The following is a 286,657-nucleotide window of genomic DNA, read 5'->3' on the forward strand; positions in this document are numbered from 1 at the left end:
ATAGACTAATAACAACATTTATTAGAACCAACATAAAGAGGGAGTATCACATAAATGTCCGCGAGAGGCTTTCCGTTGCTGTACTGACGTTATTACGGCCGATCGTAACTTTTTTTATCGTCATTTTACAGGAATACAATGCATTCCACCAACACTGCGATTTCTAAAAGAAGTAAGTAAGTCTTAAGAATGCAACTCAACAAAGTCATTTAAAGTTCTTACAACCTTAACCTTCTCAGACTCGCACTTTGCTTGCTGTTGTGCATTTTGCATTATGCATTTCTTCTAGCTATTTAGGAGTAGTAATAGTACATACCAACTATGAAAACTAAAAGCCTTGCACAAAACGTCATTACAGGGACAGTAGTTTATTTTTGCAAAAAAAATGTAATAAAAAATTATCCTTGCCCTTTGAGATTAAAAGGACACAATTAGTCCAAAAACAAATTTTGGACATTTTTAGTTTTCTACAGTCCCTAAAAAAAGGATTTCAAAGATAAAATTGGTCAAGAATTTTTACCTGGCCCAAGTTTCTGTCAGGACTGGCTGTAGAAACTTTTGACTGGGATTTCTGGCATGTTGTTTTTTGCAATCAGTTGAGTCTAATGTCGTCATGTTACCACTAGGTGGTACGGGGAGTGTCTTCATATGAGGCCAAAGGGCCAATGTTTTAAACAATGCATCATGTATCATGGTGCAGAAAAGCAGAAATGTCCACATGTCCACATATGAGGATGCAGGGTCTCAAGAGGTTAACATGATATGGAGGTTCTTTAAAAAACAAACAAGTTTGTCACATTTGATTTCACGTATTCATTCATGAAGTTTTTTAAATAAGCGAATCAACCAAATTGATTCAAATCAAATCAAAATGTATGTCACATACATAGACCTTTCAGCAAAAGCAATGTATTATGTCTTATAACATAAAATAATAAATAGTAACATCTCATTTGTGTATTTGGGTGGATGTGTTGGTTGGGAAGCCATCATGCAAAGGCCTTACATTTTGCCCTAGCCAAATTTAAAGTAACTTCAAGGCTAGGCTGTAGTTGCATTGCACAAACTTTATTTTGAGCATGAAAGACTGCCACACACGCAGAAGTTCTCACTTATAATGGCAGCCCACCAGTGTGGACCCTTATCCACCCTCCAACCCAACATCTACACAACCCATTTATCTACACAAACACCCATACTAGACCCCCAGAGGTGGGTACAAGTCCATAAGTTGCAAGTAAATCTCAAGTCTCAAGTCAAGTCCCAGGTCTTACAAACATTTATTTACAGTATTATTTCAGCCAAATCTACAGGAATTAATCACATCATTGTAGGGAGTCAATCCCAGATGAGTGCAGTAGCGCACTACCATGTGTTTAATAACATACTATAACAACTATTAACAGGTCCTTTCTGAGTTGAACAAATTAACAATCCTTAAAGCCCATTATTAAAAAACGAAGACAAAACATCTTTGTAAAGTTTATAGTCGTAATTTTATTTATGAAAACAAATTATATCAGTTATATTAGTTATGAGGTCTAAATTATAATCACCTGTGGCTTTACACAAAATGCAGGAATTGTACTTCAGGTCTTTTTTGTAGGAAACTCCTGTGTGGGTGCTGGATGAGGAGAAGCTAATCAACAAACTGAACTTATTAGATAATAATCTCCACTTGCTTCACCTTAATATCTTAAATATAAACACATCGTATGATATTGCACTTTCACTACAGTGTGGCAAGGTGCTGCATGGTCAAGTTCAAGTCATGTGACTCAAATCAAGACATCTGATAAACCGTCCCAAATAACCCCTAATAAGAGAGAAAGGAGCAGTCTATGTAGAATCACTTTATTTTCTTTGTCTCTGTCATTTTTTAATATACTGTATAATTAAGCAATAGAACACGAGAGGGAGTGTGTTATCACATGCCAAAGGTGATGTTATTCGTGATAACACACGACTTCGAGTGTTCTATTGCTTTTGTACAGTTTTTTTTTTACAAAATGAATAAAGAAAATAAATCAAAGAACTTTAAGAAATTCAGAATGAATATGCTTTAATATGGACTGTGCCTTCTGCCAAAAAGTAGTTCCACAAATACTGTAACAGAACTGAAACTTAACTACAAACTTAAACCACAAACAGACTAACACCACGAAAGTTAGCTTGAAAGCAAAATTGGGAATAAGCGAAGATGGTAACGTTAGGAGCGTGAAATAACGCTAATACTCTCCTCTCCTGCTCCGTGGAGTCGTCTTCAGGTAAAAGCTGTGCATTTTTGAGCATTTCTGTTTGGTGTTGGTTTTAGCTAGCCGGCTGGACTGTGGTTAGGTTAGCGTAGCTTGCTTTAGCTCAGCATTAACTTAGCTTAGCCTAGCCTGGCTGGTTAAGTTACCGTTCTGGCTGTAAGACGGCATTAGCAGAGCGATTTTCTTTCGTTTTTCCTGCAGGCGAGCGTGCTGCAGCTGAGCGCTAGCCTGTGTTAGGCTAACGCTGCTGCGGGTGCCGGTGATTCAAAACTGTCCTGTGTGTATACGCCGTTACTTGGCAACGCGTGAGCGAAGTGATACAAGTTTAGTGTGAGAAGGCCGTGATGTTATCAAAAATATCAGCACGGCTAGAACACTTCTCAACCAATCAGATTGTGAGGTCGGAACTAACTGTTGTACAATTGTATATATATACTGTATAACCAGAAAGAATCACATGAGAAGATGAAAGGATGTATGGATCATTTAAAAAAAAAAGCTGTCCTAAACGTTGAGTGAACCATAGCAGGTCTAAATAAAAGTTAAAAAACTACTTCCTGCTTCTGTAAAGTCACAGTTTTGGGTTTACAGCTACGAGATTTTGTTCAGATACTGATGTTATGTAGAATATGATCTTCATTTGAGTGGAATTCTGTGTTTTTTTAAATAAAATAAGTTATGATTGCCATTAAAGGACTGATGTATGGGTCTCCAGTGACCCGCCTCCGACCAGAGAAAATCGTAATGGTCTGCTGATAAAGACACGACCTATTACTGACCCCGACACACACGCATACACACAAATCTGTTAATGGAGTGCTGATGAGGACATGCTTGTACTGTTAACCTATCACTGACCCTCACAAGAGCCGTCCCGTGAGAACAGGACACACAAAAAACGCACACACGCACACACACTTGTGCACACGTCCCCGTACACGCTCATACAGAAAGCACACAGCACTCTTCTGTTAATGAAGTGTTGATGTAGTCAAGAATGAGTTGTAACCTCTTTTATACTCTCACTGATCTCCTCTTCACAAAACACACCCCAGTTCACTCTGGCAGAACCACCATGCATCTGTTTTCCATGTTCACACACACACACACACTCCTGCACATATAACCTTTATATAGGTGCGAGTCTCACATGTTTTACGTTTAAGGGGAAGGGGGGGTCATCAGCATTGTAACGGATCTTTCGTCACCTTCACTACAAGGCATTCCTGTGTCCGTAGCGACGCTCCAGGTGGTCAGCTGTGGACTAATTTCATCCTCAGGTTGCAGTGATTTACACTCTGATTTGTCCCTGTAATTACATGGATTTAAAGTGACACTTCACTTGTGTAACCGAAACCAGTCAGTGGTGCTCCTGCTAGCACTTTCTGCCTCCTGCTCATAGTGGCAGCGCTTTAAAACACTGGGCCACTCAACGCAAATATCTCCATCTTTTTAAAATAAGAAAGAAAGGAAGACAGAGACCCTGATTCTGATAGGTCTAGTGTGGCGACTCGTCTGCTGCCCTAGTACACTTGCTAAACCTTGTGGTGAGGTTAGGAAGACGCGGGGAGGCAGGCTGTCTCTTTCTCTCCTCTGGTCTTTATTACTCTGCACATACACACAAACAAATAATCCCAGCTGATTATTTAGTGTCTGCAACTGCATATATATCTCCTGCGCTGCATGCAAGCTCCTCTGGAGTGCTTTACATACACATAAACAGTATGAAAAAGAACTGAATACACGCATAGCTGCACATAGTATAAGAAAATAAATTAAAATAAGAAAATTAAATAAAATATGCAGCTTAATCTGTGATCGTATAGTTTTCTTTTGATATATATATATATATATATATATATATATATATATATATATATATATATATATATATATACACAGGTTTATTGTACTAACAGAAAATGTGCAATATGCATTAAACCAAAATTTGACCGGTGCAAAAGTATGGGCGCCCTTATCATTTCATTGATTTGAATACTCCTAACTACTTTTTACTGACTTACTGCAGCACAAAATTGGTTTGGTAACCTCATTGAACTTTGAACTTCATAGCCAGGCGTATCCAATCATGAGAAAAGGTATTTAAGGTGGCCAATTGCAAGTTGTTCTCCTATTTGAATCTCCTCTGAAGAGTGGCATCATGGACTCATCAAAACAACTCTCACATGATCTAAAAACAAAGATTGTTCAACATAGTTGTTTCAGGGGAAGGATACAAAAAGTTGTCTCAGAGATTTAAGCTGTCAGTTTCCACTGTGAGGAACATAGTAAGAAAATGGAAGACCACAGGGACAGTTCTTGTTAAGCCCAGAAGTGGCAGGCCAAGAAAAATATCAGAAAGGCAGAGAAGAAGAATGGTGAGAACAGTCATGGACAATCCACAGACCACCTCCAAAGAGCTGCAGCATCATCTTGCTGCAGATGGTGTCACTGTGCATCGGTCAACAATGCAGCGCACTTTGCACAAGGAGAAGCTGTATGGGAGAGTGATGCGAAAGAAGCCATTTCTGCAAGCACGCCAAAAACAGGCGACTCTAACAAACAGGAGATTCAAATAGGAGAACAACTTGCAATTGGCCACCTTAAATACCTTTTCTCATGATTGGATACACCTGGCTATGAAGTTCAAAGCTCAATGAGGTTACCAAACCAATTTTGTGCTTCAGTAAGTCAGTAAAAAGTAGTTAGGAGTATTCAAATCAATAAAATGATAAGGGTGCCCATACTTTTACACCGTAATATTTTGGTTTAATGCATATTGCACATTTTTCTTCTCATTTCAATCCTGAAATATTACTGTGTCCATCAGTTATTCGATATATCAAACTGAAATGGCTATTGCAAACACCCAAATATTTAGAACACAAAACGATTAAGATTAATAGGGGTGCCCAAACTGTTTCATATGACTGTATATAGAGAGAAATTATATTTTATATATATAACAGGATAGAACATTTACACTAATTAAATAAACAGAACCACAACATACCTGCACATACGCACAAACAAATAATCCCAGCTGATTATTTAGTGTCTGCAACTGCATATATATATTTATATATATTTATATATATATATATATATATATATATATATATATATATATATATATATATATATATATATATATAATATGAAACAAAGGAAAATACAGCACATGAGCATACATTTTCAGGCACATGTAACGTTAGTGCTTTGGTGCCAAAACGGCTGTTACTCAGAACTGATAACCCAACTGGGGCAGAAATAAGTAATTATTAGGCAAAATACGCTTCAATACTCGCTAAAAATTAATAGAAGTGTGACCAGAACTGATATAAAACCTAATTTTGCCAGTAATTTGTCTCAAAAATATTTATATCTGCTTAAAACAGCACTTTTTCACGGAGCTTCTCAGCTCTGCCTACCTCCTGCGCTGCATGCAAGCTCCTCTGGAGCTACGGTGGGCGCTGAGGGATAATTAATAAAAAAAACACGCAGTTGCCTTTTTGATGCAGGGATTTGTCCTTCAAAATAAAAGCACAGAAAAAGAACTACCTTTTCACTGTCAAAACATCAACCAGCCTCCAACAGGAGTAAAAAAAAACAAGAGTCCCTTTTGTTTACTAAAGGTTAATATAATAATAATCATTTTATAAGAATTCATATTATTTTATGCAGTTTTTTTTTTTTTAACTCCGTTACACTAGCAGACATAGTCGGATCATGCTCCTCACCATCAGCAGCTGGAGTCAGAGAGAGAGAGAGAAAAAGAGAGAGCACAGTTGGCTTTGCTCTCTATGGATTTCTCTCACTCTCTAACATCACAGTGTTAACTTGATTAGCCAAAACCCGACTCCTGCCAAATATTAACTGGATTTACTCTGTAACTGCACTGTGACAGAACGTCCTGCACTCACATTTGGAAGAAAGCTACAAAACTCTATCATCTTCTCTGTCTGATCAGGAGTGGGGATGATTTAGAGACAGCAGTGTCACCATGGTAATGTATTATTAATGTATTATTTTTATATTATTTGTTTTCCTGGAACAAATCAGGTTATAAGTCAGAGCGAGAGATTGGATTAAGGAGCCCTGCTGTTAAAACGATCTTTTTAAAAAGCTGCCCTTGCAGAAATGTAATATGGAGTTGTTTGGACACACTTCTTCTCATTCCAATGTGTTTTCTTTTTTTAAATTGTAAATTTAATGTTAAAGACATTAAAGCTATTTAGGAACATAAATGCATTTGATAAAAAAAAAAGAAAAACATTGAACAAGAATGTGTGTCCAAACATTTGACATTATATATTTGGTCGTATAAAAAAGAAACAAGTATATTTGTAAATAAGTTTTTTAGAAGTATATTGAACTACATGAAACTAAACATGTACTTTATAGTAGTCTATTTTTTTTAAAATACACTATATTATACTTTTTAAAAAGTAAGATCAAAGTTTACTTTCAAACATTTGATGAAAGCATAACATTACATTACATACATACATTAATAATATTAATGTACTTGTTACACAGCCTGAGTCTCCTTCCACACTACCGGACTCCGTTTCCCAGAATCCTATGTTTTATGACGTCACCGTCAGTTGCTCTCCTTCGCCCAATCACGTTACGCTACGACGCTCAGATTCACCTGTGTTCTGAGGAAGTTCCGGGTTATGTTCATCATGTGTTTTGTATTTAAGGCTGCATTATGTATTCTATCTTCGCAAGGTATTGTCGACTTTGGCTGCATACTAAGCGTTTCTCATGGTTTCTTCTATTGCATTCTCGTTACGACCCTCTTTTCTGGTTAGATTGTGGTTTGTTTGGCTCTAACATTTGTACCATCTGGTTATCTGCCTGTAAATAGACCTGTTTGTGCATTTTACTCTGCAAGCGTCGCTCCACTCTGTCTGGCGTTACAGTACTTTTAATACATTTTAGGTAAGTACATAAATCTATTTACCGAATACTTAGACATTTCTCAAAAAGTACAATTAAGTTTTTTTTTTTCACCTGGGCAATTGTGCTTCCTCTGGGCTGCGGCAGCCCATGGCAAGCTACATGAACAGGATTCAAACCAGCGATCTCACAATGTAAATCTGACTGTTGTTTTATAGTTTTTTGTCAAAATTTCATTAGGAATGGCCCAATAGAAATGTTCAAGTAAACTTTAAATGGAAGTTTCTTTGGTAGCACTTTATAATAGCTTTTATTAGTATATCATTAACTAATGATTAACAACTATTATTTTTCACATTATAAGGAACAAAAAAGTTGCTAACATATTTGTAAATACTAATAAATACATTGGCAACATTAACTGCACTTGATAAACATTTGTCAGGTTTAAAGTTCTATTTACGAGTGATCCATTAATGTTTAAGTTCTGATGAGCTAATGATTTGATTAAAATGAATAAATATGAATATCAATGCTGATAACTAGTTGTCATGTGTAAACATTTGTTGATATTAAAATTCTGATGAACTAATGCTTTGTTCACATTTAAGTTATTATAAGTGTTACCGCTTCTTCTGTAAAGTATTTTTTATGCCAGAACTATAAGAACACTGCAGATAAAGCTTCCTCCAGAACTGGTTGTTGTACAAGCTGTAGTTCAGCAAGAGGACAGCGGGTCGAAGTGACCATTTACTGGCCTCAGTCAGGAGGAGAGTCCAAACTCGAATTGCACCAAACCAACAATCCACCACATCTATCAGAATGAACTCAAGTGTGACCAAAGGAAAAGAACCCATCATTTCCTTAGATTCCATTAAACAAACAGATTCATCAATACTGTATCCACAACCCCACAGATACACACAACGAGCCAGAGAGCATTTCGGATTACCTGCCTGGACGTTCCAAATTGCCGCTCAAGAGACGATCTGCTAAAGCGCTTAGATTACTAATAGGTCATCGCTTGGTCCATTTTTTAAACGTAGCTGGGGTTTTAAAGAGATTGATTAGAAAAATAAATCCGCTGCCTGTTTCCTTTTCCCCTTCAGTTTGGAAACCTCTGTAGCTGCAAATAGGCGAGTTCTGTTTCTTACCTAAATATTTGTTTAGTCTAACACATGATGTGCATTGGGGTCCTATGGTCCTTCTAGGGACCTCCTGTGCTTTGTGAGACATTCAGAATTGGCACTTGCGTAACCCCTCAGGCCAGAGTCAATTAAATCTACATTTTGCACAGAGAACGGGCAGAAAAATGGGGAGGGAGAGAGAAAGGAGGCAGGCGGGGGTGGAATAATGAATATGTGGTGAGAATCCTTAGGTTTTTTTTGCTTTGTGTCAAACCCCCACCAGCATTACACCGACTGTCCAAGCCAAAGTAAAGACAGGGAACACATTTCCATTGACGTCAGAACACATTTCAAACCCGCAAACTCAGTACGGCAGTATACGTGCAGCTTTAATTGCGGAATCATCATGCACGGTCATTATGCACGGGGCGGGGCAGTGGGGGTGTGGACGGAGGATAAATATTTAATCTTATTGTTCCATCTTAAAAGGACAACAAAGCTTGCCTGTATGAAGAATGAAGAATGAAGCAATAGCAGCCACAACAAAATAACAACATACCAAATACTGAAATTCCCTCAGCAGCCATACAGTATTAGAGTCACTCAGAGTACATGTGTCAGTCTGAGATATTTATCATGTGGTCACTAGAAAAAATAAATGTTCAATTAGCAAGATGTGTAAAGTGTGTAAGCTATTCGAGGGCAGCAGAGAGTGTCTGTTTAGGAGCTGATTTGTTAAGCAAGAGACAGACCTCATAAAACTACTTCTACAAAACCGGCTTCCAAAGAATGCAGGTCAGGGTTAAGGAGGTCAAGTTGCATTGTTTGCAATCCAGTCCTCCTTAAGGAAGAAGGAAGAAAGGAATAACTGTATTTTCCAGAGCATTGTTGAGTAATGAGAGTATGATATATGGAAGTGAAAAATGTTCAAACTAAAAAAAAAGATCAACTTATTGTAAAATGGGTCAGTTCCAATTCCAAACTCAAATACTGTTACATCATTCTTGATGCATTTTGCTTACAATACGTCTCCAAAATTGCCCTATGCTTAACAGGTTCTAGGCTACAAGTTAACTTCTTAATGTCTAAAGTCTCTTCAATTTATTAACCCCTTAACCACACTAATGGTATAAAGAGATATAGAGACGATTTTATATATATATTAAAAAAAAGCTCTCCGTAGAGCTTAATAAGTTACCTATATTCTGATAACTTATTTATCTTGCTGCATAAAAGCCATATAACTCCCCTCGAATATCACTCCCCATATATCTTGAGCACTTATCCCTAATATTTTATTAAGGCAGAATTGACCCATATAAGGAGATGCAGCCTTTTTTAAAATGTGTGCTGCAGGTTGTCTCTTAAGATAAAATACAATTTGAACATCAACTGTAAGATGTGTTTGCATCATGAACTGAATATTCATCCTTAATCTTTAGAAAAAATATATTTTTTTTATTTAATCTTTTTTTAAATGCCTAAAAATAAATCTTTGAAGCACAAAAAACACTCTGTGTGCCAAAGAATGTTCACATTGATTAAATACATTTAGAATCAGAAGGCGAATCTATTATTTTCTGCATTCTACAGGAAATATTTATGTAGCGCTGCATGGAAGGACGGACGAGGAGAGCGGACACACATGCAAGTAATAATTTAATAAACAGAAAACAAACAAACCAAATAAACCAAACTGAATACAGACAGAACAAAAACGCAGCCAAAACAGACGTATACACGCACAAGAACCGATAAACTAATACTGAGCACAAAGAGCTTAAATACACACACAAGGCGGGGCATTGAACAGGTAACACCTGGGGACTGATTAATGAGGGGCGGAGCTACAAATGAACAGAGGTGAGTGGAAAATTACTGGTGAACACACGGGGAGGGACGAGAAACACAGGAAAAACAGGGCAAGGCGTGACAATTTAAACAATACATGTATATAACATGTATATAACAAGTAGATATAGCATGTAGATAACAGGGAGGGTGGGCCTCTGCATCTCTGTCTCTTTAATATAATATTACTGTCAAACCAAAGCATTTAATAAAAATTGTATTATTGAACGAACCAACAGAAATGTTACAAAAAGGCTTGGAATAAAATCTCTTCACAATTTCTTCATCCATTCAAAGATTAGAAGACTTTTTACTTTGTCTGTAAAGTTTCTGTTTTGGACGTATCAGATTTTGCATGACCGCTTTTGCATGAAGGTATACTAGGTGTTTTTTATACTCCACATAAAAAATCTACACTGATGGGTGTGGTGGAGTGTTGCTATTTTGGCAGCGGAAAACACAGGTGAGCCACCGACTGGAATCAACCTAGACAGCCAACAGTCAATCATCAGAGTGTTCGCCTAGCGCATATACACCCCCACTCTCAAAGTGCCACACTGTTAAAATACGCACCCGCCAAAGTCAGAGCTCACCAAACTCTTAAATGGAAAGACAACTGGGACACTGGTTTATTTCATGCTATGCCTAAAATACACCCATGATCAATTCTTACACCCATTAGAATTAGTACATGCCTTCTATATGCCTTTTTGCCTTTTTGTGTGACACTAACACGCCTTAAATCCAGCTACGCAATCTGCAATTGACTGGTGCGGTACAGAGCGCTAAAATAGGGCCCTTTATGTTAAATTTGGAGTGGTCCAAACAAATAATTATGAAAATGAATGGCAGTGACACCATTAAATTGTTATGGTCTTCAAGTGGTTTGGAATTGATTAACGGATTATCACAAGACATCATTAGGAACCTCTACAGCTGCAGGCTGAGATGTCTGGCATGTTGCATTACACATTACACAATGTAGCATTCATTGTTAGTAAATATTTATGATTTAGTTGTTTCTAGTAACCTATATATTCACTGGGCAACCCTGTTCTATCACTGTACAATAAATAATTCAGCAGTTACTATAAAACTCATGTGTACATTATGCTGTACAGCAGGGGTGTCCAAACTTTTTTTGTCGGTGGCCAAAAGGAGAAAAATATTTGAAGTCACGGGCCACAGACTCTATAATAAAACAAATAATTAAATATACCACTTTAAATAATACATTTTTCCTGATTATTTCATTTACACACCATTTTACTTGACCAACTATCTTTATCTTTGACAGTGTTGTGTAAACTAAGATTTTTCAAATTGATGTTTAATTTCATGATGTCTCTTAACATAAAACTCCTTAATTACGGCAACTTTTAGACTCTTTGCCCCGTTTTTCTGAGCTAGAAATGCGCACCCGCTCCGCTTTTAGACTCTTTGCCCGTTTTTCTGTGCTAGAAACGCGCACCCTCTCCGCTTTTACTCTTTTGCCCGGTTTTCTGCTCTAGAAATGCGCACCCTCTCCGACTCTTTGGCCCGTTTCTGACACCTAGCGTTCAAAGTTTGAATCTCACATTATAAAAACCTGCTTAACAGCGGGCCAACTTTCATTCTATTTCTAAAATACCTCGCGGTCCGCTTCAAAAAAGGAAACGGGCCGCAAACGGGCCAGCAGGCCGTAGTTTGGACACCCCTGCTGTATAGTATTAATAGTGGAAAACTGAGCAGTGTTGTAGGAGTTAAATGTTCTCAGTGCATTCATAGAGATTCTACGGGCTTCATTTGACATTACTTGACACTGATACGTGGCGTGATCACAGGTTCAGTACTGCTCTATCTTTCAGTCTGTCCTTTTCTCAGACAGGTGGATAATTAGCACAAATTGACCTGTCTTTCTGCGCACAAATGCAGCTCCTGTTCTCCTCTGGCTGTGGGCGAACAGGAGACACGTCACACCTGCACTGGCCTTCAGCATCACTCACCATCACGCTATATTTCACCCCAGCTGCTCAGCAAATCCAACAACCAATCATCAGAGAGTCCTGTGAATGAGATTACACTGCCAGTGGAGACGTCCTCTTTGATCTGTAAAGGGACGTCTCTCTGGTCTCGGCATGTCCACAGTGCAGATATGCTGAAAGACCTCTGTGAAGGGCCTGTGTGGAGGGGCTCTGTGGAGGGGCTTGTGGGTAAAATATTGAAGACATTCGGAGTGTAATTTCCCACCTATGCTTGACCATCGAAAATACTCTATGACAGAGTTAAAATAACTCTTTTTTTTTTTTTTTTATTGTAATTTGTTTGTCAACCCCCTACAGAATCAGGAAATGTACAGAATGACTGATTTTTCATCACCAACATCCATACACACATTATAAACTCCAAATATAACAGGCACTTTTTTCACATTTTCTTCTGCATTCGATGTTCTCAAATGGAACCTAAATAACGGAAATTAAAGTCTGGAAGGGAATTATTGTTTGATTCCAAGTGTCTACTTCAGTTTAAGCCCTGAATGGTCATTGTGCTTTTTGTCAAACTTAAGATATCCAGTGTTATATTGTAGTAGTGCAAATCGCATGAAAATGAGCATTAAATTGCATCTGCATCTAGAGTAAAATACAGCTCTCAGCTGAAGTTCATTTTAACATAAACTCCTTCATAATGTTAACAATTAATGCAAGAATATCATAATATCATCAAAAAAATCAAACCCTGGAACATTTAGGAGTAAAAAAGACAACAAAAAGCATCATTACTGATTACAATAACAATATCATACTCATCAAGTGTATTTTTCCATTGCATGGCAACCTCAATCCTGCATTGCAGTTCTCAGTGCATTACCAGCACTTTGTCACTTGTTACAGTGTAGAAGATGATAACTTGCTCTTATAGCCAACAACACATCAGCTAGGCAAACAACCATTATATAAAATATCATGAAAATCATGAAATACCCCACGGAAGGACAAGACCTCACACTGATGGTAAGCTGGGATTGGGGGACACACCCATTAGAGAGTTCAGTCACGCCCCTCAACACCTAAGAATAAACTCTGAAAAACTACACAGCTAAAGAGTTCCCCTCAACTCCACTTGTAGTCTAAGTTGGAGAATAAACTCACACAATTGAACACTCTCACACATTTTTGTTTAACTCCAGATTTTCTGAACTCCAGAAATGTGCTGTGTAGCTACCTAAACATATATATGAGGCAATATCAATATAATATACCTTTTGTTTCTGCAGAATAGTTGTTCACATTCGTTATACAAACACTGTTACAATACATTTTCACTGTTACAAGTACATTTTTTAACATTTTACACAGTTTTTCTCATGTGCAGTGTGGTTAACTGCCTGGTTAAGTTCTTTAAAAAAAATTTTAAGTGATTAGATTAAAGAATTGACCATTAACCTCCTAGGACCTGGCGTCCACATATGTGGACATCACATTTTGTGTTGCCTAGACCAGTAAACACTAGAACACTAATTTTTGCCCTTCAAGGGCCTGGTGTCCACTTATGAGGCCATTATACTGTTTCCTAGTAGTTGCAGAAGAGTTACAGTTACATGTTACAGTTTGGATTTTGTTTAGAAATTTGAATTAACAGTAAGTAGAGTAAGTGTTTGTTTGTTGAAGCAGCACTTAAAAAATATCCATAATGCTTAAAGGGGCACAATTGTTGTTTTTTTTACTTTTGTTTTGCACTCAGGCAAAAAAAAAACACTGCAGTGTTCAAACACAAAATGGATGTTTTACACATCATTACTTATTGCGATTTTATTTGTGTTCTATCTAAATATAAACCTGAAGTCCTCATATGTGGACATATTTTTTTTCAGAACCTACATCATTTAGAAAAAAAGATTTTTCTAATCTGGTGCCAGTTAGAAAATTAAAAATGCATGTCATGTGAGAGTTCGGGTCTAAGGAGGTATCATGAGATATTAAGGAAACATGCTGAGTTTAAGCACTGGCAACAGAGCTTAAACCAGTATTTTCTTATTTAAACTCTGTGATACATTACAGAAATCTGTGTGGGATGTATACTGGGATGTAGAATCTTCCCCAGTCCCATTTCCACATGCAGGTTTGCCAAGTATAGACAACCGCACTCAAAGAGCTGGCTGTTTTTTCCTACTTAACAGGTAATCACTGGTATTCAAGAAAGGTTGCTAACCTATAATAGTTGATTAATTAACAACCACTACTAGCCCACAGAGTAAGTCTGCAGACTAGAGCCAACTAGAACTAATTAACCAAAACTGGAAATCGGGGTTAAAATAGAGTTAAAAGTCACGTAGTTTAACAACTTTTTGAGGCCCAAAAAGCACAGAATTCTTAGAATGACCCAAACACATACACATATGGATCTTAAAATCACACACACTTTATTAAATTCCACAGCTTTCAGTAACCCTAACTTTAACCTCTACTGGCATGTTGAAAATTCCACCCAGAACAAAGCGCTCGAGCCTCATCCTCATTAGCTCTTGTTCGCTGCTTTACCTACTTTAAAAGGAAGTGTGCACATAACAGCAGCGTTCAACTCTTGTGTTTTCAAGATGGTTTGATTTTTACTGCCAACACATGTACGATACTATTCCGCAAAGAAAGTTCAAAGACACAGAGGAATATAATTGAATCATTAAAACTGAGCAAGATGCCTTTAGGGTCTACATAAACTGCTGGGTGGATGTTTGAAGAATGAGTCAGGAATTTCTGACATTTTAAACCAAATAAATATATATAAAACTGACAGTTACAACTACACACTGAGGGTGAGCCAACAGGAAAAGTGTGATTTAATTAAACTAATACCAAAACCTTAAAACGTTGAAAGGCTGAAAGTCATAAAAATAATAATTTAATGAGATAAGATAAATCAGAAAATGAAGTTACCATAACTTACTGCTTATAAAACTTTTTTTTTTTTACAGTGTGATGGTGTGTTTTTTTTTTTTAAGATGGATGATGAACTTTATATTCAATCAGAAGAGAATGATAACTGTAAAAAAACACAGTTTTAAAACATTTAAATACATTTGGATTCATTCTTTCTACAAAAAAAATGCACAACATATTAGACAGGGATACAGGTATGATTGCACTGCATACTGATATTAATACAATATCATATTTCCAATTATAATTACGATATCTGACTGTTTCCCTTTTGGGAATGATACTGTTTTGAATTGAAAATACAAAAAAAAAAAAATGTGAGGATTTATTAATTTGTTATTTTTTTTTCTAATCTAGCATTTTATTGCCTCATTGAGATAATGCAGTTCGTTATTATTTCTTTTTTTATTATTTCATTTATTTTCACTATTATACACACTATTATATTTAGTCTTCTTAACAGCAAGAAAGAAAAATACACAAACAACAAAAATGACAGTTTATTCTTCACTGTGTTCAGAAAGTCTGCGGCGTGCGCTAAATTCACTGGGTCATGATGTCAGCGTGATTACCCGCTCCCTTTATTTATAGAGAACACAAACAAAGCTCTCTGGCTAATAAGCTTAATGCTACTTAATGCAGGGCGGCGTGTGTGGAGGGGTTGTGTTCTGGACTCCCCGGGTTTCGGGGGGAAGCAGGGGGACAGAGCGAGACGTGGGCAATAAACCAATGGAATGTTTTAATTGCATGACTCTGATTGGGGCGGTAATGAATCCAGAGCACAATATTATTACTGGCTGCAGGTCAAAGAGCTGATGACTAATCCCACACAGCTCCCACTTATTTACCTTCTTCCTCTTGTTTCAGGACCAGAGGGTGGAGCCGACTGGACCAGTACACTGTAGCATAATATTATTTTACATTTATAAATACGTATCATAACTAGCCTCTTAGTAATTAGGGGCTGGACCACTTTATGCCTGCAGTCCCATCAGAGTACACAGCTTTTCAAAGTTTGTAACTCCTAGCCTTTAACTGAAGAGTACATTTTACCACTGGTGGGATATCAATATGATGTGACTTATTTGTTTAAAGCATATTCGATAGTCTTTAATTTAATTTTATACACACTCACTGTGTAAAAATTCAATTTTCAAGATTTACTCTGAATTAACACATTATTAACAATTTTTTTGTAATAATACCTGTGATTAATCACAATTTCAGGAAATCCAAGTTCAAATTCACTAGCCACAACCAGGCCTAATTACTTCCAGACCTGTAGAATCAAGAAATCACTTAAATAGAACCTGTCTGACAACATGAAGCAGATAAAAGGTCTCAAAAAGCAACACATTATGCCCCTATTTGAAGTAATTCAAGAGCAGATGAGAAAACAAAATCATTGATCATCTATCAGTCTGGAACAGGTTACAAAGTCATTTCTGAAGCTTCGGGACTTAAACTTTATTCACAAATCGAGATAATATGAAAGAATGGTGAACGTTTCCAGGAGCAACAGGCCTAAACTGAAATTACTCCAAAAGGGCATAGACCACTCATCCAGGAGGTCACAAAAGAAACCAGAACAACATCTAAAGAACTGCAGGTCTCACTTGCCTCACTTAAGGTCAGTGTTTATAATTCATACTATTTTATTTTGAAGGGACTAAAAACGCTTGCTGCAGCAATTATTATTATTATTATTAATTTCAATTAATATTTACTGTATCGTATTGTCTCATATCATACTTGAGTTGAGGTAAAGCTTAAGTTGTCACTACTGTGTTAAAATATCACAAAAACATTCTAATCAAATTGTTTACATTTTTTTAAATTGAACCTGGACTTAGTGAACAGCTCAACAACTCTAGCTCAACCATGTTTTCAGGGTAGATGCATGCATGACAGAAAAAAATTTAAGTGAAAATTAAAAAAAAAGTGAGTAAGCTGGAAAATATGATTATATCTGTGTAGTCCGAAGTTTTAAATATTATCTGAAGAATAAAGATCTGCTAAATGGCACCTTATTCTGATATTGACCATACTGTTATATTTACATTGATATTAAATAGCTGTTTTGTTTTATAACATAACTTGCAAAACTTAGCTTCATCTGAATCTTTTGCCTTTTTTTTTAGATGTTCTTAGATGTTGGCCCAATGGTTGTTTCAGCATCTGAAATGTTTAAATATTAACACATGCAAACATCACAAATTTGGGATAAAAATACTATTATGGTATAGTATTGGATTATTCGTAACTTTCTCCATTACTGCTTACCGCAGGGTAAAACTACTTTTTGGACACACCTTCCTATTTAATGCTTATCTTTGTTTCTTTATTAAATTTATTTCTACATTGTAGATTAATATTAAAGACACTTAAGACATTTAAAAAATTAATTAAAAACCAGGGACACATATGGAATTATGTAGTACATATGGGATTTGGGATGAGCTGGAGCTTCACAGCATGAAGGACAAGCAGCAACTATTGTTCAGCACTTCCAGGAACTCCTTTAAGAGGCTGAAAAAAACTAACTGCAGGTGACTCTCCCTCATGAAGACACTGAGATTAAAATACCAAGAATGTGAAAGTGTGGTACTTAGAAGAATCTAAAGTGTAAAGCATATTCTGGTTTGTTTAACACTTTTAGTACTTTACAAAAGAATTATGCATGTGTCCCTGTCAGGGCCGCTGCTAAGGTTTTGGAGGCCCTAAGCATAACTGGTCAGGGAGGCCCCCCCCCCCCAAAAAAAAAAAAAAAAACACACACAAACACAAAAGGTTTACGCAAAATTTTACTATTTATTAAAATTACACATGTAACTGAATATTTACAACGTTATAAGTAAGGCCAATAACAGTGAAGAACAGCACAATAGTACTATTTATAATGTATAAATAATAAATGAAACGATGCATGTCTATTTTAAGCAGTAGACACGTCATTTACACAAGCCAGCCTTAAAGGTTATGAAATTATCGTTTATATTCGTGGTGTATTTATATCAGCCTGTCAAAATCTATAGAGCTGTCTGATCCTGCTGTCATACAGACCATTTGGATAGTGCACTGACGGCATTAGTCAATAGGTAGGCTACTCTGTTTATTAATTTTTTATTAAAGTCACTAAAAATCTTCAAACTACACTACTACTATTTGCAAACGTGCCACGTGCCTTGCAATACCCAGATTAGTTTCTAGTTAAGCGTTTAAAGCTACCAAATCAGCAAAGCCAACGTAACTAGCTCAGGCAACACCACTGAACATGAAGTAATCAAAACTATTTAAACCTTTATCATCGAAGTTACTCACCAGAAAGGGATGCATGGGCCTCATCTTTCTGCTTCTTTTTCTTCTTCTCAGCTCCAGACTCAAACCGTCGCTTCATAGTTGAATTACCATTTAGTAGCAACTTCGCGCGGTGAACTTGTCTCCTGCCAAACTCAAGTAGCGTTGCTACTTTAGTTAGGACTAAGGTTGCCAGATAAGTTACGATTTTTCATCCTATTTGTTTATTTTATTTTAAGTTTTTAACTTACACAAATATTGCACTGGACAAGTTTTTGTATAGAATGGCCACATACACTTTAAAAATGGTTAAACATGCGCAAGATTTAGCGCCTCCATGCATTTTTTGATTATTTATTTGACTGGAAAATGTCACATCTGGCAACAACCAACAGAGCAAACCGAGCCGTGCCATTTCAGGCAATAGGGGTGGGGGCATTATATTATGCACAAAAATAATAACGTGCCGCTTCTAAGTAGTAGAGTAGGTGCCCCATGCAATGTTTAAAGACAAAAAAGATGAGCGTATCATAAATAATTCACATTGGGTTTTAAATTTAATAATGTCATAATTTCACATTTCATTCTCAGTCAATTTGGCTCCCTGCAACTGCAAAATGGTTGAGGCCTAACGCTGGCTGCGTTGTCTGCGTATGCAGAGCGGCGGCCCTGGTCCCTGTATAGCTTATCTTAATTGAAGTCTTAATGTCTTCAATATTGAATGTACAATGTAAAAAAAAACATAAAAAGAAAGGAGAGGTATGTCTGAGGCGTGTTTGACTGGTACTGTGCTCATTTTTGATTAAAACGGATTTGAAGAGCTAAGTGGTTGGCAAGAAATTTAAATAAAAAACTCAGAAACACAACTTTCCACCTATTCCTGTTCCTCTGCACTGTAATAGCAGGGTTTTTTTATGCGAGAGCTGTATGTAAAAGGGCACCGCGGGGCCCCTTGGTGACAGATTGCAGGGGCTAAGAGGAATCGGATACAGCGATACGGTTGACTTGAGGAGGATGACAGGCTTGAGGGCCTGGTTGTTCTCAGCAGGCACTCCATGAAGCTCCACAGCAAATCTGACCAGAGAGCAGTCCTACCTGAGGGAGCAGCCCAAACAGAAAGCTCCTGACTGATCTGAGAACAGAATTCCTGAGTGGGCCCAAACCAGTAGGTCTTGATCAAAACAAGTCTTTCAGCGATTTCAGTGGGAGCAGATGAAAAGGTCAACAAAGGAAGTCGGCCGAAACCTCCTCCTCCAGACGCACCGGTGGAGTTCCAGAGATTCCTAGCTGCTTGAGAAAGTTGGCTAGTCAGGATGCTCCCTGCATTACGCCCCTCTAAAATAACGGGAAATCATTTCTTGAAACAATATTGGGAAATACACTGGGATCAGCAGACGTCTGAATATTTCAAAAGCCCAGTCTCTTTCCACCTGTAGCGCAGGATTAGAGGTCAAATGATGAACATCCAAAAAGGGCTTTCTATCAAGCAGCACTGAGTTTCAGAGGCTGAGAGACTGTCTGACAGGGTCAATGCACGCCAAGAGGACCTTCAGGGATTTTTAAAATACTGTATAAAAATATATATATAAAAAATCAAAGTTCTTAAAGTACGATTAACAGTATTTATCCTATAGTTTTTTTCTTCTGGAAAATCACATTAAAGTTAAAAGACTGTTTTCTGAAAGGCTCCAGATAAGATCACTTCCTTTCATTACTTCATTGCCATATCAGTACCAACTGTCCAAAAAGGACAGAAATACAGGAATGTACAACATTATGGAGACAATGAAGAGTGGTTCTCCTTCGAGAATTCACTGGTCACTCCATCGGCAGAAGCACAAACTTTGGCGTAGTTATGGATGACCAGTTATCATTTTCGAGCTTCCTAGTTTCCAATCTGTCTTAGTCTCTTGTCATCTCAAGATTTGACTACTCTAAGCCTCTTCTGGTTGGACTTCCAGAACGTGGCAGCACGACTCTTCTTCTAAAGTTCAGTCATATGGCTTCATTGCACTACCTTCTCAAGCCAGTCCCTCTCATTGTAAAAAAAAAAGATAAGTTCACTTTCCACTCTAACTCTATAAAGACACTAAACTAGACAATCCAAATTTCTTCAACTGCCTTACAAAAAAGAGCCTCTGATGAGCCTCACCCACCTGATGAGATTTTCCTCCCACTTAAGTTATCCACTAATAGTTGTACCAAGGAATCTACTCTCTTTACTTCCTGGTCAAAAAAATGTTAAAGGAGGTAGAGCCTACCATATTCAGAATTAGTTTGTCCATATTACACCAATGTACCACTCTATCTCTATATGGCGTTTCATCATTATTAGCGATTAAACCTACCAGTGTAAAATCATCTGCAAATTTATCTGAACATCATGTTTTCTTTTTGTTAAAGAACTTTGCTTTACGAAACCGTTGTGGTTGAATAAAGGTCCTTTCGAAACTCTTTCATAATAATGTACAGTAGTATTGTCAGGGTGGACCCAGGCAGGGAGACGAGGAGACGGACGCAAGTGCAGGTAAGGGGAAAATTTTATAAATATATATAAATAAATAACAAAGATAAACAAATAACAAAGAACACAGGATAATAAAGTAAACCAAAACAAACGAGAGAAACCAGAGAACATAAACTAAAACAAGAGCTACTAATGATATAAACAAACAGGGAGGATAACAAAACAACAAGAACTAAACGAGAATCAGGATCAATACTAAACTAAACAGGGCAGGGATAAATATATACAAGGAAAATAAACGAGGAACTAGGAAATAACAAGAAATAAACAAGAAGGGATAAACACAGAAATACACAAAGAATAAACAAGGGCAATGGCTATGAAAACGAGAAGCAAACGCGGGAAGGACAAACAACAGGGGTGCAAAGTGCAAAGACAGACGAAGACAAAGTGACACAGGGGATCTATTTATATGAACAGGAAACACACTAGAAGTGGAAACACCTGGGGAAGGGGCGGAGCTACAAATGAGAAACACGTGGTGGAAAACTACTGAGACAGGAGACACAGAGGGGCACAGGTCACGTGGGGAAAACAAACAGAGACATGAGACAAGGCCAGGACGTGACAAGTATGTATACAAATGTCTGCTTCATTCAATGTGTGTTGTTTTGTAAAGAAATTAAAGGCCCTTGTCTATGCAACTTTTCACATTAAGTACAGTTCAGTGCAACATTCTTTAGATTACATGGGAAAATGTCTCAAGCGTCAAAAAACTGTTTTATTCCACTCTTCTATAAACTGTGAGCAAATTTTAAACATTGCTGTTCTTCCAAACTTTAAAACAAATGACATTGACCTTTGTAAAGCGTTGGATGTCCATCATGTCTTGCTGGATTGAGATTTGGGTTAAAGGGGAAACTCTTCTAATAATAATAGCAACCCGATGACATCACTCGCAGCATTCTTCACAGAAGCTGAACCTGTGCCTTGATGATATCATCTACCAGAAGGCCATATTCAGCCAACTGCAAGAAGGGGAAAAGTCACTCTAAATAAAGCCTTATAAGTACAATATCTTTTTTCATAGCTTTACAGATGATTCTCTCCTCTTTGAAACAGAGCTGGCCGCTAATCAACAGCATTATGCAACGTTCTTGTTTTGTTTCTGTTCGCCATTTTGCATCGTCTTCTAAATCTCAGCGTGTGACCTCTGGCTCGCTCCACCCTCGAGATGAGGATTAGTGTTGTTCTCCTCCATCCTGTATATAGTTTGGAGTTGTATTTCTCTTTTTCATCTGTCCACAAATTACTTCAAGATGACCTCTTATTGGCTTAAGAACCTAATTAGGCCTGTGGCCTCATTTACCAGAATCACTTGTGCGAGTCGTCTTTTTTTTTTTTTTTTTTTTCGCTCAGCGGAAGGTGGAGGGGGAAAAAGAGGATTTTGATGTATTGAATTTGCCTTTTCATCATTACCAGAATAACAACTCCTACCAGCTGAAAAGTCATTTGAAGGGCTGCTCAGGCAGCCGCTGAGCTTTGAGAGCGGACCAAAACCCATGTATGAATGGAGATGAGCTGGCGATGGGAGAAAGAAGGGTGCAGAGTTCTCTGTGGACGGCACATGTGCAGTCAATGAAGCATTAAACCTTAACTTTCCAGATCCCGGCAGGAGCAGAAGGAGAAGAGACAGAGAGGAAGAGGCTCCAGCAAGGAAACCTTCATCCCTCGAAGTCACAGGGCTGGTTCAGATTTAGGCTGTGGTACTTTCCCTAATGTCTGCCTTGTCTCTCGCCATCTGTCCACATCCTTTCATGTCCTCTTCTGTAGAAGATCTGGTGAAGCATTATTACTGTTCCACCTACTGATGGTAGGAATAAGCAAGTTGATCTCGGAACGTTTTGCTTGTCTTGGAACACGTTCGTTTGAGGCTGAAAGAGAAAGAGAACGAGAGAGTTTCACATAAAGTAATAAACTATGTTGTGTTATGACGTTTTTGGATTTGTCTTTTTTGAGAAATGTAATGGATTGAATTTAGTTCCCAACAACAGATTAGTGATGTGAATAAACATTATACAAATTTAGTTTAGAACAAATGTTACTTCTACGTACACCTTTTTAAATCCACATTTTCGTTTTTCTTCCACTGAATGGATCCATTAGTCCATATTGATGTAATAAGTTGATGCCGACTTTCCGCAATGAACATTAGATAAGATATGAGAATCCTTTACTATTCCCACATTAGAGACACTTTCAATATTGTAGCAATGCATATAACAAAAACAAGTTTATGAACATTCTCACCTATATAACAATAAATAGTTCCACCACCTTGTAGGTCTATATAACTCTTTCAGCAGGAATAATGAATGATATTTTAGGAGTGCTACTATGTTACCAGTTACAGTTTGACGTTCCTTGCATTTTATTTATAGGCTACAAACTGCAAACATACACTGCGGAAATGTGGTCAGTTTCACTCCTGGACATTTGTATCATTTATTAGGATTTCCTAATCATAACCTTATAGTTTGAATACACATTACATCTAATTTAATTCAATTCAATTCAAGTTACCACCTCTGGCACTTATGATTGAAAGACCTTTCATTCATGTTGCCATGATGCTGGATTTTATCACTTTACAGATTTTATAGACTTTAGGCTTCTCAGCAGAGAAAACCAAGTATACTTCTCTGCAGACCGGAGTTGTGGGCATGTTGAAAGGTATGGGCGTGTCGAATTGTGGTGTACAAAACTTTACTCCCGAAAAGGATTAAATACACTAATAATAATCACAAATTTTACACGGTTTGGTTTGTTACAAACAGCAGAGATGTAGTTATGATTCAGGAAGTTGTCACACATTACAAATACGTGCTGAAATACTTTATATTATGTTCTTTAACAAAGACAGACATATGGTATGGCATATTAACAAGTGTATAAATTAATGAATTTTATATTTATATGTACATAAACACACGGTGGTGCTACCTTGGCAAGAACACAGAGAACACAGGTGGCCACTGACTGATTACAACCTACAGAGACATCAACAATTCGTTGTTCATTGCTATCTTGCCTGTGAATTGTCAACACTGGCGCTTCCCTAATGCACGTACACCCTTGCTTGTTATGCACTCACAGACACACAACAGTGCACAAACCCATAGCACGTGCCCAGATGCAGCTTTGAAAACTTTTACATCAACAGAATGAACAAGTGTGAACAAGGAGATCACTTTCCTCTGTTGAGAAGCTGCTGTTGGATACATCCAGGTAGCTGAGCCCCTGAAATTTAAAAAGCAATGTGCCAAAGTCAGAGCTCACCTGGCTCTTAAAGTGAATGTGAGGCAAGTGAAGCCCTGATTATATTCATTTAATTGCATGTTACGCCTAAAACACAACCATGATTGGTCATTTTAGGTCGCACAAGGATTACTTTTCCCATTGTTATGATAGCAACGACTGTAAAGACACTGTACACTGTCCTACTGTAAATCAAGCTGCACTAAACCAAGCTTGCTAAGATATGGCCCTAAGTGTCCCACAACAGCTTTTATAATTCCTTCTGCAGCCCTTCTTTTAAAGATTCCTCCCTACATTTATTTATTTTACTCTGTTAACATTTATTCCCCTTTATTCTCATTTTCTCTCTCTTTCCCCTCATTTCTCGTCTGTTGGCCTCCTGGCTGTTGTTTTGAACTCGACGGGGAATGCCTCAGAAGAGTGTTTTTTACTGCAAAACATGCCCTGAGCACATTGTTAGCGAGCGAGATTTAAAGGATCTGTCTAATCAATGCCAGATCGCGGTTCACGTCGGGGTCAGCATTCCGGCTCGACGGGAGCCTGCGACCGGACCACGCCTGCTTATCGCTTCCTTTCCGCCAGTCTGACCTGCGGCCCAGTGCCCAGGTGTGAGGATGGGATTCGGAGCCTTTTAGGATGCCCCACCCTGATGCAATCAACCACAGATCTGCAGCTTTAGACATAAATCAATCTGTATTAATTACAGTACATTAATTACAGTACTGTACTGAGAGCAACATACTGGCACAGGTTCTATCAATTCTTTATTTTAGTATTACAGTATATACTTGTTTCTAATCTTATTTAGATGGAGGTGAATAAAAAAAGGAAGGACAGGAAAATGAGCCCAGCAAGATTCCAAGCACTAATTAGAGCACGATTTGTTCTTGTGTTTTTTTGCGGGAATTCGAAGCGATGTGGGGAAAGCAATGTCCAAACATGTGGGCCGTGCTAATGAACAGATGTACCATAAGTGTTTCAGCCATTTAAACAGCTCAGAAAGGATTAAGGCTCATATGAAGGCTCAGTGCACACTGAAGGGAAGATGAAGCCACTTAGTCTCAGTAAATTACATCGCTTCTTTTCATGGTCAAGTATAGAGAACATGCGCTTTAAACGTTCTCATTTACACATTCCAATCAGAATATTATGACCACGTCCTTGTTTTTTAAGTGTTTATTAAGGTTCTGTCAGATGCAGCCATGTGGTGCATCACTGGTCCAATGCCGTCAAACCCAGGGGATGTAGTGCGACAAATATATAATGTTAACAAAATATAAATACATTTATGGAGCTCAAACCAACATTGATAGACTAAAGGTTTATAGAAAATATGGGTTAGCTTGTATAAAGCTATTTCCCATTTAAACACATTTAAACATGCGATTTAATTGGACAGTTTCAATTATTACATAATTTGAACACACAAACTGTCCCTTAGACTGTATAAAAATGTTGGTACCACTTTAAAATAAGACTACCCTTATGAAGGGTTTATAATTTGTTTATAAATTAGGTTATTAATTATTATTGATTATGTTGTAAATGCTTTAAAAAAATTGATAAGATTGATAAGACAGTTACAACACATTAATTGAAAAGGCAACAGTGATCTGTTTTTTGCTTAGTAATTTAATTCAACGTAGTCCTTTCATTTATAGTAAATAGTTAAACATACTTACACATAAATTAATGACAGGTTTAATGCTGATAGACAGAAAACACAAAGAAAGATCAGTATCGAGAAAGATCTGAGGTTTGACAGGATAAATGAGTGTGGAATCAATATTTTCAACTCATTGTTGCCATTTCTATTTATATGTTGTTATATATCTGTTATAACTGCTTAGTAAAGGGTTTTAAAGTATTTGCAACCTAATTATTAACTATTAGTAAACTCCTTTATAAACCAGTCATAAACCTTTATAAAGGTAGTCTTATTTTAAAGTGGTACCAAAATGTTTTGATAAGTGGACACATAGAAATTCTCCAAAATGACCTAAAACAAATATTTTTACATTGACTACATTACACTGGAACTTAAAAACATTTTATCTCTCTTCTATTAAGCTGCTGATTTGGACGTACATATTTTTCATTGGACAGCAATGCTCACACTCCACACCTTGTATCTGTCACGCATAGAAATTACTAGGACTACACTCACCAAGGTGCACTGTGGTTATTTAACTGTTGAAGAGTAGATCAGATCAGAGTTCTGAACTGATTAGAAACTTGAGAGCCCTGTGAGTATGTGTCATTAGAAGGGATGTTCACAAATACTTGAACTTTTAGACTAGACTTAAAACTTGTATATGATATATAATCAGTGATCCAGCTCATCTTTTCTCTTCAGCACCATGACTCATATATGCACTGCCCACTTATTTTTAGAATAACATATTCCTGTTCAGTGAATAGACACTATTAGTCACAGTGACACAGCAGATCTCAGTCCTCTGCTCAGATCTCTGTCAATCAATTCTGTGTTTCTCACTGGCTTTCTCTCTCTCTCTCTCTCTCTCTGGCCTTCCAGCAGTGCTACATTCTTAACCTCAGGCTCCTCATGGAAGAAAGTGTGAGATACAGAACCCATGTTCCTATAAAGAGTAAACGAGGCCTCTTTTACGTTCCCCTCAACCCCCTGGTCACTCCTTCACCACATCTCCCTCTATTTCTCCACTTCTCTCTTACCCCAATGCGTCCCCCTCGCTCTGGCCACTGCTTCTGCTTCTGACCGGCCTCCTACTGAACCAGAAGCCCCCTAAAACTGCACTTCCTGACTTTGTGATAGTGATAGTCCTGCCTGAAACATGCTGAACCTGTAACGCCAGGTAGTAAGGAGGGACGCTAGCCGAGTTAAAAGTACAGACAGGTTTAATAACAGGCTGATAAACAGAGATAGCAAACAGTATAGCCAGGCAAACCTCACCAGAAACAGGAATCTTAGTCGAATAAACAGTCCGGGTTCGTAACCAAAAAACAGTCCAACCATACATACATACGAATCCAAAAAGGGCAAAACAAAAGACATAAACCGAAAAACAGGGTCGTAACGTGAAGGCAATAATAAACACTGGGAAATAACGCTCAGTACACAACATGAGTCGACAATACATTGCAGTGTTTGTTTACAAATGGCCTCCTTAAATACAGGAAGCTAGAGGGGAATGAAACGGAACTAACTCAGAACACAGGCGAGTCTGAGCGTCGGAGCGTAATGTGATTGGGTGAAGGTGAGCGGATGTTGTTGACGTCATTGTTCATGGGATTTTGGGAAATGGAGTCTGGTAGTGTGGAAGGATAACATGACGGTGTGACAGAACCATACATTTAAAAAACATTCCCAAACATTTCATAGCTTGGACATATGCTTTTAATGAAAAATAGCATACACTTTTCAAAAATTCATTCTCATTTACACAAATTCGGAACCAAAAGTGTTTAGTCTGTGTGTAACGCTACTGACGTGAGTCAGACGCTTGTGCAAAATAAAAATGAAGTATCATTACAAGGCATGTAAACAGAGAGCTTAGTCGTATCAGGTAAGGGTTAAAACCAGAGAGAGAATGAGCCAAAACTTTAGAGCCGAATCACAAACCAAAAACGAAACTATTAGCCAAAAGCAGCGTTCTATAAACCAGAAAAATCACAAATACAAACAGAGCAAAAGCATGATTTATTTCAATACAGGAAAAACAGGAGTTTTTTGCCTCAGCTTATCTGAAAGCTTATTAATATGGTGCTTAAAAGTAACTTTGTCATCTAGCCATATAACAAGGTACTTATATGCAAATCTAATATTAATTGCAAGTTAAGTTTCACAAATACCAAATTTTACTTACTATTTCATAAAAAAACAATACTGATATTTAAATTATGTCAATAAACACATATTATACATATTATTTTTAATAGGTGGCGCAGGCAAAGACGCAGTCCACATAAATAAATAAAGCCAGCGATTTGAAAATACGCATTATTGCACACATTATTAGCCACCAATATCAGGTTAAGAGTTGTTATTTGCTAGTATTTCCCCACGCCCTTGACTGAAAGAGAAGGAAAAGAGAAGGGGGAGAACTCAGATGATTGGACAGGAGTTTGGGGCAGCTTCGCCGGAAAAGCGTGAAGCTGAAGCCCCCCCCCCCCCCCCCCCCACACAAGAGATATAGGAAGAGAAGGGGAGAAAATAAATTAAGGAGGAAGATGGGGAGGAGGTGGGTGCGAGGTTGTTCGACATGCAGGTAGAAAGGAAGTGAGGGTTTATATAGGTTGGAGAGTGGGAGGAGTAAGGGTGTGGATCAAGCTCCCAAATTTACATTATAAAACTCCACTTATTATTAAAATAAAAGCTTAAGTGTATATATGTTCCAGTTAATAAGGGGTATTTTAAGCTAAATGTAAGGTGGACTCACCACTGGGCGCGCCGAAGTAAAACTTTAAAAACTTTAATTCTGAAAAAAATATATATATATATTTGAGTAAAACAAGCACTGGACTTTAATCTACACAGATTTCTCTCTTAAAAAATGTTTATTTGGGTTATTAAAGTGCTTCTGTTCATTTACAGTAATCTTAGATTTCCACAACATTGACTGCAATCGCCGATAATGCAGAACTTACAGCGCAGCTACAAACAGAGCAGTAATGGAACTATTTTAACACTCTGAGTGTTTATAACCAAATCGATCGCATTTCCTCGTCCCATTTAACTTAAAATATTTTAATAAACAGCAGTAATGGAATAATGTGCTTTAATCGCCGATAATACACTCAAGGTTCATGCTATAACACGTAACATTGCCACTGATGTGCTGATCTTCGGACTCGTGCCTACGACAGCATCACAGCAATGCCAATATTACAGGTTATAACACAAACCTCTTGTGTATTGTTGCTTAAATAATCGTCTTTAATGCTAAAACTTTTCACTTAGTCAAGTGAACTAACCCATAGAAGGCATTCAGTCAGTCATTTATCCTTGAGGCAAAGCTGAAGCAGAAGAAGCTGAAGTTGTAAAAATATCCAGAGAACAAATAATATGGATGTCTTCATTAATAAATGTTGAAGACAGACTCTGTCATTATAATAATTATGGAGCTGTTTACTAAGCTAGTCTGAGCTGACTTTACTCAGTTGTGTGGTTAATTAGTCGTATGAAAACTTGTTATTCTCCCGTCAGGAGCGGCTTGTTTTGCAGGTGGACGCGGAGGTTACTTTCTGAGAGTTGAAGCGGAGGTCCCCGTGCCCCAAACCCATCCTCTTTCAGCACGGCTCTGATCTCTTACAGATGGCACGGCTCGAGAGGGGAAAAACGAGAGGAGAATAGCAGCAGCAGCAGCAGGGGAAAAATGTCAGGCAAAACACACAAGAAAGACTTTCATTTCTAAATCTGCTGTTTTAAATTGGGCCCGGGCTCTGAAGTCTCAGGTCTCTTGGACCGTGCGGTGGAAACTGAATCCCTCGCTCTACTGTAGATCTGTTTAAGTTATTCCGCAGACGAATAGGGGGATGCGTGTTTGAGAGATGCTTGAGCGTGCGGGAGTGATGACAGGTGGAATAGAGCGGAGGCATGTGGATCCACATGGAACCCTTCAGAGCTCTCAACACATGGAGAGAATCCAGGGTGGAGCCTGCCACCTTGACCTTTATAAAGAGGAGCTTCATTTCCATAAGTCGTCTAGGAATATCATATCCCTTAAACCCCCCAAGAAACGTAAGGGAAGCACTCAGAAATACTCAGTGGAGCCCCATTTATGCACTGTGTATTTTTTTTGTTGTTGTTGTTAATTTGCTGTTTTTTCTAATAAAAACATCGGTGACACTTTATTTTAAGGAACAGAAATTAGGCGCTGATTAATGTCTTATTTTTGCTTAGTAAAGCCTTAATTAGACATTTGTAAATGATTTATTCACTACTTATTAGGCTTAATTCTATATAAGTGTAATTGGTGCTTAATTAGCGGCCTATTATGTGGAAATGATTAATTAGTGCACAATAAACAGTTATGTCAGCACCCTGTTAAGCAGATTATTAAGTATTAACTATTAGCTAATTCGAACAGAACCTCACTTTAGAATATGGTGCATATCTTGGTCTATTAGTGACTTATTAACCCCTTATTAACTCAATAAACTCCAGCACAGCCATAACCTTGCCAAACTCACATAGATCAAACTGCTGCCAATTATAATAACACTAATAACATGTAGAATTAGCTAAAAGTTAATTATTGATAATCTGCTTAACAGGGTGATAACATAACTGTTTATTGTGCACTATAAGGACTAATACAGCCATTATTAATCATTTCATCAATCATATTATTTCACATAATAGACCCCTAATTAAGCACCAGTAACACTGAATACACAGAATTAAGCCTAATAAGTAGCGAATAAATAATTTACAAATATCTAATTAAGGCTTTATGAACCAAATAATAAGACATTAATAAGCGCCTATTTTGTGTTCCTTAAAATAAAGTGATACCAAAACATTTGTATGTTAACCCCTTAAAATGCCTTGTCCTGTATACAGGCTATACAGGTGTAGGTGACACAAAACCCTCGTTTTTCTGCAGTAAAATAACTTATTTATATTCTGAAATCTCCTACAGGACACTTGTAGAAGCTGCCTGCAGCTCAATTCTGCAGGATTGAAAATAGACATAAAAACTAGACAGACGTTACAAAACTAAAGGTTTGGAGGATGTAAACTGTTTGATTTGTATTGAAAAAAATATTATATTTTAAAATAAAGTTCAGAAAATATTTTTTTTATTATGATTTTATTCATTATTTTTTACATTAGCAGATTTTAAATATTCTTAAATATTTTTACGTTTTTACAATTACAATTAGGCTTTTCAGTAATGTTCCTTATCAAACATGAAAGCTTTTTATGTATTTAAAATGTTTAATGGTGTAATGTCAGACAGACTATTGACAAAAATCCTGACCTGTTAAAGGGTTATTAACCTACATCTTCCAAGAACAATATGGTAGTGTTTATTGATTTGCTTTAGATAAGTTATCCTATGTCCTCACTTAAAGAAAAGTAGTACCTACAGTGCCATAATTAATAATGAAGCATTTTTCCCCCTTACACATTTCTAATGTTTTTGCTTTTTTTGTTATACTTTATATTAGTTCAGATTATCAAGCAAACTTTAATATCAGATCAAGGCATCACTTGAAGCAGGATAAAAGATCTCAAAAAGCAACACATCACTCCCTAATCTGAAGAAATTCAACAACAGATGAGAAAAGTAAGTCATTGACTAAGTCATCTATCAGTCTGGGGAAAGGCTTTGGGACTCCAGCCGACCACAGTGAGAGCTATTATTCACAAGTGAAAAAATCTGTTGAACCTTCCAAGTAGCGACCAGCCTACTGAAATTACTCCAAAAGGGCATGGACAACTCATCCAGGAGGTCACAAAAGAACACTAGAACCTAGAACAATATTTAAAGAACTGTGTTTATGATTCAATAATAAGAAAGAGACTGGGCAAAATGGTTATCCATGGGAGAGTTCTAAGACAAAAAACACTGTTGGACCAAAAAGCACTTTTGGACAATCTTACATTGGCCCATAAAAAATGTTGATGATCCCCAGGATCTTTTTTTTTTGGCTGACAAAACAAAAATGGAACTTCTTGGAAGATGTGTGTGTCTTGTTACATCTGGTGTTAAACTAATACATCATTTCAGAAAAAAAGAACTTTGCATACTGAAAGTGAAACCATGGTGTCATAGTCTGGGGCTGATTTGCTGATTCAGGACCCGGATAACTTGCTTTAGTGTGAAGTTACACTTATATAGCATATTTGCATGTTTCTAGAAACCCTAGGACGCTTTACAATTTACAATTTTTTACACACAATCATTTATACTCAGCATTCTTCCACACACTGGTGAGAAGAGGCAGCTAATAGCACACAGCGTACTCTCAACCGGAAACATACATACATTTTATACAAATCATTTTGGAGTACTCAATTTTTCTAGACTATCCATTTTACCTGTTTTTGGACTCTGGGGTGAAACGGGAGTCCCTGGAGGAAACCCACGCAGACACAGGGAGAACATGGAAACTCCACCCAGAAAGAGACTTGAACCCAAGACCCCAGTGCTGAGAGGCGAATGTGCTAACCACTAAGCCGTGCCCCCACTTGAAATTCTGAATTTTGCTCTCTACTAAAGAATCTTAAAGGAGAATGTCCGTCTATCAGTTTGTGACCTTAAGCTCAAGCATACTTGGGTTCTGCAACAGGACAATGATCTGAACCTTATGTATGATAAAAAAATAAATAAATAGAAATTTGTTGGGGGCAAAAACACTTTTTTACACCACTACATGTCTGCAATCTTCATAATTTTAGAACTCTGCACCAGACATATAAAGCCTTTCGCATCACATTTCAAGTGCAAACAAGATGCATTTCTGCTCAAAAAAAGCATATACATATATACAAAACTGGTGAAGGAGCTCAAGGTTCAAGCCAAATCCTTTTGTAACCTCAATCTGACATTGAACTAAAACGTTCCTGACCTGATCTGTACTATGCACAAAAGACCCTCCACCCTCAGACTCATCCAACCACAAAGCTGTCCTCTAGCTTCCCTTTAGATTAATGGTCCTTTCCGGACATCCCACCCTGCAAAAACTCATTACTGGGAGGTAGCACCAAGCCACACAAAACCCCCCCACCCCTACCCCTATCCTATCCCAAGTGACCTCCAGTGCAACCACATATTTATGTATTTATATTATATCAGCTTCCCTCTGTATATAAAATATGTTGTTGTCACTGAAATAAATGAAAGCATATGGTGTATTCTTTTTTGTTGTTTGTTTTGTAGCACTTTTTTGTGCACTCTATAAATCAAGCTGACGAAGGTGACATTGAAACATGTACTCTACAAGGAGTTTGACCTCATCATGAAGGATATCAATAGAGCAGCAAGGCTGGAAGCTAGTATTGTAAATGGATATAGATAAACCGATGGAAGAGTTCTAAGGGTAAACTAAACTTAAAGGAGAACTCCATCTTAAATTTAAGTCACAATACGTCAACCATTAAGCATGAACGAATTGGTAGGATAGTTGAGCAAAATTGACTGCAAAATTAATTTCCGACCATTAATAACTGACCATAATTCTAATCTTATCAGCCTACCCCGAACATAACCATGATGCTTTCTCAGTTCTTCTTCAAGTACATGGCAGACAACTTGTGCGCAAGTTGCAAAATTGTGCCACCATTGAAAAGGAGATATGTGCAAATGTCACACATTTCTTAGGGTACACTTTTAGATGTATCTGTATTCAATTTTTTGAAATCTTATTTTAAACCCAAGAACATAAATTGAACATCAGTTTTACATGTGTATGTGCATGCAAACTGCATCCACCTCTATGCACATTTTGCCTTAAGCCAGCTCATTTATGCATGTTCATCTCTCAGTTCCTACTCTAGCCATCAGGATGGAAACTATGTAAAGCAACTATGTGCATCTATGCCCTCTATTGTAGTCATATTACAGTAGCCAGTAGTATTCAGGTGGAAGTCATGATATTGACTTTATTACCCAAGACTTATACCCAAGGTGAAATAGTACTAACTCAGTCCAACCTTTAGCACACTGAACTCATTTTGCACTATAGCTCAAGAACAGGGCTTGGAGTCCAAGGAGACAAAGAGCAGCAGTACATTGCATTTTCACCCTGATATCTCTCACTCTGCTCCTCATTTCTTTTTTTGTCTGACAAGCGTGAAATGTCTCGGTCACTCCTCCAAGCACTCCTCGAGATTTTCTGGACACACAGCTGGCCTTCAGGACCTTCCACTGGACTTTACTCATCTTTTTTTTTTACTTTTGACCCAATGTGCATTACACGTACTGTGTGTTTTACATCTACTAGGTTATTTGCTTCATGTACTAGTCTATATATTGTACATGGATTAGTACAATTAATCAAAACACTTCTCAAATGTGTAAAACTGGATTATTCCTCTATGTTTCCCAACTGCTTAGTTTTAAATGGGTTTTAAATGGGTTTTAAATGGTTTAAAACTCACCTTCCGTCGTTTTTTCTTTCATTTTAAAATGTCTAGTTGTGGTCTCTAGTATGAATGAATGACATGTGAGCCGTTTTTGTAAAAAAAAAAAGTGCTCAGGTGTCTCTGTATAGCTCTTTTTTAATGGACTGTTTTAGGGGTGTGTCCAAAATGACCGGATTCCAGCTTTGCTCATGAATATTCATACATGCAAACAGCATGCAAATATCTCTCCTCTGATTTTCGCGGAAGGTAAGCTTTAAGATTTGTTGCATGAAAACTAAGGGTTCATATTCTTGGTTGCCTATAATAACAGTACCAGCAACAGGCTACATTAATTACTTGGACATAGAAAGAAGTTAGTGGAGTGGATGCTGGTGGATGCATCTACATTTTAAGAGAAGTCTTTGAACACATGCTTTAACAGTCGTGACGCAAAGGGCCTCACACATACTTCAGAGACTTAAGATTAGACTCAGACTTTGGTCTAAGACTTTAAATTCAAGACTCAGTCTAGAAATACACCTAAGTGACTTAGGACTCAACTCAGACTTACAACCTAGAGGTGAAGTCTCAACTCAATATATACCAGAGAGTTTCAAGACTCAACCAACAGAGATCAGAGACCTTAACCTAAATGTAACCTAGTACAACACACTATAATCCTAATCTTAAATCTAACCCAAATTTAACCTTAGTCTAACCAAAGTAGTACATTAAATTCCTACCTTTTTAGTCATTCATTCCTTTTTAAGAAGCTCCATATTGGAGAAAAGGATGCAGAGATGCTGTTGTCTCAATTCTTCTTCAAGTACATGGCCGATCTCTTGTGTGTCTATATTGCAAATAATTGTATGAAATCATATGGTTTAGCCATGATAAGTTGAACAGAATTGCACCCTAGAGACTCTCAACTCAACTAAGACTTGCACTCTAGAGACCCAAGACTCAACTGACACCCAAAGACTAGAGATGTCATTAGTCATCACCCCCAAGAAACCCAGCACTCAACTCAGACTCACATTTAGACACTATTGATTTGATTCAGCAGGAAACCCAAGGCTTGATTTGGACCCCAATAGAGACACCTCAGAGACTTGAGATTAGACTCACATTTGTGGTCCAAAGATTTGAGATTTGAGTCTAGAAACACCCAAGAGACTTAAGACTCAACTCAGACCTACAACCTAGAGACAACAAGACAACAAGACTCAATATACACCAGAGTGTCTCAAGACTCAACTGACAGAAATCAGAGCCCTCAACCTAAACTTAACCTAGTAAAACACACCATAATACTAATCTTAAAATCTAACTCAAACTTAACCTCACTCTAACCATAGCAGAACAATACATTCCTATTTTTTCTGCATGAGTTCTGGTCATTCTTTCCTTTTTAAGAAGCTCCATATTGGGAAAAAAAAAAACAATATGAATTTGCTTGCAGAGATGCTGTTGTCTCAATTTATTTTCAAGTACATGGCCGGTCTCTTGTGTGTGTATATTGCAAATAATTTTATGAAATCGTATTGTAAAGTCATGATAAATTGAACAAAATTGCACCCTAGAGACTCTCAACTCAACTAAGACTTGCACTCTAGAGACTCAAGACTTAGAGACTAGACCTAGAGGCTAGAGACTAGAGATGTACTTAGGCACCCATCACCCCCAAGAACCCAAGCATCCAACTCAGACTCACTCAAAAATACTCATACACTTATATTCCAGCAACTCAAGACTCAAATCCACACCCTAATGACCTGGGACCTAATGGTATTTCATCAACTACAGTTTCTATCAACCTTGTTCCGAACTCACTGTGTAGGAAATCTAAGAATACTACTTTACTACCTTAAAAAAATGGTGGTACTGCATTGCAACTTGAGAACGGATCACAGCGAGATTCCAAAGGGTTAACAAAATTCAAATGATGAATTTACCTTCCATGACCCATTAAAGACTTCATAAGAGCCCATTTGAAGTGCATGTAGTCACATTTTGAGCATGCACACACTAAAGCGAAGTCAAAATCACCAGACCAAGAGGGTGCCGTAGCAGGGGCGCTCCACCTCATGGAACATTTGGAGAGGCAGCGAGAAATCAAACGAAGCCACATCTGAAAGGAAGGAGCTTTTTACAGGGTCCTCCGTTTTCAGTCTGGACCCACACCACCGCGTGGTCTGGAAGAGTGACCGTCCAAGCCAAAGATCATCGGAGCTGTGGAAGGAGGAGAGGAGGAGGAGGAAAAGAGAGAAGGAGAGAAGGAAAAGCCATAAATCGCCCTCGCTGGGACAGAGTCTGCGGTTCGGACGTGACGGGGAGGCTGTAATTTATCAGACGTTTTATAGCAAGATGATGGACCTGCGGAGAGCGAGACGTTTTAATGGAGGATTCGATTTGGATACAGTCTGGGTGCTGTTTCAACCTGCATCTGCACATGGCAAAGCCAGGACAAAGGCAGTGCAAAGACACGGAGAAGATACACCCTCCCATAGTATAAAAATGTCAAAAAGTGTGCAGTGTTTCTTGTATAACTTTAAGAACTAGTTTTCATGGTTCTTTAGGTTTATTAGCAAATGAGGAACTGTTGGATTTATTATTTTGGTTATTTAGTCCCTGTTTACCTCTTGTTACTTAATAGATAAGGCCAAGCTCCTGCCTGCTCCTGAAGCCTCTCTGCCTAAAGACTCGGTTTCCCAGCAGCCTCAGGCTCAGAACTACACTGACTCTGAGAACCACATGTCTCTGCAGCGTTCTACATCACCCAGCTATTGACTGATTGCAAATCATTCCCACCTGGTCTAGCTAGTATATATACTCCTCAGTGCAACTCTCAAGTTGCTGCGTATTATCTAGTTGTCTAGCTCTGTACAAAGCGTTCTATCCTGTCTTTGATTCCCTGTTTTCTGACCTTGTTTTGCCCATCATTTACTCTTTTGCCTGATCCTTCTAGTTCATTTGATTTTCTGTTACTGACCCATTTCTCTGCTTTGACTACTCTCTTGTCCGATCCCTGTTATTCACTTTGTTCTGTGTACCAAACCCTGCTTGCCTTCTGACTACCATCTAGGTATGTTATTTATCATTGCTGCCTTTTTTTCGACCACCCCTGTTAACCCTGTAAATAAACCTGTGTTTTCTAAGCAGCATTTGTCCCCACTGGTCCTGCTGGTATTCGTCAAATTCACTTCCGTTTCTTCAGAGCACATTCAACAGAAACTCCCATTACAATGAAAACCACTGTTAAAAAAATGCTAGGAAACAAATAATATGCATATTCCATTCAACACGACAATCAGAATTTCAGTCTGAATTAAGGCCAATTCATACTTCTGTGTCGAGTCAATGCAGAGTCTATGGCATAGCCTGCGTAAGTGGCCTTTACAGTTGTGAGCATTTATACTTGTGCATGGATGCCTCTGTTAAGACTAGAATGTGAAATTAGGAATCATCTGTGGATCAATCTCAGTTGCTTTGGTCTACATTGCTGCAATGTATAGTTATGTTTCTGGGCAGGTGCATAATCACACAATGGCAGAGTTCATCAATCCAGGTCCTGGTGACAACTGCCCAGCCCATTTTAGAGGATTGCCTGCTTTAGCACACCTACTGCAACTCTGAAAGTTGCTTGTTGATGAGCCAAATAGTTGAATCAAGGTATGTTGGAAGAAGGGAAAGCCATGCATTTTCAATGGCATGGTGGTGCAAGGTCCAGAACTGAAGAACCATGGACTGCAGTAAGGGTTTTGCTGCTACATATAGGCTTGTGACATAAATTCAAAACAGAATCATTAATTGGTGTTATGGAAGAAGGATTTGACAACTAAATTTTTAATAAAATGTATTTTCTAGAGTGTCATTCAAAAGAACCACTTTGGAACCTTGATTTTTAAACGTGTACTTTAGATACAGATTGTTTGGCATCAGTGGTCTCCAAGTAGTCTGCAGTTAGGGGGTTCTCCCTAACTGCTCTCTTGTTATGGATCAAAAATTGTTGTTCTACATTAAGGCCACCTGTATTTTTGAAATTGAACTTTAGATAAAAGGTTGTTCATTATCGGTGGTCTACAAATAGTCTGCAGTATCAGTCCAAAAATATTTTTTTCTACAGTGTTATTCCAAGAAAGAAGCCTTACGGTGGACACTTTCTGCCTTAGTCTAGAAAAGAGTAGTCTAAAGCAAAGACTATGCACTCTCTTACGCAACATTTTCACAAAAGAAGCGATCACAGTCAATTTCCTTGTGCTTGTGTTGATGGTTATATCTGGATGACATTACCGTGACACAGCAGTGGAGGTCATTACCTGTGCATCACAACTACTCAAGATGACAAACGACAAAAGCAGAAAAGTAGAAGGAGAAAAATAGCACAGTAAAGGGTATGGAAAAGAGCACAGGCGGGAGATGAAGCAATTTGAAAGTTCAACTTTCACCGCTTAGGCTGAAAGAAAAAGGCTCTCTGCCACTGGAAGAGATGGTCGACTTTTCCATTTCAATTTGTCTGTAAGACTGACAGCTAATAACTTTTCAGTCGAGGCTACACACACACACACACACATACTTCCAAACAAAGGGCCGTGTTCTTACACAGAAACACATTTCGGTAATGGAGCTGGCTCATGCACACTCATAGCTTAACCCTTTTTTTTTTCTTGCGCTTTTTCATCGCTGAAATTATCATCCACAATTTAAAGCGACTCTCCAACTCGAGTCTCCAGTCTCTCTTTCTTCTCGGCCGTTCTCCGAGCTGCTGTCATCCAGCGTCATCCAGCTGCTGTGGTAGTGCATATCTGCTCACCACATGGACCCTTTCCCTGACCCTGGGTTTATAGCCAAACCTGAGCCTGTCCAGCACAGATTACTTCTCACGGCGTGCTAAATCTGCCAGGGCATGTTAAGCACTAATCTTCTTTAAGTAGTCGTATTAAACTTCAGCTCAGCCAACATCTTTATTATTCTTATTTGTCAAGTGGACAGTGCTGTTCCTTATGCTGCTCTCCTGCGGAGCACTTCACCTGCTTTAAATGAGTAAAATCCAGCGAGGAAGGGTCTCCCGTGCATTTGACAGACATGATCTCCCAATAAAACATGCTGTTGTAATTTTAAATGCCGCTCTGGGGACGTCATTTACAATACGAGGTCTATTAGAGGGTCCTGATTTTAAGTAGAGTTATTACTTTTGTTGTGCTCCACTGTTCTACTGTTTAAATGTAATTTCTTGTGTTGTCACAGGTAATGCATAGCTAATTTATTTAATGCTGTTAATGCCTTTTCCTAGTTTAACCCTTTAAACCATTTGTACAGTCATATGAAAAAGTTTGGGCACCCCTATTAATCTTAATCATTTTTAGTTCTAAATATTTGGGTGTTTGCAACAGCCATTTCAGTTTGATATATCTAATAACTGATGGACACAGTAATATTTCAGGATTGATATGAGGTTTATTGTGGTAACAGAAAATGTGCAATATGCATTAAACCAAAATTTGACCGGTGCAAAAGTATGGGCACCCTTATCATTTTATTGATTTGAATACACCTAACTACTTTTTACTGACTTACTGCAGCACAAAATTGGTTTGGTAACCTCATTGAACTTTGAACTTTATAGCCAGGTGTATCCAATCATGAGAAAGGGTATTTAAGGTGGCCAATTGCAAGTTGTTCTCCTATTTGAATCTCCTCTGACAAGTGGCATCATGGGCTCATCAAAACAACTCTCACATGATCTAAAAACAAAGATTGTTCAACATAGTTGTTTCAGGGGAAGGATACAAAAAGTTGTCTCAGAGATTTAACCTGTCCGTTTCCACTGTGAGGAACATAGTAAGGAAATGGAAGACCACAGGGACAGTTCTTGTTAAGCTCAGAAGTGGCAGGCCAAGGAAAATATCAGAAAGGCAGAGAAGAAGAATGGTGAGAACAGTCAAGGACAATCCACAGACCACCTCCAAAGAGCTGCAGCATCATCTTGCTGCAGATGGTGTCACTGTGCATTGGTCAACAATTTTCTGTTAGTACAATAAACCTCATTTAAATCCTGAAATATTACTGTGTCCATCAGTTATTAGATTTATCAAACTGAAATGTCTGTTGCAAACACCCAAATATTTAGAACTAAAAATGATTAAGATTAATAGGGGTGCCCAAACTTTTTCACATGACTGTAGTTATGAGCTTGTAGTTATGTCAGCTGTTTGCAGGCTACATTTAACTCTCATTGAATTCATCGCAGAATCACAATTGGTTTCATATAATGTGCCCTGTCTTACACCCTGCATGAGGTGCATCGCAATGCTCATTCCTATCTTACATCCCATCAACAGTCTATTTTCATGGCTAGCACCTGCAGAGTTTATGAGTATATCTACACTGATAGGTGAGGTGGTCTAAAAATCCGACTTTTTACTCAACAATAAACAGAATACTGCATACAATAGCATTACTGTTCCTTTAAAAGAGCTGCTGGTGTACCTTTACAGCATGAACTCGCAGGTCAGTATTCTCTGCTGAGACGCTCAAAAGCACCACGCTGTTAAGATACAAACGCACCAAAGCAGTAACAATTGTCCTACTGATTTCATTTGGTTTAATTCACACGATACCCAAAACACACCCATGATTAATTAAGAGAATTAGTATATATGTCTTTTGCACATTTTAAGCCGGGCAAAGTGTATTTTTGCACACTCAAGATACCAAAGACACATGTACATGCCCTTAATCCAGCTGCACAATGAGTAATTGACCGATGCGATTTAGATCATTAAAATAAGGCCCAATGTCTTTTCTTTCTGTAGTAAAATACAAATGTTGACAAAATCCATCTGCTTGTTTAAGTGACCTAAAAATAAAAATGTATTCATTTTTTTGTTATCGCCTCGTATAAAAGCTTGTATCTTTTTTGTAGCCTTATTTGTTCTGTAGTGCTGACATGCCCTAATGTCTAAGTTGCTCATTTTTTTATCCAGTGCAGTGGGCGGGGCTAAGCTACTGTTTCATTGGCTGGTTTATGATCTATTCTGATGGACAACAGGTGTCAATTAGTGTTCTGTGCAACAAAACAATTGAAAACTTAAACTGCATGATGTCCATTGTTGTTGACGCAGTGTCTGAAAGGGTTAAGCAGCAATAAGTGAGGGAGGTTTTTATTTATTGTTTTACGGTAGCCAACATCAACATTATCGACATGCCCACAGCGAGTTCTCTGGAACATTCCCACATTTAATTGTTTAATTGTTAATGTAAATTTAAACAGTAGAATTTGTCTAATTGGCGTGACCCAGGCAATGACAATGGGCACAGCCAATCACATGTTAGTAAGAAACGGCAGTGTCAATCAATGAGCTTATGAACGGTCTAAAGGGAAACAAGCTTTAGTATCAGCGGTTGTTTTCCACTTGGGCCTGGTGCTTGACCCGTCTCCATTTAATATAGAGTAACAATATTTGTGGATAGTAAAAACTGCAGGAGACCAAAACTGCCTTTTAAAAAAAGTGCAGAGGACATGTCCCCCTGTCCCCTCCCTGTACGTTTGTGTACCTGTCTCTCCAGGAGGTAAAACACACATCCTGGTATTCTAGTCTGAAGTAAAGAGCTCTACTTGAGCGATGTCTGCTGTTTGTAGGTCTTATAAAGTGTCCTGCATAACAAAACACAGTTGATGGGCAAGCTATCAATACTAGTTGTAAAATTTTATGAAGCAGTGTTTCCCTTCACAGCGCCATTCCCACTCAAACCAGTGTCAAAACAACTTTCTTCAACCGTTCAGGAGTACATACATGTAGTGAGATTATAATTAATTAGACCAGGCCTTAGAGATACTGCTAAAAAGATAGGATTCTAATATGTCACTCAGTTAATTATAAATCTTGCCTCATGTTTATTTAGCAGAAGTTTAGTTATGAACGTCTTTGAACATACCTCCAGTGCTGGTGATCCAGCCCATAATAAGGATGAACAGCATGAGATGGAGGCCCGGCAGTATATCCGGGTGTAAAAAGGACAGATTTTACGTAGCTGAGAGAAAGAGAGAGGTGTAACTCACATTTTATTTGTTTTTTTGTTTTTTTTTTCAGAAGACTGCTTTAACCTTCCAGGCAGTTGGCATAACTGATCTGAGCAGGAGAGATTTTTTCCAGATGGATTTAAAACACTTGAGGACATTTATGTGTATGACCCTGTTTACACCTGGTCTCTTAATGCGTTTTGAGTATCAAGATTATACTGTATCTAGAAGGAGCCAAGCCACATAAAATGCAAGTGTGAACACACTCAAGACACATTTAAAACAGTTACAAATCCGATCTCTCAAACCAGTTTAATACTCATGTTATGGTAGTGTAAACACATTAATCTCTTTATGACACATTCAACAACCAAAACTCATCCCAGTAGAACTGAAACACCAGTAATTATTGCCATGCAAACAAGGGAACTACTACTAAGACTAACTACCAAGTGGATCAGGATACAATCCAGATTCTAGTCTTGTAAAGACACCAAAAACAGGATCTACAGCCCTGTTCACACTGACATTCCAGACTACGTTTACAGTACATGAGAGGTTCGTATAGAACCAGAAAGTTTTTTTCCATGGGTTTCATGTTGACCCCACATATAGATGTCAGTAATGGGTCCAGGAAACATGGTCCCAAGCTGGGTTTTACACATTGTATCTAGATGGGACCCGTGTGAGATTAAGCTGCGGCTCATTTGGGAAGCCCAACTGGGTCTTAGTAACAACACATATACAAATCCACTAAGATCCCATGGTCCACCCAGGTGAGCCCCATGTGGCAAATAAACATGGAGGATGATTGGTTGGTGACTAAATGGTAGTGTTGCCAGTTCCTTGAGTAAGACACAAAATGAAGATGACTGTTTAATCTGATATAGTGAAAATTGTGAGAAACAAAAATGTTGTGTAGTCTGAACCTGACATTTGCCACTTGCAGTGTGGACAAAACCAAGTAATCTGATTTGCCCAGCAGTGTGAACCCATTTTTTTGCATGTACAGTATATTTCCTACACTGCAAAAAAAACCCACAAATCTTAGCAAGTGAACTTATCTAGTTTTAAAGCAATAAATCTTATTTCTTGCTCTGATAAGAATTTTTAGTCTTACTAAGTATTGTAAACGTAAGATTGTTTTACTTGTTTTAGGAATAATTATTTTCACCTTATTTGAAGTAATTTGAACCCAAAATAAACACAAAAAGTCACCAGTCAAGTTATTCTGATACTTGTCTAGAAATTTAAGCTAAAAAATTAAATATTTTTGCTTGATTTGAGTCTTACTTCACTCCTTTTGAGACTTTGTCATTGCTTATTTTAAGAATACTTTATAATAAATTTTTCCTTACCCCATTGGCAGATTTTTTTTTTGCTTAATTAAAGCATTTATGTCTCAATTTAAATACATTTTATCTAATTTTTGCCTATTTGTTTTGCAGTGTATGACTTGCTATGGAATACCTGCGTAGAACACAATATAAACATTATAGTTAATTACTAGTTAATTACTCACTGATACCACTGAATAATAGCAGTAAAGACAGATACACAGTTTTGTTAGCATTGAATGCAACCAATTGTCCCCAACCATTTCTAACTAAAGGAAAGTTGCTATGGACACAGCAAACACTGATACAATATATTTCACAACCACTTCCAAAAAAAGACGCCTGTTTGTTTTCCAGTGATCTTCAGCTGCAGAACAGGACATGACTCTCACGGGAATAAGAAGTAGGTGAGTAGCACAAAGTCTTCATTCTTTCAGGAGTTTCCTTTTGACAGGGAAGCAGTGACACTGTCAGTTATAACAGACCCAGAGGCCTCAGAGTTTTCCTCTTGTTTGTGAATGAAAGGAAAGAAAGATCTGTTTGACACGGGTAATGGAAACAGAACATCAAACAGAAAGGACAGGATGGGCTGGAAAGAGAGCTGCTACTATACTTGTGATGCTATAATCATAGCACATGATGTAATGTTGGACCCTGATATCTTGTAAGAACACTGTTTGGAACCTAATAATAAAATGACAAGAATGAAACTTGGTGGGAAGTCATGCCACACTGTGGAAAGTGGTGGAAGCCTGTTTTTTGTCTTAGTGGAGGCAACCAACACATTGTTTTCACACATGCCTGTTCATGTTTTCTGGGTCACTGCTCATGTGGTTGATCGGCTGGCAAAGAGAGTAGCATGTTTGTTGTTGTCTTTAACATTTTTCATATAGTATGCATGCAGCATGACAGTTGTGAGCATTTTGTGCATTATCTCTCCTGTATTTTAATCCATAATACTGTTTATAAAGTGTTATGCAGCTAAGCATTCATCGGCTAGCAGGCAAATACTAACAATGCGCTAATGCTAATTAGCCAATCAGCCAAGGGCAACAGCATTTAACAGCGTAAGGTATGATCTCAACAAGGGTTTTGTGTATTTTTGTGCTTTTGTTTTTTCGTGTTGGATTATTTCTCCTCCCTAATCAATGAATACAGCCCTCCAGATATTTAACGGATTTCGGCTCTTGCTCATGAATCTTCATACATGCAAACATATCGCCTCTGATTGGCTAACAGCACTGCAACACCAGCGAGATGGACAACAGTTAAATAAATACATTTTTTTACACTTATAACAGTTTTTGCAATGTCATATGTTACTTTACAACATGTGTAATGCGCTGCTAAGTGCAGTTCAGCCACTGATCTAGTCTTAGAGTCTCTGTAATAGGCAAAATCGCCCGGAGATCTTATTTTAAACTATGTAAACACTCGGAGGTGGGTAGTCCAGGTCCAGAAAGTAAAATTCCTTACTTTTACCTAGTGTAAACAGAACTGTTTTAAACATACACCTACTTAGTTCAATTGTACTTCGCTGTACTTCTAACTATTTGACCCTTAGCTCTGAATTACTGGGCAGAGCATATAACACTTGTTATATTTTTGCAATATTTGTGTTATTTGCAAAAACAATAGCCATGTTGTTCCTAGCGCTGAGAGGTAAACAGCATTCTGCACCTCTTTGCCAATGTTCGCTATTTGCGCAATAAAATCAATGAGCTGCAAGCTAATGTTCTGCACATGTAAGAGCATCATATTGTACTTTACTGAGACATGTTTGAATGAGAATATCAAGAACAATAGTCTGCTTATAGATGGCTTTGGGTCTCCTGTAAGGTTAGATTGGGAAAATGAACTTATGGATGGATAATCGCCATGGTGGTGGTGTCTGCCTCTTCATCAATCCACGCTGGTGTAAAATAGTTGTTGTCAGAGAAGAACAGGACAATGCTCATCCACATACTACTGCTGTCTCAAGAGCTCTCCTTGACGATGTAGAATCTATGCCATGGCCAAAGCTATCAACACTCCACCCTTACTGCAAAATCTGCAGGATTTACTTGAATATTCAAGCTGCATGGGATGGCTTCCAACCCAACGGATGGAACAGCAGCAGTTTGTGACTGATTGTTTGTGTGTCGGAGCCAACGAAAGAAAAACAAAAACAAGACACGTAAAAGCTTCTTCTCACGCTTCTTCTTCTTCCAGTAAGGTATGAAAAAAAACAACAACCAAAAATTAACATTGCACTCAAGCCACAGAGGCCAACTTCAAAAATATGTCAGAATGATTGAAAAACTGATGGTGGAGGAGATGGCAGCAGGGTCAGCGGGCACATATTTGAGGAAAAAGACTGTTGATTAGAACCAGTTCCCTTACGAGCCGCTGCATCCTGTACAAGAGCAACACAAGCATGGAACACCAAACAAAACAGCACAGGGGAAAAACAGTGACTGTACTGATGCCCTTTAGACTGTCTTACCACAAAACCAGACAGTGAGAGGGAGTGCTTACACTGACTATGGAGTATGGAAAAGGTCACAACCCTGAAGGTTGAATATGAAGTATTTTCATTAGACTACTAAAACTAGACTACATAAATATGTCTTCAATTGAGATTTAAGTACAAACAGAATTGTAATGAATTTGACCATCTGTTTATTAAAAACAAAATACCTTTAAAGGAGCACTTATTTCTCACAGATACTTCATTATTTAATTTGTTTTTTGGCCCGCCACCACTCTCACTCTTCGGGGGACTATTAATACTTTATTGTTTATTCATTTAGTACGTTTTTTATTTATTTTAAGCAGATACAGTTGGGGGGTTCAGGGTTGGAGCGACTGGGGAGTGAGATGCAGGTACACAGGGGAACAAGGAGAGAAAAAAAAAGCAACAAACAAAGAAACAAAGAAAAAAAAAAGGAAAGAAGCAGTAACATACATATATAAATACAGCTAAACAGAGAACATAATCCTGAACTTATGTGCAATTTTACCTAAAGATTTTGCTATGGTTTATCTCATGTTGAATTTTTGTGATTTACTGTAATGTTTAATTTGATTGGCTCCAAATCGGGTCTGAGTCTGAGTTTTCAGTGGGTTCTGAGTGTGTGTCTAGAGGGAGATAGTCTGTTAATAGATTTTTCCAGTGATTAATGTGAATTTTCTAGAATTTCCCCTCGGGGATTAAGAAAGTATCTGTCTGTCTGTCTGTCTGTCTATCTATCTATCTATCTATCTATCTGTCTATCTATCTATCTATCTATCTATCTATCTATCTATTATTTTTTGTTTTTCAGTTCATGAGGATGATTTTCTTGGCGATGACTAGCGACGAGTGTGCAGTGCCACATAGTGTGGATGTAATTATTGACTGTGTTTTGATTGCAGTGTGTATAAATTTGGTCATTTTGGTCATTTTATACATTGTGTGTGTGTGGTATAGTGTACTCGGTGGATAGCTTTATACTGGATGAGTTGTAAATTAATGTTTCTGACCATGTTTTGATTTTTTTAGTACACAGAAATCTGCTTTATTAGGAGAAGATCATTCATAATTTTTAAAAACAGTTGGGTTTTTTTTGGACCTGGGTGTGGACTCTGTCGTGTATATTTTTTTGTGTGTTTTTGTTTTTTGTTGTTGTTATTTGTGTGCTGTTGGACAAATGAATTTCCCCATTGGGGATTAATAAAGTATCTATCTATCTATCTATCTATCTATCTATCTATCTATCTATCTATCTATCTATCTATCTATCTATCTATCTATCTATCTATCTATCTATCTATCTTCTATCTTGTAAAGATTTGCCTTGGTTCACTGCACTATTGTGTGATTTGATGTGATTTAAAATGAAAGAAAAGTCCCTGAACTTTAAAGGAGCACAGATTTCTCACAGATGCTTCATCCGATCATAATGTTGCCCCTTTTGTTTCAGAAACAGTAGGTTCTGCCATGTAAACATTTGCACTGCTTCACTGCACTGTAATAAAAAATGTGATTTATATTAAAAGGAAAGTGCCAGAACTTTGAAGAGATAGTCCCAGAAATTTAAAGAAACACCTATTTTTTGGGTGTTTTCCACAATGGATTTCTCACAGATGCTTTATCAGATCACAATGTTGCTGCTGTTTTTAGAAACAGTAGGTTTTGTTTTGCCATGTGAAGAGTTCACTACGCTGTATGATCTGATTTAATTTAAATTAAAAAGAAATTCCTTAAACTTTGAAGAGATAGTCCTTAAACTTTATCATGGTATATATTGGAAATTATAGCTTTAATGGCATTGCATTATGGTGCACTACATCTGTACACTACATTTTGAGATGCATTATGGGTTTTTTTGTTGTTGTTTTTTTTATAATTTTATTTCAAATTGTTTCCTATTTTCTCCCCAATTTACACGGCCAATTACCCAACCCACTCGTTAGGACTCCCCCTATCACTAGTGATGCCCCAACTCACCAGGAGGGTGAAGACTAACACACGCTTCCTCTGATACATGTGATACGTGTGTCAGCCACCGCTTCTTTTCGAGCTGCTGCTGATGCAGCATTACCGAGCAGCCAGCGCGCACGGAGGGAAGCGCAGCGGCTCGGTTCTGATAAATCAGCTCACAGACGCCCTGTGCTGCAGACATCACCCTAGGAGTGATGAGGGGGGAGGGTGCCATCTACCCACCCAGAGAAAGCAAGGGCAATTGTGCTCTCTCAGAGCTCTGGCAGCTGATGGCAAAGCTGCATGAGCGGGGAATTGCATTATGGGTGTTTCACAGAGAACCAAATGTACAGCTTTACATAAAGACTGACACACCACATAGTGCACTATTTCGTAACTCAGTAATATGGAGCAATTCTGAACACAGCTTTCATTTAGAGAAAGGGGGCGGGGTGAACAAATGGGTGGGTGTGTCTGGCTCCGCCTCTGATCTCTAGAGTAGAGATTCTGGTTGCAAATCTGACAATATGACAGACAGATGTTTTTGGCCTTATTTTTTTTAGAACAGAAGTGAATTAAACCATGTTGTCACATTTTCTCTCTGCATAAAAAATAATTTCATATTTTATTTATTTTTATTTTCTCCACTAATGCATCTAAAAGCCGAAACCAAGTCATTTTCAGTTGGACGAGTGAAAGTTACACTGAAAATGTACTGTAATTCCAAAAAAAAAGGGGTTTGTCTGTGTTACATTTCATGCACTAGTCTTGCCTTTGATTCTTTCCATTTGGTCCTCAGTAAAGCAAACAGTCTGCTGCCTGAAGAAAGAAGGACTTGTTCTGCAGAGCGTAGGTGGCTAACGTTCACTCCCACACCCACTTGCCTTCACTCCATCAAAAAATATATATGTATAAAAAATAATAATAATAACTTCAGACCCCTGGCACCTGGTACAATATATAAAGGTGTGTGTGTGTTTTAAGGGGGTGGGGTTTATACGGCCACCAAAAAAACAGATTTGAGACTTTATTGAGACAAAGCTAGAACTTTTATGGAAATGTGTGTGCTAGTTCTTTATTTGTTAATTCACCAATAGCTAGTTATTTATCTGCAATTTATTATTTTTAGCAAGTAATTAATTAGCAGACAACTACACTAACCAAACACTACCAAGAAAATCAATGAAATCTTCAGATAAAGTTGTATTAAAAGAAGACTTTAATGCTACATCAGAACTCCACTGGTTTTCTGCCTAGTTCTGCCATCCATCCATCCCCCCTTCCGTCACCAGTTTGGTTCCATCCAGTTCTCTTGGGGGTAAGCTCTGCCATTCTGCAGGCAACATACAACAGGATCTCCCAGGGATCAGAAACTACAAGACCTGGGTCAAACACACACTGCAAACAATTCATTGGCAAAAACTAGACAAAATATATGTAAATTAAGATGTATATGCTTAAATTAAGCATATAGGCAAAATTTTCTTAGTAAGATTTCTTAAAATAAGCTATCACATTCTCAAAATGAGTAAAGTAAGACCTAAGCAAAAATCAGAATAATTAAAGTGGTGACTTTTTGTGCTTATTTTAAATTTAAATTAATAAGGTGAATATAAGGTTAGATTGTATAAGTAAGACTGAATAAGAAAATTATGCTTAGTAAGACAAAACAAATCTTATCAGAGAAAAAAAAAATGATTGCCTTAAAATTAGATAATTTCACATGTTAAGATTATAACATTTAAATGAAAATACTTTTATTTGAGATATCATTTCTTAAGACATTGTTCATATTTCTCTGAAAAACTAACTTTTATTAATTAGATTGATTGATAGTTATCCTTATTAATATGCTTGTCCTATTAGTAGTTCTAACTTTTATTAATTAGAAAACTACTAATAGGACAAGCATATTAATAAGGATAACTATCAATTAATTATCCTTAATTAATTAACCTTTAAAATAACAGTAAAAATACATAAAAATAGATCAAAAAAGAAATAGAATTAGAACTTGGTTTAATCGATAAGAAATTAAGACCAAAAGAACATAAGATTAATGCAACAAAAAACAGTTCAAATTAAGCTAAGACTAACTTTTACATAATATAGTAAAAAATACAAATAAATAAATGAACTAAAAATAAATTGTAATATATATATATATATATATATATATATATATATATATATATATATATATATATATATATATATATATATAATTGTAACATGGAAGAGGAGGCAGGATGCACACGCCAGTCACATTTATTTTCCATAATGAAAATAAACAAAACACTAGAGACAAACTAAAAAGAATAAGGTTACTTAAACAAACTCTATAAAACAGGATAAACTAAAAGACTTAAACAAACAAGTAGTGATGGGTCTGACGACCCTGAAACCTCGACACATGCGCCGAGCTGTCAAGGCGAAACCCCGTGTCGGTGCGCGTATCAAGTTAAGGAAAACCACGTGACCGATACACTTCCTGTATCGTTTGGTAGCGATGGGTCTGACGACACTGAAACTTCAGCGCATGCACCGAGCAAACAAGGCGAACCCCTGTGTCAGACCGCGTATCATTTTAAGGAAAACCACGTGACCGATGCATTTCTTCGCGCGGTTGCTTGCAATGACTTTCTTAGTCCAGCAGATGTCGCCATTAAGTGATACAGCAACACCGTTTCAACACAGTGTCGATACAGTTTGGGAAATGTGCCATACACCCAATGAGGCTTCATCTGCCCATCACTACAAACAAGCAAAATAATCAAACAAAGAATCAAACTAAAGAAAACAAACCAGAACACTGTAGACAAAAAACACAGCGAGTCTGTGGCTAAACAAAACAGATAAACACAAACCGGACAGAGTAACATTACAAGATCAGACAAAAAGCGCAACAAACAACAAAGCAGCACATGGGGTATTTATACACAGGCACACACTAGGGACATCTGTGGAGGTAATGAGGGGGCAGAGTTACAAATGAGACAGGAGGGGTTACAGATGACAAGGCGGGCCTAAGGCGGAGACAGGACCAAAACACAGTAGCACATGGCTGGGAAACATGACAGGTAAACAAAACAAGAGAACAGAGGACAGGAGCAGGAAGGAACCAAAAAAGGAAAGACACTGGACAGACACAGGCTAAGGTGTAACAATAATAAAAGAAAATAAAAAAAAAGTTAAAAAGCAATAGTACAAAACTATTAAAAAAATAAGGAAATAAATAAAAAGAAAATAAGGAACTAAGAGAAGAACTACAATAAGAAATAAATGTTAAGAATAAATAAGATTAAGTAAAACAAGTACAGGTAAAAGTTTAAAACTATCAAAAAAAGGCTGGGCAGTATGACCAAACAAATGTGCATCGCTGCCATTTTTATTTTCATACTCAAGTACATGCAGGTTAAAACAAAAGCTTTAGAAAAAAATATATACTAGGTGACTCCAATTTAACATCATCCATATTCTGACCAATGAACTCTTACCTGATATAAGCATAAAGCCCTGCTAAACAACTCAATCTCACACACATTACTCCATTCAACTGTAATGTAAAGTCTGCACTGATAAAGGGCTGATATAAGCAATGTGTACTGTACACACGCAGTTCACACTAGCATAACTAATGAATACTGGTTATGATAAGTGTGTAAATACTTCATACGCTCTGAGAATCTGGTGAATGTGTTGAGTTATATGCTGCACTTGTTTTGACCTCATATATACATGCAAGCCAAGGCCAAGGACACAGTTAGGAAAACAGTACTTCATTACCCAGACATCCTTAGAGCCGCATCACTCACTGCTGCTGCAATCAATCACCTGCGTTTGGCCAGAAGACCTGAGTTAGTACACACACTCACATACACACACACTCACACACAAACAAAATGTCAGCACAGGCACAATCAGTTATTGAGCTCTTGCCAACAAGCCTGTCTTCTCCTCCTGCACACATCCACTTTCGGTTTTACACACACACACACACACACACACAGAGTGGTAATGTCTCAGCATTAATTTCTCTCCTGAGATGCGACCTTTCTAAGTGGAATAGAAAACAAAGGCAGTGCTTATGTGCACGCTCTTGTCCAAGTTTCGCATGTGATTTATTGTGATAACAGCAAAAACGGTGGACTTGGCAGTCGTCCCTTCACATTTTCACAAAGATGATTTTTTCCTTTGCTGTTTGTTTTGGTCGTAAGCTAATAGCAGGGCCTCTGACCAAGCTGCTTTGAATTTCCAGCTACTGAGAACATTTATGTGTTCAAGTGTTTTTTCTACCTGCGCTGCTTTCTATCACAGTTTTTTTTACGGGCTATTGTAAGAATTTTATCATCTATTTGAACTTTGCCTGCTATGGTTTCTCAGTAGTTTACGCTCTGCTGTTTTTAAGCTCTTATGAAAGATGAAAACGATCTAAATTTTCCAGAGATCAAACAAGGCCATGCGCTCCGCTGATGTATTTGACTGATTTGAGGTTAGCGCACGCATAGTTCTGTGACCTTCATCATGACGTTTATACAAAAATTACAGCACGCTGTGAAATGTGAGAGCCATAAAGCTGACATTGTTTTATCATGAAGCAGAAATTCAGGCAGGCTTGGCGTATAATTTCCAAATATTTCAGGCTTGCTAATATTTCAGAAATTCATACTGAGAGAGAGAGAGAGAGAGAGAGAGGGAGAAAGAGAGAATATCTGGGAGGTCCTGAACATCACTTCCCTTCTTGAGACAGAAAAGAAATATACAGGGCAAAGGAGGCAGAAGTACGGAGCCCCTGAAAGGACATGAGAAGGGAAAAATTAAATAGATTTTTTTTCTGTAATGGATAAAAAAAAATGCTGCTGCCTGTGAAATAACTTAACTTTTTAACTTAAATTAAATTAATAAGCTTTTAGTTATTTTTAAACATTTCAGGCTTGCTAATAGGTCAGAAACTCATACAGAGAGAATATGCTGTTTGCTATTTTTCTATCATTGTAGTTGATAATGCCAAAATAAATAAGAAAGAAAGAAAGAAAGAAACAGAAAAATAACCATATGCAGAAAGAGATATTGCCCTATCCCTCTGTTTTGCACATGCACTTCTACTGGTAGGGTATCTTGATTTTTGTTAGGATGGAGGGGTACGGCGAAGTGAGAGAGCTTCATGACCTTTCAAACTGAAATTATTCCAGAGCCACACTCAAAACAGAGGGCTATGAGAATCTCTGGTAAGATGGCAGCACAAGAAACCCATAAATGTAATTATTTTATTTGTTAAAAATTATGATAACCACTATATCACCACATATTTGTGTGTAGTTTCAATGTTTTATGGCCTTTTTTCATCTCAGGACTTAACTAACTAGTTAACTTCCACATTCCACCCTAATTGACACAACTGATGGCTGACAGAGGTTGCAGCATTTAAGGTGGAATGGACAATAATCTTCCATTGTTGATCCACCTGCCATACAATGCCCTAAGGTTAACTCGTTAATCAGCAGTTAGGTTGCTGAACTTTAGTGCTCCACTGCTATAATCACATCAGCCCAGAAGAGTCACCTGATGACATACTGGGTTCTTGAAGGGTTGTCCCAATTCTTAGGAAGATGATTTCACAGGGATTACACTTGAAAACAAGGGGAAGGGGTGTAAAAGAAAAATGGGATTACGCCTAATACTGGCCTACATTGAACTGTTAACAGATATTTTACGTAGATGACGGTTTACTGCTTATCTAACTGAGATTCAGACATAAAATGTTTCCTTTTCTCTTGCTCTCGAATTAGAAGTGTTTTCCCATTACACAACAGTGACCAAATTCAGTGTTCAGTGTTCAGTATGAGCGAGAAATATTTCTCATTTCTTCCAGTGTAATGAAAGAGAAATGTTTATAGGTCTAGCTTATAATGTGAATATTACGACCTGGCTGTAAAATCCACCCCCACCGTGATGATAGCACTAATAGTACTGTAAGAAAATTTAACTGGGACCTTGGCATGGCTGTGAGCCGCTGCAGATGGTGGATGAATTAAGAAGTCGCTAGTTGTGAATCATTAAAGAAATGCAGCAGTACCACCCAGTGAGAAGGCAAGCGCCGGGGCAATGAACACAGTGGTGAACCCTGACCCTGGCACAGACTTCCACTGCTTCCCCGGGTCGACGCTTGGACCTCTGCCAGTCTCTGGAGGAGAACCTTCACCGCCATTAAAGCCCTCTGTTTTCATCCGTCTGCAGGGAAATGCTTAGTGACCTTTTGGGGATGACTTATGGAAAAGTAGAGGGGCTGAATGGTCATTAGGGCCTGCTTTCGCAAACCGGGTGGTGCCAACATTCAGGCCTTACAAAGGACGCGTCAGGCGAAGAAAATCAGGCAAGGCAGCTAAATGATTTTACTGGTGTTATTGGGAGGCATTTTTCCACCCCGACGGGGAACCGACCTTAATTCTCTGCCTCTCTTGCTGAACTTCATTTCTTCGTACAACATTCTGTCTATCGTTTGCTCGTTGGCCAATCTCAACCCCCCCCCCCCTCCCTTTTTCCAGCCCTCATGTTTTAAATTGCAGTACATGAGGGGGGTTTTGTCATGAAGGATTCTTGTGGATTTCTCCATTTCAGAAAGCCCATGGCGTCATCGTAACCACACAGATACTTGAAAGGTGAACGGGAATGCTGGTGCACTGCTGGATTTTGTGGGGTCAGTGGAGCTGGGGGATGATGGACTGGGTTTCTCGATTGAAAAAGACAGAACAGCGCTGAGTGGTGGTTTGCGTACGCGACATCAAACATGGGAGAGTAGCTCACGTTTTGAGTAAGCCAGGATTTTTACAGCTGAGTAGACTTCTAATGAACAAAAGGTTTTCTAATGTGTGCCTTCGTTTGGTCTGTGAAACATTTTTTTTTGCCTGTGGATTCCGTTCAAAAACCCAATTTCCCATGCTCTTTAATTCTGATGTGTGGGAACACAATGCAGCACTTACAAAATGAAGTGTGTGTATAAGTAGATTACGGTTTATGGGTTTTTTAAATCCAGAAGATGCATTTGTCACTGACAATTAAAAGGCATGGTGATCCGTTGTTAACTATTTCATGTAGCTCCTTGGAACAAACAGAAAAAGTCTGTTGGATTTATTAGATACAGTAGAAGAGAGTACATACAGACAGGTACAGCTGCACAGTTTTGCCAGACAACAATGGTCACAATCCTTGAGCTGTCCACTGTGGGTGGTAATGCCTTCTGTAACGTATCTTCAGTAATTCCTGGGAATGTCCAATGCCTGCACAACTTCTGAAATGGAAGAGTTCCACGCCCATCTGGCACCCACTATCTTTCTCACTTAAACTTTGATAAATATGATAAATCAGTCAATCAGGATCAATACAAAACAGTCCAGAGCAAAGGAGGATAGAATAGTAAACAGACAACAAATGACAAACTGTGTGAGCAGCCCTTTAAATTTTGTAATCGCCAATGAAGGATAGTACAACGCCACTGTTACCGGAATCCTCCTCAAGGGGCTCACTCGAACCAGTAGCCAGCCAACCAGGGTTGTGATTCCTGCAGCCGGCAAAATATAAAACTTCAGCAATTATAAAGCATCATGAGTTATCAGTCAGAAAGCCAGAAAAAAGAAAGGAGGAGGAAACCAGGCAGACACTGGGCAATTTTAAGCCTGATCAGGCCAAATTTTAGCTTTATTGTGTGTTGTTTGTCATGCAGTATGAGAGGGTTAACTGCCGATTAACTGCCCAAATGAGCTGCGAATGAGCAGTCAGACGCAATAAGGGATTTCTGAGATGCAAGAAATTTTAGTAACTTGTCTCACAGTATGAGCTGTCTTACGAGCCGATTTCTGAACATTACAATCTTTTTACCCCAAAAATTCACTGCAAATATACCCAGAAAAAGCTTATTTTTTTTGGAGCGATGGCCTTTTTCATATGGGTATCTTGCTTCTAGATATATGGAGAAACTTTTTTGAGGAGTAAAAGTGATACCTTCAATTCCCTCTGTAAAATGAACAAACCATAGACTTTGTCGCCTTAGTCACCTGTGAGTCCATGTTTGTGTCTTCTTTTTTCATGGAATTTCACAGACAACAGGGCGCAAGTTAGCAAAGCTATGCACTTTCTCAACATGTTGTGCTGAACCGAAAGCTTATACGCAGAAAGAGCTCTGCCTCTACGCTGCGTTTGACGTGCAGTGTGAGCCCCTATGTCGCAGCATGTCAGTCAGACTGTCCAGTATGAGCACATGAATCGCAGGCACACAATTCAAACGTGCAGTGTGAACTCTCCACAATGCACCCGATTAAAAAAAATGGCACAGTGTCTGCCTGGCTTAAGTCATTCTGCTAGTCACACCTTAACCTGTGTCTATCCTGTGTTTTTTTTTCTCTTTTCGTTCTATGTGCCCCTGTTTTCCTTTTCTTAAGCACATGGCATTGTTTTGTTATTGTCCTGTTTCCCCGTTAGCCCCGCCCTGTCATCTGTATTCCCTCCTGTCTCATTTGTAACCCCGCCCCTTTTTTAATTCCACAGGTGTCCCTTGTGTGTGCCTGCGTATAAATGCCCCATGTGCTCCTTTGTTCTCTGTCGTGCTTTTGACCCTGTCCTGTTTGAGCCTGTCTAGATGTTTTTCTGTGTTTGTTTAACCTATAACTTGCTTTTTAGTCCTAGTTTTTGGTTTGTCTTATTATGTCTAATACAACCGACTTGCATTTGCATCTGGCCTCCTCCTCCGTGTTACACTGCCTTTCTACTTTAGCAACTGAACCCCCACTAACAAACTAACAAACCAATTAGCTGCTGCTAATTGGGTTTGCACTGTAAAATTTTATATATAACTCATACTCTATATGACCATATTTTACCTAATACATTAAAAAGCCAGCCCCTTATGCTTTTATTCATGTGCGCCGTTTGTGTCCAGTGATTGGCGAATGGATTTTTCACATTTTATGTGGGATTTTTGACGAGCATGTAACGCGTGCACATGGTGGGCATTACTGTAATGGCTTCTGGTATGAAAAGCTCTGATTGGTACGGTACAGTTGGCACTGGAACTATTGATATTAAGCTATTTTTATAGGGGCAATTGACAAGGGCAATTACAGGGTGCTTTTATGAAGCCCTGTGTGTATGTGGTTCAGCATACAGTAACCTTGTAGTTCCACAAAATAATTATAAGTTGGAAACGCTCACTATAAAAACCTAATTAATGTTTGACAGTTTTGTCTGGACCGAGGTGCAGTAAAAACATACTGGAACACAATGAGGCTCTGGTGCAGTTTAAGAGACATTCCATCTGTTCCAGCCATTCACTATCCAGAGGGGGTCTCAGGCTAGAGGCAGCACCAAAACGCATACAGCTCAAAACAGATGCCCACACTCTTCACCAATGAGACTCTACCATACACGTCTGAATATGTTATATACAGTATATACCAGTCAAAAGTTTGGAGACACCTTGAATTCTGTGTTTTTTCATTTTTTAAAAGATATTCTGCAATGTTGATTAATACTAAAATCATTCAAACTATGAAGAAAATCATATGGAATTATTTAGTAAACAAAAAAAAGTGTTAAACAAACCAGAATATGTTTCATATTTTAGATTCTTCACATTAGGCCCCTCTTGCTCAGATGACAGTTTTGCACATCCTGGCTGTATTTTCTCAGTCAGCTTTATGAGGTAGAGTCACCGGGAACGTTCAGCTTTCAGTTAACAGCTGTGTTGAACTTGTCGAGAGTTAATTACTTAAAGTTCATCTCCTCTTAGTGTGTTTAAGAAGTGGTAGAGCTGGTATACAGTGAATAGCAAAAAAAAAAAAGAAAGACCAAGAGTTACCTCTGTTGTACACAATAATTTCACCTAAATGCTTCTTTTACAGAGTATTTTTTTTTGTTAATATTTTTAAGTTGTTACATGATTTGGTACCACTTTAAAATAAGACTACCTTTATAAAGGGTTTATAAATGGGTTACAACTAGTTTATTGATGGTTACTAATTAGGTTGTAAATACTTACAAAAATCATTAATAATCAGTTACAACACATATGTAAAAAGGGCAACAATGACCTGTTTTTTGCCAAATAGTGAACCTCCAGTCATGTATATTGTTGCCCTTTTTAATTATGTTTTATAACTGATTATCAATGATTTTTAAGGCATTTACAACCTAATTAGTAACCATTAATAAACTAATTGTAAACCATTTATAAACCCTTTATAAAGGTAACCATGATTTCTTATGTGTTCCGTCATAGCCTGGATGACTGCAGTACTCATTTACGAAGTAGGAAAAGAATTTTTATCAAAATAAATAAAAACATTAAATGAGATGGTGTGTCAAAACCTTTACCTTGTACTGTAGAGTATATAAACACAACACAACACAAATGTAGTTTATGCATTTTAATCAGGTTGTCAGAACATGTGGCTCGGGTGGACTGCTATATTATACTCAGTAACCGGGGTGTCAGCACATGTATCACTCGTTTGATATACATTTAAGACAAAATAAGGCCTAGATTTAAACCAGTTCTGAGTGGAAGCAAGTGCTTTTTGCTATCTACTCTGCACTGTGAAAGCAAAGTAATAACTGCATTTCTCTAAAGAATAACAAACCAAAGTAATGTATAAAGTGAAGTGTGGTTTCTCAGCTTGCCCGGGCGCCTGCTGTCTTTGTTTACTAGCATTGCAGAATGCAAAAATGTATTAATCCAATTGGGACGATGGGCGGACAGCACCGGGCAATATGTGAAGCAAAGACATTGATGGTGGGTAGAGGACCTAAAACTAAAGGGTGGCATCCTGTTAAAATAATGCCATGATGTCATTGTGCAAATGTGCAAACAAGAACACAAACATTATGGATTTCTTTGAGTTCATTCAAGGGTTGAGTTGATCTCCTGATGAGGCAAGTGCAGGAAAAAATGATGGCCTTCAGAATGAAAGCTCATGTATAGAGTACTGTATAGAACAGATGGTTTTAAAGCAGCCCTGAAAATTGTTTTCTTTCTTTCTGTTTTTTTTTTTTTAGCCCAGCATAAATCATATATTCGAGCTGAAAGGGGAAAAGGGTCTCCTGGTTATGATTTAATAACCTCTGACACGTTAGGTGTTAGTCTTTTTCATTATGGAACCACTGGCTCAGGGCAAATTCCTTTGTTCAACATTCAAAGGAATTCTTAGCAGGTCAAACGTTAAATGGTGTGAAGGAGCGACAGCTTTTTCTTTCATTATGGAATCAATACCTTCAATTTAATCATTTTCACTCGCTGTACCGTGCCTTGAGTAGGCTCTTTGAAAAGTCCGAGAATCTCAGCTTTACAAGCTCACAAGCCATCTATGAATGTTTACTCCTGAGCCCAATGATTTCAGACGTGGAAAAATACCAAAGGATTTCACTTTTTAAAGAGGGGAAAAGTAAGATCAGGCTCCTTGGTGAATGCATGTAACACACACACACACACACACACACACAGCTAAATTAATTTATTGCATGAAATAGAATAATCCTTGCCATTAATTCATTGCCTGAATTATTATGTTTGACATTTTTTCAACGTATCCGTTTCCCCTTGGTTTTATTGGGGTGAGTTAAAGGATATGGAAATTTGAGCGGAATCTAAACCTCGTTAGAAGAAGTGGGAAAATATGAAACAACAAGGTCTACTGAAGTTTGCAACAGGATATTATATCATAATGTGATGGGAGCTGCCCTTATTTGATCCATTCCTCTGCTTTCTGAAGCCATGTTTCAAAATAAATTGTGTCGCCACACTTTTGAGGCAGTAGACTGAAAGGCACAAACATGAAAATGACTGCACTGTAGTATGTTGACATGAAAAATGATAAGTAGTATGAAACTGGCACACCAAAGTCAGTTGGATGGTCTAGACTGGATTCCTGGGGGATTACAGCTTTTCTCTGGAAGGTTGGGGAGACGTCTACCAGCTTACTGTTTGACGAAAACCTTTGAAAACCTTTTTTCTTTATTGTTCTGAGCCTGGCATTCACACCTCAACACATAAGCGAACAGGAGTGACTGAACTGTCTTTTCTATGATTGAGGAGACAAAAAAAAATAGTTCTGGTGAAGCAGCACCAGCGTGCCATGTGGTGTTCTCATGGAATAAATGTGGGTTTTGGTTTTCTGACTTTGGTGCAAGAACGTTCCTGGGAACATGCCGTGCTGGTTGTGGTGACACTGGGTTGACCGAGCTGTCTGTAGGCCAGGTGTAACAGTCCAAAGCTCAAAGCTCCATCACACTGCAACCATTCCTGAGATTCATACACGTACACACATGTCTTCCTCATTAAAAGAGAGGACTGTGACCTACTGGGACAGCAAACATCATAAAATATTATGCTCTCGTTGAGACGCTTTCAAATCTAGGTGATATCTCAGCAGAACGAGGAGCCGGAAAGTTCCGTTAGAATCAGCGCCGTCTCTCTCTGCCACTGCTCTGCTCGCTGCGACCAATTTGCGATGTTTATGAAGCCTTGGTCTGCTGCTCGGATATTTTCCCGATTGGAATTAAAATCTTCATCCATGAAGTGGAAAGTTGAGCCGCTGTAATTGGCTGTATAAATGAGAACATGGCCCAGTGCTTATGCTAGGCGGATTTCGGCATGCCGCTTCACTCGGACGTCTGAGTAACGCTAAAGGGGTTGCGGGCACATCTGAGGAGGCCAGTAGAATGAAGTGGTAAAAACCGAATGCCACTGGAGATGACAATGTAGCCGGCCACAACAAAAGGATGCATTGTTCCAACTGGATTCTTGGGCTCAACAAAATAATGACTCAAAGGAGGCGATGGCTGAAGAGGAAGGGCAGAGTTAAGACTCCCACAATGCAACATCAAAGCGGCGGGCATTTCTTTCGCTTCCTGCGACCCGACCTCTAAATGTTTCTGCTCGACGTCATAAGAGAAAAGCAAGGGTTTCTGAGTCAAGTTCGGTTCCCAGGAGCGCCAACATGAGCACTAATGCCCTGGTGCAGAGTTTTAACCTTCAACCTTCAACTGTACCCTTCAACTGGTTTCTTCTTGAAGGACCTTAGATACTTGCTTGCTCAAGGTGTTTATGTACCATTGTTACTGATACACAAAGATCAAATCATAGGGCATTATTGTGTTTTTTTACACCCTGTTCAAGGTGCATTACACACCACCAACAGTCTATTTTCACGCCTTGTGCCTGTGTCATTTAAATATAGCGACAGAGGTTACGCATATATCTACGCCAAGGGGCATGGTGGTCTGTGAGTGATGTGTGTCCAGGTACATTTCTTGGGTATTGCTATCTTGGCAACAAAAAACACAGGTGCACCACTGTCTGAATTTAAACTAGACAACAGTCAACAGTCAGCTGTTCATTACTATCTTGGTAATGCATGAACATGTTAATCTACACAGATTTCTCTCCTACAAACCGTTTATTTGGGTGAGTAAAGCACTTCCGTTTATTTCATTAAACTTAGATTTCCAATATTTTATCTAAAGGTGATTTTTCAGTGAAGTTTCTCCAGCACTAAGGCTGCGTGCAGCAGCATTAGCATTAACCGTTAACCTCAGCTTGTATGGGACGTAAGTGCTGAAGAAACTTCACTGAAAACTTGGCCTCATAACGCTGTTCTTCAGCAGAGTGGCTTTACTGCTCCTTAATACCTAATTGGTAGAATTCATACATAATGCGCACCGGATTATAAGACGCACTGTTGTTTTTTGTTAAATTAAAGGATTTTTGTGCGCCTTATAGTCCCAAAAAATATGATCCATGCCTTTTGTGCATTTTGAGCTGTGCAAGGTTTACTTTTCCCATTGTTTCGAAAGCAAAGCCACACTGACACGTCCAAAATCAATCTGAGTTGTGCGTGGTTGATGGCTCACTTATAGATCACTAAAATAGGGACCTCGATGTCTTAGGGAATAAAAACTTTTATTCTTTGACTCAACTAATAGTGTAACACACAGAACCACTAAAGCACCCCCGTTTATGGTTCTAGAAATCCCAACTTCAACTAAAGTTCTACCAAAAGATTGCTATGCGGTGTTTACCTCATTCAATCAATCAGCATTCACCAAACTTTACTTACATGACTATCTTGTTGCTCTCAGATTTTGTTATCTCATATTTTCATCTCATTTTTTCATTTCATTTCTCATTTGTCTTCCCTACTGCCAGCAGATTGGTCCCACATCGGTGCCTAGAGGGTCGTTTGGCAATTTTGAATCCTATTTATTGATTTACAGCTACTACTTCTCCAAAAACATCTGATTGCTGAGCAGAGGGATCAGATACTTATTTCTCTCTGCATAACGCAAATAAATTCAGCTTTTTATGTTTGATATTCTATCTCTCACTGTTACAATTAACCTACCCTTAAAATTATAGACTGTTCATGTGTTTGTAAGTAGGCAAACTTACAAAATCAGCAAAGGGATCAAATAATTATTACCTTAACTTTACATTCCCAGCCATGGAAATAAAACCACAATATGCTATGGGAAAATCTGTTTAGTTACCCATTATTGCCAATACAGCTTGTTTGAATGGGTTTTTGGTGCTTTGCATTAATGACACTGTGTGTCTACGTTTACTGTATGTCATTATTCATGTCACACATACAACAGTGATTTTTTAAAAGTAGGTAGTGTGCCTTAAAAAATCTGTAGTCTGTGTGTCTTTTGAAATCAAGGATAATTGCTGTGAGGATTTGCTTGTACTTCACCACAAAAGCATTAACGAGGTCAGATACTTATCCCGGAGGGTTTGTTTTGGATCACAAACGCCTGTGGTGGGTCGAAGTGTCCAGCAGAGCCACAGCGAGAGCGGTTTACTGTCAGGGTGGCTAACATAAGGGATCTGGCTTTGGAGGCTTCGTAAGCCAGGAGGTTCTCATAGGTATGCGGCGTTTTTGTGTGAAGAACTTTTATGTGTGTGGATGCCATCCCGCTGCTTTCAGAATGCATAAACCAGGCAAACAATTACATTGATAGCACTATAAAACCACCTCCTCCTTGGGTAGCATTCTCTGGGGTGCATAATAGAGGGCAACACAAGGCCACCTGGCCTGCTGGGGGCTAAACGCTGCTGAAAGTTCTCCAAGAAGATAGGGCTCTACTTTTGTTCTGGGACGTGGGTTTCATGCTTTCGTCTCTCAACACCTGAAGGCATTCGTACGAATGGTCAAGCAGAATGTTAGTAAATGTCAGTATAAGTGCAGGACTGGCGAACAGGTAAGTGAACCAAGTGAGCCAATCAAATAAGAGCACTGTCAAAACAAGAGTGAGAAAACAAAGGTGACTCAACACATCAAAAATCCGCTTGATTGCGTGGCTCATAAAGTTATATAGCTTTTTCCATTTCTCACTGCAAAATTCCTCCTTGTTTAGTCCGCCGATAATTATGTGTAAAATGAGTTAATACATATGTATATTCCGGCTAAATTCGCTTTAAGAGGCCACTTATTGAAGCTATTAAGCAACTAGCTGGCATGAAGGTAAAAAACACAGCAAAGGCTAGAGCAGAGATGGCTAATTAGATAGCCCCTACGTCCCAAATCACCCACTTCTCAAAGCGCTCATGACGTCTCTATTGTTTGAGAGCTTTTAATCTATTAATTGGATTTGCGTGATATCGGTTCATTGGACCACAGCGGCTGGGGGTAACGTTCTGAGAGGTTGGCAGGGTCAGGTTAGCAGTCAATGCAGATGTTGTTTAATAGGTGAAGGTTTTTGATGTTGACTTGTCTGCATTTTTCCATGATCTCATTCTAGAGACAATAAAACCAAATTAGATTTCACACTGTTGATTCCAGTGAACCTTCCCTAGGTGAACAAGCACACCTCACCTTAGTAACTGCGTACCGTTAGCGCATCGATGAATGATGTGTCAGCTGGGAATGACACTTTTAAGGTATCATTTATAAAGCATAGAAGAAACAGACTTACATATACAACATATTAACATCCAGCATTTACAAATAGGGAGAAATAGTTTAAACCTAAATGTTTGAGGGGTTTTACATTTGTCTCCATTTGATATACTAGTCAATTACAATACTTTTGATGAATCACATTTTACTTACAATTGACTCTAATGTATTATATCTTTAGATTTTGTTTATTATTTTGTATTCATTTTTTGTTACCCATAAGTTTCAGTGTCCATAGCATAAAAAAGGAAAATCTGCTTTATTTATTTCTATAAAAAAAATTAAACAAAAGAAAGAGGACATATTATACCTCTTTTTACATGAGCTAGAATAAGTAGAATAAGCATAGGCTATACAAAACATGTTCATGAAGGTTTTTGCACAAAATCACTCTCAGAATGAGCCGTTTAAGGGCTCTGTCACTTTTATGCAAATAAAAGCTATTGCCAGACATGCCAAGTGTGACTTTCTGATCTAGTGGGTGGTTGGGCTTTGATGGGGGTTGGTGGGTGAGGGGTGGTGCCAGGGTGGTTAAATGCAAATGTACTAAAAAACACTTTAAGAAATGAAGGTCAGTCCATTTGAAATATATATATATATAAGAACTTTAAAAGTATCCTTAAGCTCTGTTGCTAAGCCCATCAAAAAATGTTATGAGGAAACTGGCTCTCATCAGGACCTCCCCAGTAAAGGTAAAGCAAGTTTACTACATGATTCCTTATGCATTTCTTCATACTGGATGACTTCAGTATTGACTGGTACTGTAATTGCAACAAAAAAAGTATTTATTTTAAACAATGATTCTGATCTCCAGGTATGTTTAATAATAAAAGATGAAAGATATTATTCGTTGATTTTACAGCCACCAAGAAAAAAATCTTGAAATTTGAATTTCTCCTCAGCTTTTAGTTATGAATTGCTGGATCTCTAGTTTTTTAAAATATAGTCAGAATAAAGTATTTAACAGGTAAAATTAACAAAACTAAATTTTTTAACAATCAGTAACTGGAAGAAATTATATGAGACTATCCAGGATTGTAAAGTCTTTTAAGGAGTTATTTGACTTATATTTTCTTATGTGATTGCTCTGTAGTAATAATTTTATTTTAGATTTGTTTATTGTCTGTGTTAAATTTTATGTAAATTTAATTTTGTCTGCTCCCTCTTCCCCACCCCTTCCCTGCTGTTAAACATTTGTAAACCAAATGAAAAGCTGATCACAAAAAAAAGTGTAGATGTTGTGGTTTTATGACATATGTAGTTCACTATCTAGGGAGTAAGTAAGAAGGTTATTGGGATTCAGCCAGAATCATGCATGTGTTGTAATATAAGTATTTTAATAAAGCTCTCTTTTTCTCTGTCTGCACAAAAAAAAACACTGCTGACAGAGTTTTTAAATCTTTTAAATCTCCACTTTGGAGAGAGAATAGTGTTTTTTTTTTTTTTTTTTTTTTTAATATCCAGACAATATAATATGCGGACGGGGACTTTAAGGCAAAGGCTAACATCTCGACTACATGTCGACTCCAATTAATTGTGTGTGCTAGCTAGTACACATCTGATCCTTTTTCCTCAAGCTGGCAGAAATGTGAAAGGTTGGGTTTGACTCCTGCCTCCCACACACACACTCAGTGGACAATGGTCAGAGAGCACAGGAAGTTCAGCCAGTCTGAAATAACACAACCCAAACCCTTACACATGAACACAAACACATGTTACTACCTACACACACTGAGAGAGAGAGAGAGAGAGAGAGAGAGAGAGAGAGAGAGAGAGAGAAAGAATAGAGAGAAGGTAGCAATTAAGGGAAAGTTGAAGGCTGTCAGAATGCAGCTACATATATGTGCTGACTCGGCAGGTTCGGACACAGGTCAGCTCATGCAGTGTCTCCACATTTCTCCTCAGCTCCTGATTTCTTTTTTATTAACAGTTTGCATTAATATGATGCCCCTTTCTGCAGAGCAGAAATAAACATATAAACAAACATTTAATATACATTTATTTCTCTTATTGTTGATGATTAAGATTTACAGCCGATGACAACCCAAATATCAGTGATTAGAATATTATATGAAGCCAATTGGTACTTTTGGCAGTGTGGGCATTGTACAAGTCCTGATGGAAAATGAAATCCGCATCTCAATAAAAGTTGTCAGCAGAGGGAAGCATGAAGTGCTGTAAGATTTCACTGCCCTGACTTTAGACTTGATAAAACACAGTGGATCAACACCAGCAGATGACATGTCTCTCCAAACCATCACTGATCATCAGTAAATTCACAGTCTGGAGGAAGAGTGGAGAGACACACAGCCCACGCTGCGTAAGGTCTAGAGTGAATTTTTTTTTATAATCAGTGATGGTTTGAAGAGACATGTCATCTGCTGGTGTTGATCTACAAATAAGGTGCTGCCACCATGCTGCACGAGACAGAACAATCGGTCCTGCTGTGTCTCTACGGTGGATCTTTCTGTGTGATGTTGGTCAGCACAGACATCTGTTAGCTAATGTATCAGTGCTGGGTAGCTGCGCTTTCCTCTAAGACAGGGGTGTCAAACTCATTTTGGCCGAGGGCCACATTGGCATATTGGCTGTCCTCCGAGGGCCAGATGTAACTTATAAATATAAGAAAATGTAACCAAATGTAATATATGTAAATGAATGTAATTACTCCTTAATGTTAAATAACTCTCAATATATTATTTATTCAATCAAATATTACAGTTGCATGGAAAAAATGTTTGCTTGTTGCTCTATTAACATAAATCCTGTTATGAAATCCAAAAACTCCATCAATCAAGAACGAAACTATACAAGTGAATAGAAATGACATAAAATACAAGTTATATTAACTTTGATCAAAACGTTTGATACTGAAAAGAGGCTTAATAAATATAAAATCAAAAATTGTGAGCTGTGACAGATTTAGCATTTCCTCATCCAACCACTAGTGGGAGCTGCAGCAGCACAAGCCCACAGTCTTTACTGAGTCAGAGCTACAGCCCGGCCACGGGCTACAGGGCTCAGCTGAGCCTGTCTGGAGCGTTTTTAAAATTTTAAGTTCTTCTGTGTATGAAATAAAATAACCCCACTAACCGGATAATACAGCTCTCTACAGTTCATATTTCAGCCCAAGCAGCTAACAGCAGCAGTTTAGAGCAGCCATCCCGGAGTCACTGCTCGGATTACATTATAAACAGGTCAGTTAGCGCGCTGCTAACCTCAGGATGTTTATAACTACGGAGTTTAGTGGACACACCACGGCTGCAAGGTTAGACTGTTGAAGGCTACTGGAGACTATTAAAGGCTATTGGAGGTTATTGAAAGGGTTATTGGGGGCAGAAATCAGTAAAGGCTGGTTAGATAAGTGATTCACCTCCTCGTCCTTTGCTGAGGTGAAACTGCGACTAGCGATGTCACAGTGATGTTTATTAACCTCATTAAAACAGATTTTATCAGCTATTGTCTTATAAATATTTACACATAATTTATATCTCTTCTAAAAAGCGTTTATTTTGGTCAGTAACACAAAATGCATACCGGTCTTTCGCCTTGAAGCACAGCCGTCCGTCTGCATCAACTTTTCTTTTTCTGGATATTATGGGATAAACATGTCTCAATTCCACCCGCGAAGTTACACCTTCCCTCCGGCAGGGTTTCCACATCAATGACTACACTGCCGTGTAGTGGCAGTAAGCCGTAACTTTGCGGGTAATACAATCGACAAGCATTGTGGGAAATGTATTTTTTGGTCAAAGAACGCTTCTGACCTATTTATTATAGACACTAAGATTTTACAAGCTCTCGCGGGCCACATAAAAAGACGTGGCGGGCCACATTTGGCCCGCGGGCCTTGTGTTTGACACATGTGCTCTAAGAGCACTGGCTACTCAGTGCTGCTACATCAGCCTCAGTTTGAAAGGAGTTGGTGATTGACTTGTGACATGTGCATCGGAGGAGGCATGCAGCTCTGGAAAAAAGAACCACCAAAGAGACCACTTCAGTTTCTGAATCAGTTTCTCTGATTTTGCTATTTATAGGTATCTGTTTGAGTAAAATGAACATCAAATAATGCTAAGAAAACAGGTTCATATTCATAAATTTTAAAGAGTTCAGAAATCAATATTTGGTGGAATAACCCTGGTTTTCATGCATATTGGCATGTTCTCCTCCACCAGTTTTACACACTGCTTTTGGATAACTTTATGCCACTCCTGGCGCAAAAACTCAAGCAGTCCAGCTTGATTTGATGGCTTGTGGTCATCCATCTTCATTTTCAGTTTTGTAAAATGAAAGAAACTGATGTGTTCCCCAGTAATTTTCTATTCGCGTGTGTCTAATTTGTTTCCCCAGATGTTTGTGGTTTTGTGTGTATGTTTTCTGTGTGTATATATAGCCCTAGTGTTTCAGTCTGTGTTGGTCGGTCTTTGCACTAACCCCTGTTGTTCTGTCTATCCCGTGTATACGTTCTTGTTTCTCATAGTTTAGTGCCGTCGTTTATCCCTGGTTATTTCTTGTTTATCCTAGTTTTCCTTGTTTATTCTCTTTTTCTGTTTAGTTTATTCTGTCTTGTTTTAGTTCCTTTGTTTCTTTGCCTGTTTTTTTATTGTTTATTTGTTTTATTTTAATAAATTTCCCTTACCTGCTCTTACGTCCACCTCCAAGTCTTCCTGCCTAGCCATCCCTGATAGCATGTCAGTTGTAGTGCTCATTATTTTGCACTAATCACACTAGCTCAGTAGTGTTTCATATGTAATATACACAATGCATGCAACTGGTCTGTCAGTTTCCTGATCAGCTGATGCTGTACCGAAAAGGCTATAAAAGCCACTTATAATAAATGAACCCAACTTGAATTTCTTGGCCAACAAAACCTAAAAAAAATACAGTTATGTTTAAATATAAATATATTTAAATGATGGGCTTTAAAGAGCTTTCGTGTTTTAGAGAAAGATATCAGGTAACTGATTAGAAATACATTACCTATAGCTTCTGAAAGAACTCTTTTATTTCATTAAAAAATAAACTTTTTGAAGTGCTTTTAAAAATAACCCAGTCACTACTGGAAACAAACCTTCCGCTAAAACTGTTCCATAAGGCGTTCTATTTTCAGAGGGATTATTTTTTATCGAAACGGTTTCAGCAGGAAAGGATTTCTAAGCTTGACGGGAAGATGAGAAGAGTTTCAAAGTGGCGTTTCTTCTAAAGCACTGGATACACAAACTGATTTTGTTCCAGTAAATCAGTTTGGAAGTGATTTGGAGAAGATTCTTGTTTATCCCTCATTCTGGACATGATGTGCAAACAGAGCAAGACATGTAGTACAGAAAGTTCTGAGAAATCAGAACACTACCGTATTTATGTCCCGCTCTGAAACATACACACATCCTCTCTCATCATAAACAACAACAACGTCTTCAGAACGAAAACTCAGACTACAATCACGCAAATTACCGCTTGTTTTGCAGAGCATCACTATTACGGTCATTGTGGAGTCTAGTCAGTTGAGACGTCATCTACAGTCAAAGCTCTATTTACATCAGACTTCACCTGAAATACTAACACATACACTTATCATCATAGAAATAGTAAAAAAAAATAATTGCACCCAGATGAAACTGTTGCAATGCAATGCAATTCGGAAAGGACGACAAAGGTTTCCTGGAACAATAATTGCATGGAGTTGTAGAGGTTCCTAATGAAGTCCAGTGATAACTTATCCCATGCAGCTTTAAAATTCACTCATATTCTGCTCATTTTCCTTTTACATTTTCAATTGCAGTCTTGGATAGGTTTGATGATGCAGCATGTGGACAAGCATTGTCCTGTTGAAACAGAATACTGGAGTGTGCATTCAGAAAAGATAGTTCTACTGGTTGCAGGACCTCATTAACATAATGACGAGCTGTCAAAGTGCATATAATGAAGACCAAAGGTGACCTGGCACCATTTCTTCTCTAGAGAAGATTTTGATATTTCATACGAAATTTCACTTGGTAGCTGTATGCCCTTGTCCTTTTTTATTTATTTATACATTAATATCCCATTTAATCCCATTTTCTCCCCAATTTACACGACCAATTACCCAACCCCTTCATTAGGACCAGCACATGCCTCCTCTGAAACAAATGAAAAGTCAGCCACCGTCTCTTTCCAAACGGCTTCTCATGTAGCATTGCTGAACAGCCAGCGCGCTCGGAGAAAAGCGCAGCAACTCGGTTCCGATGCTTTGCTCACCTTTGGAGTGATCAGAGGAAAGAGCACCATTTACCCACCCAGAGAGAGCAAGGCCAACTGCGCTCTCTCAGGGCTCTGCCAGCTGATGGCAAGCAGCATGACTGGGATTTGAACCAGCAAGCTCCCGAACATTGTCCTCATTCGTTGCTTCTGCGAGGAGCTGATTGCATTCAGAGACAAGAGTACAGTTGGTTCCCAACTCTTCCCAAAAGTATTGGATGGGCCACCTTCATTCCAGGAAACACAGCTCCACAGCTTTTTCCATGGTTCCAGAGAGTACTGACTGATCTTTTTCATTATTTTATTAAATTATAATTTTATATTCTTAGGACAAATTATACAGTTCATTTATAGCATTTTGAATAGCAACTCTTATTAAATAATGTATTTTTTAATATTTAATTTGTTAATATGCATACATTATTTACATCCTGCAACACAGGGACAGGAAAATCATTATATATATATTTTTTTTCTTCTTTCTTTAATAAGTTAATGTATCATTTCAAAGATCTTCTTAAAGAAAATGATACAGTTCATTTACACTTTTAACGTATTTTTTATTGCTCATATCTAATCATCTAAATGTATATCTGAATTTAGTTAATTCTACGGACAGTAAGGTCACAAGATTTTGGAGCAGTTCTATTAGAGCTGTTGGACAGCAGTGACTATGTGTAAAAGGTCGTGAGGGTGAGGTGGGTGTGGTGGAATCGTACTGATGTCTAGTAGGTGTGGATTATATCACTCTGTTACTGGGGGCTCTGTAATAAAGACACTTCCTGCAGTGTAACCAGGTTACAGTGAGTCAGAGAGAAATCACAGCGGCCCACCGGTACTGAGTCACATTCAGCACCGTGATTTACGATCTAGAAACAAAGACATATTTAACAAAACAAGATATATCAAAGCTTATAACACTGAGAGAGCTTATTACACATTAGTTATACTGTAAAAACAGTGTAATTAATGACCATCAGGGATTGTGTATTTTTTTTGTAGCAGACATCAATACAGCAGTGTAACATATATTTACTGGTTAACAATGAAGGGAATTGAACAAGACTGTCAAGCAGTTGAATTGAATAAAATGTATTACTAGCTCATCTTACTTAATATTTTGATGTTTTATGAATAATGAATGAGGAATAGAAGTGTATTTACTGTTCATACGTTTATAAGGGTTCTAAGTGTCAACATTTGCATTGTTATTTTATTTACATAGTTTGTTTTTAATGTATTTATTTGCATTATTTGCACTGTTTTTACATTATTGATGCCATGATTTTAGAATTGTCTTCTGCAAGCCCAAATTAATAAATTTGGGACAATGTAAGGAATGCAATCCCTACCTCATGTTGGCTGAGAACCTCAGAAAGTGCATATCAGGATTAGCCATCAGACTTCATCTGAGGGAGGCATCTGTACCTACTGTCCGTGGCAAGTCAATAGATGAGGGAGCTGTAAGCTGTAAGTGTCCCTTAATTGTTTTGATGTTGTCTCTAATGTGAATCTACAATTTAGAACATCAATTAAATAAAGAAAGTGTCTCCACACAAATGGAATTAGGTAAAGCAGACAAAACATTAAACATGTTGGGTTCATACATTTTACAGTGAACTAAAATTCAAAGTAGTACATGCAGGAAACATTTTGCATTTTCCCTTCCGTCCACCATTTTTTTTTCTTTTTTTGACTTGGAGTTTTAGACAATGATGAACGAATGGACCAATAAGAATAAACCAATAAGTAAATATACTTAAATTGTCATTGCCTCTCAAAATCTAATCCAAAATGGTGAATTTAGAGGAAAAGGAAAATCCCATTTAAACTCAATGTAAACAGATTTAATTCCAAGTGATTTTGGACATATTGGTGCATTCCTCATGAAGATCTAAAGACCTGAAACACTTCATGTTCCTGTTCTGCGCTTATAAACAGATGAAAAGTCAATCACTCTAAAATCCTACTTTGTTTTTTATTTTCTCACATACTAACTCTGTCTTTCTCGCTCTTACAAAGTCATGATTCACTCTCGATTCCTTCTATGCTTTTATTTCAAGGCACTCCAGCTCATTTGAAGAGCCGGCACGGCTTCGGCAGCGAGACTGGGTGTGGCGGCTGCCAGAGCTCTTTCTGCACCCGGCTCCGGTGGAGGTCTCGTCCACACGGCACAACCAGAACACTCTGTTCCTGTGCCGCACCTTCCCCAAGTTCAAGCTGGGTAATGTGTTTTTATAAGGCTAACACCGTCTGCCTGCTCCAGCAGTGCGCTGTGCAGCGAGATTCCAGAGCTATAGCTAATAATGACTGCAGCTCAGATTCTACTGCGGCCTGCAGCGTTCTGCTGAGTGACACACTCAGCCTAAAGCTACTTTAACATCCAGCGTGAATCATAGCGTACAGTTCGTTTATTTCTTCTTACTCTTTACTGCGTTTAATACAGTAAAAAAATAAAGCAGGAATTTCACAACTCAGCCTTTTAGGTGGTTGCTTTATTTTAATTGTCTGTAATATTATTTCAAAAAGGTTGAGGTAAGACCTTTCTAAAATATATAATGTAATATGTAACACAAAAGAATCAACAAACCCCAAATTTAACCATGCAAGACATACAGCTCAAAATTAGAGACCACTTCCTTTTGTGATTTAGTTTCTCTAATTTTGCTATCTATAGGTATATGTTTGAGTGAAATGAACATTTTTATTGTTGTTTTATTCTATAAACTACAGCAACATTTCTCCCAAATTCCAAATAAAAAGATTGTCATTTAGAGCATTTATTTGCAGAAAATGAGAAATGGCTGAATTAACAATAAAAGAATAAAAGAAGCAGAACTTTCAGACCTCAAATAATGCAAAGAAAACAAGTTCATATTCATAAAGTTTTAAGAGTTCAGAAATCAATATTTGGTGGAATTACCCTAGTTTTTAATCACAGTTTTCATGCATCTTGGCCTGTTCTCCTCCACCAGTCTTACACACTGCTTTTGGATAAATTTATGCCGCTCCTGTTGCATAAATTTAAGAGTTCAGCTTGGTTTGATGGCTTGAAATCATCCATCATCCTCTTGATTATATTCCAGAGGTTTTCAATTTGGTAAAATCAGAGAAACCCAAAATTTTTAAGTGGCCTCTTTTTTTTAACACTGTGTGTCTAACTGTGGAAGAGGATTTGCGCCCTACTAAGCCACGCATGGAACATCGTTGTGCTTTAATGCAGGCCAACCATCACATTAAGTAAACTTACTTTTTAAAATAAATTGTTATTAGTTAAAAAGGTTAATACCCGCTGGATAAGAACATTACTCAAATAGGGTTATTCACTAGGGCTATGATACCATTCATAATTCAGTGTGATATTTATGCAATAGTATCCATTACACAGAACAATACTAAAACAAAATAGAATAAATTGCTCATAGATACATTTTTGCCAAAGACAATTTTTGGCCAAGCAGCCAATTCTGACGGGAACTTGAACTGGAACTTTAGGCGAATATCCCCAGGACTGCTCATTAGCATTTGTCCAGCAGAACGAGTTTCTTTTTTTTTATTATTTTGAAACTTAGACCATCAGGTTACAGGAAGAATACAATAGACCCACTCAGTTTAAGTGTTTAACTGGGAGATGAAAGATTATACTGTCAAATAAAATGAAATACTTTATGCACATTTAATAATAAATCAAAAACAACTACTGTTTCTGTACTGTAGGTTACATCTCAATCCAAGAAGAAAATTATAGACTCCTCCCACCCGTCTCGACCTATGCATTGTAAAATCACAATTCAGCAAAAATTGAGTGAATATACAGTATTTTATTGGAATAGTGCAACAATATCCACATATATTGCCGTATTGTAAACAGATGCACATACTGCACATATGTGTTTCTTTAACAGTGAAATAACTTCAGCACAGTGAGCTTACCTCTGAGAAAAGGCACAAGCGATAAGGCTTTAAATCCATTCACACATTCAGCATCACATTACAGATTGATAATATGATAACATTCATAATTCGGTGCGATATCTTTGCAGTAGTATAAGTTATACAAAAAAAAACGAACAAAAAAAATATTATGAAATAAAAAAAATAACAGGCAAGATCAGCTAGATTTTTGACAAGGCAGAACACAGAGAATTGGCTAACAAGCCAATTCTGACGGGAACTTGAACTGGATCTTTGGCTGAATATCCCCAGGCCTGCTCATTAGCATTTATCCGGCAGAACTAGGCGTTTTTTTTTTTTTTTTTTTTCAAGTATTCTGAGATTTAGACCACCTGGCTTTAGGAAGAAGACAATGGACGCACTCAGTTTAAATGGGAGAAAATGGATTATCCTGTCAAATCAAATTAAATACTATTTCTTTTACATCATACTAATAATAAATCAAACAATTATCGTTCCTGTTCTGTATTGTACCTCTCAATCCATAAGAAGAACTGTAGACTCCTCCCACCCAAGCATCAATGGAGCCTATATAAAGATCAAAGCCCCTCTTTTCACATTTTCCTCCTCTTTCTTTGGGCCAAAATGTACACACTCCAGGAAATCTGTGGAGATTTGGTGGGATTAGCCTGGCTCTCCTGACCTTTCCTGTTCAGAGGGCCACTGTGTGGTGCTAGCTGTCAGATAAACACACCGCTAAGCGCTCCGAGCACGCAAAGGTCAGCTTTACGTAATAGGTGTGGCGCTGCGAAACCCGGGGATCCGCTTGACCCGTCCGCTGGCCCGGCTATGACCCCCGAGCCTGCCTTTCACTCAACAGGAGAGGGAATGCTGCAGTTACCTAATTACAGCGCCAGAGCAGGCCGTGTGTTTTATCATGCTGATTATGTTTTTTAATAGCCGCTTTGAGATGATAAAAAACATATCCCAAGCTTTGAGCATCCCAAGGAGTACTGTTCAATCCATAATCAAAAAATGGAAAACATATTCTTATATTGTTCTATTTTACAAACATTCCAAGACATGGCCATCCACCCAAACTGACAGATCAAGAAATTAGAGCACTGGTTAAAAGAGAAGCAGCTAAGAGGCCCATGGTCACTCTGGAGGAGCTGCAGAAATCCACAACTAAGGTGAGAGAATCTGCCCACAGGACAACAATAAGTCGTGCACTCCTGTACACAAATCTGGCCTTTATGAAAGAGTGAATAAGAAAAAACACTGTTAAAGAAAAGAAACAAGAAGAGTTGTTTGTGGTGGAAAAAAACACTGTTCATCAAACTGAACACAACATCCCCACTGTGAGCATCACGCAGCGGGGATGCTTTTCTATAGCAGGGACAGGGAAGCTGGTCAGAGTTGAAATGGGAAGATAAATGGAGCTAAAAACAAGGCAATCCTGGAAGAAACCCTGTTGGAGGCTGCAGAAGAAATCTTGAGACTGGGATGTACTGTAAATTCACCATCCAGCTAGACAATGACCCTAAACATACAGCCAGAGCTACAGTGGAATATTCATGTGTTTCAAAGGCTTAGTCTTAAATCACATTGAGCTTCTGTGGCTGTTTACAGATGCTCTCCACCCACAAAACAAAGAAGAATGGAGAAAAATATCAAGCTCTAGATGTACAAAGCTGGTAGAGACAAACCCCAAAAGACTTGCAGCTGTAACTGCAGAGAACGATGGCTCTAATAAGTATTGATATAGAGAGGATGTTGGTCAATCACTTAAAATCTACATTTAAAAGATACATTTAAGTTTGTGGTTGTATGGTGACAAAATGTGAAAAAGTTCAAGGTCTATGAATATGTAATGAATATGCAAGCCACTTTATATGTATATAGTTTTGTCTGACACATTTAAAGTCCACTCTAATGGGATTTCTTGGCTCATAAACTGAAAAAATATGTGGACATTAAACACACTTGTGTTATTGCAGTTTTATGTTGAGTCTATGAATCCATATGCTGGCTGGAAATGGGTGGTATAATTAAATGAAGTTCACACATAAACTCTCACAGAAGCACACCCAAGACTAGCGTACAGACGACACCAAGCTCATTTAGTGTGGATCTCTGTGCAAAGCAAAACAACAGGGCTTTGATAGTTATCAGACAGATACGGCTCCTGACAGCGGGAGTTCGGCTAATAGCCGGGTCGCTTCAGCCCTTACAAGTGCCCTGGACAAATCCAGGCTTTAACTAAAGCAGCAGGCCATGCTGAAAGAGAGGCAGGCAGGAGGCAGCTCTGTCTCTCTCTGCGTGAAGGCAGAAGAAAGCTGCAGCTATCTGACTAGCTGAGAAAAGGCCAGAGTTTTACAGAGAACATGAAAAAGGTTTAGAACAGTGAGAGAGAGAGAGACAGACAGAGAGATAAAAGTGTACGTGGGAGGAAAAGGAACGGAGGAAGAGTTCATCTACAGGTCAAAAACAGGGTCAAAGAACTGACAGCGATACATGCACACATATTTACATGTGAAAATACACGTGTAGGCACATTAGAACATGAGATTACTATGAGATACTAATAAAAAAGGTGCACATGTATGATGCATACAGTCACACATTTCCCTCACCAATTCACACAACTACAACTACTGTATCCATACTGAAGCATTTATACTTCACTCTTTTTCAGTCACAGCTCAATGAAAGATGGATATAAACAGCATTTTCAGACCACTTCTGTATTTACATACAATATATAGATCAGGAAATATGGCTTAATAAGCACTCCGTGGCAATTAGAGCACTACTTGTATAGTGTATAGTACTGGGATTGGGGTTTAATTTTGCAAAGTTTAATACCGTATTTTTCTCACTATAAAGTGTACTTAAAATGTTTTACTAATTTTTTTTAATTTCCCCAAAAAATAAACAGTGCACCTTATAATCCAGTGTATGAATTTTAGCAGTCAGGTTGTAAGGAGCAGTAAAGACTTTCCACTGAAGTACAGCTTTATACAGGAGTTTCAGTTTAGAAGCATTAGCATTAGCCGCTAATCGCTACTTCCTAGTTCAGAGGTGAGTAGCCTGTCGCCTGCTACTAACCCCCAGCTAGCGCTGCTGGAGCAGCATTAGCATTATTTGCTAACCGCGATAAGCGCTAACTCTTTAGCCGTTTAGAGGTGAGTATTATTGGCCTGTAGCCTGCTACATTACCAGCTAGCCGCACTAGTTCTTTCATCGCTCAGAGGCAAAAATATTGGACTGTACTGAGCTTTTACTATTTTAAAACAAGCTACGTGGGACGACCTGCTAGCTAATATCATCCTGGCTTACCAGAGCACTCAGAGTTCCTCAGTGTAGCACTGTCTGGTGGCAATGCTAATGCTAATGCATTCATAGCTGAATGAAAGAGCACTTCTGCATTTACAAACAATATATAGATCAGGCAGTATGGCTTAATAAGCACACAGTGGCCCATTAGAGCACATTGTGTATAGTGTATAGTACTGGGATTGGGGGTTCATTCTGCAATGTTAAATACCGTCTAGCACTGCTGGAGCAGCATTAGCATTACTCGCTAACCACACTAAGTGCTAGCTAGCTCTTTAGCCTTTCACAGGTGAGTATTATCAGCCTGTAGCCTGCTGCTAACCCCAGCTAAAACAAGCTACGAGGGATGAACTGCTAGCTAATATCACCCTGGCTTAGGGGGGTTCTTTAGTGTAGCGCTGTTGGGTGGCATTAGCGGCTAACTGCTAATGGTTTAGCTTTAGTGCTGAAGAAATTCGGGAATCTAAGCTTTTTGTAAATAAGCAGAAGCACTCAAATAAACAGTTTTCAGGAGAGAAATCTCTGTAGATTTACATCAAGCGCTTGTTTGACTTTAAAATAATTCTTTCTTTATTACAGATTTGTTTACTTAGCTTAGTTTTACTTAACTTAGTTAGCTACCCCCCTCCCCGCCACCACCCAGTAACGAGACCTGCTGAATTAGAAGTTCCTTACAGTGTCTCTTAAAATGAACCTTAAAATCATACAGTGCGCCTTATGTATGGAAATAGACCAGACAATAGACGGTGCACCTTAGTGCGAAAAATACGGAAATAAAAAAGGTTCAGCTTTGGATTCCCTTGATAAGCCGCAGTGTAGACTAGAGTCGAAACACACACAGTCATTTTTGATACAGTAACACTGGAGAGTGTAAAGGATTTATAAAACGCAGATATGCTGCAGCAAAATATATCAATTTTTTTTTTAAAAGCTTATTCCTAAGATCAAAACAGTGGTAATTGGTAATCAGCATGCCGTAAACTAACTGTTATTTTCAGCTGAGGTTTATTTTTTTTGTGTATTTATGTAACCTCAGTAACCCACATTTTAATGAGATCCTACATATTAACATATTAACAGCTAAAGCCTTGTGTCGTTTAGGTGTAGGAACTGAAATTCAGAATTTCTTTAATAAAACTAATAAAATAAGCTAAAAGTAAAGTCTTGTTCTGTGCTGTAAAATAGAGCGACACATAAACAACAGAAAAATGTAATATAATACTGCTAACAAATAAACATACATTATCAACATGGCGTCAAATATAACTATAGAGGCAATATTTTCTTTACAAGCCTCATTATTCAGTTCTTTTTTTTTTTTTTTGCTGAGATCTGATTTGGCTAACTTGACAGTGCACATTCATAAATGTAGTGATCTCTATTTGTTTTTCCATGAAACAGCATACATGAGTATGTTATTACATTTATGCATGTCGCCTTTTCAGAGACGTAACAAATAAAGATAAGAAATTTAAAAGAAACGTAAGTTCTCATGAGTTCTTGTAACACTGAACATGATGGCATCTGCTTCCAAATAAAGTCCCAACCTAACAAACAAAATGAGCCAATCACAGTCTTCCCAAGTCTCCTGGAAGTCGCGGGAGTCTACCGCACATCAGTAATGGTTCCCTGATACCCGCAAGTCAGATAAAATTTCAATCGCGTGTGTGAAAGAGAGGGAAAAGGAGAGAATATTCATGAAGCGCATGCAAAACAGTGAGGGTCCTGATTGGCCTGTTCTCTGCATAGAGTCTGCAAGTCAGCCAATCAGTTTTTAGTGTGGGCGGGCAGTGTTTTTCAGCATTGTTCACAGGGGACTTGCAAAAGGCATGTTAAGTAATTTTACTATCTATCTCCATGTAAAAGCCCCCCTTGATGTGGAGATCTGCGCAGTCGCAGTAGTTAGATAAAAAGCAGTGTTAAGGTAAATGCTGCAAACTATTCATGAGACTGCTTTAATGGGAAATTGAACTTCAGTTTCAGGTACTTGTTTCATCTCCCTCAATGAATAGAAATTGAAGCCCTATTTTGTTTGACTGGGAATAAATAACTGCATAGTGACCACACTTTCCAATAAGGACTCAGGCTTCTGTCACCAACAGCACTAAGCAAGTGTGTACAGGCAAAAAGGCATCTGATCTGATGTTTCACACTGAACATGAAAGTGACTCAAACCTGACTTAAAAAAGATTATATGTGACATGTCCACACAGCCCTGAAAAATCAGGTTTGTGCCATATTAGGGGGAAAAAAATCAGATTTAAGTCATGCGAGTAAAGGCAATGTGAACACAGCAGAGTCTAAAGACAAAGACTTTCTATACTGTGTTGGAGCAGCAGAATTATATCACTCCTCAGTCTGTATCTGCTTTTAGTTACATGATTGACTCTCTTTCCCTTTTAAAGACATTGTAAAAACACTCAAATTCTGCACTAATGTTTCCTGCAATTCCTTTTTGACTAGAACAGCAAGTTCATCTTAACTTCAATGAGATGTTTGCCTTGATGCTCAATCCAAAAAGATGAACAATTGTGTGTACCAACTGATGACTTATAAAACAGGTAATTAGCAGATCATCATGCAACGTGGTAATCCTCATTTACCCTCTTAACTTTCCAGCATTGTAAATCTGGCTGTGTTTTCTATAAGTTTTTTTTTTTTGCTGTAATGCAGCCCATTGTCTGTATTAAACGTTTATATTGTGTTTTGCTAAACTATCCTAATGTAGTGTGATGAAGGAAAAAGAGCATGAAGCTCTTATTCCAAAGTATTAACTAGAGTGCTTGAGTTTTAATTGATATTTTAGAATTGAATTAATTATGGAACTTTTTACACCCCTATTATATGCTGTCATGTATTTTGTATAGTGCTGGAAGGTGCTAGGCTAGGCCAACATCGTCCTATCAGTCCTCTCTGATCCTTTCGCTCACTCATTCCCCTTCTTCATTCCACTGAAGGGACCCACCATCTTCATAGCAGCATAGTTCTGCAATACAAATAATAAAAAATGGTTATTTGCATGATAAAGTAATAAATATCAAGCATTAAAATCACAATCCCTAGAATGGGCTATAGAATATGTGAATGTGTTACTACAGCACACTTCACACTCATTTCTCATCACTGAGGTTTTACTGTGTACCTGCTTGTGTAGTTGTGTGTGTGTGTGTATGTGTGTGTAGTACATTGTATGTGTGTGTATGTGTGACAGAGAGAAATATTTGATCCAGGTGCAATTTTGAGTAATGCATGCCACATTCCTGAAATACGATCAGAGAGATACAAGCTCTTTACACTCTAAGCCTATCCTTTTATCGCTAAAATTACCGCCTAGAAACTTCGCTCTGACACACACACACACACACACACACACACACACACACACACACACACACACACACACGAGTGCATGGCTTACGGGGAAGGCGTAGAGGAAGACTCCCAGGAAGAGCAGGATGAAGAAGAGTAAGATGAGGCCCAGGATGAGCCACTTAAATCTCCTCCACACAATGAACTTCAGTGTTTTATATGGAGAGGAGAACCACAGGAAGGAGGTTTCAGGGCGTCTGTGCAGAAAATAAGGAAAAACATTTTAGGTTTAAGGTAGGTAGGTTTATAAGTTTATAATATGAACAAATAGGCAACCAGGACTTTTTTTTAAAGTAAGAACTTTAATTTTTACCTTAGAAATGTTTAGTCTGGAAACAGCACCATTTGAAGGATCAAGCGAGTGTGTGAAATGTCTACAGCAGCTCAATTTCACAATACTGGATAGATTTTTCTGCCCCACACACTCCTCCCCAGACACGAAGTTCACATGGGTTGCCAGATTGACACACAGTGACAGACGACAACTCACAAGTCTTACTCTGTAGCTGATCAGTGAATATATATAAGTTTTCATGCCCAAGGTGCCCATCTCTACTAGCTATGTTTAGCAACCTTCTAGAAGTTTAATGATTACCTGTTAAGCAGATAAATAGCCAACCTGATTTTTCCATGGCTGCAAAACACTGTTTGCGTGCTGATGTCGATACCTGGCAACCCTGAGTGTGGAAATGGGACTGGGGAAATAGTGGTGGGCAGGTTCTGCTGGCAAGACCTGTTGGTGCCTAAACTTACCATGTTTTCTCAATATCTGATGATACAGCCTGATCATGTTCTTTGTTACTAAAGAAAATATAATCCTTAATACAGTGTAAGTATATCAGTATTAACAACTAAATCAGGTACAATATAACCAACTGCATACATTAGAATGTGTTTTTTTTTATATTTCTACTGCCCTGTAAAAGTAGCAGCCAGATCACCATAAGGTCATGAGCATACACCATAGAGGGAGAAGAAACTGGTAAGTATTTGTGTTTTGGGAAATTATCTTAGACAAGTACAGTAAGCAAATGTTATTAAGATAAACTCACTGTGGATCCTCAAGGTGAGGGTTCATGTTGGGTTCGTCTCGCCCCAATCCTGCAGGCCTCTCATCCTGTTCCTGCTCTGAGACGATCTCTAGAGACATTTCTACCTTTCCCTGAGAGAGAGATAGAGAGAAAGGTCGGATAAATATTGATACGTAAAAATAATGCACAAGACAACTTTAACTAATAGCCTTGATTTCTGAATAAACAATGAGTAATGATTAGGGCTGGGCAATATGCCCAACAAACTCATACCTAAATATGCATAAGCGAAACGGGGACATACAATAAAATATGCATTGAAAAAAACTAAATCTTAGCAAGTAAAATTATCTAACTTTAAGACATATATTTTATCTATATCTCTGTACATATATAAAAAAATATATCTTTATATTTTTTGTTTTACTAAACATTATACAGTAAATACAAGATTATACCGTTTATTTTAGGAATAATGATCTTAATCTCTTAATCACAATTTTCACTTTCTTTTAAACGTCTCATTTCATGTTGTTTTTTTTTGTGGTGGTCTCTAGTATGAATGAACTCAACTCAACTCAACTTTATTAATAGAGCACTTTAAAAACAACAACAGCTGCAACAAAGTGCTGTACATAGCAAATTATACGATAAAAACTAAATACTAGATAATACTAGTATAATAGATACAAATAATAATACTAGATAATACTAGTATAATAGATACAAATAATAATACTAGATAATACTAGTATAATAGATACAAATAATAATACTAGATAATACTAGATAACAATAAGACAAATTAAAATATAGGTATCAATAAAAAAATAGTTTAAGATAAATCTATTTATTTTATTTTTGTTTTCATTATTTTATTTTGTTTAACTTTCATATTTTACTTAGCTAACTGACACTGACATCACTACCTCACACGATCACATGACACTGCACTTGGCACTATTAGAAGGTTATTCACCTGAGTACTGATTTCACCTGTTCACCTCAGTATATATACTCCTTCACTCCACACACACCTCATGAGTGTTGTTTTAGTTTATGGTTTATCCACTTTGCAAAGTGTTATTGCCCGCCTGTGCTACAACCCTGTTTTTGTGAATAACAGACTTAGATTTTTGCCTGCGCTTTGGTACGGTCTTGCTTCAAAAATGTGTTTATGTGTTATTAGTCACTCACAGCGAGGATCTTCTCTCCTTCTTTGTCACACACACAGGGCCACCAGCCCTTGACTGTCTTCTGCTCGAACAGAGACACCAGCTTGTCTTGAGTCCGAGAGAGCAGCTCCAGACCGCATTTCTCCGGAGACTTCGCCGGCCTCAACATGTGGTTCAGATCCATTTCCAAACAACCTGAGCGAGAACAAGACAAAGAGAAAGAAAGAGAGAGAGAATGATTGTTTATATGCTTATTTTCTCTCTCTCTCTCATCACTCACTTTTGATGAAGTGGAAGGAGTACGCTATGCTGTAGGTTCCTCACTCTTAACACGGGCCGTTTATCACAGGGTGTGGATTTTTGACATGCTGTGGCCGGATGATATTTATTTTAAACGTACATATTCCATATTTCAGCGTAAAACATTATCTAAGTGCCTTCGGGGAGCCATGTTCCAGAGGCCATAACTTTTACTTCCCCTGAATGTGCTGATATGCTGGAAATAAGGATAATAAGTGCAAAAATAACAGAGGTAGTAAAGCTGAATGTTGGTCAGGATGATGTATTTGCCTATGGATGGTACTACTGTGTGTGGTGTAACCTCATGAATGAAAGTCAGGAATTACATAGGTTCAAACTGAGGCCTGAACACACAAGCACAAGTTAATGATCAGATCAGAACACACACACACACACACACACACACACACACACACACACACACACACACACACATACAGAAAAAGCACACACATGCACATATACATAAGCTTACACATCAGGATTCTATCAGTGTGGTTCTATTCCACAATGTTTTCGCTTCTCTTTCTACTGTCATGTCAAGGCTGAGAAATGGTGCAGTAGAACAGTTCTGTGGTTTTGTGAAGGTTAGCGCTATTTAACTCACTATGGTGGAGGTCTAACAGAGATTTCTGCTGTCTTTGTCTTCTCAATAGTGATGAACTGAATTAATCTACTAGAGAATTAATAAAACAGACACTGACCAGAATTATTAATAGTATTAAATACAAGTTTACAGTGCATATTTCAATTTGTATATGTAAATAATTATATGCAAGTGAATGATGCTTAGTTTCTTTCTCTACATCTGTCTTATTAGACTACAGTAACAAAACAAAGATTCTTTAACATTTTTATTTTCCTTTTTACTTGTTCTAAGAAATGTTTGTGAAACTGTCCAAAATAAATGATCAGTCAATGGAACAAAACTTATTTAGATATTAATTATTTTATATTTAGTAATACTTTAAAATAATGCTCACAAATAACAGTATTTTTAACATTAGTAAACATTGTAATTTTTTTTAGTAGTGTCTCAGTTAATTATTAATTAATACTAGTTAAATTATTATTACATTAAATTACTAAAAGTTAATGCTTAAGAAAGTTGTAAACAATAATGAATGAAGACATCAGTTCAAAATCTTTTAATGATTAATAGTATTGTAAGTAGTGTTGATTAATAATAAGTTAAAATATTTTGTTGAAAGCACTGTTGAATAACGTACCCTTATTATAAAGTATTACAGATTATTTATGATAATATTTTTTGCCTAATTTTTTGCTTTGCGTGTTTCCCTTCTAAAAAAGAGATTGAGGAAAGCACCTAAGTAAACAAAACTGTAATTGTAAAAAAATAATAATAATCTGGATGTTAATCTACACAGATTTCTTTCCTGAAAACCATCTATTTGGGTGAGTATTTTTTTACAGTAAGCTTAGATTTCCAGTATTTTGTCTAAGGGTGAGTTTTCAGTGAAGTTTCTCCAGCACTAAGGCTGCGTGCAGAAGCATTAGCATTAGCCGCTAACTGCAGCACTAGCAGGCCATAAATACCACCCAGTAGTGCTAGACTGAGGAACCCAAAGTGTTTCGATAACTCAGGCCGCTAGCAGCTCATCCCATGTAGCTTTTTTTAACACAGCAAACATGCAGACTACAGTCCAAAATACTCACCTCTGAATGGCGAAAGAGCTAACGCTGCGGTAAACAATTACTGCTAATGCTTATAATGCTGTACTTTACAGCAAAGTAGATTTACTGCTCCTTAATACCTGACTGGTAGAATTCATACATACATATAAATCCCAAGGCGCACCAGATTATGAGGAGCACTGTCAATTTTAAAGAGAAGTTAGATCCTGAAAAAATGCTTTCTTTTGGTGAATGCAGTGAACCTTTAAATTACATATATGGGTCCTAAACTTCAAGATTGTTTACAGTTGTGTTCATATAAAGATGAACCCCACTCAGCCGATACTAAAAAACATATCTGACCGTTAAAACAATGTAGAATCAACATTTAATGTTAAATGATTGTGCAAACATTGAAATTTTAACGTTGAATCAACATAATGTCCTCAACCTTCTGCCTTTTGAATTAGCATTTTACATCTATTTCCTCAACATACAATTTAAAAAAATGGTTAGATGGAGGAATTAAAAAGTGGTTTTACTTCCATTTGCAGTAATTCCTTTTTAATTTAACACCAATTCTTCACCATACCTGTTCTATACCATACAGGTTCTATTTGTTTTACTGTTTTAGTGTATTTGAGATCAGAGTTTCAGTAATCAGATTGGTAGTGGTGGGTAAATTTCTTTATACTCAGTTTTACTGCAGTGATGTTAGTTTATTGTTAACACTTTGTTATACGTAGAAATTTCTAATTTTAGTGAGCTATGGTTTATTAAAGGTTGAAAGGTTTTTCAAAATCACAACCAAATCCAATTCAGCGTTGATTCAACATTGAAATGCCAGCTGGAATAGGATAGAGACGTGCTGAAAAAATAGTATAAAATACTATATTTAAGAATGAATATTCTGGCCTTGTATCTTTTCTCTCAAAATATCCTAACTCTTTTTATTTGTCAGTCTAAATCAGTGGAGACCAGGTACTGGAATCAGTAGTGGAGGAAAAGGTATTATCGCTGCCTTCCTTCCTACTTCTTACCAAGGTAGTCATCAAACGAGAACTTGTCATTGTCCCAAATCTGAATGGTAATCTTAGGAGGAATCTTCGATTCTGCCTTGTCCAAACTCCAGAAGTGCTCCTGCAGAGACAGAAACAGAGAGTAATTAATGAGTCTGATGAAGGACAGCACAGACGGAGAGGCAGAGATAAACAGACAGACCTCGAGAGGGACTGAGAAAGAGCAAGTGAGAAAATGATGGAGAGAACGCGAAGGAATTAGAGAGCGGGTGAGAGACAGAGCCAGAGTGTGAGCAAGAGTGAGAGAGAGAAAGAGTGACAGTGCCACTCTAAGCCCACTTCCACACCCGGCCGCCAGACAGGATGCCATCACAGTGACAATATAGGCAGCGTACAGTAGCAGTGATTGATACGTGCAGCAGCATTGCAGGAGCAGTGAAGTCACGCTTCACAATAACACACTGCTGTCCTGCATTGGTAAACAGACACTGTCTGTCTGCTCAGCCTGCCTGACAACCACGCAACAGCCCACCAAAACAAACACTCACACCCCTCACTCCTGCAGTATATCAAATATTACACTTATGAAACATAGTAATATCTCATATATTTGGTGCCTGGATAATTTGGCCTAGTCATTTTTGTGCAAGTTAGAATTTAACATCATTTAACATCTTATAATTACGCACGGTATCATTATATCAGTTGCATGTTAACTTGGGGCTAGTTTAACAAGTGTTAGGGGTATATTCGTTTGTGGCTCTATTTTTATTATTAATGTACTTATGTATTATTATAATTGGTATAATTATATACAGACCACCTAAAAACAATGAGTTTCTTTGATTTTACCAAATTGAAAACCTCTGGAATATAATCAAGAGGAAGATGGATGACTGCAAGCCATCAAACCAAGCTGAACTTCTTGAATTTTTACACCAGGAGTGGCATAAAGTTATCCAAAAGCAGTGTGTAAGACCGGTGGAGGAGAACATGCCAAGATGCATGAAAACTGTTATTCCACCAAATATTGATTTCTGAACTCCTAAAACATTATAAATATGAACTTATTTTCTTTGCATTTTAGCCATTTCTCAAGTTCTGAAAATAATAATTTTATTTGGAATTTGGGAGAAATGTTGTCCGTAGTTTATAGAATAAAACAACAATGTTCATTTTACTCAAATATACACCTATCAATTTCTTACTCTATGCTTTACTAAAAGTGGTTACTGATATTCAGTGGGCTATAGTAAAATGTATTTCATGCATTCCATGTTTTCTCTTACTATATGAAAGAACATCCTGTCTTCTGTTTGGTATTTTCGGACTTTACAATGGCTTAAATGTATTTATTATTTATTAAATCCTTCCTTAAATCCTTACTGTTATCTGTTCTATTTTCTTTCACTTTCAATTTGTTCAAACTTTCAATAAATTATATAATATACAGTACCAGCCAAAGTTTGACAGACTATGAAGGAACACATAAGGAATCACATAGTAAACTTAAAAATGTTAAACAAACCAAAATACATTTAGATGGCTCTTATATGGGGTGCTGTGAACTTTCTCAGGCTGGTGATGAATGTATCCTGCACAGCAGAGGTAGCTCTTGCTCTTCCTTTCCTGGGACTGTCTGATGAGGGACAGTTTCATCATAATGTTTTAATGGTCTTTGTGACTGCACTTGAGGATACTTTCAAAGTTATTGACATTTTTAAATGACTGACCTATTTTTTCTTTACTTAGTTGAGTAGTTCTTGCTATAATATGGATAAGAACATTACTCAAATAGCGTTATTTACTGTATTCCAATTCTACCTCTTCATAACTTTACAACTGATGCTCTCAAACACATTAAGATGCAAGAAATTCAAGTAATTAACTCTTGACAAGTTCAGCACAGCTGTTAACTGAAAACCATTCCAGACTACCTCAAACGTCTTCAGACACCCTATGCAGAACAATGCAGACACAATAGAGGCGTGCCATATCGTATCGTACGCGATAATATCGCCAACATTTTTGAATATCGTGAACGATATTATACCCTGAAATATCGTGCCATATCACTCACCCCTAATTATCACATCAGGGTACTACTTTTTTTGGCTGTTTTAAGCAAAAAGAAATTTACACTGTTCTCATTTTCTATTAAATATCTACTAGAGACAGATCATATATGTGTAGTATAATTTATTTTACTTTAATCCTGGATATATATATATATATATATATATATATATATATATATATATATATATATATATATATATATATATATATATATATTTGGAGTGCATTGTTATTATTAGTAGTATCATGACATTCTGAATCATTGACAAATCTGCTAAAATTCTTGTTTTTTTTAAATATCTTAGTTAGAGGTGTGCAATATCATATCGAATACAATAATAAAATGTAAGTTTTGTTTTGTTACAGAAGTGTTTTTTTTTTTGTTATATCACCTAAAGTATCATTATCGTGATAATACCATGAAATATCGTGATATTATTTTATGGCCATATTGCCCACCCCTAAGACACATAATCACAGAAGTAAAAATACTTACAAAAGATGTGGGCCACTGATGCCTCCATAGTGTAGCCATAATGTAACCTCAATACAAAACTCACATAATCAAGGTACCAACTTTCCCTCACATTCAAATGCCCCCTCATATAATTTCATTGTTTATATGTCTAATGCACTTTACCAACTAACCTTGCAACCCCTCAAATGATTTTTGCAGTGCAGTGTGCCAACTGCAGTTGAGTTGAGACCACTCAACTCCGAAAGAGAATCTGTCTTTTGGACATTCAGCATAACAGCTCGTTTTGGGTGGAATGGGTGGAACTGCTATCTAAAATTTGACCATAAATGATATTTCTCCTGCCAAACCTCACTCTAAGTGCCCATGTCCTTCATCACTGCTTTCTTGGAGCCAAGCTTAGCTGGAGAGAGGGCAGTCCTGCTTTGACAAGACCTCTGTTATACCTTGTTTTGGTAGGAAGGACTGTAGGCAGCCAAAGCCTGAAGTCTCAGACAATTCGTTGTTCTGCACCTGACTGCTTCAAGGATTTCTTTCCATCAAGCATCAGTAAAGGCTTCCAGAGGACCTGGCTAAAGTGCGGGTTGTCGACTGGGCTTAGCTACTAGCTTTCAGCTATGCACTACATTGTAATGTCAACTAGACAACTAAAGCTACATGTACAAGGTTACATTTTGTGATTTTTGCACTGTTTTTAGCCATAATTCTAAGTCTGGTTGAGTCTGTGTTAGTTGGCTTTGGTTCGCAGATTTTTCGGCAGTGAGAGTCGACAGTTGGAGAGGGAACGGCCTCTCGGATTTATTTCAATCCGGTGTTGCATTCATTTTTCACCAAGATCTTGCAGCAGCATTGATGATGGTAGAGTCTGACTGCTGCACAAAGCAGCGCTTCTCCAGCACATCACAAAGATTCTCAATGAGGTTAAGGTCTGGACTCTGTGGTGAACTCTCTCTCAATCCATGTGTGAAAATGATGATCTCATGCTCCCTGAATCACTCTTTCACAATTCCAGCCCCATGAATCCTGGCATTGTCATGTTGAAATATTCCCGTGTCATCAGGGAATAAAAAATCCATTGCTGGAATAACCTGATCTATATTTAATATATTCAGGTAGTCAGCTGACCAACTGCAGCAGCAACCCCACATCATTTACTATTTTTTTGTCCAGGCAGTGTATTTTGTCCTGCAGTCTAGTAGTGTATGGTGGTCAATGATTAATTCTGGATGTGTCCCATTCAAGCAACCAATAGTCAATAGAACAATGTCAATAGGCAAAGACGGTCTTTTCTCTTTATCTAATTGCCATGTTTATTTTTTCCTGCCAAGTTGTGTTCAAAACATGTCACTATTTCGGCATGTTGGCTTCTGATTTGGCAGCTTCTTATTTAAAGTATTTGTTCCACCTTAAAAGATACAGAAGCTACAGAGTTACTATATATATACGATTTTTCACTTTGCACAATTCTTTTCTCTTGCAGTACCTCTGCAGCCCACAGGTTGAAAACCACCATTTTAGGGAAAGCGAGGTGCGTGATTTGGAATGAGCTCAGTCCGGTTGTAATCGCGTAGTGCTCAAGACGGCTACTTGACCTAAAGGAGGTACTGGGTCAAAGGTCAGCAGTATTACCAGCGCACATAATTGTGATCAATCATCTTACCAATCATCGTACTACTAATAAAAGTGAATAACAAAAAGAAAAATAATAATACAATAATTATTTCTCACTGAATAAAGATATAGTTTCCTCACATATTTGTGTCTTTATTTATGTATAATATTTTCTCAGCTTCTTATTTCATTTCAGTTTCTTATTTAATTGTCTTATTTAAAATCTAGCTTTATCTAGTTTATTATATTATAAATACAGTACGATAGACTGTAGAGTTTTATTATAGTATAAATACAGTACTATAGCCTGTAGAGTTTTATTATAGTATAAATACAGTACTATAGACTGTAGAGTTTTATTATAGTATAAATACAGTACTATAGACTGTAGAGTTTTATTATAGTATAAATACAGTACTATAGACTGTAGTGATATGTTTATGTTGGTATAAATATAGTACTATAGACTGTAGTGATATGTTTATGTTGGTATAAATATAGTACTATAGACTGTAGTGATATGTTTATGTTAGTATGAATACAGTACTATAGGCTGTAAATTATTTATATTAATATATAAATACAGTATTATGGGCTGTATGTTATTTATATTAATATATAAATACAGTATTTTGTGGTGTAAATTATTTATATTAATATATAAATACAGTATTTTGTGGTGTAAATTATTTATATTAATATATAAATACAGTATTTTGTGGTGTGAATTATTTATATTAATATATAAATACAGTATTATGGGCTGTAGGTTATTTATATTATTATATAAATACAGTATTTTGTGGTGTATATTATTTATATTATTATGTAAATACAGTATTATGGGCTGTATGTTATTTATATTAATACATAAATACAGTATTATGGGCTGTAGGTTATTTATATTAATATAAGACTCAGTGCAGTGAGCTCTGTATACGTTTAAATCAGCCCAACATTCTAAATTCTATTGTTTTGGCTTCAGGTATCAAAACTAAACAGTCACACATTTACACGACTGATAGAGACAGCTGTTTTCTACTGCTCTGCTTTCTGAAGCCGTGAACGTGTGAGTTTCTGCAAATGTCTCGTCCAGAAAAGGTAAATACATTTTCTGAAATGTTCATCTTTGTAAATGTATCAATATTTTCATTAATTGTAAAGGATTTTAAAAGGCAGTTGTAAAAATGTCTGTGTCCTACAATTGTAGATCAGTTTACTGGGATATTTTATTTGAATTTTATGTAAATCTATGTGCCTAAAATGATCAAGAATTGATAGGAGACAGATATGTCTTAGACTAATTAAACATTTAATATAAGATAAAATAATAGCATTATTTAAAAAAAAAAACTAAAATACAGGATGTCCTGTATTATTTGTAGATATTGAATGTCATTATTCATCTTTAATTTACCATTAATACTATCTTGCCTGAGGAGTGTTAATTAAAGTAATCAGATTGCATTATTTAAATCTAGTAGGTTTTACTGGATTAAGTACAATTTTAAACAGGTAACCAGTAAATTGTATCATATTCTACTAATCTGCTGTTTTTTTCCACTGTAATTTACAGTTTTCTGCAAATGTGTAGTCCAGAAATGTATTTTATTTTATATTTTTTAATTTTTAATATAGTTTCAGTATCATACGTTACATTTGCCAATAACTATGTAGGAATATGGGAGATTTAATGGTTGATAGATTGATGAGTAGGTAGGTAGTTAAATACATTTATGTAGATTACACAGCTTTTTTCATAGTTTTTGATGTTATTTTGGGGTCATCTCATCCAGAAATTACATGTTTATCTTTCGAAATGTGTTTTTGCGTGTACAAATACTAAATATATATGTCAAATATATTTTAGTTTCAGGATTCTTCTTCAGGTCAGCGCTCCTCTGCCGGTCCCTACGGCCTCAGACGGACCCGTAAACCATCTGCGAAGCTGAAGGAGTCCATGAAGGCATCGTCTGCAGCTCCTCGCAGACCTCCCAGGTCCAGGACTGCGGCTCTGTCCGTACAGGTAGACCACTCCTACAGTTCCCTTTCCAGGGCCACCGGAATGTTCCTCATTCTGGAAGAACTTCAGGAACGTGCGGCCGTCCTTCCTGCTTTTCAGACTTTCTCCACCAGAGATGCCCGAATTCCGTCCACCTTCTGAGCTCCCAGATTCTCCGCTGTGGGTCCATGGCCTCAGTGTGGAGGAGTTCCAGGGTGTTTATCACTCTGTGGTGGATCCTCTCGTGGGATCCACATCTGGTAAGTTCTGTCTGCAGTTCGGCCGCGAGCTCAAGCAGCGTCTGTGGAGGGAGCTCCGCTGTCCAGTCCTGACTGAGGAAGTCCAGCCTGACGGATGGGTCAAGATCACTGAGGCCTTCAGCGCACCCACTCCAATCAGGTCCGCCCCCGACTTCGACCTGGACACGAGTGAAGAGCCTTTGCCCGGTCAGCAGCCAGAGAAGAAGCGTCGCCGTTGCTGAAACCATCCATCAGCCTTAAACTGGCAATTACACCAGAGATGAAGCTGAAACCCTCCAGCATCAGCCTTCATCACAAACTGGCAATAATGCCAGATAAATAGATGGGTAGAAGGGTAGATAGCTGTTTAGATGGGTACATTTACAGGTAGCTAAATAGAAAGATAGGTAGATATATAGACGAGAAGATGGATAGGTAGATGGGTAGACAGAAGTGTAATACCTAGATGAGGAAATAGATAGAACAATAGATGAATGTGTAGGGAGATGGATAGATAGGTAAAAAGATAAATAGGAAGATAGACAAATGAGTCCATAGGTGGGTAGAAGGGTAGATAAATGGGTATGTAAATATGTTAAATATGTAGACAGATGGAAAGATGACTAGGTATGATCAATAGATAAATAAATGGAAAATGGTAGTTAGCTACATGGGTGATAAATGGTAGACACAGCATAGATAAATGGTTGAAACATAGATAGGTCATTGATAGACAGATAAATGGGTAGATGGATAAATGAGACATAGATGGGTAGGTAGATTGATAGGTGGGAGATACATGGATAAGTAGATGTATGGGAGATAGATGGATAGGTAGATAGATGGGTAGGTAGATACATGGATAAGTAGACAGATGGGAGATAGATGGATAGGTAGATAGATGGATAGGTAGATAGATGGGTAGGTAGATAGATAGGTGGGAGATACATGGATAAGTAGATAGATGGGTAGATAGATGGATAGGTAGATAGATAGGTGGGAGATACATGGATAAGTAGACAGATGGGTAGATAGATGGGTATTTTTATATTCATAAATTAGTACCTTTTATTTTAGCTAAAGTTCACATTAATTCTCTGGACAGTTTTTGTTCTGTTATTTGTTTGTTGTTTGTTATTTGTTTGTACTGAGCGGGTCAACCCGAGTAGGATGGGTTCCTCTGACGGAGTCTTGGTTCCTTCCAAGGTTTCTTCCTCCTAAAGGGAGTTTTTCTTTGCCAATGTGTCACCATAAAATTGGCATCTCTGTGGTGCTGCTCATAAGAGGTGTGGACCTGTTTTTCTCTGTGAAGCTGCTTTGTGACAACCTTTGTTGTAAAAAGCGCTATAAAAATAAAATTGAATTGAAATTGAATTGAGATACATGGATAAGTAGATAGATGGGAGATAGATGGGTAGATAGATAGATTGGTGGGAGAAACATGGATAGGTAGATAGATGGGAGATAGATGGGTAGGTAGATAGATTTTTTTTTTTCAGTAAAGAGTAATCTAACATGTTACTATTTCCAATTCAGTAATCAGATTAAACTTACTTATCCAAGTCACTGTGCGTTTCTCTCTCTCTCTCTCTCCACCTCACACACACACACACACACACACACACACACCGCTCCCTTCCCCATCCCCCCTCCACTCTCCCCCAATCACATGCGTTTCTCTTCTGTTAAAATAAACTGTTGACGGGAAACTTGCGCAAATCTTTTCTATAGTCAAATTTCTGTAGAAAAGCATTGCCAATAGAATAGCACTCTCTGGAGTAGATAAACATGAGAATATTGGCCCCATGCCTATAATTCCAGGTGAGGGCTACATGTGTTTAGAGCCCCCTGGCACTTAAGAGTACAGAATTGGAACAATATAGAAAGCATTTCTTGGACAGTTGAGACAGTTTCTCCAAAAAAAAGCAAAATAAACTATTTTAATAGCATTGATTTCCTAAGAAACAATGAATGAAACGGATTCCAATATGGAAATATGGCATTTTCTCCATTTTATTTAAATTGTGTGGCCAGAAATAACTTGATATAACTTGATATGGCCTTGATCTGCGAACAAGGCACACGTTTATTTGTACACAGACCCCATCACTTTCAGATCTATGCACTGTGGTGATATATGGTGCACTACAGAACCTCACCTTTTTATCAATGGTACACAGCTGCTCAGCAGGTAAGTAATGGAAGGGGAACAGGAACCTCCAGTTGAAGTTGCCTTCGCCGCCAAGCGAGCGATAGTGCACGTCTGTCTTCTGCTTGTTTCCCTCATGGCCGTGCATCCAGCTGTGAGCAAGAAATAAATACCACAATACATAATTAGACAACTCACAATTTCCACTAAGACAATGTCACAAGGTTTAACGAATGGCCCCAGTTGCCCTGCAACCATGTTTGTTGCCACTGTTCGATCTCTTTAGCATCTTTCTGTTACTATTAGTCACACTGGCAACAGACAAGCAACAAACCTGTGACATGGGAAACAAGAGCAGCTTCGGCCAAGCAGAGTCAAACTGCGGGAGATAAACGGCCTCAATATGACACGCGGACGTACCCTTTTACATAAATGTCACTCATCCTCTCCCCGGTGACACTGACATCATCCAGAATGACATCGCTGGTGTTCCATATGATGCAGCGTAGAAAGAACCTATGCAACAAGTAAAAAAAGGCGAAGGGATGAAAAAAACTGTGTGTACATCCAATGATACAGGAAAAATGTGCATTTTATTAAGTTTTATCTTACTTCTTTGCTTTGCGTGGTGTAATATTGAAAGGTGGGCCTGGTGGTCCTAAAGACTTAGGGAATATGTCCACCCACATCTGTAACCGGCCCTGAGAAAAAGAGCAAAATGCAATCAGAGAGCAATATTTAACATTATTTACTATACAACTGTATGGCACTTGTTGCTTCAGTGCTGAGTATGTACAGTACTGCACATATTAATGTTCAGATTGGTTGCATTGTGCTGAAACTGCAAAGATAAATCTGACATAAATAACTCTTTGTAATAAATATTTTTTTTGTGTGTAATTTTTGCATTTCTGATATAGCACTAGTCAACATATACTAGAGCTTAGATTCTCTGCCCGAACCAGACCCAACCTGAGGCCCGACCTGAACTCGTTTTTTAATACTCTTTTTTTATATAAAACTATGGTGTGATAATCACAATATAGCAAAGTAACAAATCAAACAGGTTTTTTTTTTTAAATAACATCATTTTGAACAGATTTCGCTCATTCAAACAGCCAGAAAATAGTTGTAACATTCTACTCATTTAAAAAATGTGGGGTTTAAATTGGGCTTATAATGAAAGTTTATGGGGAGGACTGGGTCGGGCTCGGACAGAACGTGCCCAATCTAAGCTCTAATATATACTGACATGGCAGAAGTCAGTATACACACTGATCGTGAAGTGTTCGTTACATAAGGAGAACACTTGGGAACATCCAGACCTGTATAATTGTTAGGTATTTATTATTTTATGAGCGAGACTAAACATTGGGCAACGTGCTCATGGCAAGGCGATGTAAATGATCAAGGCCCGATTGAGAGTGCCAGAAGGATGGGACATTCCATTTCTGAAGTTAAGTGGGAATTTAACATTCCTCGATCCACACACAGTGTTTCAAAACCACTTCATACAAGACACTTCCACCTTCAATGGACCGAATAGTGGATGGTAATGATCATGGTAGGCAGTATCTGGCTAGAATTTTCTATGCTTACAAACAAGTGCCCCACATGCATTTTCCACATGTCAGTGGAGTGTTCCTCAGTTTCCATGGAACATAGTAAAAGTCATGGGACTCAATTCTCAATACTCTGTTTCATGACTTTTGGCCCATAAATGTATTTCTTAATTGGTTTATTGGTGTAATCATTATTATTGCCTTCTTAAAATGTGTAAGACTGAAGGAAAAGCAGTGGTACCTGTTCTATCTCAGGCTGCAGGGGGCTGTATAGAGGTCTGGTTTCCACATGTTCAGGCACCAAGCCTTGCCTCCTCAGCACCAGCAGAGCCAGCCGTTCCTCCAGTGGTCCAAGGTGAGGACTGGGCTGCTTTGCCTCATCTAAGGAAGCAATGATGTGACAGAGAGATCCATCATCACTACAGCAATAATGTGGTGTATTTCTGCAAGAAATACCTGCATTCATACATGCACGAGAGTCACTTCCGGAATGTGTGATTCTGTGTATTTTTATTTTATTTTTTTTTTAACAAAATGGTAAGGAAGTAGGTTCAACCATAAAATCAAATGATATTAAAGCTGGATATTGGAGAAGGCTTTTAAACCAGTACTGTGCAGAAGAATGATGTGCAGAAGACATGTAAAATAAGAAAAAGTGTGGAAGCTATCTGCTCCCAGGTCGATGTTTGCGGTCGCATGGTTGGTTCAATGCGCAATGTGACGGCTCTGACTAATCACATTACTTTCCTTTTCTTTAGCATAATAAAACCACACTGATAAGACTGGAGTGAGAATACTGTAATAAGGAAGGAAACACCTGTATCAGGGTTCATGTATCAAGTTTTAACCAATACAATTCCATTATTTTTTCATGCCTTCATGACAATTTTTTCATGATCATATGATTTTTAAAACATCAGTGCAGACATAGACAATAAAATCAAAAGCTATCAACTAAAACTATAATTAAAATTGATATAATACAGTAGGTCTAAAATAAATCCGATACAAATGTTGACACACTGTGTTTAATGATAATGTGTGTCAGATCCTGAGAGCTCCATTGTGTAGGGATAAAATACTGAATAAAATACTGAGAGCTACTGCATTTGAATCCCAGATCATGCACTCAAATCTTAGATCTTGCTGCTTTCCATCAGCAGCCGGAGTCTGAGAGAGCACAATTGGCCTTGCTCTTTCTGGTTGGGTAGATGGCGCTCTGTCCCCACATTACTTTTAAGAGTCTGTGAGCTGATGTATCAGAACCGAGTCCCTGCACTTTCCTCCCAAGGATCTGGCTACTGGGTAATACTACATCTGCAAAAGTTGGAAAAGAAGGAAGGAATGGGAAGGAAGCATCTGCTACAAGTTCTAATGAGTGGAATGTGTAATTGCCCTTCTAAATGTTGGATAAAATTTGGGATAAAATTAGAAATAAAAAAAGAGCTCTTCCACTCAGGAATGTCATAAAAAAGCTCTGCTCCTCGCTGATTTAATGTTCGTATCAAAGCAAAATGATTAAAAGCAGCAAACAGACAACGTGTTTGTTAACCTACATGCAGAAAAGTAAGCCATGGAATTGTGCTATCCATCGACAGTTTTTGTGTGTGAAAACAAACCAGTGATAACAAGCATAAAATGCCCTAAAACTACAGTTATCAAAAAGACTTAGGGCAAAGTGAATTTCCTATGAAGAAGCAAATTCACAAATCATTCCATTCTGACAGTTTTAAGTGTTTATTCTTCTCAGTTTTTGGATGATTCAGTCATTTTATCAATGTTGATCTGAGAGCAGCTTTTTCTTCTTTCAGGACACAAAAAAATAAATCCTTGCCGAATTGAATTGATCCTACGGTTTTAAACCCTGCGTCACATTCCCGAGGGAAACGTGGTCAGAGTTTGAAGAGGAAAAGAGGACGAGAGGATTGGAGGAAGACGATCTCCCACTGCGAAGCTGGAATCCCAAAATGGCCACCTGACAATCGCTCTGACGCATGGGTTGCCGCGGATACGTGGGGGGAAAACAAAGAGAGGTAGTTTTCCTCGGCGGTGAGACGCGGGAGCTGGAGGCGGAGGAGCCCAGCGCTGTGTTGACCTTGGCTGGATCGGGCTAGCGCACACTAGCGCACTGTAAATCTGGAGCCGACCTTGGAAAGATGGCTGCCGGAGCACTCAGACTCCCTTAGGGATTGGTTGCTTTACTTCGCGAAGCAAAAAAAAAAAAGAGAGAAAATTTATATTGAAGAAAATGAAAAGCAAGAGAAAATTGAATCTGAATTAGCGTGGGTTCACATTGGATCACGTTGGAGCGCAAATCACAAACAAAAAACACGCATTTGTTTGTTAGCTTATCTCAAGCTCACTTTAAATGAAATTTAAATGATTTAGACAGAATGAATGAAGCTGAATGAATGAAGCATAATTCAAATCATTCACAAACGCTACGTTAGCCGTTAGCTTCTCTCTCAAGCTCATGATTAAGGACTGTGTAAGGATGTGGGGACACCGTGCGAGGAGTGATATATCTACTGTGAATAAATGGTCATTCCACAGGCCTTGTACGTTTACATAGGCCTTTGGTCTCCTCTATATAGCGCACTGTTTTCCTTCACGCCAAGTAGCAAGTCATTCTTTCCGCCGATAGCGCCCATGCAGGAACAGCTGCCCGGCCTCCCTATCTCCCCTGCGATCCCACACACACCGAGGTGATGTATGGCACGGGCCGAGACGCGCTCAGTTAGTCTTTTTCTGTCCGTGTTTTCACAGAACCGCAGCCGATCTCGCGCCCTGTTCACTTTTTTAACGACGGAAGATGTGATGGAGCCGGGCTGATGCTTTGATTAGCTTTTATTCGTGACTAATGCTCTCAGCAGCTCCAAAGAAAAGACTTCCACCTTCATTTCTCACCCTCCTGTCCGTGCCCCCAGAAATAATGGCTGCTTTATGCACACACACACACACACACACACACACACACACACACACATACAGACACACGTGCAGACATATTATACTAAAAGGTTGAACATTTGATTCTGAAGTGGTAATGTAAAATGCACGCATGTGTGTGTGTGTGTGTGTGTGTGTGTGTGTGTGTGTGTGTGTGTGTGTATAACTGACCCAAGTCTGCTGCAGTGTACTCATGGCCCCTGAAGTACACTCTGTCCTGCTTGTAGATGGGCAGCTTGTAGTTTCTCCTCTGACACAGGCGCTGGAGCAGCTGGGTGGGTTTTAGCTGGTCTCTCCACTGGTTCACTCCAGACCTTAGAAAAGTAAAAAAGCACAGTTACACTTTAACACTAACAAACTTAAAAAAAGAGAGAAAGAAAAATGTGTTAAAGTGCTTTTTTTGTTGAATCAGCAAAAGTTTGCCTGTCTTTCCTAAGACTGTAAATGTCAGCAGGCAGAGTGAGCCAGTGTAATTGTCATGTCTGGTGCTGAAAGCACGTCTGTGTCTCCCACATCCAGCTCTATCTGCGATTCTCACAGTAACAACTACAATACCCAGAACGCACCACTCCATGACACAACACACACTCCCGATCACATGACACGTCACATGACGCCACCAGGAAGTCCCGAGTACTGATTACTCAGTGTATTTAAGGACCATGCTCACGCTCACACCTCGCCGAGTATCTGTTTGGTAAATCCTACAATACAAAGCGTTTCTCTTGCCCTTGCTATTCTCCGTGTATGATCTTGTTTTTGTTTTCTACCGACTTTGATTTTTGCCTGCTCCCTTGTGTTGGATTACCGTGTATGACCTGGACTGTTTATTGTACTCTGGATTTTTGCCTACCCTGTGATACTGCCTACCCGTGTATGAACTCTGGACTGTCCTCCGGTTATGGTATGGTTTCTCTACACTGTGCATTTTTGGTATTGACCCTGTTTCTGTTGACTACCCCTGTCTACTCTATAACTTTAATAAAAGTTATTTTATTGTATCTGCACCAGTCTCATTCCTGTCTGGCCCTGACAGTAATGGTAAAAATGTCACTTTATTTGAGGAAAATATTGTGATTTTTTGTAAGTTTATGTACAATTTTAGTAACTCTGAAACAGTGTAAAATTAAACTGATCACAAAACAGCTTCACAGACAGAAAAAAGGGAGTTTAAACACAAAGTGCCCAATGTTAAACTCTTGGAAATACACACCACCAACAGTCAACAGTTTTCACATTTAATGAGCGGCCGAGCTTACAAATATACAGCTCTGGAAAAAATTAAGAGACGAAGAGACTCCTTGATTTTACCAAATTGAAAACCTCCTGAACATAATCAAGAGGAAGATGGATGATCACAAGCAATCATACCAAGCTGAACTGCTTGAATTTTTGCTCAAGGAGTGGCATAAAGTTATCCAAAAGCAGTGTGTAAGACTGGTGGAGGAGAACATGCCAAGAGGCATGACCACTGATTAAAAAACAGGGTTATTCCACCAAATATTGATTTCTGAACTCTTAAAACTTTATGAATATGAACTTGTTTTCTTTGAATTATTTGAGGTCTGAAAGCTCTGCATCTTTTTCGTTATTTCAGCCATTTCTTATTTTCTGCAAATAAATGCTCTAAATGACAAAATTTTTATTTGGAATTTGGGAGAAATGTTGTCTGTAGTTTATAGAATAAAACAACAATGTTCATTTTACTCAAACATATCCTATAAATCAGTGTGTTTCATAGTAAGGTAAAGTAAGATTTTCAATGAATGTTATAAATGATATAAATTAACATGTAAGATAGATCATATTATTTACTGTTTAATAGCTTATTCTTCTTCCTAAATATTTAAAATATTCACTAAACAAAGTGCAACTTTGTCAGTGGTTCTAATGTTAAAGGAAAACATGATATAGGACAAATAATTCCAATTGTTTGACTGGTCAATTAGTAATTCACATGTAATATTATTATTTTCATTATTACTATGTATGTATTTCTGCTTGTGTCCGAGTGTTTTGAGTGTGTGTAAAGTGTGTAAAATGCCTTACACGCAGTAAGACTGGGGCAGGCCAGAGCGAGCACCATAACGAGACAGAAAGCGGTTCTCCAGGTCGATGACCGTCTCCCCGATCTTCTCATCTTTAGACAGCATGTCGTAATCATACAGCATGATCTTCAGGTCCTTCTCCAGAGGCAGGGAACACGTCAGCTCAAACATTCTGGAGAAAAAGATATTCACTCTGTTAACTTATCCAATTTAAATACATACACACCAAACTCACTGAATCTGTTATTCGTACTAAAAAAAACGCATTTATACAAAAGGGCCATTCCACCGAATGGGTGTCATTTGCTTGTTGTAACTCTTCCAAATGATCTCTGAATCGAATAACACATATATTTAACTATTCAAAAGATGTACTGGTCAAACTCAGGCAGCTTTACTTCATTTTTTACAAGGTTTCTGAGCCGAAGATGGTTACAAAACTCATGACATTTAAAAAGCTTGTTTAAAAGTAAGTCCACTAGTCCCTTTGATTTACTCTCAAGAAAGTCTTTATCTTAAAGAAATGACTGCATGTATGCATTTATGACAAAAAAAAATCACTCCTGTTAATGCCACTCTTTTCTGTTACTGGAACTCACTCCTGTTACTGCCACTCATTCCTGTTACTTTTCATGTTTTGAGTAACAGGAATGAAAGTAACAGGAATAAGTTTTTCGCATAGAATTAGCAAAATTTATTTTGAAAAAAATATATATATTTTTAAAGCAAAGATGAGATTGCAATGCACAATGTAAAACAAAAAATACATCTCTGAAGGATTTTAATAAATATATTTCCTGGTAAAGTTTATAGTAAAGTTTACAGGTAACAAATGCTATTTTTTCAGTTGTCTAACTAGTTTTTATTATTATTATTTAATTACATATCTTACTTTTGCAATTAGGTCAATAATGCACAAGACACTATGCTCAATAATAAAATGTATTTTGTAGTTGTTTTGTGTGACCATTTATAGGCTACATGTAATTTCCTGGGGACTGAAATGGCACACATTCGGTGGAACGGCCCATATATTTAATAAATATATGTCTCTGTGATGCTCTTATCTGTCGGGTTTGGTAATAATTTTTCTCAGTCCTGAGAAAACATGCAGTGTTAAGAGTGTTACAGTAATAACTCTGTGGTCATTGCTATGAGTATAGCGACCCCTGCTGGTATAGCAGTTATTTCCCCTTCAATATGATATGCTGTACTGTATACAGTATATATTGCACACTGTATGTTCATAATCAACAAAATTAAATAGAAAAGGGTGGGAAAATGAGTCAGTGAACAAAGTTCAAACTTACTTTCCGAAAACAGGCTCCAGTGTGCAGGGTATGTAGTTGTCATGGTCATTTACTGACTTCTTCCCCAGTGTAATCTTGACATAGGGGTCACACTGTGTGAAGAACAAATTCAATTATAGAAGTGTAAGCAGTAAAACACACTTACACACACACACACTCACATGCTGTGACATATCCGTCTGTGTCTAGCGCATACAGCAGCAAACACCCTTTTCTTTTCTTTTTTTTTAAACTCAGATCGACGCCTTTCTCATTAGCAGTGTGGAAAAAGCACTAAGCTCACACTGATCAGCGTATAGTTGGGTGCAGGCTGTAAGTGTATGGGTGAAATGTTCCATATCATAACTCCTGGCCTCAGTAGGTAATGACAGAACGTCATTCGAGCGTGTTCACGACTAACGACAGACAGGACAGCCCGTCTGTGGTCAGGCCAGCGGGCTGAGGCCTGTGTGTGAGTGAAGCTTTGCAGCTTTTAGAAAAAAAAAAAAAAAAAAAAGGAGGCTTCATAGTTTTATTCAGTTCCCTCTCTGGTTCTGTTGTGATTATGATACTACTAGGGTTAAAAGCTGAAAATAAAGAACAAATCTTTTACCTAAAATAATTTGAACGTTTTGGAATAGTGCCAAAACTGCTATGCTATGGTATATAAGTGCGTTTTCACACCTGGAGTTTGTTTCTTTGGTCCAAATTAGTTGATGAGTTTGTTTATTTGGAGTGTTTTCTCCCTCTGTTTGGTTTGGTTTCACACAGGCACAAAACCTAAACGCTGTGTGAGTGCTGTCTGATCCTCTTAATTTTTCGGATTATCTATTGTGGATTCAGCACGTGAGAAGTATTTGGGAGGGCAGCCTGTTTGTTAACTTTTATAAAACCTAAACGCAACAAAATAAGCACCAATAAACCACGCAAGCACATTGTCTCCTCTGATTGGTCAGAGCTGTCTGGTGCAAGAGCCAGAAAGTGAACACAGCAAGAAGATTCAGTGTTCCAGCGTGTTTATCTGTGTATTGTGAAGCTGCTTTAACACTGAACGCTGATGATGTGCCTCTGTGCTTTTAGAGAAACATAGCACAGACTGCGCTTAGTGTGAAATTGCTTAGCATGGACAGCAGAGACAGAGTTTTTTCATAGCTGTGGTAATTAGCGTTATCTGGCTAATATATCAGATTAAACTGTGCCTCATCATCAGTTTAGTGCCACTTCCACTTCCTTGTTCTTCCTTGTCTCGGTCTGTTTGTTTTGATCCGAGTGCGATTACTGTTTTCACACCTGCTCAAACGAACCGCACTAGAAGTACAAACGAATCAGACTTGTGCTGGTGTGAAAACGCACTTAGATGGCTCCTGTAAGCTGTTGCAGTGCCATAAACAGCCAATGAAAGCAAAGCCCACCAAAAAAATAAAATAAAATAAAATCAGTGTGTTTCATAAAGAGGCAAAACAACAAGATTTTGAATGGGTGTCAAAAACTACAACTCCCAAACTTTTAAAACTATTTAAACATCAAACATCTCAATAGACGCATTCTATGATGCTTGTGGTGATAACGTGATCTGGTCTCGATCTGACCCAGATATCAAATATACTTCTTTTCAATTGAGCTAAACTGCTGATAAGGCACAGTTTAAGCTGATATATTAGCCAGATAATACACAAATGCTGCTTAATGCTGTTTATATACTAAGAGCATGGTATGTGCAGCGTTCACTGCTCACAGCCTCATTTTAAGCGCTCTGTGTTAAAGCAGCTTCAAAAGTGAAGTCACCACAGGTCGGGCGCCCCCTGCTGTTCGGTTGTAGAAACCCCACCCATCCCCATAGGTTTCAATGGCAAAACAGACAACTTTCAATCATGTTTATTCCCAATATACTGAAATTCTACCTCCATTATTTAAATGCAACAGCTAGTGTAACATCTGCTTATATTGTTTATTTTTTAATCAAAAAGGTGTGGTTATTGTAAAAGGGCTGGGTTACACCTAGCCGGGGTGGGACCAATGACTGTATGGGTGGGACCATAGACCGTGTGAGCTCTGTTGAGGCAGCCCTCAGGGGCGGGGTTATTTAAATGAGTAGGCTGTCTCTGCACAGTCTTTCTCCCTCCTCTGGTCTCTACTGCGCAGACTCGGGTTTCAGGATCGTCAACATGGCGGAAGATTTTGGCTTCATTTTCATTGAATGAATGGGAACAATGACACGGCGTCCATCTTTTTTGCAGTCTCTGGCTCTGACCAATCAGAGGAGAAAATGTGCTTGCATGGTTTATAGGTGCACATTTTGGTGTGTTTGGGTTTATGCCTGTGTGAAACCAAACCAAACAGAGGGAGAAAATGTTCCAAACTCATCTAATCAGAACCATAGAAACCAACTATAGGTTAAAAAAAAACATCCTTTTATACTCAGCAAATTAAGTTGTAATTCAGAAATCCTTACAACCAAGCTCTCCCCTCTAACATACCTGTTCCTTTATTTATTATTTTATTTACATTTAAATATCCATATATATATATATATATATATATTTTGGTTGTACAGCATCTAGTATTAAGTGATACATTATATATTTGACTATTGTGAGCACTGATAATGTAACACACACTGCTCGTGACAAAGGGGTGATATTAGTTGTTAAAAAAAAATAACATGGCAAGATTACAAAAAAAACACGAGTGGTGGTTCAGTTTGCAGTTTGAACATGGAAAATACTAAACCACACAGCAGTTGCCACAGGGCCTCCGGGGTGGTGTAACAGTCTAAGCGCTGGCCTTATTGGGAAAATGTGGGTTTGATCCCCAGTAATGCCGCAGCCATTCGTGGCAGAGAGTTCAAGAAAGCAAACTGGGTTTGTTCTTATATGTACTTATTTGTAACTTATATAAACTCTTATTAACCCATATGTAAGTGTTTATATAGATCATATAGATCATATATTGCATAAGATCATGGAGGAAAATCATATCTTTACTATGAAACTGGTAGCTGTGTAACACCTACCTTTCCATTGGCATCTTTGGGCTGCAGGTTGAAGGCCTGGATAATATAGACTCGTACCAGGCACACCTCTATGCCATTGGGTGGCAGCTGACTGAACTGGCGAGGAGGGCATGGTGCAGATGGGTCATTGGGTAGTGGGTAGATTTTAAACATGCCCTGTGAGAAACAAGAGACAAGAGCAACATCAGAACAGTGCTAAATAATGTATACATACTAGGGATGTGACGAGATCTCGTGGCAGGAGATCTCGCGAGATTAAAACGTGACAATATTTCTCGTCAAGCTTAAACCTGTCTCGCGAAAAAAAAAAAACAGTTTAGTGTGGACTTTTTAAGAGGGATCTGGCAACCCAGTAGCGACACAGCAAGTGTGGTCGCTGAGCAGTGAGAGCAGCTCTCAGCAGAAGAGGAAAATTCAGGCATTTGCATAGAAGATGCTTCTGCTACTTTTAAGTTGTTTGTCTGGCTGCATTTTGGCTCCAGTGGAAACAATAAACGGTAACAGAGTGACCAACAAGACACAAACCATATATAAATACTGTAAGCAAATCCTACACGTGACTTTCATAGGCAGTTGTACTAATCCCTTAGCTCTGTACTGTACTAAAAAAAATGTTCTGTCTCTGTTTGCACTTCAAGCATAGGCTTAATATGACTGGTTATGGTTATGCAGAGTTAAATTACAAGAGATTTAGGAGAAAAAAAACACAAACCATAGGCTTAATATGACTGGTTGTGGTTTGCACTTATTGTGTTTTATTTTTATTTTTTATTCTTATTCTTATTTCTATTTCTTATAGAATGTGTAAAGAAACCAGTCTGTTGAGTTTGCGTTATATGATTTTGTCAAATAAAACTCTAGTTATCAAGACATTTTCCATTTTTGACGTTTTTTATTTTTAAATCTCGTCTCGTCTCGTTCTTGTGAACCCAGTATTGTGTCTCGTCTCGTGATATTAGTCTCGTCACACCCCTAATACATAACCTACACTCCACACCACAGTGTTAAACAGGATGCATCAGTATGAAGAAGCTTAGTCATGTGTTCGAGTGCTAAGACTCTTCCTAAAGGCTTAAGAAAATAATATAAATGTTCTGAATAAAAAAAAAAAAAAACTCTGTAACGTCTGTCCAAAAACTATTAAGGACTTTATTTTTAAGAATGAAAACAGTTCTGAATTTACGACTTGTTTTTGAAAACTCACAGAAGCTAACTTTGAAAAAGAACCAACCGCCCAACAGTGAAAATGAATAAAGCCCTTTTTATGGAGAGTGGTGTATTACTTTAATGCAACATTGAAAGCATGTTCTCAATTAAATAATTGGTCAAAGCAACCTCAGACAAAGACCAGACTCTGAGCTCTAGCTCCAAGAGGAAAGGCCAGCTTCTAATAACTTTCCTGCTCAGCCGCTGAATGGATCCATTAATAGACATCCATTTTCTCATCTGTTCTTTTTTGTAGTCATTCTTCTTGATATTTCAAACATTAGGAGAAATTAAGGTAAAATCACATGTGTTTGTCTGACACAGCTTTAAGTTGCACATACATACATGCTTTATATCTTCGCTGTCCAATGAAAAACATTATCTGCATTTTTGTCGATTTTTAGTTTACTACATATTTTAAACAGACAAACTCCCCCTTACACTGCGCCAAAATTTCTTGATGAACGGACCAATAGAAACTCTTCAAAATGACCTGAAATAAACTCTTTTTACATTGACTTCCATTGAAAGTATACAAGGTTTTTTCTCTCTCCTGTAAACTTATCTAGAGATAAGTGTTTTTCACTGGACAGTGACGATATAGAGTTGGGTATCAACATGCGCAAGCACATAGTCATGTATTGTTATTCACAACAGTTACATTCACAGCCAATTACGAGAACGCATAACCAAAGAGCAAGTGTATCTCTAGCCTAGAACTCCGTGGATAAGGGTTTTTTTATGACAATGTCTCAGTTATAGTTGACAATGTATGGTTCAGCAATGAAAACACACGTTGCATTGAAACCACTGGTTCTGAGGGTAGCTATAGCATCAGTTGTCCACGCTAATGGTGTTTAGGTGTTTTGGCTTTGCGCTGAATGTGAATTTATATGTTGAATTTCAGGGACTGAGAGCATGTGAGAGACAGCAGCTGGGATTTTCTTTGGATATAAAACACTGATAAAGTTGTTCAAAAGAAGCATCTGCAAGTATCCTCAGTTTATTACAAAGATGTGTTGCTTAAAAAAATTATAAAGTTTCTTACCACTCCAAAGTTTGTGACCTGAAAAGTTCTAGATCCTTGGTAAAGACTAGTACCAGTCGTAGTCATTTTTCTAAGGAAAACTTGATATGGGCTATGAGCTACATCTGACTGTCCCAACTGTCAAAAGCTTACCCTGGCCCAATAACAAAACTGTAAAAGCAGTAAAACTTGGCATAAAGTTGGTTGTGGCATAAGGTGGTGGAGGTTGGGGGTGCTTATCATCATTGGATGCTTAAAATATGTGAACACTAAGCATATGCCCAGCACCTCTCACCTCTCACCCATAACTCAAAACCTGTTTCTACATTAGCTATTGTATATATTTCGGTGTGGTTGTTTATGTTCTGTTATTTGTTTGTGCTGTCTGGATTGACCAAAGGAGGATGGGTTACTGCCAAGGTTTCTCCCCCTAGTGTGAAGGAGTTTCTTCTTTCCCACTGTTGCCACTATCAGCGTGGTGATTACTCACAAGAAGCTTGGACACAAATAAATCTTCAAATCTGCTTTGTGACAATATCTGTTGTAAAAAGTGCCATATAAATCAATTTGAATTAAATTGAATGAATCGGCAACGTACTGTGGACTGGTGGTTCTAAACACGGCAATTTTATACCCGTTTTAAAAAATATAGAGGGTGCTGAATCCTTAACGATTTTTGACCAAAAGCTTGTCAAAGATGCCAGGATACCATACAAGCAGTGTAATACATCACCAGGTAAAGAGCTCACCTTAAACTCTCCAACAACTGAAGGGTCTTCACCCTCTTCCTGAGTTCTTCCACGATAAAGCTTGAATGTGTGACAGAAATCAGCCAACTGCTCAAAACCCTCGACTTTTTCCAGCTCTCGCTCATATACCTGAAAGAGGAAAAGATCTGTGGGCTTACATACACAAATAATTATTCATCATTCATCCCTCAAAACAGTACAGCAGAACAGCATTTCATACATCATGCTTATGATTCAGTGAAGAAATATAGTATAAATACAGCTCTGGAAAAAAATTAAGAGACTACTTCAGTTTCTGAAACATTTTATCAGTTTTTGCTTTTTCTTAGGTGTATATTTGAGTAAAATGAACATTGATGTTTTATTCCATAAACTAAAGACAACATTTCTCCCAAATTCCAAATAAAAATATCGTCATTTAGAGCATTTATTTGCAGAAAATGAGAAATGGCTGAAATAACAATAAAATGACGTAGAGCTTTCAGACCTCAAATAATTCAAATAAAACAAGTTCATATTCATAGTGTTTTAAGTTAATCAATATTTGGTGAAATTACCCTAGTTTTAATCACAGTTTTCATGCATCTTGGCATGTTCTCCTCCACCAGTCTTACACACTGCTTTTGGATACTTTCATGCCACTCCTGGTGCAAAAATTTAAGAAGTTCAGCTTGGATTGATGGCTTTTGATCATCCATCTTCCTCTTGATTATATATTTCAGAGGTATTCAATTCGGTAAAATCAAAGAAACTCATCATTTTTAAGTGGTCTCTTGTATTGTGTGGCACTTTTTGGATTCAGCTGTCCAAAATGAGACTGGACAGGCAAGCAGAGGACAGTCAGTGTTGTTACTAGAATGTGTGTATGTTTGTGAGTGTGTGTGTGAGAAAAGAGAGAGAGAGAGAGAGAGAGAGAGAGAGGAAGAGAACACCCATAAGCAGTGCTTTAAGTGACTCATTCTCCTGCATGTTTAGGCCGTGGCCTTGCAACCTTTTGACGTGCGGCACTACGCACATCAACATCTTTCTCCCTGTTTCTCTCTTTTACTTTCTCTCTCCCTCTTTTTCTGTCTTTCTCCCTAAGGTCCTATTTGCTGAAATGTATGTATAAATAACAGCTGATCTCAGCAGTTTCTAGAGAGAGAGAGAGAGAGAGAGAGAGAGAGAGAGAGAGAGAGAGAGAGAGATTATGTCTCTTTGTTAAATCTCTGCCAGTGAGACGTACTCCTAACTGAGAAAGGAGTGGCAGCCAGAGCGCTGGCCTGGGTCTAGCTTTTTCCACACACGGACAAGGTAAGCCCTCCGAAACGAGGCAAGGGAAGGATGGAAAGATTTGGTTTAGAGAGAAAGAGCAAGAGAAAGAAAGAAAGAGAGAGTGGGAGAGAAAGAGCAAAGATCACAGGCAGTAGTGAGGGATGTGAAGGAGGTGTGGAAAGCGGAGGGAACGAGATGATGAGGATGACGTCAGTAGCAGAGCCCCTGTCTGCTCTTGGTTATACCCCTGCGGCATCCCCGACATGAATTCATCGGAAAAGCTGGCAGCTGTGGCCTGCTCTCCGAGCGCTGGGGCTCGTGGGAAGTGGAGTGGAGTGGACTGCAGCGCGGCTGAGCATACGCTTTAAAGAAGGCACGTGCAATCCCCACTGGCACAGCCGGCTCTTTGAAGTCGCACTGCGGGGCTGACGTTTCTGTGCCATTAGAAAAAGTTCCCATCACTCTTTCCTCAGTTTTCTTTGCTGGTGCTTAGAGCGGATGATATATCCACTGCTATGATGACCTACTGCTGGGATTTAATGTCCTTACAGCTCATCTTCACACTGGTCTTTACACTATTAAACTATAATATATTGAATAATATTAAAGAGTTAATGGATGGGTTATCATTACAATGTCAAGCTGCACAATTTTGATTAATCCCCCAAATATAATACAGACCTGGGGCCATATTTTAGCAATCTATAGGCAAACCTTTAACAGTGCTCTGTTCAGCTTGATTTAGGGATTTAGAGTCTATTTAGAGTGTCTTTGCTATCATATCAATGGGAAAAGTATGCCTAACACGGTTCAACACACAAAAAGCATGTACTAATTCATCAGTGAGTCACTTGCTATTTCTTTTAAGAGGTCCTCCAAGGGAAGCCCGATGTCCAAGTATCAAATGCGCTTGCAGCGTCAGGCGGGCATACAGTGTATAAGATTTAACTATAATTCATGATTTAATGTGTAAATAGTGGAATTATGATTGTGTTCTCCATGTTGAGCTGCTAATAATTTAGATTATTTTATCCCCATGGATGAACGCGATTACCGAGCCAGGGAAGACTGGCTGTTTTTCCTTTGAATTTAAGTTTTCTCTCTTAAGCAAGTTTTTGCTTTATGCAGCTAAAATGTCAGTATATACGTTCATACAGCAATGTCTTAGTATTGTTATGGAACATTATGTTTTACCCACATGTAAACATTTAAGTAAAGTGGCCGTTTCAAACCTCTACAGAGATGTGAAGCACGGTGTAGCAATTAACTACATTACATGATATTAAAAACTGTTGTGTTAAGTCTATATAATATAAACACTAATATTTTAAGAATGGCTGTTTGAGTGTTCCTGCCACAGTGCTGCAGGAAGGATGCGAAGGCGGACGTACTTGCAGGTACAGGACGTTTTTTTAATTAAATAAGTTCATTGTATAATTACAACATTTTTTTTTATTCAAACTGCAATTTTTATTGTAACTGAAACTTCCCTAAATAAATCGATTTTAAATCAAATCGGGACCCTCTGAATCGGAATCAAATCAAACTGGGAAATCAGTGGTGATACCCACCCCTAAAAGACAGTACTCCAACAAAGAACAACATAAAGTAATTTTAATTTAAAACCCTTGATTACATAATAAATGAAATGACATACAAATTAAAGAGTCTCCCAATGCTTTTGTTCTAATAGTGTAACAAAAGAAGTCTTGTAAAAACAGTACATTACTGTTTGATGAGTAAACATGTTTCAAATGCTCACCTGTAGGGTGTCCAGGCCTTTTTCTAGGTAGCTTCCACATTTTTTCGTCTCACCCGTCGAGGCATAGAACTTGCTCCACCAGTCCATGAACTCATCGTCCTAAGCAAAGAAGACAAGGACAATGAAAGACATCAGATCGACAGCTCACAGCTTATGAAGAACAACAAATTACTTTTTTTTATGAATTAGATTGGAGGTGCTATTACAGCACCCCTCCAGACCCACCCCCAAATCAATACTTACCCACTGGATCATCTACGTCCAGCAAGGCAAGTAAAGATAACAATAAGACAATGTACATTTCAAACGGTGATGAGGGATAAAGTGATCAAAGGGCTGCATCTCAAAGAACTAGACTGTTCATCATGCACATGCAGGAGGTTCCAACACAACATCTACACACCAGAGAAATGACCAGTGGAAAGAAAGTTTTTTCCAAAAATGCCACACAGTCCTTTTCACAGCAAACAGTAAAGTAGTGAATGAAAAAAAACTTTGCAGGTGATGAGACTAGATGTTATGATCTCCTGGTTCTGTGAGTAAGTAAGAAAGTAGTGCACTAGGGATCTAGGGACCAACAGACCACCTCAGTTTCTGAATCAGTTTTTTCTGATTTTGCTATTTATTTGTTTGAGTAAAATGAACATTGTTGTTTTATTCTATAAACTACTGGGTATATTGTAATTTAGAGCATTTATTTGCAGAAAATGGGAAATGGCTGAAATAACAAAAAAAAATGCAGAGCTTTCAGACCTCAAATAATGCAAAGAAAACAAGTTCATATTCATATAGCTTTAAGAGTTCAGAAATCAATAATCGGTGGAATAACCCTGATTTTTAATTACAGTTTTCATGCATCTTGGCATGTTCTCCTCCATCAGTCTTACACACTGCTTTTGGATAACTTTATGCCACTCCTGGTGCAAAAATTCAAGCAGTTCAGCTTGGTTTGATGGCTTGTGATCATCCATCTTCCTCTTGATTATATTCCAGAGGCTTTCAATTTGGTAAAATCAAAGAAACATTTTCCAGAGCTGTATTGGTTAATAGACAAAACAATCGATGTCCAATAAAACTCATGACAAAAACATATCTACACATCTTATTTATGAAGAATCTCTTTTATGAAGAGTAAAAGTAATGATCTAAGATCACCTCTCTCACCTCAGCTGTCTGAATTCAAAACTCAGTAAACCTTAACTGATCCTAGATCAGCATTTTTTTTTATCAGCAGTTTGATAAATATGGGTCATAATGTTCAACACATCATACAAGACAAATGTATTCATGGGGGAAAATATCTGATAAATAAAGAAAACAAGCTAATTAACAGCTTGGAAAATAAACGCTAAGAAAACAAGAAACTTAAGGATCTTTCCTGGTATCAGTATGTGTCTTTGCATATTGTGCGGCCACTGTTACAAACACCACTGACTGGTACAGTGGATAACTCCACCTGAACAGCACTGGCCACCATTACACTGCGTTTGCATGACGTGAAGCCTGGAAAGCGTTTGGTGGGAAATTTTCAAAGGGTGGCAGGGCACAGGCGCTTCTCGTACAGACCAACACCACATTTCCAGTTCCACCAAACAAAAGACAAAGGAGCGTTTTTAGCCGGAGACAACACCCTCTGCCAGTGACGCTGCCGCTAAACCAGAAACAAAAGTGCATTTGAACTTCAAACAGAGCCAGGGGAGCCATCGTCCAGAGCTATAGTTAACTCAACACATTATCCAATTGCCTTTGACCTTCAACAGAGACACTGCTGAAATGAGTAATGTGGTGAATATGTGTGTGTGTGTGTGTGTGTGAAAGAGTGAGAAAAAGACAGGATGACCCAACATGGTACAGGATGTGTGTAAATGTTTGTGAGTTTTGTGTGTGTGTGTCCATGCAAGTGGGAGGTTCAGTGTATGTGAGATTTCATCTCACCCCATGCTCTCACACAAACACACACACACACGCACACACTCTCCCCAGCTTCCAGAAGCACGACTCTGGCATGTTCTGCAGGGGGACACTGAATCCAGCATTCTTTTCAATGTTATTTCTCAACTTCAGCAAGGGAGGAAAAACAGTAGTGGGAGAGGAATGCTGGAATCCGTTTCTTTTTTCCTTCTCTGCGGTCAGGGCGCACGGCAGTGTGGCACGTGTTCTGGTGGCCAGACACGGGGCTGGTGGCCATGTGTTAAAGTGCCCTACGTGCCACTGTGGTGCCAGGGAGTGTGTGTGAAGTGAGGCCCTGCATGTTACCTTTTTAAGTGCCGTATTTTCAAATTATTAGGCGCATTATCAATGAACGTCTATTTTCTGGCGTATTTTCATACATAACGCTCACCAGATTATAAGGCGCATTAAGTGACACTAGTAAGGATGCCTACTTTGAAGTGAACATGAGTGTCGCCATGTTTCCTTTCCCTTATGAGGAAGCTGGGGGAAGCACCTAAAGTAAACAAAAAAAACTGTAATTTAAAAAATATATATTTTCTGGATGTTAATCTACACAGATTTCTCCCTTCTGAAAACTCCTGTTTATTTAAGTGAGTAAAGCACTTCCATTTTTTCTTTTAGTAAGCTTAGATTTCCAATATTTAATCTAAGGGTGAGAGTTTTCAGTGAAGATTCCCCAGCACTAAGGCTTGGTGCAGCAGCATTAGCATTAGCCACAAACCGCAGTGCTAGCACTACTAAATGCCGCCCGATAGACTGCGCTAGACTGAGAACGTGTTCCGGTAACCCAGGGCACTAGCAGTTAGCAGCTCGTCCTACGTAGCTTGTTTTAACACGGCAAACATGCAGACTAAAGTCCAATATATTCGCCTCTGAATGGTGAAAGTGCTAGCGCTGCTGTTAAAAGCTAATGCTTATGCTTCTGCACCCAGCCTTAGTGCTGGAGAAACTTTACTCAAACTCTATATATATATATAATGCTGTACTTCAGAGGAGTGGCTTTACTGCTCCTTAAACACCTGACTGGTAAGATTCCTACATAAGGCGCACTGTCGAGTTTTGGGAAAATTAAAGGATTTTAAGAGAGGTTATATTCCTAAAAAACACGGTATGCTCTAGTTTAAAGGTAGGTTGTTGCATAGTGTGTACATGTGTGTGTGTGTGTGTGTGTGTGTGTGTGTGTGTGTGTGTGTGTGTGTGTGTGAATGTGCACTTAAGGTGTGGCATGTGAAGGTGTGGTTTTGTTTGCACCATTCTCAGTACATTTTGAACACTGTTTTGCTGAAAAATGCAGGATATCAGCAGGATATTATATGACAACACTTCCACACTTTAAAAAAGATGCAAAGCATTGTAACTGTTTTGCACTGTAAAATCACACACGTTGCGTTGATTTATTATTTCTTTGTCAAACAATTAGTATTGTATTTATGAAATGGAAGGACCTCAAAAAAGATCTGTGCTGGACTCCACAAACGGGTATCCTTCTTGTAGGTCATTGGTCAGGGGATTTTGGTGCAAAAAAGGTTTTTGGGGGTTCCCCTACCGGCCTGCACATCTACGCAGTGGTGACATGCTGGTTAAATGAGCCTGGCTGTATGGTGTGGAACTGAAGCTTCTATCAAAGCCAGTTAGTCTGAGCAGGCCAGGCTGTGGCCAGTGCCTGAATGGTGCTTTTCATAATGCCGCCATGAGTCTTCTCTCTTTTACCTGACAGTAGGGCATTAGAGAGCAGGGGCGGCCATGTTTCCATCAGTGTCGGTGTATGTGTGTGTGTGTGTGTGTGTTTAGATTAAGTACTTTATTATTTTACGGTCATAGATGTGTATAATGAGGGGCCATGTGTCTGGGACTTAGCAGTGTTATTGCAAACGTTATTGCACCAGAGAGGACAGGAGATTTGTGTGTATGTGTGTGTGTGTGTATGTATGTATATGTGGGCACTCAATAAAATCTATCAATGACTCCTTCCATTGAGGGCTTCACTGTAGTTATGGCTGCTTGCCATCTACACTCTCTCTCTCTCGGGCAGGAGAATAATACTGTAATACTGTACAACACAGGATGGCAGGGCCAGCTTTTGTGCGGCAGCTGTATGCTGGCATGCCCGCTTCATAAGTGGGCATGAAAGGGGCACGCTGCCTAATGTCGATACACGGTGGTCGGAACAGTCGGAGGGAAAACAGAGCCCCTCCAGAAAATCATTCATGCAAAACTTGTTAAAAGTGGCTGGTACTGTTCCCTCTTCCAGAGTTAAAAGCCCTAGAGATGAAAGTGAGAATATGGATGCCACAAAAGAACCACTTTTACTTCTCTAAAGAACCTTTCAATGGTTGGGTTTCAATAGCTGGAACCACAGCAAATACCCTGCTTTGCAATTACCAAGGTGTCCAATTGCCAACGTATAAAGAAAAGGTCAAAGGATGAAACTACTGTCTTCTATCTGTCTGTAACTAATATATGCTACAGACTGATCAGACAGAGATGAGCTTGAGGCATTAGCATTGTTCTCAGGCAGGGATGTCAAACATACAGCCCTGTAAAACTCCTGCTCCAAAGAACCTATTCTAATATCCTATACATCCTATACATTTCGGCGTTACTTTTTTCAGTCACAAGTAATCTAACTAATTGCTCTGTCACTATAACGCCGTTACCATTTCCGACACCTCGTTACTGCACGTTACGTTAGCCACTCAATTAACTTATTTTTTTTTAAATCTTCGCACATACAGACACAGGCGCAAGTCAGCAAGTGCATTGAGGATGTTACTGTCTCCAAAACCATCACATCCCGCCCCAACCAGAAGCCGTGGATGACTGCAGAGGTGCGTGTGCTGCTGAGATCCCGAGACAAGGCCTTTAAGTCAGGGGACAGGGCTGGCCTCCGAACAGCTAGAGCTAAGCTCTCCCGGGGGATCAGAGAGGCAAAGCGCACCTACGCAAAGAAAATCCACGCCCACTTCCAGGACACTACTGACACTCGGCACATGTGGCAGGGTATCCAGACCATCACCAACTACAAGTCACCCTCCCCTGCTTGTAACAGTGATGCCTCCCTTCCAGATGCACTGAACTCCTTCTACGCAAGGTTCGAAGCACAGAACTACACGACAGCAAGGAAGACTACACCTCCTCCAAACGGGAGGTACTGTGCCTGTCCTCAGCTGATGTGCGGAAAACTCTACTCAGAGTCAACCCACGGAAAGCCCCAGGACCAGACAGCATTTCTGGCAGAGTGCTCAGAGGATGTGCAGAACAACTCACGGATGTTCTCACGGACATTTTCAACATCTCTCTGAATACTGCAATCGTGCCGACGTGCTTCAAGACGACCACCATCGTCCCTGTGCCGAAGAAGTCTCAAGTGTCCTGCCTTAATGACTACCGTCCCATTGCACTTACTCCCATCATCATGAAGTGCTTTGAGAAGCTGGTCATGAGGCACATCAAAAACCAGCTCCCGTCCTCACTGGACCCTCTGCAGTTTGCGTATCGTCCAAACAGATCAACAGACGATGCCATCTCTACTGCGCTCCACCTGGCTCTCACCCACCTGGACAACAAAGACTGCTATGTTCGAATGCTGTTCATCGACTTCAGTTCAGCATTCAACACCATCATCCCTCAGCATCTGATCGGAAAACTGAGCTTGCTGGGCCTGAACTCCTCCCTCTGCAACTGGGTTTTAGACTTCCTGACTGAGAGACCACAATCAGTCAGGATTGGAAACAACACCTCCAGCACCACCATACTGAGCACCGGCGCCCCCCAGGGCTGTGTGCTCAGCCCACTGCTGTTCACTCTGCTGACTCATGACTGTACTGCAAAGTACAGCTCAAACCACATCATCAAGTTCGCTGATGACACAACTGTAGTTGGCCTCATCAGCAAGAACGACGAGTCAGCATACAGAGAGGAGGTGCAGTGGCTGACGGACTGGTGCAGAACCAACAACCTATCTCTTAACGTGGATAAAACCAAGGAGATGGTTGTTGACTTCAGGAGAGCTCCAGGTGTCCACCACCCGCTGAACATCAACGGCTCTGCTGTGGAAATTGTGGATAACACCAAGTTCCTCGGTGTCCACATTGCAGAGAACCTCACCTGGTCCCTCAACACCAGCTCCATAACCAAGAAAGCCCAGCAGCGCCTCTACTTCCTGCGGAGACTGAGGAAAGCACATCTCCCACCCCCCATCCTCACCATGTTCTACAGAGGCACTGTAGAAAGCATCCTGAGCACCTGCATTACCGTCTGGTTTGGGAATTGCAACACCTCAGACCTCAAGACCCTACAGCGGATAGTGTGGACAGCTGAGAAAATCATCGGAGTCTCTCTTCCCTCCATCACCGAGATCTACACCACACGCTGCATCCGCAAAGCCACCAGCATTGTGGACGACCCCACCCATCCCTCACACGGACTCTTCGCTCTGATGCCGTCCGGCAGAAGATACAGGAGCATCCGAGCCTCCACTACTAGACTCTGCAACAGCTTCATCCACCAGGCAGTCAGACTTCTCAACGCACAGAGACAGAACTGAACTCCCACCCCACCCACCACTCACCCAACACACTCGCACAAAACTAAACTGTACACCCCCCCCCCCTTTACACTCACAAAGAACTGAACTTCACCCACACACACACCCAGTCAGCACACAGAGGCTGACATGACTTTATTTGCTGCACTCTTAAAAACTATAAACTCTACCTCAGTAACTGCTGTGATTATATATGTTACAGTATGTCACACATCTCTGCACCTTATCCCCACTATACACTTTATTATACCGTATCGGTACTGCACTGTCCTGTCTTTAAATTGTCTCGTCTTTTGTATTTATTGTTATTTAGTGTTATAATTTTATAATTTTATGTTGCACTGTCGTCACTCCTGCACTTTATGTTGTCTATTGCTTGTTGTTCTATGTTGCACCATGGTTCCGGAGGAACGTAATTTCATCACACTGTGTACCTGTACTCAGATGTAATGACAATAAAAGCCTCTTGACTCTTGAAGTGTGTGTGTGCGTTGTGTGTGTAAGTCACAAGGGAGGGGAGGATGAGATAACCGCCTAAGCAATGATTGTTGTCTTTGCTGTCGGGGGGTGGGGGGTTGGTGGTTATGGGGGCGAGTAACACAAAAGTAACGCAATAGTTACTTTTACTGGTAACTAGTTACTTTTATAGTGAAGTAACTCAGTTAGTAACTCAGTTACTTTTTTGGAGAAGTAACTAGTAACTATAACTAATTTATATATTTTTTAAGTAACGTGCCCAACACGGCTTACATGTCATGAGTTTTCGCAACCCTCCACCTTCCAGTCTTGTCCCTTAAACTCTCTTAACTTTCCTTCCTGACTCTACCTATAGGAAAGGGGGGATTTGCTCCCTACAATGATTTGAAGCTGTCCAAACTCCAGCCCAAAGTTCTCTTAGAGCACTTTTCCACCAAAAGAACTGCCCACGTTCTGTTTGGGCTTATGAGAACCGTGGTGCTCTTTAGCAAACCAGCCCGCCTTTCCACCAGTTTTACTGGAACCGTTAAAAAATGTCACATCATATGTCTTTAACGGAGGGCGTTGCACAGTGGTGGTGAACAAAAGCAACAAGTTTCTCCTTCCTATGCTCTCCTCAAGTTTCTTCTGAAACTCCGGATAACACCAAATAGATAATAAATTCTGCATTTCCTCAGCAGACCACTGTTGAGTGCTGTGCACTTTTGGTTATCGCCAAATGGTTAAAAATTACGTTTCCACGTTGGTGGAAAAGCCCTATTTTTTTCCCTTTCTCATCTTTCTCTTCCTAAATAGCCTTAAGCTGATAGCCTGTTCTGAACTAGCAAATCAATAAATACTGCACATAATTGGTGGTATTTACTTATTGGTGGTATTTTATCGACTTCATTAACACAGATTTCTGTGATGTATCGTAGAAGACAGTATAGTAATATGATCGTTATTAAGATACTATTGTATCGTAAGATGCCCTGGGATTCCCTCCTCTAGTAGATACAGAGAAACAGTGTGGCACTTTAATGTTTAACAGTGATCAATAAAGTATAAAATCCTATAGGATTGTGCCTGAATCAAACCGAGGGCTCGAATACACTTCAGGCCAGTTTAGGTCAAAGTAGAATAACACAAGAAGGCAGCACAGAGTTCAGCCTTAAATGGATTTGAGGTAAATCTACAGACCTTTTAATGTAAAGAATGTTTTGAATACACTGTACAGGCATTCCAGATGTTTTGACTGACAAGTGACTGAAGAACATAAACAAACAATTTTGAAAATGGCCTCTGGAATCTGCGACAGAGGTCGGTAAAAAAAATTGGTTGGGTGCCCTGGCACAGGTTAAATTCCAGACATGAAACATTATCTCCCAGTCTTGTTTTTTTTTTACTTAATCTGCCATACTTTTTCTGTATGTTGGAAACATGCAGTACATTGGATTTGGGTTTGGGCATTGGGTCTCCGCGTAGCTCTTTCAGCATGTAGTCAGAAACCATATATAATACAGTTATATAAAGGGTCTTTTAAAGCATATTTTCCAGCTTCGATTGGAGCCAACTGGAGAGTAAGCATATGAAAGAGCTAAAAATACAAAAAAAAAAAAGAAGATAAAATGAACACACTGGTCTGAGTTATATACTAAGTCAAGACTAGAAGCATTTTTCACTATAACCGAGGCGGGTCGTTTAAATAACCTTTAGCATACTTGCACAGACGGAAGGAAATTCAGCCACGAACCAACATTCCGTTTTATGAGCAACCACAATTTTGGCCCTTTTCTTGCCCTTAAACTTCTAAAGTTGTTTTGGATGTCAACTATAAAGGCGAATAATGGAAAAATCATTATAATGCTTTTTGCCTTGAGGAATGTCTGGAGGCTTGGCTTGTTCGGGGTCAGCAGTGTTTTGCGTTCCGTAATGACTGCATCATGGTAAGATGGGCTTCTGTATTTGACAGTCATCATAAAGCAGTATTAAGTGATCGTGACGCCCGCTGGCATCGGATTTAAGGAATATAAAGTAAGACTGGCCACATCAGATGCTAAAAAATAGAAAGAAAAAATTTATATGAATACCACAGAAATAGTTAATCTAATCAGTTATTCTCTGTCTTATTATTCATCGCATTAGTGGTGTACTGTTGTGCATCACAGGACACACGTTTCACCAACTGATCTATCATAAGTACATTCAGTTGGTCTGCAAGTCATGGCTACAGTCAAGGCCAGAGTCTCTGAAAAACACAGAGTTTATATGCACACCATGCATATATTAGCCTGCATTGTCATGTTCAAAGCATTATGTCACTCAGTTAATACACAGTTAACAGTTTTGGCATCCTGGGCATCCGTTAAGGCTTTAGCTGGGTTTGAAGACCATTAAGTAGTCAATCAGTACAATTTGGTGGCTTAACCAAAAATAAAGCATCAGGTCATGTAGACACTGTGTACTCTGTCCACAAGGTTCAATTATTTAATTGCCTAAGTCATGCTAATTATTAATATGACCCAATCCCAATTAACAGGAGACTTTTTTTTTGTTTTGTAAAAATGTATCTAAATGGATTTTCACACATAACTCAAACTGCATGATGACGGTATGTACAAAACATGCAGGTTAATTCTAGAGCTGGGAAATATGGTAAAAATATAATATCAAGATATTTGAAGATGATACACATATTGAAGGTGATTTGAGAAAAAAATGCATAAGGAAAAGCAGAGAAGCTTAAAAACTACTACAATTGTTTTTTTTACGCACAGTACATATTTTTATTTTTTACTGCAGAAAATCCAATTAAACAGAGAACTTTACACTTTCTGTATTAAAAAAAATTGAAAGCTGGTTCAGTATTCTTTAAGCCCTCATGACATGCTTAACCTCTGTATGCTTCAAAAAGCATATTGTCACTATGATAAGAACATCGATTATAATATGCCCACCTATATTCCATTCCCTTAAAAGACAGAAAGGAGCAGAGATGTTGAGCTGCCCATGCTTTTCTACAGTCACTCAGTTCATGCTGATGGCTTCACACAAATGTCTTCCAGGACTAATATAAACTTGTACATCTCAGCAAAATAGCACTTAAAGAAGTATGAACTAGGGATGCAGCAGATTTTTGTTTTTTTGGCAACTAAAATGATTTCAGATGAAAATGGTAAAAAAATAAAAAATAAATAAAAAGTGTTCACGTTCAGCGTTCAGAGAAATAAGTGTAAAAAACAATAAAAATTTGACTAAACAATGGCTAGTTGAGTTTACTTATGCTGGGTAAGTAATACTGATATTCTAAGCTTCATAACTCAAAATCAGAATAATGTACATTACACACACATACACTACCATATGCTGCTAACTATCTAAGTAATCCAGCTCAGCAGAAATCCCTCTATTCAAAGCTTCTGAACTCAGGTTCACAGAGGAAGACCATCAGGAAACTGTGAAGGCACCTTATCTAACCAGCGTGGTACACTCAACCTGTCATCAAGTGTGAGTGAGGAATCCAGCACAGAAATCCAGCTAAAATCTATTTGTTTCTAATTAAATCAAGACCAATCAATACACTGCCTTGATTGGTGTGTTGCTCTCAGCAGGGAATCAGCTCTCATAATGCAAACTGCGATTTGACCTCCTCTCTCAAAGGGCAACAAGTCAGTACAAGAGTACAAGAGTACAAGAGTACAAGAGTGGAATCCCTGAGCTCATGTAAAGTCTATAGCTTAAAAATTTCCTTAGTGGAAAACCGACTGAACGCACCAAACATACCCCTTCATCTGTTTCTGGCTTTTCTGTACTGTGGGGATATACACCGGGAATCTTTTAACAGCCTTATTTACTTTGGCTGTGGTCAGAAAGAAAATGTAGGGGTTTTGATCATCTGGTTTGAATATTTTCTAATAAAATAAATATCTTTGTTTGCAGAAAAAGAAACCTCCAAGTCTTGGCTTGGGGAGACACTGAGGGCTACACTTGGAGTGTGATATAAACACGCGCTCGTATCAAAAGTGCTTGCGCAGAGCAGGGCTGACCTGGATCAGAAACAGTAGTGAGGAATATCAGCAAAGCTCTGATGCAATGAAGAACTGGGTCATGTGACCACAATAGCTCACTACATTTTCAGTTTCTACTTTTTTTTTTTGCAGTAAGAAACTGAAGGTTGGTCAGAAGTGCAGATACCCTGGTCGTGGTCATAATAAAACTAAAACAATTATTACAGAATTTTAGAGTTTTAAATTTTAGATTATAATTTGTGTCTAAACTTTTTTTTTTTAACCTATTTAGTTTTGATGGAGAATATAACTGTGCTGGAGACCGCAGTATTCTGGAAGCCTTTGAAAGGACAATTATTTAACTATATTTATGAGGTTTATATTAATGGTTACTGTCTAGAAAACTCCCCCCAAAACTCTGAATTAAATAACCACCATCCAATAGATTTCATAACTGTCCCACATTAAGAAGTGGAATTAAAATAAGCATATATAATATATATAATATATATATAAGCATGTATACACCACCACCTTTATAAGTTGTGAGGTGTTAGCTTGTAAGTGATATAAATAGTGGGTTAATAGATTATCTCAGTTGGTTACTGGTGCTGCTAAATGGTTGCTATGGTGTCCCAGTTGGTTGCTACGGTTTGCTAAGTGGACTCTAGAGGAGTGCTATAGCGTGGCATGGTGATTGCTAAGGTATTTCAGGCAGGTTCCCATGTTTTGTCTTCTGTTTTGCTAAAATGACAGTAGGTGGTTTCTAGGCAGTTACTATAGTATCCATGGGGGTTGCTAAGGTGGTTGCTCAGGTTATATCAAGTTCATGCTGTTGTACACCAGTTGCATTTAGGCCATCTTTCTGCTATGTGAGAAAAGTGCTTCCAATCAAAACGCTATAACCAAACAAAACACTCAGAAAAATCTTTAAAAAAAAACTACAAATACACAGCAGAAATTCAGCATTAGTATAAACAATGAAAAACAATCATATTTTTTGTTTTTATAGCTCTGCAATGTGAAACCATAATAAGAGACTGTTCATTTTGCACTACACGCATGCATGCATACATGCAGCACACTTTAAACATGCACGCATGCAGGACTGCACAAAAGAAGAAAAATCAGCTTTATTTCACCATTATTCAAGCCCAGTCAGAAAAAGGCAACACAATATTTGTATATACTTAACTTCCTGCCATTATTTTATTACTATAAGTACAAATTATTAAAAAGGCAATAAGGTCAAAATTAAACAGTATTAGACATTAGCATTTAGGTTTTTTTTTCTATGTATCACTTTAATTTAAAAAAATAAAAACAAATAAAAAAAATAATATATGAAGTTTTAATTTGTATATCAGAGAGAGCTGCTGCATTCTTGTGACTCTGAACACTGATGATTTATGATAACTCATGCTAACCTTATACTATTGTCATGGCTCTCATGGTTGTAGATAGTTAAATATGAAGTAATTCAGCTAAATATCAAGTGTCTCTTGCATTACAGAGTTTAGAGTTAAGCATAATACATGAATTTATATCTGAGGGCAGAAGGAAGATGTTGAGACAAAGACAGAAGGGGTAACAGGTGGATTAGGTTAAAAAAAACAAGAGAGGAAATCAGAAATCAGATGTGATCAGATCATTTTATACGTACTTGTAGGCTGGAGCGAGAAGGCGAGATGTTAATAATAGCAGAACTGGTGCCGTCTGTGAGCTATAAACCAGAGGCATGGGGTTTAGTAGATCAGAAGTCAGAGTCAAAACCCTAGACATGTTGAGGAAACCACTGCTCCACGTTCACAGGAAGATCTGCAGTGGCATAACTACTGGCAGAGCACACAGTGATGTCTTTATTGTACTCTGTACACGCTTAAAAAAAGTCAGCCGAATAAGTTTAAGATTTGTTAAATCAACACAAATCTTTATTTCTTGCATTACTCACAGTCAAGAAAACTTTTTAAGAATGTTAAGCATCTAAAACTAATTACTATGGGTTAAATGTCATTAAAACACAGAAAAAATCTGTTTTATTGTTCTTAAGCAGCAGAGCCCAACAGTGTAATTATGCCACTGCTGATCTACAGTACTTTCCCACATAAAACACAAATCAGACGCAAACAAATAGCAACTGTGCTCTAATATGTTAAAAAATATATATATTACACAGTACTTTAAGTAGAGAATGTTTGCTCCCAAGCATAACAAATTGCATCACAACAAACCATGTGAAAAATGGTTTTCTCTGCTTATTGGTCAGTTCTCTCTGGGGAGGGCCCAAGAAAGTAAATACAGGAAAAAGGCCCTGTGTTCTGGGGTATTGCATTTTCTGTGAAGTTTCACATAAATCAATAGCAGAAATGGCATTTGTTCACATACTGGATCTCCACCAAGGTCAGTGATGGGGCCAGGAGAAACCAGAGAACAAAACCTTCATTCTTCCCAGTTGGACTCCCTATACAGGGCCCACATGAACATGTTATCTGGACACCCTTAGTGCGGTTTATTTGAACAGGTGTAAATACAGCAAATACAGTAACCAAAACTACAGTAACCAAAACAGCTGAGCCATCTATCAGATGTAGAATATAACCTGGTATCAAAAAATACTCAAATAATTACCACAGCTATGAACAAATGCCATTTCTGCTATTGATTTATGTGAAACTTCACAGAAAATGCAATACCCCAGAACACAGGGCCTTTTTCCTGTATTTACTTTCTTGCTCTCTCCCCAGAGAGAACTGACCAATAAACACAAGCATTCTCCTGGCCCCACCAAGGTCAGTGATGGGGCCAGGATAGGTTAAACAAGGGACCATCTTGGTTTAATACTCCACATGTGGCCTAAATGGAACCCATTTGAAATTAACATGAGATGTAACAATGAGGTCCATTTAGGCCATTTTCACACCAGCACTATTTGGTCCAGTTTATTTGTGTGAAAACAGTAGTCACGCTCAGAGCGGATTAAAATGCTTGTGTTGGGAACATGATCAGGTCTTGATCAGACCCAGATTTCAAATATACTCCATTTATTTGAGCTAAACTGCTGATAATGTGCAGTTTAATCTGATGTATTAGCTAGATAACGCTAATTACCACAGCTATAAGCAAACGCTGTGTCTGTTCCATGCTGTTTACATGCTGTTCCTGTGCTGTGTTCACTGCTTACAGGCGCGCGGCTCAGCGTTTTAGCGTTCTTCATTTTCTTGCTCCACCTCTGACCAATCAGAGGACAGAGTGTGCTTGCGTGATTTGTTGGTGTGTATTTTGGTGCGTTTAGGTTTATGCCTGTGTGAAACCAAACCAAAAAGAGGGAGAAAACGCTTCAAGTAAACAAACCCATCAACTGATTCGGATCTGAGAAACCAAGTACAGGTGTGAAAACGCCCTTAGGAAGCCCAACTGGTCCCAGAAACAACACACATCTAGAACCACTCAACCTGGTCCTGGCAACCTAGAACTCGCCTAGTCCCACATCCCACCCATATTAAGGCCCATATTAGCTTGTTGGCCGGGCAAAAAAGTGCAGTTGAAAAACCAATGGCAGAACAAAAACGTGTGACTTGTCCTGGTGTGCCCAAATTTGTGCATAAAACTCTCAAAAGTGTCTTCACCTAAGAAAAGCATCTTAGGAAAGTTGAAATTCAGACGTTAAAGAGAATGTATTAACCATGGCTGAAGAGAAATAGGATGGTATCCAGTTTGCAGCAGGCTGAAGAAAGTTCACAGACAAAAGCTCAGTAGAGAGTGTGAATGAGGCACAGATGGCATCCTCAAGTATTCCAATTCCAGTCTTCTGAGCTCAGGCAAGACTGTACTTTCACCATATGTATAAATCATTAAGCATGCAGGACCCAAGAAATGTCATTCCTTGATGAAGAATGTGACAGTCGCTGTTCTATGATGAGGTTTAAGAATGTGCCTCGTTCAATAATAACTCTAACAGATGGAGAAGGGGAAGAAACTGTGTGGATAGCTAATGCAACAATGTAAGTGCTAAGGCTAATTAGAGACAGACACCACGCATACACGCTGCACTATAGTACCCTTTAACACTAAATCAAACCATTGTTATCCTTGGGAGTATGTATGCGTATAAGTGCCAAACCCATCATAAATTAGTATCCACGAAATCCATCTTCTGAAATAAACAATGGGAAAATAATGAAACCCTGAAGACCACTCACTCGAGGGAGTCGTGGAAATCCAGAGGAAAAAAAAGTACTTCTTCACTGCAAAAGACAACAACAGTAGTGCCTCTTTGTGCACTGTATGCAATAAAGCATTCAAACAACAAGATTTAAGATTTTACATAATTCAATTTCAAAAGTCACTTAATCACAATCAGCTTTAAAACACTCTTTACAAGGGAAACAGAAACCCAGTCAAGAGCTCGTTATTCTGGAGACAGAGAGCATGTTGCATTCTCAATGTTTCCTCACTTTAACATTTAACGTCAAAGAAAACGTAGAATGGAATTAAGTAGAGGTGTAAGATAATATCAATACACAACCTTATGTTTTGCAGTACTGTATTAATTCCCAAATACACTTAAGCAGATTTAAATAAAACTCTAAACCCAATAAAAAAGTTAAGAAAACTATATATCAAAATATTAAGGCTACTTACTGCACTACATTTTTGAGTTTTGAGACCAACTCAGTCTTTTAAGTGCCAACCAGAAATCTTTAACCCAGATCATATGTATTAAAACTTCAAATATTAAATCTCACCAACTTAAAAATGTAATTTGTGTCTTTTGTTGGCCTGATTTAAATTTCACAAAATGTATATTGCAAGTTTTGCTGACCATCCTTTAGGACCAACTAAAAAAATAAGTTGCGCCAATAAAATGTTTTACATGAATTAAAATCATTTAGTTGGTGCAACTCTATACTTTTGTTAATTTAACATAGCAACTGGGTAATTGGAATTAATGACTATCACATATCCACCTTATTGTCAGTTATGTAAAACTATTGCAATTAATGCAAATGTAACCAGACTGACTTGGCAACACAGAATATAGTAACCTGCTCTTACGAGCTTCAACACTGAGGTCAGGCAGTTACTATTATATAACAAACATGCAAATTCCAAGAGAAGGCAGCTTGTGGAGAATGCTTACACACTGATGGTGAGTGAGAGGTGGAAGGACACGCCCAATATGCAAATAGTGTGATTAATATTGCTCCATAGACCCCGATCGAATAAAGGGTCAAACTGAGCATGTGCAGAGTAGTTGGCATGGCCTCGACTAGGGTTAACTACAATAAGTAACTTTTGCCAAAACAGATTATTTATTTGGACCAACTTTTAACAAGAAACTTAATAAAGTAATTTGGGATGATTAGTTTGCTATATTTTAGGGTGCAATTCAGTATTTCTCATTCAGCTGACTTAAAAATCACATTAAGCAAAACATTTTTTAGTTTTGTTTTTTACAGTGTGGTTTCTGGGCTATATGTAGGGATTCTATGTTTCACACACAAATCAGAGAAGCCTACAGACAATATACACATCACAACATATCTATCTAGTGTTATTATTAGGCCTGTCAACGATAAAGTGTTATCACATGCAATACATTTGGAATCAGTAACGCGTTATTATTTTTTAACATAAAATAATTATTATAACACCCCTGTCCAACGAATGACTGAAATGCATCGTGGTGCACGCAGTGCGCCACCACAAGTGCCTCCACACGGCAACCAACGTGCTGCTTGTCAACCTGCTGCTTGTGGACCTGCTATGCTGCATCAACTCATGATTTCTTTATTTCAGCGCCCCTTCATTGGCTTTCTCTGCCCTCAAACATGCAACTATAAACACCACTTATTTAGATATAATTGTGTTTTACATTTCTTACATTCATTCGACTTTATCGTTTGACACCACTATTATTATATATATATAAGAAAGTAATGTAGCTCACTAATGTTCTTTCTTTTTCTTTGTCTCTGTGTCTTCAAAAGTGCCCAAACACAACAGATTATTAGTTTACTTATTAAATATCATCACAGTCCACATGTAAATGATCTTTTTATCCTTTTGCAGTGATAGAGCGAGACGAGAGGGGGGCAATTAAAAAATTTCAACCTATAATTACTGCATTTTCGGTTTAAATATACAATAGACTATCAATTTTCAAGATTTCTGAGATGTAAACTGTTTTGTAGTCTTTCAAAAACTTGAGTGAATTTTTTTAATCTTTTTAAAATCTGATCTTCACTCAATTAAGAATTAAGTCACTCTGATATGTGGTCCTAGTCTGGATAAGTATCCATTCACTGCAAAATTGTCCTACATGTAAATAATGATGGTACACATCGGTTTCTTCATCGTTTCATCTTTAAACCCGACCTATTTATCGCAGTGTTGTATTCATTGTCTTTGTCTTCTGATCCTACTGCTCTGATTTTGCTCTGAGCCTTCTTAAAACTTGTATTTTAGAATGCAATATATATTGCATATATATATTTCATTTTATGGCTATGTCACGGCAGTGAATCATCCTCATCCTTCCAGGTTCCATGCCACTACACACCAACCCAATATATCCAGCGCCAAATCAATTAGACCGTGCGGTATGCCTAGAAAGCTAATCCTTCTGACAGAAATACTCACACACCAATCCCAGGCTATCATCATAATCACTCCTCAATCATAGTCAGATGGTGCGGGCAACAAGACACTGCATGGAGGAGAAAAAAAAATGCTTGAGCAGCATCGCAGCTTCGCTCAAGGTTGTGTCACTCACTCAGAATGCTCTGAAACCATGTGAAATGAAGTTAGCACTGTACCGCAGATGTTAAACTGAGGTTATGTGGTAGGTATCAGACATCAGAAACGACCCAAAGCGCCCAATAAACACAACTGTCACAGTCCACCTCCATCCAGCTTCTATCAGCCCTCTAAATGAGAGATGACTGCTTTGGTCGCACAGTCACAAGTTAATCAGACAGTGGAGAAAGCCACGCTGGATTAGACTGGATTTATTGGTACATTCTAGAGCAGGACCTGGTTGCAGAGGTCTGTCAGCAAGTGCTCCCTTTTCCCCTAGAGTCGACCCCGAGCTGGGGGGAGTTGGGAGGGTTCCTGTGGCGCCTGTGGTGAGCAGGCAGGAGTGGGGGGGGGGGGGGGGGGGGGGAGACACAGTTGCCCACGACAACGACTCGCCACATCAGAGGGAGGCCCGAACCCTCGCAGCGCCTTCTTCAGTGTAGTGCCAGGGAATTATATATACAACAACAGAGGCAGAAAAAACAGAGCTTTACGCAGGCACTCTGAGGAACAGTTAATTAGGACCAGGCCCATTTGTTTGCTGTTGTCCTCTAGCATGGGCCAGTTTAGGCATTAGGAGCCTGACAGCGTGCATGCATACCCTCGCCACCTCCACATAGGGGCTCCAAATAAATCCACCAATCAGCAGCATGTGTAGAAACCAAACACCACCAGGTACAGGGGTTGGACAATGAAACTAAAACACCTGGAAATAGGAGAGTTGAGGTGCACGTTGAATTCTGCTGTCATTTGGGCAACCGTGGTTTTAAGTTTTTTGGATACAATCCGGGTTAGCACCCGAACATCCCTTTCAGACAGCTTCCTCTTGCGTCCACAGTTAATCCTGTTGGATGTGGTTCATTCTTCTTGGTGGTATGCTGACATTACCCTGGATACCGTGGCTCTTGATGCATCACAAATACTTGCTGTCTCGGTCACACAATCTGTCCTCTTTTGAACTCTGGTACGTCACCCATAATGTTGTGTGCATTGCAATATTTTGAGCAAAACTGTGCTCTTACCCTGCTAATTGAACCTTCACACTCTGCTCTTACTGGTGCAATGTGCAATTAATGAAGACTGGCCACCAGGCTGCTTCAATTTAGCCATGAAACCTCCCACACTAAAATGACAGGTGCTTCAATTTCTTTGTCCAACCCCTGTACTTTTGCAATGGCTTGCAAAATTATTCATACCCCTTGAACTTTTCCATATTTTGTCACATTACATTAATATATTTCATTGTAAATTATTGAAATGTGAAAGACCAACAAAAAGTGGTATACAATTGTGAAAAGTGGAAAGAAAATGATACATGATTGAAAACATTATTTACAAATAAAAAACGAAAAAGTTTCTGAGTGCAATCAATTACATTCAAAAGTTGCCGTATGACTGCTTAGGACTAAAAAGAGTCCACCTGCGCATGATCTAACCTCAGTACAAATACAGCTGCTCCGTGACGGCCTCAGAGGTTGTTTAAGAGAATATTGGAGAGTAAACAGCATAATGAATTCCAAAGAACACACCAGACAGGTCGGGAATAAGGTTGGGGAGAAGTTTAAAGCAGGCTTAGGCTATAAGAAGATTTCCCAATCTTTGAACATCTCACGGAGCACTGCTCAATCCATTATCTGGAAATGGAAAGAGAATGGCACAACTGTAAACCTACCATGACAAGGCCGTGCACCTAAACTTACAGGCTAAACAAGGAGAGCACTGATCAGAGATGCAGCCAAGGGGCCAATGGTGACTCTGGATGAAATGCAGAGATCCAATGCACTAGGGAGCTTAGCCCAAACAGCATCATAAAGTCCAAAGAATAGTTTGCCAGAAGCCATGTTGGGGACACAGTTAACACCTGGAACAAGGTGCTTTCATCAGATGAGACCAAAATTGAACTTTTTGGCCAAAATGCAAAACGTTATAGCGGCAGAGAATTAACATTGCACATCAATCTGAACACACCATCCCCACTGTAAAACATGGTGGTGGCAGCATCATGCTCTGGGGCTGCTTCTCTTCAGCAGGGACAGGGAAGTTGATCAGAGTTGATGGGATGATGGATAGAGCGGAATACAGGGCAATCTTGGAGGAAAACCTGTTGGAGTCTGCAAAATACTTGAGACTTTGGCAAAGGTTCACCTTCCAGCAGGACAACGACCCTAAAAAAGCCAGGGCTACAATGCAAAGGTTTAAAAGAAAACATATTCATGTTTTAGAATGGCCCAGTCAAAACCCAATCGAGAAACTGCTAAAGCTCTCGATCTAATCTGACTGAGCTGCAGCTTTTTTGCAAAGAAGAATGGGCAAAACCTTTCAGTCACTAGATGCCCTGGTGGAGACATACCCTAAAAAAGTTTCAGCAGTAATTGCAGCAAAAGGTGGTTCCACATAGTATTGAGTTTTTTTTAATAGTAAAAAAATGTTTTAAAATCACGCATAATTTCCTTTCCACTTCACAATTGTATACAACTTTGTGTTGGTCTTTTACATTACATTTTATTGAAATATATCGATGTTTGTGGTTGTAATGTGACAAAATATGGAAAAGTTCATTGCACGCCACTGTATATTCAGTAGGTTTCCCTCAAGTCCCCTCTCAGGAAGCTCCTCAAAGCCCCTCGACATGGGCACCAGCTTTTACCACCCTGTTACTGAAGTACGTTCCTTAACTCAGTCAAAACCACGGCAAATCTACAAAGCCACCAAAGGTGTGTTAACTTTTCCCTCAAGATGTTGTCTTTGGCCTCATCAAAACCTGCACTGAGTGACAAACATGGCCCTCTTTACCAGAGAGCTTTTTTTTTTTTTCACAGGAATTCCAGATCCCAGTTTGAGGTTCTTAGCTCAAGCCAAGGCTTGGAGTCTTTGGGGAGATGATGGGGCTCAAGTTTCTTTTAATGCACTAGGGAGCGAAGCCCAGCTCTCTGTGCTGCTCTCTGCCCTCAAAGTATAAAGCAGAAGGAATTCATAGATGTGGAAATAATTCTGAGTGCTTTTCGGAGAGCTTTTTGTGTCTTTCGGGCCTCTGTTCTGGTGTTTGCCTGCTTTAACTTTGTACATCCAAATTTGGGCTGGACATGACCCTCAACACTGATTTATAGAATGTGACAGAGCATAAAGTCCTCTTATGAACTGTCAGTCAGAAACCATCAGTCCAACACAAAAAGAAACATCAAAACCAAACTTCCAAACAGCAGCAGTTCCTATTATCCTAGTAAAATGTGCTGTACAACAAAGCAAAAGACATTTTTGTTCTTGCTCAGCAAATCAACATCCAAAGACCTAAGGCAGTGGCATTATCATAATCATTAAAAAGCTCCCTCTGAGAAAATGCAAGCCAACATCTCAGGCCTTCCTCAGACCAAGAGGCTCCAAAGAGTAGCTTAGCGAAGCGGGATAATATTTTGCTCTCTGGCTTTTTTGGCCTTCCCGTATTTCCTGACAGGCATGCGTTCGGACCACTCATGATTCCACTTCAACGCCAAGAGCCCTATGAGCCCACAATCCAGGGATTTGTCTTGAGTTTCTTGGGATCTTGAGATAGATAGACCCCCTGAAGCCATGTCAGACTTTGACCTGACAACTGACCTGACAAAAGCAATGCTTCTGTTAGCGGATAGAAGTCAGGCTGTTTTGTGACTGACCTAAAACAGGCGAATTATGTAGACTTTCTTAAGCAAGCACTAATAAGCATATGATAAGTATTCCCAATGGAAGATCTAAGTATATGATGAATCCATATTGATTAGGTCATTTAGTTAAACACAATTAATGAATAAACACACACACACACTTACGGATATGTATATTTTCTAGCAATAGTTTCCAATTAAAATAATAATAATTATTATAACACCACACACAGTTTATTTATCTTACAGTGACAAACATTGAGGAATGTTTGTTGAGAAATCCAGTCTATGCATTTTGCCTAAGAAATGTCTAAAGTACATTCACATTATAAGTCAAATTATTATTATTATTATTTTTTTTTTCCAGATCTCGAGGGTTTATATTCGTGAATGTAAGTGAGTTGTATCTATCTGTATCGGTATCTTTATGTATGTGAAACACTAAGCACATGTCAACAGGAAACCGATGAACATGTTTAATTCCACCTGGCAGGCTGAAGTGACTTCAATCAGATTCTTTAAGGCTATGTGGACATGTCAAATCTGATCTTTTCTAACCAGATTTAAAGGACAAATCTGGTGTGAAATGGACTTTGGGTGCAGTGAAACATGATAACGAGTAAGAACTTTTGTCAAATAGCCCACCTCCATTCACCCCAGCATTCCAAAATACAGCGCTTTTAGCCAATGCTCCCAACTGGATTTCACTGCAAGCGATAGGGGCATACTGCTGCCCATGCAAAGAAATGGCTATTTTTACACCATTACCAATCTCAATGTAGCTCCACACTTTATTGGTAGAATTCTGAAGGTCTTAACCTTTAAAACAAGGCACTGAGAACTTTGATAACTGTTTATAAACACAGTACCTTCAGCTAGGGCTGAACGATTAATTGCGTTTGCGATAATCTCGCGATATTTTAAAACGCGATTCTCTAACCGCACTGGCTGCGATTTGACTGGTCACGTGACTTGGGAGCGAGCCAAGCCGAGGACGAGCGGAGCATACCCGAGCAGAAGGCAGGGAGGTGGAGAAGTGAAGCCAACACAGCGCACTTTAGGGCGTTTTCACACCAGCACTATTTGGTCCGGTTAAAATGAACTCTGGTCCGTTTGTAACTTTAGTGCGGTTCGATTGAGCAGGTGTACAAACAGTAATCGCACTGGGGTGCAGATCAAAAGAACCGGACCGAGACCAGCTAGAGGAGGTGGTCTCGGTCCAGTACCAAACGAACTCTGGAGCTGTTCGCTTGTGGTGAGAACATGATCCGGTCTCGATCGGATCCAGCTATTAAATATAAGCCATTTATTTGAGCTAAACTGCTAAAAAAGCAAGCATAGTTTAAACTAATATATTAGCCAGATAACGCTAATTACCACAGCTGTGAACATCAACACTGTGTCCATGCACGCGCTGCATTCACTGCTCTGTTTATTATGTATAAATCTGCGCTGCATTCACTGCTCACAGCCGCGTAACTCTGTTTATTATGTATAAATCTGCGCTGCGCGCAGAAACACTGTGTTTGAAAGTGCAGTGTTTCAGCGTTCAGTGTTAAAGCACAGATATTTGCACTGGAACACAATCTTCTCACTGTATTTACTTTTTTCGTATATTTATATTTAATGTACTCCCGTGTCAGACAGCTCTGACCAATCAGAGGACACAGGCTGCTCGCGTGGTTTATTGATGCGCATTTTGGTGCGTTTACATTTATGCCTGTGGGAAACCAGACCGAACAGAGCGAGAAAACGCTCCAAGTAAACGAACTCATTAGAAACAAACTACAGGTGTGAAAACACCCTTGTTGCACAATGGCTTCAGGCTCGAAGGAACATCAGTTGTGTAGAATTACTTTGGCTTTAAAAAAGAAGATGCTGCTCAACGTCAGGTACTGTGCTAAACGTGCCTTGCTACTGTTGCTACGACGCGAGGTAACACTACAAACCTTTTTCAGCATTTAAAAAAACACCACAAAGCCTCGTGTGGTATTTGCAAGGCTAAAATGCCAACGACCAGTGCTGCATCTTCAAATACAGAAAATAACGAGTTGGTTAAAGCAGAATCTCTTTATGTTTTTTGCACTTTAATTTTTCATGATGTTACTAGCTGGAGAGCAGTAAGTTAAATTTTGTATATCTATTGTTTTTCCTAATTAAAAAAAAATGGTGAAAAGGAAAAGCTATTTATCTATTTATTTTTCTATAAAAAAAAACAAATGATTAAAAGGAAAAGCATAGATTTTTTTGCTTTATTGTTATCTGTGCTTTAAATAAATCTGACATTGTTTATTATTAAACAGATTGATTTAGTGCTTCTGTTGTTGAAAAATACTTGAGAAGACAAAAAAAAATCGCATTTTAAATCGCAATCGCAATTTATAGATTTTGTGCTAATCAGTCGACTTATCCTGACTTAACTTCAAGATGGAAACACCCAAAGAACTACCTCAAGGTACTGTGTGTATGAACAGTATTTTTCAATAAACTATTGGTAAAATTCTGAGGGCCTTAAAAAATAAATTGTGGAGCTACTTTGATCCTGGTTAATGGTGTAAAAATAGCTATTTCTTGGCATGGGAAACACTTTGCCCCATTCGCTAATACTGTAAGTCTGATAGGAGCATCAGCTAAAAGTGCTGTATTTCAGAATGCTTAAATGAAAATGGAGGTAGGCTCAGATTGCCCTCTAATGAAGGTATATTCATATGTTTTTAAAAAAGACATTAAAAAACATCTATGAAGTACAACCTTTTGTTTCATTGAATTCAATTCACAGGATATTTATTCTGAACTGAACACCACCACCAGCAGAATCCCATCCCTATAGTTCCTCTTTGCTTTTAGAGCATTTTTTTGATGGACAGAGATGAGAACCATGAGGGGATTTTCACATGGATGGCTGTGGTTGTGGTCCCATTTTTATTTATTTAGACCTGAACGAGCCATTTGATGGCAGTTCTTTGACAAGGCAAGCCAGAAAACAAATGAGAGAAAAATGTTCCTTCGTACAAATGCAGGGTTCTAAATAAAACCCATTGTGCTGTGGTCACGAGCCAGCTGAAATCAGAAGAAGGGACTGGAACGGGTATTTACTGTGCATTTAGCAAAACATTTGCTTAGGCAAAAGTGCGGTCACCCTTCTTAGCATTCAGATGATCCGAGTCCAACCACAAGTGGTGTGTTTAATGATGGCGCTAATGCTACCAGGACATAAAGCAATCAGATGTCAAATAATTGTATCCATATTGTCTTGGGAATTTAGACGGTAATGAAAATGAGTGGCTTTTTGGGTTCTAGATCAAAAGGCTGCATTTGATTGTCCTTTTTTTATTATTACAGCAAGTACCACTGTGTCCTACATGAGACCTTTGGCTCAACAATCCATAAAAAGAATAAATTGTATTTTAATGTTATCACGACATATGTCTGTGAATAACTCGCATAATCTCAAATTGTATGTATACATTATGTTGTCTATATTGTTGTACTGTTTGCTTATGTTTGGAATGACGATGAAAGCTTTTTGACTTGACTTTACCCAAGTGCAGCAACAGAAGTTGTGCTTTTCGCACTATTAGGCGCACCAGATTACTAGGTACACTATCAAAGAACGTCTATTTCCTGTTCTATTTTTTATACAAAAGGAGCAACAGATTATAAGGTGCATTTTGTAAAACACTACAAGGAACTTCTAATTCAGCAGGTCTCTCTGCTGGGTGGTGGTGGAGGAAGCTAACTAAGAAAAGTAAAGCTAAGCTAAGTGAACAAAACTGTAATAAAAAATACTTTCTTTTAAAGTCAAACAAGCATTGACTTTTGATCTACACAGATTTCTCTCCTAAAAACTGTTTATTTTGTTGAGTAAAGCACTTCCATTTATTTACAGTGAGCTTAGATTCCAGAATCCAAAACATCAGCACTAAGGTTGGAGTTTAGCATTAGCATTAGCGGCTAACCGCTAAAGTGCTCCGGGAAGCCAGAGCAATATTAGCTAGCGGCTTGCCCCGCGTAGCTTGTTTTAGCACAGTAAATGTACAGGCTACAGTCCGATATACTCGCCTCTGAACGGGGAAATAGCAGTTAGCAGATAATGTTAATGCTACTTCAGCCTCAGTACTGGAGAACTAACCTGAAACTCCTGTGGCTTTACTACTCCTTATAACCTGACTGGTAAAATTTAAGCATAAGGCGCACTGGAATAAAAGGCGCACTGCCGATTTTAGGGAAAATTAAAGAATTTTAATACGCCTTACAGGGCGAAATATATGGTAACCAAGCTGGAGGTAGAGCGAGGCAGAGTTCCACAGCGAACACCACACATCTTTGGAAAAATGGGAAAAGTCAAGCCAAGTGCCGAACACACTTTGAGAAGCTTAAACTATTTTAGGGTCTAAATTTTGCACATTTGACATTAATATCAGCATATCCAAAAGCTTTGTTCCATTTGAGCTTGGATCTTGGAGTTTCTAAATTACAAGTAGGAAATCTGAACTGAAATATATCTCCATTTTTTTATTTTTATATAACTAATTTACACTCAGTCAAAATTTTGTGATGAAGGGACCAATAGAAATTATTCAAAATGGCCTGAAATAAACTATTGATTTTCTTTGACTTTCATTAAAAGTTCCACTAAAGTTGCTGTTTTGGAGATGTTTTTCATTGAACAGTGACGATATCAACAGTAGTAAAAGCAGTAGTATTATACAGTTTAATAGCACGTCTCACTGTTACATATGCCTCGTTAAATCAGTTGTTCAGACAGAATAGTCAAACTAATGTCTGTGGACTTGTTTAGATGATGTTTGGATGCACAAAATAGAGTGTAATGTGTTATCAACTGGTATCGCTAGCAATGCTAACCTGGAACGATGCTAACAATAATAGCTGATATCTGTACTGTTTTACTGGAGCGCAGTCAGCTCGGGTGTCATTCTTAGCTCCCACATCCGACTGAATTTTCGCTGTTTTCTCAAAAGTGCTACGATTAGATCAGTGGAAGAGGTGACACACATGGAGACCTACAGATACCTGTGTCCCTTAACGAGAGAGGTTGTTAAGTGTTCCTCTTTCCTCTCCATGGACAACAGAATACATGACATCCATGCAGGGCAGAGCCAGCCAGACTGGAAGGCCACTAATGTAAATAAACTCACTCTCTGACTATATATGAGATATGTTGCCAGGGCAACCAAGTTCGATCCCAACTTCATTATTCTGCTCTCATTTGTTTATTTCAGTGACTAAACAAATAAAAGGCTGAAAGGTCGCGGCTGAGATATGGAAACAATTTTCCAATTTCTATAATCCCTCATGATAATTTTTTTTATGATGTTATTTTTCGGGGGCGGGTATTTTTAGGCTGTAGTCATGGCAGGGAATAGATGAACAGTCTAAGAGGCTTCATTAACTGCTGGGCTCGTTTCCAGGCTAAATTGGTCACCGTCTTTTGCTATAGTCACCAGCCTGGAAATGGGTTCTAAGTGGCATTTCCTCATCATACATATCCATCATTTCATCATGTGCCCCCAATAATCACACAACAATTACTTCACTTTATAGAGCAAAATCCCAGACATCAATCATTATGCCGAGCACTAATACCCTTTCAAAGAGTGTACTAATCCTTTCAGACTCCAACTTTAAAGTACATAAGTGTACGACTTGAAAAAATTAATATAGGCTGTCTAATTTAACTACGCAAGCTTCATCCACTAATGCTAAACACATTTTATGCTTGCAGAATGCTAGATGCTAGGTGCTCAGATTTGAGTCACTTTGGCTACGTTCACATTACCAGCCATTGCTCAAATCTGATTTTTTTGCTCAGATCGGATTTGGATTCGGATCTTGCCTGTTCACATTCACAAATGTAAATGACATGTATCTGTGGATAATGTGAACGAAGGAGGAGAAAAAAAGGCCAGACGGTTTGCTTTCCCCGTTTTTTTTTTTTAAAGTGACTTCATATGAAAGTGACTCAAATTTGACTTAAAAAAAAAAAAAAAAAGATTTACCACGTTCACACAGCCATGAAAAAAATCAGATCTGAGCCACATTGAGCAAGAAATCAGTTTTGGGTCACTTTAGCCTGGTAATGTGAACATAGCCTGAAAAGCACCACAATTCTTATAAGTCCGATTGGAACTTCTTTTGGTGGAAAATATTTTCTAAGTCCCAATCCCATTTCACCCCTTAGCCCTACCTCTTACCCCTACCCCTTTGTTTTGTGTGTCCACGCCAAGGGGTAGGGGTGTCCCGATTCTTGTTAGGCCAGAGGGGTAGGAGGGGGAAGGGATAGAGCTTGTTGGCCCTTTAAATGGAGATTTGAGAATCACTGGTAAGATGACAACACAAAGTGAAGCTTTACCACTATTTTACCAGAGATTAATGTGTATTTTTAATGTTTTATGGTCACAATTTCTTTATAACAAGCATAAAAAAGATCGCTAGTAGTTTGTCTCAGTAGGTAGCTAGCTAGCTAACTTTCCTGTTCCACCTTAAATGGTGAAAAAAGACGGCAGAAGCTGCAGCATTTAAGACGAAACGGAAATATAAAATAAAATGAGTGCTAATTAAAGCTAATTTCAGCTACTTATCACAGAGTGACTAAGGAATGGACAATAATAATAATTAATTTCTACACCATCTCCCCCCTTTCTGAAGACATACAATAAAGCCCTAAAGTTAACTAGCTAGTTAAGCAGCAGCAGCAGCTAGGTTACTGAACTTGAGCGCTCCTGATGACGTATCTGGTGCTTAAAGGGTTATTCCAATTCTTAGGGGGAGGATTTCACCCCCTAGGCTGTACACTCAAAAAGAAGGGGTAGGGGTAAGTGGTAGGGCCAAGGGGTAAAATGGGACTGGGCCTAAATGTATCCAGCACTACACTCATTCTCATTATCTGAAAGAGATTATATAAACAATGCTTTTTTTAACCCTTAGAACCCTACAGACGGATTTTCCATCCAAAATCGCAGGTGTGATTATCAAGAGAAATAAGTCCATGTATTTTGTCAAAATAATAAGTCATGTATATCATCAATATTATTATGCTTTCAACTCATATACAAGATATTTTTGAAAAGATATCTTGGGTGTGAATATATTTAAAGTCTATACATTCAAAACTAAGTAAAAAAACAGGCGCTTGGTAAAATTTTGACCAAAACATGGCCAGTTCCAGAAAAATATAACAATTCTGCTTCCTTTTACATTTTAAATGATTACATTTTTGAACAGCTGTATGGCTTTTTTTTATTACTGTGCTATAAGACCTGAAAGAGAAAGTGACAAAAAGGAAGAAAACACACACCAAAACAGCCTAGGGTTCAAAGGGTATTTGTGGGTGGAATATGGACAGGTAAATCTAACATATCACAAAAATTAGGTACCGTAGTACATTTATTTCCACAGCTCTTTTCTAACTGAAACAAGCACTGCACTGCAGTTGTTCTTCACCTCAGACACAGTGCCCCCTCTCCCATGGAGCCATACCAGGCCAAAGGACTGGCCCGTGATCAAAACACATATCTTTTTATAGACGGGGTGCGGTTACCCTGATGATGACTGCAGTGAGGCATAGGTTCCACCGTTATGACGACAGAAAGGAACTCCCCCAGAAGACCCGGTGTTTAGAGGTTTCGAGTGTGTTTTAGGGTACTGTGTACATAAGTGCTCACAAGAGCCTGTCTCACTCACTTGCTTGTGTGTGTGTCCAAAGGGTAACCAGAGAAACCCAGGCTGTGTGACCCCACAGCCACCAAGCAGCAGCCAAGACAACTCACCACATAAAAAGACTTAGTGTAACATAAGCAGTATGAAGGCGCAGAGCAGAAAAAATTACATTTGTTGTGCATGGTGAGACCAGAACAGAAACAAAATCATACAGATACGTTAAATTCAGTGTCTCTTTTGTATCTTGGCAAACTATTCTAAACAGCAGCCTTTAATGTGGTAGTGATTTAGTATTTTTAAAGTATTTAGCATCTTGCTTACATGCTTAAACGCTTGCTTTCAAAAGACCACAGTCTTGAACACTCTGTCACAAAACTCTGATTCCACACAAAATCAGAAAAATGCTCAAAATCCATTTAAATACAAAATAATCTAAAATAACTCATTTTACATATTCTGTGTTCTGACAAAACTTCTAAACTATAGATGAACAACACAAAGATAAATATCCTACCTGTCCAGAAATGAGAGGCTCCTTGTCATCTATGTCTATGAGAACGTCATCTCTTGGGGTTTGAGGTACCTCATCTGTTAAGGGAGGACAAGTTAAGTTATATTATTTGTGTTTCATGACACTGTTGTGTCTTAAAGGCTCATTTAAGCTCAATGTTAAATGTAGCTATGGTCAAGGCCTTTAGTATTTAGTTTGTATACTGTGCAGGGAAACTTATGCAGATGTAGGGATGCACCTAAACTATTGTTTTTCCAATCGAGTATGAGTATGAGTACATCATTTTTTTGTACATGCCCATAGGATACCTACTTATAATTTAGAATTAAGAATCAGGAGCATTATGTAATGGTATTGTCGTTAGTGTAAAGTAGCAAAATGCAACAGTTCATTTTTTAATTTTGAGTCACACTATAACATATTGTTTTTTACTTTTCCAAATTTATTTATTTTTTAAGAAATTAAGGAATGATGTTTAAATACAAAATAGAGATGAGTTTTATTCTATGGACATATGTTAATTCCTCCAGCAAAATATACACAGCTCTGGGAAAAATTAAAAGACCACTTCAGTTTTTGAATCAGTTTCTCTGATTTTGCTATTTATAGGATATGTTTGAGTAAAATGAACATTGTTGTTTTATTCTATAAACTACGGACAACATTTCTCCCAAATTCCAAATAAAAATATTGTAATTTAGAGCATTTATTTGCAGAAAAATTAGTTCAAATAACAAAAAAGATGCAAAGCTTTCAGACCTCAAATAATGCAAAGAAAACAAGTTCATATTCATAAAGTTTTAAGGGTTCAGAAATCAATAATCGGTGGAATAACCCTGGTTTTTAATTACAGTTTTCATGCATCTTGGCATGTTATCCTCCACCAGTCTTGCACACTGCTTTTGGATAACTTTATGCCACTCCTGGTGCAAAGCAGTTCAAGCAGTTCAGCTTGGTTTGATGGCTTGTGATCATCCATCTTCCTCTTGATTATATTCCAGATGTTTTTAATTTGGTAAAATCAAGCAAACTAATAATTTTAAGTGGTTTCTTATTTTTTTCCGGAGCTGAATATATAGTGATATATATTACACACTTTTAATACATTATTTGCAGCATCCATCACTGTCCAATACTCATGACATGACTTTACATAACTTAATTTATCAATAATCAATTGTGGGTTTTCATATTGTTTTAACGATATCGGAATTATATCATTTGGACCAAAATGAATATAAAAATAAATATATTGTGATATAAATGTTGGCAGAAAAAGTTATAATCTTTTACATAAACAAAGAATAAATTAGCCTTAAAATATAGAATCATCTCTTTTAATTTTCTTACCGAACTCCTCATTTGGGGGCTCTGCCTCCTGGCTCTCTGGCTGGCAGCGGAACTCCTCCAGTGAGCGGATGGTACACTGGCCCACCACTGGCTTCCTGCCAAACTGCCTGTTGTCAATCACCTTGATCACCAAAGGCGGCATATACAGCTCCTCCCTGGGCAACCGCTTGGGTACAAAGAGAGACACGGAGATCAGGACACAGGGTAGAGTTAAGGATGGTAGAAGGAGAAAGAAGAAGAGATAATTCGACACAGAATTCAGAGAGAAAAAGAAGAAAAATGAAACGAAAGTCTATTGAGTGCAGCATTGTTATTTTCTGCATTTCATATGTGGTCACAGAGAAGATCGTCTCGATGCCACAACACTCAGCGCAACCCACCAGACAAATGATGACATGGCGAGCCTCTGGCTATTGTTTGGCATGGAGCTACCTCTAAATGTCAGCATTTTTAGCCAGCGCACGTCTATTCAAATTCCCATCAACGAGACATCTGACTCGGAGATCAACCCAGTCCACTTAGAGCTAGCAAATTATGGTTGCACTTCCTTGGTGCTGTGTGCTGTGGTTGTGGCAGGAATTACAACCATGGGGTCAAAACTCAGAGGATTCTGCTGACTCTGCTTACATTTGTTGTCACTCAGGAAAGAAAGAAAAGCTAAGCAGTCGGTTTTATGTGGAGGAGATCAGAACTACTATAGATCTGTTTAAATGATACACTGAAAATAAATGGGGTATATGATTAAACCTGTACTGTACCACATCAATGAAGAGCGTGTTGATGTCGAAGTTGGGGTTCTTCTTGGTGTTGCGGATCACACAGGATTGGACCATGCGGCCGCCACACTCCACCTGCAGGCTGGGGGAGGTCACACTGGCCAGCTGGAAGCTCTTGAGGTTGCGCAATCCCCACGCCAAGATCTGACGAATTAAAAAGCAAAGACAATACTGGGTAATACTTTACAATAATGATCACAAACAACAGTAAATATGACAGTAATAAACATTTTTATTATTACATTTTTAATTATTATAAATATTATTATTATTATTATTATTATTAATTCTGTTGTAGATACTGTTAATTAATGCACCCTTACTGTAAGGTGTAACCCAGTACTGCAAAAGCAAAAGCCCTATCTCACATCATGCGGAATGCGCATTGCAATGATTTTTGCTATCTTAAACCACAAAGTCTAATTTCACAAAGTCTATTTTCACGCCTTTTTTCACGCACATACATCATTAAAAAAATGTCAGAGTTTAGGAATATATCTATGCTGATGGGTGTGGTGGTCTGGAAGTGAGGTGTGTTCAGGTAAAGTTCTGGTATCTTGGCAGCAGAAATCACAGGCGCACCACTGGCTGATTTAAACCCTGACAACAGTCAGCAGTCAGACGTCTGTCAGACTGTCAATATGCTCAAAGTCTGAGCACCCCAGGCTCTTGAAGTCAATGGTAAGTGACACACTGATTGGTTTATTGCACATTATGCCCAAACCACACCCATGTTTAATTAAGATAATTAGTATATTTCTTTTGCGTTTTTTTAAGCTATGCAAGGCCTATTTTTTGTGTTCTCATGACACCAAAGACTCAAATACGCCCTAAATCAAGCTGCATGGTTGACGGCTCAGCTACAGATCACTAAAATAGGGACTCAAATCTTTATTTGTAGCTGATACAGGCTGAAATATTAATAAAGCTAGAATCATATGTTAGAGGTTAGAATCATAATAATTATGTTATTTGTACAATTATTATATATTACTCTTGATATCTCAGGACAGGGCTAACCTCAATAGCAGTGCGCTGTAGGACGGGTTTGATGTTCAGTGGCACCATGAAGATGTTCGGCTCTCTCAGAGGAGGAGGGCAGGGCAAGTCAGTGTCGTCTTGCTGCCGATCAGAAGACCAAAAAAAAAAAAAGAGAATACAGTATGTAAAATGTCAGAGATAGAAGCATATAGTACAATATATACAAAATTGTAACAGATAATGTGTTTTATATTGTCTTTTACACTTAAAAGATAAAAGGTATTAAACACTCCTTATAACCAAGATGTGTCCTTTCTTAATTAAATATCTTAAAAGAATATACAATGCCTGAAATTGCACAATGGAAATGTGTGGCAATTACAGTGAAAAAAAGCAATAAAATGAATCCAAACAGAGCTATGTCCAATATATTTTATTCTCCTCATTCTGGTACTTAGCAAAGACGCCACAAAATGGAACACTGATTATTAGCAGGATTGCAGTGTTCCCTTCTGAGACTAGGCGCCACTCTTTTACTACAATGGCGCATTGTGAGAAAGCATGTTTTGCGATATGCCTCAGACCTTTAACGGTACACTATGTAATGCCTGACTTTCATTAAACTGAGTCACAGATTAGGAGGAGTGTCTCTAAAACAAAAACACACTTAAGAAACATACCCCAAATCCTTTATTAAAAACGACATTTCCCAGCTGTATTATTACGCGATGCCTCCACTAACTCGGCATGGACACCATCTACGTTAACGCTACAAACAAGACGTACGCGCACAATGCTGTAAGAGATGATTCATCAAAATCTAAGACTCTATTAAACTGTGGAAATGCATCTCATCATTGGTAACATTTCGCAGTTGGTTCTTATTGCCGTTAATATTGTGGCTTGTTTTGAAATAAAGCCAAATAACAATAGGCGCAACGATATTAGAGTTTTAACAAAGAGGAGAGTTAAACCCTTACAGCCAGGGCTGTGCAAAATTCTGAATTTCAGAATTTAATTTAATTCAGTGAATAAATTTGAATTGAATCCACTCTACAGAAGATGAAATTGAATTTGAATTGGAATTACAGGAAGAGGAACTGAACTCTTCTTATCACATATCAGGGACTGATACATTTTCCATACATTTATCTTCAAAATGGAAATACAGACAATACCATGAAGCATACATTACATTAATGTTGAATAATAAGCAATATCTTCATTTCAAAGTAATCAAATGAAACCATGTTTTGCTAAATGCAATTAAAATGTATTAAAGTACTTCACAAGGTAACGTTTGTCACACATTTAGCCTTTGTGTGTCTTATGTGTGTCCTTTTCTGTTATTTCTATTTCTGTCCTGCCTTTCAGCCTTCTTTGTTTCCCTGTGCTGTTGTCTTGTCTCCGCCTTAGCCCTGCCCTGTTTGTGTTCCCACCCATCTTGTTTGTTACCCCGTCCCCTCATTACCTGTCCCTGGTGTTCCTCACCTTCATTGTGTATATAAGCCCCTTTGTTTCAGTGTTCCTTGTGAAGTCTTTTGTGTGCTTAGTATGCCTTGTATGCATGTCAGGTTTTTTTTTGTTCATCATCCCAGTGTTATTTTCAGCTATTCAGTTCCTTGTTTGCTTAGTTTTGATTAGTCTTTGCTCTTACCCATGTTAATGATTTATCCCAGTCTTATTATTTTTTTTTTTGCGTTTTTTTTATTACAACAAAGTATACCTGCATTTACGTCCATTTTATTTGTGACAACATTGTTGCTTCTAATAGTCAACAGTCCCTTTAAATGGCCTAATTATAAATGTGCAACTATTTTAAAGGCATGGTTAAACCAATGTATTGCTATTCCGCTTCCTGTTTGCAATCTCAATTCAAATTCAAGAATTAAATTGGAATTTAGGGGTCATTCTTAATTCTTAACCTTGCTTACAGCTGATACAATTTGATACAATGGCCCAAGCATACTGTTTTTATTACCTAATGCCATATACACCAAATTAAAGCATTTATGATAGTTATGTATTATGGGTGTTATTTGGATGTGTTATTCTAAAATCTCATTTATTTTCAATGTTAAATAAGGCATGTTGACACGGAGGGTTAAGTAAATGAGCCTAAAGAAAGGTCAGTTTTCTGTTTTCTTAATTTATTCAAACTCCAAATTGTATAAAGAAAACTCCCCTCCTTTTGTCGTAGCCTTTAATATCTCCTTACGTTGTGCTTCAACAAACCAAAGAGCTTTAAAACTCAAGGGGACCCAACCTACTCTAAACCTAATTTATTCATTTTCACTGTGTACTCAACTGGCACAGTTCACAGCCTTCTGAAACCACTAAAATGGTTAAATGGTTAAAAACAGACATTTCTAAACTAAACGTTAACTCCCTGTTGTGCACCACACCTTTGGGTTAGGAGTGTCATCACTGTGGCTGAAAAAGGATTTCTAGCCAAACTGAATAGATTTATGTATGTTTATCGAGGGGATAATACAAATACTTTTATAAATTTACATTTATAAACATATTTAATGTATTCTTATTCAGGCCAACCCACAATTTATTCTAGTATACAGATGTAGGACAATGCAGCATTAGAAGTGGTGCCCAAAGTATTTTTTTTTAAATATAAAATGCTAGTTCAGATGGGTAAATCAAACCTATTGTGCCACATAGAGGACAGAATGTAAAGACCCTTTTACACTGTGTTTCAATCAGATAATGATTTTCTGTAGCATCAAATGTCTTAAATTCATCGGGATGTATACGCCAAACAAATGAGCCTGAGAGCAGCAGAAGAAGAGAAGACTCTAATGTGCTTTTGCTTGGAGGAGGACATTAATGAAAACAGAAAAAAGGAACAGAAATCAGACAGATAAACTGAAAGATTTGACATTTGTTTTAAGTTTAAAGAACGCACAAGTAAAAAAAAAAATAATAATAAAATAACTGGCGTTCGGTTGGTGGTTCCATTACATTAAAAATGGTATACTTGGTGTGAAAGGGTCTTAACTCACTATGCTATATCAACTGCACTGTGAATTCAATAACACTGGAAGCTAGTATGAGTTGTCGCTCTTCTCGCACAGAACTCTTTAAGACGTTGACTGTAAAAGAAAAAAATCAAAAAAGAAAAACAATCTAAAACGCATGTTTGTGCTCTTATAAGGTCAAACACTCAGACACAGACTGTGCCTGCATAAAATATACACACTGGTATAAACAACTGTTTTTGGTGGCAGATTAGCTTCATTTCAAATTCTTGTCTTTCAGGACCAGATCAGTTTCACTGCTGAATTTCAACCTTGTAATCAGTGGCTCGCCACTACAAAGCACTGTGCACACAATGCAAACACAACATCAGCCAATAAACATCTGTGGTAGCAGTCCGAGATTCGGCCAACGAATCACACATTTGTACAGATTCTCAGATTCACGGATCAACTCGTTTTCCATAGACAACAACCGAGTGTAATTAACCAGCTAACGAAACAGGACTGAGGATCAGAAGTAAATCTGAAATGACAGCCATGTTTACACGAGTCAGGCAATAATCAGATTTCTATTGTGCAACCGGCCAATCATGTGGAGGGATATGACGTAGACTTCAAATGTGCAAAAGTGGCTTTTTGTAAACATAGCCTCAGTATACCAGCATATGTTTTTTTTATAGTACAGAATATATGAGAGTATGATTGTGTGCATGCACAGACTAAAAAAAATGAAAGAAATCAGTTTTATACATGCACTAATAATGCAGCTCTCTTTAACCCAATTTTTTTATAAGATTTCTAAGACTTATGTAATCTAAGAAATCAGTGTGTGTGTGTGTGTGTGTGTGTGTGTGTGTGTGTGTGTGTGTGTGTGCTGTACCCTTTGCTCAGAGAAGGCACAAGGCAGGCCTGGAAACACAAGCTTGAAGATAAAAAATAATAATAATTAAATAAATAAAAAACAAACAGAGTAAAAACAATTAGACATTCTCTAGTGTGTAATTTAATAATTAGCAAACCAGTACCAAAACTGTATATTACTATATTCCTGTATCATATGTTACTTACCTCATCCATGATGTGGCAATCTCCCTGTAAATGTAAAAATATAAAGCAATATAAAGATATAAAATTCGTATTACAGAGTATTAAACAGTATTATATTAGCCAGTGAACAGACATGCATTTGTGTTGTATCAATTATCAAAAGAATTTTGCACATAACGTTTTAAACGTTTAATATCATCCTATAACATCTCTTTTATGCAAATATTTTTTTTATGTCTGTCACGTCTCTAGACTCTCCTTTCACACTCCCGAACTCCATTTCCCAAAAACCCACTGCCGATGACTTCACCATCAGCCGCTCACCTTCACCCAATCGCGTTACTCTCCCCCGTCCAGAGTCACCTGTATTCTAGGAAGTTCCGGTTCATAGTAATTCTAGGTTTTGTATATATAGGGTTCTGTTAGCGTCTGTACTTTACATTTTGAACTGAATTACTAAAATAAAGTAACTTTTCAATGATTTTTTTTTATTTTTTGAGCTGCACTAGTATATAGTATATATACTATTTAATGAAAATTCAACAGTGTTAGAAAATGCTGTATATTCAGTATATGTATGTGTATGTGTGTGTGTGTATTGGTGTGGGTGGGCTGGCCTAGGTCTAAGTGTGCAGTCTGATTTAATTTCCCTCTGATTACGCTGCTGCTGTAAGTGGTGCCAGGTGGGCAGTCTGGGCTGGGCGGAGCTTCTGGCACGCTAACAAGACACTGGCATTTCCAATCAGCCTGCCGGCGGCCTGCATTACCCATTCGCTGCAGGGAGACAACTCCAGCCTCGGACAGACTGTTAAACCTGTCCAGCACTGATACAGAGCCAGCTCCTATGATCCAGCACTGATGCAGAGCCAGTCAGACTGATCCAGGTACAGCCATGTTTTCACCACTTACAGCAGCTCTATCCAATTACTCTGTCATGCTTCACTTAGAGAACAGTGAGGGCCTGTGTTCGAGAGGGGAGAAGAAAAGAAGTGTGTGCGTGTGTGTGTGTGTGTGTGTGTGTGTGTGTCTATTAAGCAAAGGACAGAAACATTACCAACCTCTTGACCAGGGATGCGATGGATTGAGGGCTGCAAGAACATACATAAACACAAACACATCGACAGACAGATAGAAAGAAAGAAAGAAAGAAAGACAGACAGACAGACAGACAGAAAAAAAAAGAAAAAAAAAAAGAGAGACCACAAAGTTAATAAGTCTCAACTGAAGGCGGTGACTTCATGGGACGTTATTAAATTAGCCTGTAGCTGCTGGGAATGCAGCCTGTTCACATGTGAACAAGTTCTCATCAAAAAGCACACAGCAATCTCCCGAGACCCAGACGCCCTCAGCACAGACACACAAACACACTCACAAATCACACACACACACACAAGTCCCTAACAAAGTGAATTCAGACTATACAAGTGCAAGACCACAGCCTACAAAACCTATAAACCCTTGTTTTAATGTGTAATAAATAACCGTCCACATTAAATAATAATAACATATTCCTCTAAGCAAGCAGTTAAGTGAGCAGACTTTGAATAAAGAGTGTAAAGAAAAAAAGTGATCTACTATAATTATATGCAAATGAATCCATGAATCTGTATCATAAAGGTGAAAACAGCTTTTCGAATGTAGTGCACAGCTGGATCACATGTGTAAAACCTTGTGGCAGTGTCTCTTAAAAGCCTAACAAATCGATTTTAGCCTCTGACAAGTCTAGTTAAATTGAAAATTATTTTTTGCAATTATTAATCCTAACCTGTATTAATCACACAATCTAATCATATCTGTGATCAGTGTAACGCTGTGTAATACACATATGTTATATTACTGATCTTAAGATACATTATAGTAATAACCACAAAATATACAGTGTCTATAAAATGTATTCAGAAAAGCAACATTCTAAAAGGTTCCAGAAGGGTGTCTTCACATTTAAATTACTTAAATTGTTTCTACTTTTCACTAAATGTGAGACTTGCTTGGGCCCTAAAGTTAGTGAATATTTATCACTATTAATCACTTCTATTACATCATGAGCCCTATCTTACACCCCACGATCAGTCCATTTTCACTCCTTGCACTTGGGTCGTTGAAATAGTGACAGAGTTCATGAATATATAACTACGCCAGCGGGGAAGGTTGGTCTGGAAGTGTTGGGTGTTTAGAAAAATTCCTGGTGTATTGTTATCTTGGCAACAGAAAACACAGGTGCACAACTGTCTGATTTGAACCCTGACAACAGTCAACCGTCAGACGTTCATTGCTTTCCTGAGACACAGGCTTGTTCAAATCAGTCAGCTCTGTTGCCAAAATAGCAATATATCAAAAATGTACCTGTACACCCCCACTCGTTATGCACACACAAGGACACGCATCAGTGCACAAACCTTACTATTACATCTACAACAAACTAAAACTAAATAATATGTAAATGATATGCTCGTGCACCTTCACAGTGTGAATGCATAGATCAGTTTTCTGCGCAGAAGCACAGAATTGCTGCACCTTTAAAATAGCAATCTTCCAAAGTCAGAGCTCACCTGGCTCTTAAAGGGAATGGCAAGTGACCCGCTGACTTATTTATTTTAAATTATGCTTAAAAAATACTCATAATTAATTAAGAGAATGAGTAAATGGCTTATTATTTGCGCTGTTATGATCCCAAACACACAACGTCGGGCTCTAAATCAAGATGAAGGTTCACGATTGACGCTTCACCTACAGATTGCTAAAATAGGTCTTATAAATTTTTTTTTATTGTTTGTAAATTCATATAGATTCAATTTATTATCATAACAATAAAAATGGTAAACATCAACAAGGCTCCAAGTGATCCAGCAGACTAAGTGCTGAAACTATGATCAGGAGATCGCCAGTTCGAATCCTGTTCATGTAGCTTGCCATCGGCTACCAGAGCCCGGAGAGAGCACAATTGACCTTGCTCTCTCTAGGTGAGTAGATGGTGTTCTTTCCCTCATCCCTCTAAAGAGTGATATCAATCAGCACAAGGCGTCTGTGAGCTGATGTATCAGATGTATCAGAGTCGCTGCAGTTTCCACCGAGTGCGCTGTGATGCTACTCAGTAATGCTGCATCGGCAGCAGTTGGAAAAGAGGTGGTGGCTGATTTCACATGTTTCAGAGGAGGCGTGGGCTAGTCTTTACCCTCCTGGTTTTGGGGCATTACTAGTGCTAGGCGGGTCCTAATGAGTGGGTTGGGTATTTGGTCGTGTAAATTAGGGAGAAAATGGGGAAAAAAAAATGGTAAACATCCAAGGGGGGCACCGTACATATGAATGAATAATCATAATAATAATGCTGCTGACGTTAATGATAAGTCTCACCTTATCTCTGCAGATCAGCTGAAAAGCAGCCAGCAGTTCTCCTGCTTCTTTTCCATTTTTCAGGATGGGATACCAGGCCAAGCGAGGAGAGGAAACCAGGGAGGGCTGACAAACACTGCGTCCCATAAACTCATCCGTCCCCTACGGCATGAACATTCACAGACCATTAACCATAAAATAACAGAAAAACAGAACATTTTAATTTACATAGATGGTAATAAACAACAGTCAAATCAATCGACCACCAGTCTGTCATCATTAATCAGTTCAAACTAGCAGAACTTCACTGAAAACTACTTTCAATACATAAAACACACACACAGTTTAAACTTACATAGGTGTCCTGATCATAAAGCTCCACCACAATGTTTGGGGGACTCTTCTCAGTCACTTCAGCGTCTCCGAATATCTCCAGCTCATAGAAGATTAGAGTCTGATCCCAGGTAGGGTTGAGGTTGTTCCTTACGGTCACTGTCTTCTGGCTTTGGTGCAGGAAAGACACGATGGCGAAGGGATCTGCAGAGACAGATCACAGGTCAAAAGGTCAGCGTCATGTGGAACAACACAATGGAAGAAATGGTGAATTAATATGATAATATATGATACAATATGATAAATTAATATGTTGGAACATAGTGGAAGTTGTCTAAAGCTTTTGTGCACAACAGCATCAATTATTTATAATACTTAATAATATTTTTTAGGAATATCTTAACATATATATCATCTAATTTTCAATACTAGTGCTTTTATGTGCTGTATTTTCCAACCCATACACAATTTTGTGGGTGACATCATTGTGTTTTTGTAGCCAGATGATTCTGATAAATGATTGTCAGGTGCTATATATATATATATATATATATATATATATATATATATATATTTAAATATACTAATTACTCATAACTCATAACTTTCAATGGAAGTAAAAGTACAAAGATTTTATTCCAAGGCATTTTGTACCATTTCTATTAGTATATTTATTTTTAATTACATTTTGACATAATGTAAAGTACTAAACTGTTATTTAAAAATAATATATTTAAAGTACAAAATGACAAAAATTTGATTTTAGTATGGCAGTGATGGTATAAAATAAGAAACCTGAAAAAAAAAACAGGACCTCATATAAGCTAGCAAAGCACTGACATAACTGAATTAAAGGAGCCATATTTAAACCAATCTTTCATTTTTACACTAATATTAACACTACTCTGTCTTTGTTTTTTTCACATTTTGCAGCAACAAAGTTATGAATAAATTAATTAATTTGAAACTTTTTTAATGTACTGTAATATACCATTAATATAATAATATATAGTGATGCAGTATTTGCAGACAAATTTTTATTATTTTTCTCCCCAAATTTGCTAAGCTGTCAGCTGCTGCCTCTTTTCCAACTGCTGGTGATGTAGTATTGCCGAATAGCATTACAGCACGCTCGGAGGAAAGCACAGCGACTCGGTTCCGATACATCAGCTCACAGACGCCTTGAGCTGCTTGACATCACCCTAGGAGTGATAAGGGGAAAGAGCTCCATCTACCCACCCAGAGAGAGCAAGACCAATTGTGAGTCTCTTAGGGTTCTGGCAGCTGATGGCAAGCTGCATGACCGGGATTTGAATCAACGACCTCCCAATTATAGTGGCAGTGCTAAGCCTGCTGGACCACACAAGCAAGTATAAAACATATTCAAGTCTTAATCAGGTTAATCGGGAGTTCTGCTATGAAAATAACGACTTTATGTCCTCATTTGTTAAATCATCTGTGGTTTTCTCGGTCTTTAAGTGCTACACAGGAAGTAAGAAGTAGGGAAAAGAATTGAGAGGAAGAGAGAGACACAGAGCAATGCTGAAAGAAATATGATGAAATTGAAGTTTGGTCATATAGTCTGATGTCTGTGCATGTTAATGCACGTATGTACATTTGTCCATGTGCGTCAGCGAGTGTATTTGTTTCTGTTTCTCTTGGGATGGTCGAAGAGTAAAAAACGCATATTCCAACGGGAGCAGAAACAAAATATAATGACATCAACTGCTGAGGAATGCTTGAAATTGGAGGGATATATATATATATTTTTTTTATTTTTGAGGGAGTCTCAAAAGTTTATTATTCTAGTCCACGTAAACCAGCCTCAATGGGATAGTTTCACTGGGGAGGGGAACGGACCTACTTTTTCCCAGCTCTGATTAACACACACACACACACACACACACACACACACACACACACACACACACACACACACAAACACACACACACACACACACACACACAACACACACACACACACACACACACACACACACACACACACAAACACACACACAAAAACACACACACAAAAACACACACACACACACACACATACACAACCACACACACACAGTCTAATGCCCCTTCCCACAAGACGCACTGGCTCAAATAAACAGAGGGATAAATAAGCCAAGTGCAGTGTGCGCTGTTACCCAGGAGTCAATGGGAAATAAATACAAGGCAGGGGCTAATCGGGTTGCCCCAAGTAAATAAACACTCCGCCCGGGGGAATTGTGGGACTGGACAATGCTGTGGCGACGGCCGCCCACGTGTAAAACTTAAACACGCACGTCTCTGGAGACTGCTGCTGTCCACTCAGACAACAGAGAGGGGAGCGGAGGCGCCGCTAATGCGTCCTGTGTGCCATTTATCAACAGTGCAGTGTTTAGCTGAACAAGCACTGTATCATCTTTATTATCTATAAAATATGGGTTAGAATATGCAGTTCCAACACATTTTACAGTTAATAATTAGTTCTGCAGTGAAGTGAAGTCTGAAACATCATCTTTAAGCTTGACCATGAAGGTCAGTTGAACTACTTCCTTGGATTTGCACTCGATTCTCTAACCAATATTTTACCACTTTTAGGAAACTGCGCTCTTTTGTCAATTTTTATTTTTTATCAGTCCAGCAGGAAACAGAGTTTACTTATCATGCTAAACACAAGCAGCATGCAACAACAACGGTTTATGGATATTTGTTTTGTAAATTTCTCAAATAGCTTCACAATAGGCAGTTCCAGGCTTTTCTATAGGTCAAGATACATCGTGTAAAAGGCCAGGCTTTCTGGACTCCTTACCAAATTGTTTTAGAGTTCTACATTGTGAAGATATTAATATTATAGATTGAAGAATCGATCAGAATATGTATTAATATAAGTCAGTTTTTAGCCCAAATATGCAAACAGTGATCTATCAATTATTTTGCAGATTTTGAGGGGCCTATTTTAGCTTCTATAGGCGAGCTCTCAACCACACACCATGCAGCTTGGTTGATCGGGTGTTTCAGTGTGTCTTTGCTATCGTAACGACAGGAAAAGTTTGAAATGCACAAAATCATTTTAAGAGCCAGGTGCACTCTGACTTTGGAGGATCAGTATCTTAACAGCAAAGTGCTTCTGCGCTTCTCAGCAGAGGAAACTGACCTGCTCATTCATGCTGTGAAAGTACCCGAGCAGGTCATTTATGGGAACAGCAATATTATTTTATTTCGTATTCTGCTTATTGTTGATGTAAAAGTTGGGTTTGCACACTGCTGTGCATCCTTGTACGAGCGAGGGTGTAAGTTAGGCATGCACCATGTGCCTGCCTTGCCAGGGTATCAATAAACATCTAACGCAATGAAACTTGTTGTCTTGACTAATTTCAGTCATTAGCGCACACTGTGTTTCCCGGTGCCAAGATAGCAATATGCCAGAAATTACCTGAACACACCTCACTTCCAGACCAGGGTTAGAGTCTTTTTTTTATTTACTTTCTGACACTCATTTTTCATTGAAGTCTTGTTAAGTATGGCTTCTTACAAAATAAAAAAAAAAAACATTCTTTCCCTACATGACAGAAATGTTTCAAATCTGATCTGCACCTACAGCCATTTTGATATTCAAATATATCTTGGCTTGACTTGACCAATCATCATTTAAAATGCAACGAAGACAAAAGATAGAGATAAAGAGGCTTCTCTCTGTTCTTTCATCACAATGGTCTCCTAAAAACACAGGTATAGTACTTATCTTTTGAGCACTGATGTTTCTTTGATTACAGGTATCTTTAGCCTATTCACAGTAGCTCAGTCTACTGTACAACTAAATCCTTTCGAAAGCCACTCTGTATTAGAGTTTCTGCCATACGGAGCAGAATATCGGCCCTGAGCATTTCTCTGGCAGCGCAGGCATTGTCTAGAACAGAAACCAGTACAACTGTCACTGAATTGAGTTGTTAAGCTCTGATTATTCGCTCTGGAACTTTGATCCATCACGCCAACAACATCTGATGTGTATGAAAGGGCTTTCAATATTATTGAATATATGGTGACAGCTGAATTTCCAGTGCTATGTTGCCTAGGACACAGACCCTGGCCTGATCTGCCCAGTTGCTGTAATCTGTCTCCAGTGGCTGAGCTGTGGATGGAGGTTTGTATTCTGGCTTCTTAAGAAATGTTGTGCTCTATTCATCATCTTCCTTTATCCAGCTCCATCTCAGTTGCTTTCTCTGATTTATGTCTTTTCCCCATATTCCTGAAAAAGAGCTACAGCAAATCGGCAACGTGACCCCAAAGCCATTTTAAGATTTGTAATCAGAGAGCGGGACCTGCTGATTTATACTGGGCTCGTATTTTTAAAAGGATCTGGCATGTTTTTTCATCTGGGTCTGTGGGCTCGAAATTAAGCCTCAAACATTACCCGTAGACGTCTGTTTCCATTATTTCGACAAAATTGAAACAAAAACAATATACTCCTCCACACACAAATTCATTTTCACCAAGTTTTCTGTCTGTTGTTGCCACCGTGTTTTTTTTTTTTCCAGGCAAGGAATATTTATGCTGGACATCTGGAGTCATAACCACTGACCATGTGTTTTAATTAGGAAGCGTATTCAGTGCTGTATGGGTCTTAGGGTGATGAATTTATGTCTCCAAAGAACTATTAACCCTTTGACACAAAGCTGTTATTGTTTATGTGCAACACTGACAAAATTTATTTAAAATGTAATTAGATGATGCGACACATTTTTTATTACGTTGAAATGAAATAGTACAGACTTTGGTACACTACAATATGCAGATCAGTCAATCAGTACTATTAAATCAGTCTTACTGCTATCAGAGGCACACTGTGGCTGCTGCAGCTCAGCCAATCAGCTCTCTTCCCTGGCCTGCCTCTAAACCCATACATCACCCAGTGCCCCTCTCAAACTATTCCTCCCATTTTTTTCCTTTTTAAATTTGAGCTGAGAGTGAAGTCAGCTAAAATCAAGGGGTTTAGTGCCCCTTTAAAGAAACACATGCATTTACATCATCAAATATAAAAATACACAAAAGTCTCAAAATGTTAATCGTGACACGGTGTAATAAATAATTCAACCATTATCATTTCATCAATTTATTGACAAATTCCTAAAATAAATCTGGGATTTTGGTTGTCAACACTTGTTCAGTATCTAAGCGCTAAGATCGCACTACGCTGAGCTGTAATTTTATTAGAAGTGATGTACTGTACGTTCACTGTGTCTTGCAGATCTTTCATGGGCTGCGGTAAACAGCAGGTCAGCCTTCCAAACCATCATTAATAGCAAATCGGGAGAAATATGGCTTTTCTTAGTGCCTTCAGCAACCCCTCTCTTCTCTACGAAGCCGCAAAAACAAAATATGTGCTTTAAAAAAAAAAATGTGCGCTCAGATGCTAAAAAGTCATCATTCAGCAGGCGGACTAAATGATTACAGTGAAACAGTAGCCCCCGCTCTTACCCACAACATCTGGAGACTCATTCGTGCACAGCAGACTAGAACTTTCCACCTGATAAGCGCAGTTAGAGTGTTTATATCAACGCCTGTATCTAGCGAGCTAACCACACCGTCCAGTGCCAAATCCCTCTTCACCAAGGCAGAAATATATGTCATAGTATGTGGGTAATCCTAGTGCCTACACACACACACACACACACACACACACACACACACACACACACACACACACACACAGAGGGGCACACAACCTAAGACACACTTTAGCTGCACTTGTTTGGGTTTTTGTTTCCACGGCTACAAGGTCGACAAGCCAGACCGCAGTACTACTCTGATGAAACATTTGCATAGCAACCCTGCCACTAACTATTTTCATTTAATCTATAATAATATGACCTTGCACCAAATCAACAGCAATGTTTCACCTTTAACCAACATACAGCTCTGGAAAAAATTAAGAGAACACTTCAGTTTCTGAATCAGTTTCTCTGATTTTGCTATTTATAGGTAAATGTTTGAGTAAAATGAACATTGTTGTTTTATTCTATAAAAACTACCAACAAAATTTCTCACAAAATCCAAATAAAAATATTGTAATTTAGAGCATTTATTTGCAAAAAATGAGAAACGGCTGAAATAAAAAGAAAAGATGCAGAGCTTTCAGACCTCAAATAATGCAAAGAAAACAAGTTCATATTTAAAAGTTTTAAGAGATCAGAAATCAATATTTGGTGGAATAACCCTGGTTTTTCATTACAGTTTTCATTCATCTTCGCATGTTCTCCTCCACCAGTCTTACACACTGCTTTTGGATAACTTTATGCCACTCCTGGTGCAAACATTCAATCAGTTCAGCTTGGTTTGACGGCTTGTAATCATCAATTATATTTGACAGAATTTCAATTCAGTAAAATAAAAGAAACTCATCATTTTTAAGTGGCCTCTTATTATTTTACCAGAGCTGTTTATTAGTTATTAGCAAAAGTTACTAATGCTGTCTTGCTTAATTACATATTTTCCATTGGATTTACATTATCATAACATTCTGCATACCCGTTATATTCAGCATTTATTTGTCACTTTCACATCAACAACAACCTCTACTCATGAAGACCCAAATATGATTGTAGACAACATGGATGCCATGGCTTCATTCTTTTCCGTTCAATAGAAATGAAGACAAAATTGTCTGCAAATGCTGTCAAATTTACAATATAAAGAGCAAAGGTGGAAAGGTGGACTTGTCTTTTCATTTAGTAGACCTGCTCCCTATTTACTAGGGCTGTAGTATTGGCAAGAACCCAGCAATGCCATTCTTAGGCCAGGAGATACATTGCAAATATTTAAAATCCACATTTAGAAAAACTGTCTAAAATACATAGACAATAATTATAAAAATTTTAATTCCAACAGTGGGATCCAACATCCTATCACCGCTACCCAGCAGTCAGGTTTTAAACACACCTCAAAATAAACCACTGTCTGACATTTTACATCTGTACCTGTAAGCTAATAATTAAAAATGGACATTCTGTTTTTGAGCTGCTGCAATATATACTGTTGGTGGTGATAAATAAAAGGCATGATGTGCAAAACCTTGATCACTTGTTGTTCGATCTGTCACTTAAAAGAACTACTCAAATAAGTTAAGAAAAACATTTAAGGTCTTTCCAAGAATTTTGAAAGTATATTCTCATTAAGTGTAGTTGCAAAGACCATCAAAAATGTTACTGATGAAACTGGCAGCCATCAGGGCCACCCCAGGAAAGAAAAAACAAATTTTACCTTTAAGGTATTTAAAGCTACTAGCATCAGAAACTGCACCCCAGATAAGAGCTAAACCTAAATGCCTCAAATTACTACATGATTCCTTATGTGTTCCTTCATATATACTAAATATCCTTCGGTATTCATTTAGAATGAAGGGGAAAAAAATATATATATATATTTAACTGGTACTGTACTTACTGAACATACAACATTTACCACAAATTCAAACTCATGGAACAATCTGCTCTTCTACTTACTGTAACTGTAAATTCTAAAGGTTAAATGTTATGTTGGGTGTTCTGAGCTAACTGCTGCCACTCCTTTAACTCACCCTACTCCATTAATGAGACTAATATCCAGATCCACTAAACCTCAGCCTGGCTGAAGCCTGGCTCAAACTGAACAAATGGGCAATTTCCTGTAAAATATCTAATTCAAATGCATCTACTCCCCAATGCACCTAGACACTAAATATAACTGCGCTAGTGTAACTTTCACCCCCGCTACCCCGTCTTGTCTTGTGCCCACAGCTGTAAATCTACAGAGTTTCCCTACACTCTGGGCTAAGCTCAACCAATACTGCTTTATCCCACACGTTGCCAAGACCCGTATTTCACCATCTCTGACGTAAGCTCAGCCATGGTTTCGCTACCATTAAATCTCAGAAGACTCCACTTTTATGATTCTGTTATTTATAAAAACCCTCCTGGTACACTGAGCAACGCTGACCTTTTTATTTATTTTTTTCTTCTACACAGCGGATTCATAAAATCTGTTCTTCTTCCTCTATTATGTACACTCTCAATGTGCATCAGATTAAGTCTACCCATGGACCCCAATCTACAGTGCCCGCATGGGTGTGTATGGTAAGGAAATATGGACCTTAGCGTGCAACAGTGCAGCAAAACGGCACCAGAACCTAGCATGAGGCTCTTCGTGTGGCGCGGCACAGCGGCTGAACTTAAGGTCAGATTGTGCTGATGTCTGGAAGTCTGGAGCGTGATGTGGCTAACGTAAGGAAAGTAGCATTAGGCCACCCCTGGAGACCACAGGAATAACTGAGGGCTCCAGGTGAAAAGGTCAAGGCCAAGGAGTGGCACAGCTCACACACGCGCTGCTCGACAAACCCGGACAGCTGCTTATAATGAACGACAGACTCAACTCGCACAAGAACAGCCTGGTAGTGCGAGACACGGCCGACACAAACCACATCTGCTTCAAAACTGAGAGCACTTTCATACTGTCACGGATCACTGTGCCTGAGAACTCTAAGCTCTCAGAGTTAGTTATAAAACAGACTGTTCAACTTCCAAAATCTGAGCCACGCTCAAAAACGCTATGAAACACTTGATATGAATATATATGACCAACCACATCAGTTGAATTCTGTATTAATGCACAACTAGTTAAATATTTTAAGTTATTCTGCTGTAGATAGAATGTTCCTTTACCATCTTGTTGAATAAAGGTTTGAGAGGTTTGATGGGAAAACAAGTGATTGCAATTATTACTAATCCTTTATTTGGTAACACTTTACAATAAATAAGGGTCACAAATAGTAGTATTAACACAGCAAAAAACATTGATAAATGAGTTAAGTAATGTTTTAACTACCATAATCATTCATTTTACTTTCAATGAATGACTACAGTAGTTATAATGTCTCACAGATTACAGTAATTATATGTCTTAAGGGTTAAGTAATGCAGTGGTGTGAAGTGCGGCCCTTCTAACCCTTCCGAGAAGGGTTGACAATAAGTGCATGTAAATTATTACATCATTTTTAATCAGGAAATATATATCATAGCTATTGTAAGTGTAAAAAATTATTTTATAAATGAACTAAAATAAAAAACAGCAAATAATTCAAAGCATTAGTCTGCATTTTTCAGTTGCTATATGACTCTTATCTGACTGACAGCGGTTCTGCCCCCTTGTGTCTGTGTGGACCCTTCTCCTGATTTTAAGAAGGCTGTAGTAATGAGTCTGTTAGCAAAGTCGAAGGACAGTCTAACCAATCATATTCATGATTTTCACTCCGGGGGCGGGGCCATGGCTGCCTAATCCCTTCTGAGCACTGTGCTGATTAGTCATGCTAATTAGTCGTAAAACAGCGCAAATGCTGGCTTAATTCAGTAGTTAGCTAACTATCACAGAATTGCGACTGTAAATAAGACAGATATTGTCTCACATCATATAAAAAAAAGCCCTTTTAAAGGCTGTTCTTCAATGTGAAACTAACTTGCAGAAGGGGTACCCACTATATTTACTGCATGTCACTGAAGTAATGTATCAACTACTGTAATCATTCATTAAAAATAAAATTAAGGATTATGGTAGTTGAGACATTACTAAACCCTTAAGACACATAATTAATAATTAAGACAGACTTAAATACTACTAAATGTTATTGCTTAAAAATGTTATAAATAATAATGGATTGAAGCAAAAAATTGTGGTAATAATTAATAATGTCTTAACTGGTGTCAATTAATAAGTAGTTAACCCTCTATGGTATAGTGTTGCCCTCAGGGTTTATTACACCTTACCATATCATATCTATACAATTTTTCTGTATTTATTTGCTGATTTATTTTGTAGTATAATTTTACACGGCATATTTACATTCAATACAATGAGATGTACAAGTGTTTCATAAATAAAAAGATGAATATATGTGCAAAAATATGTAAAGAAGTATTTTGGCTGTTTATATTCTCACTATATTCTTGTTGCATACTTACTAAAGCAGTAGTTTTTCATTCATTGCCTTTGGTCAATGTCATGCAGGTTTTGCTTTGTTACTTTCTTGCTTTAAAAAGTGTTATTCAAACAATCAGTTTGTTATCAAAAGTCAACATAGAATTTTTTTATTTGGTATATCCACAGAGATATTCTTCCCAAAAATATAATTCATGCCACAGAGGGTTAAGAAATTCTGCTGTTAATACTGTTAATCTACACTAATTGTTGTAATTACTGTATTTTGTTAAGTGCATTCATGTTTAACTGTAATAAAATCACTACAAAACACCACCTCTCATAGCATTACTGCTTTATTCATGTGTAACTAGCATGATTACATGATTACATGGTTTTGGGCAGCGGTGGCAAAGTGGTTTGAGTACTGTGTTACTGAAGACAAGGTTGTGGGTTCAGTACCCAGGTTTGCCAAGTTGCCACTGCTGGCCCTTAAACCCTTCTGCTCCCCGGGTGTGTTTGAGAAGAAAAGCATTTTCTCATCTTTGACATAACAGGATTTATGCTGACCTACCTGAGAAACTATCTTTATCCATGGCCATAAGATCTCTAGCTTGATACAGGTAGCAGCGTAAATGATACAGGGTACCACCTGAATGAAACACAGGTAAAGCAACAGTCAGTTTTTCATGTTGTGTTCATGCTGTTTTTGTTTGAATGCATGAAGAAAGGTTTAAAAACTGTCTGCTTACTCGCAAAGTAGCAGGAGATGGTGGGGCGGTTCACACCGAAGGTTGTTGTAACGGACTTCTCGTCGTTTTTGTCCTCAGTCACACTGCTCTGTTGATAGACAGAAGAAACATTACACTGAAAAGCTGAGCCAATTAGGCAGTTACCACGTTCCCTGAAAGTAAACAAGACTTGCGTATCTTGGCCACTGAGCAAGACAACGAGTTATGAAGCTGGATCAGATATCTGAAAATTCCAACCGAGACTGTAAATGGAGAATGTGTTAATGATCTAAGTACCACGGGCAACTCCACTGCACCGCAAACCACTGGCACTGAGCGACGGTGCATCACCAACTTAGGATGCTGGAGTTTCACTCCATGTATCCAAATATTCTGACCTTAAAACACTGAAAAATCAAATTACGCTTCTCATTTAAAAGAAAACTGCTGTGCCATCTTTGTCTTTACAAATCTGCACATCACACTGCCCTGCCAGGGGAAAATGTGTGCACGCTTTGTACGATTTTTTCCACACTATGAGTATCCCACACTTTCCTTTTATATGTATTACATTGTCTACAAATTCTCATCAAACCGTTTCTCAGAAAAAAAGAGATTCCCAACATGTACTTTATGTACCTTTCAGTATAAACATATACAGCTTTGGACAAAAAAAAAAAGACACCACTTCAGTTTCTCTGATTTTGCTCTTTATAGGTTTATGTTTGAGTCAAATGAACATTGTTGTTTTATTCTATAAACTATGTGCAACTTTTCTCCCTAATTCCAAATAAAAATTATGTTATTTAGAGCATCTATGAGAAATGAGAAATGGCTGAAATAACAAAAAAAGAGGCAGAGCTTTCAGACCTCAAATAATGCAAAAAAAAAACACGTTTATAATCATAAAGTTTTAAGAGTTCAGAAATCAATATTTGGTGGAATAACCCTGGTTTTTAGTCACAGTTTTCATGCATCTTGGCATGTTCTACTCCACCAGTCTTACACACTGCTTTTAGATAACTTTATGCCACTCCAGGTGCAAACATTCATTATATTCATACACTGATTATATTCCAATATAATATTCTGGTTTGTTCAACACTTTTTTAAGGTACTGAATATCAACCAGCCATAAAGGCAGCTCCCCTTCACGCCCCCAAAATAGGTCTAACATAGACTTGTGGTCTCTGGCACCAAGAAATACACAGCAGATCAGCAGGTGATTTCCTCAAACTAAATAATATCAAAGATAATTAAGACAAAGATAACCCTCATATCACACCATTTTATATCCATTAACTCCTCAACCCAACATAGGATGTCTTTCTCATGTGCCTTTCTTATCATAAAGCAGTCAAAAGTCCTCTATCAGTACCAGAAAGTGGCCATAACTAACAGGCAGGCTGAGGCGTTGACTAGATTTAAGCCTCATACAGCCTGAAGCCTTACAGGGATACAGTGAGCGATGACTAAACCGAAGGAAATGTAAACACATAATAAAGGAAACAAATTAGTACCACAGCAAAGAATCAGCTCACCCAGATCTAGACCGCTGCCTAACCACTGGCCTGTGCCCTACATCAGCTGGTGCCAACCCAGCAGAGTGTGCCTGTGGGTTGGGACGAGTACAGACCTCAGGAGCCAGCAGCCTACTGAAGCTTAGGAGCCCAGCCAAGTTAATCACAATCAAGAAAATCCATCCTAAAATCATGTAAAAAGCAAACAGAGCAAGATCTCAACCCGCCTAATGGGTAGAGGAATTGGCTGTATATATCAAGATAGCTTTTTTAACACCGAGATTGGCATGGTTGCCATCAAAAAGGCTGTGGAATATCGTATTTTTCTCACTATAAGGAGCACTGTATGATAAGGCACATTTAATGCAAAACTAGAAACTAGTAACTAGTAGTAGAAACAGGGGTGTCACCATGTTTTCCTTCTAAATTCATCAAGTCTCCCAACTCTAAACTGTAATTCCTAAAAAAAGAAAAAACATTTTCAGACGAGTCAGACAAGTCAAACGAGAGCTGGATGTTAATCTACACCAATTTTGCTCCTAAAAACTCTTTATTTTGGAGAGTAAAACACTTCTGTCTATTTACAGTAAGCTTAGATTTACAGATTTCCATTAGCATCATTACCACCAGCAGTTACCAGCTAAAGCCACCCAACAGAGCTACACTGAGGAACCCTGAGTGTTCCAGTAAGCCAGGGTGATATTAGTTAGCGGTTCTTCCCACTTAGCTTGTTTTAACACGGTAAACGCGCAGACTACAGTCTGATACAAGGCTGAGTAAAAGAGCTAGTGCTTCGCGTGGTTAGCAGGTAATGCTAATGCTGCTCCATCAGTGCTGGCCGGGGTTAGCAGCAGGCAACAAGCAGATAACACTCACCTCTGGACGGCCAAAGAGCTAGCGCTTCACGCGGTTAGCAGCTAATGCTAATACTTCTGGAGAACTAATCTGAAATCTGCAGAGTGGCTTCACTGCTCCTTACAACCTGACTTCATGCATAAGGCACACTGGATTATAAGGAGCAGTGACGATTTTTGGGAAAATTAAAGGATTTTAAGTGTGCTTTATAGTGCGAAAAATACGGTAACTTCTTCTGTAGGGGTTTCCACACACAGGAACTCAAAAAAAACAAAAAAAAAAAACTTGGGCATCCCCAGTCCAGAGCTGGTAGCACTAACAAGGCCTTTCACTCAGCAGACCAGACCTTACCCAGCACCCCCTCAAGCCCTGGTCCAGCCAAGCCCACATCACAGCCCACGCCTGCAGCCTGAAATGGATCTGAGACAATGGGCCCAGTAGACCCGGGCATGAGTGAATGCACTGTACTCGTACTGTGCGCACATTTTGAGTCACACACAGATCTGTCTGTATTTTTGTGGTCACTGCTCTCCCAAGATGCCCTTATTTCACCAGGCTGATTCCGCTCTGGCTGCCCAGTCACTCTCAGCGCCTCAGGCCTATCCAAGCCCGAAGCCCTTCACGCCCGTTTTCACCTTCCCCCTCTCCAAACTGAACCTCACCCTCAACTTTTTAACTTTCCTGCATCCAGTGATTCTGATCTGAATTTCACCCACCATCTTTTATTTTCGATCCCATCATTAGAACAATGAACACATGTCATCGTCCCTTCTTACAAAAGTGTTAAAAAAAAAAAAAAAATTATGGTTCTTTGAAGAACCTCACAATGTATGTTTCTTAAATGGATTCATCTGTAACAATAAAAGCTCCAAGAAATATTAGGGAACATGTAATTTCGTATAAGTGTGTTGTTTGACCTCATCAAACCATCATAACAGTATACCAAAGAGACAGTATCCATTCTCACTGACTGTCTCAACAATAAAAAGACTCCATTCCTTCTGTTTAGCTTATTATCGCAGCTCTGGAATTAGGTCTTTCTTTCCTGAGGCAGTCCTGATGAGAGCCAGTTTCATCATTAGTTGTTTGCAAAGCCAACAAAGCAAAATCTCAGTCTTTGCAATTGCACTACTTTCAAAGTTCTTAAATTTTTTTTGGATGATCTTTTACTTAATTGGGTAGTTCTTGCCATGATATGGATTGGTACTTTATAATTTAAATGGGGCAATTCACTGTATACCAACTCTACCTCTTCACAAGTTCACCCACCATCTTTTATTTTCGTTCCCATCATTACAACAATGAGCCCATGTCATCGTTCCTACTGGTTTCTGCTGCTTACACAAAAGTCTTACAAAAACATTTCATTTATGGTTCTCTGAAGAACCTCACAATGGATATTTTTTAAATGGATTCATCTGTAACAATAAAAGCTTTTTTTCCAAGAACCGTAGCTCCAAGAACTATTAAGGAACATGTCGTTTCTTACGAGTGTGTTGTTTGACCTCATCAAACCATCATAACAGTATACCAAAGAGACAGCATGCATTCTCACTGACTGTCTCGACAATAAAAAGACTCCATTCCTTCTTTGCAGTCTTCTAATTGCAGCTCTGCCAAACTTGCCTCGTCCCAATTCCAGCCTTGTAAATTTCATACTGTTAACCCTCATTACCAGCGAGCACTCCAGGGCAAAGATGGCCGCCGGTCCGGTCTTCTCCAGAGGCTCCATGCGGCGGCGCCAGCGGCAGCGGCGGAACGAGTCCGTTTTCCTCTGCTTAAGGTGGAACTTCCAGCCAAACAGAGAGGCATACTCCCAGTGTTCACGCTCCGAATCATCTGGATGCTGCTGCTGGACAACACACACACACACACAGAGACACACACACAGAGACACATAGTAAGAAGCATTAAACCAACAGCATTGTAGTTTAAAAAATGATTCAATTCAATTCTATGTTCTTACAGCACCATCATGAGGAGAAGTTGAGCGATGTTCCTTTTTTCCTCTTTTTCTCTCTCTCTTTTACCTCTTTTACTGTCTCTTTTCTCTTTCTGACTCATCCTAAATATATCTACACTGTGCTTCTTTCCTTTCTCCTCAGCCTTACTGCCCCATCTATCATCAAAAACAGTGGGTTAATCTCAACAATACATCATTATTAATACAAGTGTGCTTTAGCCATTACGTCCAAGGGTTTCTAACCATACACACACTCGCGCACACACACACACACACACACACACACACACAGTCATGCACACAGACACTCAAAAACAGAATGGTCCTTTCTCTTCCTCTCATGCACACACGGACAGATGATGAACATTAGGCATATTTGCGGTGGGACCCTAAATGTGGATGAGCTGTGGACCTCTTGCCAAGGCAGAATAAGGCTCACGGATTAGAGACAAGGGATTGATTTCAGATTAGTGTCAGATGGTGTGATTGATTAGGTGTCCTCTCAGCCTCCATCCACCACCCACCCACCCCCCCTCCCTTTAACCAGAACCCTTCTTCACATCTGCCAGATACTCTGCAGAGCCTCTTTCTCTCTCTCCCTCTCTCTCGCTGTCCCACCACATTGACATTTCCCAGTATCCCTCTCAACTCAGACAGCAGACAGCATCAAGGAGCAGCGCAAAAAGACAGTATTAAAGTAAAAAGGCCTGGAAGTTTTTTTTTATATATATTATTCTAATGTGGTTCCCAATACATGAGTTAGTTGAATAATAAATATTGAATTTTATTGCATTGATGGAAACCATATGACCTGTATTTGGCTATAATAAGAGAATGTTAAGAGCAGTGTGGTACCTTTCTGAGAGCTTCCATTTTCTGCTGGTCTCTGCGGCGCAGGCGGATCCAGCGGCGTCTGCGATTGGTGTGGTACATTTTCTCAGCTGGCACCCAGGACTTGGGCCGACGGTCAGGAGGAATGGTAATGCCGTACTCCCACCCTGAGAGTTATGGTCAAATGATTATCATTTTATAAACTTCAGTGTATTTTATTGAGATTTTAAGTGATAGACCAACACAAAGTAGCACATAATTGTGAAGTGGAATGAAAATGATATACATGGATTTCAAAATTTTAATCAAATAAAAATCTGAAAAGTGTGATGTGCTAAAGTATTCAGGCAATACTAAGTATATCAATACTTAGTAGAGCCACCTTTAGCTGCAAGTCTTTTGGGGTATGTCTCTACCAGCTTTGTGCATCTAGAGGCTAAGGTTTTTGCCCATTCTTCTTTGCAAAACCAGCTAGGTTGGATGAAGAGCCCTTTTTTGTCTTGCCACAGAAGCTCAATGGGATTTAGGTCTTTAGGACTTTAACTGGGCCATTCTAACACATACAAATTCCTTGATCTAAACCATTCCACCCATTAGCCAGTGTTCTCTGAGGCCTTTGCAGAACAGGTGTATTCATACTGAGACTAAATTACACACAGCTGGACTCTCTTAACTAATTAAGTGACTTCTGAAGGCAGTTGATTACATTGGATTTTATTTTGGGGGTTTAGAGTAAATACTGAGTGAATACTTTTGCACATCACACTTTTTAGATTTTTATTTGATTAAAATTTGGAAAACCATCTATCCATTTTGGTTTCACTTCACAATTATGTGGTACCTTGTGTTGGTCTCTCACTTAACATCTTAATAAAATAAATATATATATATATATATGTTTTTTGTTTGTGATTGTAAGGCCACTGTACACTGTCCACAATCTTGGTCCTTTAAGGAATTTTAATGGTAGTATGTAACAATTAAAAACAAATAATAATAGAGTAATATTACAGAAAAAAGCATATGTGTATTTTTACACATACAAGTTAGCATAAAGCCCTATCTGGACAGGATTAGTTTATCAGGGGGTCCTGGGGTAATTTTCTCCTTTATGGGGGGGTCCTTTGTGATTCTATTCCCATTTGGAACGACCATGTATGTGTTTATCAGATTACAGGCTGAATTACCTACTGTTTTTTGTTGAACTCTGTGGTCCTGCTGTAATTTTAGTCCTGTCCGGACACACATCTCTGATTTTTGTCACCAGTCCAGATGCAGGAGTTTTATCACTGAGTAGAAGTGTGAAATATTTTTTTACAGACGTCCCCCTGAGAAACTAATCCTGCCTGTATAGGGCTTTAGACAGTTTTGAAGTAGTTGCCATACCCTGATCGTCTACTGCCCGTTTCAGATCTTCACTCCATTCTGGATCTTCCCACACCCAGCCTGGAGGACACTCGATTTCATCTTTGGCTGTTGCTTTCTCTCCATTCTGCTCCCCAGTGGACAAACAGAGCACAGCAAGACAATCCTTAACTATTAAAACAAGACTGGAACTTCACAGTATTTACACAGACAGTATTCAGCATTAATATATAGATATGAATGAATCTAAAACCATAACATAATAACATTAAATATACTCACCACATCCGTATAGCCTTCTGGCATTCCGATCCATTGTCCTCCCGGAAGCCTCATCTGATTTTCAAACACTTCCTCCACAAAACTCATATGACCTGCATCTGCATCATACAGCAAACTGGGGAACAGACCAGGATCTGGTCAATAAATTATATTTAAAACTCACCAGAGAAGCATGTTCAGAGTATTATTAAGCTAACAAAAAACATTTGTGAATAACTATTTAGCACATTCAGTACCAGTAAAAAACTGGACACACCTTCTCATTCAATGTTTTAATTTATTTAATTTTTTTCTGTATTGTAAATTAGTACTGAAGTCATCCGGGCTATGGAGGAACATATAAGAAGTCATGTAGTAACTTAAAACTGTTAAACTGTTAAGCTGGTAACTCTGATAAATGTATCCTGTGCAACAGAAGTAACTGTTGGTATTCCTTTCCTGGGGCGGTCCTGATGAGAGCCAGTTTCATCATAATGTTTTTGAAGGTCTTTGCGACTGAATTTAAGATTATTTTCAAAGAACAAATTGACTGACCTTCAATTCTTAAAGTATTTTTTCTTTACTTAGTTGAGTAGTTTGTGCCATAATATGGATTAGAACATTACTCAAATAGAGCTATTCACTGTATATCAACTCTACTTCTTAATAACTTTACAACTGATGCTCTCAAACACATTAAGAAGAGCAAGAAATGCAAGAATATTTTTCAAGTAACCCTTGAATCTTGGCTAGTTCAGCCCAGCTGTTAACTGAAAACTGAACATTCCAGGTGATTCTACTTAATAAATGCCAAGATTAAAAAAAAAAAAACTCTGCCATTTAACTTTTTAATATTTAAAACGTATTATGATTTGTTTAACAATTTTTTATTTTTTACTAAATAACTCCATATATTCGTTCTTAATAGTTTGGATGACTTGTGTGTTAATCTACACTGCAGAATATTTTAAAAATAATGAATATGCATAGAATTTAAGGTGTGTCCAAATATTAACAGGTACTGTACTTTAAAATTGTAGGTGTGCATATTTATAAGTATCTCATTTAATATACAGAATTCCTGTTATAGCAGAGATGGAATATTCAGATCCAAAACGTAAGAATAAATCTCCCTATGATTTTGTTCCAACTGTCTGGACTGTCTAAATTCAGCTGTTGGTTTGTGCAAACTAGAGATTTACACATGAACCAAATGATACTTTCTAGATCTAAACTGATCTAAATCCATAGATCAGATGTGCAGCATACTAGTGAATAATTGGTGTAATTCTCACGTTTTCTCTGGTTGGATGCACCAGTCTCCAGCCCAGCTCCAGCCTGGAGAAGGTTTGAAACTCTCCTTCGGCAGGCTTATTCTACCAGTCACATCACTGAACTTTGGGTAGGTCAGGCCTGTCGTGCCCCAGTTCCCCACCAGAGCCAGCTTGGTCTGGTTCTCATACTGCAGGAGAAACAGCAGGAAGAAAACTGGCAGATCACAGTGGAGCCAATGACAGAACAGCAGAATAAGACCATTCATCACCCAACACACGCCTGTGTGATATCACAATGCAATCAGTACATTATGAACATTATCAACTAAAGCAGTGGTATCTATTATCTTTATATCAATCGTAAGATTTATTATAAAGAAATTCAAATATTTTTGTCAGTATCTAGGTTGAAATTACTGTATAAATCATGTAGTTATAAGATAAAGGGACTGCAGTGAAGCCCACACACAGACCCATGAGTATAAGGAATTAAACGCCACTTTATTCAGCAATCACTCACCGTCTCAGCAAACACAGACAGGTTTCCCTCTGAGAACTGATTAAAGTGCTTGACATCAGCAGCGAGGCCAAACCACACCTTCACCCGAAGCTGTGCTGGGATCTTAGTGCAGCCGCCGCCTCCCTGAGGATACTGGACAAACAAAGAATGTTACAGTCTATGCATGTCTGTGTCCTAAATGCATGTTAAAGTAGCTTGACAAAAGTCAATTATTGACTAAAAACAAATTAATTAATTAATTAATCATTTAAAAACAAAGGCTCTTAAGTAGAGCTGGACAATATGTCAATATTTTATTTTTATCATGATAATAAATCTTCTTATCTTACCGACAACAAGCATACCGAGGATATTATCAGTACTTAAAGAACAATGACCAAACTGTACATTTCATTACACAGAGTGAAAAGGAAACCTGTTTAAATAAGGATCACTGTACTATGCATAAGAAGGCATTTGAATAGCAGAATCTGCCTCTGCTGATGCATTTTGTCTGCATGTCAATATATGGTAAATATTTTGACCACATCAACCAGCTCTATAAGTGTGTGATTATGTACACAAAGTGTGGTGGCTTTTATAGTGTTTATACTGATTTTGAAATTGCATAAAAAAAGGAAAATGGGATAAAAAAAAAATTGGAAAAAAAATTGGAAACACTTCACAATAAGGGTCACAAATAACAGTTTTTACGACAATAATACACATTGTTTAACAGTTAAGCAATGCTTAAGGATGTTCTAAATAATGAATTGAGACATTATTTTTAAATTATTTGTAATGATAAACTAGCATTAAGCCTACCACGATAATTTTATCAACATATCAATTAATCGCACAGTACATGCACATGACCTCAATAAAATTTAATAATCGTGACATCTATGGTGTGTGTTTATTTGTTTATTTGTTTATATATAATAGAACAGTGAACAGTATTTTAGCAAGTCATGCAACGACCAATGCTTTAATAATTTTAATAGCTGTGACTTACACACTGTGTGAACTGCAGTAGGTGAAGAAAATTATATATTTCATATTAAGTATGATTAAATAAAAATCTGTTGTCTTTAAAAGAACATGAAAGCTTTGTTATGCTATTATATTTTCATTAAATCAGTGACATTTAATTTTCTTAAAATGACACTAATATTGTTTTTCTCAACAACTTCTGGGACGAAGTACTGTCCACAAAAAATATATTGTGACAAAACTTAAATGGTTCAACCATAAAAAAAACAGAAAATCTTAGTATTAAAGTATTAAATGTATATTACATACGTCAATGTATATCATTCAATCTGTCTTGAGTTTTGACTGACTGTGTGTGTGTGTGTGTGTGTGTGTGTGTGTATGGGGGGGGAACAGATAATAAAAAGAAAGAATGTCCTTAACACAAGTCTTACAATCTGTCCAATGTCTCAGGACAGTATTCATAAAAGAAAATGCCCAATAGAATTAATGTTATTCAAAGTGGAACTTAAATATAGAATCAAAAGTATATAATATAATAAGGACCAGAAATAGTGATATTTCAGTAATGATCTGCCGAGAGCAAGCAGTGCACAAACCTTCATGAAGACGGTCTGGAGCTGACCACAGTGTTTGCCACAGTAGCCCTGAGAGAAGAGCACTTCATGAGCTGGTATTCTGTGGTAGGCCACTCTTCTGTCTCCCTGAAGCATCCAGATCACAATGTCTGGCAGACTGTTCTGGGGCTGAGAAACAGATCATAGAATAACCCAGAAAGAACAGCATATAACAGAACAAAGACATAACCACAGAGAGAGACGAAAGGAGAGAAAGGAAGGAGAACAACTAAGTTCAACATGGACCCACACCGTCACTGAAATACAGCGATAAATGTAATTTATAGTGTAGGTACAGTATGTTTAGTAGAGACACATCACAATATTCTATCTTTTCCATTCAACCTTAAATGGTGCGAAAGATGGCAGAGGCTGCAGCACTTAACGGAATGGAAAAAATATATAAAATTTAAATTAAAATTAAAATAAAAAACATTAAGAGACCACTTCAGTTTCTCTGATTTTGCTATTTATAGGTTTATGTTTGAGTAAAATGAACATTGTTGTTTTATTCTATAAACTACAGACAACATTTCTCCCAAATTCCAAAATAAAAATATTGTCATTTAGAGCATTTATTTGCTGAAAATAAGAAATGGCTAAAATTACAAAAAAGATGCAGAGCTTTCAGACCTCAAATAATGCAAATACAAACAAGTTCATATTCATAAAGTTTTAAGAGTTCAGAAATCAATATTTGGTGGAATAACCCTGATTTTTAATTACAGCTTTTTTATGCACCTTTGCATGTTCTCCTCCACCAGTCTTACACACTGCTTTTGGATAACTTTATGCCACTCCTGGTGCAAAAATTCAAGCAGTTCAGCTTGTTTTGATGGCTTGTGATCATCCATCTTTCTCTTGATGTAATTCCAGAGGTTTTCAATTTAGTAAAATAAAATAAAAAAATCATCATTTTTAAGTGGTCTCTTAATTTTTTTCCAGAGCAGTATGTATTTTATTCATCTAAATTGACTTATTTACAAATTGTATTTCTTTTATTTATAATTATTATTTTTTCCTTATTATTTCTTATTACTTATCTGATGATTTCAATCCCAATTAAACTGTAAATGCATCCTCAATATATGCCCGAGTGAAAATAAAGGTTGACTGATTGATTGATTGATTGATTTAAAGCACTGATTTTATTACATGAAATGAAACAAAACTTAATTTTAAAACTAGTGCTCTACAAACCTCTTCTGCGAGTGAGCGCAGTCTCTGGGCCCAGTCCTCCGCCTGCTCCAGCACTGAGCTCAGCTCCGTCTCGGGCCCGTGCTTCAGAGTCAGAGCTGCCTGCTCAATCTGCTTCAGATTCACCTTCCGCAGACGCCTCAGAGACTTATCCAGAGGAGTCACACATGGCCAGTTATCAAACTCTGGCAGCTCCTCACTGAAGCACACAGACAAACACAAACTCAGTGTAATTCATTGCAGTGCAATTTACAGTCGTGATATATTTTGATAGAGTAGAAAAAACAACTGAAAAAGACCAGACCTGCAGTCAGCAATGACATCATCAAGCAGCTTTACCACTGTCTGCTCCAGGTCGTCTTGGTCACCCCCTGATTGGAGCTCCAGCTGCACCAGCTTCAGGTTAGACTCCTAACACAGACAAGGCTCCATTTAGAAACAAGTATCCAAGCTGCATTAATGTCTACAAACTCAAAATCTAAATCTGATCTAACTCCAGTTCCACAAGAAAATAATACAGTATGTATCCTAGTTGTAAAGCTGGATGCGCTCATGTTCGGCCCTCACCAGGTGGTCCACGATGCTGAGCAGCATGTTGAGGGCTTCTATACGTGGACTTATATCCTCCCACTCTGACGACAGAACCACTACAGGCTTCACATTTTTCCAGGGCAGGTAATAGTAGTGACAACCTACAGAGGCACAATAGAACACAATAGAAGTCTGCACGGGAATGCTTTTTTTAACCTGCTCCTGCCCACTCTCACTTGTTTAATTGCTGTTACCTACCACTCCCGCCAAAAAATGCTTGTTTTAATCCTGTGCCCCCCCATGACATACACATTCTGCCACTCCCGCTCTCTAATATGAATTGAATAAATTAAATTTAGTGCTTAAAATTAATTTAGATATTTATTAAAACAGCAATATAGCGCTTTTTTAACAGTCAAAACACATGCCACCAGGTGAATTAGACATGCTAAAACTGTCCCATCGGCATGTGTGTGTCTGTCAGTCCATCCTCTGCTTTGATTTATTTATATTTATATGTCTCTTTTATTTATATTTATCAGTAATATCCTGAGGGTTTTTTTTGCATTTGCTTGTAGTAGAGGTGGAAAATTTAGAATTTCAAAATTTAATTAAACTGAATGAATTTAAACTGAATCCACCCTACAGGAAGTGGAATTGAACTTACATAGAAATGAATTCTTATCAGATATCAGTGAGAAAGTGATCATTTTAATATATATTTTTCTTCCAAATGGAAGTACAGACACTAACATTATAATTAGCAATATCTTCATTTTCAAGAACTCAAATTAAACAATGTTTTGACTAAAGCAACCATCATGTATTAAAGTACTTTACAGGGTAATGTTGATGTATCTAGTATTCTGGGAAAAGAAGTGATGTTCTTTTTTCACAATTTGAAAGTTATAAAATCTGTACAAAATTTATGTTGAAATCATATTTAATATATACTGTAAAGCTTTATTCTTAAATACACCGTAATTATGTATTATGAATTCTTTAAATTTCATGAAATTCCATTTCTACTTTTTGCAATTTGAATTTGAACTGTAATTCCACTACCTATTTGCGATCTCAATTTGAATTTAGTGTTCATTCTCAATTCAATTCTGAATTTTGCACAACCCTCGTCACCACTTATCAGCGACATGTGGAGCCAGGTTTGCTTTGTAAAAAGAAAAAATCTTAAATGTTTTAACAAAATTTAATAAAAGACTGTTAGTATTTGTAATAAGAAGGAGATGGAAAAGCTGCATTACTGAAATCTAAAACTGAACTGCATTAAAAGCTGTAACTGCAACACTTGCCACAGTGTGGTGCTGTTTCTCACCGTCAAACACAGCTCTGCTGTACTGAGTGGTGGAGGCCAGAGGGAGGCAGGTGCAGTCAAACTTGTTGCCGTAGTTACCGATGCTGACCTCAAACTGAATGGCATCATCCACGTCCTGAAGATGAGTGGCAGAGTAGAAAGCAGCAAACAAAGAGTATTTCCTCTTCCGCATAAATTTCTGAGGAAAAAATGCAAATGGAGCATTTTAATGAACATCCAATAAGAATCCCTGAAAACTTGCAAGAGGAAAACAAGCTTATTCAGGTGCTCTTTAGGACATGCTGAGCCCGGTGTACACAGCAGGGTGACCACTCACCTCTACCACCAACAAGTCATCAGGCTGAATATCTTCAACCCTCTGCTCCACCCGTTCACACAGCTTAGTGTTCAGCTCCAACAGCACACGTCCTCGATATGCTACGCCCTCTCCCTAGACAAACACAATACACACCATCCCTAAAGTTAATACAAGTTTTCTTTCTTTAAGAAACGCTTCAGCAAAAAAAAAATCACTTACAGAAATACTCTAAATATACTATAAGTATTTTGTATCTCTAATTGATATCAACAGTTAGTAATTTTCTAGCAATTAGGAAGAAAAATAAGAACTTTAATACAAAACTATGACAGCATATAAAAATGCTTAATCCTTGTCCATTAAGAATTAACTCTTGATGTCTTTGGCTTTTAAAATAATCACTATCCAGTGTCCAAAGGTTTCCAAGGTAATAACAGTATTGATAAGATTATTTTTTTCTGGCTTATTTTAATACATAAGGTGCACCGAATCAAAGGTGCATTTTAAGGGACAATAATCAGGAACAGGGGTGTCACTATGTTTTTCTTCCAATTCAGTAGGTCTTGTAGCTGGGAGGCAGCTAAGTAAATAAAACTCTTATTCTTAAAAAAAACACAATCTTTTTTGTAGGACACTTAAAAAATGCACAGAGTATTTCTACATGTATTTTCACTGTTTTCATGATAAGTGTAAAATAACTCACTTTCCCATTTTCCTTTTCTATTTTCGCGCCGTTTTTGTATTAGTTTCCTGTTCAGCGCGACCAATGAAATGAGTGTGAGGCATTATTGCCAGCTTACTAGCAAATCAGTATCTAGAAGGGGCGAGAAGGGGCTTTTCCACCGGCACGGTGCCGCAGCTGGTGCCAGGTTCCCGAACGGTTCTTTGCGTTTCCACCGCAAAATCACAGGTTCTGGGCCCACAATCTTGTTGGTCTGGAACCAGCGAACCTGTGACGCGAGCGGCCAAAGGGCTGGGCGTTTAAGCGTCTCCGGGGTAAAGTTGTTTACAAACCTCACCTCCATTCTCAGCTAAGAGCAGCAGAAGCAGCTAAATAAATGAAAATGAATTAACAGTGCTCCACCGAGGATCAGCAGCACAAGTTTCAAAAGGAGGTCGAGTTCCGCCATGTTGTTTTCCCCCCGCCCCCCTCGGTTCAGGACTTAAACGTATAACGTTAGGCTTTATGTGCTCTGGCTGTCCAGGCGGAGCTTCCAGTCCAGTTTATGAACAGTTCGGGTGGCGGTTCGGCCACCGCAGTGCGAGACACCGAGGCGTGAATGCCATGCAGCTACACACAACTTCTAATGAACTCAGCCGAGCTGCAGGCAGCGGCGGGCATTCTGAGAGTCGTACCCTCCAAAAGAGGCCCCAGTAACCAGCTAAAAGTGGCAGGACTGAATCTTCAGTGAATCGAAAAGTCAGCTCGCTGAACTTTGAGTACTGGGCGGTCTAGGGGTTGTCATGGAAACCCCTACGCGTCCTCCACGTGCTAAAGGGATCTGTGAGTATCGACTCAACTGAATCTGACTCTCCAAATCACTCTTACCTACCAGGATCTGTGAGTATCGATTCGTCTGAATCTGACTCTCAGAATCATCTCCCGCCTCTGCTCTTACCTACCAGGATCTGTGAGTACCGATTTGTCTGAATCTGACTCTCCGAATCACTTTCGTCTCTGCTCTTATGTATAGGATCTATGAGTATTGATTCGTCTGAATCTGACTCCGAATCACTTTCGCCTCTTCTCTTACCTACCAGGATCTGTGACTATCGATTCGTCTGAATCTGACTCTCCAAATCACTTTAGTCTCTGCTCCTACCTACAGGATCTGTGACTATCGATTCGTTTGAGTCTGACTCTCCGAATCACTTTCATCTCTACTGTTATACAAGTGCACCAACTAAATGGGCCCCAATGTAACGACTTTTGAAAAAATTAAAGGATTTTAGGAGCATCTTATAGTGAAAAAAAGGCGGTTCTTGAGGCTAAAACGTCTGACAAATACCAGACAGTTAAGTCTCGTAAAGCAGGTATTGTTTAAATGGTCTAAATGTTGTTTAAATGCACCAAAGCAGTTAATTACATGGCAAAGTTCTGTTAACTTATATGTTAAAGCAGACTGTGCTGTAAAGTGCATCATAACAGCCTGTGTGATATTAAGTAAGACCTAGATGTGGTTTATGCTGTCTGGGAGAACTGTGTATGTATACATTTATTAAAATAAATTTGGATAACTACTGACCCACTTAGTGATTTGTGACTTGTAAATCCATTACTTGTAAATTACTACATCAATGGTAAGAGGAAAGATCTGTAACATTTATGTCCACATTTATATGTACATCTTTAAAGAGTTGGCTTACAATAAAACTATTTTTTAAATTAAAACGGAACTACTTATTTAAAAGTATTTAAGTTGTATGGGATCTTACCTTGCCGAGATTGAGGGCCTCGTGGGGGTCCGAGAAGGCAGTGAACTCTCTAAGACTTCCATACAAGTTAACAAAACAAGGGCCAAATGTTGGCAGGAAGCCCAGGCTGTCATCAACTAAAAGTGAAATTGGGAAAAGAAATTAAGATCTGTGTTCAAAACGTGTTCTGTGTTCTTGACTGCTTTGACCTTATATTAGGATGGGATTTTAGAAATACATTAGTACAGAAAAGAAGCTGAAATACACAGCTGTATAGACATCGTTTAGCCTTAAGTTTATTTTAAGCGAAAAGTGTCACAAAGATACAGTATGAAAGAGAGACATACTGGTGCTTTGGGTGGTCCTGGGGGGCAACTCGTCTGAATGTGTAGAGAAATAAAGGATAGCTTTTAGTTTACTAAAGAGGACGACTGCATGCTCACTCTAGTTTTTGAGTTAGACCTCCAAACAGTTAGTCAGGCGATGCAACACAGCAAAGGTGAGAGCCAGGAAAATGCAGCTAAGTATGAACACAAATCTGTATGCTACAACTGAACTATGAGTAAAATATGAATAGAGAGGGAATGAAGTGGGAACAATAAAGGAGAAAAGACTTTTGAGTGTTAGTTCTACTTCATGCCGCAAAACCTGAGAAACTTCTACCCACTATACAAAGCACCAGCTAAGGTTCATTATTTTACATTATACATCACACTAAACCAGCAATCACTTCATTCTACATTAGAGCTCAACCAATCTCAAACAGTGCCATGGATGGCTAAGCATGTGCTGTGCATATAGAGTAAAGTAACAGAGATAAATAACTTTATTCAGATTTAACATTACTGTGATCAGTCAAACTTTGAAAAACACCTCCATCATTTAATTAAAAAAACCCTTGGTATGAATGAACAGATTCCTGTCAGGTAAAAAACTGTCTATTATAGCGTCAATTAGCTTTTTGAGGCCTATGACCTCATTGTCACTTCACTGGTTATAGATGCCCATCCTTATATACCTTTTGTGAGGTACTGACTACTGCTCGAGCTTCTTAATTTTGCTAAAATACAATATAATTTTAACCTCAATATAAACAATATAAAAGCCACTGTCAGTTCATGTAATGTGTTAAAAGACACTGAGATTTGTTTTTAATCAGTAGCGTTGTGGAGAGTTTCTACTGCACGTTTTAATTGATTGTCGTGTAAACATAAGCCTGTGATTTATATGCTTACAATGTAAAGTCTGACTGACATGCTGCGACACACGGGCTCACACTGCACATCAAACACAGCCCAGAGGCAATGCTTTTTCTGCAAACAACACTGGAAAAAAACGATGCGTAAAATTGACTTAAGTTTTGCAACTTTCTGCATTTGATTTTTTAAGTAAATTTAATTTCAGATAAATTGAAGTAACTTCAACTCAGTTTCATGACTTAAATGTTACATAGAGTAAATACGTGAACTGAACTTCAGTCAGTCCTTTCTTTTAGTAAACTTTACTTAATTTATTTTTTTATTTTTTGTGTATTACGTGCCATCCATGTATTATGTGTTTTCAATAAAAAAATTTAATTTCAGGAATTATAATGTATTATGTATCATAAATTATTTGAGTTGTATTGTATAAATTTAGTACAAGAAAGAATTAAAGTTCAGTTTACTTATTTACTGTATGTAAAATATAAGTCTTGAAACTGAGTTGATGTTACTTCAATTTAACTGAAATTAAATTTACTTTAAAAAAGCAAATGCAGAAAGTTGCAAAACTTTTTTTTTAAGTAAATTTTATGCATAATTTTTTTCAGTGAAGCTCTTGGTTTACATTCAGCGTTCAATTTCTCTGTTGAATTTCTTTGTTTATTATTGGTTATGGCTAACTGGTGTATATCACTGCTTCTGCTGCTGTTGTACCAAATCATGTTTAAGAACATCTAACAAAAATAACTTTTAGGTGAAAGAAACACTATTAACATTAAAATCAAAACACTGTTTTAATTGTTTTTCATATTGAGCTAATGTAAATTATTGCTGGTAGTATTCTGCATTTTAGCTTCAACTTTGATCAAACCTACAAACTTTAAAAAATTAGCATGCAAAATTCTAAAAACGAAAAGCTGTTTACATTCTCAGTGCTATTAAACACTGACAACAAGCAATTTCACACATATTTAAAGATAATGACAAATAACAAAATGGTTTGCAGTTACCTTCAAAATAGCCATTGCAACTAACTGCACTCCTTGTAAAATATATACAACTTGTACAATACAATATCACAACTTGCCTTCTATTTCTCCTCCTGGAGCACAGATCTTCGACATGCACAGGTGCGTGGTGCCAATGACATCATTGTGGCTGGCTCGATCCCTAACAGAGATCAGGACAACATGCACAGTTACAAGACGCTCCTAAACAGAGCTGCAGAAAACAGCTGAATTCAACCTGAATTTATCCATTCAACTCTATCTGTATCTAAAGAAACACACTGACCAATCTAAAATGCGTATCCTCATCTTCTCACACATAGATGGAAACTGTGAAAAAGGAACATGAACATGGGTTAAAAGCACTGATGATTAGGACTAATGAATTATCATTAAGGTGAGTACAAAAAATATGTAGCTGGTCCTACCCTGATAGGAAGTGTCAGACTTTGGTTCCACTGTGGATTTGCATTTTTCTCCAGTATTTTACTACACATCTGTGGAGATGCACATAATTCATTACACAGATGAGTGTTCAGCTAATCTTTTATATATAATGTGTTCAAAGTAATGTGTGTATATATATGAATACATGGGCAATTCAGAGAAAAGTTAAGCTTAAAAGAAAGTAGGGGATAGCTTGATAGGTAGCTTGATAGAATGCTAATTGTCTACGCCGATATACGCCCACACGCAACAGTGTGAACAGCCTCAAACAGCCTTGAACATACTTGAAAATACTTTCAATTACAGCTCTGGAAAAAAATTAAGAGACCACTTAAGTTTCTGAATCAGTTTCTCTGATTTTGCTATTTATAAGTATATATTTAAGTAAAATGAACATTGTTGTTTTATTCTATAAACTACGAACATTTCTCCCAAATTCCAAATAAAAATACTGTTATTTAGAGAATTCATTTGCAGAAAATGAGAAATGGCTGAAATAACAAAAAAGATGCAGAGCTTTCAGATCTCAAATAATGCAAAGAAAACAAGTTCATATTCATAAAGTTTTAAAAGTTCAGAAATCAATATTTGGTGGAATAACCCTGATTTTTAATTACAGTTTTCATGCATCCTGGCATGTTCTTCTCCACCAGTCTTACACACTGCTTTTTGATAACTTTATGCCACTCCTGGTGCAAAAAATCAAGCAGTTCAGCTTAGTTTGATGGCTTCTTATCATCCATCTTCCTCTTGATTATATTACAGAGGTTTTCAATTTGGTAAAAATCATAATTTTTAAGTGGTCTCCTTTTTTTTTACAGAGCTAAGAGTATGTCTGTACAATATACTTCATGGAATATGTTATTGTAATTATGTTTTGGTGATCAGTGGACTCCCTGAAAAAGAGAAAAGCAGATATAATAAGTATAAAATATCTTGCTGTTGTGTATAAAGCTACTGTTGTACCGTTTTGCCAGCAAAGTTGATTTCCACTAATGGATCCACCAGGTTCTTTCTATTGGAGTCAAATCCCAGAAACTGCTTCATGCCATCCATAAAAGCATCATCCACTAGAAGAAAGATAGAAGAGATAAAGTTTAAAGATACAGCACAATAGCAGATTTACACACACACACACGGATGATGAAACTCACTCTGAGGTAGGTCCTCTGCTCTGTAGACTTTGAGAGTGAAATTGGCTCCTCTAAGAGTAAGTCCGGCTGGCCTTAGTAGATTGGCCTCAATGTCCTCCTTCTCCTGAACACCCTCTTTCTTATCCGTCTGAAAATACATGTCCATATATTATGGCACATTTTGCATTATGTTATATTTTTGTTATATTCAACATATACAACATGCAGCATGGTATATTTGCAGATTCCAAAGAGAGTCATGCTTATAATATGTTTAAACATTGATGATAAATTATTATCATTTTAAATGGCATATCATATATATATATATTCTGGCTAAAGCATGCTAGTGGAACAGTTGGCTGACTGACAAACAAAATCTTGACAAAATCTAAAACAAAACTACATAATTGTTTATATTCAAGAATTTCCCCCCGGGGATCAATAAAGTATCTATCTATCTATCTATCTATCTATCTATCTATCTATCTATCTATCTATCTATCTATCTATCTATCTATCTATCTATCTATCTATCTATCTATCTATCTATCTATCTATCTATCTATCTATCTATCTATCTATCTATCTATCTATCTATCTATCTATCTATCTATCTATCTATCTATCTATCTATCTATCTATCTATCTATCTATCTATCTATCTATCTATCTATCTATCTATCTATCTATCTATCTATCTATCTATCTATCTATCTATCTATCTATCTATCTATCTATCTATCTATCTATCTATCTATCTATCTATCTATCTATCTATCTATCTATCTATCTATCTATCTATCTATCTATCTATCTATCTATCTATCTATCTATCTATCTATCTATCTATCTATCTATCTATCTATCTATCTATCTATCTATCTATCTATCTATCTATCTATCTATCTATCTATCTATCTATCTATCTATCTATCTATCTATCTATCTATCTATCTATCTATCTATCTATCTATCTATCTATCTATCTATCTATCTATCTATCTATCTATCTATCTATCTATCTATCTATCTATCTATCTATCTATCTATCTATCTATCTATCTATCTATCTATCTATCTATCTATCTATCTATCTATCTATCTATCTATCTATCTATCTATCTATCTATCTATCTATCTATCTATCTATCTATCTATCTATCTATCTATCTATCTATCTATCTATCTATCTATCTATCTATCTATCTATCTATCTATCTATCTATCTATCTATCTATCTATCTATCTATCTATCTATCTATCTATCTATCTATCTATCTATCTATCTATCTATCTATCTATCTATCTATCTATCTATCTATCTATCTATCTATCTATCTATCTATCTATCTATCTATCTATCTATCTATCTATCTATCTATCTATATTGCTGTAGAGGAAATTAACCAAATGCAAAAACGTACACATAAAAGGATATGAATTATGCATACTTTACATTTTACTTGGCAAAAATGATCAAAGCAAATTCTACTTGGATCAAATACTCTTTCTCACCGGTGGTTCATCACCAGCAGCCAGAACAAACATGCTGGCCTTCAGGTAACCTCGAGCCCCAGCAGAGAGGTCATCGGGATCCGCCAGCAACAGCCATTTCCTGAGAATAGCGTGTCCTGCAACAAGAATAAAAATCCAGCAACATGAATCAGCTCACAGGGCTGAGAGGGTTACTCTGAGCTAATCAAATAAAACGGGTTTGAACATCTATTTGACAAGCTATTAAACTGCCTGCTTATTATTTAATTACATTATTTAAGAATTATTGTGATTTATACCTCAGTTCCATTATCACTTTTTGATATTGACATATTTTAAATTAAAGAGGACAGAAAAATACAATCTGTTTGATTATCAACACTTCACAAGTAAAAATAGTTCCATTCAATGATCCCCTGCTAAAACACAACACTATGACAGTTGAGGAACATCATTACCCAAAAATTATTATAGACAAATAAGTACAAAAGCGTACAATAAAATGTTTAACTAAACTATGTGCATAAGTGAAACTGTACGTAAACTATAGTTTAATAATTTGCTGATGGAGAGTATTGGTACAGTTTATACAACAGTTAGTTCCGACCTCACAATCTGATCACGGCCTTCTCACACTAAACTTGTATCACTCCACCGAAGCGTTGCTGAGTAACGGCATACATACACAGGACAGTTTTGAATCATCACCTCCAGCAGGTGATAATTCGGAGCTTTTTAACTGCCTCGCAGAGTTCATCTACTGTCCTCCGCATGACAGTATCTGAGCTCCACGGTACAGTTAAAAAGCTCCGCGCGAAAGTAGCTGAGCTCCACGGTACAGTTAAAAAGCTCTGCGCGACAGTAGCTGAGCTCCGCGGTACAGTTAAAAAGCTCTGCGCAACAGTAGCTGAGCTCCGCGGTACAGTTAAAAAGCTCTGCGCAACAGTAGCTGAGCTCCGCGGTACAGTTAAAAAGCTCCGGGCGACAGTAGCTGAGCTCCGCGGTACAGTTAAAAAGCTCCGTGCGACAGTAGCTGAGCTCCGCGGTACAGTTAAAAAGCTCCGGGCGACAGTAGCTGAGCTCCGCGGTACAGTTAAAAAGCTCCGCGCGACAGTAGCTGAGCTCCACGGTACAGTTAAAAAGCTCTGCGCGACAGTAGCTGAGCTCCGCGGTACAGTTAAAAAGAAGAAAAAAACGATTTTTTGAAAATTAGAATCGATTCTGAATCATTCAATGTTAGAAACGAATTTCGAGCTCAAATTGATTTTTTCCTGCACCCCTGGCCCAGATCTTGAATGTTGCAGTTGACAAGATGTGTCCTACCCAGAGCAGAAGCATGCAGTACTTACTGTGTTCATTATACACCATGCCAACATCCATCTGAGAGAAGACAAGAAAAAAAACACAGTCAGCACTGTTATCAGCTCTGCATGAAACAACAGACACATATCAAACCAATAAACCGAGTTAAAGACCCCAAGAGCACAGACAAGAAAAACAGCAACGAGATTTCACAGCAGTGAACAGCAAAAGGCATCTAAAGCAAGCAATTACTGCCAAATAAAACAGAGAGAAAACAAGCACACATTACCTTGAATTCCCCAATGACAGAGTCTGTGCGTAGTGACTTTGAATCAAATACCTTAGAGAGACATGGGGATAAATCTTATTATGGCATTTATTTATGTATGTTTAACTAAAAACTGAGACTCAAACATGACTAGAGCACATACTGTTATAAATATTGGCTCATCAAAGAGATCTGCAGGCGTCTCAAAGAAGTTTAAGAAGAAAGTCTGGCGAAAAAGAGAAGAAAAAAAGAATTAGCATAAAAAAGACAAACTTTAAGTTCTAAATGCTATACAAATATAAACATCTTAATCCTTTGAAAATATAATTATTCAAAAATTCTATACAGTACTCAAAGAACTACAGCAACCGGCAATGTTTTAATGTTCTAAATATCACATATCAATTTCATATTAACGATGATGTCAGCCTAATGTTGTTTTTTTTGACTGATATGTAACTAGGGCTGAGCAATATCGTAAAAAAATATTGATATTCTTTAAATATATTATTTTATTCTACAGTTTCAATATTAAGTTTTAACACAAAAATACAATTTAATTCCGTTTGTAAGTTATTTATATCCCAATATAATAACAAACAGCTATTAACTATATGCAAACTTTTTTTTATGGGAGTCAAAACCATGCAGGCACAATAAAACTTGCATAAAATCAATATAAATATAAATTGAATTTTCCTATTTTTAGAATTGTATAAAGCTTGCTTAAATGTTATTGGCAGCTTTTATATATTTTCTATAAAAGGTGCAAAAACCGTGCAAAATATGAAAATCACAGTCAAATATAAGTTTCTTTCGTCTTTTTTGACAGAAGATGCCTTTTGGCACGCTTTATATGTGATGTGAAAATTAAAATAAAAAAAGGAATTTAATTAATCCCAGTACTTAATTAATAAGCCTCTCAGCATTACATGTGACTTTACTTGCCTTCAAAATTAAATTTCTGTATTAAAGTCTGTACCAGTTTTCATTTTTAACTAAAACAAAAAAATAAGTCCAACTATGAGAGCTTAAAATCTTTCTGATGACTAACTGATATCTATTGCATGTTTGGCTGATTAAGCAATTAATCAAATACACAATTGATCCACACCTTCTGTGGATACTTTTTTAAAGAAGCTATGAAAAACGGATGTATACACCAAATTTGTATAGAACCAAAAAGAGATCCAGTACTTTTTTTCAGTACTATTAAGAGCTATTTACTATGAATAAAAGCTAATAGATATGAAACATCTCTTTACCTCATCAAAGAATGGATTATTGCCTTTCTTGATGCGTGTCCTCTTTGTCTGCCCCCCTACAGTCACCTTGACCACAGGTTTTATGTTGACGCCAGGAAGCTGCCTTCCCTCGATGATTCGCACCCGTACCTGAATGAAGTACAGTTTCAAATGTTTAACTCAGACTGAATTTGAGTAGCTGCTTAACAAAACATTGCAGCATGAAGACTGTCATAAAAGAAATGTCAGCTACTTTACTTACTGACAAACTGAATTGTACTGAAACAAAGATATCTTCTATATGCATGATTCAAATATTTCAGCTAGTTGCTTTTCTAATAAAAAGCGATGATGTAAAACACTGTTTTATTCATGTGCATCTGTCACATGCTTTTAATTTATTCATTCAGAGTGTAATAATCATCACATTTTGAGTAATAGGGGTGTGGCTAAATCACTTGCATCACTGTCTTTCTTTGAACCTGTGAACACACATCAGCAGGTGCGATTCTATTGTTGTGAGACAGTTTCTTAATATCCAGAATTGATTCGAACTGCTGCCACAAGAGGGCATTATTTCTAAGAGATGAACACTAAAAGCAAAGAACATGATACCAAATATTATTATTATTATTATTAATATGTAATTAAGTGCGTATGATATTACAGATGCATTTTTAAAAATTTTGAATATCATTGAAAAGTTACTTTCTTTCAGTAATTCAGTTCATAATGTGAAACTCATTTATTATATTCATCTATTACACACAGAGTGATCTATTTTAGGTGTTTATTTTTATTTTATTCTTGATGATTTTGGTCTACAGACAATGAAAACCCAAAAATCAGACCAATTGGTACTTATGGCAGTGTGGGCAGTGTGCTGTGTCCTGCTGGAAAATGAAATCCAACTTTTTATCTCCATAGAAGTTGTCAGCAGAGAGAAGCATGAAGTGCTGTAGTGACTCTCCAAGGTCCAAACCATCACTGATCTTCAGTAAATTTTACATTTTGTTTTGAAATCAAGGAACCAGAGTCTGGAGGAAGAGTGGAGAGACACACAGTTGAAACTGCTTGAGGTCCAGTGTGAAGTTTCCACAATCAGTGATGGTTTAGAGAGACATGTCATCTGCTGGTGTTGATCCACTGTGTTTTATATCAAGCCCAAAGTCAGGGCAGTGTTTTCCCACAAAATCTTACAGCACTTCATGCTTCCCTCTGCTGACAACTTTTATGGAGATGCAGATTTGATTTTCCAGCAGAATTTGGCACACTGCACACACTGCCAAAAGTACCAATTGGTCTTATAGAATATTCTAATTTTCAGAGACACTGATTTTAAGGTTTTTACTGGCTGTAAGCCAAAATCATCAACAGTAAATGAAGTAAACACACTAAATAGATAACTCTGTGTGTAATACATCCATATAATATACAAGTTTCACACTGAAAAAAGTTACATTTTAGTGATTTCTTTTTTTTTTTTTTAGATGCATCTGTATTTGGTCTAAGGCTGGTAAATATGCTGGGCTCAACAGCTTGTGTGTAATTAGAAGAGACAGAAATGTAAAAAATATTCTGACAGGGTTATGAAATCCTTGTGATTATACGTTACATAAAAACACAACACACACCTGAAGGTCCTGGGGTTTGTTGGGGAGCGGGGCTTTGTTGTGTTGCTGCTGCTGCTGCTGCTTCTTCTTCAGGCCCTGGTTAAAGGCTGGAGGGGCTTTTTTAGGTGGAGCTGTAGGGATTCCAGTCTCTGGACCCTGGGGTCCAGGAACAGGCTCAGGTTCCTCTGCAACCTCAATCGTCATCATGCTCTCTGTGTCCTCCTCGCCCATAGTGTCCAAAGAGAAGACTGTACACGTAAGATAGGGACTGCATTATTGAATGTATTGTAATGTATGAATTAAGAAATACTTTACAGACTCATTTTACTGTTTATAAATGTGTAAATATCTACAGAACAGGATCTATAGCTCCTGTCTAGAGAAAGATGGATGGTTACAAGCCATCAAACCAAGCTGATCTGCTTGAATTCTTGCACCAGCAGTGGCATAGAGTTATCCAAAAACAGTGTGTAAGACTGATGGAGGAGAACATGCCAAGATGCATGGAAACTGATTTAAAATTTATTTATTGTTTATTCCACCAAATACTGATTTCTGAACTCTTAAAACTTTATGAATATGAACTTGTTTTCTTTGCATTATTTGAGGTCTGAAAGCTCTGTCTTTTTTGTTATTGCAGCCATTTCTAATTTTCTGCAAATAAAAGCTCTAAATGACAATATTTTTATTTGGAATCAGGGAGAAATGCTGTCCGTAGTTTAAAGAAAAAAAAACAACAATGTTCATTTTACTCAAAAATATACCTATAAATAGCAAAATCAGAGAAACTGATTCTGGTATTTTATTTTTTTCCAGAGCTGTATGTAGTATATTACTGCACACACAGTTGTGTATATGACGGTGGAATGCATAAATGTCATCTGCTACCACATACCATTTAACAAACATGTAAAGGTGTGGGTCTCTTCCCTTTCATTCTACAGAAATTAGGCCAAAACTTGCTTGACATGTTCTTACAAGAGTCATCTAAGACATTTCCACTGGATTTTTAGATTGTTAAGAGTGTAAAGTTTCAATGGTCCTTTCTCACGTCCATAAATTTGTCTCTTTTGCCCTAACGCTGTCAGATGTTAGCGCTTTAACTCAACTCTGACCAGATATTCAAATGCAATGTATGTGTGTTTTCGTGTGTGTGTGTGAGAGAGAGAGTTAGGGTGTCTTGCAGAGTCATTACCTGTGACAGTGTCCAGTTCTATAGGAGTGCTGCTGTGCTGGGGCTCAGGCTGTGGAGGAGGCTGAAAGATTGGTGCCATGCCTGGAGGAGGGATGTAGGAAACCTGCAGAGTCACTGTGGCCTGCAGGTACACAGACAATAACACAGGCTAATATTAATTTAAGTAATAAAACTTTAATAAAAGTATATAATATACAGCTCTGGAAAAAAATAAAAGACCACGTAAAATGATGAGTGTCTTTGATTTTACCAAATAAAAAACCTCAGTTTCTGAATCAGTTTCTCAGATTTTGCTATTTATAGGTATATGTTGGAGAAAAATTAACATTGCTTTTTTATTCTATAAACTACAGACAACATTTCTTCCAAATTCCAAATAAAAATATTGTCATTTAGAGCATTTATTTGCAGAAAATTCAAAATTCAGAAATCAATATTTGGTGAAATAACCCTGATTTTAATCACAGTTTCTATGCATTTTGGCATGTTCTCCTCTACCAGTCTTACACACTGCTTTTGGATAACTTTATGCCACTCCTGGTGCAAAACTTCGAGCAGTTCAGTTTGGTTTGATGGCTTTTGATCATCCATCTTCCTCTTGATTATATTCCAGAGGTTTTTAATTTGGTAAAATCAAAGAAACCCATCATTTTAAAGTGGTCTCTTATTTTTTTTCCAGAGCTGTATACTTTTTTTAAATAATGCGTTATGTATGGCATCATAAGCATTTTTGACTTATTATACTGTACAGGCTATAAAAGTCATTGTTACGTATTGTGTATGTAATATAATGCATTATAAATACATTCATGGTGCACTTTAAATACAGGATTTATAGGAGGTGTCACTGAACCAATGCCATCTAACTATCTTTAACTATCTTCCTTTATATACTATTTATAGATATCAGAATCACTTAACATGTGCATTTTAATGTGTTTTGACTCATCTCAGTAGCTGCTATTACCATCCAAATAATAATGGCCACATGTGAGAAGAATAATTACACGGTGACATTATATAAGATTCGTGGAATGTGTGGGAATGAGAAGGCCACCGCTGGAGTTGTTTTTGGACACAGTGTCCTGATATAAGTGTAGTACCTGGCCACACACACACCCCACTTTCCTGCAGTTATTTCCTATGGTCAGGCTATTCCAGAGAACACGGATACAAAACAGCTAAGAGGGACGACTCCACCTTCTCCTTTTCCATCCTTCAGCATGAAGTGGCAAGACACACACATACACACACTTTCTTATACACACACACACACATACACAATGCCAGGAAGCAGCACTTAGACGATGGCAGCACAGCCGAGTGTAAAAGAGTTGTGGAGAGAGATAGACTGTGAGTGTTTTGTCAGTGGGTTAAGAGTCGGGGGTTAAGGGCTAACAAGCATGCAGGCTAACAAGAGGCTGCTGATGACATCTGAGGGGGGTCTGATTTAAAATATATGAAAAGAAGAAAAGTATTTATAATTTATAATCTTTTAGTTTTTAGTTAAAAGAAAATGAGAAACACCCAGTCCCGCGTGCAAGTGCCAGCTCCTATACTGACCTGTATTTTTACCCTTTTCCTCAGTCCACCCAGCCCAGGTCAAACTGTCAGACTATGTTCTCACAACAGTGCCCCAGGAAATGCCATTTCTAATATGCAAGAGTGTGAAAAATGTACCCACACAACTAAAACAACAAAATCCACTAGGGGTGTGACAAAATCTCGTGGAACGAGATCTCGCGAGATTAAAACGTGACGATATTTCTCGTCAAGCTTAAACGGCCTACCATCTTATTTAAAGAACTGTAATGAATTCAGTCGTTTCATAAAACAACCAAAGGATTATCTCCTCTCAACGGATGTTTCAAATGTGTAAAGTCTGATTCTCTACTCAATTATTGGGTTTATTATTACATATATATTCCTTCTTTATAACACTACTACTGTATTAATGTGTGTGTGTGTGTGTGTGTGTGTGTGTATATGTGTATGTCAGTGGTGTGCAGTGAGGCCCTTCTAACAGGGGTGACAGTAGGTGCATGTAAATCATTGCATAATATTTAATCATGAAATATATATTATAGTTATTGCAAACTATGCAACTATGCATATATTTTAGAAATTAACAAAAATAAAAAATTCAATTCATTAGTTTGCGTTTTTCACTTGCTACAGGACTCTTATCTGACTGACAGCTGTTCTAACCAATCAAAGCTTTTTAAAATGGCTCCTCCCCCATGTGTCTGCCTGACCCTTCTGCTGATTTTTTGAAGGGTGTAGTAATGAGTATATTAGCAAAGTCTCAGGACAATCTAACCAATCGGATTCATGATTTTCACTCCAGGGGCGGGGCCATGACCGTCTAACCCCTTCTCGGCGCTGTGATGAAGAGGCTACACATTGGTTAGTGTAAAACGGAGCTCATGCTGGATTAGTTTAATAGTTATTGATCTATCATGGAATTGCGACGGTAAATGAGACAAATATTGTGTCATATCATATTAAAAAGCCTGTCCTTTATTAAAAAGGCTGTCCTTTAATGTGAAACTAATTCACAATAATAGGCCGTCTGACTGGTGAGTTTTTGTGTGTGCTTAGTGTTTTGGCTGACCTGGCATCTTGTAGGCAAACAAATGAGTGATAGTTGTTGGCCGGCTGTACTTGTAGTAATATTAAGCATTGATTTTGTTGTTTGTAGTTGTATTTTTGGTCTGTTAATGTGCATTAAGCTCATATAACTAAGTCGAGACAGAGTAGTTAATTGCAGAAGGGGACCCACTATATTAACTGCACACCACTGGTGTATGTATATGTAAGCGTATGTACTATGTATTATTTTGTGACTTAATCATTCTTTTCTTATGATTCTGTATGTTATTGTGAGGGGAAGGTACTGTATATAAGCCCCTATGGGCTTTCTCATTTTCCTTGCACATGTTTTGTACTCAGTACTGTATTAGGCATCATAGTTTGCTTCTTTCTTTTACATATGTGTGCAAATAAAAATAAAAAAAATCTATATGCAAGCTGTCAACCACCCACCATATAGCTTGTTTTGGGTCGTGTCAGTGTGTCATGAGGATGCAAAAATTATGCCTTGCATGGCTCAAAATGCACAAAAGGCATGTATTAATTCTCTTAATCAATCATGGGTGTGTTATGGGTGTAGCTCGAAATAAACCAATCAGTGTGTCACTTGCCATTCCCTTTAAGAGCCAGGTGAGCTCTGACTTTGATGGATTGCTATTTTAATGGCGCAGCACTTTTGTGCTTTTCATCAGAGGAAACTGACCTGCTTGTTCATGCTGTGTAGGTGGACAAGCAGATCATTTACAGGAACTGCAATGTATATGTGTTTATTGTTGATGTAAAAGTTAGGTTTGTAATATAGCAATGATAGGGCCCTAAGTGTTTATCATAACAAATAATTTATCCTACTTTTGTGGGAGTAACTGTCTCTACTATCCAAGGAATGGATGATCTAGTAGATTTTAGAGAATTGCTGTGAGGATTTGATTGATTTAGCAACTAGGGTATTACTAAAATATAGATGTTGGACAATCACCAACCACCTCATCTCCTTAACTCCACAATTCATCTCAACAATACTGAATGGAGTATCATCATTCCAGAGAGCAATTTTTTTACTGGTTCACAGCTCAGGTATGACCATATGCTCTAGAGAGGCAATTGACAATACTGCTCTACAAGGACTAAAGTTGACTGTGTGTGCGCACATTAAGTACTTTATTGTTCTTAAAGATACACTTTCCATATTGTCTTTCCATTTGATGATAATGTTTATAATGTTTTAAATCTTTACTGGTACAAAAACATGGGTATAAAGAAATATTTCACTGAAAATTACTCTATTGTACCACAGTGTAAGGTACAGCTCCAGCAACCAGCTTTGTACTCTTAAGTACAAATCTGTATTTATTTTTCTTAGCGTGTGTGTGAAAAGTCACATCTGTGACACCAATGGTGCAACATAAAGTTGCTGAATGTATTAAATTAGAAAGGATGTCCACAAACATTTAAACACTATAGTTTTTTAGCTTTAATTTTGGTTACATTTAACAATAACCTTGTTTATGCAATATTTTATATTAATTTGGAAATCCAATGCACATTTCAGTGAAGTCATTGAATTCAATGCATTACTTTTTTCTGAAAGGGGATTTTTATTCTTCCTTAGAACACATTAAATGAGACCATGTTTAAAATATGTAATAAACATTTAAATGTGTTTAACATTTTAGAGTGGGAATGTCATGTCTGGTGCTGAAAGCATGTCTGAGTCTCCCACATCCAGCTCTATCTGCGATTCCCACAGTAACAACTACAATACCCAGAACGCACCACTCCATGACACAACACACACTCCCGATCACATGACACATCACATGACACCACCAGGAAGTCCCGAGTACTGATTATCCTCAGTATATAAGGACCATGCTCACGCTCACACCTCGCCGAGTATCTGTTTGGTAATTCCTACAATACAAAGCGGTTCTCTTGCCCTTGCCTTTATCCGTGTATGATCTTGTTTTTGTTTTCTACCGACGTTGATTTTTGCCTACTCCCTTGTGTTGGATATCCGTGTATGACCTGGACTGTTTCTACTACTTTGGATTTTTGCCTACCCTGTGATACTGCCTACTTGTGTATGAACTCTGGACTGTCTTCCGTTTATGGTATGGTTTCTCTACACTGTGTATCACTGGTACTGACCCTGTTTCCATTGACTACCCCTGTCTGCTCTATAACTTTTAATAAAGTTATTTTAGTGTATCTGCACCAGTCTCATTCCTGTCTGGCCCTGACAGGGGGTGGCAACAGTCTCAAAGACTGGCTTTTTACAGTGTGATCGAAGATGAAACTGAAACTTCACGTGAGGCAGTGCTCCTCACAATAAAAATTATAGTATAAAAAGCCTAAAACAAGTAAAAAGGATTTGTTAGGATTTGTGAGAAAATCTGATGTGGGCACTGCTATGAGAACATAGCCTGAGAGTTTGACCTGGGCAGGGTGCGCTGAGGAAAAGAGGTAAAAAATACAGGGCGATAAAGGAGCTGGCACTTGCATCCGGGACTGGGTGTTTCTCATCTCTTACATAAGCAGTGTTAAGAGGAAAAAAACACTGCTGCTGCTGCTGCTATTTTTGCATCACTCAGGAAATTAGGAGCAATTTATCACAGAGAGCCACAGTGGGCAGATGAGAAAGAAGGGAATGCTTATAATTCGGCTATTTTTGTGGGTGACAAAAAACTTTTACTAGTCTACTTGATTGCTTGACTGTAATTACTGTATGTAGCTAAACACATAGTTGCACATGTCTTTGCAATCTTTTGTTTTGAAGTCAAGAAATGGGGAAAAGCTAAAAATATGGCTAAAAATTAAATTTTCAAAAGATTTTCTTCTCAATGCAAGAAAGAACAGTATTTAAAACAAATACTTACTTAGAATTAGTCTCCGGCTAAAATATCACCTATTTTACTTATGAATACACATGATATTAACTTAAAAGTTAAAATCAGAACTTCACAAGCTCTATACATAATTTCCCCCAATTACTTAACCCTTGTGTGGTGTTCGGGTCTGTGGGACCCGTTTTCATTTTTCATCAAATGATACTAAAAAAATATTTTTTCTAACTCAAACTCATTGGCATTGGCTAATTTTTTGTGAAAAACATGTATCAAAACACATTTTTGATAAACACACACTGTACACCCCCAAGGGCTAATAAACATTGCTTCATTTGTAAATTTGAAACTAAACAAATTTTCTACTCATATCTTGAGTTAAATTCATTTTCTTTTACGTTTTATTAAAAAACGAATAAAAAAAAAGAGTAGCACTTTTTGAAAGAAATGTAACATAATAAAGGTAAAGGGCAAATATTAACCATGTAAGCTGTTTATATTGCTTATAATTTAGGTGAAGCAAGCATGTGTAAAGCATTTTAATGTAAGATTGCTTAATTTGCTTAATTTTGCTGAATTAAACACAAGTAACAAAGTAAACGAGTAACACAAATATGAACACCACACAAGGGTTAAGCAAGGTAGGAGTAAGAATTAATCCCCATGCAATTACAACCTACAGTTTTTATTACTGGTGATGAAGTAAAGGTCTAAGAGTCAAATCATTTCTTAGAGAGAAAGAGAGAGATTAAAAGAGAGAGGGATATAAAAAGAAAGAGAATCCTACCCCTGTGTTGTTCTTCTTGGTGTCAACTAATGACACAGTGAAGGTGGCTGCGAAGTTGGGGGAGTTCAGCACATCTCTTAAAGAAACACGACATTCTCCCAGAAATCTGCAAAACAAATACACACACACACGTTTTCGCACAAATTCACTACTTTTTTTTTCCAAAATGCCCCTATATGGTCTTTTTTTTTTACTAAGAAAATACATGAAAGAAAACCATAGAGAAAGTCTGAGTGATTTATTTTAATTAGGTCAAGTCACTTGGTCAAGTAAATAGTTTTGTCAATACTGCATATGTACAGGACATACAGAGGATTGTAGTTGCGTTACTGTCCTCCCCAAAAATACAGCAAAAAAAAAAACAAAACAAACATAAAGTGATAATAGACTAAAGTACAGCAAAATAAAATGATAAACAATAAAAGAATGAGAGACACTAAATGTACAATACACCATGGTCACAGATATAGACATACATTAGACAATAGAGTTAAAAATATGTAACATGTATGTATGTTTTTTTTTGTTCATGTTTATGTAATAGACCCATACTCATTTTAAATACAGCATGAATTGATATTGCCCTACACAATCATCACCAGTGATTGATTGTATTTGTCATTCTCTCACTATTTGTGTGCATGTCTTTCTCTTTTGCCCAAATTTTTTTCTCATGTGTGCTCTCTCTCTCTCTCTCTCTCTCTCTCTCTCTCTCCCTCAAACATTAACGTGTCGACAAAAAACAATCTGCATCAATAGTTGACTTGTCAATTATGCTGACTAATTGTTGCCCACAGTTTACTGAACACATCCAATTCAAGGGAAAAAATGAAAAACAGCAAAATGATTTTAAAATGAACTGCATCAATTGAATCACATGACATTCAGCGTGATCAACAAGCTACTGAGTAGAAATCTTCATAGGAGAGTCCTACTGATGACCTTTCCTACTGCAACTGCAGCCTAGACTTTGGAACACAACTACTATTCAACTCTCCACTAGAGATGACAACACAGACAAATGATTATGGGCTAAAAAATGTGACTAAAGGGAATAGCATTGTACTTAAAGTAAGGCAGAGTGGGATTATAAAATTATACAAATGCTAATGTTCAAACCAAACATTAAAAATGTATTTCAGAAGCTTTATATGTATGCCTTTTTGTTGTTGTTGAACTGACCCAAAAAGTACAATATATTGTCGTTAACTTATAATTAGCGTTACGTTGTTAAAAGAAAAGTAATTTAAAAATAAAGGAATGTACTTAAGTGTGTCAGACTGGGCAACATACTTCACAGTCTAGCCTCTCTGACTCAATGTTCCTTCTCCTGCTCTCTCTCTCTGCACTGAAACACTTCCAGTGCTTGTGCAAATCTGTGTAAATAACTGTCACTCTGACAAACACAACTCAATTATTTATGGATATCCCGACCAGCCCGGAGACATGCCGGGATACACGCTTCTGCTTCTTTCCTTCTTTTTGTTCTGTCTGTTTGCTTTCTTATTAGGTACAGTACAACCCCACTTCTTACAGTTTTTTCAACACTGTCATGGTTGAATAGTGTTTTACAGTAAGAACCCGAAGCACAAATAAGCTACTGGCTGTTGATAAGGTAAGACTTAAGACAGGAGACATGACAGACTCCAGTGAGTCGCATCCTGCGGGTATTCCCTTTCCATTTATGCCACTCTTCCTTCCTCTTGTCTCCTTCCATTCTCAAAACACTCCATGGATCTAAGACGTCCTGACTGACCCTAAACATTCCACGTAGTCCCCTTCAATAGGTAGCAGTGCTTCCACAAAGACTGAGACTGAATAAAGTAGCTGAGCAAGGCTGAATATGTCAGTTATGGTGATTTACCATGGTTAACCTCTTAAGCTCCAAGCCTAATTTTACCAATTTCCGCCTGAAAATACATACTCAAATGAAGGCTTTTCACTCTAATATTAAATAATTCAGAGGCAATTTTATGAATTAATATTACTTGGAAGCCTTTACAAAATTAAGACACTTTAATTATTCAATTGAACATGTAATGGACAAAATATGGTAAAAACCAGGAACATTTTTATAACATAATCTCTTTCAAATTTTCTATTTTTTTTTTCAGACACATAAAATGAAATATTTATATGGATGAATTGTTTTGGCTGCTCTCCCTTTTTTATATAAAGTGTTTACATTCATCATATAAATTATAAAATGCTCCCTTTCATTGGATTCATATTGCAGAGCTCTGAACCTGGTATGATCCTTTCTTTCTCCAAAGGACTGGAAACTTTATAAGAATAAAAAATACCAATTTTAAAACTTATTTTGCAGTAAAGATGCTGTTTCTGTAGGTTTTACGAAAAACGCAAATATGAAAATTATGATTCATAATTTTCATAAGCAAGGCATATTTCACCCTAAATGTTTCTTTCTAAAAGAAGATACGGCTAAATAGGCTAGAAAACTGAAAAGCAGAGATTCTAAGCTTTAAAATTGCATATTGGGTTTCTATATTGAACCTATAATTATTCATAAACACAGCCAGATATTAAACATTATATTTTTCTGTCCCGTTGGCGGGCCAGGGCATGTTAAGAGGTTAAAATATAAATAACATGATAAAATATCCATCTTATTGCCAAATATATTCACTCAACCATCCAAATAAATGAATTTAAGTGTTATAATCACTTCTACAGCCACAAGTGTATGAAAGCAAGCACCTAGACATGCAGACATTTATGAAAGAATGGGTCATTCTCAAAAGATCAGTGAATTCCATTGTGGTACCATAATATGACAACACCTATACAACAAAGTGCTTGTCTGACTGCATTGTGCCAAGTGTAAAGTGGAGGAGGGATTATGGTGTGTGGTTGTCTTACAGGAGTTGGGCTTGGCCCCCAGGTTCCAATAAAAAAAAAGCCCTAATGCTTCAGTATTACAATAGATTTCAATGCTCTTTATGTTCTCAGCTTTGCAGGAACAGATTGGGAATTACCCTTTTTCGTATTCCATCATGACTGTGCACCGGTGCACAAAGCAAGGTCTATAAACATAGTCTTTTACTGTCCAGTCCTGACCTCAACTTGATAGAACACCTTTGGGATGAATAAGAGTGAATACTGTGAGCCAGGCCTTCACGTACAACATCAGTATCTGTCTGACCTTAAAAACACGCTTCTGGAAGAATGGTCAAAAAGTCACATGAACACATTCATAAACCTTGTGGAAAGCCCTTGTAGCTGTTGCAGCCACAATGGGTGAGGCGATGTCATATTAAACCCTATAGATTAAGAATGAGATGTCACAACAATGGATGTGGACAATTATATCATGAACAGTAGGCTGTTTTTTTTAATCTTGGTTTATTGAAGGGTGCTGGTGCCTGCCTACCCCTGGATCAGGCTCTTTCCACTCTGTAAACTCACCAGTTTTAGCCACGATCGTCCTAACCTGTTAGCTTTTTCTCTTTCTTATCTCTCTCTGTATCTCTTTCCTATGTATTTGAGATGGCCTTTTCTTTCTGTTCTGTTCTGGTGCTGCCTTACAAGGCTCTCCACTGCAATGCTGTCTTGCTCTGGATCCTTGCATTGATGCATTCAAGCTACACTGCATGGCTGTGCAAATGACTGTTTCACCTGCATGCAATTTTACGTTAACACTGAGCATGTGTCCTACACTCACAGTAACACACTCACATTCTCAGTATAACCATAACCTGTTCTGCTAATTGTAGTGATATCCAGTGTTGATCAGAGGGGGCTGGGTTCCCCTTTTGAGTCTTGGTTCCACCCAAGGTTTTTACCTGTCACTTTGGCTTACACATGTCTCTGAAAGCTGCTTTGCAACAACATTAATTGTAAAAAGCTCAATATGAATGAAATGTTATTTAATATAATTGAATAGTAGGAGCTGTTACTGGAATATGCTGGAAACATGCATGGCAATTGTTCAAATTGTATTTATGGTGTTAAAAGTCATTTGAGTACACCTGTATTATGGTAAAAACAAGCTGTCTATTTGAGTGCAATAAACAATTGAGGCTCCAGAGGTAACAATCATTTCTGATTAGTGAGCACCTGGGGATTCTTAGTAAAACAATGCCTAATGGAACAAATCATTACTATTAGAAACACATGCCCTTAATGGACCTTCTTATTCTGACTTTATGTGCAAATTATCTTAATCATCCAAATGTTTTCATCTTTATTTTCTTAATAGAATATGTGTCAGTATTTAGGCTGCCAAAGCTAGCTGATCTGATTTAATGCACAGTTCAGCAGTAAATACACACACTGGCTCAGAAGTGCCTATGGGAATAATCAGGAAGTTTGAGGTTGAGCTAATTCGGATGTTGTTTCTCACCATCTGAACCACCTCCTACTAATGCCACTGCTCGTTCCACACATTCCACAGCTCTCCAAACACAGTTTTGCAATGTTCTAAAGTGACTGTTTTTCCCTGAGCAAACAAACAGGCAAAAGAGAACAAAAGGAATGTTGCAAATGTCAACAAGTCAAACATGAGAATGACCATCTTCACATCAGTTGACCCTACAGACATCAGCTGCTGTAGACTTTACAGTCTCAATAGTCCTTATAGGCTAATCTGTTCTCCCAGGGGTCATCTTTGTAACACTTATCTCTTTAAAAGGGACGAGACAAAAAAAACTGAAGGCTAAATTACTGTTTCAACAACATATTTTATATCACTAAAATTTAAACACTCACATTTTCATGTGATTTGGCCTTATCCAAATATAATTCTGATTCTCAAAAAACATGAAATGAAACAGATATTAAAAGTTAAACATGCCTGCATCTACAATATAGATTGGCTCATTCAAACAGACACATATTTGTATACACACACACACACATACCTGTTTCTTCCCATTTTTTCATGGTCCTTAACGACCACATGGATTTCTGCTGTTGAGTCTAAGGGTATTCCTTTCAGGTCCCATTCAAAGCCCTAAAAGCAGCAGTAAAGAGAGAGGGATCTAAATTAGTGCGGCACAACATATTGTGTCAGCACCATCATTCCAAGGTACATACTGCAGAGAATTGAATACCTAAAACCTAGAACTTGCTACATACTAAACAGGAATGTGGACTGTTCTCATTTTCCATAACAATCTAAAAGGGGCAGATTACTGTATATCTTCTGATGTATCATTTATGTCACTCCAATTTTTGATACACAGGGGGTGTTATTAAAATTAAGACTTCTGAAGAAAAGTAGGTTAAATATATTATTGTATTTTTTAATATAGCAAAAAACATCACATCACAGAACATCTCAGGCTACATTTACATTACCAGGCTAAAATGACTCAAATCCGGCTCAGATCAGATTTTTGTCATGGCTGTGTAAATGTGCCAAATCCGTTTTTTTTTTCCAAATCAGATCTGAGCCACTTCTATATGTGGTCCTAAATCGAATACGTATCCAACCATTTACATGCGACATGAATGTGAACAGTCAAGTCAGAATTTATGCGTCTTTTTGCTTTTACGCATGCACTACATGCTTTTCTCTCGTACCCACACATCTCTTGGTGCAGCTGTGTAGCTATAGCTGCAAAAACAGCAAAAGCAAACCGCCTGACCTTTTTCACCTCCTCGAACTGAGCATGTACTTCAGACCAGCTGTTTAGAATGTACATTTTTCAAACAGTGAATGAACAGGTGTCCCCAGGTATATAAAAATTACATTTATATGTAAATCACTCTAAAAAAGGTTACATTGCATGATTATCAGTAGTTTGCTCATTATTGTTCTTAATATATCGAGTTAGTTAGAACAATGTATTAGTAGTGAATAGTGCTGATAGCACAATTGAACTGAAATCAGCTGTGAATATATGAAAAATTATAATGATGCTTACAGACCTAACATAACGTATAAAACAGCCTGCAAAGCAGAAACATATTTGAGGCTTGGTATACCTGGTATAGCCGTTTTAGCTTCAGTTTTTAAAAAGAGAATGGTGCCGTTCTTTGATCTCTAAAGATTTACATCACATTTACATTCACATGTACATTAATGACATTTAGTATTTTAGTGCCGATGTAGTGTTAGGAGTCTTGCCCAAGGACTATTATTGATGTAGCGCAGCATATAGTCACCCAGAGCAGGAATTTAACCCCAGCCCCCACATTCAACCACAGTAATCAACGGAGGAGAGGTATTTGTAATCCGTTAAACTAGCGATATGCTTCACATATTATTTACAACTCCACATATTAGAGTTATGTAATAACTCTTTTTAATAATAAAGGCTTTGCATATGTAATGTATTGTAATTTATGGTTTATTTAAATAATAAAGATTAACAATTCATGAAGGAAGTAAGTAATGAAGGAATACATCATTGTTTAGTCATTAATCAGGCCAAGACATTGATACTGAAGTATAGATGTACTAACCTCGTTCCAGACAGGGTTGACATTGTTTTTGATGACTTTGGTCTTCTTCTTCGACCCTAGAACACAAGGAACGCAATGCATCATTCACTTTGTAACCCTTTAATTAAGCCCACACTGCTGTTATAATTATTCTCAGTTTCTTAGGCCCCAAAATTGAACCCTGTGGGACTCCTGCTAAGTTAAACTAATGCTAAACTAAACAGTCGCCAAATCATTTACTGTTGTTAATGCTTTAGGGTTAATAACAATAATGCATCTAGAGTTCTTGGGGTTAACGTTGAAACTGAAAGGGCTGGTTACAGGCCCCTTTAGGCTAACATTGTTTACTGAGGTTTGCTAGAGGTTTAAGAAGAAATACCCTAAAGGATAAGTGTGAAATCCTGTCACAATACAGTCTCTGCAGCTGTTTATGGCATCATCGTTATAACATGGGATAAAGCATGATGGGTCAGATTGTTCCACATATAATAGAAGGAAACAGATTTCTTAAAATGGGAGGAGAAGGAAGGCTGTGTGTTGACTTCCTGTCCACACAGGAAGTGGTGTTTGTGGTAACTCTATAAACAGATCTGATTGATGCTATGCTGAAATGCCTTCTAAAAGAATGAAAAACATGTCAAAATAAACATCTGAATATCAAAACCGTCTGTGAATGAAAAGAAATTGGAATGTCTGTTGGTGTTCCCCAATGGGTTATTTCCTACCAGCTGACCCTGAATAAAATCCATACCATGACACTATGTGAACCAGAGATGTCAAGTTGTGTCCAATGGAAGAAAAAGCAGCCTATGAATATAGTACCAGGTTTGTACACACCTTCTCAGTCAATGTTTTTCTTTGTTGTTTTTTTTCCTAAATTGTAATGATTGCATACAGAAGTCATCCAGACCATGAAGGAACACATAATCACGGAATCATGTGTTTAAAGTGTTAAACAAACCGAAATACTCTGTGAAGCGTTTAAGTTTAGCTCTTATCTGGGGTCCCGTTAGCCTGACGTTTCTGAGGCTGGTAAATCTGATTAACTTATCCTGTGCTACAGGCAAGAAATTCAAGTTATTACCTCTTGACAAGTTCAGCACAGCTGTTAACTGAAAGATGTTACAGGTGATTACCTCATAAAGCTGACTGAAAAATCCAGGCAGTCATCTAAGCAAGTGCTACTTTGTAGAATGTGACATATAGGCTAACAAACATATTTTGATAAGTTTAACACTGTTACGCTTACTAAGTAATTATATATGTTTTTAATAATTCGGATGACTTTAATATTTAATCCACAATGCAGAACATTTTAAAATAATGAAAAAACATTTGACGTGTGTCCAAACTTTTGACTTGTACTGCATCTGCATAGGACAAGTGACAAGTGCTATTTTTACTCAGGCTGTCTGTTTTTAATTATAGCTCCTAAGAGATCTTTATTCAGACTGATTATAATGCCCACACTAGTTACATAACCCAACCCTCACAGGACGAAGTTCCTTATAAACACACACCGACGTCAGAGCTCACTGACTCGCATGTCCTTCCATGCCTCCAGCAGACTATCAGGCTAACGAACGCTTCAGGAAAGAGCTGTTTACTTCCTGTTTGAACATTAATGACAAGGGGAATTAAAATAACTTATCTGGCAGACCTTTACTGCCAGGCAAGGAAGCTAATCTACACTCGCCAGTGGGTCTTTTGCACTATAGAGCACTATAAGGCACCTTATGTGTAAATATTACCAGTCATGTTGTAAGGAGCAGTAAAGTCAGTCCGCTGAAGTACAGCATTATAAAATGTTTTAGTATAGTTTCTCCAAAAACAACACTGCAGCAATATTAGCATTAGCCTCTAACCACAGATCTAGCTCTTTTAACATTCAGAGGTGAGTATATTGGACTGTAGTCTGCGTGTTTACCGTGTTAAAATAAACTAAGTCAGATAAACCGCTAGTTGATAGCGCCCTGGCTTATTGGAACACTTAGGGTTCCTCAATTTAACGCTGTCAGTCTGCATTTACTAGCACTAATCTCTGCTAAGTGATGCTAGCGTTGCTTCTAACTGCACTAAAATATCTAAGCTTACTGTAAATAAAATCAAGCGGTTTGCTCATCCAAATTAACAGTTTTCAGGAGATAAATCTGTGTAGTTTAACATCCAGCACTCGTTTGACTTTGAAAGAAAATGTTTTTTTAGAAATACAGTTTTGTTTACTTAGATGTTCATTGATACTGCGCCTTATAATACAGTGCACTGTATAGTCTGTAAAATATGGTAAATGAAAACAAATCAGATGTTTGTGAACAATCCTTCGATTCTTCTACTTTAACACACACAGCTTGTCTATTCCCTGTAGAGAAGTACTCTCAATAGAATAAGTTCTGACATGAGCCTGTCGGCAATATGCCTAATCCCAGGTGTGGTCTAGGTGGGGTATAAAGCTCCCCCACCAGCACTGAGCACTGAGCTGTGGAGAATTGGAACTGTGTTCTGTAGAATGATGGTGATCCATCCAATACTTTTGGGATGTGTTAGGGAGTTTGTGATAATGTGGTGTGGGGATCACAACTTCTGTCATTGAATACTATATAGCAGAAAGTCCTAAATGAGACAGTATTTCCAATAAAAAAAGCAAGATAAACTCTTTATTAATCCTTGATTTCAGAATAAACAATGAAGAAGCAGGTGTCCCAAAGTTTCCTTAAGTTTCACTTTTAAGACTGACTTAAAAAAGAGAAGTATTGTAATATTTTTATATATATTTGAAACAAATATTAAACTCGAATATATGTCCTGTTGAGTAGCATTGTGCTTCAATCAAAACACAAAAATAACCATTTCATCTCTATATGAGGATTCAATGGTGAATTTTTAAATGCAATCAATTTGTACATTCTACATTAATTCTTAAATGTGTTTCTCCTAGATATGAAACCCTTAAATGTGCTAGGTGTGTTTTAGGTAGCTCAAATACTAGTTATACATCAATTACTGTTTATTCTGTAAGTCAAACTATGTTTATCTCTGTAACCACAGAAGAAAATCTAACAATTATTATAATTAGCTGCCTGATATTATGTTGCACCAGCAAAACACCTCTATTACATCTCAGCTGGTCTTTAAAAGACCTAGAAAGTTCCTTTCTCTCTCTCCATCTCTCTCTGTCTTTCTCATTCTTGCTAAATGTCTCAGAGTGTTATGGTGTTCCGTTGGTATCTGGCATCAAGACGTTAGCAGCTGATCCTTTAAGTTGTGGAAGTTGTGTGGTGGGGCCTGCATGGATCAGACCAGTTTGTCCAGCACATTTCACAGATAGATGGGAATTTAGAAGCCTGGTCAACACCTTGAACTCTTCGTCACTCCTGAACTCTTTGTGCTCACACCCTTTCTGAATATTTTTTTTTTGTAGTGTGACATGGTGCATGATCTTGCTGACGCCTCTGCCATTACTTAATACTGCTGACATGATGTGAACTAAAAACAGACAAAAATGGACAGCAATGGCACAAAAGGAATTTGCAATACCTGTCAAAGTAACATCCACATAAATTCCAGAACCTAAAAGTTTCCCAAAAGAACATTATCCAGATGCCAGCTTGCCATCTTTCCATAATGTTTCCATCTCTTCCATAAATAATGAATGATGCATATGCAGAAAGCTGTCTACATGTTGGAAAAGAAAACATGATTCATAAGAACAAGCCGACTTCCTTCATTGCTCCATCAACCAGTTCTGATGTTCAATATTACATATATATCAAAAGTAGAGGGAGACTGTGAGTTACTTCTTAATAAATGAGATGAATTGAGCTAAATGGCTAAAACATTTGTATATTTTCATTTTTTTTCTGACTGGTTGGTGATGCTTTTTATGCTGGAATTACTTAAAACAGGTTTATACACAGAGTTTAAAAGCTTTACAACTATGTATTTGCTACTAAAACATTTGAAATTATTTTGTGTTGATGAAATCAGTAAAAACATTATTGAACATTTTCAATTGCTCAATTGCTCCATATAAACCCATTCAGTTTGGACTCACTTGGGAGCGCTGTCTAGCAGTGTAACAAAACTCAGAAGAGATTCTCCTCTCTAGAGACTCAGAAAAGGAATACAGAAGTGTATTCTCAAAATAAAGAAGTGGATTCTCCTCTCTAGAGTCTCTCTGGTAGGTGGTACCTAAAAAATAAGATTTTTCTACAAATGAGGAAGTTATTCCAATACTACAACATTTTTTTGAGGTGTCAAATTTCTGTAAAAATCTAGTACATGGACAAAAAGCTCATTCATTCATGTTCATTTAAGGTAATCACAGGGTGAGGGCGCTGTGGGAGATTTCTAATTGGATGGGCAAAAAAACACAGACCCACCAGAGTTGTGAGATTAGCAAAATATGCTGAGTTTGAATCACAGAAAAAAAACAAGCACAGCTGGGTGAACCAGTCTGCAAGATGTGCCTCAAAAGAGTGGAAAACACTCCTGAGACCATTCAATCAGCTCTGCTCTCAGATATGAGAATTTATCTCCTGCATGTAAGTAATTTGAACCCCAATTTGCTGGAACACTGTCTGTGCTGTGGTAATTAGCATGTTAGCTAGTTTAGCTATCTTATCTAAACTAAGCTAGTCGACTATGAGAACAGATATAGATATATTAACCCTTCTTTCACTGCAACAGTCAGTCACTCAGCTTCCTAAAATTGAGTGGGGAAAAAAAAGACCCACCAGAGTTGTAAGTTTAGTGAGAATCGCAGAAAAACTAGCAAAACTGATTTAACCAGTCTGCAAAATGTGCCTCATAAGAGTGGAAAACACTCCTGAGAACATTTAATCGACCGTATGCTCTTAGATATGAGGTTTTATCTTCTGCACGTAAAAGAAATTTGAGTCTGTGTACAGTTAGCTAACTTAGCTAGCTTATCTAAACAAAGCTGGCCGACTAGGAGAAAAGATATAGATATACATTTCACTCTTCTTTCACTGCAACATCAGTCACTCAACCTTACTGTCTCAAACACAAGCTTTCATCATCAGTGATTGTGTTAGTTAATCACCAGCAGCTGCTCTGAGCTGTCTGATGATAAAATTAGTGCAGCAAGCTAAGCAAAGGCTAGCTTATAAATTTGCTACAAAATCAACACACCACATAACACCACAACACAAATACTGTTGTAAATTTAACTTTTCATTTCAGTCGGTCTGTCAGTCAAATTTGAGCATGTTTTGTGTTGCCAACAGATTGTTAGCTATCATGCTAACTAAGTGAATTCTAAGCAGCTTCTATTTTTTTAACTGCAGCAGTTTAAGCATTAGTAATCAGACTGGCAGATGAACATTTATCAAATCTCAGTGTTCACGTCTCTGACCCTGTAAGCAAAATAACCTAATAATATTCTAAACCAGTAATATTTTGAGACAGTATGGTGATATTACCAAACCCTGCTATATGCAGATATGTATAGTAATGAAGTAGAAGCACTTTTCTACTGTGCTTAAGTACTAAAATGCTGTATCTGTATATACTGGAGTATTGTTTTTACTTCACTACTGTGCTTAAGTACTAAAATACTGTATCTGTATATACTGGAGTATTGTTTTTACTTTACTACTGTGCTTAAGTACTAAAATGCTGTATCTGTATATACTGGAGTATTATTTTTACTTTACTACTGTGCTTAAGTACTAAAATACTGTATCTGTATATACTAGAGTATTGTTTTTACTTTACTACTGTGCTTAAGTACTAAAATGCTGTATCTGTATATACTGGAGTATTATTTTTACTTCACTACTGTGCTTAAGTACTAAAAAAATTCTCCTACTTCTACTTTTACTTTACTACATATTTTCAATTAGTTTAATATTTTTACTCCAATTTTTTTTATATACTGCATCATTACTTTTTGTGGTTGGTGTGGCGAAGTGGATAACACCACCGCCTGCTTATGAACTACCACATCAAGTGGGAGACTGGTGTTCAATTCCCGGTCTGGGTGACTATATTGTAATACACCAATTAAAATCCTTGGGCAAGACTCCTAACACTACATTGGCCCAACTTTGTTATAGGAACCACCTCAGTCACTTTTATGTCACCAGGTTTGATGAAGCTGCTCATCATCGAGAGAATCAAGAGATCAAGCTGATCTTATAAAAAGGCCGCACTGCTCCCATTCTGCCTTTAGCTCTGAGAACTTTCAGTTTCTCTGATTTTGCTATTTATAGGTATATGTTTGAGTAAAATGAACACTGTTGTTTTATTCTATAAACTACGGACAACATTTCCCCCAAATTCCTAACATAAATATTGTCATTTAGAGCAGATAATTGGAAATGGCTGAAATAACAAAAAATGTGCAGACCTCAAATAATGCAAATAAAACAAGTTTATTTTCATAAGGTTTTAAGACGTTCATAAATCAATATTTAGTGGAATAACCCTGGTTTTTAATCAGTTTTTTGCATCTTGGCATGTTCTACTCCACCAGTCTTACACACTGCTTTTGGATAACTTTATGCCACTACTGATGCAAAAAATCAAAGAAACTCATAATGGTTAAGTTGTCACTTATATTTTTCCCGAGCTGTATATGTCATAATGAATATCCCACCACTTTACTGGTGCCACTGTATTCAGACATTATCTGCTATTCACTTTGCCTGTCAAGACAGTTTTATGTAATAGTGTATCAGTCTATAAATATGCCATAAACATTTAGCTATTGTCTACCTAGACTGAAAACAGTCACACACTGAGCTCTCCATTCTCTGCTCTTATCATTTTTAGCATAGTTCGGGAATGAGCCACCTTCTCTGCACCAGGCTTCTTTCTCTTTCACTCTACTTCTCTCTCCCTGTCCCTCTCTCCACCCTCTCCCCCTCTTAGCTCACTCCCGGCTCCCTCTGTGCAGGATAATTTGCGTCTCTGATGTCTATAAATGGAGATGGTATTCAATACCATGCGGGAGGAAACACTTGCCTATTTTAACATTAACATCCCTCCCTTACCCTCTCACAGACACAACAAGGAACTGCTTTTGTTTCAAGTGCAGCTGTCATCTGAAGTATACCATGATTTTCTCAGCTCAGAAATAAAAATTAAAACAAATTTTACTAAGTGCAGTAACTCAACAGAGTTGAAGTCTGTCAAGTGACTTGTACACAATACTGTGAAAAGTGTGCACTGAATACAGTTTACACAATATGTATATTGACACTGAACACAAAGATATCTCCAGATAACCCTCTAATCTCAATTCCTGTGAAGCATAACACAATCTCTGCATCTACAAATAAAGGCCAGATGTTTGGAATGCTTGCTTTTTCCTTCAATTGTTTTGTGTCTTTGTTTGTAAACTGGATTTGGTTGATTATCTTCTTCTTTTTCAAATGGACAAAGGTGAGTCTAAAATGATTAACTCTTGCTTAGTGCAACATTCAAATTAAAAGGCTGAAGTGACTTGAATCTGATTTGAATACAGTTGTTAGAAGTTCACCAAAGTCAGCAGTGAGAGGAAGTTCACTCAGACAGGTTTTCAAGAAGCAGCGTTCAGTGCTGCATTTATTTTTTTTCTTTTTAGAGATGCAAATATGTACAATGCATAGAAGCAAACAAGAAAAAAAACAAAGAAAACCTAAAACAAACCTAAACAAACAAACCTTAAAATATAGAAAGAAAAAATGCCTTTATATCCCTGCTAGAGAAACAAGCTAAACATCAGTGCCTTCTGCTTCTACCAGCCTCTAGGTTGCAAAAACATAAACTGAACCCATTAGCATTAGCCCCTCCTCTACGTCAGTCCAACTAAACAAGACAAATTAACTCAATTCCCAATTATAATCAACTAGGGCTGGCCTGAATAGCGTTTTTTGAGCTCCGGATATTCGGCACTGATTCGAAGCGAATATTCGAATATTCGTTTTTAAAAAAAGAGGTAAAATTTTTTTTTTAAAAAAGCAAATCACGGCCCCTTTAATCCACTGAAAAATGTTCAATTTGCTCTGACCGACGAGACATATTCACCCCGGATTTTTGGTGTTTTTATCCCGGATTTTTGTGTTTTCACCCCATATTTTTTCTGTGTTTTTAGCCCAGATTTCTTTGTGTTTTCATCCCGGAATTTCTGCTGCCCCACACCGCGGCTTATCCGCTGCGTAAGCAGGCTAGGAGGCTGCTGCTGCACGGTTTCTCCGCTGCGCAAGCCAGCCCAGTAAATTGCTGTTTGTGTTTTCACACTTAGACTATTTGCTTAAAAAAACAAACAAAAAAAAACATTTGTTCAGGAAGTATTTTATATTCTTAAACATTGTTAATTATATTAGAGGACAGTCACTGTAAACTGTACTTGGTCTATTTCGGTTAAAGGACTGTGCAGGGCATATTACTGATTTTGTATTTTTGCACTTGGGCTATAAGCTCAATATTAAATATTTCGTTTGTTTAGAAATTATTTTATACTTTTAAACCATGTTAAATTATATTAGAGTAGAGGAAAGTCATTGTTAATGACGTTATTGTACTTGGTCTATTTCGGTTTAAGCATTGTGCAGGGCATAGCCGTATTACTGATTTTGTATTTTTGCACTTGGGCTATAAGCTCAATATTAAATATTTCGTTTGCTTAGAAATTATTTTATATTTTTAAACCATTTTAAATTATATTAGATAAGAGGAAATTCGTTCAGACATCATTTTTGTAGGCCAGGCTTTTGTAACCGATTTAGCCCCTACTGTTGCCACATTATCCCTTACGTTTTATTATATAAATCAGTTTCGAAGAGCCTGCATTTTTTTATCATGTATAATAGAGGTCTGCGCGAGACTGATTTTTAAACCCACTCTTCCACGCTCCCGCGTTTCTGTCTCGTTACCGCTCCGCAAAAAAATTGCTTCTTTTAATCCCGCGCCCGCCCGCCACATACACATTTCTGACGCTCCCGCCCCACGTTCCTAATATAAATTAAATAAACTACATTTAATGCTTCAAATTTACTTATATATTTATTAAAACAGCAGCGCTGAATACTGTGGTCCCGTTCCTTACCCCAGTCCAAACACCATCGGTGTGTGCGTGTGTGTGTCGGTCCATCCTGCGCGTTGAGAGTTTTCTTTAGGTTTTTTTTTTTTTACAATTATTACAGTTTTCTTAACTATTTATTAATTTGCTCCCGCATCGTCTGGATTAAACTCCCGCTCCAGCCAATAACAGTTCAGTTCTGTCCCGCGCGCAAGATATTCTGACGGGACCCGCGAGAACAGAAGTGGTTAGAGTGAGGTGGAACTCTGGAAAGGAGAAAAAAAACGAATATCCGAATACCAAAATTAAAAACCGAATACCTACTCAACGAACGAATATCCGAATACCCGAATATTCGGGTCCAGCCCTATAATCAACTTGTAGGCTCTATCCCAAATAATATAAAAACACTGACACACAATATACATATTGAAGCATAAACAAAATATTTATCTAACAAAATCAATGCAGAAACAAACAAGACATCACTATAATACCCCCTGCCCTAGCTTCAAGAGTGGTATGTCCCACTCTAAAGGCGGGAAAGTCTCCTATATAAGGGCTCATTGGTACAACTGCCTCTGTTTGAGAGCCTCCAGTGCTGCTAAATGTAAGTCTTTACAATGCTCAGCTTCCAAGGGAAAACTAAATAAATGCTAAATGTTGAACTTTCCCTGAGCAGTGTTGTAATGTACAGAGCAGGCTAACATATAATTAAGCTAAAATAGAGCATGTGTTTGGTAAGAAAAAAAAGGTTGTAACATTCAACAAACTAATTCAGGTAGATAGTAGGGCTGCAACTAATGATTATTTTGGTATTTAACTAATCTGGCGATTATTGTTTTGACTAGTCATTGATTATTTCTGCCATGTCCTCAATCTATAAAAAATGATAGAAAGAGCTATACATGAGATTTAAACAATCAGATGTTGATATTTAGTGAGTAAATATGTAATCTGTTGTGTTTGGGCACTTTTGGGGACACAGACTAAGTTGAGTGTAAATTGTGTGAGTCATTTACTCATCTCCCATTGCACTTCTGTCCCCAACACTTTGTGTAATGTGGTACTGTTAGAAATTAACGATTAGTTGACAATGAAATTTGTAGTCGACAAATTTAAGTAATTGACATTGCTGACTATATTGACTAATCGTTGCAGCCCTAGTAGATAGATGGAGAGAAATAGAAACTTTATTGATCCCAGAGGGAAGTTTTGGACATCCAGTAAGTATGCAGTTATATAATAATTTAGCAGTGGAAATTGTGAAAATGTAAACATTTAAACAATAAATAAACTTAGTGCAGAATATGGTAAAACTATAAAAAATACATAAATTGTGTATCTCAGAGGGTGTGTCTTTTGAGTGGCCGGAATGAAAGTGTCAGTCTTTAGTGTGCTGTGCTGAGAGGAGTTGAACAGTGTTCTGGCCTGAGGGACAAAAGACTTTCAGAGTCTGTCTGTGGAGCAGGACTGGGACAGCAGCCTGCCACTGAATAAGCTGATTGAAAACAGGAAGAGCCTTTAACAGATAAGCTCCTGAACTCCCTTTACACACCTGAGATCCATGACAACAGTTCTTGCATCACTTTCTATCCCCAGAATTTAAACTATCCCCAGAAAACATTCAAAAGCCTCAGATAATGTAAAGATTTAATCTTTAAACATAACATGAGAAATGAGAAAAAAAACACATTTTTGCAGAGACCACCATTCCTTTTAAACTGGGTTTGAGTTTTCATTTTAGATGCGGTCCTAGATATGATATTAAAATGTATGCCTCTATTTGACTGTACCAAGGCTGCCATCTTGATAATCAGGTAGAGACCAAAAAATTCACATACTTTTTTTTTTATAGTTAAAAGTTACAGGACATTTTATTTCAGAAACAAAAAGGGAAAGGGAAATGAAACAAAACCCTAGCAAGGAATCAGTGAGATATTGTCACCATCTTGAAAGCAGCCACATTTTACTTCTGAAATGAAAGATTGTCCTGCGACTCATCCTGTTTTACAACAAATGCACAATTTGTTTAGTGAATGCATCTTTTTACACATGTGGACCATGTTTATGGGCTACACAAAACATGCTCATTAAGTTATTTACAAAAAATCATTCTCGCATAAAGAGATCTCGCCAGTTTCAGTTCCAATGAATCCCCAGAATGAGCAATTTAAGGGCTTTGTCACTTTTTTAAGCTGTTGCTGGCTATGCTATGTCTACGCTGAGCGTTTACAACATGTTTGAGTTAGCTTGTGCTAAATGGCAAAAGATGAACAAGCTAGTGCATCCTGCTGTGTATTGTCTGGGGTTCTTAATCAAAATGTCCTAAATGGCATTCCTTCAAACTGATCTAGTGGGTAGAGTTTTAGTGGAAGTTGCAGGGTGAAGGGTGGTGCGAGGGTGGTTCTATGTACGTTTCCCTGTTGTGATATTGTGGCTCATAGAAGCATATGATTCCTGACACCAAACTCTTTCAACTGATTCACAAAAAATAGATAAATCTTTTTGGGGTTTTTTTTGTGCTTGGAGTGTGATGGGAAAAAGTGGAAATACAAAAACGTTTTACATATGTCCCCTTTAAATAAGGATTATACACTAATAAACAATTGCTGCTAAACTAAGTGCTGAAATTAAGTTGTTTTTTTTTTCCCAGAAAATTCAAATTATATAATTTGTAGTCAAGAGGTCAAACGATAAAAACAGCATAGTCAGCGGACTCAGGAACTCCACTGTTGTTCTGAGAGCCCGGCTAGACCAACCAGACAGGCTGTTCATATCTCAGCAACATCATAAACAGTACAATCTGCAAAGTCACAGAGCTGAGGGTTTCTCTGATTATTTGTCCCCCTAAAATTATTAAGAGCATGCCATAATCACAAACACAGTGGACGTTGCTGTGGTGACTCCTTGTCCCGCACTCAAACACACACGTTCTTATCCGTCACTTTGTAGGAACAGGAAAAAAGAAGACAATTGCAGGAACTGCCAATCATCTCATAAGTGCAATCTGCATGCGGCTAACAAAGCCCATCTTATTCATTCATTCAAGTGACATTCCTTCTGTTTATCCACACGGCCTTATCTTATCTCATTACTTTCCACATTTTATTATGAGAAAATGATATAAACAGGCAACTTAGTTATCAGTTTAGTACTACACATCACTCCCACATCACTAACAATCACAGCTATTGTTTTTGTTCTATTGCTGCTTGTCTGGGGAAAAACATGTTCCTACATGGTTCTGGACTAACACAAAGGGGTTCTATGGATATGTAAAATATGTTGTATAACTGAAGCAGATATTGTAGTAGCCTTACCATATTTGGATGCGCCTTACACTTTAAAAAAGGTTTTCTTTTACTGTCCACTGACATGGTTTGGAGCTAAAAGAGGTTCTTGTATGGCATTACCCCAAAAAAACTCATTGTGAGACATAACTACATGTTGCAGGTTCATTAGGAAGTACATTTATATGCAAAGGCTGGGATTCTCAAATGTTTAATGTTAATATTTTGTTGTGGAAAAGACATTTTTGCATGTGCTGTGATATTCTTATATGCTGCATTTATGTTTACTTTTTCCAGTGTATAAAATTTAAGAAATTATGAAGACCCATGTTCGTTGCAAGATGGAGGTGTTTATTTTATTTATATATTTTTGGTTTTGTTTTAATTAAAAATATACCAAACATTGTAATTTGACCAGAGGTGCCCAGACTTTTTGCACGTCATTGAATTGACTGTAGCAAAATGAGTCTCCTTAACTTTATCAAGCATTAAAAATCCTAATTATCTCTCCATTATCTATTTAACATCATCACTGAGCATGTGCCCATCATCTACTCACACTCACATAATCTGTTTCTACATCAGCTATAGCTCTCCATTATCTCTTTAACATTATCACTGAACATGTACCCAGCACCTACTGATACTTATCATTCATAACCTGTTTCTACATCAGCTATAGCTCTCCATTATCTATTTAACATTATCACTGAACATGTGCCCATCACATACTGACACTCATCATTCATAACCTGTTTCTACATCAGCTATAGCTCTCTAGTATCTCTTTAACATTACCACTGAGCATGTGTCCAACACCTACTGACACTTATCATTCATAACCTGTTTCTACATTAGCTATAGCTCTCCATTATCTTTTTGTTCTGTTGTTTTTGTGTTATATTATATTATTTGTTTGTGCGGTCCAGGTCGACCAGAGGAGGATGGGTTCCTTTTATCGAGTCTTAATTCCTCCTAAGGATTCTCACTCTTAGTGTGAGCGAGTTTTTCACTTCACTATCACTATGCACTATGGTGCTTATTCATAAAAGGCTTGGACCAATATCATTTTTTTTGTGAAAAGTGTTATATAAATAAAATTGAGTTCAATTCAATTAGAGATTTTTTTAGACTATAATATGCACTGTTATGTAACTTGAAACTTATTTTACAAATATGTAATTGTAAAAAATAAGAAAAATATATATGGTATTATAAACATATATTTTTTTGCCAACCTTGATATTTTCCATTGTGTTTATATACAATACTTCCAGTTTGCTTACATGTGAAAGAACTTCACCAATATCTAAGCCAGTCGCACCATGACCAGTGCATCAATACCTGTGCCTTTAACCACACAAAGCAGACTGCAACAGGTAAAGAAAAAAAGTATACATCCTCCTAGTATTATTAATTATTTTTAATTAAAAATGTATCGCCCTTAAATAATGTGTAATTGCATTTTTGCTATTATTTGATCATTAAGTAAGTGTCATTAAATTGTCTTAACATGGCAATTACATTATTATTTGTAAATCAATATATCTCCAAAAATTTGTTAGCATGATGGCCTATGGAAGAGCATCAGATAACTCTATCCAGAACAGTTTAAAGCTACAGACACAGTTTTGACATTACATTACCAAGAAGTTCTCAAAGACCACCCCAATCTACCGAACAGTAGTTTATACTATACATTCTTTTGTATAGTGTTTTTTCTACATAATAAGTGTTACCTCTGAAGGTGATGCTGGCCAGCGGGTCGCTGTGCCGCTCCCCTTTCTCCACGTTCCTCAGGTGAGTGGCTCTCTGAAGCACACACCTCAACATGCTGCCACGATAACCGTACAACTCAGCTCTCCAACAAACCCGCAGAACCTCTACACATCCCAACCCAGGATGAGAGAAGATCCAAAAGAACCTTCACCCAAAGGCGTGGGGTCTGAATATGTGCCCAGTACGTTCTCCTCAGTGTGTGAATGTCCAGAATGAGAATCTTCTGCAAACACAGCCTGTGGTAGTCCGAAAAAAAAGCCCCGCTTCCAGTAGCTCTCCCACGAAGAGAGACTAAGTCATGAGGGAAGTGACTGAGACAGGCACGGCTAACTCACGCCGGACCCCCACAATCCAGAGAGCCAGCCCATAAGTCCAGAGGAAGTCTAAACATTTCCTGCTGCCTTGTTCTCTCTCCTCTCTCTCCCTCCCTCTCTCTCTCTCTCTCTCTCTCTGTTTGGGTGAAAACACAAGGATTTATTGCACTTCGAGTGCTAAATAACATAAAAAAGACTATACAATAAAGCTTAAACTAGAAATGTGTATTGCCTAAAAGAAACACAGTACAGCTGCACAGCTAAAGTGGTTGTGACTAGGTGCTTTGGTATACAAGGTGGTTGCTAATGGTACAGCTGTTGATTGCTAAGGTGTTGCTAGGTGATTGCTAAGGTGTTGTTATGTCATTGCTAAAGCCTTGCTAGGTGGTTCGTACGGTGTTATGTCATTGCTAAGGCCTTGCTAGGTAGCTACTAAGCTGTTGCTTGGAGGTTGCTAAGGTGATGCATGGTGGTTGCTAAAATGTCTCTAGTCAGTTTCTACGGTGTTGCTATGTGGTTGCTAAGGTGTTGCTATGGTATGGCTGCTGATTGATAAAGTGATGCTAGATGGTTCCTATGGTTTTCCTATGTGGAAGAAAATTAATATATTATAAAGTCAGATAACAATATAGTTAATATTGCTTGTTGAGCTTGTGACAAATTGTTATTTAATCAAAACAGACAGAGTAGACACACTTCAACATACACTATGTGTGCGTCAAAATACATACATACATACATAGCTTGTATACTCAGAGTAGAAAAGGAGTATTGCATATAGAATAGGAGTTAAAGCAGCACTAGGTAGGATTTCCTTGATTTTTGATATTTTTAAAGAAGTAAAATTACAGCTTGAAACTCACTGCAGCGCTCCATTGAGGTGTAATAGGAGGAATAGCGGTGCTCTCGTGTCTGTGCCGGGATCCTCTGAGCTCAAACCAGGCTCTGTAAGTTTTCCGAGGCGGCCGAGACCAACGCCCGCGAGAACTGCGACCTGCTTTCCGACCCGTAGTTCTAACAATTCTACAAGGACTACTGGTTCATTCTTTACAAACTAACATACAGACACTCTGGCAGAAGCTGGAAAGAGACCGAATATGTCTGTGAAAGCCAGAAAACGAGAAAGAGAAACCAATCGGCCTTTATTACACTCTACAACTGTAGGGGGAGCCCACGAGCATAAAATCTCAATCCTACCTAGTGGAGCTTAAAATAAAGAAAATAAGTCTACAAGAACCAATTAGTAGCCGGCCAAATGCCAGGTGTGGCAATCAAATTTAGGTGTGACAATAAAAGTCTCAAAACAATTCTGACAATTCTAGTAGAAAGTCTTTCCTGGACAGTTGAGAAATTTACCTCAACAAAGGTGGGAAGAACTCTTTTTTAATAACATTGATTTCAGTAAAAAATGAAGCAATAACAATTATAGAGTAATTTAATAGATATATTGATAGATAGTTGGATGGACGGACGGATGGACAGGCAGTTTTTGAAGTTCTGTTATGCTCTGTTAACTTGATTTATTTAGAGATAAAGTTTATTAAAATGATACCATCATAACTTGTTCAGCCTTGTGTCTTGATTATTTTTGTCAGAGGATTTCTTTTCAGATATAGAGCACCACCTGCTGCCATGAATGAAAAGCACCATCTCACTGTAGATAAGACTGTTTGTTATACTAGTGTTACAGGTCTCACTTATAGTTAGTGTTTAAGATTTATTTTTATTTTTTTAGATTTGCTTTTTTAGATTTTGCATTCAAAATGTGTATAGTAATTTGGGGTTGGTAATGAGGGAATTATAATTTATTTCTAATGTTACTTACTTATGAGGAATCCTCCATCCCTAGCAATGTCTCCAACACTAGGATGTTAAGTCATCATCCATAAGCTCTTTTTGAACTGCCAACATCACTTTAGGAGTGGTGAGAAGCAGAGTGAGCCAACTACTCACCCAGAGAGAACACGGAAAATTGTGCTCTCTCAAACCCCAGCTGCTAATAGCAAACAGCATGATCCAACAGTTTGGTGAGTTAATATTTGGGATGTTAACAAATGAAAGTATTTATAATGAAATTATATTCAAAGTAAAGGTAAGAAACCATTTTTTTAATTTCAAGTTTCCATCCTGTGACCGACTTTTTTTTCTTAAATAAAATGTGTACTCAAATTACATTATTTTTATCTGTACACTGTTTATGCTGTATATTGTTTTTAAAGAATATCCCATTTAACAGACACATTTCTAACTAACTTAAAAAGAAATTAGTCATGTATTGTTCTGTTTTTTTTTTTTACTATTTATTTATATTTTACTTAAGAAGGTCAGATGAAATGTATTCATCCTACTTTATGCTATAAGTGAAACTTAATCTATTAAAGGGAACCACATGCCAGACTTGATCGGCTGAACCCACAGATGGTTTAATGATTTGAATATCCCAAAGTCAACTCCACAGAAGTCACGTGATTTCAAGGTACCAGTGATGCACAACACACTCAGTCTTATCCAGACCTATCCATCATAATTAGTAAATTTACCTGCTCTAAAGAGCACTGATTGCTGATACAAGCATTTCATTATGCACAAACAGCCTATTTAATCTTAATTAAAAAGCCTAAGCAATACAGCAGCCAGACAAAAGCCAATGAGAATCTCTGGAGCACGCAGAAAGTCTCAGCTCACCATGTCTAGTGCAAACATCAGCTCGAGGGGTATAAAGAAGCTGAAACTGTGATTATGTTTTCTGAAGTGATGGATCTGTCATCCAAATCAAGGCTGGTCTCACTTATGTTCCTGTTGCTGAATGCAATCAAATCCTCAAAGTAATGATAGAATTCTAGAGCCTTTCCCTGATGAATGGTTTCTACTTTAAGTAGACTAATTATTAACTAATTATCTTAAGAAATCATTCAAATCAGGGCCTGGTCTCGCTAATGTTCTTATTGCTGAATGCAATCAAATCCTCACAGCAATGTTCGAAATCCAATGGAAAGCCTTTCCAGAGGAACGGTTTCTACTACATGCAATCATTCAAATAAAACAGAAATCCTAACAGCAATGTTGGGTCACCAGATGACCACAAGTTTATACTGCTGGTTCTTTGTTTTTAAAAAGCATTTTTTATGATCAGGTGTGTCAGATCTTTGACATTTATGTGCAATTAAGCCCTAATGGAACCACAATCTCTTCTGATATGATAACTTGACATGTTTAACCTCTTCTCGTGTGTTTTTTTCTCTTCTCAAAACTAACAGCATGAATCAGCATTTTTCCAAGCTTCATCTACTGATTAATTCTGCCTTCAAATTCAACTCAGAAGCGTGTACATACAATTTTAAAGCTCCTAAGAATGACGTGATTTTCATCCAGATTTAGGTCGGATTAGGCAGAGATGTAAAGTAATGAAGCAGAACTACTTCACTACTGTACTTAAGTGCTCAAATGCTGTGTTTTGTTTTCTTCTACTTACACCTTCACTTTACTCCATATTTTGGATCAGTTTAATACTTCTGCTCCAATACATTGTTTATGTGCTGCATCGTTACTTCTGCAATTCTAAGAATGTTAGGAATCATTTCACTAAAAATGTTACGAATCATTAACCCCCATTATCACTAAAGCCAGAGCAGTAGATGATCTGCACTGTCACTGGGTTTGATGAAGCTGCTCGTCACTGAGAATCAAGAGATCAAGCTGATCTTATAAGAAGACCTTGCTCAAGTCAAGTCAATTTATTTATAAAGCACAATTAAAAGACATCAAGTGTCGACCAAGGTGCTGTACAATAAAACAAAACAAGATTTAAAAGAAAGCAAATCAGTGGTAAAACTATTAAATAAAAATATATATTTATATATAATAATAATAATAATAATAAAAATAATAATAATGAGCACTTGAATAATTTACTTGAGTGAATTAATAAATTAATTTACTTAAGAAGACAACAATAAAAAAAAAGAACAGGGGCCACCATAAATCCCTAGGAAGATTTAAATGCCTGGGTGAATAGATAAGTCTTTAAATTAATCTTGAAAGTTTCTAGTGTAGGGGAAAATTTTATGAAAGATGGCAGGCTGTTCCAAAGTTTAGGAGCAGAGACTGAGAAAGCCCTGTCACCCTTAAACTTCAGCCGGGAGCGCGGAACGGCTAAGAGCTGCTGATTTGAGGACCGCAGAGACCGAGAGGAAGAGTGAAGAGAGAGGAGATCTGATATATAGCTTGGTGCTATACCATGTAAGGCCTTATAGACAATAGAACCTTAAACTCAATCCTCACAGGTAACCAGTGCAAGGAGGCAAGTACAGGAGTGATGCTCTCTCTTTTCTTTTTTCCCGTCAGAAGCCTGGCAGCAGCATTTTGAACCAGCTGCAGGCGTGATAGACTGGACTGACTGAGACCTAGATAGAGAGAGTTGCAATAATCGAGACGAGAGGAAATGAATGCATGGGTGACAGTTTCCATGTCCTCCCACGACAACATGTGTTTTAGTTTAGCCAGATTTCTGAGATGAAAGAAGCTGCCACATACAACTGCACTAATTTGCTTCTCCAAGGTGAGAGCGGAATCAAGAATGAAACCAAGGTGTTCCCGTTCTGCCTTTTACTCTGACAATGTTCCATTCATTTCTGTAATAACTACATAACACAGTACTGTATTTATACTTTCAGTACTTGAGTAGAACATTTTACAATAAACTACTTGCAATACTTAAGTAATTTGTTCCCCGATGGTGGAACAAACTACCTTCCACTACCAGATCAGGAGAATCTCTCGCTATCTTTAATAAACTCCTGAAGACAGAGCTCTTCAAAGAGCACTTACTCTCCTAACACCTCCAACACACTAACTACTTCTAACCTCATTTCCTTCTTCCCCTCCTTCACTCCTCTATCCCAATATTTCCCTTTGACCTCCTTTAGGCCCTATCTAAATATGCTTTTACCTTCTATTTCTTTTGTACTTCACTATTGTAAGTCGCTTACATTAAACTCCTACTCAAGTCAGTTTTTAAGTAGAGCACTTGTACTCCAGTACTTCACACATGTCTGAGATTAGGTGAGTGATAGAATCATCCAGTAAAACGTATCAGAAGCATGTACTTATCTGATGTTTTCACCTGTAAATGAAAGAAACCATTAAAAAAATAGACTGCAGCTGCTGTTCAATCAGCATTTATGTTGACATGCTCCACCCCCCAACAGGGCTCCATAAAAAATCCCAGTTTCACAGTGGTAAATGTAAGTTTGTGGTGGTGTTCATACAATACAAAATTTCCAACATGACATAAAAGCAGCCTACTAGACAAGACGAATGCAGCCATTGGACTCCCTTGTGATAAATGTTAGAGGCAAATTAAGAATAATGCTCTCAGTCTACTCAAACACTATGAAATTTACAACAGGGGTCAATATTCTGTCACTGTGTACTTGGTAAGATCCTGGTAAGAGCAGGACTCTTTTAAAAACAAAGGCTGTTTTCATTAGCTGATGAAGGCAGATACACATTGCTAAAGGGAGCATATGGAAGAGAGTAGAGTATTATCATTAATATATAATGTATTTGCTTACTGTACATTATAGACTATAGGGGCTGGTCAGTTAACAATTTACTGGATGGAAAAAAGGAATAAGCATTATGTCTACATAGTAAATGCAAGTTAGAGGAATACAATTATTATTCATCTGAATGCAGAATATCAGTGTATTCAAGTTATAACTATGTGTATATAGTGCGTATTGTTTCAGTCAATTTCCTATAAAAATCTCTGAAACATTCCTAACTTTAAGAAATGTAACTTCAGGAGTTTTTATAATGTCACATAATTACATAGTATAACATAACTCTTTTATATACACTGTAAAAATAAAACAAATGGAGAGGCAAGTTAAACTTTTAAGTTTCACACTCAGTAACACAAAACAGCAACTGATGGTAACCGATGAATAACTGATGGTAATCACAGCTGACCTGTAACAGATCATGGGCAGAAAATGCTTTTCCTTTCCCTCCCTCTGTGCTCCGTTCTTAAACTGGAGCCCAAGCAATTAGAACTACATTTTCCTAAAAAATACTACCACTTTATTCTCATAAAATAACGTCTTTATTCTTGTAACATTATGTCTTTATTCTCGTAATATTACAACTTTATTCTCCTAATCTAACATTTGTATTCTCGTAATATAATATCTTTATTCTCGTAATATTACAACTTTATTCTCGTAAAATTACCACCTCAATCTTGTAATATTACGCCTTTATTCTTGTGATTTTATGACTGCGACTTTTTATTTTTATTAACTGTTTTTTTTTTTTTTTAAGAGTGGCCTTAAAATGCCGCCATAGCCTTCAACAGACAGTCCAGACAGAAAGGAGTTGGCTTGGCCTCAACTACGGTTTAACAACAATTAGTGAATTTTGCCATTACAGAATATTTAATTTAACTAACTGTTAACAAGAAGCTTAAGAAAGTTAGTTGAGGCTATTAGTTTGCTAAAGTTTATGGTGTAATTCAATATTTTTGTACATCTAACATAAAAATCACATTTTACCATGTAGCTAAATAGTAACATTGTGACTTTAGTTGAGGCAAAAACACTTTTTTTTAGACAGCCATTAAAGTCATGTTATTTAGCATCAAAATTAAACACACTTATTTTCCTTGAATGAAAATAACATGCTTTACAGCTCACAGTAACACGCCTAGAAAAATATAGCCTTGCTTTGCTTGCCTTTCTTTCAGCACTGTAACTGGAACAGCAGCTAATTATGTTCTGTAATTATTCATGAGTCTTATCAGATAGTGTTGCACTTCTCTTGACATGGTGACAGGTGTGGTGATGCTCTGTAGGCTGTAGGGTTTACCCATTAAACATGGGGAATTTATCTTGGCTGCATCTCTCTGAACTGTAGTGCTTAGTAAAAATAAGATTAGCTTTCAGCTAATAGCTTGTACTTTATATCTTCTATAACTTTGGCTTGCAGGGTTGCCAAATTTGATTTACCAATCTGCAGACACTGGCTCAGGCAAAGCTGCAGTCAAAAGTAGCAGATAAATAAGTCAGTCTGCCTGCTCCAGATTCTTAACTTTTCCCTCTGGACTCCATTACCCAGTATGTACCCACACCTGTACTCTCTCACACCATCAATCTTGTGATGCTACGGCATTCCCGCTCACCCAGCTTCTGATTCCTCACACCTGTTCACCTGTGTATATATATCCCTCACTTCTGTCTCACCCCTGCAAAATATTGCACCTAATTATCTAGCACTCATACAACTGTCTCAGAATTTTTGTCAGTACAAATGTATCAAACATCATTTTCTCCTGAACTCGCTGTTTTAATTTCCCTAACGCAGCTTGAAAAGATGTGAACTTTTATTTATTACGAATATTCTGACACTGAAATTGGAATATATATATCAAATATCTAAAATTAAAAAAAAAAATTAATAGGTAAGTAAAATACATTTTAGTCAACATATTGGTTCACATTAATGGATAAAAACTTAATGGATGATAATAAGCTCAGCCAAAATTACTGAGGACAAGTTCCTATATTGAATGAATAATAATGTAATTATTGTGATAGGCCAATCTAAAGTAAATATATCACACAAAACTAAAAACTTTCCATTTGTTTGATGCTAATGGTTGCACTGGACTTTTGCTCTAGCCCCTGTGACTTTTATTCCAATCAAAAAGTGCACGTCTGACACTGTAATCTCCTGTTTGTAGTTGAAGAATTGATTTAAACAGTCAGGCAAGTTAAAGATTACACAACCCTAACTCAATCACTCAAATACACATTGCTATCTTTTTCTCTGTTTACATTCTGTTTGTTGTGTGTATCAGCAATCATGACAAAATTATTTTGAGGCACATCTTTTTCACTGTCAAAAAAAAACCTTGAAAAAAGAAGTGGTGCACTGAATTGGTTTAAATTTGTACACAATTAAATATGAATAGAATAGGATCATAATAAAGTAACCAGGTATATTTAAAATATAGGTTTGATTTTTTCTGTTTTGAATTTGCACAGTTTTTCCAATGGGCTAAGCGCTGCCACTATGATCAGGAGATCGCCGGTTCGAATCCTGTTCATGTAGCTTGCCATCGGCTACCGGAGCCCTAAGAGAGCACAATTGTCCTTGCTCTCTCTGGGTGGGTAGATGGTACTCTCTCCTCACATTACTTAAAAGGGAGATGTTGCTCAGCACGAGGCGTCTGTGAGCTGATGTATCAGAACCAAGTCGCTGCACTTTCCTCCGAGAGCACAGGCTACTCTGCAATGCAGTAGGAAAAGAGGCGGTGGCTGACTTTACATGTGTTGGGGTATTACTTATGATAGAGGGAGTCCTAAAGAGTGGGTTGGGTAATTGGCTGTGTAAATTGGGAAGATTTATATTATAAATAAAATTTATAAAATATAAAAATTACTTTGAAATAATAATTGGCTCCTATATAAATATTGTGACCTTTTGTAAGCCCCTTCCTCAGAAACATCCTAGATTTCTTAAATACTCCAATAATCCTAGATTTTTCTGGAGTATATAATATAAATGCAACATCACAAACACAAATAATTCTAAATGAGCAATACCTTTACAACACTTAGAGGCATATTTATAGCCCCATACTCAATCTTAATCTTAAAATACAAAATAAGCTACTGCAAATACATTGCATAGCTTGTCCTGAATAATTTCCAGTACTGACTCTAAATAATAAAGTCAAAAAGCAGCCCGAGAAGCCCTTGCTTCAAAACTGAAAGTTAAAATCAGACTGAAGCTAAAGAAGGAGGAGCATTGTGATCTCAGCAGATTTTATCTGGTCCAGCACACACTGCATTGGTAAATCCTCACTGCAGTCTGACCAGGGCAAAGAGGAAAGAGAATAAAGGCCTGAGAGAGCAACGGTGCCCCAGACAGACCTACAAACTCTGATGACATAGCACTGCTTACAAACACAGAGCATGCACACCCACCCACACACACAGGCTTGTAGAAGCACAGAACAGTGTAACAGGACTCCCCTGCATGCCCCAGCCCTCCACATAGAGACTAAATGAGTGCGAGTGGGAAACTGACTGAGGCTTTCCAATAATAACCTCAGCTGCTGCTGAAGTGTGGGGAAAGAAAGCTGGAGGCAGAAGGCAGGGCAGAATGAATGGTGGCGAACAGAAAAGAATGCTGTTGCTAGGTCACCTGAACCTGAACTAAAAATAAAGGTTCCTCAAGGGTTCTTGGGTCGGATATACAGTTTTAGAGAAAATATTTATCTGGCTGCAAGATAAATTGTATTTTTATTGTAAACAAAAGCCATCTTTTCTCATCTCAAATTGCTTTATCCACATGCAGCCAGCTACAAGGAGAGCTCTTCATGATGCAGACTGTGTTTAATAATAACAATATTTAACTAAGCTGGGGTGAGGTAGAGGGCCACAGTAAATGAACATACTACTTAAAAACTACTTCTTAAGGCTAAATTATACATTAATTCAATGCAGAGTCTTCAGCATAGACTGTGCAAGGGCCCTACGCCATTGTGAGGGTTTATATTTGTGCGTTTATGTGTCTGCGTCATTCTGCAGTTTAATCGTGAAAGTGGGAATGTGTAGGTGGGAACATAAGGCTCAATGGACCAATCAGAGTTGCTGAATATGCGTTGTTACATTTCTGGGGAGGTGCATATTGGACTATACCAAAGGTTATGACAGGATATTCAGCTATGTGTAGAGTACGCATACGTTACGCCACAGATTTAACATCCACTCTAATAGAACCTTTCTGTTACATGGAGGTTCTTCATACCTCATCTACAAAGGAAAGTCATTGACGAACCATTCATGAAACTTCTGTTCCTCAGTCCTTCCAACCCTTTTATGCATTTAATTTAATTTCTAAGAGTGTCAAGAGTTGCCAACCAATCATCTCTAAGATATCCTGCCCCAAAATCCCAAACCTTACCTTCATATGCGACGCAGCAGTAGGCATCTGAGATGTCTTCATCATGCGTCAGCACATTCTGGGCACAGAGGATAAACACACGCAGCATGAGGAGACAGTAGCTCCAGGCTTGTCCACCGACCTTCTAGCCAAACCCAGCGGAAAGACAAGCCTCCAAGGCGTCAGGACACAAAGTAGCAACCCTGTAAGATGAATCTCCAGCCTGAGTCCCTCTGCAGACAGTAGTGGATGGAAAGAGGAGGAGCAAGAGAATGAAAAAGAGAGAGAAAATAGACGAGTCCTGCAGCAGACTCTGTCTGGGACAGCTAGAGTTGGTACAGCCACTGCTGCTGCTCCTGCTGCTGCCCTGCAGGCTGACAGTACACACACAGATAGACACACACACACACTCTCTCTCTCACCCAGCCAGAGAGCCTGACTCATGCAGCCAAGCACACACACACACTGACCCCTCAATCACAGACAGTTATTTCCTTAAAGCAACAGGGCACATTTGCTCAGCATATGTTAAAAAAAAAGAATAAAAAAGCATTGCTACAGTGGCACGCAATTTTTAGACACTCCTGGTCAAGAAATGAAATAATATTATTGGTAACATACAGGTACATACAAATAATGTTCCAGAAGTCATGAATTAAAGATTGTTAATTTCTTAAGCAAAATTAGCAAGATTTTTTTACTTATTTCTATCTTAAGATAAAGGGATAGTTTAAAAATGTGCATTGTCACTCTGCATGGTCAGTACTTAGACATACGCACTTTGATAACTACCACAGTTTTAAGGGCCATTTCACCAAATTGGTGCCATTTCTGTCCCCAAGAAATTATAATTAATAATAAACACTACTTAGACAACTGAAAAAATAGCATTTAGTACCTGTCCCCACTCTCTATATACTATAAACTTTACCATTAAATATTATTATTAAAATCTTTATTAAGATCTATTTTTTTGGCATTGTTGTGTGACTCCAAATCCCATTTATGCTTTTATGAATTAATGATTTGAAATAAATGTATATTAAATCCATAAAATTAAGGTTAAAATACACATTTTAAGTTGTTTCCCTGGGTTTTACTCAGTCATGTTACATAAAACATGGTTAAAGTGGGACAACGTGAGGGCCATTACTTGAAACTTAGGGTGTTTTAAGGTAGTTAACAAGCTCTAGAAACCATTATCCACTCATCTTCATCTTTTTTTGAAGACAGTCTGTTTTTTGCTTCAAGAATTTGCTACTATTTTAGTTTGTAAAGTCCAAAAAAATCCATCTTAAGACCATTCAGAAAACATGTCCTATGTTGGTCATAATCTAGTTAAAGAGCTAGCCTACCAGCATAGGGTGTTTTTAGATACAAGCAGAAAAGAGAAAACTGAGTACAGATTTTTCAGGGCATCTGCTTACACTGGGCAATGAAATCCCATCATTTATTTTCACTTTATTCTTACATTTTTTTGGAAAGGCAATCCAATATCCATGGTTGATTTTCTGGCCACACACACACATGACACAAGACAAAGGTTAAGAGTAGACAATCACCTGTTTCACCATATCTTCTATTATTCTGTAACATCATTTATCTGAAACACATCCAGACAGTACTAGTCTAGCACAGGGGCTTTAATATCAACTTATTATTAACAGATAATTCATCATACATCATAGCAATAAAACAAATATTACATTGCATCATTACATATTTTTGCCAAATTCCAGACAAAAAATATGGAGTAAAACAATTAGATTGGGAGTGATTTCGGCAAAGCTGATTGCATAATTCTATAGATCTGTAATCCCATGCCAGGTGACACTCCTGGCAGACATTAGAGAGTCCCTAATAAAATGTGGGAGACTCGCTAAACTTCTGTGATAGGTGGGACCTCTGTTACTAACTTAAACAATTGTTACATTTTTAAGCGTCAAATTCATTTTACTGAACTACAATATGAAGTTATCCTGCAACGACTTGGTCAGAGTAATACACCATGCATTCATTAGTCATGTTACTGAAGTTTCCCCTTGACTGGAACATTACCATGTGGGTCAGGCATGCAAGCACTCATGCACTGATGGGAATGCTTGGAGTTGTCCTTATGGTGACACACAAGCATAACAAATAAGATATTGTCTGTCTGCGCCAGAAGCTCTGCGTAGGTGAAGGAATTGGTAAATGTGGGTGTAAGACAAAGACAAGCAAAGTAGGAGGTAGACATAGGGGAAATCATTCAGTAAAAAAACACACAGTACAGTTTCATATGTATGGACAGTTAACATGTGGGGCTTTGTGTAATAAATCAGGTTTGGTGCATTTAAGCAATGTGTAATTATTTAATGTGGGGATTATTTTATACAGGTTTGAATGCATATACACTTTAATGTTGTAACATTAGGCCCATACAAAAATAACAAGAACAAGAATTTCTGTTGATTTTAAGAGAATTCATTAGGAAGACAGAATCATCCATTGAATGTAACAGTTGTGATTCAATACTGGTGCTTACATTTCTGAGATATGCTAGGAGGAATTAGAAGATCTGCAAAGTGGAAATGTGTCAGTTTTTTAAGCAAGCAGCAGAGGGAGACATAGTACAGTGGCCTCCATTTTTTTCTTCTTAAAAATAATATAGAACAGGGGTGTCCAAACTAAGGCCCGTGGGCCATTTGCGGTCCGTTTCCTTTTTTGGAGCAACCCGCGAGGTATTTTAGAAATGGAATAAAAGTTGGCCCGCTGTTACGCAGGTTTTTATATGAGATTCAAAGTTTGAACGCTAGGTGTCAGACACAGGACAAAGAGTCTAAAAGCAGAGAGGGTGTGCAGTTGTAGCGCAAAAAAACAGGCCAAAGTGTCTAAAAGCGGAGAGGGTGTGCAGTTGTAGCCCAGGAAAACGGGCCAAAGAGTCTAAAGGTGCACAGTTCTAACGCAGGAAAACGGACCAAAGAGTCTAAAAGCAGAGAGGGTGCGCAGTTCTAGCGCAGAAAAACGGACCAAAGAGTCTAAAAGCGGAGAGGGTGCGCAGTTCTAGCACAGAAAAACGGACCAAAGAGTCTAAAAGCGGAGAGGGTGCGCAGTTCTAGCGCAGAAAAACGGACCAAAGAGTCTAAAAGCAGAGAGGGTGCGCATTTCTAGCGCAGAAAAGTTGCTGTAATTAAGGAGTTTAATATTAATAGACATCATGAAATGAAACATCAATTTGAAAAATCTTAGTTTACACAACACTGTCAAACATAAAGATAGTTTGGACACCCCTGATATAGAACAACAATGCAAACAAAAAAGAAAAATCTATGCTTTAATTCAAGTGCCTTTATTTGTTGGGGAAAAAAATCATTCAATATACAGAGATAATGGAAGTGTGGTATAGTCATGATAATACACTCGAGGTTTGTGCAGCCTCATGCCTACGACCACAGCACAGAAGTGCCAAATTTACACGTTATAGCACTCCCTCTTGTGTATGATTATTGCTTAATTAACGTGTATGAACATTATGTGACTGGTGAAAGTGGCCCCTTTATGAATGGCCCCTTGATAGACCCTGTGGCAGAGTTCTGTCCACAATACTGCTGAAGACACACACAAATACAGTTTAAATTGTATTACTGATATAATGTTCAGAATATACTATAATTAATTATAATTTTTTTTTAAAAGGCAAATATGAATGTATTAGTGTTTAATATGAGCTTGTGTGATTGTGTCGATGAGTGTCGACCCCTGCTGGCTGAATGTAGAACTACTGGTTATGAATGATCTTTGAACAGGTAGGTTAAACAGCAACAAAACACTGCCTAATACTCGATTTAACTCTTAAATGTGAACAGTGTAAAATACGACTGTTCTAATTTAAATATAATTCGAAGTTTATCTTGTGATACCCTGATGTGGGTGGAGTTTGATCGAGTCCATTCAGAGAAATGAAAGCAAAACCTTGAAGCAGCCAGAAATGCAGGAAGTAAACTGGAGATCAACACGATTCCCATCGAGCTGCTCCTGTTTTTCACTGCTAGTCTAAAGGTATGTTTGGTTCTTGTTCTAGCCTTTCTTTTATGTTTTTTTTATAAAAATAACTAGTTAACGAGCTATTCTCCCAGCATGGAGTATTATATATTTTCAGGATGAGAAGCAGGAGTATCACAATGTTACACTTTAAAAAAACAGAGGTACGACATGAGTACTTTTTTGTACTCAAAGGTACACTCTTCATAATTGTACCCTCAAAGGTACAATATTGGTCTTTACAGGGTCTGATTTGTTCCCTCTGAAGCACAAAGTCTTTTCTAACAGCTATAAGTACAAATTTGTACCATTTAACCTGCAGCCAAAGGGTACATTCAGTATTCTGTATCACTGCACTGATAAACAATATATATTTTAATTGCACTTTTTTTTTTAAAGCAAGACAATTTTTGATCATCAAGTTTTTGAGCCATATTCAGTTGATGATAATGTTTATAATTTTTATAATCATTACTGGCACAAAAACCATGGGTACAAAAAAGGACTGAAAGGTACTTTTTTTGTACCTCAATATAAGGTACATCCCCAGCGACAAGCTTTGTACTCTTTTAAGTACAAATCTGTTCTTACTTTTCTTAGTGTGTAGCAACCAAAGCTAAACAGTGCTTTACAAACTCCATGCAGTTCTGTATTTTGGTTTATTACAATAGCTACATTTGGTTGTTTGATTTTGGAAGATGTATTAGCCTGTTTATTTTAGCTTAGCCTAGCTAGTTAGCTTAGCTTTGTGTTCTGTCCAGTTCTACTTATAAACTTGGGCTGAAAAGTGGCTCTTTGTGACTTATTCGGACACGAAGAGTTTTAAATGTTATTATGTAATTTTTGGTATAATTCTGGTGCATTATGCAATCTCAGCGTACTAACAAGGCAACACAAATCTACTTAACTTGCTACTTAACTAGCTAACCTAGATAATTAGCTACCTAACCAAGCTAACACATTATCACACATTCCACCAGTACACCTTCAACTTAGAAATAGCACATCAGCTTTTTAGTAAAATGGCCTAATGTACAGGTATTTCAGCACACATTCCACCAGTAAAGATATTACACCTAAAACGTAGAAATAGCACATCAGATGTTTAATAAAATGGCTTAATATATTGGCATTAGCTCAGCTATCCAAGCTAACACATTATTGACCAGTCCACCACGAGAGAACCAACAAATGACATCTTCATCTTTAATAAATACTGGTTATATGGCTATTTATTTGCCATAACTACAGTGTTTAGCACTGACATCAGTAGCTGTGGTTCAATCTGAAGGCAGCTGCCTAGTGTGACAAGTAGAAGGTATAGGACAGATATTTGCAGCCTTAAATTAATAAACCAAAGAAATAGATAAGCTTGTAGCCAACTATGCCACCTAACACAACCCAGGAACTAAGAAAAATGACCCAAAACCAGATTTGTTGTCCAGACTATGGTCACGCAGGTTCAAGGTACTTGGTCTGAGACAGGATTCCATTAAAAGTCAAATTTTAATAAATATTAAACATTAACAATTACAAAATCACAATCAATAATTCAAAACAAATTCAATTCACAAAAAAAAATCTAAACAGAGCTGGAGAACACTGAACAGCGCTGACTGCAGGCGAGAGGAGTCCCCGCTACACAGCACACAAACTCAGCAGCCCGTCATCAGCTCATAAATAATATAATAATAAATACAAATACATAAAAAAGAAAAACTAAAAAATGATCATAAAGATACCCATAAATATCAAATTATTAAGATATGTATTTATTTTTATATTAATTATAATTATTCTATACCTTTACTTATGTGCTCACTCCGTCCGTTGAAACTCTGAGCTGGTGAAATGTAATCGCCTTCGCCGGTATAGATACATCTTACCCTGCCTTCAGAAGTGGGGTAAAATAGGGATGCTGCATGTGAAGGATCATATCCTGCCTTCAAAATGGGACAGGCCTTTTCTCGGGAATGCGCACATGCTGCCTGAAAATGCTGCCAAGTTGGGCATCTGCCTTCAGAATGAAACGCAGAATGTCATCAATATTTTGTTGGAAAAATGGATAGTGTAATTGTTAAAACACTGCTTTAAAATATGTTTAAAACATGCACTAAAATATCTTAATGTTTTCTGTGATTTCTATAACAAATTGAAGTCAGTGTTTTTCTTCAGTCAGTCATGGCCTCCTCCAGCAATTTTGTGCAGTTATCTGAAGACCAGATCCAGTGCTCCATCTGTCTGGATGTGTTCACTGAGCCAGTCTCAACACCATGTGGACACAACTTCTGCAGGGCCTGTCTCACTACGTTCTGGGACAGCAGCAGCACCTGCCAGTGTCCGTTATGTAAGAAGGAATTCCCCAAAAGGCCAGAACTGTGTGTCAATACCTTCATCTCTGGTCTGATTCTTCAGTTTAAAGAGTCACTTCAGATCAAATCCAGCAGCCCTTCCAAGAAATCTACTGCTGAACATGTGAATGTACCATGTGATGTGTGCATTGACCCCAAAAAGGAAGCCTTCAAATCATGTCTGGATTGTGGAATGTCATTCTGTGAGGCACATCTGGAGCATCATAAAACTGCAGCTAAACTTAAGAAACACAAATTGATCAATCCTGTGACCAACCTGGATGACTACATCTGTCAAAAACACGAGAGAGCTGTAGAGCTGTACTGTAGAGATGATCAGACGTGTGTGTGTCTGTTCTGCACTGAGACAGACCATAAGGGTCACAACACTGTTCTAATAGAGGAAGAGAGCAGACAGAGGAAGGTGAGTGATTTCCTTTTGCTACTGCAATAGTTAAAGAACATCAATAAATTGATAAATTAAAACATTTTCATAATTAAAATCAGCTTTACGTGGATTCATTATATTTACAAGATTACTATATTTTGCTGAAGGCCCATATTGTGTCCGGTTTTGGAACATGACATTTTTTGCCTTATATTTTTGTAGGCTTTAATAAAAGAAACACAAACACGTATTCAGCAGATGATCCCGGAAAGAATGCAGAAGATTGAGGATTTTAAACATTCTGCAGACCTCAAGAAAGTAAGTTTTCGCTAAAGCAAAAGAACACTTTTAATGTATCCTGCACAGGGCCCAACTGATATGAACATTCTGTTAATAATACTGGTTTAATCTTGGTAGGTTTTTGCAGTTGTAGAAAACATATTTTATTTTATTTATTTTTTTGGATGATGGATTAAACAGCACTCCTCAGGATGCTCAAAGCTTGGGAAATGTTTTTTTATAGCCTAACCCTGCTTTAAACTTCTCCACAACTTTATGTCTGAGCCGTCTGGTGAGTTTTTATGTCTGTTTGATGCTGTTTGATTAGTAGTGCTCTCTAACAAACTATTGAGGCCTTCACACACAGCTGGACATTATTAACTAATTAGGTGACATCTAAAGAAAAATAATTGCACTGAATTTAATTTAGGGGATTCAGATTAAAGGGGGCTGAAATCCTTTTCATAATACACTTTTCAGATTTTTGTTTGATTAAAATGTTGACAGTTGTGCATCGTTTGCGTTCCACTTCACAATTTTGTGCTACTTTGTGATGGTCTATCATTTTAAGCCTTGTGGTCATGTGGTATTTAGTTGATTTTAAAGTTGTAAACTTGTTTGTTAATTAGAAATTTAACATGTACAAACATGTTGCATGTCTAATTTGTTATTAACATTTTAGCAAATTGCAGATAACGAAAAAGCAGACAGCACTAAAGTCCTAAGAGCTCTAATACACGCCATTGAGGGAAGGCAGACTAGGCTGCTTGATGAGATCGAGGAGAAGCAGAAAGCAGAGGAACGGCAGGCTAAAGGGTTGATTAAAGCCTTAGAGAATGAAATCAGGAAGCTACAGAGTAAAGACGCTGACCTGGAGGAGCTCTCTCACACAGAGGACAATCTGTGCTTCGTAATAGTGAGTCTCCTTTTCTTTTTATTTATTCATTTTGTTCAGAGAAAAATAGCCCCTACCATGCTGAAGCAACACCTTTCCCTCTTGCTGTTTTTGTAGAACCTTCCAACAGTCACTTTATCCATCCTTCCTCACACCAATGACTGGACCGACATCAACATTAAGACTGAGGAGAGTAGAGAGAGTCTGAGGAGGAATCTGCTTCAGCTTCAAGAATTAGTCAATAAAGAACTGGAGAAGATACCAGAGATAAGTGAGTATCTAAAGATCTAATGATGTAATACATTGTGTTTTTTTATAGGATAATAGATTTTCCAAATTATAGTTGTGTAAGATTGTAATTGTTTACCACAGTAACATAAAGATTAGGAAATTACAATCACAAATGACAATCTGTTAATATATTACTTGTTACAATTCTGCCCCAGGTTTGGACACTCAAAAAGCAGAGATTCAACAACTGCTTGAAACTCGTCTAGTAGAAGGAGACACTTGGTATTTGGTAGACAGTCATTGGTTCACGCAATGGAAAAAATATGTAGGCTTTGAGAGTCAGGATATCGAACACAAGGGAGACCGTGATTTTTACCCTGGACCAGTTGACAACTCTGGTCTTCTGAAAGATACAGATTCACATGCCATCAAGGATAATCTCGTTATTGAGCAGCATTATGTCCTTCTGCCCACAGAGGGGTGGCTTAAATTAATCAGCTGGTATGGACTGGCCGAAGGTCAGAAGCCAGTTGCCCGAGATGTTGTTCTGTATGGCTCTATTAATAAGGTATGCAAGGTGGTAGTCTACCCACGTTGGAATCCATGTAAAATACAGTGAAATGGAGAGTATCACACACGTCTCTGGTTATAAAGTAGAATAAACATGGAACATGGCCTGGAGTAGTGGGAACAAACTCAAAAGTCCAACATAAAAACATTGATTAGTGAACATGTGACTATAAATTGAGATGAAGATCTGACAATCTCCAAAGGGCATGCAGTTTAAAATTATCTTTTTTTATTTTAAACAGAAACCTTTTTTTTCATCTGTTAAATTCTGAAAATAACTAAAAGGGATAAGAGACCAAAGCAACAGTTTGGACGCTCTTTATGGTTAGTACCTAGAATCACAATTTTTGGGAAGTATCGCAAAGTGACTCGGTTCTGATACATCAGCTCACAGATGCATTGTGCTGAAAGACATCACCCTTGGACTCTTTTTGACTCTTTTAAGTTTACACAAAAATGTAACAAATTTGCAATTATGCAATGCTATTGTTTAAAATGTTAAAAAGTATGTTTTATCTTTACATGCATGCCCTTTGGAGATCATTTCATCTTCACCTTGCTTAACAGTTCACAGTAACAGTCATTTTGTCCAGGGGTGCCCAGACTTTTGCGTGCTACTTTATATTCGCAAATTATGTGTGATTAAAGATTTAAGAGATGTTTTTGCCTGTCATTTTCGTTAAACTGCCACAAGAGCAGCATTAACAGGCAGCCAAAGCACTGGATCTCCAGCACTGATACATCGATAAACAGATGCATGTGCCAACCAGCATCACAATGGTGATTTAAGACCAGTTAATGCTTCTGCGTCAATGCATATCCTGTGACAATGTGCTACACAGCGGAATATTTTTATACTTTTGCGTGTGCGTGTCCACGGCTCTGCATCGCTCTGCAGTTTAAACCATGAAGGCATGAATGTGTGGGTGGGAATGCAGGGCACGGCTGCCAATCACAGCTGCGACGTGTGTAGTTACTTTTTTGGGGAGGTGCACGTCAAGCTATGGCATAGGATTCACGTCTATGCACACAGGGTACACGTAGGCTACACTGAAGTTTGTTGCTGAAGTCTAAATTAAGGCCTTAAGGGAGAGAGAGCCATCTACCCAACCAAAGGGAGCATGGCCAGTTAATAACTCTCAGACTCCGGCTGCTGCTGGAGTGGCAGCATGACCCAGGACCAGGGAAGCTTGTGATCCTCCGGTTGTAGGCTTAGCTTTTTACTCTACTGAGCACTTGGAGCTTTATACATGACATTACTGTGGTAAAAATGCTTTCTAGAGACTAATAATCAATATATAAGGCTTTCACTAATGAAAACTGTTTTAGTATTTTACTATGTAATGATTAGGGACTAATAGGACTGATTGAACTCATCGTCATGATGTGCTTTCTTTACTTATCTTGTCTCTGTGATGTTTAATTGTTTTAAATGTAATGTATGTCATGTGGATGTAAAATATAATAAAGTGTCAACTAGGGGTGGGCGATATGGCTCTAAAATAATATCACGATATTTCAGGGTATTTTTGCGATAACGATATACTTGGCGATATAGGAAAACTAAAATAATCCATTCATTTCAGGAATATAGTATAATAGTACTAATAGTACTACAGAATAGTCATAATGTGGCAAAATAAATAATATAGCATAAAATAATATAATGCAGCAAAAAATATTGCAGAATATTTAGTGCATGCATATAAACTGCAAACTAAAACATTTATACAATAAATACACCTAAAGCTTCACAGTAAATAATAGACTACTTTTAAGACAGAACAGCCCTATTATCATGATATGGATTTTTCATATCATTATATTTCTGTGTCACGAGATATTGTATACGATATAATATTGCCCACCCCTAGTGTCAACATGCTTTAGATTACTAAGAACAGATCATCTAAATTTTATATAAATTTTTTTATAAAAAAAAAAAAAAAAAAAAAAAAAATTCTTGAAGCATTGTTCACAACATTACTGTGTTAAATTTGCTTACTAAAGAAAACCGATCAATAAATAAAGCTAAAATAATTCAAACTATTTAGTATTTAGGGAGCACTAGAACTGATTGAATTCATCGTCATGATGTGCTTTCTATACTTATCTTGTCTCTGTGATGTCTAATTGTTTCAAATCTATGTTATTGTCATGTGAATGTAAAATGTAATAAAGTATCAACATGCTTCAGATTACTAAGAACAGATTACCTAAATATTTTTAAAAGATTTTTTTTTTTTTTTTTTGGATCATTACCTACGACATTACTGTGTTAAAATTGCCTTCTAGAGAATACTGATCCATAAATAAGGCTAAAACTGATTAAAACTATTGCAGTATTTTACTAGGAAAGGATTAGGGAGTACTAGGACGACTAATTGGAAGGATGTGCTTCCTTTACTTTCTTTGTTTTAACTGTATGTCATGTGAATGTAAAATATAATAAAGTATTAGCATGCTTCAGATTACTAAGAACAGATCACCTACATTTTTAAATATTTATTTCTATTTTGCACAGCATTTTTGTGTTACATTTGCTTTCTGGAGACTACTGATCAATATATAATGCTTGACTAATGAAAACGGTTTCAGTATTTTACTATGTAATGATTAGAGAGTACTAGGACTGATTGAACTCATCGGAATGATATGATTTCTGTACTTATCTTGTCTCTGTGATGTTTAATTGTTTCAAATGTATGTCATGTGAATGTAAAATATAATAAACTTGAATCAACATGCTTCAGATTACCAAAAACAGATCACCTAAAAATACAAATATTAAATAAAGCATCTATCATGTATCTGTGATGTGTACTAACTGTAGGTTTCATGATGTCAGTTATTGATCTGCAGAGCATAAAGTGGTCACACTAATATTGTAAAAGGAAAGCTGCATTCTTTATCATTTTCAGTGCTTTGTCTGCATAGCAACCTACAAAGAGAGCTTCTCCCCCTGGGAATACCCCCCAGCTAAACCCCCCACCAAACTCCCACTTCCCTCACACTGCTCAGAGAATTCTCACATGCTGCTGTTATTATTGATCAGTCCAAACACATACACATACACATACACACACACACACACACTCACACAGGCACTGCCTTCAGACAGTGTATTTAACAATGATGGAGAGACAATAGAGCTGACTCTGGGGGTAAAAGCTTTTCATTCAATAGGCCGATGCATCAGATGGATCCATATTCATTCACAGAAAACAAAGCAGAACAAAATTAACAAAACTAACTTAATTATTTGCACTAATAATATGCACCCAGGCTTTATTACTGTCAGTCCTGTTGTACCTAAATACCTACCTTCCAGGAAATGTCAGTAGAGCTCAAATGTCCCATTATACTGTAATCTAAACTAATCTAAAAAAAAAAAAAAATATTTCTGATGTATTCACATTCATATCTGAATAATATTGACCTCCACCTAGTTTCAATAGCTAACTCGTTGTTCATTTTTTAGCTTCACCGATAATTTGTTGGGAAGACACCTGTGTCATTTCTTCTTCTTTTGAAAAGCGATACAATGCTCTTTTTTTGCAGATGAAGAATTACATACAGTATTTAGTTTGGCATTAGAACGCTTGTCGCTTCAATTTTTCTTCTCAAATTAAGGGGATTAAAAGGATATATCCTGCTTATGTTGGAGTAACTGAAAAGCTTTCTACTACATTTTGAATCATTGATGTGAGGATTTGCAGATGAGAACATCTGTGGATGGGTATCCCCACTGATTTCCCAGTTCTAATAGATTCCGATTCATGAGATCCCGATTCAATTCAATATCAATTAATTTAGGGACATTTCACTTACAAAAGAAATCGTAGTTTGAATATGAAATGTTGCAATTATGCAAGGAGCACTTCCAAAAACTTCCATTATTAAACTATTAGTGTTTACATTATGAAGACTTCACACAACAGTTACGTTCTTTAAATATCATTTAATATAGTCAATTGTGAAACATCTTTATACAGGTTTGGAATGGCCACTTTACTCAAATGTTTAATCAAAAAAAGGATAGTCTCGCAAGATAAAACGTGAGACGTTAAACCTATGCATATACAGAGAAAATAGACTAATATATAATTCTAAAGACTGCCCTCAGGTTTATATAAATCGATATCGGATCATTCAAATAAAGATTTAAACATATGCCCAGCTGGCATGTAATGTTAAATCAACATTGGTCCTGTAAAACACTATATATACATACATATACATACAAGATTTCAAGATGCATAAAACTGTGATTAAAAACTAGGGTTATTCCACCAAATATTGATTTATGAACTTTATGAATATGAACTTGTTTTCTTTGCATTATTTGAGATCTAAAAGCTCTGCATCTTTTTTTTTTTGTTATTTCAGCCATTTCTCATTTTCTGCAAATAAATGCTGTAAATGACAATATTTCTATTTGGAATTTGGGAGAAATGTTGTCCATAGTTTATATAATAAAACAAGAATGTTAATTTTAATCAAACATTTACCTATAAATAGCAAAATCTGAGAAACTGTTTCAGAAACTGAAGTGATCTCTTAAGTTTTTCCAGAGCTGTATATCTCACAGGATACTGTATATATATATATATATATATATATATACATCATCTAAACAAATTCAGAAATACTTAAGCCATCTGCTAATGTACATAAAAACTCCATCCATTACTTAAATGTTCCTTAATATTTTTAAAGGCTTTTAAAAAGCGCTGTACACAGCAGTCCAGCCACTTCAACATGATGAACATCTGCTTTGCCTGAAAGTGACAACAGGAAGTGCCATTCCTTTTCCTGTCCAGTGTATAGTAGCTGAGGTAATATACACAGAGGGACTGTTACCCTAGAATAACACTCCTGGATCGTTATAAAAATAAGTCATAAAATCAGTAATGAGCACATATAACCACTGTGAGGCGCACTAGTACTGAATAAACACATCTGTCTCACTTGCCGTCATACTGTACATGCTTTGTGAAGCTGCAAACTTGTCTTTTTGATTAATTACAAAAGAAATGTTTATTAAAGAAATGTGGATTGTTAAAAATATTTATAACAACTGTAAATAAAATCTCACAATGCATCAAGCTAAATCAGATGTTTTTGTAGATGCAGTGCAATATGGTCCAAAACAATGTAGCATTTCCTAATTTGGCAAGACAGTTTTGTAATATACGTACACTACGTTGCCTTGCATATGCTTGCATATTAACTTCAATGCATCCTATTCTTAAACCATAGGGTTTAATATGATGCCGGCCCTCCATATGCAGCTATAACAGTTTAAAATCTTCTTGGGAAGGCTTTCCACAAGGTTTAGGAGTATGTTTATGGATATTGTTGACCAATCTTCCAGAAGCGCATTTGTGAGTTCAGACACTGATGTTGGATGAGAAGGCCTGCCTTATAGTCGCCACTCTAATTAATTTCAAAGGTATTCTATTGGGTTGAAATCATGACTTTGTGCAGGCCAGTCAAGTTCTTCCACACCAAACTCACTCATCCATGTCTTTATGGGTGTTCCATGTTGGACAAGAAAGGGGCAATCCTGAGACTAGTTTAGAAAAAGTTGGTCTGCTGAAGCATTATGAGTTTTCTTTTATTGTAGCTAAGAGGCCAAGCCAAACTCCTGAAAAACTCAAATCATAATAATAATAAATACCCCATCCACCAAACTTTACACTTGGCACAATTGAGTCAGACAATTATCATTCTCCTTTTAATCGCCAAAAAATGATTCGTTCATTGAAATCAAAGACTGACGAGTGTGATTTGTCACTCTAAAAAAACACATCTTCACTGTTATAGAGTCCAGTGGCTGCATTCTTTACATCAATATATCCAGTGTTCTCAAGTCTCACGCTTTGAGCGTGTGACACATGCACCTCAGCGAGTTCACACGCTCACACGCCACACAGGGTATTTTTCACGCTTGCCAATCCATCGGCTGCATATTATAATGTACTCTCATTGAGCCAATCAGAATATAGATCGCTCTGTTGTTAGGCAGACCTAGTCAAAGAGGGTGGAGTTTCAGCCAGAGTGTCAGGCCCGAAGAACTGTCCGATTCGAAAGTTCTGAAACACACGTCGGTGAACAACTGAAGAAGAACTGCACACTCAACACCAAGATTGTAAAGACTAGAATTGTATCAAGATACATTACAATACATGTTTAAATTACATTTTAGAACGAAATATGACATAGTAAAAAAGCACTCTCATATTTATAAAACAAAAGTCTTTTTTATGAAATCAGATACCTGTAAAATTAACCGAAGTCTCTTTTCTAAAATGTGTTGATGCAGTATTACTATTTAAGCATAGCACAGTGACCCGACTCTGATACATTGGCTAACAGATGCCTGTGCTGACCAACATCACACTATAACTAATGTGGGGAGAAAATGCCATCCACCCACCACTCAGAGAGCAGGTGACATCATGATCAACTGGGCTCTCTCTGAGTCTGGCTGCTGATGTCCAACATCATCAGATGGTAGTAACAGAGCCTTAGTCTTCTGGATCACTCAGAGCCCATCACGTATTATTTTTTAAGATGTAATAATGTAATTTTAGTGTAATTTATACTTTAACAGTACTATGATATTTTTTCTCTTACTATATGCCATCTTAGAAGGCCAGGGTCAGAGATGCTACAGGACTCCTGGAGAAGAGAGGTTAAGAGCCAGACTCAAAGGCTCAGCTGCAGAAGCTTAGAGGAGCTGGGTGTTGAGCCCACAAATCTAGGATCAATAGCCCAGTGCTCTAACCACTGAGCCACTGGCATCCTTTGAGCAGAGTTGCTGCCCTTTACTTTAAAAATTAACCAGATAATACATCCAGGACTTTGGAAAAATATTACACTTTGTTACAGTAACCATTTTCGAGTCTCAAGGTTTTGTTGGGTCAGCAATAATTTAATATACAACCTACTACCAGTTGCCTATTAATCTCTTATGATGTGCTCAGATATGATTCAAGAAGTGGTAATTGTTAAAATTGTTTTAATTACTTTTGATGTTGTTTTCAAAAGGTAAAAAAGGTGCAAATTCAAACCATTGGATTATTTCATTGCCAGTGTCTTTAAATACAGATTTTTGCTATCATTTAACATGTTTCACTAGATAAACTCTAGAAGACCAGAAGCCAGGCTGATACTACACTTATATCAAATACATCCATCTTTTATTGTCTTACTCACATGTGATGCATTTACCAGTTGCTCAAAATTACGGAAAGGGCATCTCTAACTTGTGGCTTCTACACCAACAATCAGACTTTGACTAGACCACTTCAAAACCTTCATTTTATTATTTTTTGGGTCATTGTCCTGCTGCAGAACCCAAGTACACATGAGCTTGAGGCCATGAACAGATGGCTGAACATGCTCCTTCAGGATTGTCTGGTAAACAGCAGAATTCCTGGTTCCATCTATTACAGCAAGTTGTCCAGGCTCTGAAGCAGCAAAATAGGCCAAGACCATCACACTACCACCACCATGTTTGCGTTCACTATGATATTCTTTTTCTGAAAGTATGTATTTTTTTTAAGATAGATGTAACGGGACACACTCCTTCCAAAAAGTTCCACCTTGTCACATCAGTCAAAAGAACATTTACCCAAAGTCTTGTGGATCATTAAGATGTTTTTGGCAAATATGAGACGAGCCAATGTTTTCTTTTTGGTCAGCAGTGTTTTTTGCCTTGGAACTTCACCCAGTCTCTTTCTTATTTTTGAATCATTAACACTGACCTTACCTGAGGCAAGTGAGAACTGCAGTTCTTTAGATGTTGTTCTGGGTTCTTTTGTGACCTCCTGGATGAGTTGTCCACGCCCTTTTGGAATAATTTCAGTAGGCTGTCCATTCCTGGGAAGGTTCACCAGTGTTCTATGTTTTATTCATTTGTAAATAATAACTGTTTTTTCATCTGTTTATAATATGTTGCTTTTTGAGATCTTTTAGCTGCTTCATGTTGTCAGACAGGTTCTATTCAAGTGATCTATCTATCTATCTATCTATCTATCTATCTATCTATCTATCTATCTATCTATCTATCTATCTATCTATCTATCTATCTATCTATCTATCTATCTATCTATCTATCTATCTATCTATCTATCTATACTTTTGTACTTGCTACATCCTGTACTTCTATACTTTTACAAGATGCTGCCACACTCTATCACACATGCACACCTTCTCTCCACCCCTCCTTCCCTCTCCGTTCCCTCGTTCCTTTCCTTCCCTTTTCCTGAGCTGAATGAATGGAGGCTCCCCCGAAGCACAATGGAAGCGGCTCTCGCAGGAATGCCAGAAATGTCTGGAGTCAGCAGGAGACTGGCGGCTATGGGCAGCGCTCCGCACGGCCCCCTTCCATTACATCACACGAGCTGCTGCATTCTTCTGTCTTTCTCGCTTTTACACACACACACACAAACAAACACACACACAAACATACACACACATAGCAATATCACACCACTCCCGTGCTGGCCTTCGACACTTTTTCCAAAGAAATTAGAACCATGGCCAAGTTCCTAACCAAAGGTGTGGGAAGGAATGCTGACTTGGTGGTTGTCTGCACAGGTGTCTGCACAGTTCACCTTGAAATCTCTGTGCTAACTTGTGTTACTATGTTGTAATACAGTTGCAATCACAATTATTCAAACCTCTATCGCAAATTATGGTTATTTACGATGTGTGTAAACTTTTCAATGTCGGCAATCAAACAAGAACAATCTGAACAGATCAACACATTAATATAATTGTAATATAATATAAAGTGTTGTTTGACACTTTTTATTACTACTGCAGTTTCAGCATGATTTAACCCCTTCATGACAAGCATATTTAGTTATCAGGAGATCACCCTTTTTATGACCTGATGCAAACACTATGCATCCCAAGTTACCTGGGATGGTTTGTGTTTCAAGTGTTTGTGGAGGCCAAACACATTTTGTATACTACCCAGAGGTGGAAAGTAATGAATTACATTTACTCAAGTTACTGTAATTGAGTACATTTTATGAGTAATTTGTCATTTTTAAAGTAGTTCTTAAAATAGGTAATTTAACTTTTACTCAGGTACATTTTGAAGCAAGTAATTTAAAAAACAATTGTCTGAATTAAAAAAAAAATTGGCACGGATGCTCGCGCGTGGAATAACGAGGCAATACCGTCCTCATGCAATACAAAATGTGCCCCGCCGGACAGAGCTGTCAGCTTTCAAAACTTCCACATCAAACCTGAGAAAGCATTTGGTGTATGTACTTTTATCATTAAACAATCTGCTTAAATGTTAAAAAAAACATGTGAATAGCAGTTAAAGCATAGCAATGGCAAGTTAAAAATAATAATGACCTGTAAAACTATAAAAATACAGTTTATAGTCACATATATGACCATAACTTTTTAAATAGTAAAGAAAAAAAAAGGGATCATAGAAACCTAGGCCACTTGTTTTATGGAGTGGTCTGAACAAATACTCCCTGAAAGGTCCAAAATATTATGTGGAATAATAGTTCATAAAAAACGATTTAATTTATGATTTGTTTTTACCTTTTTACTTTTACTCAAAGTACATTTTAAATTGAGTACTTTTTTACTCGAGTAGATTTTTAGGTACTTTTACTTTTACTTGAGTAGGATTTTAGCAAAGTAAAGGTACTTTTACTTAATTACAATTTTTCAGTACTTTTTCCACCTCTGATACTACCTAATTGCATAAGTGCTCCTTCATATTTTTAAGTCTTTAATATTAATCTGGAATGTGATAAATAATATAAATAATGAACAAATATGAAAGATAATGCATGCCCAACCCTTTGACTGGTAATATATCTGTTATATGCTTTAGATACAAATAGTGTTAAGTCTGGAATGAATAAAATCTAAAAGCTAACACACTTCTAGAACCCTATAACTAGCAGAAATGAGTATTACTGTTCAGGTGTTTTCTTAACTCTACGGACAATTTGTGACTCTGCATTAAATTTACACCATATCATATATGTAGCTCACTCATAGTTCACATTAATTTAAAATGTGCTACATTAATTAAAAGTAATTAACTTAATAAAAACAGGGCTAATTACACTGTATGTAATCCAATATGCAGTTGGACAATATACTCAGGGATGTGTATCATTTATTACATTAACAAATTGATCACAATCCGAAAAAAATGGTATTGTTCGCTATTATATAACAGTATAATATCAGAAACAGTTAATCAATTTGAAACTGGTGATAGGCCATTTCAAGCACACTTTTGACAATATAGGCGTGCTGGGTTGGCAAAATGCTAAGCGATAGAGTCCATACTTGTATTACCCCCTCATCACTCTTAGGGTGATGTTGATCAGCACAAGGCGTCTGTGAGCTGATGTATCGGAACCGAGTCGCTGCGCTGTGATGCTACTCGGCAATGCTGTATCAGCAGCAGTTGAAAAAGAGATGGTGGCTGACTTTACATGTATCGGAGGAGGCATGTGCTAGTCTTCACCCTCCTGGTGTTGGGGCATCACTAGTGATAGGGGGAGTCCTAATGAGTGGTTTGGGTAATTGGCCGTGTAAATTGGGGAGAAAATGGGATAAAAAAAATTACATTAGCCTCGCAGCTCCAGTGAAAAAATCATAGAGCGGTCAACAACATACTTTGGGCCCTGAACATGAGGTAAAAAAATACAGAGGTAAAAAGGAAACGGGTGTGAATGAAATTTTGTACTGAGGCATTCTTGTTTAACCTGGAATTTGTTGCTGCAGAAGACAGAGAATAGTGTTTGTAATGGTGTTTGTTAGTGCATTCTGAGAAGCTCCCAGCATGCTCTGCTGCTGACCTGTTATCTTTTATTGGGTTTATTTAGGGGAGGTACAGCATATTCTGATTTGTGCCATGTTTTTTATGTCTTTGTTTAGATAAATGAGATTTATATATTTGTGGAGACATTTTCACTCTCTTGGTGTTGGGTTGGAGGGTAGATAAGTGTCTTCACCAGTGGGTTTCCATTTTTAAAAGAACTACAGCTTGTTGTCGGTCATTCATGCTAAATAAGATATTTTACTGAAGCATATACACTTGTTTAGTCTGGAGTTTGTGGTGCAGAAGACAGAGAATAAGGGTGGCAGAGGTCAGACGCTAGCGACTGTAACACACCCTATCTGACTGTTTCTGTGTTGACCGATGTCTCCTGGAGAAATTACTGCGGAGGCCACCGGTGAGAGCCGACTGCAGGGGGAGATCAATACCACTCCCGCAGCGCTCAGTGTGCTCCAAATCACATCTCCTTAAATGGAATAGCACGGCAACAATCCACACGGTTTGATATATGTGATATTGGATTTCTCTGTTAGTTCTGTGTGGAGAATGGCTCATTTTTCTCTACCTTTTCTCCTTTGGTCTCTCTCTCTTTCTCTCTGTCTCTCTCACATACTCACTCTCTCTCTCTCTCTCTTTTCTGGCCGACGTTCAATTTCACACTTGGGGGAGCGGAATGAGGGGAAGGTCAGGGCTGTGTCAACAGCGGCTCGCATTTTTTTCCTTCACATTTCTGCTGATATCACGAGGATGGTGAAAGAGAGAGAATGAAGGAGAGAGAGAGAGAGAGAGTGAGAGAGAGAGAGTGAGAGAGAGAGGGAGCTCTGTTCCTTGGCTGCCTTCATACATTCACTTTTGTTTCTTATTTCTTCTCCAGCCGTTATCCTCATATCTCCAGACTTTGACCGCTTCCTTCCCTGTTGTCTTGTCTTGTTGTCTTGTCTTGTTCCCGCTTGTCTGTTCAGTGAGATTGACCTGCAGAGTGCACCTTCCCAGGAATAGCATATAGGCCTATACAGTACCAGTCAAAAGTTTGGACACACTTCTTCTCATTCGATAGGTTTTCTTTCTTTAGCCCTTTCTGGACGGGATTAGTTTCTCAGGGGGACGTCTGTGAAAAATATTTCACACTTCTACTCAGTGATAAAACTCTTGCACCTGGACTGCAATTAAAAAAACAGGAGGACCAGTGAGATTTTTGACTTCTTCGGTCACATGATTGTCACGTGATATCATGTTGAGAACCCAAAACACGATGGCGGCATCTAAGCGCTCTAAGAGACAGTGCCGCAGAGTAGAGACATGACTCTTATTTCGGTTTGCTGCGAACATAATTCGAAAGTACAGTTCACAACCACAAAGTGTGAAATTCTATATAAAAACACGTCTGTAAGCCGTGTCCGTTTCCGCTTGCTGTTGTGTTTTACATGGATCCCGTGGAAATGCACACCCAAAGTGTAATTATGGTGTGTGGCAGTGGACATTTATTTTATTTTATGAAACGCGAGGAGGCAGATGTGAGTCCGGACTGGACTAAAATTACCAGAGGACCACAGAGTTCAGCGAAAAACAGTAGGTTATTCAGACTGTAATATTCTCAGAGGACGTCTGAGAAAAACACATATGTGGTCATTTTGGACGGGAATAAAATCCCAGAGGACCCCCCATAAAAGAGAAAATTACCCTAGGACCCCCTGAGAAACTAATCCCATCCGGATAGGGTTTTTGTATGATATTTTTTTCTACATGGTAAACGTAATATTGAAGATATTAAACATATGCAGAATAAAAGTGTTTAACAAAGCAGACATTTTCAGATCATTATACTTCACATGCTTTAATGCATTAACGTTGACGGCCCTTCTTGTGTTCTTGCATTCATGAAACACTCCAAGCTCTGAAAAAATCCACACAGATGACATTTATTATAATATTTTGCCCCCTCCCCATTTAGGAACACCCCTTCTAACCCTTCTGTTACCTTCTCATTTACTAACATTTTTATCCTTGGGATCAATTTGACCCAAACAGTTTCAACCCTGGAATTATTATATAATAAATCAAATTGCTGCCCATGTTTATGTCACATGCTGTATTTGTTTGTTGACTACTTATGTATTTTTGTTGGCAGGAATCAGGAGCTGTTTGGATGGCTCACTTATTGTGACGTCACAATAAAGAAACCTGCATAACAGCATCACATCAATGTCAAAAGTCGAGGGCGCAAAAATACCAGGTGAAAAAAATTATCCAGCGTGTTTTAACATTTTGCGTGTGTAAATGAACTTCTCGTGAGCACAAATGTGAAACTAGCGAGCAAAAAAAAAAGGGAATCATGTGCACGCTTAAGAAAATTTTGCTCTCGAGCTTAATTTTTTCTCCTCTCGGGTGTTTTTTTTCCTTGCGCGCTGTGTGAATTACCTGCAGCAGCAGTTTGTGTTCGACTGAGCTTTTTGCGCTTCAGTTTTGAAAGGGGTGTTTTTGACAATTTGGGGGCGGGGCCAGGGTCGCCTCCCTCAGTAAACGCTATTGGCTGATATCTCCACGGTTTGTGACGGAGCGCCTGCCTCCACGAGCCGGAGGAGGGCGGGGAAAGAAGGACGGCAGCCGCCAGGAGAGTTAGCTAGCTGGCTATGCTAACATCCAAACAACCCGCTCTCTCTCTCGCCAGCTTTGTCAGGTTAGCGCCTAGAGCAACTGGCTCTCTGTGCGAACAGCACCGGTCGCTCTTAGCACTGATGCCGGGCAGACAGAGCCGGCAAGCTGATCGCCACAGGCGAGAGATGGTCACTACAGGCGAGAGACTGGGCAGACAGAGCGGGTCTCTTTGGGCACTTAACCCGGGCAGACAGAGCGGGTCGCGCCGGAGAGCGGGTTGTTTGGATGTTAGCATAGCCAGCTAGCTAACTCTCCTGCCGTCCTTCTTTCTCCGCCCTCCTCTGGCTTGTGGAGGTAGGCGGTCCGTCATGAACCCTGGAGATATCAGCCAATAGCGTTCGCTGAGGGAGGCGATCCTGACCCTGCCCCCAAACTGTCAAAAACACCCCTTTCAAAAATTGAGCGCAGAACACTCAGTCGAGCACAAACTGCTGCAGCAGGTAATTCACACAGCGTGCGGGGGAAAAAAGCACCTGAGAGGAGAAAAATGAAGCTCGAGAGCACACGATTCCCTTTTTTTGCTCGCTAGTTTCAAATTTGTGCTCACGAGAAGTTCATTTACACACGCAAAATGTCAAAACACGCTGGTTAATTTTTTTTCACCTGGTATTTTTGCGCCCTCGACTTTTGACATTGATGTGATGCCATACTCCCCTCTAGATTAGTCGAAGGTCCCCCATTTCGGTCTGCTGGTTGTGAACCGTGGACTCATCTTAAGACACAATGCATAAAACATTACAGAAGTCAAACCTGTGATACATTACTAAGGTTGCCTGGAAAAAGCTAATGTGGTATCCAGATCCACTCTGTATTAGCCACACAATATCATCATTCGGTTAATCAAAAGGCCTTTGCCGATCAGCATGGATCCCTAAAACACTAAAGAGCTGTGTTTTTCTTCTCCTGTAAAATCCCCCTTTAAGAAATGAGAGGATTTGTTATTACAGTGAGGAAACGTATTTGTGCAAAGTTCTTGTTGTGGTACGGAACTCTGGGACACACCCATGCTGATGACTCAGACTGAATTGTGGCGCAAAACACAAACAAGGTGAGGTCCTGAGACGTATTTAGATAAATGATCATCTTCCCTTCCTTGTCCCCCACTCTCTCCGCCCCTTCTCCTTTTGTATCCGTATCTCTTTCTCTCTCTGAGCAGAGTTCCTCTCTCTGTTCTTAAAGTGTGAAACACATCAGTGCATCAGTCAGACAGTGGAAATCCAGTCACTTGGATAAAGAATACATTTTATTTAATTACAATAATATTCAATGAAGAATGCTCTGATTATGTCAACTCACAAGACTACACTGTAATTCATGATGGTGAATCAGTGAGCAATCTCATTCAGTAGTGTTATATTTAAACAGGCATTGGTCACTGCTGGCTTTGCAGTTTTTATGTTCAAATAGATGTTAGGTATCCACTAGAATAGTTGAAGATTAATTTTGGTCATTTTGGTTGAGAACCACAGACAGTACACAGCAGAATTAGTCAGCAGACTTTGTCTGAGAGAGGGATCTGTACCTACTGGCTGTGGCAAGTCTGCAGATGAAGGAGTTTACTAGGTTCTCTGAGCTGCTAACATTGCCGGCCTCTGCTTGTGATTTTGTGCAAAGAACTTCATTAATATATTTTGTCTTTATCCATAGACATATAATATATGGTGTAAAAAGAGATATAATGTGTCGAAATATATATATTTTTCTTTGCTTTTTAGCTCCCACTACAGTTGATGAGAAGATTATTTTTTTCATTTCCCAAAAACATTTGTTAGCTGTATTGCCTCTAAAGTAGATGACTAATTATGTTAATTAATTGAAATATTACACATTGTAGTCATAGTAATCATAATAATCATAATATAAACAATACCTGTACATATTCCACTAGTGTGTAACCCGTTTCTCCAGTCACAGAATTTAGTAAATATCAAAATAATCAAATCAAAGAGAAACGTAATAAAATAGAAAATATCATAATGAATAATTTCTAAGCAAGTCAAACTGAATTCTGTCACTGTGACACATTTACACTCCAGCTACCTCTGTCTTTTTCTCTCCTCTCTCACTCCTTTTCTCTCTGTCAGTTTAATGCTCTATTACTCTCCTATTAGCAGTATTGAGCAGAGCAGGGTGGCACTGCCAGTTTTGCCAGCAGGGCACAACAGTTTTCCTGACCTATCAGTGACCCCAAACAATTCTTCCAGTGAATTCACGTCATACTTACACACACACGCACATTAAATGACCCATATCCAGCATTTTTCTTGGAGTTTCCCCTGAGGTCCATTTGTGATGTTTGCGTAGGTTTAAGAACAAAAACCTTAAACATTCTTTATAACGTGAAAGACGGAGGCTAAACTACTGTACGCTGAGAAGTAATCTAAATCATCTTCAAATCTAAATAAAATCAATCAAAACTTAACCTTAATACCCTATATTTTTCATTTTGAGGTTATTGTTAGGATCTACTTGTGGTTGGAGGAGAAGTATAAAAAATATACAATTTCAACACCCTATTGGTTTATACACCATCTATAAAACCTGCACGTCACGTATCACTCCAGCAAGAACAGCCGTATGTAACGCAGACGTATGTATCCTAGCATGAAGATGATCCATGCAGAGACTCAAGAAAACTTGAGCCAAATGTCCCAACTAAGCTTTAATAAGCTTTACTATATTTGCAAATATGTTCTTATATAATTTCTTATAAATATATATAGATATATACAGTACTGTGTACCAGTTTAAGGCACCAAAGCAAAGTACACTAATCCATTTATCTGGTTGGATATATGAGTGTTTTTACCTAAAAAAAAAACACCACATATGATTTTAACAGATGCAAATAAACATATATACAGTAAAACGCAACAAGGAGCAGCTCACCTGATTTACCAAATTTACCAAACCATGTGTTAATATATTGAGAACTAGAAATAACTCTATTAAACTCAGATGATGAGAGATTAGGAGATGTTTTAAGGAAACCAGGGCTGTAAAAGCTCTGCTTTTTGTAAAATTGCTTTTTGTATTTATTGTAATGCTGGTGTTTTACTGAGCTAATAAACACTTACTTCACAGATAAGAAGCTTTTTGTTTGCTAAAAATTCTCACAGGTGCTTGATTTCTAAATTTCACCATAGAACCGTTCACAATGTGAAATGAGTCAAAAGTCTGTGGAACATTAACGTGCATAAACAGTAAGAAAGTTAATTGATTTTGCAGATGTTTCATTATGATTTTTCTTACTGATACTGTTTTAGAACACAGAGATGGAATGCAGTGAGGAAAACGCTGCATGGACATGATCATAAATCAGGATAATTAAGTAAGTGGCCTATGAAGGAAGAGATATGAGGGAAAGAGAGAGTGTGCGTTTGGTTTTCACGAAATGCCCTCCATTCATTTCTCCTCTTGTTCCATTTAGCGCTCACTCTCTTTTCACACACTGCATTTATTTCATTTTGAGAGGTGCCTCCTGGCAGGGGGTCTTTATATTCACTAATCTCTGCATGGTTAAAGAGACAGGCCTCTGGTGTGTGTGTGTGTGTGTGTGTGTGTGTGTGTAGGGTCTGTGTTGAGAGGCCTGAGAGCAGGAGCTGTGTGAATGCAGTGTTGGGCTGGTGGTTTGGAAAGTTGTATTCTTGTTCTTTTTTCAGTTCTTTTGGGCTCTGTACTAATGATGGTTTTTGAGGGGCGTTGTTGGCCGAACAAAAACGGCAACGAAAGAAAGAGAGGGCTGACCTTGGTCAGGCGGAGGAGAGGAGAGGTGGGCAAATAGATTGCATAGAGGTTACCTTGACAACTGTCCATGCTGATTTTGGCTGTCTCTTGGCCTAAGGGAGAAAAGAGAGAGAGAGAGAGAAAGGGAAAGAGAGAGGGAGAGAGAGAAGGGGGAGGATGGGGAAGAGTCTTGTCAGGCATTTGGTGCATGTGTGTGTGTGCATGTGTAAGTGTGTGTGTGTGTGTGTGTGTGTGTGTGTGTGTGTGTGTGTGTGTGTGTGTGTCTAGCACGAGATTGGGGGGGTGGAGGTGGGGTTTTTGCTGAGAGGCTGCAAGGCATGGAATTCCTCCGACTTTATTAATCATTAACACAATGTTCCAGAAAGCTCCTGCCAAACTAACTCGGAAGAAACTCGTGATGCATTTTTTCCCTCATGTCATTCTCTCTCTCTCTGTCTTTTTCTTTCTCTCTCTTTCTTATCATACTCATTCTATAAGTCTCTCTCTCTCTCTCTCTGTTGCTATAGGAGCTCTGTTTTGGGAGGGGGGGCGGGTTGCTTTATTTGGCCACTCCATTTCTCTGCCATAACCAGAGGGAAATGGAAGGCCAAACTGTGGCCAAGGCATTAATTATTTAGCCCCCCGACACACATAAACATACACCCTCAAACACACATACACAGTCTCAGGATGATGCATTTGAGTGGCTATGCTAATACACACACACACACAAACACACATAAACACACTAGAGCCCAGCATTTCTGCATGTCTTTGAGAGTAGTCTATAATTAATGCATTTTGATTTTCTATACCTCATTAGTTCATTAGGTTCATGTGACATGTTTTAATGATATGCTGCACCTTCACCTCTGAGAATATACCACACATAAACACATATAAATTACATTCTTGTAGGGCTAACACAGTTATTTGACCATGTCACTATTGCAACAAATACAAATACATTTTAATAAATTATTTTGGGTGTTTTTTTTTATCAGTTTTAACATCACAAATGTGTAATACACACACACATAATGTGTAATACTAACTTTTCACAGCATATTTCTCTCAAATCAAATTACTCTGTGAAGGGTTTAAGTGGGCTATAACCTGGGGTGCTGTTAACTTGCGGCTTCTGAGGCTCTTGGTCATGGTCCTGATGAGAGCCAGTCTTTGTGACTGAAAGTTTTTACATTTTTTTTTGGATTGGCTGACCTTCATTTCGAGTGAAGTGGAGGCTCAGCAGTTAGAGCATCTTGTAATTGATGACAGGGTTCTGGGTTCAGTACTCGATTTGGCGAGGTGCCAAATCCTTGGGCCCTTAAGCAAGGCCCTTAACCTTTGTGTTGTATGTGTGCTTAATAAATGTGTATGTGTTTTAACAGCAATGATGGGTAAAATGTGGAGGCCACATTCCATCTGTGTCCAACATAAATAAGGTAAATTTGGTTGTCTTGTCTTAAATGTCTGATGTATGAAAAATGTTGAATAATGTGATAAAATAATTATACAGTATCATATCGCCCAACCCGTGTGTGGAATGGTCGTAATTGTCTTGGGGAAACGACCTTCTAGTTCTCTCTCTCTCTCTCTTGCAGTTTCAGGCTGTTATTTTGACAGGATTACTTTTATCTTATACAAATCAATGGAAGTACCCCACTATAATAGTTTTACGTGTGTGTGTGTGTGTGTGTATGTGTGTGTGTGTATGTGTGTGAGAGAGAATCTGTAATTTCAGCCTCTCCAAAGCCCTTCTCAGCAGTCATCAGCTTAATTGAATGAATCGGGCATCGAATGAAGCAATATGTAACCAGCAATTTGACTTTGTCAGCCATCTGGATGATGGCTCTGAAGTGTGTGTGTGTGTGTGTGTGTGTGTGTGTGTGTGTGTCTACATGCATGAGTGTGTGTGTGTGTGTGTGTTGTATATGCATATATTTGTACACGTTAAACCCCTACTGGCTGAGACACAGCATCTTCAGGAAAAAAAATATTGACTGGAATTGCCTATAGCTCACTTATTGCAGCTAATAGAGCATGAGCACACAGGCCATAAACACAGTGAGTTATACCACTGCATGATACTGCGGGAGACAGTCCAGGCCGAGGGGGAGTGACAGCAGTGGCTGATGGGGAGTAAAAGATGAAGAAAACAATTAGGTAAGAACAGCAGTAAATAACTGCCCTGAGTGCTATAACCCCTCTGGTATGAGTGACATCACTGTGCAAACACAATGTCTGCGCGAGAGGTGCTCTGTGTAACATGGAGGAGGCAGGATGTAAACGCAAGTCTTTTTTATTTTCCATATTTAAACTAACAAAGAAAAGAACACTAGGGAATATAAAAAGAAAAGGTAACTAAAACAAAACACTATGAAACAGAGGATAAACTAAAATACTGAACCAAACAAGCAAGCTACGCAAACAAAGAAACAAACTAAATAAAGCAAACCTGAGACACTGAGGACAAACAACACAGCAGGTCTGTGGCTAAACAAAACAGATGAACACAATCTGGACAGAGTAACATGACAAATTGAGACAAAAGATGCGACAAACTACAAAGGAGCACATGGGGTATTTATACACAGGCACACACTAGGGACACCTGTGGAGGTAATGAGGGGGGCGGGGTTACAAAGGAGACAGGAGGGGTTACAGATGACAAGGCGGGGCTAAGGCGGAGACATGACCAAAACACAGTAGCACATGGCTGGGAAACATGACAGGTAAACAAAACACGAGAACAGAGGACAGGAGCAGGAAGGAACCAAAAAAGGAAAGACACTGGACAGACACAGGCTAAGGTGTAACACTCTGTTTCTACTCCACAACCTCTCTCTTGCCTGCTCTCACACTCTTTCTTTCTCTCACACACTCTCTCTTTCTCTCTCGCTCTCCCTGCTTGTCAAATCTCACACTATGGTGACATCTCTGTAAGTTCCCACATCTGTCTGTGACAGGAGTGGAAAATCTTTTTTTTTCTTTCGCTGTATTATTTTTCTTCTTTTTTTTTTCTTCTCCCTCTCCCTATCTGTATCTTTTGCTCTCTCAGAATTTTCCTTCTCACCTCACTTATGTCTTACTCTCCTTTTCACTATTTGTACAATGGTAGCAGTGAATGGTCAATAACAGATAACAGTGAAAAAGCTAACACAGGTAGTGACTAATGTTTGTAGAAAACTTGAACACAGTGCTTCCATGCCATTTCTACTCTCTCTCTCTCTCTTTCTCTCTCTCTCTTTCTCTCTCTCTCTCTCTATATATATATATATCTTAGAATGTATTATCTCACTGCATTTGTGTCTTACTTTCCCTCGTACTATGTACAGGATCTATCTATCTATCTATCTATCTATCTATCTATCTATCTATCTATCTATCTATCTATCTATCTATCTATCTATCTATCTATCTATCTATCTATCTATCTATCTATCTATCTATCTATCCATTCCATCTATCTATCTTACTTTCTGTCTCACTATGCAAAAAAGTATATATAGGAAATGGGCAAATCTATCTATCTATCTATCTATCTATCTATCTATCTATCTATCTATCTATCTATCTATCTATCTATCTATCTATCTATCTATCTATCTATCTATCTATCTATCTATCTATCTATCTATCTATCTATCTATCTGTCCCAACTACTTGCACAATTGTAACAGTACATTTTAAGACTGTACTGTACAGGCCAGACAGAGAGAGAGAGAGAGATAGAGAGAGAAAATTAGAGAGAAAGAGCTAGAAAGAAAGGGAGAGAGAGTGCAAGAGAGCGCGAGAGAGTTGTAAGGGGCTTCAGTTGTAAATGGTTTTACATTTGTAACCTGATGCGCGTGGAGGAGTTGCAGGGAGTGTCTGAATGCTTGAGATTGCTATCACAGTGAGACTGTGGTGATTGTGGTGTGTGTGTGCGCGTGTGTGTGTTTTTGTGTGTGTGTGTGTGTGTGTGTGTGTGTGTTCACCCACATGCCCATTTGCTTGGTCAGCATAAATAGCTGTATGTGGAAAACACATACACATACACACATGAGCATATGCACACTGCAATTAAAGGGGCTATTTAGGAAATAAATAATAGTATCTATCTATCAACTGCCAAATAATTAATGCAACACTATACATGCTCTCTCTCTTTCTCTGTGTGAGCGTGTGTGTGTGTGTGTGTGTGTGTGCCGAGCATTGTGTTCTGTAACCTAAACTCTTCTGACTCCAGGTGCAGTAAGGGGATCATTGCTCTCTCTCTCTCTCTTTCTCTCTCTCTGTTTTTCTCTCTCTCTCACACACATACACACACACTCTTCCTTTTGTATTTGTGCCAGAGCTGCAGCACACTGCAGCCACTGGGGTTTCACTCTTCCTCTCATTCTCATCCACTTCTTGTGCCAACTAGTGTGTGTGTGGTGTGTGAGAAAAAAGGAAAGAGAGAATTTATCTATCACTGAATTACACTGACATGCCAAAAGTCATAGGACACGAGCTGGTATCCTATGTCCCAAGTTTTTTTTTTTGCCATACTGCACTGACCTGTATGATATGCATCTAAAGCCACATGCGTTAAATGACCGTGGATATAATTTCTGCCAGAGTCGCTTGTCTGTTTGTAGGGACAATTCTAGCCAGATGCCACCAGCCACAGCCATTACTGCACTGTCCACTGAAGGTGATAATACCTTCTTTGAAGTATTCCCAAGGTATGTATATATATTTTCCCAGTAGATCTAATTGGAAAAAAACAGTGTCTAATTCACTTCAGCAAGATCTAAGCCTAGGTTTCCTAACAAAGATGCTGACACGTCAAAACTGCATGAAAAAAACGCTTCCCACGACATGCCTGACCTTAGCCACAATGGTGATCCAAAAGTTGTGTGTCCACTTTACTTTACTGCAGGAAGTCAAAGTTAAATGAGAACTATTTGATATCCCTCCCATTTATCATTCCCAATTCAAAAAGAAACTAGTAATATTTACAATTTAAAATAAGTTAAAATATATATTTTTATTTACAGCTATTTTACCAACACCATCATCATATGTTATTTGGGTTACTGAGAAATCCTGGTTAAAGAACTAAATTCCAGGCCAGAGCCTTGTCTGTGTTTACACTTACCCCCAATCAGTCACTTTATGAGACGCTTCTATAATACCCCATTACACCCCACCCCCACTCCTACACACTCCTCTCCGTCTGCTTGACGAGAAAAACATACTAAAATCCGGTAAGCACCCTGCACCACCAGCTACTTAGACTGTAAACAATAAATATTCTGTGCTACCAAAAATGCTTCAGAAGAAATGTGCTAAATTCAGTGTTCAGACTGGAGGTTATTTTCGGAAATAAAAAAATACATTTTTACACACAAATAAAATTAAGTTGTATGTATAATTTAAGTAACTTGTATGTAAACTAGAGCTGAAATCGGGCCCAAAAAATCCATCCTGACATGGCCCGAGCCGTGCACATTCTGCTCGAGCTTGACCCGAACCGCCTCATAAACTGACACTATAAGCCCGAGCCTGATTTAAACCTGATTTTTTTTTTGCAAGTAGAGAGTTAAAACTGAACTTTTTTTTTTTTTACATTTTCCGGCTGTTTGAATGGGTGAAATCTGTACAGAATTATTTTAATTAACATTGCAACACTTGAAGAATCATAGATCTATTATTTAAGAAACGTGAGTGTTTATTAAGAACAGCTACACACAGCACTGCAACTTTTTTTTTAAACACAGTTTGATTTGTTACTTTGCTATACTGTGATTACCATAGCATATCTTTATATAAAATGAAAATAGCATTAAAAAACATACGCCTATGTCACAGACCATTTTGTTGAGCCCAACCCAGCCCGAGGAAAGTGGTGAGAAATCTCGGCCCTAGCTGGTCCGAGTTCGGGTTGGACATTGGGTTGGTCTCTGGGTCGGGCACGGGCAGAGAATCTAAAATCTAATGTAAACACTGTTGTATTAAGCACTGAAATGTTTGAGTGACAGATTTTGCTCAACAAATGGTGAGTTAAGTAAATATTGAAATATATAAATGTAATACTGGTGACTGAAGATAAAACATTCTGGTTGCTAGCAGTGCTGACTAATGTAACACAGGCAGTGACTGAAAAACTCATGGGAGCTAATTACAAGAAAACTGTTAGACAGCAAACACACCTGATTATTATCACACCAGCAAATCATTATGAGCCACATTATAAGTAATACATGTTTGTTTTTCATATATTACATTGTACTGTTATGAAGTTGATCTAACATAAGGGAAGCCAGTCAATGTCCTGAACTGCTGTGGGAAATAAAACAAGCTGTGCTTACATAAATGTGACAACAAGACAAAAAGACTTTTCCAAACAGTAAACAGTTATAGCACAGTAATATGTTATAAGTTGGGCACAGAGTTATCAACATTCCTCTGGGACTGGTAAACAAACAGTGCAAGACCCTAGACCTAAGTAGAAATAATAAAGCATGCAAAAAATATGTTTAGCAAAAATATCCCCTTTAAAATATCGTTTAAGTACCGGCTACAGGCAGTGTGAATCTTTTCTATTTATTCAGCCTCTGTGTCTATAAACACAATGTTCATAAGACAATGTGTTTAAAACATTACATTAATTAATTACATGATTGTGTAACTATATGTGTATGTTGTGCTTCGTGAATAATATTAGTTTAATACAGTCTTTGTGTTTTCTTTCATTAGCGCGCAGCTCGTACCCCTTTAAAAGTTTTCTCCAGCCGTTTGTCAAAAGACTCACTAGAACAAACCTCGCATTTGTCCGCTAGGGTTGGCTACTAGATCATTGTAACCCATAGACCGACTGCATGTGAGCGTTAGCTAATAGCCAATTGTAGCGCAGACAGCGGAACGCCAATAGCCAATCGCAGAGTTCAGGGGGCGGACCTAATAGAAAACAGGTGGAAAAACTCTTAAAGGGACACGCACGCTTTCGTTTTTTTTTGACATATTGAAGCTCATATTCCCGCCACTTAAAAAAATAACAGCATTTTTTTTTCGTCATAAGATAAATTGGTATCTCATTATTGTTGTATACTAAGTCATTATTCTGAGATAATGAGTCATTATTTTGAGATACTATTTCATAATTTTGAGTTATTAATGTATTTATGACTTATTAAGTAATTATTTTTAGTTACTAATTCATCATTGTTAGATAATTAATCATTGTTTTGAAATACTAAGTCATATTTTGAGATACTAATTTATTATTTTGAGATAATTAGTCATTATTTTGAGATAATTAGTCATTATTTTGAGTTACTAATTCATAATTTTTAGATACTAATTCATTATTTTGAGATACTAAGTCATTGTTTTGAAATACTAATTAAAAAAATGTGGATAAGTTATTATTTCAAGATACTAAGTCGTTATTTTGAAGATACTCCGTCATTATTTCGAGATTATTATTTTAACCAAGTCATTGTTTTGAGGCAATAGTAGATTGTAAACTACAGAAGGTATGTAAAATCTTCACTGAAGAAAGAAAAAACGATTTTAAATTCCAAAAACAAAGACATATTTCAACATTACAACTAAGTATCCTAAAATAATGACTTAGCAAATCATTTAATAGTGTAAAATTGTTATTTTTTAAGTGGAGGCAATGGGCTTTCATACTGACATGCGGAAAACGGGCGGAAAAAGAAGACAGCGTCTCCTCCTCCTCCTCCACCTCCTCCTCCTCCTACCCCGGCTTTACTCCGCCCTCCAGTCCGGAAGGCAGCGAGAGCTGCTCTCGCAAGTGGCCGCAGATGTGAGCTGAGTTTTTAGGCGCTAGCTGCTGCTGCTGCTGCTGCTGAACCTCAAGCGGACCAACTTTGCCTCCGTACACTTGCACGGCAATGTCATATTTGCTCCTTAGCTCCTTGTTTTATAGCGAGCACCGATTTGCGGTGTATTTTATTCTTGTTTGACGCGGTCAGCAAACAGCCACGGAGGGACTGATTAATTCCAACTGAATTTCACGCTTCTTTTTTTGTACGTTTATTTTATTGTATATCGGTTCGATTACTCTGACGGTTCACACACTGAAACAAAAGTGGATTTAACCGTGGCTCCGCCGTGTAGCAGCACTCCAAGATGCTCCTGGTCTCCCAGCGGCTAGACTCACCTCGCATGGACCCATTAGTGAGTTGATGAGCTTTTGATTGCTGTTTATTGCCATGTGTTTTTGAATGGGTCTGCGGGTGTATCTGAGTGTGTGTGAATAAGAGCGCGTGCGTTTATGTTTGTGTATGTATGTATGTGTGTGAGTGTGTGTGTGTTGGGAGGGGGTTAATAATGAGTAGCGGCTCATTAAAACTTGAGCACGCTTCTGTGTTGATTCACTTCTTTATCTCTGACCCACTGAAGGGGGGCTTTAAACTTCTTTAAACTGTGTGTGTGTGGGGGGGGGGCTATAACTGAAAGATCCCTCGCTCACGTGCTTTTTTTTAGCATCTGAAAAGAGGAGCAGTTACAGGGTTTGTACACTTGGTCGTTATCTTGTAGTATTAGCTGGCTAACGTTGTTTTATCGATGTTAATATAGGAGCCTACATTATTAAAGCGGGGCATGTAGCTAGGTTAAGCATCTCTCTGAGCTGTTTAAAGCCAGGCGGACACTGTGCGATTTTAGCCCGATTTTAAGCCCGATATGGTCGGATGCGACTGAATTTCATGATCGGGCCGAATTTTAGCTTGATCGTGCGTCGTTTGTCGTGCAGTGTGAGAGGGGAAGCGATGTCCGATTAATTGCCCATAGGAGCTGCGAATGAGCAGTCGGACGCGACCAGGGATTTCTGACATGCCAGAAATTTTGGTCGCTTGTCTCACAGTGTGAGCTGTTTTGCGGGCCGATTTCTTAACGTCACGACCTGTTTTCCCAAAAATCTGCACAGTAACTATAAATAATTATTAGTCATATTTATTTCTGTCAGTTATAAGGATTTATATTTATGTTCGGTACACAGACTTATAGCTTAATATAGCAGACACACATTCTGCTGTTTAAGAATTTCAACAGATGCTTATTCTCAGTCAATAGCTGGAGTTTTTGAAAAGAAAAATTAAAAGAGAAAATATCTTTGACAAACATAAATTTATTTTATTTCACTTTGCTATTATATCTGAAAAATAAAGCACATTGTCAGCCTCTGGTGCTGCCCGTCAATTATATAAAACTTAAAACATGCACAGAAATATAAAGCTATATTTTATAATTCGTTTCTTTTCGCCAGGGCAAATTTATTAAAATTATAAATATGTTAATTTATTAATTAAAATCTCGTCCAGTGCTCCAGAATATTAGCCACGCAAAGCCAGCTTAGCGCAGCGCGTGGCATTGCGCGCGGCATTGCCCGCATAATAACCTCTGTCTTCTAAAATAAACGTTTTAATAAATAAGGTCGGAGAAGTGTAGTATAATTAGTGCTATTAAACTTACTAAAGCTAATAAATGTACTGATAATTAATCAAGATAAATCAGACAAAATGCGCTGCGCCTCTCTCTCGCTCTCTTTCGCAGCGCAGAGCTGAATTCAGCGCGAGGCTACAGGAACTCAGTTCAGTTGAATAAAAATAAGTAAGGGCCTGTAAGTACAAGCAAAGGACCTGTAAGTAAATATAGTCAAATATAAAGAATAGTTTGAGGTTTTGGTGAGCTGTTTTCATGATTTGAAACTGAAACTAACTGAAACTTTGATTATTCTGCAGAAAGCCTGGGTTATTTTAAACGAATTTTTAATGAGTTTATATTTTATATTTTTTATTTATTCATTTAAATTATTTTTCTTCTTTTATTAATCAAATCATTAAATATATATCTTCATAAGATATAATTTTTTTTGTGTTGCAAAACCAGTTTTTACATAAACAATAAACAGAATAAAAAATAAAATTATTTTATTTTATTTAAGCTGCTGGTGTTTCTTTCGCAGCCTGACGGGCAGTCATTTTTCTATGCGCTCTCCTTCTGTAAAACGGACAACCCGTAGAGTCCACGTCGCCTCAGCCACCTGCGAGTCCATGTACGTCTCTTCCGTGGACTTTCAGCGCACAACAGGGCACAAATAAGCAAAGCTAAGCGCTTTCTTTTGCAAGGCGTTGTGTTGAAGCGAGAGTTTGTACGCAAAGAAAGCTCCGCCTACGGGCTGCGTTTAGACGTGCAGTGTAAGCTCCCCCGTCGCAGCAGGTCAGTCGGACCGTACAGTGTGTGCAGATGAATCGCAGGCGTTGTTCATACACGACAAACGATTCAAACGTGCTGTTTGAGCTCTCCAGAACGCATCCGATTAAAAAAATCGCACAGTGTCCGCCTGGCTTAAGTGCACGAGTCTCACACGTTATTGGTAATTAGTATAGGTTTTAGTAAAGAACATCGACTAAATGTTAATTGTTTGCATTTCTTTTTAATGTTGATGATTGAATAAACAACCTTAAGATAACAAAAATGAATATATTTATTATTTAGCATTGCCTAATAGGCTTTGGCTAGTGTTGAAATTGTGCCATTGAACGTTCTTCCACACTCTAGGTGCTCCCCTCTATTAATATTAATAATAATTTTAATTATTATTATTATTATTATTAATCGATCATATTTAAATGTCCCTTTTTACACTTTTAGAACACAGTATATGAGCTATAAGAATAGCATACCCAGTTGGCACACAACCGACCTTCAACGTTAAAATGTGGTTGAAATATGATTTAAGTAATGTCTGTTGTTGTTTCAACGTTGAATGTTAATGTTAAATGGTTGTGCAAACGTTTAAATTGTAACGTTGAATCAGCATAATGTCCTCAATCTTCTGCCTTTTGGAGTAGCATTTTACATTTCATCACTATACAATTAAAGAAATGGTTGGATGGAGGAAAGAAAAAGTGGTTTTATTTCCCATCTTCAGTAATTGCTTTTTAATTTGGCACCAATTCTTCACCATACCTGGGGGAATGTTTATGTTCTATTTGTTTTACTGTTGTGTTATTGAGATCAGATGTTGAATCAGATAGTGAAAAAGGTAGTGGTGGGTAACATTCTTTATACTCAGCTTTACTACAGGGATGTAAGTTTATTGTTTTAGTGAGCTATGGTTTATTAAAGGTTGAACGTACAACGTTGAAACAACCTTTCATATCAACGACACATATAGCCTACGCAATTTAATTAGGTATCTTAAGTTAAGTAATACAAACAATACATAAGAAAGTGTAAGGTTGAATTAGTGTTGAATCAACGTGATAAAATCAGTGTGTGCACAAATAAATCAATGTTGTTTCAATGCTAAAAAAAAAATTAACGTTGATACAACATACTTTACGCTATTTCGCTACTAATAATAGATAATAGCCTGCCTTAGACTTGTCACGTTGACGATATCTTTATCGGACCATATAGGCAATTATGCTTTAACAAAAAAATAATCGCGATAAACGATAGTATTGTCATCGTAACACCAGAAAAACTGTTTAATGACGTAAGCGATCTTAAAGCATTGTTTGACAAAAGCGTTAAATAGTGTGAGGTTAGAGCGCAGCGCGCGCTCCAGCTACATTAACCTATATGTGACAGTGGAGCGCGTGTTAATGTATGGTTCTGTGGGGGAACGCGCTGCTGCGGCTAAAGCACGCGCCCTGCTGAAGAGCACCTCTTTGTTTTAGCGCGGCTGAGGAGGAATATCGCTGAGCTGAGCAGAGTAGAGCACAGTAGAGGAAGGTTGCTGGTTGCGTCCGGAGCTGTAGACAAAAAGAGAAAGACATAGAGAGAGCGAGAGAATGAAAGAAAGGCGAGGATGCGGAGAAAGAGAGCGGAGCGGGGCTCTGCAGAAATCTGCGCGGGGGTCAGGCGCTGCAGAGCGGGGCAGGAGTTTAACAGAGGGAGCGTGGTTGTGTAGTGGTGGTTAGGGGGGTAGGGGGGGTGTGTGTGTGTTTGAGGGGAGGGGAGGGGGGCAGATGGAGGCTGCGATCACACTGACAGGCAGAGGGTGTGTGTATGTGTGTGTGTGTGCGGGATTAAGCTACTGGAGGAATACGTAATGGGATTAAAGCAAGTGGCGGAAGAATACATCCCCTTGCCTGCAAAAAGCAAGCAAAAGCCACCAATGAGAGAAACACGTCTCTCTGCTTTATTAGACTGCTGTTAATATATGTGTAAACAGAGTATAAACGTGTTTTTTACAGTAGTAGCAGAAGATATAGCGTAAAACACACCGTTTATACAGGACTAGGCTTCTGAACTAGCGTGCGCGTGCAGCCCCGTCGCTCAATAATCCCAGCCAATTAACTAAAGAGGGCTACCGCGCGTCATAACGCAGGGCACGCCCCCTTCGCTTTGTTAGGATTTTGCTTAAACACACCTCGCTTGTATACAGTGCATTACAGGGATAGTAGAGCATGCAGTGCAATGTGTTTGTGAGTGTTTGTGGAATATAGAAAAAACATCTATGTTTTTTTATTATTAATTTATTCTGTTTAGCCAACAAAAACAATTATTCTACGTTATGGCTATGTTACACTGGTGCACACTGGTGTGAATAATGCAGTGTGGATGAAGGAGAATGAAGAATAAACGAGATGGATGGAAGGGGGTGGGGGGGGGGTCACTGGAATTCAATGTAGATTGAAATATATGGAAACAAGTGTCAAATTTCTGTGTGTCTGTGCCAATGTCTGTGTGTATGTGTGTAGGTTTTTAATCAGATTGATTGATTTTTTTTATACCAGTGTAATAGAGCTATAGTGTACATAACCTAGATTGAAGATGCTCATCTCTCTGATGCTGTGCCGAGATTCCCCCGTATTCAATTAAAGCCGCCGCATGAACCAGTGAATGAATGAATGTCTGCAGCCTCAATGTCTGTCCTCGCTTTTAATTAGTATTCATGCATATTCATAAAGGACGTGACCCCGCCCCCATCCTTATGTTGTTTAGTAACCATTAACCCCAGTGGACAGGTGCTGACAGGCTGTTCTCTAAATCAACATCCCGGGGTGTGTTTCTTTTTTTTATTATTTTTTTTATGATGATGTGATGTTGGAACTGATTGCGTGTGTGAGTGTGTTCTAGGGGTGGAAAGGTGAGGTGAGGTGGGGGGAGGTGTATATCAAATTAATTCAAGCATGTTGAATGCAGGAAATGCAGGAATGCTGTAGGCAGGAGGTCTGTATTGCTGAAAGCTGCCCTTTACTGGTCTTCGGGGAGCTCTGAAGGCGCTCATATAGGGTATGAGGGCTGTAGCGATTTGGAACATTTGAAGTGCTGTATCCTCTTGTCCCTAAATTAAAGGAAACTAAAAGGAGTATTTGAACTAAATGTCGTCTGTCACATGCAATCGATTAGTGCAGACAATAATTTTGATTTGTTTCTCTGTACTTGGTAGGGAAACAAAAGCTCATTAAGTCCAAGCTTGCTTAGAATAGATGCCAAGGGTTAGATTATGCTTCTATTATGTTTTCTGTTCTTTTGTAAGTACTAGGAAATTGTTATTCATCATTGTAATTGAACACATATTATGGAAATGGCAGATGGAAATGTCAGTGTTTCTTTAATACATGTCAATGTGATGCCTATTGTTATTACTGCTATTACTGTTGTTATGACTGTAAATACTGTTGTTAGTGCTGTTGTTGTTGTAGTAGTTGTTGATGACGAGATTTAAAAGCATTGCTTTCTAAGGCCAGTTTGACCATTTCAGAAACACCATGTGGTTTGTGTGAACTACACCCACGGTGGGTTTCCCGCACCGGATCTTTCTGCTCGTTTTTTTTCCCCTTCGTAGTTTTCTGAACTGATCTACGGCCAAATTAGTCAGAGTGCTTTGAAGTCGCTGGTGAAGAAAGAAGAAAAAGCAGAAAGGGCGAGCTGGAATGTGCGCTGCTGCTCAGATCTAAGCCCGCTGAAAGTGGCAGGGTAGCCGTCACCCGGCTCTGCGCGGACTTGGATCCACCTCAAAGTGGAGCTAGAACGGAAAACAACAACAGTGTGTGTGAACTTTCATCTCGCCGACAGCCTTAAAGGATGAGATTACTGAATGTAGTGTGAGTGGAGGGGTAATCGAGAGGTCGCTTTTGTTCCAGGGGGCTGTCTGTGGCTCATGGCTTTTTGCGTAGAGATGAAAATTTGTGTCTTTGTGTCACCTTTTGAGCAGCGCTACTTTTCATTTTTTTTCACTATGAAAGGACAAGGAGATTGTGCTGTATCTGCAGTACAGGGACATATGGTGTATCCCGGTGAGAGAGAGAAGAAGGAATAGCATGGGGTAGGGATATGCTGCTGAGAGAGAGAAAGAGAGAGTGAGAGAGAGAGAAAATAAGAGAGAGAGTGAGGGAGTATTTGGCCTTGAATGTGTTAGCCAAGGCCAGCTGTTGGGTGAAAGACACACACACAAACACACACACACACACATACACACACACACATCCATACACACATACCAGCGATATAATCATATAAACCATTAACAGCAAAGTGCATACTGTTCATTCAAAGAGTTTGGGAAGTACCATTTGACTTATTATACTCATTACATGAGGTAATTGCCACCTCTTCCCAGTTGCTTTTAAACAAACACACACACACACACACACACACAGACATACTTAGACACACACACATAGAGGAAGAGGGTGGTAGTGAGCGAAACAGTTATTACACCAGTTAACAGTTCTGTAGACCATAAGTACACTCTTAAAATAAGCATGACCTAATTATTCTGGCTTTGGATGTTCAGTTCTAGGAAATAAATGGTATAAAACCGGTGGTAGACATGAGGTAGAGCCATGTAGGCCTGGAACATTATGGGATTTTAGTACGATATATAAACTGATCATGTTGTGTTACCTCAACAATGGGCAGATTGGAACACCAATACCTGTATACATTGTGCGGTGCTATCTTGTGAGTCTTGTGAGGTTGAACAGAGGCCAGGGGTTATAAAGCCCCTCAGCATTGAGGTGTGAAACAGTGGAACTATGTTCTATGGAAAGATAAAGCTCCTCTTTAGTACGTTTTTTAAAGTAACGAGTTGGGGAATTGGGGATGAGATGGGAGAGTGGTGATCATCCAGCATCCTGACCTTACTAATTCACACTTGCCACTTAATGCAATCAAACCCTTATAGTAAAATCTTGTAGAAAGCCTTCCTTGAACATGTTTTAATGCTTTAATGCTAGGGGTGGGCGATATGGCTCTAAAATGATATCACAATATTTCAGGGTATTTTTGCGATAACGATATACTTGGCGATATAGGAAAACTAAAATAATTCATTCATTTCAGGAATATAGAATAATAGTACAACAGAATAATCATAATGTGGCAAAATTAATAATATAGCATACAATAATATAATGCAGCAAATAATATTGCAGAATATTTAGTGCATGCATATAAACTGCAAACTAAAACAATTATACAATAAATACACCTAAAGCTTCACAGTGAATAATAGACTACTTTTAAGACAGAACAGCCCTATTATCACGATATGGATTTTTAATATCATGGTATTTCTGTGTCACGATATATTGTATACGATATAATATTGCCCACCCCTATTTAATGCCCATTTAGTGTAGCTGTTAGAAACTAAAGTCCAGTTTGAAAGAGGAATAATACTACATACCAGATGTTCGATTGTTAAAAACATTAGCCTAACATTTTCCAGTACTAAATAAAGAAGAAATTACTTGACACCAAACACCAAAACATCAGTTGAGAAGCTATTGGGGTGATGAAGTATATCTAGAGTCAGGGATGTGTGGTAAATTTCAAATTCCACCTGAATATTCATTTGAATATTGAAAGGAATAAAATGGGGCTTTCCTCTAAGAGCTTTCAGATGCTGTAGATGAACAATATATGTAGATGACAAAATATTAATGTTGTGATATATCGTATTATTTTCATTTATGATATATTATTGATATGTCATCATATATCAATATTTCTTTTGAAACATAGGCACTATAAACGAATAGAAATTCTTAAATTTGCCCCCAATTTGACTAAATACAGTCACTGCTTCATTACTCATTGCGCTAATCAAATGAATATGATAAATCTGCTTGTGCAGTGAAACTGACACCAATACACACTGTACTTACCGTAATTCCTGGAATTTATTTTTTAAGGAGTATTTTATCCTCTTCAGCAACAAAGATTATTGATATATCAAGTATGGTAACACAGATTCACAGTATCATGATATCATCATATTGTGACATATCTTGTGATCCCTGCTCCCAATAAACAGAACAGTAGAACAACACATGTAGGCCTATATCCTTTATTATGCTATTATTCAGTACCATACCAGTGACATAAAATATCATTATTTATCATTATTTATTTATTTTTTTGACTTTGTTTATCATCCAATCAAAAATGCTTATCATACGAGGCCAAAATAAGTGATATTTGCTTATAAAAGAGCTTTAAAGAGCAGAAACAGAAGAAATAGTGAAGAACAGGGAGAGGTGGAGGGAAAAAATGAGTATCACATTTTAACCCACCGAGTAAGATGTTCATGTTTTCCTGCTTTCATTCAGGATCTGTAGTCCAACTTTCTGTGCAAGGAGAGCGCTGGTGAGTGAGTGAGCGAGTGAGCAAGAGAGGGAGTTGAAAATCCAGAGAGTGTGGAGAAAATAAGAGGAGCGAGGGGAAGAGAGAAAGAGAGAGAGAGAGAGTGCGTCAGTCCGACTATCAGGCGAACCCTCATCAGGAAATAACAGTGTTGCCTAGGGAATGGAAAACAAACAGGAGCTACATACCAAATATCAGGTTGTGTGTGTGTGTGTGTGTGTCTGTGTTAGTCAGTCAGTGTGCTTTCTTTTTCCTTCTCTTTTCAGACAGTGCACAAAAAGCATGGGGCAGGGGAGCCCAGAACATGCTCTAAGTGAACCCACCCTCACTGCACACTCACACTCTTGCTGAAGATCGAGTGTGGCTGACAGCTGCTGTGGAGGTAGCTTATCAGCCTTCACTGTTGCCTCAGATAAGTGGAGAGAAAGGGAAAAACAGCGATAGGACGGGGAACGACGGTGCGCGCCTCGTTCACCAATACACTCTCAGACAGTGCACTTTGTTCTGAAGAAAAGCTGCCTTGAGCAACACAGACTGAAGAAACACTGCTTTATGTGAACACCTGCATCAACTCATGATGATGATTATGATGAAACACAAGCACTTTTCACATTTAGAAGCAGTATATTGCAGTATGTTTTAGATAATATATCTTTATAACGATGTAATTGTGTCAATAAGTACACTGTTAGTTATTTAACATTTAAGAATTTAAGTGAAGTAGCCTATTAGTGGTGTAAAAATATTCTATTCTATCGGCACTACTTCTCTGTTTAGGAGGGACAATTAGTTTCACCTGTTCTGATTTAATAGTAATTGAATAGTAAGTAACTCTAGTTCCCCAATAAGCACTGGAGTATTAGTGCTTAAAAGTAATGCTGATGCTTCTCCAGCAGTGATAGCCTTGGTTATCAGTAGGCTACAGGCTAAAATACTCACCTCTGAACGGTCAAAGATCTAGCACTTAGCACAGTAGATGGGTAATGCTAATGCTGCTCCAGCAGTGCTAGCCGGTGTTAGCAGGAGGCTAAAGGCCAACAATACTCACCTCTGAATGGTCAAAGACCTAGCGCTTAGCACGGTTAGCGGGTAATGCTAATGCTGCTCCAGCAGTGATAGCCAGGGTTAGCAGGAGGCTACAGGCCAATAATACTCAACTCTGAACGGTCAAAGATCTAGCGCTTTGCACAGTAAGCAGGTAATACTAATGCTGTGTCAGCAGTGCCAGCCAGGGTTAGCAAAATCCAATAATAGTCACCTCTGAACGGCCCAGGAGCTACTGCAGTTAGCGGCTAATGCTAATACTGCTGGATAACTAAACTGAAACTCCTGTATAATGCTGAACTTCAGCAGAGTGGCTTTACTGCTCCTTACAACCTGACTAATAACATTTACCGTATTTTTCGGACTATAAGGCGCACCGTATTATAAGACGCACTATCAAAGAACGCCTATTTTCTGCTATTTTTCCATACATAGGGCGCATCGCATTATAAGGCGCGTTAAGTGACACTAGAAAGGGTGCCTATATCAAAGTGAACAGGGGTGGCGCCATGTTTCCCTTCCCCCACCGGGGGTGGTCGCTTGCCGGTGGAGCGTCTCAGTATACAAATCTAACGTTAGCTCTTTCAAAGTCAAACGAGTGCTGGATATTAATCTACACAGATTCCTCTCCTGAAAACTGTTTATTTGGGTGAGTAACGTGCTTCAGTTTATTTACAGTAAGCTTAGATTTCCAGATGTCCACTAAGGCTTGCTGCACCAGCGTTAGCATAGCTATCCGCTAGCACGCTAGCTAGTCACCTAAACTAGTAAAGTTAACCCAAACTTAAATGACAGCGTTACACTGAGTAATCCTGCGTGTTCTGGTAAGACAGTGAGATAATAGCTAGCGATTCGTCCCCCGTAGCTTGTTTTAACACGGTAAACAAGCAGATTACAGGCTGATAAAACTCACCTCTGAGAGAGTTAGCGCTTAGCATCTAGCTAATGCTAGCCAGGCAAAGCAGCACAGACTTACAGGCCGATAACTCACCTCTGAACGGTGAACGCTTAGCGATTAGCATCTAACTCTAATAATACTGCTCCAGCAGTATTAAAAGTGCTAAATTTAGAAAATACTGATCTCTGAACAGTGAAAAAGCTAGCTAGCTAAGCGGTTAGCATCTAGCTAATGCTATTGCTGCTCCAGCCTCGGAGCGGCACGGCTCTGCACGGAGTGTGTGTTTACTGCTCCTTACACCTGACAGGTAAAATTTAGATAATACTGATCTCTGAACAGTGAATAAGCTAGCTAATGCTATTTGCTGCTCCAGCCTCGGAGCTGCACGGCTCTGGACTCTGTATAGCACTGAAACTCTGTATAACGCTGCACGGAGTGTGTGTTTACTGCTCCTTACAACCTGACGAGTAAAATTTAGATAATACTGATCTCAGTGAATAAGCTAGCTAGCTTAGCGGTTAGCATCTAGCTAATGCTATTGCTGCTCAGCCTCGGAGCTGCACGGCTCTGGACTCTGTATAGCACTGAAACTCTGTATAACGCTGCACGGAGTGTGTGTTTACTGCTCCTTACAACCTGACGAGTAAAATTTAGATAATACTGATCTCAGTGAATAAGCTAGCTAGCTTAGCGGTTAGCATCTAGCTAATGCTATTGCTGCTCAGCCTTGGAGCTGCACGGCTCTGGACTCTGTATAGCACTGAAACTCTCTATAACGCTGCACGGAGTGTGTGTTTACGGCTCCTTACAACCTGACGAGTAAAATCCATACAAAAGGCGCACCGTATTATAAGACGCACTGTCAATTTTTGTGAAAATTAAAAGTTTTTAAGTGCGCCTTATAGTCCGAAAAATACGGTATAACAAATGTAAGGATTTTAAGTGCTCCTAACTTCTATATCCTCCATTGCTAATATACATAATTATTTGTAAGTCACTTTGAATAAAAGTCTCCATTAAATGTAATGTAATGTAAGTATTTATTTCTTTAGATTGGATTTTATTCACGTGAAAGTGTCACAATACAGCATCACGATATGCTGGAGGTCAAGTTTTTCCCAATACTCAGCCCTATAGTCTATCAACAGGGTCAGAAATGCATCTCTGGCCTTTTTTGTGTTTGTTTTGTTGTCAAGAAATGACAAAGGAGGAATTTTTCTTCTGCGGTTTATTTTTTATAGAACACTTCATACACAAAGGCCATTCAAAGAGCTTTATATAAATCCAAGCCAAAGCAAACAGCTTAAAATACACTTGAGTATAATAGCAGAATAATACTTACACTCAAGTCGCTTCATGTGCTGTAAGTAAGGAAGAACAGCTTGTATAAGTTATTAATTCTTCCATGAGATAGCAGTCTTAACCTTTAGTCTCCAATAGAGTCTTCAGGTACGTTATACTTTTAGCAGAAGGGCTTCTTTGCGGTACTAAAGGCTTCAAAAGGTTTTCCTTGTGCTCAGTAACATGCAACCAGTCATAGGACTATTTAGCCTCCTAAGACCTGAACATTTTTTTTTTGCTGTTTGGGCTAATCGGCACCTGATTGTCTAAAAACAACGAATGATCTTTTTATATGAAGTAGTTGCTGAGAAAAATTATGAGGACCTTAGTTTTATATTTCGATAGAGTCCTAGCAGGTTAAGCAAAGTGGTTCTATATGTTGTTGCAGTTCTGTACAGAACCATTGTTCTTACTAAGAAAAAAAACACAAAAGAACCAATATTGTCTTTATTGTAATTTGTTGGACTATGTAATTCAAATCGTAGTTGCAAAATCTTTTTTATACATCTATTATATAGATTTGATATGAACACTTCATGCATCTTAAGGATTAAAATTATATCTAGAAAATCCCAATCTACGTCAAAATGCAAGTGTAAACACACCCGAGAAGCATTTAAACCAGCAGATACAAATCTGATTACTCAAACCACCTTAGAACATTCAGGTCATATCAGTGTAAACAGGTCTGCCACACTGCATTCCACATATTTGACACCCAAAGCTCCTCCCAGTACAACCAAAACACCGGTAATTATTGCTGCGTAAATGGATATAAATATTTGCATATTCCGCACAGCAATCAGATTTGAATCTGACTAACCGGAGACACATTTGAATAGTACAATGTGAAAATGCATGTGGTGAAAACCTTATCAGGGTGCAATGACATGCGTGACATGAGACTAGTATCTGCATCTTGAGTACAGAAAAATACCACAGAAAAATGAAAGTGTAAACAAAACAAAGGCGCATTTAAAACTAATAAAAATCTTATCACACAGACCACTTAAGAGAATGGTCTGGGAGAAAGAATTGAGAAATGTTGCCATTTTGGTGGAAGAGGCATCTTAAAGCAAGATCTACAGAAAGATCCAGGCATGATACCTTGAGATCTTCTATTCCAGTACTGCTGTTAGACTGGATGTGTTCAGATGTGGAGGTGTGTTTAGATGTGGGTGGAGAGGAGAAGAGAGGCATCAAGTCAGGAGTGATTCCTTTGTTGCTGATCTGTTGGCTCTGACCATCCATCTACTGTAAAGCGCCATCTGAGCGAACATCTGTTGTGCCTGATTTGCCCAGAGGAGCACCCCTCCTTCTTCTTCTGCTGGAGACCCACACACACACACTTCCTCCAGGTTCTACCAGGGTGTTCCTTATTAAGTGCTGTAATATTTGCATCATTTAACACAATGAGGCTGTAGAGCACGGCTTGGTCTTTGTGGATGAAAAAAAAAAAAACACGGAATATAAATGGACAGATGTGAGCCGATCAGGCCAAACAAAGAGAAATGGAAATCTCGGCTCACGCACACAGCATGATGTCATGGCCACAGACTAGGTTGGATTCTTTTTTTTTTCTGTGAATTGTTTTCATTACTTTACGGGATTGCAGAGATGGTTGTGGTGGAGGAACTTGGTTTCCTCTTGTGTGTTTATGTGTGTGTGTGTGTGTGAGACAAGAAACACTTAAGTGAGTCATGTGTAGTAAGTAGCTAATTCATGATGTTTGAATATTCCACTACCTTTCCTGTCACACACACACACACACACACACACACACACACACACAGACACACACTCACACACACACACACTCACTCATACACTCACACTCAGATAACCCAAGCAAGAACTCTGATGTCATGCTAGAAAGATTGCTGGAATGCCCTTGTCTTTAAACAGTCTGCGCCACGCTGTGCTGCGGTTCAAGTCCTAAAGTTTTGCAGTCATCAATCACACAGAATGTGAATCCTCTCTGGCTTGGCACACACCTCCAGCCTAATCGACCTCTCCTCGCTCCGCCCACAAGTGTGTTCCTTCACAGACACTGTTGCTAGGTTGGATAAGCTTTTCGAAACTTTGGCACTGCAGGCCAATACAACTTGATACGTTGAGATATTGTAGCAGTTTTAGGCCTCGCCAGTTGGTTGCTAAGGCTGTGCGATACAGTTCCAAGCTTGTGCAGACCCATTCGATTGGTTGTGGTTACTTTTTCCATTTGCAGTGTTGCTAAATTAAGACCAGAACATTCACAGTGTCTTGTAATAGTTATGTGACAGCTGCTGTTTTCTGATGTGTCCGGTCTTACATTACTGCCCTGATGTCACAGATTTGGGAAAAATCAGAGCATAAGTGTGAAAAAGACATCTACGCCATTTTTGCTACCAGAAATATAAAGACCTTGGGATTTGTGGCACAAAGTCATGTTAATGTGAAAAAGCCACCAGTAGGAGCGCTGAGTGGTCCAGCGGGCTAAACGCTGCCACTATGATTAGGAGATTGCCGGTTCGAATCCTGCTCATGTAGCTTGCCATCAGCTACCGGAGCCCTGAGAGAGAACAATTGCCTTTGCTCTCTCTGGGTGGGTAGATGGCACTCTTTCCCCACATCACTTCAGAGGGTGATGTTGATCATCCCAAAGCATCTGTGAGCTGATGTATCGGAACCGAGTCGCTGCGATTTCCTTGGTGCGATTTTGAGCGTGCTGTTATGCTACTCTGCCAGTTCAAAAAGAGGTGGTGGCTGACTTCACATGTATTAGAGGAGGCATGTGCTAGTCTTCACCCTCCTGGTGTTGGGGCATCACTAGTGATAGGGGGAGTCCTAATGAGTAGGTTGAGTAATTAGCCGTGTCAGTTGTTCCAAATTGTGTCCAAATTCTACCAATGAGATGAGTAGCTACTTTGAGCCTGGATAACGGTGTAAAAAGCGATTTATCTACAGGGGCAAAATATACCCCGTATCACTTAGTCTAAAGCATGTTAGAGAAACTGTACAAAATTACTGGATCTCAGAAAGATGCGGGAGAACAGAGGTGGGCTTTCCAACAAATGTTAATACCCTTTATCATGTTTTACTACACCCAAAGTCAGTTTTACCCCAGAGTTCTTCTTTAATCTACACCATTTGTCTTTATTTATCTTTTAATAGCTTAGAAAATTTCTTAACACTATTACTTTCGTACATTTTTGCTTGCTAAAAAATGCGTCTGTTACCACAGGAGGCGCTACAGCCACGGCCAATACTGGCCAAGCTGCCTATTGTCGTTTACGAACATGTACTTGATTTAAGGTGTGTTTATGGCCTAAAGCTTATCCACCCTCACAACAGTCTTTTTCCTTAAAGATCTCATTAGTGGGCGGAGCATGTAGTGATCAATAAACCGTAGAGCTGTCTTGTACTGTGTGTCCGTTCTGCAGAGCTAATTCTAACAATGCTCCTCTCCTCCTCACTGTGAGTGTGTGTTGCATCACTGTTAAACTACATGCAATACACACCTTGTGATTTCGCTGCTCCACTCTAGCACACTTCCACACACACATATATATATACGCACACGCACACACATATATAAGCACACACACACACCGAAGTGTGGCATGTGAATATGGGTGGCTGTTGGCTGTGTGTGAGTGTGTGTAGAAAGTGTAAGTTTGTGTGATATTGCACTTGCTGAGCGAGAGAGAGATACCGTGATGAAATTGACTGCAACTGAGGGGAGGTGGGAGGAGAATGTCTTCAGTATATAAGAGAATGTGTGTGTGTGTGTGTGTGTATATGTGTGTAAGAAGGAGACTCGGGATGACAGTGAGTGACAAAGAAAGGGTGTGAGAGTGCTGGCAGAGCTCAGACACATTTATGACATGTTTGAGAGTGTGTGTGTGTGTGTGTGTATGTGTGTGTGTGCGCACACGTCTGCATGTGGTTTTACTCAGTTATTTAGCCAAATAGCTTGAACATTCCATCTGTCTCTTTTCATTATAAGACACAGATCTCCACTCTCAGACCAGCCTTCCTGACTAAAATCACAGCCTTATAGGAATGCTTCAGGGTTTTTCACTCTACTGTTGGTAGTGTATGGTGGTTAATCACCAAAGACGATCAATTGAAATTGTTTAAAAAGAGCAGAAATTCATTAAAATACACTTCTAATGCACATCTAATACACATGATGGGATATTTAATCATCTGTGCATTGATTTAAGCACTGCTAAAAATGGTTCCCTAAAAAATGTTGTGGGCAATATGATGATATTTTTTTTCTTATTGTATCAACAATATATTTTTGAGACATATCAAGTCTACCACAAGTGTTAAAGGACACTGACTCAACTTCAAACTACACAAACTTTATTAAAATGAGTGTGTTTAGTGATTATTCCTGTTGAATTGGATGGAAGGCAGGACATTTTGAATAAAAATATCTTTGATATAGTATTTAAGTCATACCTTTTAAAGATCTGTAGTTACTAATACATTTTGGCAACACTCTAAAAAACAGAGGTACGATATGAGTACTTTTTTGTACTCAAAGGTACACTCTTCATTATTGTACCCTCAAAGGAACAATATTGGTCTTTACAGGGTCAGATTTGTTCCCTCTGAAGTACAAAGTAATTTCTAACAGCAATAAGTACAAATTTGTACCATTTAACCAGACAAAGAGTACATTCAGTATTCTGTATCACTGTATTAATAAACAATATATATTTTAATTGCACATTTTTTATTTGAAAGCCAGACAATTTTGGATCATCAAGTTTTTGAGTCATATTTAGTTGATGCTAATGTTTATAATCTTTATAATCTTTACTGGCACAAAAACCATGGGTACAAAAAAGGACTTTCACTGAAAGGTATTTTTTTGTACCTCAATATAAGATACAGCCCCAGCGACGAGCTTTGTACTCTTTTAGGTACAAATCTGTACTTACTTTTCTAAGTGTGTAGGATCATATATCAATATGTGTATTGTGATTATTTTTTAAAACATCACAATGTAATGGCCTAATAACAAGCAGTGGAACTGATATAAAGGTGTACTTACCTGTGTATTTATTCAGGTTATATAAAACAAACCAAAAAATAACTAGCTTATTATAATTTTTTTCTTTTTTTACATAAAAATGTAAAAAAACTAAATTCACTCATTCACTCGCTTGCTCACAATAAGGGCATGTAGGCTTTACACACACACACACACACACACACACAGAGTACACTTTTACTGCTGTTGTAGTCTTTTACACCGTTTAGTCAAGGGATACACAGAATTCTGTAAAAAAATGTTTAATGCAAATCATGAGTTCATCAAGTTTTGGAACTTCACGCAAGCCATGACGTTGATAACTTATTTCACCCTCGTTATTCCTAAATTTCCTTTGGGATAAATAAAGTATCTATCTATCTATCTATCTATCTATCTATCTATCTATCTATCTATCTATCTATCTATCTATCTATCTATCTATCTATCTATCTATCTATCTATCTATCCATCCATCCATCCATCCATCCATCCATCCATCCATCCATCCATCCATCCATCCATCCATCCATCCATCTATTGCCGTTCTGCTTATTTGTATGTTGTTGCTTATGTGCTTAGTTGTTGCAAAGTCCAGATACGGCACGAGTAAAGGTCCAGAACAGAATTTACAGAAGATCATGTACCCTTTGATTAAACTGTGTGAAAGACCACAACAGCAGTAAAACTATGCTCTCTGAGTGTGGAGCCTACTCTTCCTCTTCGCCCTGTCTGAGCAGAGGAGAGGAGAGCAGAACAGCGTATGGTACTGCTCCATTCTGTCCATATCCAATAAGCTTTTAGAGAAATTGCACAACGACTGATGAAATGAACAGAAATAAACAGTGAAGGCTCGGTCCACATCTGTATTTTAACGCTGAGCATAAATTAGCTGTAAAATGTTCGAGCACAGCATCTGCAGACTCTGCTGGATATGAATCATAAGTTAAACTGTAATAAAAGATTGATCTTATTGATCTATTTGACTGTTTTTTTGCATTTTATCTGATAAACACCTTTGTCTCAGATAAAGCTGAAGCGTACTATTGAAGTGTGTTCCACTGAAGCATCAAACATGTAGACAACTTAGCTTTCATCTGTGGTCCAAAGTAGCTTTACCCAGAATTCCTGGCCCTACATAATGCACTGCTTCCCAGAAGCAGTTGTCGTAGTAACCTTGGCAGCTTTTCACAAGTGTGATCTTTTTTCTCATTTTTGCACTCTCTCTCTCTCTCTCTCTCTCTCTCTCTCTCTCTCTCTCCTGCTTCCAGAGTGATACAAATGGAATAAAGTGTAAATTATTAATTAGCAGAAATGGTAGGGGAACGTTTTTATTTATTCATACACAAAGACAGACGTTTTATCTATAAGTGTACTCAGTTAGGGAACAGAAATATATTTATTCATAACATACAGCTCAGAATTATAGCTGTAAATCAGATTGATATGTGTTATGAAGGTGTTATGTCTCTGTGAGGTATGTGCTGAAGGTGCTGCTGTATTAGAGAGTATTATGGGCTTGCCTGCCTGTTATATTGTTTTGTTGTTGTCTTGCCTGAGTGTGTATTCTAGGTCACTCCCCTCCTCCTCCTCGCTCCCTTGTGTCATCCATTAACCGTGTGCCTGCGAATGTGTGCATACGTGTGTGTGTGTGCATTTGTGTGTGTAGTGAGAAAAAGAGCAATACCAGAGGTCAGCTGTCATCTGCTGTCTCATACTTAAAAAGAGAGGGGGGCTGGGGTGGCTGGGGGGGCTTGTCCCCCTTAAGAGGCCTGAGTGCGTGTTGTTTGTGTGTGTGTGTGTTTAACTAGAAGTGTATCACAATATTTGTCTTGCGATACTGTATTAATTAAAAAAAAATAAAAATAAGATTCATGATTTTTAATTACTATTCTACATGTAAAGATGGTGAAGATGGTAAAGAAGACAGCTACTAGATAGAAGTGTTGTACTCTGTTGTGTAGGGCTGTAAGATAAAGTGTATTTTTATGGTTATGGTTATTGTGGTATGAGTTTTCATGCTAAACACATTGAAAGGGCTGTGATAACATAATGAATAACAACAAACCCCTTGCCTTGCTCTTTCCGGGTGGGTAGGTGGCGCTCTCTCCCCATATCACTCCAAAGGGTGATGTCTGCAGCACGGGGCATCTGTGAGCTGATGTATCAGAACCGAGTCGCTGCGCTTTCCTCCGAGTGCGCTGTGATGCTACTCGGCAATGCTACATCAGTAGTAGTTTGAAAAGAGGCGGTAGTTGACCTAACATGACTTCACATGTATTGGAGGAGGCATGTGCTAGTCTTCACCCTCCTGGTGTTGGGGCATCACTAGTGATAGGGGTCCTAATGAGTGGGTTGGGTAATTGGATGTGTAAATTGGGAAGAAATTGGGATGAAAATGAGAAATAAAATTATAAAAAAAACTTAAATTACAGTAACTACATGCAGCAACAGAGGGAACTCTTCATAGTGCAGACTGTAATCACGTGACACTAAGCTACTTTTTCACTTGGGGAAAAATGAGTTCAGCCAATCCAAGTGCTGACATTTTTCTAAGGAGCTTAAATGAATGAGTTTATTTACAGTGTTTCACATTGATATCAGGATATCCAGCAACATTATCGCACTACGCTATTATGTCTATTACTATCTAGTACATGTGGACTATGGTTGTGTGTTTTTACGTCATTACAGTTTTCCAAAAATTCGATTTGCTTACAAAATTGCAATAAATGTCGATATATTGGATTGTTACCACTGTATCACACACATTGTACTGGCTGGTTCTTGCCAAAACATAGCTCTATGTTTAACATACTAGTATGCTTTAAAAATTAAAAGTTCTTTAAGTTATAAACTGCTTTTTAAATGTAATACATAATACATGTAAATGCATACTCTATAATACTCTATAATATTATCTTAAAATGACGATAATATTGTTTTTGAGACCAAAAATAAATGATTCTCATGCCAGGCCTATACACTAGCCATTTTTATACCATTAAAACACACTGCAGCCTTTTTTTTTCTTTTCTTTTTTTTGGTGTGAACTTTTCCATTGTTCCTTGGTCATTCATCAGCTACACATTGTGCACACACACACATTTTCCTTTCTTTCTTTTTTTCATTTCTCTTCTCTCTTCCTTCCTCTCGTCCTTCCACCCACCCCCTCCTATTTTTGCATATGATCCCTATAATTTCTTTCTCTATCTCTCTCTCTCTCTCTCTCTCTCTCTCTCTCTCTCTCTCCCTCTCTTCTATTCATCCTCCCTGAGTTTCATTTTGGCTCAGTAATGAGCTTTTTTAATGCTTGTCTGTGTCTGTATGTTCATACATGTGTGTGTGTGTGTGAGTGTGTCCGCGAGGTCAGTGAGAGTATCACTATGGCAATAGTGTGTCTAAGCGGAACAAAAGTGTCAGTTTGCCGGTCCACACTAACAGATTGTGGCCCAGGGTTCACTGCGTAACCCGATAGGGCCTTAATGTTGTGCTAAGGCAAGCTGAGGTTAGCGTGACACTGGTGACTCTGGTTACACTCACACACACACACTCCCACATCCCACACCACACCATCCGCTGAGCACTGACCACCTGACCCATCTTGACCCCAGGTCACTGTAAAAGGTGGAGACAATGCGATTGCTATATCGCTGATTAATAGTCATTGGCCTACTCCGTCCACTTTGACTTAAATAGCATTTTCATTTAGCCATCAGCCAGGGAGCTCCACAGATAAGTAGCAGCTACCGCTCTCTCTCTCCACAGCGTCCAGGTTTAGCACGCTCTGAATAACCACTTCATCTTTTCTCGTCTGATTGTTGAGGAGTTCTGTTAAACAGGCCGTTTTACAGACAGCTTTGGCTCTAACAGCGGAAAAAAGGAACAGACAGTGAGGTGGAAAGAAGCAGACTTGTGCCTGAATGAGGAAAAAGCTATTCAAATGCTAGCCAGCAATGTGAGAAAGAAGCTAGCCTATTGCAGTGTTGTTAGTTAGCATTTATTAAGTTTATGTAACCTTAAAGTGACTCACTAGTTGTTTTGAGTTGCTTCAATAAGGCAATTAGGGCAAACTTTAAGTTGTGCAAAGTTGTCAAATATTTAAAATATGAATTATTTTGTGGTATAAAGAGTAAGATCACTAAAAGACTGGTTGTGGTCAGAAACATGCAGATACAGTTTTACAAACCTATTTACAACCCTGTTTTTTTTTTTTTTTGCATCAGAACGAAAACACTGATTTTCCTACACATAAGTGTAATGTGGGGAACAAATGACAAGCTTTGCATTTATTACCTGGTTTACGACACTACGAGTATTTCACAGAAGCTGCGTTCATGTTCCTGCCACTCGCTATCCCACAAAATGTGTGATTGTGCACTTGTGCACATGGTGTTATAAATAATGTGGAAAAAGAGGAATAAATTTGTGTGGAGTGGACATACCCATATCCATGCCTTGTCCCTACACGCTTCTACAGATTTGCTTTAATCAAGGCAGTTCAGGGAAAGAAGTTTAGTTCAGCAGATAGAATGTGGGAATATGATGTCACGTAGCTTTAGCTTTTAGCTTAGCCTAAATCCTAAACTTCCTTTCTGTGGACAATGGCACGGCAAAAGCAGCAAGACCTGGTTTATGAAGCACAGCATATTCCTATTTACAGTAACTAGGTCTGAAAGAGTCTGGTGGTAATGTGCTGCTCTCCAGTGGTAACTACAATTGGTAATATTGATTGGCTACGTATCGGTATTTGCTCAAATATGTGATCAGCAAACACATGACAATTTTGCCAATTTTAAGAGCTGGTCAGATCTTATAATCTGTAACTGTGCACATTGCTGCAGTCTTGTGGGAGTCCTTTCAACAACTAGGTGGCAAAATTGCAGAATTCAGCACACAAAACCCCATTTATTCCAATGTAAAAATACAGGCTTTTAACACCACTTTTGCTAGTATTGACCCACGCCCTTGATTGGGCAGAGAAGAAGAAAGAGGGGGAGCGAACTCAGAGTATTTGGGATGGAGTTCGGGGCAGCTTCGCTGTAAAGCGTGAAGCCGAAGCCCCCCCTCTCATGAAAAGAAACATGAGAAGAGAATAAAATTAAAGAAGGAGGAAGATGGGGAGGAGGTGGGTGCGAGGTTTGTTCAATGAGTAGGTAGAGAGGAAGTGACTGTTTAAATAGGGATGGAAGTGGGAGAAGTGAGGGCGTGGCTCACTCCCAAAACTTAGTTATGGCACATAACTCCACTAATTGGACACTGTCATCACTCAGACCCTTACAGTGAGTATCAGACACAACAGATCTTCGTTTAATGTTTAACATCGTTTTAAATGTGGTTGATTACAAGAGGTAAAGAAGGTTTCATCTTAGGAGACAGTGCACAAAACATTACAGAAGCCTTGCATGAAGATACATTGCCAAATTAGCTTGGAACGATATATTGGCAATAGGCCAATTGTACTAAAAGGCAATTGCCAATCTCTTTCCGCCCTTAATAATTGAATGGTCCATTTTTAGTATCAGCAACTCCATATTTTTGTAAATTCATGTAATCTCATTACATTTTGCAAGCTTTGGATAGAATGTTCTTTCAGTAGTGGGCTGGGGATATGTAATGTAATATGTATGTATCGTCTCTGTCCAATGAAAAACATGTATCTCCGAAACAGCAGCTTTACAGTAGTGAGTTAAACCCTTCTTTAAATGGAAGTCAATGTAAAAAGAGTTTACTTATTTATCAGGTCATTTTGGAGAATTTCAAAATTTGGTTTTGGTCAATTCATCAAGAAAGTTTGACACAGTGAAAAAGAGTTTATGTGTTTAAACTAGTACAACATAGTGAACTAAAAAAAATGGAGATACTTGTTTTTTATTGAACAGTGACCATATGTAAAGTAATGTTGTGGGTATTAAATTATACTGTATTATAAAAAGTCTGTTATTATACTGTATTATGAAAAGACTGTTACTCAACAGTTTGGGAATATTGGAGTGGGCCTCTTTTCTAGCTTTTCCAGTCTTTGGTTATGCCAAATTTTATTATTGAATATTGTATGAATAAACAACAGAGTTTGAAAGGTTATGTTATTTCAAGTCTGTATTATTCAAAAGTATTAGTAACCCAAGGAAAAAGGGGTGTTCGAAATGGCCTCAAAATTACAGTATATCACAATACTTCAGGTTATTTTGGCTATTTGTGACAAGGAAATACAGTTTTCCAGTCTAGAGCCCCTTTTAAGCCCCCCTTTTAAAGCATGAAGAGGCTGTTTAACGACGTAAACGACTGGCAGTTATCCTCAGCACTCACTCTAGAGGCTGTAGTTCACAGAGCATATGGGTTAAGCCAACCAGTTATCACCACATAAGGATAATTGGGGCTCTTGCCCCTTTGTATTCCCCACTGTTTTATTTTTTGGAGAACATGGGAATAGGCGGCGAGAGTTTCTCGTTTTGGCAGAGCGTCACGCGCAAGTGCGCACACTGATACAGTGCTACAGAGCACTAGAAACAAAGAGCGGGTCAGAATGTGTCTGTGAGGGTATGTGTAGTAAGTGTGTGTGCGCGCGTGTGTGTAAGAGAAGGCTGTCTTGTTTTTGTGAGGTTTTTCTTTTTCTTTTTTCTCCTCTTGTCTGTATGTGAGAGATGAGACTGTGTGTGTATGTGTCTAATGTGAATGTGTCTATGTGTCTGTGTGTGTGTGTGTCTAAGTGCCTGTGGCTGAGGAAAAGATAGACAGTGAATCTTTCCCAGTCTAAATCATTTATAACTCAGTCACACGCATCTGCATCTCCAGTCACTCCTCTCTCCTGCATTTTTAAGCCATTACCGGAATATTGAAGCGTTTGTTTTCAGCAGCGCTCCATGAATCCCTGAACATTCATCACTATTTAACTCACACTTGGACTGGTATAATAACTGTAAAATTGCACTAGAGGAGGAAAATGTGTGCATACATGTGTGCATGTGTGTGCGTATATATATATGTGTGTGTGTGTGTGTGTGTGTGTGCAGGTGGCGGGTCTAGATGGGGGTTCACTACAGGCTAAGTATCTTTACCTCTGGTCCCGGGAGTCCAACAAAAGGCTGATGATGTAATTGAGAAAGGGGTCATTAGGTAAGCTCATGGCTGCCAATGCCCCAGTGTAGATTTCCACTGGATTATGTCCACATAGTTCCACATTTTCCGACATTCTTCGGACGGAAGCTGGAACCAGGGCTGGGAAATGTAATAAAAACACAAACGTTTTAATGGTTTTGGGTGCTAAAGCTGCTAGAACAGAAATTAAATATCAACTAATTATGCTCGATTTGGCTGCATATGGGCAATGTAATTAAATAGTGGGTTTGGAAAAACTGTTAGGCCTGACGTTTGTGTGTGTACTGCTAGGGACGTGTTCATACAAACACATATACAGCTCTGGAAAAATTTAAGAGACCACTTCAGTTTCTGAATCAGTTTCTCAGATTTTGCTATTTATGGCTATATGTTTGAGTAAAATAAACATTCCTTTTTTATTTGATAAAATTCAAACAACATTTCTACCAAATTCCAAATAAAAATATTGTCATTTAGAGCATGTATTTGCAAAAAAATAAGAAATTGCTGAAATAACAAAAAAAAAGATGTAGAGCGTTCAGTCCTTAAAAAGTGCGAAGAAAACAAGCTCATATTCATAAAGTTTTCAGAGTTCAATATTTGGTGGAATAATCCTGTTTTTAATCACAGTTTTCATGCATCTTGGCATGTTCTCCTCCACCAGTCTTACACACTGCTTTTTTATAACTTTATGCCACTCCTGATGCAAAATTTTTAGCAGTTCAGTTTGGTATGATGGCTTGTGATCATCATCTTCCTATGATTATTTTTCAATTTGGTAAAATCAAAGAAACTCATAAATTTTTAAGTGGTCTCTTATTTTTTTCCAGAGCTGTATATATAAAGTAGGAAATCGTTAATCCCTATGACATTTTATTCTTTTTTCAATGATATTTTGAGGTTCTATTTTTTGGTAAGATTTGACTATGGAAATTATTTTGCCGAACAAGTGAAAAGATGAGGGAACCGAGTGGTCAAGCGTACTAAGGCACTGCTAATATGATCGGGAGATCGCTGGTTTGAATCCCATTCATGTAGCTTGCCATCAGTTGCCGGAGCCCTGAGAGAGCACAATTGGCCTTGCTCTTGCTCTGGGTGGGTAGATGGCATCACTCAAAAAAGGGTGATGTCCCTTAGCACAAGGCTTCTGTAAGATAATGTATCTGAACCATCACTGCGCTTTCCTCCGCTGTGAGGAGGAAAGCTACTCGACAATGTTACATCAACAGCAGTTCGAAAAGGAGGCGGTGGCTGACTTCACATGTATCAGAGGAGGCATGTGTTAGTAGGGGGAGTCCTAATGAGTGGGATGGGTAATTGGCCTTGTAAATTGGAAAGTAAATGAGAGAAAAAATAAAAAATAAAATAAAATAAGTGAAAAAAATAAGTGAAATTTATACTGAAAAAAGACATTTATTTCAAATCACATTCTATTTTGTTGGTATGCCTGCTTGTACATTGTTCTTGATCAGGGTTGAATTGATTGCTCTTTTTTCTTTAAAAAATACATTTAGGCTATTTAATTTATGCAATTACCATGTTCAGTTTTTAGTATTTGGCTTTTGGACAAATGTTTAATTTTGTTTGTTGTCTATTTCAGTCAAAAAATGTAATGTCAGCGCATCTCGGCATTTTTGTCTTTATCTGAAACCCATTTTATGCCTCAATTACACCATTCTCTCCATGTACACCATCCACACCACGGAAATCATACAGCCCTAGATATAAACATTTACTCCCACTGGCTTGGAGACAGTCATCCTCCCGACTCCCACCTCAGTGATTAAAAGGTAGTAAACATGTTTTTAGAAAATTATAGCTTTCATAGTTTTCATATGCTGTATTATAGCTAAATAAATCCATTATAATAGGCTGTAAATAACTGCAATAAATGGAGCGCTATAAAAAATATAATATAAAAAATGAATGATTGAATGATTGATGAATGTCCTTCCTTTTTACATCCATCTTCTTTCCATCCCAGCCACTCATTTCTGTAACAGACCCCAAACCTGCTTTTATAGGGTTAGCCCTACTCTAATGGCTTCAATCACTGTTTGGCCCAGATTCACTAAACCCTGGAGAGCTCTGAAATGAATTAAAATAGCTTAAGACCCCGTTGAAACCACAAAATAGGGGACATCAAAGGGGTGGATTTTTCGCGCATTTGTGATAATGCTCACTTCAAAAAAAAAAAACACACAGTCCTCTCTCGGTGTTGGTGTGACCCACCGAGTGCCGCATGTTTGTACTGGGTGAGACACTAAGACAACACTCCACTTACAGTATCTGCCATCTATTTCACACGTTTTTTTTTTTTCACAACCGACTTGTTTGCTTCAATCTGTGGCTTGTACAACGTCAAAACATCTCCCAAATCTGAGTCAGGCTAACCCACAATCCTGTTTG

At 38.0% G+C, this 286,657-nt stretch overlaps 3 protein-coding genes and 1 long non-coding RNA gene across 7 annotated transcripts in view; 2 read left to right on the forward strand and 2 right to left on the reverse strand.

The window, feature by feature from the left end:
• Nucleotides 1–73,976: 73,976 nt before the first annotated feature.
• dysf (dysferlin, limb girdle muscular dystrophy 2B (autosomal recessive)) lies at nucleotides 73,977–226,672 on the reverse strand. Of its 4 annotated transcripts, none has more exons than XM_049482168.1 (55): nucleotides 226,294–226,672; nucleotides 201,932–201,987; nucleotides 200,383–200,474; nucleotides 195,503–195,608; nucleotides 189,281–189,401; nucleotides 188,107–188,333; nucleotides 186,494–186,622; nucleotides 185,392–185,454; nucleotides 185,250–185,300; nucleotides 185,008–185,038; nucleotides 183,680–183,795; nucleotides 182,183–182,309; nucleotides 181,995–182,098; nucleotides 181,010–181,078; nucleotides 180,868–180,911; nucleotides 180,662–180,744; nucleotides 178,394–178,509; nucleotides 175,976–176,089; nucleotides 175,660–175,837; nucleotides 174,363–174,487; nucleotides 174,100–174,206; nucleotides 173,799–173,994; nucleotides 172,581–172,727; nucleotides 171,010–171,141; nucleotides 170,511–170,677; nucleotides 169,237–169,351; nucleotides 168,976–169,081; nucleotides 167,614–167,756; nucleotides 166,471–166,644; nucleotides 162,442–162,529; nucleotides 162,264–162,341; nucleotides 151,773–151,954; nucleotides 151,439–151,579; nucleotides 149,146–149,175; nucleotides 148,109–148,132; nucleotides 147,921–147,962; nucleotides 144,087–144,188; nucleotides 143,049–143,210; nucleotides 142,291–142,456; nucleotides 140,944–141,017; nucleotides 111,352–111,450; nucleotides 108,336–108,464; nucleotides 105,354–105,509; nucleotides 102,362–102,453; nucleotides 101,053–101,223; nucleotides 99,175–99,317; nucleotides 96,296–96,435; nucleotides 95,105–95,193; nucleotides 94,913–95,008; nucleotides 94,503–94,644; nucleotides 85,959–86,058; nucleotides 83,006–83,178; nucleotides 81,830–81,939; nucleotides 80,827–80,974; nucleotides 73,977–80,394 (listed from the first exon to the last, which is right to left on the reverse strand). In XM_049482168.1, exons 1-55 carry the CDS (start codon nucleotides 226,379–226,381, stop codon nucleotides 80,335–80,337), a joined length of 6,264 nt encoding a protein of 2,087 aa, XP_049338125.1. In that variant the 5' UTR covers nucleotides 226,382–226,672; the 3' UTR covers nucleotides 73,977–80,334. The 4 variants fall into 4 exon arrangements, with proteins under 4 accessions (XP_049338125.1, XP_049338124.1, XP_049338123.1 ...); XM_049482167.1 differs by having other exon boundaries at nucleotides 166,471–166,647; XM_049482166.1 differs by lacking the exon at nucleotides 226,294–226,672 and adding an exon at nucleotides 215,968–216,346.
• Nucleotides 226,673–230,062: 3,390 nt separating this feature from the next.
• On the forward strand, nucleotides 230,063–237,816 carry LOC103033503 (E3 ubiquitin-protein ligase TRIM47). The gene is made up of 6 exons (XM_049483063.1): nucleotides 230,063–230,310; nucleotides 232,468–233,067; nucleotides 233,254–233,349; nucleotides 233,993–234,226; nucleotides 234,323–234,476; nucleotides 234,652–237,816. The coding sequence occupies exons 2-6, from the start codon at nucleotides 232,474–232,476 to the stop codon at nucleotides 235,053–235,055; spliced, it is 1,482 nt and encodes a 493-aa protein (XP_049339020.1). The 5' UTR covers nucleotides 230,063–230,310; nucleotides 232,468–232,473; the 3' UTR covers nucleotides 235,056–237,816.
• Nucleotides 237,817–254,516: 16,700 nt separating this feature from the next.
• LOC125803980 (uncharacterized) lies at nucleotides 254,517–255,046 on the reverse strand. The gene is made up of 2 exons (XR_007440460.1): nucleotides 254,689–255,046; nucleotides 254,517–254,568 (listed from the first exon to the last, which is right to left on the reverse strand). It is a non-coding gene; the product is annotated as an uncharacterized LOC125803980 (long non-coding RNA).
• A 4,947-nt stretch (nucleotides 255,047–259,993) lies between these two features.
• The window catches only part of si:ch73-211e3.1 (trithorax group protein osa), a 130,128-nt gene continuing 103,464 nt past the window's right edge, over nucleotides 259,994–286,657 (forward strand). Inside the window, exon 1 of the mRNA XM_007248102.4 lies at nucleotides 259,994–260,405. Within this exon, the coding sequence (XP_007248164.3) occupies nucleotides 260,358–260,405 (48 nt within the window). The 5' untranslated portion in view covers nucleotides 259,994–260,357. The remainder of the gene's footprint in view (nucleotides 260,406–286,657) is intronic.

Source organism: Astyanax mexicanus, chromosome 8 (assembly GCF_023375975.1).
Source record: "Astyanax mexicanus isolate ESR-SI-001 chromosome 8, AstMex3_surface, whole genome shotgun sequence".
NCBI lineage: Eukaryota > Metazoa > Chordata > Actinopteri > Characiformes > Acestrorhamphidae > Astyanax > Astyanax mexicanus.

Coding starts and splice junctions, on each gene's coding strand:
- dysf (XM_049482165.1), bottom strand. CDS start 216,061: ATGTTGAGGTGTGTGCTTCAGAGAGCCACTCACCTGAGGAACGTGGAG. Junction 201,988..215,967: donor GGCCAGCATCACCTTCAGAG/GTAACACTTATT, acceptor CTTGTGTTCTAG/GGTCGAAGAAGAAGACCAAA. Junction 180,912..181,009: donor GTCTGACACTTCCTATCAGG/GTAGGACCAGCT, acceptor CCTTTTTCACAG/TTTCCATCTATGTGTGAGAA.
- LOC103033503 (XM_049483063.1), top strand. CDS start 232,474: ATGGCCTCCTCCAGCAATTTTGTGCAGTTATCTGAAGACCAGATCCAG. Junction 234,227..234,322: donor ACAATCTGTGCTTCGTAATA/GTGAGTCTCCTT, acceptor CTGTTTTTGTAG/AACCTTCCAACAGTCACTTT. Junction 234,477..234,651: donor GGAGAAGATACCAGAGATAA/GTGAGTATCTAA, acceptor ATTCTGCCCCAG/GTTTGGACACTCAAAAAGCA.